Source organism: Hippoglossus stenolepis, chromosome 14 (genome assembly GCF_022539355.2).
Source record: "Hippoglossus stenolepis isolate QCI-W04-F060 chromosome 14, HSTE1.2, whole genome shotgun sequence".
NCBI lineage: Eukaryota > Metazoa > Chordata > Actinopteri > Pleuronectiformes > Pleuronectidae > Hippoglossus > Hippoglossus stenolepis.
In genome coordinates this window covers 7,327,763-7,616,120 of record NC_061496.1, presented here as the reverse complement: position 1 = coordinate 7,616,120, position 288,358 = coordinate 7,327,763, and the positions used below count along the sequence as shown (strand labels likewise).

Here is a 288,358-nt window from a genome sequence, read left to right as displayed (position 1 = left end):
CTGTTCATTTGTTTGTCAGCAGTATTACACAAAACCTAGGAAATGAATTCATCATGTCATGTCTTTAAAGAAGCCCTTTAATTTGGGCTTGGATCTGGACCAAGGGGGGTTGGGTTAGGGTTAGGAGCTCCGTGTCCAGGAGGCAGCAGGAGGGATCGTATAGAGGGAAGCAGAGAACGTACAGAGGAACCCAACAGTTCCCCTGATGAGTGAGAACCAAACCAAAACTAAACCAGACGGACTGAACGGGTTCCACCGGCGGAGCTGAGAGGAGAAAGATCTGTGTGTACTGTGATATCTGAGCAGAGTCACACTGGTGGTTAGAACGATAAGAAGAGTAAGAACAATTAGACAACATCCTCCAATGGTTTCTCAAGCTCGACAAACACAACACTTCTCTTTTATATCATCAATCTTCTCTATAAAGTTTTTCTTTTATCACCATCAGACCTGACTTGTTGTGTTTGCTCTTATATTTTATTAAACTTCAGAATCTCATGACAACAAATGCTAAAGTTTTACATCACATCTACATTTCAGCTGCTGGGATGTTTATCCAGTTTTAAGAATATTCACAAAGTAGATGACAAAAAACAAATTGCTCCATTTCATAAAGTTCCCCTCCAGTCTATTTAGTGTTTGTTCTTCTATGACGAGATGAACGTTACAACACAGTTTGGCAGAAATCCTCCAGTACAGAGATCAGTCGTGTGAGGGACGTGGTTTTATCACCTCTGCCAAGGAGGTTCGTTTGTAAGTCTGTTTTTAACAAGATTACACAAAAACAACAGAACACAATACCACAAACCATGGTGGAAGCAGTATGGGTCAGGATCTTTCTTTAACTTTATGTTTTTCATTAATATTTCCAGCATTATCAAGAATTCAAGTGTCTTGATGAAAACAATCAGCCCCATTTGGGGAACTGATATCTCTGAGTGTGTGAATTTAAGGGGCCGATTGGGTTTTTATTGATGAAGTAATGTCTAGCTCAGTATTTGCTTTGTGTAATATCTGAATCCCTTTGCATAGGCAGCAAAACATTTGATTCCTAATCAGCTGGAGAGCTTCAGAACTTTATCTCGCAGGATCCGGATGAAGCCGAACTGCTCTCCGCAGACATCTCTGTCGCTCTGAGGGAACTTTCTATGTGCTGACCGTGTTCGGCACAGAATGTTCGGACGGACAAAAGAGCTTCTGTGTGAGCAGCGGCTTCCAGAAGACCCACATTCCCCTGTCAGCAATTTACGCGGACTTCTCTGCAGCTGAATTACATTTTTTTCTGGTTCCGTATACATGCACGCATTCACCAGAAAAACACCACGACACAGAACGTCTCTCTGGGAGCACAGACACATGCACTTGGCTGCCGAAGCCTTGGCAACGGCTGCTTAGCAGCGGAGACACTGAGGGAGCTTGTTGCTTGTTTTGTTTCCTTCTCCTCTTTGTTTCCATTGGAACATTATGTAACTCCAGGGAGGAGAGAGAGAACAGAATCCGCTCTCTGTCGACGCCCCCCTGTTTTTCACCCGCACTTCTTCTACCCATTCACTTTCCCCTGTCTTCATCCCAGTACGCAGCTGTGTGTTTTCATAACCTGTGCAAACAGCAGCTTGTGTTACCCACTGGATGTGTTGGGTCCGTCACAGCTGATCTGATTTTCTATTGCTCCATAGTCTGTTTGAAAGGCCGCCTCTCAAACGCTGGACCTCACAAATCTAAGTCTTGTATGTCTGAAGCACGTCTGACAGCAATCACACAAACTCGGTGACGCACAAGAATTCAGCACAGAGTCACTGACCCAGATCAACAACCTATACACAAAGAGGCAGAGCGGCTGATTGTGTGTGTGTGTTGTGTAACAGCCTATATGTGCTTGACAGGTAGTTAATGGAGATCCTCAGAAGACGAGTAACGATTTGCACATAGAACACAGGAGCACGTGACACGCTGACATAACCCATGTTGTTCTTGTTGATTAGAAAACCTTCAGTTGGATTCACTTTCCCCCCCAAGATTCTGCCACAGACGCCTGGATGATCACCACGGCGACCAACTCTTCATCTCCACCATGCTCTGCATCAGTTCGAAGAGGAAAAGAGGGTTGACAGTAGCAGGATGCGCAGGAGGGTCAGTGTTTGTGAAGGGAGAAACAAAACTGGTTTGTTCTATTTCTATTTAAATCTATTTCTGGTTGTTCTCTTGCACTTGAAGTTTATTTTTAATAATTCCCTTCAAATAAAAATACAGATCTTGCCTATAAGTAGGAAGAGCGTTTCTCTTTCCCTCTGCACAGAGAGAGATCTTACAGGAAGTTAAACCAAGTTCTCTTTAAAAGTCTTTCTTTCCACGTTCACTTGAAAGCGAGTCGCTGACCTTGAAAGTCTGACTCCGTCTGGCAGAAAGGTCTCAACGCTAACAAGGGAGCACAGGGTTTGCTTATGAAACGTTTGATGAACAAAGACGTGCGAGGGCTTCTGGTGCAGCAGTGAGAGATGAAACACTTTTAGACTGCAGCCATATTATGGCGCAACAGCTTCTATATGTGGCTATAATCCATTTTTCATTTAATATGTGAAGATAGAAGCACTGACTCAGTGAGGAACAAGTAAGAGTGAATGATCCGTCTTATGAAACGTAAAACAGTGTCTCTTCAGCGTTTGAATAAAAAAAAAATCAATTAATGTTAAGGCTCCAGGTTTTCCTCGCTGGAAGTGTGTGGTGTTCCCTTCATGTATATAACAGCAGGTCATTAAATTTGACTGAGTTAAACTACAGAGTAAATATTAAGATAAAAGACAACACTGCCAGAGGCGACTGCAAAAGGACGAGTAGCTGATGTTTAACGCTGTTTGTCAAAGAGTCAATGAATTACGTAAGAAGCAACATGCGAGTTAAACACTGATGCAACCGGGATGTGAGCTTCCATTCAAACATACACTGAACAATGTGAAGAGAGATGTGATCTAATGTGAACTCGTCTGAGATGGGGGACGTTTAAAAGACGGGAGACGTCAGCGCAGGTGCTGCAAATCATCATATTATGAGCTGAGCACAGACACAGATCAACACCAGGAAAATCACAGACAATTAGAGCATCGTACGTGCACAGAAATCACAAGCACAGGCCGGTAGAGGGAGATGCATGGATGCTCATGCTGAAATACTCCCAGTCGACCTGGATCTATTCAAGCAGAAAGCAAAAACTAGGCTGAGAAACACAGACACTCGAAAACTAATTTGTGTTGTTTTGTGCCTCCCACTCACTTAAAAAAAATACACAGTCAAAAGTAGAATAGCATTTAGGAGAGCACATAATCCTGCTGAGGCCCAACAGGCCCCTTACGTTCAGAGTATTTTCCATCAAGATCCATGAATTATTATCTGAGAAATCAACAGAAATATCAAAAATTTTGTGGGGGTGTCAATGCTGGGCTTTTTGCATTCCATTTTTTCCTTAGTCAATTTTTCTTTAATTATTTGTGTATCTGTTTGTAATCTCCTTTTTTTTTTTCTTAAATAAAAATGTTATCACAAAAACAAGCTCAGTCTCTCAATGTACGAAATCATTTTAAATGCAGTACAAAAAGTCTGTAAACAAATGGTTCCTATAAAACAAATGTAGGTATTTATAATAATTTTAATGACATTTCTGAAACCCCACAAAACTCCTGTGAGAGCTTCTCTGTTGTCGAGGCCTGTTTGTGCTGTTCGTGCCCGTCAGTGACGGAGCCGGATCCAGGGACCGGCCTCCCCGAGGCTTTATATAACGTATGACATCATGCCACCGCACCGAGCACAGAATCAAATATTTAACACTGTGGATAATGCGCTCGCCAAGTAAAGGCCCAGATCTCGTCACAGTGAATGTAACCAATCAAATATTTACCATCACAACACGGGCAGCTTAACTATATCTATCAGCGGTCGGCCCTTGTAACAAAAGCCGGGATGACGTGAAAGCTAAGTGCCGGCAAAGCTCTTCCACCAAGTGACACAGTGGCAGATGTTGTCTTTAATACCAAATCAACCTTTGGTTTCATTTGGCTTCATGTCATTGTTCACGACAAGAAAGAGCTTCTCTGAAATACACAGAGATAACGCTGCCGGTTATGTAAAGATCAGACATCAGAGTTATTTATTTGAAGTGATCAATGAAGCAATAATTGACTGAAAGGGTTTTAAATCATCTCGACTGATTGAGAAAGTCAATATTTCCTATGCTGAGGTTATGGAATCATCAGAAACAGCTTCTGACAGTCGTCACACAACGACCAGGAAACATCATCTGTCTAAAGAAAATCATCTGTTCAATACGTGTAGCTGTGGCTTGTTTCCATGGTTATTACTGGGTTCAACCTGCGCTCATAGATACGGCTGCACTAGCTCCACAGCCACAACATGAAGAACCAGGAACGACGGACTTTTGGTCCCTCAATGTGTTAACTGCTCCTGTGTTGTTACAAACTATGGATATAACATTTCATTTCACTTTTCCCGCAGCTTAAGACATATAGAAATAAAAGCAGAAGCTTTAGATGGTGACAAATATCGTTAATGTTTATTTTAATCCTTTTATTGATGTAATTGTTCTTTGAAATATATCACATATATCACCAACACTGATATCAAGATCCCTTTGTCTTATTCTGCACCTTTGACTTGTCAGTGCTTCCTGGTAAATAACCTGTAATGTGACATAGTTTCTATGTCATCTCTAACCTAGTTTGGCATTTCCGTACAGAAATGTCAGATTTATTAGTCAATCTAACAAACATTTGAGTGAAATTTAACCAAGAGTCCAAAGATATTTAATAATTATGTTGTTTATGTTGATTTAAATCACAGAAAAAACACCAAAACATTACATTTGAGAAACTGGAATCTGCATTTTTTTATGCTTTTTCCTTGATCAATGATTAATTTGTTGATTATTCAACTAACAATCATATTCAACATAAGTTTCAGTACCACAAATAAAACATATTCTATCATTCAAACAACATATGCTGTCAGTTAGTGTCAGTGACACAGCTCTACTCGAAACTGGAGCTTAAGCACAAGTTGAACCATGTATATATATAGGGTGACAAAACGCTGCCAAAAATACACAGGATGAGGCGGATAACAGGTGTTCATATTTAATCTTAAGACCAAAGATAACAGGTCTTCTGCGGATTTCAGTTATATTTAAGTCTTTCTAAGACACTTATAGCTGCAGGAAAATGTATTTATGTCCAACATGAACATTCAACTGAACTGTGCACACAATAATAATGTAACACCATCTTAGCCCCCGTGTCCCAAATGAACAAGCATCGTGACACAACACGACAAACTGGGTGTGCAACGACCAAACGTGTCCAGGCTGCACCGTTTGCATTAGTGGTTATTGGTTCCATGTTGGATTTGTTTGGTAGTTTTGTTCCAAGGAAATACATAAAAAAAATAAAGCAAGAATAAAATTAATGCAGCTTTATAAAATGTTAATTTCATTTTAGGTAGCATTTTTATTAAATGAAATGCATAATCCAATATTATTCAAGATCATTTTAGGCATTTTGAGGCAGTTTATTTAAAAGATACTTCTATATTTCACATAATGATATATAGCTGTTTATGATATAACTATTTAAAATATATAAGCCACTGAAGTGACATTAACTCATTGAGGCTGTGATCTTGGCTCTTCATTGCAAATCAGCACTTTCTTTACTTTAGGAGAGTTTATCAGGGTCCACGTAGAAGCACTGTTTAATCTCCAGTGTTCAAATACAGTCAGCTGCTTACTTAACAAACATGTCTCCTTCACTCTACCTCCTAAATCCTACAGCACTACTAACATCAACTCAACAGATAAATCTTCCTCCTCCGAGGTTAGGTGTGTGATTATGTTTTAATGGCTGAAGAGAGCGACAGACAGATTTGTGATTACTGCATGGGAACAATGCAGTCCCATGAAATAACAACACGGTGATTACTGTGCTCTGCCTGTTACATTATTAAGGTTCAAATCCCTGTGGCTCACTCCGTCAAGGTAATATGTTAATGGTCAGTGATTGAATTGTTTGGAAGTGTTGGCTTGGCCACTAACAATGTGTGAACTCTGCAGGGGATGTGCTGTAGGAGGGTGTCGTGTTCCAGAGGCTGTGACTGTGGAGAAACAAGCCCGGGCACGCTGCGACAAAGACAACTTGACAATGTCTGAGTGGGATATGTGGTCAGAAGAAATGTGCTGTGAAATCAATACATCAGACTCAGGGGGACATGTCAAGTCAAGGCTGAAACGTATCATAGAATTGTCCTGAAATGTCCTTGTCCTGCTGTTATAACCATCAAAGAGACTGGTGTAATTTCAGCTGTACACACTGTGTCAACTGGGTCACAATTTACCTGAGAAACACGGGTCATTTAAATGTGAGCTCTATATCAATTGAATTTTAAAGTGGAGTCGTGTGCGCGCGCAGTGTGTGTGTGTGTGTGTGTGTGTGTGTGTGTGTGTGTGTGTGTGTGTGTGTGTGTCCGTCCTACCTGTACTCTTGTTGTGAGAAACAATCAAGTAGGTCTGCAGGCGTCAATCTGGAGTCCACGTTAACAACCTAAAACACAATGCATTGCACACATCAAGGTGAGCTCAACATAACAAAGACCACTGCAGGGGGGGGGGGGTAATGTCCAATGGCCTTGATTAAAAGCATATCTAACTGTTTGATAATGACTGATGTGCCAACCTTGTGAAAGTGGATGATGCTGAGCAGTGTCTGGACTTTCTCCAAACTAGGGGCCGAGGACAACAAACTGAAGAACAAAAAAACGCATTTTAGAAATATTCTCACTTTCAGGTGAAGCTAAAACATTTTAATCGTCGACTATGTGAGACTGATTTCTTTTTTCCACAAGAATTAAGATTCAAATAGCAAATTTAGCTCAGGGAAATGGGACTTATTACGTTTGGCCATAATGAATTATCAATGAGTTCTTTTCAGAATTACTTTCCTGATAAATGCAAGTCTGAATACACTGAAATCTGCAAACAACGGGAGTGCATAACTAATAAAGGTTTTATTTATCCTTTTAATGATGAGGCAATTCATCCACAAACACACGCACACACACATCACAGTCAGTGACTACATACAGTAAGAGAGTGGAGAAAAACACAGAAACGGACATAAAGAGAGAACGTAATGAAAGTCATGCAGGGAAGATGAGGAAGAGAAAATGGCCGTTTGAGTAGAGTCCTAAATTATCCATACCAACATCCATGGAATGAGAAAAATGAGTGAGAGGGATACGGAGGGAGATGAGTCATAGCTCTGCCCAAACACGTGAAAATTAGTCTGGCTGTCTCCTAGGCAACAGTGTTCGAGAAGCCCAATACACACAGGCATGTGCACAGATGAGTGCAAAGACATGAAGTAAACACAGCGAACCAGGGTTTCCTGCAGAGAGAGACGAAGGAAGCATGGAAGCAAAAAGCTTATTCCAAAGATGGACAGGGATCGAACACACTAGCTATGTTTATATTGTGAGGCAGCGTGAGCACAGTGACTGTTATTTAGAAATAGTATTTATAATGTTATAATTTAGATTGTAAGAATCTATATTTTCCTGAAGCCAAACAAAGGGGAGATAAACCCAGAGTATTAACGTCGCAGAACAATTCCACACGGACGCAGCTGTGACAAAGTTGTTTTTGAAGAGCAGACATCTGCACCTTCAGGAGATTTAGGTCTTGATTGTGATTTGAACATTTTCCCCCTCACAAATGACTGATTGAGGTTTTGAGGACACTCGCTGTTTCTTCTCAGACTGATTAACTTCACACAAAGACCCCACTAAAGCAACTACAGGTGTACGGTCACTGAACGTCGCCTGAAATCTGCTAAATGCCACCATGCTACTCAGATACTGGATACGAAAAGCCGTGTTCAAGCAGCTATAGAGGCCAAGTACATCACAGTGGTAATAAAAGGCACTTGGGACACTTTGGAGTTTAGTACCTTATGATCTGAGAGGCCGGTTTTCTATCTGTTCTTTTTTTATCCACTGAGCTGAGAACACGACACACAATGTTGCATTTTTGTTCCTCTGTTATTCTAAAAAAGAAAAACAGTTCTAAACATTTGTATTTGTTTGTACAGATTCTGCAAGATAAGATGTTTCCTGTATGAAGCAGATTCAGATTCGAGCCTTTCACAGACAGATATCAGTATCTGCATTTATGTCTGCCAATATCTACTGTAATGAATTCTGCAGAATAAAAACGTTTATATTCTATATATTTGGTTATATTTGTGTTTTCTTTTCATCTATAGTTATTTAATATAAAGTTTATGGTTAAACTGTAAACTATCAAGCTAGGATGATGGAGGTCAGCAGCACTGATGAGGGGACTTCTCCAATGATCAGCCAGTGATTAGGTTTTGCCTTAAGAAACTAAAACCTAAATAAAGACATCTCAATTTGTTTTTTAAATTCAATTACCTTATTGAGGTTATTTTCAGGAGCATATCACAATTAATTGAAAAGTCTCTTTACTGGTTTTGTAGACCGACAGTGAGAATGAGTTCAGAGTGACACGTGGATGAAACAGTGGGATATCAGGACACACTTTGCCCTTTGGATGGATCCCCGACCCTCAAAGAGATACAAAATGTCACAGTAAATCCTGAATGATGCTGACTCTGACTGGACCTTGTGTCGGTGTGAGAGTTGTTTTGATATTTCATATGTGTGTGATAGAGAAGGAGAGGTGGGGGTTGTGCAACAGTGGAAGAGAGACATCACAACAATAAAAATAAGAAATATCTAAAATGACTGAAACTATCATTGAATAAAAAAAATGTATTTGATGAGCACTTTTTGTTCGGACCATGTCCAGTCTGCAAACATGGAGGAGGCAGAGATATTGCAACCAGCCACTAGGGGAAGATCAAGGCACTTTGGCTTCACTTTTGTGGAGCTGTATTAGTGTCCATCCTAATATACAGTCTACCGTGCAGACTAGAACACCAGAACTGAAGCAGGTAAAGAAGATCAAACCATGAATGATATTCATTATTTACAATTATACTTTTCCTACTGTGACATGTTAAAACACCTTCTGAAGGACCTTGACTGCAAACCTGTGCTGCAAGCCAAAGAATAAACTGAACAGAAATGAACACAACCACTGCTTCAGTGTATCGGGCTGCCTGTTGCGTCATGGAAAGGTGATAAGGCAGAGCTAAGGTCAAGCAGATTACAGAAAGACCAACACTGCATGCCAAGTAGGGTCTGAGAGCTGTGAGGTCATACAACACGACATGCACACACGTAACCAGGACAGAGGAAGGAGAAGGTTGGTTAAGGACAGATCAAGGACGGTTTGAAGGGGCTTGTTAGGGGGACTGACTGAAAAGACAAAGGTGAGACACACCTAGAACCCCACTGAGGACCAATAACGATATATATATATATATATATATATATATATATAAATTCAAGAAATGGCAATGATTCTTAAGATGTTGTTAACGAATTCTTATGATAATTTTCAATTTAACCATTAAAGGTTCAGTGTGTAGTATTTAGTGACATCTAGTGGTGAAGTTGCATGTTGCAGCTGACTACCCCTCACCTCACCATCCCCTCACAGATATGTAAGGGGATTATTCTGTAAAAAGAAAGTTTTCATAATCACATAGAAACAGATACCGATGTCTGTGAAAGGATAGTTTTAGTGTTTAGTGAAGATGGATGAGTGAGGGCGTCTCTCTCTATAACGACAAACAGAATCGCTTTGGAAGGTGTTAAAAAAGAAGCCCTCAGAGTCATTGACACGAAAGGTCAAATTGACCATAACAACAAAAATCCCTTTATATAGACAATGTTTTATGATCCAGGCTCCATAAACACTCACTATGACCATTAAGTTAAAGTTTTGTATATTCTCAAATGAGAGCTATAGCACAAAATGTCCCTTGTCTTGTCCCAGCTTGAACTCAAATGATCAACTGTAAGAGACGAGGCAATATAAAGCTGACACTATTGTGGCAGACAGGCAGAGGAGCTGAGTGTTTGGGCTGAAAGCAGCGATAAGAGGCAGCTGAGATACCTGCTGAAGGCCTGAAGCAGCTGTGACACCATGTTGGACAGTTTGTGCAAACAAGCCAAGGCGTCCTGTGGTGGCGGAGGCCCCCCCGCTGGCCGGACACTCTGCATGGTGTGAGGGTCAAAGCCCAGCGCTTTGAACACTTCCAAGCTGAAACATGACAGAAAATAATGACCTCGTTAGGTCGATGAGTGGGAACCCCCCCACACGTATCAAAACAAACAACCTTCAAAGTGTCGCTTTTGTTCCTACTCATTATGTCACGTAACCGTTTATTGTAATTATAATTACGGGGATGGAGTCTGGTTAATTTTTCAACAGGTCTTTTGTTGTTTACTTGTTTACTGTCAACTGTTGTTATCAGTGTCCTCTTGCATCAGGAGAGAACAACATGTGAATGATAATAATGATGATCTATGCAAATCAGTAAAAATTTGTAAAAAGACATGAGCACAAACTGTTGTCTGCAGTAGTTACACAAATCATAATCATAAGGTCACATTGACCTTTGACCTTTGACCCCCCCCCACTGTCGCCGGCAGAAGCATAAAAATCCCCATTGCACTCACCTTTCCTGATACACGTTCCACCAGATGTTCTCAAACAGGGCCCACACTTCCTGATGAGTGACCTGAGCAGACACGACTTGTCCGTCTTCATCGTCGTCGTCATTCATGACAACATCGCAGGCAGGAGGTTCCCCCGACACACACGGATGAGGCTGTTAATTCATTCGAAAAATATTAAATAGAATCTGACAGTGTGGAGAAGAGACTTCCTCTAAGTGACTCACTGTGTATAGACACGATATATAAATATGAAAAAAAGGACATAGAAGTGTGTTCCTAGTATTTCTCTCCCTCAAAATACCACAATGTACAGCACTGATTGCATCTGAGCTCTGATCGCATGAATTAAACTTCACATGTGCTCAACACTGACCTGAGGTTGTAGCTTATTGAAAATGTTGTCCATTATGGAAATGGCGCTGGGTACAAGGCTTGAACTTTTCCCAAATGCTTTCACAAGCTCCTTGGCTTCTTGAAGTGCTTGTAAAGTAGCATCACAGTCCAAGGTTTTACCTGAAATCAGATGTATATGGGCAGTCAGGAATAGGGCACGCATAAAGATGGATGTCACTGTAACGTTCTCAGAAGAACTGATGAATATTACGATGAAGAACAGAAGCAGGGACAGGGACACTTAAAAACGAGTCATTCACATTCATGGTATTTTCCTACTTAGATGTATGTATTCATTTCTTGTGACCTCACTTTATCTGTCACATTGAAAGCTACATGCCTATTCATAGAGCTTACCCTTACCTTAACCTTAGAAATTCTTGTTTTATGGAGGCCTATGAAGGGTCTGTCCTCACAAGTGTAGCTACAGGCAACTACACACACACACACACACACACACACACAGCCTGTACAGAGACCAGAAAATCACATGTAGTACTTTTCCACTCCAGCACTTCTTATCCTCACACACACACACAGCGTTTATCCCTCCTTCCTCCCTTTCCTCCTCCGCCTCCTACTCGTGAGTCCTGGCACTGAGCCAGGCTGCGTGGTACCAAGAAATCCAGAATCATGCTCGTGAACCAAGGATACACAGAACAAGGGCAAATATCTTATTGTTTTTAGCTATCAACATTCTTGGATGGCTAACAAAGCACTGGGCCACTGGTGAAGCAGTCCAGCTCACACTAAGCCTGAATCAGAGAGAGACACACGCACACAGCACTGTAAGCATATGTAATTAGACCCAGCGATGAGATCCAGAGGAAGAGCTGCTGCAGCGGGCGACTCAGCATCTCTCTGACACACATTTGAGTGTCCTGCTTTCACCGATGACCTGATTCTGTATGTAGTTCTGTAGGGTTCCAGCGCGGTGCAGGGCAGCCAGCGTCATGCTGGAGTAAGGCTTTTATCTGAGGGATGAGTCAGCATTTCAACACCACTCTCCCATGAGGAATAGAAACATTCCCCAGAGGCTGATGTTGTGAATATTAGACATTTTCATCTAACAACCATTTTATTTAACCAGTCTAAACCTATTTAACAACAGGATTTTTTAATACAAATAACTCTGCTTACAAACCCTCAGCTTTAAGGAAACTGCTACAGGGGAACAAAGAATATCTCTGCATTTACAAACATGAGGAAGTGAAGCTTGGCTGTTTGCACTTGTATACTCCTGAAGCTTTTTGCCTCTTTTCAAACTCTGTTGTTCATGTTCAGAGATTCAAATCACCTCCAAGAAAACTGGCATCACATGTTTCCATCTAGAGTATGAGATGGTATCAGGCCTTTTTCTATTCTACAGAAAACAATGTAAAAGGCTAACACATTGAGAAGTGATTGACTGCTCATTCTAAGCCACATTTGACGTCACAGCTCATGGTAACACAGATATAAAGAAGAGCTGCCCTCTGATCTGACTCGACGTCACTGTCTTAACAACATGGAATAGATTGTTCCGGTCTTTGCTGAGTTACAGCCTAATTTTTTACATTAGTTCTGATGTTCTGATGTTCACACTGTGTTGGTTCAAGTTCATGCTGAGCGATCAGGTGTTTGGACTATGGCCAACACAGACGAGACTGTTTATAGTAACACTAACCTACATTTACAGTAACCTACATAGACAGACATCTACCTGAACTCATGATCCACCGTTTTCTATATTATCTGTATTTTCCAAGCTGTTATTTTACACATTAAGAGTTTCATATAAAGTCAGCTGGAGAATCAAGATTTCTAACACAAACACCAAACACTTTAATTACAATTAAATAGGTACGGAGGAGTCCAAAAATTGTTTTTGGACATAGTGTTTGAAAACCACTGAAATATTTAAGAACATTTTGCACATACAGACCTGAGTTGAAAAATTCGATGAGATTTAAAACAGTCTGCTCTTTCCGGCGCGGGACAATGTGCCCAAATACGGCGATCCAGTGTTTTTTCAGGCACTGCAGGACATCTTGAAGAGTCCACGGTGGTTTGAGATAAACGATCTGTTACAAGAAAGAAACACAGTTAAACAAAAAGGAAGGATGAAGTTATTCTCATTTAAATAATATTACAGTTCAATTTACATTCATGCAACTTATCATTCATCATTATAAAATGCAAATCTCACTATATAAAGTAACTATATAAACAGTTTGACCCTTTGTAATATACTAATATATATACTTCATGTATCCATTCTCCCTTTTACTTTTATTTTCCCCCTTCTGTTGTTAAGCTTGAGTCAATTCCCTTTTATGCATGAACACATTTGCCAAATGAACCCAATTCTGATTTAGAGACATTTATTGAAGTATCCTCTCGAAGATAATGTGAAATTACGAAACCTAAATTGCTACCTCTAACCAGAGTTCTTCAAAAGCCGCCTTCATCTCCACCTCCAACACATCAGACAGCACCTCCCGCAGGCTGTCTTCCAGCTCAGAAACACATCTGCTGAGGTCCCTGTTTGCCTTCGCTTCTCCTCCTCCTCCACCGAGCTGCTGGTTATCTGTGATCAATCACATATATCCACACCATGTCAGTATAGAAACATCACAATACAGGGCAATTGCTATCCTTTAAATGCAAATTGCTGTTCATCAAAAATGCACTGTTAAGCTTAATACTAACTGAGTGTGCGTGGGTGAAAATGGCATTTTATTTCTGCTTCTATTTTATGCTCATCAAAACAGATTGGTTTAATGTAAGCTGATGCGGTCACCTGAATTTTACAGTTTGTACAGATGGACTTGAATGGAAGGAAAAGAGAGCAGGAAAACACTGCAATACACTTAACTACTGCACTATGATGGAGTATGCCAAGTAATTTCCTGTTTTGCACGAAGAACACATTAATCCAGGGCTCACATTTCACTACGGGTGCCACAGAAAGGCCTGTTCTCTCTTGAATATGAGGCCGGGCTGGCGTGTGACTCCTGCTCAGCGGTGATGAGGAGATCTGAGGGCTTGTGTGAGGCACCATGGGAGTGTCGGTGTTTAGGAGAGGGTGAAGGCTGCGTCTGGATCTCCCAACCTCTGCCTCCAAATCATTCTTGCTGAGGGCCTTCACCCCACTCAGGATGGATTTACTGCACAGGTTCTTATCATTACTAGAGGGGGAAGGAGGGAGAGCGTCGTGTAGCACATATAACATTAAGACATCACAAATAACAGCTAAATGTCCAATGTCTGCTCATTAATTTCTCATGTATTTCATTAATATTAACAATAACAGTGTCGGGAAATAACAGCATATGGAGAAAAAGGTGAAAAGGAGAAAGCGTGTGAAACAATCCCACAGCCATTCCTATTGAGTTAAAAAAAAATCCTGACCTCAACTAACAATGCCTTGCTCAGCACATCTATTCTTGCCCAATTACTCTGTCTGGCTCGATCTTTCTCTCATCCCAACTGGAACTATCTGGCTCGACCCACTCACTGTCACATGCATGTGCATTATTTGCAGAGGACACGCACTCTGCAGCAGCAGCAGCAGCAGCAGCAGCAGCAGTAGTACACAGCAGGGGGGAGGGGATACTCACGTGCATAGGATGAGAGCACGCCCTGGGTACAGACTCTGGTATTGCAGGCAGCACTGCAGAACTCTGTCGTCGTTATTCTCAGCGATCGGACCATCTGGGGACAAGGAGTCACGCAGACAAAGAGGAAGGAGCAGGGAGACAAGAGAAAAACATGACGGTCCATATAAAGACAGAGAGATATGTTTAATTCACAACACAGAGCACATGGATGAGTGCGTTATCACTTTGTACAAAACAGCACAGAATGTCTTTTTCTTCTTTTAAAGACGATAAGGAAGATTAAAAAATGAAAAAACACAAAACGGACTGTATGACCCTAAATACTTAGGAATAGGAAGAATTGTTCTCCTAAAGCCTTTTAGCACACTCCTTCCTGAAGAGATTATACTGCCAATGTTGAAAAATTTATGTTTGATCAATTTTACATACAGCTAAGAAGTGGGTTACCTTATGCTTGGGTTCAACCTGCCCTTGAGATGCACACAATGTATGCTATGACAGTAAACCCTGGAGGACCAGCTTAGTGCTAGTGCCACCTACTGTCTAATGAAGGAATGACTGCTTGACCATAATCTCTCGCACCACATACACTATACTTTAAACAAGAGAGATGTCAATATTAGACAAAATATAAACTTTAACTAATGCAAACACATCTGACAGAACAAAAGGGTGAAATGACATGTTTTAAACTATTAAAAAAAAGCAGACCCTCACTTTGTGTTTACTGTTTTGCCTCAAATCGCTGTAATACTGTTCTTTTGTAAACAAGAGTGACATTTTTCAGTCATCATGTCCCAACAGTTCCCAGTAGAAATCTGATATGAGCTCATGGACAGACTTAAACTTTGACCCTAAGGTTCCATCCTTACTTTCAAAGCACGGAAAATACCAAATACTTTCCTGAAAGCCACACTTACTGCTGCTCTCAGCGGCCTGCTGCATCGACTGGCCCCAGAGGTTCGATTCCCGGCCCTTCAGAGTGTTGTAAATGTACGAGATGGCGGGAGTAGCCAGGTGTGCCACAGAGCCTGACAGGCCTCTCCCTCTTTTTAAGGAATCCAGCTCCTGAAGCACCACCCAGGGGATCAGGACAACAGGGAAGCCCAGGGCTAACAGAGCACGAGAAGGAGAGAAAGCACGTGGTGATAATTTCATGTTAAATAAAACATTTTATCATGGTTGAGAATATATATTTACAAAATGTAGACATGGGATTTTATACTTTTTTGGCCATATGTTTATTTAATTTTACTAGTTATACTAGTCACTAGTTATCAACCCCAGTCTTCTATGGGCATTGTATTAGGACTTCATGTGTTATTTTCAATGACGTTTTAGGAAATACAGCCATAAACCACTCAAGAAACATATGATTATTTTAAACACCTCCAAGGCCAAGAGACTGGATCTTTTTCACATAATCCAGGTGACTGAGGAGAATGTTGGTGTCCAGAACCAGGATAAGGTCTTGTGGAGGGGATTGTTTACCTGTGACAATACACAAAGTTCAAGTTAGTTCAAATATTTTGTTGTTGAATGTCAAATGTCAACAACGTATATATACGTACATATACCATAAAACTTACAGTATTGATCTGTAGCTTGCTCTTCTTGAGGATCTATGTCCATAGAGGTCAGTTCTCCATAGCTCTGCATTACATTCACCTCCAATTTCTTCTCATTACGGGCAAGATGAAGCTCATCAACCACCTGCATCTACAAAACACAACATTTATAAAACTAAACACGAACATATTCTCTGCCATTGTAACAACATACTGAAGTAATTTATCCTGTTGTCTTCAGGATTAATGATATTTTTCATTACCTGGTCATACCACGGCTCCGGGGTGGCATCACATACAGTTTGGATTGGGTCAGACAAGGAAGACCTCTTATCTTGTCCTTCAGATGAAAGGATCTGAGTTACATTGAAAAAGCTCTGAAGTTGTTGGACTGTCTCCTTCTTGGAGTTTGTTACTTTGGCCCCAGAGTCTGGAAGCTCGGTCCCATGTTTGAGATTTCTATTAGCAGAAATGGCATTATTGTTGTTACTCGTACGACCTACTGGTTTTGGTTGAACCTTCTTTGGTATCTTAAAACTGATAGGCAGAGTAGGTTTGAGAGAATCCTTTTGATGCTGAGCAGATGATGCTCCAGCTGTCTTATGTGACAATGATGTGACACTCCTCGGAATTAAAGTGAAACTCTTCACCAGCTTTGAGCTTCTCTCTGAGGTAGAGTGCTTGGCTGAGGCGGAGGACTGATTTGTGCTGGAGGACTGATTCGTGCTGGAGGACTGATTTGTGGTGGAGGACTGATTCGTGCTGGAGGCAGATGGAGGTTTAGCTTCTGTCCACCGGCTCCTTTCGGCCTTAGAATCATTTTCTTGATGCCGTTGGTACATCTTTTTGACCAGCTCCTTTCTCTTCTGCAGTAAATAATCTGTGAGGACAGAGGAGGTCCTGCTTGGTTCCTTGGTCTTCATAGTGTGGCTCTCCCTTCTAGTCCTTGGTGGTTCCTCAGTTCTGCATTTCTTCTTCTGTACATTGTGCCTCTGTTCCTTCTGTTCAGCAGAAACCGAACTTGGACATGTTCGAGTCTGTAAAGTTGATGGGCTCCTCCGGGAAGACGTTTCAGATAAGCGGCCTTTAGAGATCCGCTCTGTTTTCTGAGAAACTCGACCTGAAGTGTCAGAACTCGAGGGCTTTGAGGGACCACTCTCCACAGTCTTACTCCCACTTACAGTTTTATGTTTCCCTGAAATATAATCCTTTGTTTTATCAGAGCAATTTCCCCTGTGGAATGGCAAAGAGACACTTTTTGTTTTTGTGCATTCTTCTCCCTTATTAACAGGTTTCTGGTCTGTTGTCTCTGTTTTTGCGAGTCTGTAGACGGGTGTTTTGATCCGGCGGGCGCTTTGGGAATCATCTTTTGTTGAAGAAGAAACAGACTTTTCCTGTTTTGCTGCACAGCTACATGTAGAAGAAGACAGGCAATATCACAGTCAGTGACAATCATGTAACTTGAAAGGTGAATGATGCTCACGATAGTTAGTATATTGTTCGTCATTACTGCCATTGTTGTTAAAACCTCTGACCTCTCCTGCCTCCTCTTAACACATCTGGAACTGTCGGTGACACCATGTTTTTTGGATGCCTAGAAAAAAGGAAAGATAAAACACAAAATATCATGTGAACAGCTTGTTGTGAGTACAAGATACATCCTGAGGACATTTATGCATTTATGTTATGAGATTCTTGGATTTGTCAGGTATTTATTTTCACAGAATTCTTTTAGACCTTCATTTCATTTTTCTTTTTGGAAATTAAGCTCTTAATGAAAAATAAAAGAGTAGACATCAGTGGGTGGGAGTGGGAATCCGGGTTATCGACCTGCCCCCACAAACAAACGCTATCTGTGATTCCACCAAGGTTACGTTTATTATTTCAACAAATGTCAGGACAGTAGTTTTCGCATCACTATTGAGGGCAAACAAATTCCTGAACCACTTTCTCACGGGGTACCATGAGTTTTTGGCTTGGTTGTTGATAGACTGCGTTCATGTTGTGACTTTCTTTGATTTGTCCCGTATTTAATTTCGCTCCTACCAAAAACAGGATTCCTGTAGACATGTATTAGCATTTCATTTTTCGTTTTAGATAACACTACACTGTATGTCTCCATGAAACAGAGGAGGCTGCAGAGGAGGATAAGGAGTTAAAAAGAGAGAAAAATAAATAAAGTGTATAAATATGATGAGATAGGGATGAAGATGAGCAGGGGAACACGTGGCGATGTTTAACTGGCCTCAGTTCTCTGACAGGAGCAGCTACAGTTCATCATCACTGTTCCAAAGTCGAGGTTGAAAACTATAGCTGACTATGCTTTTGCCATCAGGGCCCCTCGGTCAGTGACTTCTATTACATCATTTGATTGACTTTCTTTCATGTGATGTCATGTTCTTACTGTGTATTGATCGTTTTCTTTTCACATTTTATTTTAATTGTTTATTTATTTGACTGTCATATCTCTGCTTTTATGTGTTCAAGTTTTCATGTGACATAGCTCTATATTTATTAATTTAATCTGAATTTAACCAGCTCGTGTCCGACCATCTAAACGTGGTTGTTTGGCCTCCTTGTCACATTAGAGCCTGCTGATTGTTATTTCTCTTATATTTACTTTTCTTGCTTTGCTATCAAAGCACTTTGTAAACTCAGTTTTTTTTAAGTGCTCTATAAATAAGATTTATTATTATTACTATTATTAATATTAAAAAAGACATCAAAACAGAGGATTTCATCAACACGGACGGCTCAGATCAACAATAGTAAAGATAACTAAGTGTCATCTTCCTCACCTTCTCATCTTCCTCACTGGAGGATGAAGACGACTTCCTGTGCTTCCTCTTTTTGGACTTTTTAGACATTTTCCTGTGAAGGGGGTTACAACAATAAAACACACTGAGCCACAACAAGACACCACAATCTCTTGCTCCATTAACACAATGGGTGACTCGATGTGAACAATTCAAATCAGTCAAACTAGCGGTTAACACATTTAAGGTACAAACAAACACACTGTGCTGTGTCACAAATAACAAATGTATCCATATCAGACTGAAACGATCTCATATAAAGAGTTAAGCTAACTGACACACAACAACACAACACAGGACACAGAAAGTCATCATTAGCACACCTACCGTTAGCTCATTTAAGCTAGCTGACGGACAGCGACAGGAAATCCGCGTCGGGACGAGCTCACTATCTTTATTAAAGTCTGTTCGCGAACATTATCTCTGAAATACAACGAGTGTCATGAGATTACCGGTGTCGTTCTTACTCCATTTGTCAACATCCGCTACATTTCCGCATTTGTTTCTTCTTCTACTACGTCTAAAATGTACTTCCAGTTGCGACCGTGGCGCCTCACAGCGGTCTGGAGTAGAAACCTCTTGTCAACATGGTGTAAAATCATGTTTGTTCTCGTGTTTGTTCTGCAGGTGAAGATCCACAAAGTGTTTACAGTAAGTGTCGGTTCATTGAGGAGAAGCTGCTCTCACTGAGCCGTGGAGGAGGTCAGAGGGTGGGGGTGAGAATCTCAAACTGTTCACACAAACAAACGCCATCTGTGAAAGACCCAAGGTTACGCTGATTATCTGATGTTTTATATCAGGACAGAAGTTTTCCCAGTTCCACTGAGAGCAAAGAAAACCCTCAACACTTTCCCACAGGAAACAACTTCTCGAGCATATGTTAGGTTCTAGCTTGATTATTAATTGATTCGTCTCAATGATAATAGATAATCTAGGAATGCTTTTTCGACACCTTTCTTGTCTTTTATCTCTTTAATCAATTGTTTATTATGATGATCAATCAATCAAATCAATCAAAAACTTTATTCATATAGCACCTTTCAAACAAATCAATTGCAAAGGGCTTAACAAGCGATTGACTAAAGAAAGGGATTGTTAAGTTCAGAGACCAATGCAATCATACATTTTAAAAGATTACAAAGCAAATGATAGTTAAACAATAAAATGTTCATCAAACAAGGAAGAAATAAATAATAATAACAAAGAGATTGTAAAAATAAGAGAGCATCACTACTTTATACAGAATAGTCCTTTTTAAAATAAATACTGAACCTAAAACTGCACTTGCATTCATATGCCACACGGTGTCGCTGTAGCTCCAGCTACTGTTCCACTGTTTCCTCTCTCCTGACACACACTGTCATCAACAGTAATCAAAAGTTTATCAAAGTACTTCCTCATTTTGAAGTAGTTGTACATAACTTGAATATTTTCATTTTCTGTTACGTTACCCCCCCCATCTCCACTCCCCACTACCCATATGCTCCGAATTAAAATTCTACTCAAGTAAAACATATTTACTCATCGAGGCAGGATTTTGACTGGTAATGGAGTATTTTTTCAGTAAAAGATTGAAATACTTTTTCCACGATGAGGATTTACACAGAGCAAAGAGAAACAAAGCTGCCGAAGACTGCGGAGGAGACAGAAATCAGACGAGTGACAGACGAGCCGTGAGCAGTTTCAGATGTAGGGAATAATCTGTGACCACATCAGTAATCTTGGACATGAATGATAACAACATGTTGGGATCCTGACAGAATCAGTCAAATGCTGTGGGATTCAAATGATGAGACTGTTTGGATTAGACCAGTGACATGTTAAATACACAAAGATTAGGTTTGAAAATTAGAAACAGCTTTTCTGTTTGGTAATTCATAGAGACGCTGTAATTTCTGCCGGGTTTGGTTGTGTTTATGTGGTGATGAAGGTCCAGGAGTCTCATCTCTAACAGACCAGTTTATAAGATTACATCATCAGAGGGCTGCATGAAGCAGTGTCGCTTCCCTTATTAACATGATTCATGAAACTCAATCTACTCTGGAACCATTCAAAATGCACGTCTAGTGGAGAAATACAAAATCCCTTCACTTTAAATTATGATTTTGGTCCAAAACAGACACATTTAACAATTTGCACATCATAAAACATCAAGAAAAGCCTTTAAAAGTCACCATCTAAAGCTTAGGATCCTTTTTGTATGGCCTTTGTTCTGGCACCTTTTAAACCATCCTCAACACACATGCATCAAATTCATTTTTTTTCACTGTTTATACTCACAGCAGAGTACAGCAGAAAATTCAAGAAATAAAACTGAAATACAGTTTGTTTTCCATTTGTTTCAACACTGTCTACATGTATAAATGACCAAAGGCCCACTTCAGATTTTCTCATGTTATTTCTTCATGATACAGTCTATATATAAAGTTAGATAAATGAAGTACAATCAGTGTAGTCACTGATGAATAGCTAGACTATATAATATATTATATATAAACACAATACTGACGACATGATCTTGGTGTCCCCAGTAGCTGTTTTACTGCTTCTAATTAAAACATGTGTGTGTGTGTGTGTGTGTGTGTGTGTGTGTGTGTGTGTGTGTGTGTGTGTGTGTGTGTGTGTGTGTGTGTGTGTGTGGTGTGAGAGAGAGAGAGGAGAGAGGGGAAGAAAAGAAGTACGCATGTGTGGTTGTGTGGAAGAACTGATTTTATGCTTTCGGATTTAAGGACAGCTGGGGTCATTTGGGGTCAGGTGCACAACACACACACACACACACACACACACACACACACACACACACGCACACACACACACACACACACACAGAATGTCTTCGCATCACATTATATATTCAGGAAGGAATAAAGTAGAGTCTCTCACTATAATGTGTATTTATGTTTTCTAATAGTTGCAGTAATTCCTTCATCACCATCTATTGACGAGCGGTTCCCAATCTGGGGGATGGGATCCCTATAAAGGCCGAATGATAAACCCATGGGGACCACAGATGATTGTGGGGATAAGTTAGAAGAAAAACACACATTTCTGTCGCACAAAATTAATAGTATTTTCTGTTTTTCTGGTGAAATACAGATTTTTACCAACTCCTTGATTGAACTGCTCAAAAAGATATAATCGATTATCAATTGTTTGGATAACAGAAAATAAATGATTAATACTCAATGATTCAGGTTTCGCAAATGTCAGCAAATGATGCTTATCTTTGTCATACATGATGTGAATAAAGTAAATACCGTTGGGTTTTGGACTGACAGTCAAATCAATCACGTCATGAAGTACATCATCATCTAGAGACTCTAGAGTATCATAAGGATATGTCATTGTTGAATGTTGAAAAATGAAAAAAGTCAAACAAAATCCTGGATTTAATGGGTTCTTTCCTGACCCAAACCACATCCTTCCACCAAGTTTTGTGGTAATCTTACTTACAAACAAACAAACAAACCAACAAGACAGGGATGAAAACATAACCAGTTGGCGGAGGTAATAATCTTTTATTTACAGGCCGACATGTCGTAGGTTTGAGAGTTAACGATCCATAAAGGTCAGGAACCTCAGGTCTATATGTATGTATAGTCTGGTGTGTATTTCATGTGCAGACGGAGTGAAAAGCCTGGTTTTCTCCACAGGGCCAACATCAGTGCTGCCAGTTCTTACTAAATATTTATACAACTCTGTTTCCCCCCCCCAAATCAAAAGCGAGGTGATTCTCTCTGCTCGGCGCTGCCAGCAGAGATGACTCCTCTTCTGAGTTGCAGTTTCATATAAACAAATAACGCGTTCGACCCTGTGTCCTAAACATCTCGCCTTGGCCCTGGGTCTTGTAAGCCCCACTTGGCTCCACAATCGCTGTTGAAAAATGGTGACTAACACACTGACTGGCTGCGTGACAGACACTTACCTCAACACATTCTTCAGCCCTGTTTCCCACCAGTAACTGCTCTTTTATTAGTGGGCTCTAATAATTTAGTCAGCTCTATTTTAAAAAAAATAATAATTCCCAGACTATAATGGACATTTGTTTTTTTTTAGGAAAGTAATGGCAAAGTGTTAATAGGCCTCAAACAACAGGTCTGCCATGTGAACCATGAGGACTTCTCTTGTTTCACTGCATTTCACTGATTCTTTTAGTTACTTCAGTACTCAGTTACATAGCAGGTGTAATGAAGATTACTGTGGCAATAATGATGAGGATACTGATTTAAAAAATATGATCTACATGTATAAGTGATGCAATAGAAAATAGATGATGATGATGGTGATGATAAGGATGAAGATGGTTATGATAAATGACAAAACATGATGATGAAGATGATAATTATTAAGAGGATGAAGATAATGATGATCCTAATAATGATTAAGATGATGATGATAAATGACAAACATAATGATGAAGATGATAATGATGATTAAGATGGTGAAGATGATTAAGATGATTAAGATGATGGTGATGATGAAGATGATGATGATTGTGATGATGATAAAAATGACAGTGATGATGATGAAGATAATGATGATGATAATGATGATCGTGATGATGAAGATGATGATGATGATTGTGATGATTGTGATGAAGATGATGATAGTGATGATGATGAAGATGATGAAGATGATGAAGATGATGAAGATGATGATGAAGATGATGATGAAGATGATGATAATGATGAAATTGATGATGATGATGATAATGATGAAAGTGATGATGATGATTGTGATGATGATAATAGTGACGATGAAGATGGTGATGATAATGATGAAAGTGATGATGAAGATGGAGATGAACAGAACAACAAGGATGAAGAGCTCTACAACTCGGCGTGGCCGCACGTGCACCGGCGGTGGGAGTGTCCGCGAGGAGGGGAGAGCTGCTGCTCGCGCTGCTGCAGCTCGCGCTCACTGGGATGTTTTCATAGAGTCGCTCGCGGGACGTTGACGAGCACGAGGAAGACGAGTCCGCCGCTTGCTTTCACTTCTCTTACTTCTCGGTTCGCTCGCTGCCGTCATGTCAGCCCGTGTGGCCGCTGCGCTGCTGCTGTGCGCGCTGCTGACGGTGAGTCGCGGCCGCAGGAGTTCACCGGAGCTGGAGGACGTCCAGGAGAAGATCCACAGCGCGAGGTGCTCGTCCAGGTGTCTCACCCTGCACATGACCCAGCTCACCGCCGCCTTCAGGCACCTCCAGGTATCCAACCCTCACCCACCCGCAGTCAGCGGTCAGCAGGACCCCCACTGGGAACCAGACTCATTAGAAATCACCAACTTTAAGAGAGACAGTCACAGGAGAGAGTGCTGATGCTATTTAATTCTTGGTTTGACATTAATTCACGTGGATTTAACATTTGATGTGACTCTCAAAGTTTCTTTCTGCGGTTTGAAAAATCAACCTTTAAAGGTTCAGTGTGTAGAATTTAGTGACATCCAGTGGTGGAGTTGCACATTGCAGCTGGACACCCCTCACCTGTGGTAGCCTTCCGTTGTCATAACAACTCCAAAGGTGTTTAGTTTGTCCAGTCTGGGCTTCTGTAAAAAAACATGGACCTGCTCCCGATGTAAATATAACGTATTTAAATATTAAGGGGCAATTCTAGGTTAAAGAAAACAACAGTTCGTACAATTTATTACAAATGAGTGAAAACATCACTAGGATTATTTTATATTCTGCCAATAGATCCCTTTCACATTGGACCTGTAAACGGTGCTGTGTTTTACAGGCCATTCGCAATCGCTGCCAAGATCTTGATCCACAACTTATTTATAACGCAATTTTCCCCTTGTGGCACTTAACAATTCTCAGCACAATTCTGTTTGATTATACCAACTTATATATTTGCCTCCAGCTTCATCACCACATGAATATTGGAGGATTAAACAAACAGAAGTGGGGGATGAGGAGCACCTTGAATCAATCTATAGTCCAACGAGTGCAAGCAACTGAGGAACTAGAGTGGAATGACTTTCTCACAGTGCACAAACAACAACGATCGCACATCTGCGTTTGCACGTTCAGCCGCGCGAGCACAACTGGCTGAAGCTGCACTCAATTATGCACGTAAACACAGGCATTATCACCGAGATTAAAGTTAAATGGCCTTATTAAACTTTATTAAAACTGGAAAAAAAGGATTTGCTATTTCTCTTTGTTGTGATTGGATTAAAAGCAACCACGCACCAGACACACTCACACCTCCACCCTTTGTAGTTGTGTCACTGTCAAGTACTGCGTGGCCAGCTGGAGAAATACAGTATAACTCACTGTACATGTGTAGTTTTCCAATCAGATATTGTAATAAACCTTACTAATGGAAACAATGGCCACTCAATGTCATGTTGAGCTGAGTGAGATCAGCTAAGAGACGTTGTTTTGCACAGTGGGAAACACAGCCGAGCACTTACTGCCTCAAATTATTAATTGGGAAACTTTGTGATCTAGAGCTAAACGCTGTGTTGTTTCCAATGTGGTTTTCATCAGGATGTTTTTCGGACAGCTGTTTTGATGTTGCTCCCACTGAAGTGGCCCTGGGTCAGCAGTGCTCAGCGCTCGCTGGGCCAATACAGGCGGAGAAATGTTAGGTTTGCTGGTTTCTAATCGTTGGCGAAAATGGCTCATCTCGCCGAAATCGCTGGCCCTTGCACCGCGGCCTTTGTAGTGAGGAATGCGAGATTAACGGGGACGTTAGGACGTTACCAAGTTCGAAAAAGCCACTTATTTTAACGGCTTCAACATGTGCACGCCGTGTAGTGGGTGGGAAAGTCATTAACCGCAGAGTTCAGCCCCAATGGCTCTGACGTGTGTAGAAGAAAGTGTGTGTCCTCGTGTTTGTGTGCGTGGGTTTGCACATGTTCACGTATAAAACAAAAAGGTTCGGTCTGGTCCTCGTCCATCCAGAATGGACTCCTGTCACCTGTGTATTGGGTAATGAGGGTGGCCCCTGGATGACTCTCTTAACACTGAACTGCGTGTGTGTGTGCAGGTGTGAGAAAGGGAACATTTGCTTTACACTTTATGACTTGAGTGGACTGCAGTAGTCAGACGTTGAGCATCAAACAGCAGCGATGGGAATGAATACTTCTGACTGGGAGGTAGCAAACAGGCCGGACATGAATCTTCTGCTCAGGTTTCACCTCGAGAAGTTAAAATGTTTCGTGATATTACTCCTGTGTAAACTCTCTGACACACTGCTGGCATTAATTGACATCCACGGTATGTTTACACTCGCAGGATTCTCTGGCTCTGATCTCCTCAAACAGACAAACTTACTGCACCTTCGGGGGAAATATCTCAAAATCCAGAAAGGAGGGAAAACAGTTCATCCCACGCTGGTGTATAGTACAGCTAATTATCCATCTCATGTTTACTCTTCCACTCCTTCCTGAGATTAACTTTTTCAATCGACCTTTTGCTTTTTGTTTTGATAATTCCACTTAGTCTCCAACATATAAATTTGACTTGTTTCCTGAAGGTTTTTGAAGCCGTGGACATTTTGAAACAGAGCAGAATAAAACATATTAGCAGCAGTGACGACCGAATAGGTTTGAAGCAGAATTCCTCTGGAAACGAATTCTCAAAAATGGGTCATACCGGGTCAAATCATCCCACTCTGGGGCGGCACGGCTACAGATAATTAAGTTAGTTAATGAAATCATAGTTAATTAAATTTGATGTGCTGATTTGTTCATATACAAAACCTATGGAATTGAAATTTCATGTGTCTGGGATCCTAATGACAGGAGATCAATGTTTGAACATTTTGAGACTTTGACTGGTCCTATCTCTTTTAATCACAGAGAAGTAGTTCCTATATCATTTTGAAGCTCTATCCCAGCTCCATGTTTGTCTATACAGTATATTTATATTCTCAATATAGAAAATAACAGCATGATGAGTGTTTAAATCAGGTAAAGTTGAACTGATGATTTGAATTGGAATGACCTAATTTACTCACTTTTACTCACTTCAAAATAGGTTGTGACTACTTAATACTTCCTTGAATTATTACTTAAATTAAAGAGTTTGCTGCACAGTATATTGAAATTTGTTTTTAGACGTGATTAGTCAAAGTGAATAATCAGTCAAACAAATAAGCAGCAGATTGATTAATAAATAATAATAAATAATTTAAGACATCTCAATTGCATACAAACATTCATAGCATAAAATGAATTAGACAATTTAAAGACATTATCTAAGGCTTTAGAAAATTGTGATTATTTGATTATTATTGATTATTCAATTATGAAAAACAATCATTAGACACAATTCTAGCTGTGACATATATGAGGAAACACTGACTTCATCACTGATGAGCAGGACAGTGACATTGTGGATGACTCAGAAACACATTTTCGGACATGAGGTAAAACTGTGTCGTACCAAAGTAAAAAAAGATCCTCTAAAATTTTGGAGCAAACAAGGAAACAAGTTCCCCCGCGGCCACATCCTGGGGGAACAGCATCCCTCCCTGAACCTATTATAGGACAGAGTAGTGTAGCGGGAGCACGGAGGGATTGATGGGCGGGAGAGACTGTACGTTAGAGCACTCACACGTTGGAAACAAAGAAAAATAACCTTTTTGATAACAGCTCCAGTAGCTATAACATCAGTGAGGACAAATAAAACTTTACTCATCCTGCTCGTTCACCGCACTCAGACACAAACACACACATTACTTCCTCTGGCTTCATGTGGGTGAACCCTGTGTTTTTGGCTCTCTCTCTCTCTCTCTCTCTCTCTCTCTCCCTCTCTCTCTCTCTCTCTCTCTCTCTCTCTCTGTGTGTGTGTGTGTGTGTGTGTGTGTGTGTGTGTGTGGCTAGTGTGTAGCCACTAGAATGTGAATCACCAGTTTTCTATTTACACCTCTTTCTGCTGCGTCTCTGGGTTTTCCACTACTTTCCCTTGTATGGTGTAATAGCATAATTACAGCTTGTTGAGTGTGTGTTTGTGCGTGTGCGTGTGTGTGTGTGTGTGTGTGTGTGTGTGTGTGTGTGTGTGTGTGTGTGTGTGTGTGTGTGTGTGTGTGTGTGTGTGTGTGTGTGTGTGTGTGTGTGTGTGTGTGTGTGCACATGAGCATATATATGTAGGTATGTTGTCATATCCCCAAATTCCTCTTTGTTGTAAACTCCTAAAAATACGGGAAAACTCCGGCTCGCCTGCAGAGCTGGATCTCTTAGCACGTACGTAGTAGGTCAGATTAGACTGCGTGTCTTAAACACTCACAGGTCTGTGGTGCTGATGAGCGGATGGTTAGCGGTTCCAGCCGGGGCTGTGTGCCAGTGCGAGGCTGAATGAGCCGCCTGTGCATTTGTGTTTATGTGTGTGTGTGTGTGTGTGTGTGTGTGTGTGTGTGTGTGTGTGTGTGTGTGTGTGTGTGTGTGTGTGTGTGTGTGTGTGTGTGTGTGTGTGTGTGTGTGTGTGTGTGTGTGTGCATGCATGTGTGTCCCAGCTGCTCTGCGGTAGGTAACTCTAATCAGCCCAGAGGTCGGTCAGCCAACTAGTCACGCTCTGAAAAAATGCCAGAGACAATGGTCAGGTCAGGTTGCACAGAGACAGACGGGGAGATAAAGGCAGGTAGACAGACGTGGTCAAGCACAAAGACCGGCAAAGAGCTGGAGAGGACGGATCAGCGGGCAGGTGGACACACAGACAGGTGTGACGGACAAACATGAAGACAGACAAACTGATACGCTGGGTAAAAAAACGGGTAAGCAGAGAGAAAGGCCGAGGGGCGGGTGATGGCAGGAGACAAAGGCCTGCTTGATTCACGTCAGAGATAAAGCCTCTGTCTCTCTCTGGGGCTTTGTGACCGCCCTGTCATTTGATCGGTGCAACCAGGGCTGGATGGTGATAAAGTTGTGGCGGCGCAGGAGGAGGGATTCTCACCTGAAACCAGGACCAGAAATTCCAAGACAGTAAATCACAGCTAGGAGTGGAACGGGCATTGAGCGGCATGCCTTTATTCTTTCAGACAGAGAGCCTGTTCCACCACATCAAAAACTGTGACGCCATATTTTATCTGATACCTCAGCAATTAAATCTGTTCTCCTTCTTCTCACTGCTGACTCTTTTCTTACAAAGACTTAAAGGAAAAGTTTGACTTTGGAGCTGGAGTGGGAGACATCTGTAGAAGATGGACAATGCTGTCCAAATTAGGATTGAAATAGTGTGTATGGTAGACAAAAAAAAAACTCACAACTTTTTGGCTGTGTGCATAATAAGCAAGTTTGGAGGAGGAAAGCATCATGACACGTTTAAGCCTTTGAGTTGAAATAGATCTGCAACATTGTCCCTTATGTAGATTTTTACAACAAATCAATGGAGGATCATATTTTACATCTGACATTTGAATAAATTGGAAATTAATATAACTTTAATGACCAAACCAGCTAACATAACTTAGTTTGTTGATTTGCTTGCTTAGAAATTCAATCCTGTGGCTGCTAATCAAATAATCAAATACATTGATGGAGGCTGAACATTTTATACACACAGCAGCTGGAAGGGGAGCATGTTAGCTAATGTTACTATAAAACGTCTCCATGGATACTTGCAACATGCAGCTAACTCGAGTCACATCAATCAGTGGTTTTCATTCATGTAATTTAAACAATGAAAATTAAACTGAAAGGACAAAACAGGGAAATTCTGTTTGCGGTTACAAAGGTTGGAATTACGCTGTTAAGTAAACCAGGAGCTGTCAGTCATCTTGGAAATCATCCTCTTCCATTCTTCCTCTTCTTAGATCTGGGTTTAAAAAATCAATCCAGAGTATTTAATGCCTATTTTGCTCCAAAACGTTGACTGTGCTACATGAGGTAATTGGACTTGATTCAGCATTAGTTGAATTATTATTGTACAAAATTCCCTGTTTGTTACACTGCAGCTTTATCCTCATCATACAAAACCCAATGGTATCATTCTTCCCAACTTACATGGCAAAGAGGGACAGGGGGACGGGGACGGGGCGTGTTGACTCTTTAATTGAGGGTATTTTCTCCACTGAGTTTCATCATCGTTGTTGTTGGGAGGGAACCGAAAGAGAAAAAGACAAACAGCGACGTAATTGTCGTCGGATGAGACAAATTTCAGGACCGTATAACAGCCACTTTGTTGTGACGCTTGTTGTTTACAGGATGTGGAGCACCACAAACACTAACGTTGACACACACGCACGGAAACACACGCACACACACACACACACACACACACACACACACACACACACACACACACGTGGAGTAATTAGGGGCTTGTTTCGGGAATGCTCGGACCTCAACATGGGCTTTTTGGGAAGAACTTTATATTCCGTTAAGTAGAAGTTAGTCATGATACGTTCACGACGCACAGTCACACGAACGACACGGACACGTCAACACACAACACGCCATGGATGTGTTGGCTCCTGGTCATCTGGGTGTGATTAGCCGAGTTAATGCCTCGTGTTGAATAGACTTTCTACTGCGCCTCACCGCAAACACTGACCACAACACACACACACACACACATAATGTACACACACGCTCTCTCCTACTCTCTCTCTCTCTCTTTCTCTCTCTCTCTCTCTCTCTCTCTCTTTCTCTCACACACACACTTTTTATCGCCGCATCTGGCAGAAGTGTGATTTATATCTCTCTCTCTTTCAAATACTTAAGTGTGTGTGCAGCTGTGTGCGTGCGTGATGGCCGTGCACATGTGTGTGTGTGTGTTTTCGTGCTGCTGCGTCCACTGATATCAGAATGTTATTCTTTTAACGGTGATTAGTTTGGACCCAGCAGCCATCAGAACCATGTGGAAGTCCTTTAGTGCAAGTGTTTCTTCCTCCGCGGGTCAGTTGCTTTCTGACGGGTCCCTGGTGTTTCAGCCTCAGACAAATTTCTCTCCTGGATCCGAGCACAAGAAGAAAAAAAAAAGGGTTTTAAGACTCAGCCATGTGGAAATCCATCATTAAAAAAAAGAAATGAGCTTTCTGCATGGTTTTGTCGTACAAGTCATTCATCATGAAGTGGGTTTAAGGGAAAAAAATCATTTTTGATATTTTTCATGTACGGCAAAGTCCCATTTAATAAAATAATAAAGATTCAACCCCGGCCAGACGACAGACAGACAGCAGTCACAGGAATTTATTCCATCCTGTTTCACAACTAGTATCCACCGCTCCTTGCCAGTCTCCTCCTCGCTCGTAAGAGCTAATATTTATTTCCAGCTTTCACCTTCTTTTTGTCTGTCTCCCTCTGCTCTTTTCAACTTCCTCCCTCCCTCCCGTTTTCCTCTCCGTCTCCCACATCCAACTTCTTCTCTCTTCTCCCAGTCACCTTCTCCCAGTCCTCCCTTTCTTTGCCTGACTCTTTCAACATGTGCAGCTGTTTTGCCGCAGACAGCCTCGCTCGCATACTCCGGGACCCTACGAAACCCCACTTTGACCACCGTTTAATAGCCATACGGCACACAGACCCATCCAAACGGCCTTGATTGGCTCTGACAGCAAATATGTCCCATGAAATTGACTTGGGATGATACGTACATCTGTGTAGTGTGTGTGTGTGTGTTGCAGAGGAGTGACAGAGAGCTGAGGGGGTGTTATGGTGAGGGCGACAGAAAAAGAAAAGAGAGCGTGAAAAAGATTAAGAGAGAGGATGAAGATGTGAGGCCGGCAGGGGGGGAAAAGCAGCTTTATATCTCCTCTGTGAAAATCTGGACTTGTTTAACTGTCCTCGGTTGTTTGAGTGGAGCAGCTACAGTTTATCATCGCCATTGTTTTCAAGTCCTGTTCTGTCACTTTTACAGGAGCTGGCAGCAACGTGGAGAAGCTGGAGAGAGCCAGAGCTGGAGTGTATGGTAAAAAGAACAGACAGAGAGAGAGAGAGAGTGACAGGGCGACTAACGCAAGCTAATCTGGACGAGCAGCAGCAGCAGCATGAGGAGGAGGAAGAGGGAATGTAAATTGTGTGTGCACTCACTTCCTCTTCCCCACTTTTATTTATCCCTTTCTCTCCTGCAGAAGAGGCAGATGGTGGTTGGATAAACATTTAAAAGACGCACCCTGATCGCACGTCCAGAGGCAGCACAGAGCAGAGCGATGCTGCCAATATTGTCATAATATTGTTGATTGGACGCCTTGCACTTCACTGGATATAATTAGGGCTGCAATTTAGATTTGATTATGATTAATGTGGAGGTGATGAAGAAACAGAGCAATTTGGGTGTCATATCACTCACCAGGAGCAATATGAGTTCAGAAAATGATTTCACATAACTGCAATATGTCTTTTAAAACCAGGAAAATACATTTGTAGCTGTGTGAGGATATTTTTATAGCCAAAATCAATGATAAGCTACGTATTCCAATCAAGTCGTGTTGTATTTTGGAACATTTACCGTTTTTTACATGACAGCTGACAGATCCCCCACAGATTTCTTCTGGATTTATATTTGAGGCAGTAAGGAAACAGTTCTCTAATCACCACAACCTCTACACACCAGAATACAATGCAACTGCATTAGTCTCCCACACTACTTATACAACATAACCCAGGGCCTAAATGTCCAGGTACATTCATCAGCCACTTTGGAAACACATTCTGGGAAACATGTAGAATTTTGTTACAGAGGCCAGAGTCATATGAGCAATAAATTATCAAACCCAATGGAAAACATTAAGAAAAATCCTGGATAACATCACAAACTGATGCTCAGAGTATCCGAGGGTGGAGCTCGCTCCAGTGTTGCATCACTTACAGTTTTTTGACAGTTAGTTAACGCTGTGGTGCAATGTTTTTATGAATGGCTGGATCAACGTTGAGTTTGTCTCATGCACAAACACGTTCCAGACATCGAGTTCACTTTATTCCAATGATAACTGCCATCTGACGGAAAGCTAAATGTGGATATAAACGATGCAGGTTTCAAATAATTAAAAACAAAGATTTGTAAACACTTGATGGATGGAAATGTATTCATCAGGTATTTAGACGTCAATGATTGAACTTTTGATTTTAATGAGAAACATTGAATGAAAACTCTACAGTATAGAGAATATGAAGCACTCAGAATGGAGACACAATCTACTAAGGTCACATAAGATGCTTGTTTTAATACCTGCGAAACCTCCAGATGCAGAGTATAGAAGACGCTAGTGAAACCTAATATAGAAGGAGAATTAGTGTCTGTTCAGTATTTAAAGAATACATTAATAAAGTTATTCTCAACTGTGGCATCAAGCACAATCCCCGTGGAGGTAGAGGGACTGTTTCTCTCTATAAATGCAGCAGCTTAAAACAAGTTTTAGTATTTGAGAAAGTAAACAACTTGATGAAGACCTGTATACCATCACGTAGGTGGCGTCAGTTTTGCGTCGTCTGTTTAAAAACAGGAGGAAAGAGAGATAAGGTGAACAGGAAGGTGTTTCTCTGCCTCTCCTGTGATACCGTTCTTCTGTTTCTCCTCTCATCTGTTCCTCTTTCCATCCGTCACTCCCCACAGACTTGTTACCAAACTATTCATCAGGGGTTTAACCTCTACTTTAATCCCGTGCTGCTGCTGCTCTCTTCCTCCGCTCTCTGTGTCTCTTCTCAGCATTATCCCTTTTAACCACTGACACAGATTACTGCTAAGCCAAAAGTGTCCACACCATCAATACTAATTTAAATTTAAAAGGCAAACTCACATGGGCAAGAAATACACTTTTATTCAGTCCAAGAATCATTTCAATGACAGAATTGATCTTTGTCTGTATCGACTCAGATCAGCTGTGCCGTCCACGAGCTGATCTTGATTTTGGTCGCACTCCCTCTGTCGCTTCTCGGAAACCTAACCACTTCTTCGTTGCTTCCAGCAGCTGCACAACCAAAGCAAAAGCTGCAGGTGCAGACATGGATCAGAGCGAGAGTATGAGAGGAATGAGGCAAAAAAGATTTGTGGACTTCGAGCTCTCGCCAACCTTCGCACATACTGTACGTGTGGCAATGGGCAATTTGTGCAGAAAGCAGGCGTGACTGATGGTTTGTCGGTTTTGGAATTTCACAAAAAGGACGGAGAAGCAGCCCTCCCTTTCCGAGAGAACGGAGCTTTTAGCTGTCTGAGCGGCAGTTCTCTCTAAAACAGTTCTCCCCCTCACTTTTCCAGTTTCAGTAGAAAAACATGAGGAAGAGCTTGACTTTAAGTCACCATCCTACATCCCAGAAAAGCTCAGCTGCAGGTATTTCACCTAAAACCAGTCAATTTGCATCTGTTTTGAATGTTAAGACTGAAAGAGACAATTCAGCATCTCCTACACCGTGAAAGCCCTTAACCCCTAATCTCTAACCTTTAACCACTGCACTGTTACCCCGGCTCTAACCCCGTAACCTGCCCCATACCAGAAGCACAAAGGCAACTTAAAAGAGGAGAAGCCCTGAAAAGTGTGTGTCTGTGGAAAGAGATGAGCCTGGTTCAGGCTAAATACAGCTCACTCAGGAGAGGGTTTAGGAGTCGTTAAGAGGGCTTATCCCACACACACACACACACACACACACACACACACACACACACACACACACACACACACACACACACACACACACACACACACACACACACACACACACACACACACTCACACACAAGAGGCTCATATACTCCCCTAAGAGCACACACACATGACAACAGACAGATACACAAACGCACACCCACCAGTTTTCTAATAGTTGTTTTGATGTCGGATGATGGCATCAGGATTGTGCTGATGGTAACAGAGTGGTTCAGAGGGAGAAGCGGCTCTGTTGCCACACCACCACTGCAAGTTTCAAAGTTCCCACGAGCTTTTCAGCTTGCTTTATTTAAACTATTAAAAATGATTCACAATTCCACAAAAAAATGTATAAACAAACAGAACGGGTGTCTCACAGGTAGGAGCTCAGAGAGCGTGACTCGACTGAAGTGAAGAGAAGCTCCGTTGGGAAACCAGCAGGGTTTGGGAAGAAATCCTTAAATTAGTTTATCAAGTAAAAGCATTTGATTCAGAGTAAATTGAATATCAAACGAAAAAAATCTTGCTCAATGTTAATCTAGCTGTGGGACATAATGTACCTGTAGCATAAAAAAGAAATTTGGTCTCAATTGGGCTGTGTATAAAAATAGATTTAGACTTTGCGTCGGGAAAGTGAAGCCAAGGTTTCAGGTAAAAGTTTAAAATATGCTGCAGGTCTCTACCTCATCTCTTCAATTTCAAGTATTGATCAGGAGTTTGAAAACTTGGAGAGACTCAAGGGTTTGGTCTTGGGTCACTTCATCCGTATCTGTGTCATCGTGGTAATCTGATGACGTCTCAATCTCTCACAGCGGTTGTAACACTCATGTTTACCGGTGGTCTTGACTCACATAGCAGTAGCTGCACACACACACACACACACACCCACACAAACATGCATCTCTCCAAGTGACGTGATCTCTGTCTGGCTCCGCAGCCACAAACACAGTGTGTTCACCCACTTTTCACCCAGAGGATAATTATGTATGTAGTAGAAAACCTGAGTGTGTGTCTGTCTGCATGACAGGTTTCCTCTTGTTATGCTGTTTGGTCACTGACCTTTTATTAACAATATTTGGCTTCCTGTCTCCTTGTAATTTACTTTCATCACCACAGACTGTTTGTAAAGATGGATGACACATCGCCACTTCCTCCTGTTGTGAAAAATAAATGTCCCGTATACGAGCGCTGCCATCTTGAGCTTGTATAATAGTGATGGAGCTGTGGTATCGATGTCCCGCCGATACTCAACCAATCCCCACTCAGCTTCAGCCGTCAATCATGATGTTTCTCTTTGTTTTTATAGCATAAAATAACCAATTAAATTCAAACTTACTAGAATCATGAACACTTGAACAAACATAATGGGGTAATGTACTGCTGCCAGCCAGTAGGGGGCGATGCAAGGTGGTTTGGCTTCACTTTTGCGGACCTGTCATGTTGTTTGTCTTTGTATTCATTTCATTCATTCATTCATCACATGTTGAAGGCTTCAAACATTCTTGTTTGTTTTAATCCTTCTCATCTTTGTCTTTTCTAGAGTGACCAAGTTCTGGTTTGGTGTGAAAACCACAGACGCTGCTCTCAGGTAACATGCACGCACGCACGCACGCACACACACACACACACACACACACACACACACACACACACACCACAGAGAGTCCTCCTCTATGGAATCTTTAAACGCACTGTACGGCTCCTGTAATTGGAAAGGTTGTGTTTTTAGTTAAAATAACGTCCTCAGCTGTCTCCCTGTTATCCATCCTCCGTGGAGCAGAAATTAGCCTCTGTTTATTCACTTAACGCTGCGTGCCAGGAGGCTTCAGTGAATGTATATATGTGTGTGCGCTAATTCATTGTTTGATTCTCCAGGAGTTTCCATGCTGACTTTATTTTTAGATACCGACAGTGGGTGGATAACACAGAGACTGAGGCCTTGTTTATACTACTGCAGATATTTCAGTAGAACGCCCCCTGCCCCCATTTCTAAATAAATCGTTTCACAAAATATCATGCTCAAAAAAACAAGCTGGGCCAGTAGGGGGCGATAGAGCCTTCATCAACGATCCTTCAATTACCAGTGAAGAACGCTGTTGTCCAAGTGATATTGGGCGAGGCAGACGTCTGTGAATATTGGTGATGTGGTGCAGTAATGCTTAACTTAGCTGTAAACTTGTAATTAGACCAAACGTAGAGAAACCAGCATGTAGTCGCCATTGTTGTTGGTTCTGGTGCGTGCTCGTTACACAAAGCAACAGTGGGCGAGGAAGCTGTGACTGTAAAATGACTTCAAATGGTGTTTGCATGTTGACGAGAGGCCCAAACGCAGAAATATCCATATTAGCATGAAGCTGGGTCTTTTAATGCAAATTATTATCTATAGCTCAACAACGAGGTCTAACAGGTCAATACCCACATTCAGAATTCTTTCGTATTCAAGGTTTTAACATATATTAGAAAACCAAATTTGATCCCCGAAGCATGTGAGATCAGAAATGCTCCTTTGGAACGAAATAACACAAACAGTGTGTCCACCGTGACCTTTTTACTTACAGACGTGAACTCACTTAATATTAATGACTTCTTGAAAGATTCTGTCTAGTTTCTTATTGATGTGTTTTCTGAACTCTCTGGTTCAGGTTCAGACCTTTTTGGAAAGCTTCAACCCGGCAGCTGCAGGAACACCTGCGTCATATTTTACCTTTCGCAAACATCTCCGAGCTTTGCTACGAATTCAGCTGACAGTCGGGTAAAGGACAAGGTTTAAACAGGCAGAAACGGGAGCTGTGTTTCTGCACGTAGTTCAGTAGTCAGTGTGAGTGGGTGTGTGTGTGTGTGTGTGTGTGTGCAATGGGGTTAGAAGAGGTTAATGTCAACAACAGCCAAGAGCGTACCCTCGTTGCAGGGGATACCACACTGAGCGAAACATCAGACATCAACTCTCAGCTAAACCCAACCGCCCTCAGCACCTCCAACACAAAACACACACACACACAAAACACACACACACACACACACACACACTCTCATTTGACCTTACCCAAACTTATTCCTACCTTCTACCCTTTCATTCCTTGTTTTCTTTCCATCTCTCCCTGCCTCTGTTTCTATTGTTGACGTTCGGATTTCAACAAAGACACAGAGAGTACGAGAACGGAAAAATATTTTCTCGTTTAATACCATGTCTAAACTTTATTACCTTGGCTACGTTTCTTGCAGCTGTACATGTGTGAATACCAGTGTGGCACTACACTGTAACCGAGGTCTCACAAACAGTCCCAGAAACTGGCCAGTGGGGGCTGACGCTGCGTAAACCACAATTTTCCTCTCAGACGGGCCGACACTGCACAGACTTGCTCAGTGTCTCTTCGTGCTTGTTTGAATTGCAAACCTATTAATTCTTACCTTTTTTACAGTCTGTGTAAAGTGGATGCAGCCCAATTTGTTAAAGTCAACACGGCAGGCCAACAAAAACACATGACAACAGAGAAGCACACGCAGGGGCCGAATTTGCCAAGATTAATCAAAAATAATGAATTATACAGCAGAGGTAGTCCAGCTCTGTTTAACGCTCCCAAGGTGAGTGTATTTGTTCACAGGAGAAGAGGGAGATGTTTAGGGTTCAGTTTTTTTTTGTTATGCACCTTGGGGGCATTATACACTCTGCAAAGGCCTCTTTATTATTATTTCATAGGGTAACAAGAATGTCCAGGCTTCTATTCTATACTATTCTATTGTCAGGGGCTGCAGAGTCGAAATGAGCCAGTCTGGTCTGCAGAGGATTTCCTACTTTCATGACCAGCTTGTCTCGCTCTTACCGTAGCATTATTAGCTACTTTGAGTGGCTGCACTTGCTGCAGCTCAACCACCTGCACAACTAACTTTGGCACTGGAATGCAATGAGTCCTGGAATATGTTAGCCCGAGAAGGATCCACCCGTCGGATCCTTCGTTGCAGGAATGGAAGGTGTGCTTTTGTTTCGCCCGCATATGAAGGAGCCTTCAAAACGGGACGACCTATTCGGGCTGCTGTGACTCAACCGGTGTTCAAATGCAGCCTCTGAAGGATGTGGCCCCTGAACTGTGACAGGGGCCACAGTATAGATACAGGTTATAGTGAAAAATAGACGGACTGTCAAATTTTAAATGTTATCAAATAAACAGCAACCGGACAAGAACTTGAGCCGTCTCTCATCTCATTGGCTGAATCCTTCACAGGCTGAATTTGAAGACCGATAGCATCACAGCGGTGCAACTAGACTGAACCATTTCCAAGGTTCCTTCAAACACAGCTAACAAATGAGTCCTCCTATTCAGCAGCAATAAAGGATCTGATTAGTGGATCCTTCACAGGCCAAACTACGCCAGGATTTATTGAACACTGGGGATGAAACTAGTTAGCTGGCTATGGGCGGCCGAGCTGCAGTAAGTACAGCAACTCCAAAGTTGATAACGACGCAATGGAAAAGGTCGGAAAAGCTGGTGATGCAGATACTTAATCCTCTGTGGATCAGACCGACTCATTTTGGTTTGTTTTTTGCCTTCGTAAACACAAAGAGTCTCTTGAAAGAAACTAAAACCGCCAAAATTCAGGTTCAAACACACAAATTTAATCAAATTAAAGAAATATCAAGCAAGTTCACAAACTTGATGATGCAAAAACTACTGAACAGGGTGTTTTTCTGATGTTTTCATTACTTTCCCATAATTCATGGAGCTTGATGATAAAAATAAAGGAGACTGATATCTATACGTCTGTGTGCCTTGACTGAATTTAAGGGAAAAGTGGGTCTTTGCAGAGGTATGTGCCGTTCTAGTTGGTGCTGTGGAGCTTTTCACTGGTACCACCACAGTATTGCAGTTCAAAACTCAGCTGTAGACTATTTTTTCCACAGAGAGAAACAGAGAATAAAGTAGTGGGGAGTCTGGACATGAGCTGCTGATCTGCTGGAGAAGAAAACTCTCCTCTGCACAGTGTAAATTTCAAACCTTCTCTCTGGGGAGCAACATTTTTCTTCTGATTATAAACCCAATTTTAGGGTTATTAGTTAGGCACATCTAAGTGTGACTTGGTCTCAGCCTGCATTCCACTGCAGGATCTCATAATGCTATTTGGCAGCGTAACACACTCGATAACGTCTGACAGATTTTTACAGAATCATTTTGGGGACTTAGTGTTTCCTTCAACTCGTGTTCTTACGTGCTTATACAAACTTGCAGCAGAATCTGATGTAGTTTGTTCTCGCTGAGTTTTTACAGTCACTCTATCCTCTCACAGTCACACACCCACACACACAAAGTGGTGCAATGTGAAACTAAAGGATGAACTCAGTTTTCCCATGTCATCTATTTCAGTTTCTCTTGGGGAGGTAAAAACTTGTGATTCATTGTTTCTGTAAGAAAAGGAAATGGGAAACTTAAATATTTAAAGTATGTATGATTTCCTGATGCCTCTTGCACATTTGTCCTAATCAGCTTCAGGTTGAGAGTCTCAGGAGCATGAAAATAACTTTCAGTTTGAGAAGGACCACATGTAGAATGTTTTACTAAAAGGTCCCTTGACATGTAGGAGACAACAGCTCACAGGGTTAATGAAGGAATATGTTTGAATGAAGATCATATTGAAGATTCAGGCGAAGGGGTGGCTTGCCGTTCAGGAGGCGGGACATAATGTATGCATTCCACTGCGGAAAGTGTTTTTGTGAAATCTGCCCCTCAATCTTCCCCCGATGCCCCGATTGGCATCTTCTTTGGCATCTTCTACGCGAATGGCTCCACTTTTTCATTTTACTAGAGGTCTGGCAAGAAAAGTTGCGAAAAAATGTCCGGAACGTCCGAACTTCACACACACACACACACACACACACACACACACACACACACACACACACACACACACACACACACACACACACACACACACACACACACACACACACACACACACACACACACACACACACACACACACACACACACACACACACGCATGCACGCACGCACACACAGGCAGACGTTGCTCCACCTCATATGGTTTGTGTCACATCATCAGTGGACTCTCGCTCATGGAAACACACATGGGTATTACTCTACAGGCCTCACTCACTTCCTCCATCTGTCCATCTCCTCCTGTTCTTTTATCTCTTTTCTACACACAACACACACCAACACACACACACACACACACACACACACTCACACACACACAGAGTAAATGTAGTCTAATATGTACCAGGTGTGTGAGGAGGTGGGACGTCCACTAACAAACCGGTCTGAGGCTGAACCAAGGAGCTGTTCTGTAATATTTGCTTGGTTTATTTCACGTCATAATATGAGTGAGAACTCTATTATTATTATTATATATATTATTGTTGAACACATTCTACCCTTTCAGTCAATTTTCACTAAATGGACAGGATCTACCTCACTATATAATGTAAGAATATGAAGCAGTGCTGCTGTCATACAACTTACAAGATGTTGTTTGGTTCCTGCATAAAAAGCACATGAATAAATCTTGTTTTATTCTCCTCCCAAGCTCTCTTTAAATAGCTGCATAAAAATAATTCAATATTTACAGAAAAAATGTCCCACCCATTAGTTTTCCATCACTTTATGGGTTTTCTTGACTGAAGTATTCCCAGGCTAGTTGGGGTATGTGGTTCCTCCGTCGTATCCTTGCTTGGTTGATGGGAGATGTCCAGGTGGTGTCCCTGAGCGTGAGGCCGGACAATCTGCAGACAAAACTGCTCACGTCCGCTGTCTGATCTTTACACTCTGCACAGCGAAAGTTTGATCTGAAAGTTTCTCAGTTGTTCATTTGTGCGGCCCAGCATGACAGCTGCAGACATCAGCCTGCATAAGCTTGTGTATTGGCACCATTTTTAATTCTGCTGACTTTTCCCACAGTCATCTCCAATCACTCTGCTGTTCACACTCGTCCAGTCGGAATCTAAACACCAGTCCGACCAGAATATTGTCAGTGATGCAAGCTCGTGCTCCACAGGGCATTTGAAGGAACACACTGGGTTTGTGAATCTGGTCTGTAGGTGAACTATTTCGCCACCTGCCACCAGCACATCCATCTTTTCATGATCCAAACTTCTCTCCATACTCTGTCCAACTTTTATCACAGGCCGTCCAGCACCCTTTAGTTGCTGTATTTGTTTCACACAGAATACAACAGCTAAATATAGCACAGAAAGAAACAATGAGGGGATTGGACACACACACACACACACACACACACACACACACACACACACACACACACACACACACACACACACACACACACACACACACACACACTCTGAGAGAAAGTCGGTCTGAGGCCGCTGTGGGCACATGTGGTACGAGAGATGAAGTTACTGAAATATCCTGGAGCATTTGTCTTTTTGACTCTCCTCTCCTCTCCTCTCCTCTCCTCTCCTCTCCTCTCCTAACCCCTAACCCTAACCCTTTTCTCTGGACCTCCTCTCCTCCAAGCTGCCTTAACTTAACTTAGCTTTGGTTGTTTTAAATATTTTTCCAAAGGTTTGGCAAAAGTCGAACATGCTTTTCAAAGGGATTTTAGGAATTTGTTCCGCTGCTTTTCACTCAAGTACCACAAAGCCTGAAGTGTGTGTGTGTGTGTGTGTGTGTGTGTGTGTGTGTGTGTGTGTGTGTGTGTGTGTGTGTGTGTGTGTGTGTGTGTGTGTGTGTGTGTGTGTGTGTGTGTGTGTGCGCGCATTATTAAATCAGTCTTTTTTACTCATTTCTTTCTTCCATTGTGCAGATGAGTTTTTGAATATGAAAGTGCACATGAAAGAAGAATGTTAATATATATCCAAATGTTGAAATGTTTATTGCAGCAGCATAATAAAGTTAAGATTTAGTAATGCTCTGAATTCAGTGAAATGTCTTTAGCCCCCCCGTGTCGGAGCCTGCAGGTGGATGCTGAGGGGGTGGAGGGGCTGAATCCACAGGCAGCGATCGTGGAGAGTGAGGCATGTCACATGATTCAGCTCGAGTTGACTGCCTGAACTAGAGCTCGCAAGCATCGCTCCTTAAAAATGTGTTTGTGTACAAATGAGCCGAGAGCCAAGAGTCTAAAAGCAAGTTTGTGAGGTCACAGTGACCTTGACCTTTGAGCTTTGACCACCATAATGGAATCAGCTCATCTCTGTATCCAAGTGTGTGCCAGATTTTGAGAACTTCCCTTCAGGCGATACTGAGAGAACATTTACAGGAATTGGACGGATGGATGGATGGACAAGCCAAAAACACAATGCCTCCGGTCAGGGCTGTCATCAACATGGAGGCATTAAAATATCGTATAAATATAGTTTTTCCAACGAAGCAAAAAAGCTTATTTGGAATCTTGTGCTAGTTTTGCAAGATTATACCTTTTCATACAGATACTAACTGTGACATGCAGTTTAATTGTTACACTTATTTTATACCAAGAAATTTGATTTAATTTAAAATGTTTAAAAAAAGAACTGTTGTCATTGAACCAAAGCACTTTGAGCAATTGGCATCTGGTCAAATTCAAAATCTTGTTGACTTATTCTTTTAAGGTGAAAGTGAATAATTACTTAATTAGTGAGTTACCAACTTTTTTAAATATGTTGAATTGTTATTAATATATTGTGAGTTTAAGACTCATATTAAAGCAAAGCTCTTACATATAGAACACATTTAGTACCTGAGCTTTGTCCTCTTTTGCTAGAAATCAATGGATTTGCAATTGTTAAAGTAAGAGATTCAAACAAGTATTTCTCAAGAAAAAGCATTAAAATGTTTTATCTTGGCTTAAGCGCAAGCACTTGGGCGTGGTACAATAACACTCAGCCCTAAACAGTTTGTGGAGTTTGTAGAAAATGTAAAATAAACTGTGAACAGCTGATGACAAGCTGAATGTGTAAATTAGCATAAATCGTTTTTCACATCGGACCCACTGAACCGGCGTGCGGAGCCCGAGCACATCTGGTGTGTGGCTGTGTCCTCTTTGTCTCTCTCTCCCTTTTCTCTGGACCTGTTTCACTGTTTGTCTTTCATCTCCTCTCTCCTTTTCAACTGACACTCACTTCTCTCCCTCCGCCGTCCACTGCCGAAACCACATCTCTCCCTCCCCTCCCTCTCTTCCATTTCCTCTCCTCCCTCTCGCTGAGTGTGGCTGTCATCCCTCCATCGTGGCAGGTGAGGCCATAAAACAGCAGGAGAGGCCAGAGGAGGGCTGCGAGTCTCTGTGTGTGTGTGTGTGTGTGTGTGTGTGTGTGTGTGTGTGTGTGTGTGTGTGTGTGTGTGTGTGTGTGTGTGTGTGTGTGTGTGTGTGTGATTAATTATTATACAGATACGTGCACACACACAGACAGAGACATGGACGGTCATTAATCTCATCTTTGTTGTCGTTACACTGTGCTGGTTTGTTAAACAGTAACATCTCTGACCTCTTGGACCTCTGCTGTGTCTGCTGCTCTGTCTCCCTCACACATAACTCATCATGTCACCTTCAAGGCCAAAAGTGTCCGATCGTCTCTCATCTCCTCTTACACAAATACACTACACCGTGATTTACCGCATGCAAGTGATATTGGAGAGTGTAAGGTGTGTACCACGCACATACCAAGCGTTTCCAGCCCGGATCCATTAACCTTCACCCCTCTGTCCTGCTCTCGCCTTCCTCTCCTGACTGTACTACTGACTATGTACTATACGTAGTACTCAGATTCACTCATACTTCAGTAAATCTTGTGCAAATACTGTTTGTACATGAGAAAGACTGGATTCCACAGTCCTCAGACATAGTGTGCTATTCACAAAAGGACTGATTGGTCTTAAGGGTCTGAAAGTGTGCCATGAAAACATTTACCTGGACGTATAATTTCTTTAAATTACGTGTAAGCAAATTTGGTGGTCAAGGGTCAAAGGTCAAGGTCACAGTAACCTCATGTTCTCGTGAATGGGTTAATCAGGAAAGCCCATAGGGAATTGTGTAACATCGGACAATAACGTTCACTTGGACTCAAGGAGGACTTGATTCGAATTTGGAGGTCAGAGGTCAAAGGGCAAGGTCACGGTGCCCTCACAAAGCTTTCTTTTGCCTCGTATCTTTTGAATCCTTTCAAATTTGGCACAAATGTTCAATTAGACTCCGGGATTAACTGATGAGATTTGATGTGTCAAAGGTCGAAGGTCATGGCGGCCCCTGTAAAATGGCTACTCTATCACTACAGTAAATAAAACCCAGGAGCTTTGATTTATGCAGATCTTGTCCTCTTGTCAAACTTCTTGGGAAATTTGTCCTCGTCCACTCCTTGTCTGTAAAAGCAACAGGAAACAAGAAGAGTCGAGGATAAAGGGGTGGGGGGGGCGAACACGACAACAGGACAGGAATGAAAAATGAAACGTGTCTGTAACAGATCAAAGTGGGAGGAGAGGAGGGAGCAGAGAGTGGGCAGAGGGCAGAAAAGGGCAAGTAGTTGATTGTTGTGTGTGTGTGTGTGTGAGAGAGAGAGAGAGAGAGAGAGAGAGAGAGAGAGAGAGAGAGTGTTGTTGGGCAGATTTCTACAACCTTAATCTCAGCCCAGCACGTGGCCAAGTGAAGGGACCCATGAGAGCTCCTTGAAAAACATATCACACTTCAGGATCTGGTTACAATATTGTGTGTCTGTGTGTGTTTATATGTCTGCATGTGCTTGTATTGGACCATCTCTGTGTCTCCTCGCACTCAGACTCCTCGAGGAATGCACCATTAACAAGCAGTGGAGAAAGTGGAAAACAACTAACGGGTGATGCTGCTTCTCTGTGTCTTTGTTGGACCAAACATCGTCTTCGGACCCGGCGTCTCTGAGAGGTTTATAGTTTGTTATTTCACGGAGAATGGAGGCTGCGGTCAGCTTGGATTCGTGGCAGCATTCGTGGAAAAAAAAAAAGAAATAACAAAACGTACATAGACTCTTCCGCAGCACACATTGCATCATCGCTGTCCGTATAGGAAAGGGCGTTCCCACAGTTGTGTTTTTGCTCTTATTCCATATTCTTAGTGGCGAGACCACCGAGGCTGCTTGTGATGCCTGAGCAGAAAGATGATTGTCAAAAGACACACACACACACACACACACACACACACACACACACACACACACACACACACACACACACACACATACACACACACACACACCTGTTGTTTCACAAGATCACACTCGACAAACCTTGATCACTCTCCAGAATATTAAGTTTTTTTACACGTGTGATATTTGCTGCTAACACTTACACTTGAGTTTTGACTAAAGATCATTATAATCTATTATTATATCCCCACTAACACTGATTTACTAGTCACACAAACATGAATCTGTCGTTTGAATTTCTACATTACAAGAACTTTGGCTGTAACAACTTTTATTTTATATTACTCTATTATTATATTATACTTTAATATTTTTTTAATGATTATTGCTAATCTTTTAATCTAATCTCAACAGTGTGAAACCTGAAAATATCCAGGCCGATATTCTTCCACATACACATCAGTATTTATGTTTGCCAATGTGAGACAATATGAAAACGTTTATTTTACATAATAAACAATGCAGGAAGAATAATGTTTATATTGTTGTCTATATTTCACGTTATTTCTTTAAATTTGATTGTGTTTTCGTTTTATTAATACTTATATAAGGTATGATTTATAAAATATATCTCAGTTGATATATCGGCGTTCGAAATGTTTTATTCTCTAATATTGGTATCGGCATTGGCCCACAAAAATCCATATCCATCTAACTTTATTTGCAAAATCCAAGAAAAGCATAAATTCCTCCCAATGCGAGAAGCTGCAGTATTTGATATGAAAAATACAGTTTTAGTTTAGTTGCAGTTCAATTTTCTTTTTAATGAACTTATCGATTGTTTGTAACTTTGCAACTTTGATGAGAAAAACGACAGAACACATATTGGCCTATATGTGTGCAGATTAACTCCTGGTCCTGTTCTTAAAGCCTTCGTTCTCTGCGAAGAGGCGAACTCCAGCAGCCACTTTTCAAACCTGCAGGACACAAGTGTTTAATTCTCAGATGACAGATTTGTGGGCGGAGTGTCACTTTAAACTTCCCCAAACTTTTTCTTCCATGACTTATAACAAATGGGCCGACTGTACAACATTAAACAGCGATCAGGCTTCACGCTGAGCCTCCATCTCACGTCCCACAGGTTGAAGAACCAGCACATGGCTTTGCTTTGTTGCTGCTCTGTGAATCCCAGTTACAGGTTGCTATGCACTCGTTGTTGCCCTGTGTTTAAGACCCGTAATAGAAGTTTACATAGTCTGCAGTGCAGTGCTGCTGATAACCTCAAAAAGCCCAGTTATCATCGTATTAAATACAGTAATGAACCTGGAACAACCCTGACACTTTTTCATCCAACAGTAGCCATTTATTTGTGCAAGGATGACGTTGTTATGGCTTTTTGTTTGTTCCCCTGGAATCCGTGCGATGGAATAAATTGAAGGAGTGATTGAAGCCAGGCCCACGGGGGAGCGGAGCGAGACAGACGGACAGACGGGGAGAGGGAGAGGGAGAGGGAGGCGGGGGAGGAGGTGGTGGGGGTGAAACCGCAGTTTTTATATGTCGCCTGGTTTTAATTTTGGTAAGAGCCATCACTCACCAGTTCACTGGGGTGGCAAACCAGATGGATATGTGCATGTGAGCTTTAGGAGTGTGTTCTCTACCTGCTTAAAACTGCTGTCTCTGTAAATGCATAATGCCCCTGACACATTGTTGTTTATACTCCTACACTTTTATTTCCTTTAACCTCAGCCATTTAAAAGTAAAATGGACTTTCTGATATTTTGTAGACAATTATGTAGTAAAATTATTTATTTATTTATTTATGGGGAAAAAAATCTGCGTATTAATCAATACTGGAAACTAGGCTGGCACTCAGTAGAGCACATACCTCCACCAAGGCCAAACAGTCCCCTTAAATTTAATCAAGCTCCACCAAATTGCACGCACTCATAAACAGCAGCTCCCTTAATGTGCCTGATTGTTTTCATCAAGATCCACGAGTTATTCTCTTGGGAAACTATGAAAATTCTGTGATCTCATAGTGTTAAAGAAAGTTAGAAAATAATAAAATCCTGGATCCTCCTCCTGATCCAGATCCGCACTAAAATGTAATGGGTTCCTTCCTGACCCACACCGCATCCTTCCACCAAGTTCCGTGGAAATCCGTCCGGTTGTTTTTCTGTTATCTTGCTCACAAACCAACCGACAAACAAACAATAATCGTTAGTCGCAGCGTTATTGTGCAAGCTCCAAACCAAGAACCAGTCCAGCACACACTTTGCCCTGTAAAACGGTAACTGACTCCAGTGAGTTTTTGAACAAATGAAACAAACAGCATATAAAGTGTTAATTAGTGAGCTTTGGAGGGGCTTGATTTTACTACCTGCGGACGGAGCCAGCGTGCCGGTTTGCCCACTATTTCCTCAAAGGCCCAGTATAACAAGCGGCTAGCTGCAGTTTTTCCACAAATTTTTATCGTGTGTGATGAAACAGTCGAGTGTCGGTTGTGAAACTCTTTCTTCACTGTTGCTGAAGCCTCAAATTTCTGTTTCTTCATATCTGTTTGTTTGTGTGTTGGTGTGCAGTGCCTCCAGCCATGCAGAGAACTGTGGGAAACCAGGAAGGTGCTGTCTCCAAAGTCCTGTGAGGTAAGAGAGTGCACAGAATGTGTGTGTGTGTGTGTGTGTGTGTGTGTGTGTGTGTGTGTGTGTGTGTGTGTGTGTGTGTGTGTGTGTGTGTGTGTGTGTGTGTGTGTGTGTGTGTGTGTGTACTCATTATATATTGGCAAGGACCATTTCGAGCCTGGACATTTTGGCTGATTCTCCCTTTCTGACCCACTTTCAAAGGGCTGTTGAAGATTTGCTGTTAGGGTTAGAGTTAGAATTAAGTTGAGGTTTGGGTTACGGACATGCAGGATTAGGGTTAGGCGTTTAGCTCTGATGGTTAAGTTTAGGGGTGAGATGTGAATTGGGGTTAGGTTAGGGTGAGGCATGAATTAGTCATGGTTAAGGTTAAGGTCAGAGATAAAGCAACAACGAATGGAAGTCAAAGCAAAGTCTTAATAAGGATAGCTGTGGGAACCTGTGTGTGTGTGTGTGTGTGTGTGTGGGACAACACCCTTGGTGGTGGTGTCACTAACTAACATGCTTTCATTGGCACTGCGGCTCAGTGTGTGTGTGTTTGATGTGAAAGAACATTCCTGTGTGTGTTTATGAGAAAAAATGTATGGTTTCTATGAATAACATGTTTGTGGGCTTTTAAACGCTTGCTCCATATGAGAGTGTGCAACAGTTGTGTGTATATTTTCTATGCATGTGTGTGTGTGTGTGTGTGTGGCCCTAAGTGATTATTTTCGGAGCGAGTTTCTGTGGTTTTCTCAGTTCTTCATCAGAGTAGCTGAAGCATGCCGCTGACTGGATGGCTGGTTAGGAACACAGGGAACTTCAGATCTATCAGCTAAGGCTGGTGTTTACATTTTGCTAATCTGCAGCCATGTGCACAGAAACAGAAATACACACTCACAGCCCCTTTCAGACGGCGGCTTCCCTTCAAGGAGTCAGTGAGAGTTTACTGAGGGAAACACACACTCGCCTCCACTGTGCTTTTCTGACCCAGAAGTGTGTTGCATATTAAATCTGTTGTGTGTCAACTGGAATAATAATTCCCTTGCGCTCTCTCTCTCTCTCTCTCTCTCTCTCTCTCTCTCTCTCTCTCTCTTTCTCTCTTTCTCTCTCTCTCTCTCTCTCTCTCTCTCTCTCCCTCTCTCAGAAGCAGACGGAGTGTGTGACGAGCAGGGAGTTCCTGGCGTCCCTGAGGTCGTCTCGTCAGGGTGACTGTCCGCCGCCTCAGCGAGCCACCGGATTCGCCGCCGCCTGCGTGGAGAGCTGCTCGTCAGACCCGCACTGTCCCACCCCCAGAAAGTGCTGCTCCAATGGCTGCGGACACACCTGCCAAGCCCCAGCCAATCTGTACAAGGGTAAATGAGCTTAGAGCCGGATAGGAGCCGATTTGTGATGGTTTTATGAAAAACATTTTAATGAATTAAGACGATTTTTTATTTGGCATTTTCTTCTTGTGGAAAAGAGTCTGATGATCTATCAATTGATGTCCGTTCTAGAAATAGATAAATAGATAGAAACATAAAGGCGCCTGAAGACGACGGCGGAGATTCGGGCATGTTTACTTAGCTTCAACAATTTTGTGATATTTTTTTCTGTTCCTACAATATTTAAATGTTGAAATAATTCCACCCGTACTCAACCTGAGAATAATCATCCAGCTAATTATTGCACGTTCTACAAACTTAGACGTGATGAATATGATTGTGTTTGAGACATCCTGTCAATGTCCTTGCTGTCTTCTTCTAAACAACGTCCCCGTTCTGTTTGGTCCTGGCAGGTGTTCCCCTGAAGCCTCGCAGGGAGATGAGCTTCGTGGAGGATTCAGAAGGTCACATGAGGGTGGTCTGGGTGTCAAAGTTCAACGTGAGCGTGGAGCCGGTCATCTACATGCTTCAGTCCCGCTGGAACGTAGGCATCCATCCCAGTGAAGACCATGCAACGCCATGGACTACTGCTGCCATGGTAACCCAACTGGCAACCTCTCACCTTTTATCCCTGGTCTTTATTTTAGGATTAGAGAGATGGAGATATTGTAACATAAAGAATTCTAGAGACTCAGCACTGACTACGTGGTTGTGTGAGACAAATTGACTGATTTTGAAATTATCTTTCACATTTGATCAACCTGTAACTTTCACCATCTCATCTCCTTATTGAGGGATATTAGCTTGGGAGAGACTAATAGGCTGATAGTTAGAAATAACGCCCATTTAATAACACAGCACATGGTTGATTCTGTCCAAGCAGGCAACTTAAGACACTCGCAGAGTCACTGAAGCTATAAAAATGTTTCCTGCTGCCTTTAACGGTGGAGCAACACCACAGAGTTTGTAACATATCCTTACCTCATAACTCTCAATTTGCCTGGAATGATGAAACTTCTCAGCTATGGAGATGGATGTTAGACTCTGTTTCCACCTCATCAGTCTGCTGCCTTGCTGTCTAAACCTCTCCACCCCAGCCAGTCTCCCATTTTGCCAGGGTAAACTCTATGTGTGTGTGTGTGTTTGTGTGTGTGTGTTCACTGTACGCCCATGTGTGTGTGCCTGTGTGAGGTTAGGTAAATAAGCAGAGCTTAAAAAGGAACCACAGGCAGCCACAGTCGTTCCACCGGCTGACGCTGAATGACTGAACGCTCATTATGGACTTAAATAGATGGCAGCTCGTGTCTGTGTGCGAGCGTGTGTGTGTGTTTGTGTATGTGTGTGTGTGTGTTTGTGTATGTGTGTGTGTGTGTGGATGAGTGGATTTTAAGCAGTGATTACATTTGCTCTGTCAGGGAGACAAAACGTGAATCTTTATCCGTTAATTGTGGCAAATCTATTATCAGATGAAATTCCAATCCAACTGTGTTCATCTGACTTTCCAGCTCATTAAATTTTGAAACTTGTACTTTTAAAACTGTCATGTTTTTTAAGGAAGATATCTTATGGATTTGTGAGAGACGACAAAACATGTATAATATGTAGGCTCAATTGGTAGTTTATAAGGGACAGCTCAAAATGGAATGGCTGCACCAAATTCCACACACTCATAAATATCAGTTCATTAAGATCCATGAATTATAATCAGGGAAATGGCTGATCTCAAAGTGATGAAAACATTTTAGGATCTGCCACTTTATCCGGATTCTTCCTTGACCCATGTCTCATCCTTACAACAAGTTTTGTGGAAATCCATTCAGTAGTTTTTGCGTAAAACACTGCTGACCATCAAATAAACCAACAAACGGACCGGGATGAAAACACAACCTTCTTGGTGGAGTTAATGAAAGTCCTGCACAAAGCGGGTCAGGGCCTCCACAGCAGAGACTAAAGACAAGGATCTGCACAGCTGCCGGTAAAATTAGTTTAACATCCTCGTCAGGACAAGAAATTAAATTTGCTGGGAGCTATCGTTTCAATGTGCAGATCTTTGTCTGACCTAAATACAAAGTTCCTGCAACAAATCCAGCCTTCATGAGGGTTGTGAGATCCAGTCTTTATTGAAATTGTCGAAAGGTGTTTGGATGACGGAGCTTATAGAGTCTTATTATATTATAAAGTTTATAAATACAACATTGTGTTGTTACAGCTACTTTATGTGTTGGACTATTTCTCCAAGTAAAAAGTATCCTGGCTCATAACCTGCAATAAAACCACAATGTTTTTTTTCATGTGCAATTTTAACAATAAGCAATTTAATGTATTAATTAGTGTGAGCGAGCTTTAGAGGTGCTGTTGGGAACATTTTGTTACTGTTGGACAGAACCAGGATGTTTTTTCCTGTTTCTATTGTTAATGTTAAGCTAAACTAACCAGATGAAACCAGGACAGATACAGACACACATGAGAGTATTGTAAATATTATTTATCTCAGCAGGAAAGTGAGGGACCATCATTCCTCTAAGAGAACTGGGTTGTCCGTCCTTCTCATTCCTTTGAACATGATATCTCGAGAACACCTTGAGGGAATTTCTTCAAATTCACAGATGAACTGATTCGTTTTTTTGGTGGTCGAAGGTCAAAGGTCAAGGTCACGTTGACCTCATGTTCTTGTGAATGATGCCATCAAAACCCATTTGTGATTTCATTACATCTGGTCCAAACATTCACTTTGACTAAGGATGACCTGATTGGAATTTGGAGGTCAAAGGTCAAGGTCGCTGTGACCTCTCTTAAGAACGCCTCGAGAGAATCCTTTCAAATTTGGCACAAGACTCCCAGATTTACTGATTTGATGTGGGTGGTCAAAGGTCAAAAGTCACAGTGACCTCCCAAGTCTGGAAAAAAATGTATGTAGAATGAGACTGGACAGGTTGGCAGTGGATCACAACCACTCGGAGGTATTTCCAGTTGTTGTTTTTTCATTTGAGTTTTGAGATTTTCAGCAGAGTGACAAAGGAGCAGTAAATGGACATATTGTTCAAATGGTTCGTCACAGATAAGATCATTGTAAAGAGACAATTTGAAAAATCAGAGACAACATATTATTTAAAATTTCACAGGAAACAAGAAAAAACACACTAACAAGGCAAAGCTCAAAAACAATGAAAGATGAAAAAGAAACGAAAACCAAAGCAAAACATCAGACAATGGAAAATGTACCAATTAAGTCAAATCTGGTAATTTTAGTTTTAAAATCTGTTATGAATCATCCAGCCATTATCTTTAAGGATAACCGGTTGCCAGTCCATCACGGGGCTGACATACAGAGACAAACAGTCATTCACACCTATGATCAATTTAGAGTCTCCAATTAACCCTAACCCCAGTCTACTTGTCTTTGGACTGTGGGAGGAAGCCGGAGAACCCAGAGAAAACCCACACAGACACTGGGAGAACATGAAAACTCCACACATGAAGGGATTGCTGTGAGGCAACAGTGCTAACCACTGCACCATCGTGCCGCCCTGTTATGAATCATGCAGCATATAATTTAATCTTGTAGATGAGACTGTAATGAGAGCGTGAACAGGAAAGCTTGCACCTAGCCATTGTTTCACGTGACGTGTCTGTATTTTTAGACGCTCTCTGAAGATGTGGTTCTGTCGGATCTGAGACCTCAGCGCTGGTACCAGTTCAGAGTCGCAGCCATCAACAGCCACGGCAGCAGAGGCTTCACCACACCGAGCAAACACTACATCTCCAGCAAAGGTAACACAAACACGCTGAAAACACGTACTCTGCTTTTCCTCTGAGAGCCGTGACGAGTGTCCCTCAGGGGGACGGTGACTCCCCCTCTGCATCCTTCACTTAAGCTATCTGTGAATTCTGATATTCTGTCATGAGACACTGAGCAAAGCACAGATTCTGGGGTTGTGTCGTTTTAACGAGAGATCTTACACCCCTCCGAGGAGAAGTCTGAGGAGCAATTCCCTTCCTCTCCTCCCCTGTTCTTTCTCTCTTTCACTCAGAGTTGATGGATCAGGTACGCACCCAGCCGAGGAAATGATCAGGCAGTCCATAAAACACAGGCAGGAAACAGAATAGACACTCAACTGCACAACGCACATATTCACACGTACAAATTCATGTTGTACGTTCAGTTGGTTTGCTGCCAAAGAGAAATCCCTGGTGTCGGGTCAGCGAGTGAGAGTGCGAGTGCGAGAAAGACAGTCAGACACACACACACACACACGCACTGTAGGAGGTCCTCGCTGTAATACTTCGCAGACTTAGGTCATATTGGTGTAACGCCAGGATTGGCTAGTGATATGAATCCCCTGCCAGGATTGGCTGGAGCGTGTTTCTGTGTGAATAATGACTTCAGGTTGGACGCAGCTTTGGAAAAAAGGTTCTCTATCAGTTGAGCGCTTATAGAAAAAGAGTCTGGGATAGCATTTTCCTCTGCCATCCACAGAACAGCGAACAGTGGAATTCTTGATGCCTCCTGTAGTGTTATGAACATTACAACCTGTGCCTTGGCGAAGTGAGATGTCTCTGGCAGCTCCCTGTGGCCCATCGGCGCATTAACGTGGTCGGACATTTGGAAAATATGCTCTTTCTTGCTGAGAGTTAGACGAGAGGATCAATGCCATTTACATTTCTGTCTGTTACATGCACAAGTCGAATAATTCTCCTGTGGGTTGCACGTAAGCGAATATAGACAAGTGTTGTTTGGAAAGTGTTTTGAGCCAACTGGCTGATTTTCTACAGCAGGATGTAGAACTGACAGACATGCAAGTGGTGTCAGTCTTCTCGTTCCACTCGCTGCAACCAAGCACACAAGCGTAAATCCCAAAACGCTGAGCTGTATCTTCAGGACACAGCGTTTGTGTGTGTGTGTGTGTGTGTGTGTGTGTGCACGCTTGTATACTTCAAGCACAAGGGTTAAAGGTTAAAGACACACTTAAACATTCCAAATACCATCTGATCGCCATCAGAGTCTTGTGTTTCCAGTTCATTAGTGTGATTAGTCAGGGGCTGGAGGTCAGGGGTCACAAATCAGGAAGCTGGCAGATGTCAGGGCGCTGGAGGTTCCTCCGCGGTGACCTGATGCTAACCAGAGAGAGAATTTACTAACCCTTGATTCATTCAGATATCAGGGACCTGCCAGCGGTAATTACGAGGGAATGTCTGGATCAGAAAACTCATCTTGATGTCTTTATCTCGAGAAACAATGGACCGGAATCTAGCCGGTCGAGGGAGGAACGCAGAGTGAAAAAGGGCCGCGAGAGACAGCTGGCAGTAAACCAGTAACTGAAAGACACCCTGCGTTTTTCCAAAGAAACAACACACACACCCACACACACAAGCAGGCCAGATCTTGCAGCCCTAATATGTTGTCCCAACTTTGATCTCTGCATCTGGGTCAGCCCAGCGCAGCCCGGGGCCTGTGGGAGGCCAGCCATGGGGGATGTAGTTCTAATCAGATCCATTTTGTAGTTTTAATCAAATACAGGATTGGGATTTGAGGCTCTAATCAGATGCAGAGCCAGTGTTGAAAGAGCTGCGACCTCAGGATTTCATTTCGGAGGCAAACAGTGACTAGCGGTGGTCGCCTTCGGTCTGTGTTGTGGTAGCTACTGAACAGGCTTCTCCAGTATCACTCACCTTTGATGCTGCAAATCGAATTGGCTTCGTAGACCTGAATGAGACCAGGAGGAAATTAGCCTTTTCCCTCCCATGTTGGCGTCTTTGTCTCGCTCGGCTGTAGCACATTAAGCATCGAGTTATTAGACGATTCAGTCAAGCTGGCGAGCGGCCTCGGCCTGGTTGGAATCACAAACTCAACACCAGTTATTGGTCAATGGATAGGGGCGATGGATTCATTGTTTTCAGCTCGAACTCATGATTTAACAGAGAGTTTGAGCCTGTGACTGTTGATTCCACCTGTCGAAGAAAAAAACAGCAGTCTATGTTATGTTGATGAAAGAACAAGACGTGATCTCTGTCTTTTAAAAGCTAATCATTACAATATGTCTTTCTTCTTATGACTGTAATGCTCTGTTATCATATGAAACAGATCAAATGAGAATGTGTCCTTACCATGATAATGTCCATTGGGAAATTATTTTAAATTAAACATAACTTCTCTCTGGCTCCATGTTTCTCCATCTCTCCCTTTCTGCAGATCCGTCACCTCCAGAGCCGCCGATAAACATCAGAGTGAGCAACCAGACTCTGGAGTCGCACTTCACAGAGAGGTAACGAGAAAGATGATTAAATAGATTCAGGGCTTTGTTGCATCCAATCAGACGTAAATCATGGTTTGAAGGATGGATAAACCTTGTTTGATTGTGTTGCTGCATCCAAATTACACTTCATCCTCGTTCAAACATATATAGCAGCATATTTTCTCTCTCTGTGTGTGTGTGTGTGTGTGTGTGTGTGTGTGTGTGTGTGTGTGTGTTTGTGTGTATCAGGCAAGTTCATACATCATAAAGTTTAGACCATGTCTTGGGTCAGCAGCGATAGTGAGGACTTAAATTGTGACCTATGCACGATGATATAAAATGTCTGCGGTGCTTTTCTTTCCACTTTTATCACCGTGAACTTGTAGTCTGACTTCCCGATTTCTGTCCTCAGGACCAGGGGAGCTGGGGCCACGGTGGCGGTCTTGTTACGCTGGGACCCCCCCACAGAGGGAGACCTGCCAGTCCACAACTACAGAGTCACCTGGATGTCTCGACAGACACACACAGTGCACAAACACACGCACACTCTACATGGACGTGCACATACTGTTCACAACAACATGCACACCCGCCCCACACACCCACGCGCACCAGAGCAGGGTAAAAAGGAAAGCAACAGCAGAGTGACTCAGGGGGTAAGCAAACTTTCCATGAGCTCAATTACACTTCATAATAGAATGTCATCATTGTCTCTTGAGAAAATATTTCACTTTTTGACCACTTTATTGTGTCAAAGCTTTGTTTTTAAATTGATAAAATTGCATTTTTTACCCAACAACAGCTCATACAAAGTGAAAATGTGATTTTAAATAACTTTTGGCAAGTTTATTTACAATCTCTCCATAAATATTCAGACCGTAGTCTTCCAAGGTGTCACAGTGTAAACTATTTAATGAGTTATTTGATGTGGATACCTCGGCTGTTCATTTTGGAAAATAGGTTTATTCCTTGTCTTGCTGAAAATTAGATAAGATTGTTAGGTTAAAGACTTGAACTTGGTGGAAACAGCTATAGCTTGGCCCAATTCATAGATAAAAAAAATTAACTAACTCTACAATTTGTACAAAAACTTAACTGTAAACTCCAGAAACAACCGATTTAACCCTGAAGCAGCTATTTGAAATTTGTACAGACCAAAATGTTGCTTCTTTTCAAACAAATGCCTCAGTTTGTGAGTTAAAAGTCAAATTAGTCCTTAGAAAAACTGACAACAAATGAGTAACCCCAACCCTTATCCTAACCTAAACCTACTTCTAACACTAAAAGTCTTAACCTTCAAGCAGTCTCAAGTTGTGAGGAAAGGCCTAAATGTCCTTGCAACATACACACACACACACACACACACACACACACACACACACACACACACACACACACACACACACACACACACACACACACCCACAACACACACTGACACACCACATATACAAGATCTATGGCTGCACCTGAGAAAGTTTACTAGTCCTGTAAACACACGCACGTCACTTCCCTCGTTGTGTTCTGCTTGTGAATGCTGCAGATGTTTTACAGGCCTGTGCTGTGCTCCGACAGAACACGATCTGTAAACAGCTACTGTGTGCGGCGCCGGTGCAAACCCATTTAATATCATAGCATCTGTTGCAGCAACTAAACCATAGCAACAGCTTGTTCTCCCATTTAAAACTCCCTTTACATTCATTCTTGATATCAGACATTAAATAATAGCTTCAAATTAAACAGTGTCCTGCTGAACCACCTGTGTCCAATAAAACGTCCTACAAATGTGAATTAGATGGAGACATAGAGCAACTGCCCAGATGTTTCAATTAAGGATGTGGATTTATATAATGAGCAGAAATGAGGTGATAAAAAAAACAAGGTCTTGCTGTTCAGGGTAATTGTTGACCTCGCATTCATAAAACCTACATCCCTCTAAAACGGATTAAACCTTAAGTTAATTTGGGTTTTTGTGGATGTGGTTTTTTTAATTCAGTTACATGCTGATATATTTACCAAAGCTGTGCAGCATTTCAGATCTGGTTTTGACATATTCACCCTTTAATTGCTGTTGGGCGCGCTCTCCCATTACCGAGGTCTTCTGCAGAGTTCTTGTGCATGTGTTCCTCGTGGGTCTGAAAATGCAATATTGTCCTCGGGCAGCCACGACATTATCTTTATGGGACATAACTTTGTTAGAGTGCTATGACAACACGGAGGTCTGGCTCTACAGCGCTGGAATAACATGGTAACTTAGCTGTTTTCTCCGATAGCGGAGAGAAGTGGCTTTTACTGCGTTTGTGTTGTGTGTTTAACCTCAGTTATCAGAGCTGTAGATATCTGTGCAAACACCGACTGATACAGGCTCACCGAGAAGATTATGTTTTCATCTGCGTTTTGTTTGTTGGCTAGTTAGCAGGATTACGCAAAAACTACAGGATGGATGAGCAATTTGGTGCAGATTGAAATAAAAACCCAGATCTAGTGAATTCAGATGTGGTTTCATAAGGGGACTGTACTTGTTTTTTCAGTGCTGTTGCTTCATAGCACAACATGAACATCAGCTCAAACGTGCACGAAGCGCAAGAGCGATTGCCTCTAAATTCTTTAATAAATACAACAGATTTTCTTAATGTACTTTTGAAATTGCAGTTAATGCACCAATAAGGAGGGGATCGCTCTCCTGATTGTACTTCACAGTTCATCTAAGTCCAGTCGGCAGCACCAAAATACCCATAATCACAGACAACAACACAAACAGACATTACAGCATCGAACAACCGCTGTGACTCCCTGCGTAGCGAGTACCCGAAGATTGTCTTTTTTCCTTTAAAATGTCGTAAACAGGCCAAATTGTGAATGATGAAGGTCGTCTTCGCACGGGAGGATCCTTCAGCTTCCAATCGACCGAACTTTGAAGCGAGAATTCATTTAGAGGAAAGGGGGGGGGGGGGACATAAACATCAGAGTCTTAAGGTTTTAATGTAAGCGCACTCATATGGGCCCAGCTATCCTAAGTAGTAATGGTGATCCCAGACTGAGCCTGGTGGAGCCATTTATCTGTAGTGTGGTCCTCCGTTCTGCTTGGCTGGGAGGCCTGGAATTTAAATGAGGCCCCTAACTAGTATTTCCTACTTGCAGCTGCATCCAGACGCACACAGAGACATGCAGCATCACAACAGGTAGGAAGGAACGAGCACAACCTTCCTGAATAGCCTTCATATCATACAGTGCATTGATATTTTATGACTCCCCATTATTTTATGACTCCCCATTACCACACGGTGATATATCCCCTCGCTGTTTATAAAGCACATATCCTGTCAATCAGGAATTTATGCAGGACTGGAGGGATTCAGCATTAACCCCCGGAGTAACAGAGGAAATTGGAGGAAGTAGAAGTAATTCAAACAAGAAAAAAAAAAATAAAAAACTCTGCTGAATCAGTGCTTTTAAATATACATCAGCTTCTTACATTTAATGTCCACTGACATTATTTGCCAAAATAGAAATCCAGGCTTCTCTCTTTCTTTCGCTCACACACACGCACACACACACACGCACACACGCAGCTGTACAGGCCATATGTTTTGTCTATCTTCAGAGTAATGGAAAGACGTCAACCCCATTTTGTCTGCAGGTCACCAAGACACTGCTTTTAACTTGCTCTTGTCTAATTCTGTCTTAAGTGTACGTGCACACACACACACACACACACACACACACACACACACACACACACACACGCGCAGACGCAGGGACACAGACTTGTTATCATCCAAGCATCTCTTTGTTGTGACTAGCTGGAGTCCACAGACTGAGAGGCCTGACTGACTAAGAGCATGTTAATGAGCTGTCAGTCAAACGACGGGCTAATGCAGAACAGGTCGGCTCTGTCAGTCAAAACGTGCGGCGCCCGCAACACGGTGATGATGATGATGACGATGATGGAGATGATGGCAATGATGATGATGATGCACGAGTACATTTATAAACAAGAAAAAATGTGCAGATATGTTTAGATTTTCAGTTAAAAAAAAGTTTATTTTACTAATTCAAATTCTATATATTTGGGTTGTATTTGTGTTTCCTTTGTTTTTTTATTTATGGTTAATATATTTATGGTTAAAATGTAAAATATCAAGTCTCAATAAAATTACACAATCATAAAGTTTTGATAACGACATCTTTGGAATCAGTTTTTCTTATATATACAGTATAAACATCCCTGTATCTGAAATTTCAACTCCCTCTGCATCAGTCACCGAAACCCAGTCGTCCTCTAAGTAGCTGAAGACGACAGGTCCAAAAGGCGAAGGCTCTTCTGAATTATTGATCATTTATACGGCTCTTTTCTAGTCTTAACCACCATTCAAAGTGCTTTTCACTACAAGGTTAGGATCGAGTAACTGAGCCCGTTTCCTTTGGTGCACGCTCTCGCTCCCCCTCGTCCCAGACGCACTGACGGGAACGACCACATTTTCTCCCATCATGTTCCGTGGTCCATCCATCATCCTCAAAAAGAGCCTTGATTGACTTTATTTATTCAGTTTTTAACCTATGTTTTCACGTTTGTTATTAATACTACAAATGAACTTGTAATTTGACTGTGTTTTACTTAACTTCAGGGGTCGGGTGAATGTTCCTATTTGGATTCTAAAATCCATGTTTCTCTTTATTTCACGTGTTCCAGGCGCAGTGTGAGTTGTGGCTGCAGGGTCTGCCGCCCGCCACTTCCTACTTCCTATCTGTGCAGACAGTCGCCTTCTGGGGTCAGAAGAGGCTGAAGAGTCCCAGAGCTCAAACTGTTTTCACCACAATAAGTCGTGCAGGTAAACAAAGTGTTTTTTTTTTTTTCAGTGTTTCAGAATATCATATTAATGCATATTTATCTGGAGTAAAGTTTTATTAATCTCTTCAGTGGTTGCAGGGACACAGTTTTGTAAAAGGTTGACAGTAAAAGTGTCGAGCTGCAGTTTGCAACACTTTCTCTCCACAGCTGCTCTTCATTTTAGGGAGTAATTATTCTGGGTGTAGAATTTGTGGTCTAATATTACATACCATGAATCCAGTGTTTTTCACAAACGTCCTCTCGCTCAACAATTTGGATGAGCACCGTGTCTTTTGATAAATGAGAGGCTGGTGTGAAGTTACCTCGAAATATTTAAAAGTTGCAGTAACAGGCACCGAAGGTCCAGTGAGTTTAGTACCGTTTGGTCTTGTAGGAATAAACTTTATGGACTATAAAGCTAAGAAGAGCTCAGTTAACTCATGTAGTGCAGCTGCACAGTTTATGTAGCTGTGGTTCAACAATGCAAACTGTGACGCAGGTACATATATTTTTAACATTTCATGAACTTGTCACATCATTTATGAATGGTTTATGTCTGCAGCCGTTAACAGAGCAATGCATTATGGATTTCCTGCTGCTGAGTTTGCAGTCAGAATATTCTGTTTATACCTACAGCTGCACTGTTTAAAGACACACACACACACACACAGTGGAAAGTGATGTTAATGGTCGTCAAGGCAACAGAGGTATTTATAGGTGACCTATCGGTCGGCCCAGCGGAGGATTACATCCAGCTGCAGCTCAATTATCAGACCACATGCCGACTATTTAATATGGAAAATATTGCCATTCATAATTAAGCATTATTAATATTTGACATGGTCTCACACAGACCATGTATTGGCATCGTTAATGTGGCGCTAATGATGGTCAGCGAGGCCAGATAAAGCCAATTAGTGAATTAATTAACTGGAACGTTAGCTTACATTTGCCCTTTCGTCACCACTTTAGGATATTATTTATGACCTTGACATTTAAATCATTAAATTGTATCCATAATGTTCTGTTTATTGTCATATTAACAACTTCTCTCTTCTCTGCTCTCCAAGGTGAGGACTTCTCCAATGAGCTCCCGTCTTCGTCCTCCTCCTCATCTTCCTCATCTCCTTCCCTGTCATCGTCCTCGCCTTCTTCTACCTCCGACCTCCACCAGTCCTCCTCCCACCCTCAACCTGACTCCCCCCGAAACCCCGTCACCCCTGACAACCTGCGACTGGAGGTCGCTGCCCCTCATTACCATGACAACCAGCTGCAGGTCAAGGTGTTCTGGAAGTGGCCTCATCACGGTGAGTAGCTTTGGAAACGTAACTCAACAATATTATTTTAGAAACACTAAAATACCTATAGAGAGGGAAAAGAAAAGAAGTTGTAGATAGAAAAATTTAGATTAGTACTCTTGCATTGTATTTGCACTGCATTGTATTTCTGATTTTATTAAAGGCCACCTTGTGTTATGATGACAGATTAGCCAATATTAGATTATATTTTCCGTACAACGTTAGTATGAAGATTTGTTATAGGTTCTAATAATCTAGTGGGGGGCCTGCTAGCTCACCTGGTAAACAGGTTCCCATGCATGCAGACCTTATGCAGCTGTGACATGCAGCAGATCAGACCTGGCCCTTTGCTGCATGTCTTCCTCATTCTCTCTCCCCATTTATAGCTTGAACTGTCTTGTCAATAAAGTCAAAATGCCCCAAAAAGGCATCAAATGACAAATCAGGTCATTTAAAGGAATGCACTACCTACAGGGAAGACTGGAATCTGCAGCTGTTTTCATTGTTTACATGCACTTCCTACTCAGCAACAAACAAAGTTAATCATTTTGCAGCTAAAGGCCCAAATGTCTGGAACTACTGGATGCATGAATCCATTACCCCGTGGGAATGGGATCTTGAATGGTTGACTTTGTATTTTAACCTACCCGCCTCCGGTTCAATGTCAGCTGTGATTGGCTCCAAGCCCCCCTGCGACCCTCAAAGGATAAAAGAAATAGATGATGGATGGATGGATGTTTGCAGCAAGTTCAACATATCAATTTCAAGGGTGATGATATATTAATGTTAGGTTCACAACTGCTGCCCTGCAAGTGGCCCAAGAAAATAATCAGTTATCCCGATTCTTTCTGTTCCCGCTGGAGACGATGTGAGAGGTTCACCAGGAGCAGAAAACTTCATCCTCTGACAAGATAAAACATGCAAATGAAAAAAGGAAAAATGAAAAACAGTGACATGAAAAGAGAGATTATCAGTTTGCATCATGAGATAGTTTCCTCAGGTTCCAGACAGTATAGCTCCTGATCACGCAGATAAAAACAAACCCACGTACACTCATCCACTGCCTGTCTGTCTTGTGTTTTCTTCGTTGTGCTCTGCAGGCAGACAGAAACACGCCGGTCCATACATTCTGCGGTGGCATCCACATAGCTGCAGCACTAACGTCACGGGCACTGAGAGAACAACAACCGTGCAGGTACGACTACCCCGGCTGAGTTTTGTGTGTCTCTGCGATTGTGAAGTGCACAGGTGTCGTGTTTCTGTGTGAACATTGTTGTTGCGTCCCTGTGTGTGTGTCTGTGTGTGTGTGTTAGAGATCAGATTTCATCACCATAACTCAGATCAGTGTGGAATGCTCCCCTTGTCTCGCTGCCAAATTCTCTGTCTAACATCACATTTACAGTATCATAACCCTGTCAAATCCCTGGCTGAGGTATCCTACATTTATGTCCCTGTGTGCGTGTGTGTGTGTGTGTCAGGTACATTTTGTTTCTTAAAGTAATACCCTGTGTAATTTCTACCAGCCCGCAACAGTGTGTGTTATCATGGCAAAATATGGCCTTGGAGATGCCTGCTGTGTTTTGAGGTGCCACAGAGGTGGTTTTGAGTACTTTGACAGCTGTCTGTCTGTCTGTCTGTCTGTCTGTCTGTCTGTCTGTCTGTCTGTCTGTCTGTCTGTCTGTCTGTCTGTCTGTCTGTGGACAGAACAACCGCCCAAGATACAGTTACAAAACTTTACAGATGTGTAGTTGATGTCAAAATGAAGTTTGAGTTGGGAGATGGGTGCGGTTTGAGCAAGGCCACAGGACGTAAAGAGACCTTAAAGATCAAGTTTTAGTTTTTTTCACTTTGTTTAACATTGACATTCACAGTTTTCTCTGGGAATATTTCATATACCTCAATAAAAAAAGGCATATTTAGTGTACTGACATTATGAGGAGGAGGTTTGTATGTCGGGCTTTTCAGTCAAACACTTCTATAGCACAAACCGCCCAGGTTCATGTAAGGTAAATTACAGTTTTTTTTTATTACTGAGATGTTTGTGGTTTGTGTTCCTGGAGAAGGTTTTTACACAAGAGGGAGTGTGAAACAGAACAAAACCAAACTGAAAAATACTAAAAATAAAAGCCTCCGCAATAAAGAAACATTATTGCTGGGTTGTAACATTGAATTGTGTTAGTGGTTATAATTCAGTGGTTTGACTGAAATGACAGAAAATGCTGATATATTAAACGTGTGCTGAGTGAGTGTGTGTGTGTGTGTGTGAAGAGAAAAGTGATCTGAGCAATTTGAGGTCCCAGAACATGATTTCTGTTCATTGAAGTTCAGACTTTTTAAACAGTTACACCAGCCTCTTGCTATTTGAAGCTGCCAACCTACAGATCTGCCAAGCACTGCTTCAGACACTGATGTTTATTTTAACATGGATCTAACGAGCTGCTTGTATGAGACAGGTTTCCAAACAAACACAGAGGTAATATGTGTACTTTGTGGAACTTCACTTTTAACAACCAGTTCCGTACAGATTTTTACCCCTAACACGACTTGATTCTCTCTCTCCAGGGCACTCATCACACCCTCACAGGGCTCCTGTTTGCCTGTAAGTACCGGGTCGCCGTGGCAATGAAGGCTGACCCCGGGTCAGAGGCTGTTGCCTGGGTTACGACCCCGACTTGCTCCTCCATCAGGGTCAGAGGAGGCAAAGCTTTGCCCTGCAACACTGAGGGTAGGAGTAACTAAACACAGATGTAAAGACAGTGTTTCATTGACCCACCTGATCCTTAATGCCTATTTAACATGTTGTTTCTTTGATGTGGCTCCTGCGACTTACGTTGTCTTCTTTCGGGAAGATTGGTATAATAAGATTAAGATTATACCAATTGTATAAGAGTTATTATCCACCTACACAGTCAGAGTAGTTCAATGCGTTTCAATTCATTTTCATTATGAACAAACAACCAGACATCTTTGCAAAAGCATCAAACCTAATGAGAAATGTTAATGGCAGTTCTTTTGTCTATGTCAGAGCGCCTCCTGTCAGGCAGAAAGGTGGTACTGCGTCCAGAAAGACTGACGGCAGATTTTCAACAAGTCAACGGCTCCTTGCTCTCCACGTTTCGCTGGAGAATGTCCCAGCATGCACTGGACCCAGCGGCTGTCGAGGGGTTCCAGTTCACCTGGACGCTACAGTCGGTTACCACGGCAACAGAGGAGCAGGAAGACACGCGCATCTCGCAGACGCAGACGATTGCAGCGGTGAGACAGACACAAGGTTATACACACAGTGACAGCATTTGATTTTGTTTGTAGCAGGAAGAAAATTAATTATAAAAAATGTACCTGTAATAGATATAATATGTCTGTTGATTTTCTTGATTTCTTGATATTTTTTTGGAAACAAATCCTGCGTGTACACCTGATATAAATTATCCTCTGAGCTTTATTATGTTCCCCCACTAACACTATCCTATACTGCTGGAAATACTTGCTAGAGCAGCAACTCTGTGGCTGAAATCAACAGCAAATACACAGTTTACTGTAAAAACAATGTATAATGGTGACCTTTTAAAAAAAAACAGGCTAAGGCCTCTCAGGCTTTCTTGGAGCAAAAGAATATACAGAAGATGTATAGAGTATAGAATCGCAGCAACTTTTACTGAAACAGTTTTATTTCTTAGTCAATCAAATGCCTGGTTGGGGAAGAATAATGCGATCGAACTAACTCTGGCTCTTCATCCACAGTCTCAGCGGTCGGTGACAGTTCAAGGTCTTCAGGCCAACAGTGTCTATCAGCTGCAGCTCCAGGTGCTAACAACGGGGGGCAGCAATGGCGCCGCAGTCTCCAAGACCATTCACACTCCAGCCATCAAGGCTAAACTTTGATAGGTAGTTGTGCTCTCTCGAAAAACATTCTTAAAAACCTTTAAAAACCTGCAATGCTTTTATCTTACGTTTCCGTCACGGGTAAAAATACTGTTTCTTTTAAATCCTCTGTCGAATCATCTCTTCCAGGCCTCAAACTGCATCAGCTGCCAGCGACTGCTGCACCACTCTGACCTTCACCAGCCTCCTCTTCCCTGTTGTGTTCCACAGTTTAACATGCTTTCATTGCAGTTCATGTTCAAACAACCTGCGCAAAGCTTTAAAATAAAATAAATTCCTCTGCATAAAGATTTTCATACGAAAGGTATTTTCTACTCTGATAGTTTCTCTGACTTTTTTTTTTTCAAACATCAGGAAATCTGTGCTCATTAATCATCTGATTGAAAGATTATACAATATTGTTTTTAAAATGTACTGTAACTGTGCCTGGGGCCATTTTAGAAAAGCACCAGGTACGTACAGTTAGTCTCAGCAGTGAAACGTGTGTCCTTAAAGCATATTTCCTCCATTTCCTTATGAAAAAACGGCGGCATTTTCCCAGCGATTCCTTTTGGCATCAGTAACCACAGTGCCCCAGCGTTTATGTGAAAAGTGAGACTTCACCCGTGGCTGCATCGGTTCGTGTTCTGTGTCGAGGTGGGACGTCTGATCACCTGACAACATTGGAGCCAGATGACACACGTGTAAAGGGACTTATTATGCCTCTTGTTTTTGACCATGCTAGTAGAGAATAATATAGCACTGACCTTATGTACAAATAGTGATGTATAGCAACAGACTGTGTTTATTTCAATGCATTATCTGCTGCATTCTCTTTGAAGCCAGTGGGTCTGACTCCGTTTGCAGAAATGTTGATTTAAGCTCAAATATTTTTGATATTTTGTTCATATGTTAAAAAAAAAAATGTCCGAAGTTGCTTGTTTGATACATTTTGGACATTACGTCCATTTCACTAATTGATGATGTGTGAAATTTTCTCACAGTTGATTTGTTTTGCAAAAGTCATGTCATCACTTTGAAAGGGCTGGGAGCTACTAATGTCGAGTAGCCAGTCATTATGTTAATATTCTCTCTATGTAACCTTTTACTGTTGATACTTTTGTACTTAATTCCTTTACTTTTTGTCTGTTAGTTTTATTTATTGTTTTCCAGTCTTAGATTTTTATAATTAAAGATAATCAGGACACTGTGTGTTGTTTCAGTGATCTCATGGATAGAAATGATGGGATTATAACAGTTTACATTATAATTTATTATATCTTAAAGAATTTACATTTTTGTTTACTTTCCTTTATTTGCTATGAGGCTGTATTAACCACCTACAGCTGTTGTTGGGCTTCTATTGACCCCCACAATAGATGAACGTGTCATTATACCCAGAAACAAACCACTTCACTACATCTGGAATGATTTGTGGATTTGTGGTTTTGGAAAGGGGCTAAAAATTAATTGGCAATAGTTTTAATAACTTAAAAAAACGTTGGTTACAGCTTTTTAATTGTGTATATAGTAGTTTCACAGATTTATTTAGTAGTACTTTTTTAACTGTTGGTCAGAAATCTATATAATTATGTCCACTTGCACATCAGGGAATGATGATCATTTTATTAGTTTATAATTGATCAAAGGTATTTATAATAAAAATATTTGATGTTCTTAGTTCTCCTATGATGGAATAATTGATTCTTCTAATACACTGTAAAATATAATATATACGTACAAGGGATATTCACCATCTTGTCCTATGTCCTAAAATAGTATAATATAATATTATATACTTGGTTGAATCATAGAAAAAATGTTTTAAAAAATTGAATAATAGTAAATAAAATAGCGTCTGTGATGTATTTTTCATCATTATTCATCATCATATACAGACGCAATGATACAGAGTAGATCTAAAGCTTGTGAGGGTCCCTGTCCACACAACTATGTAAAATTTTATTAAACTTAATGTAGGAACTTATGATGAAACGTAAGTTAAGAAGAGGTCGACTCACAAGTTGGGAAGATTTGTTTCTCACAACATCCTCAAATTGATAATAGAAATTTAAGTGTCTTGTTTTGTCCCAATTCCACATGTAATATCAAATAGGAATCATTTCGTAAATGACTTCAACTGGAAGAAATAGTCTGGATGATTCCTCATAAAAACCTGATTGTGAATAAGGTGAAGGAACTTTCCTTTTAAATTATTCACAAATGTTGTCCTGCCACTCACAACATGGTGAAATTCAAAAGAGACATTAAAAACACAACCTGTCATCAATAATGTTTTCAAAGACGTCGTTTTATTAAGGGAGAATGTGGTGTTTTGTTTTGAGTGTTGTTTTTTCCCCAAAACAAAAATAGACGATACTTTCTTTTACCATAAACCTATGAAATAAAAATCAATTTCATCATCATTCAAAAACAACACACCAATCCAATAAGAAAAGTTTAATTAAACCCCACAACATGTGTATTCCTTCAAACATCTTTGTGTAAAAACAACAAACATCTGTTACAACATTTTATTTTGATTAACTGTTTTGGCTTCTCTCTGTTGTGACGAGGATCTCTGGAGACCGACGGACACCGCCGAGGTTGCGCTCGGGCTCCTCGACGTCATCAGCGAGCGACGGCAGCTGGGACTGTTGTGTTTTTTTCTCGAGCCGCGTTCGGATGAAACTGTGTTTGTCGTTTCCCTGACGAGGTAAAGTCTCATTCTGTCTGTTTCCTCTCGTGCGGCCGCCGCTGCTCTTCCTCGCCGCCGCCTCACACTCGGACCCTCGGCTCCCTCCTCTTGTCCCGACGCCTCCGAACTTCCTCCTGAAAAATGGAGGAATTGTGTGTTATCGCCCGCTTTGTGTTGTGTGTGTGTTCGGCAGCGGCTAGCTAACGCGGCTAGCTGCGGGAGAACGACCGACTTGCGGGTAAACTTCGCGAAACGGCCTTTTAGACCCAGTTTAAATCACCTGTTGGGTTTGTTGTGATCGTAAATGTTGCGTAGACGCGCTGCAGGAACCCGACACCCAGCGTTGGACTAGCTTAGCTGCGGCAGCTTTCGGTTGGAACAAGATGATTCCATTGTTTCTGGGATTTTTCTGGGCAACACTTGGTAAATATGCTAACGACTCGTTTATCCACACGAGTGAATGAAAAGCTGAGCACATCTGAAACATGTGTTAATCTGAAACGCATGTTAATTGGAGATAATATCACTGTCGCTGCTGCTTAAGTCCTGCAAGTCCTACACACACACACACACACACACACACACACACACACACACACACTTAGTTAGTTAGTTAGTTGATTAGTTAGGAGTTGTGTCTGATAGAGGAAATTCAGTCACACAACCCTGCACATTCCACCCACACACCACGTCCCAGGGAACAATCACCAGAGCAACACCCATCAAACCTGACACATCAGTAGACAATAGCAACAACTACAGACACACACTCAGAGATACCGGTCTCCTAAACATACCTGATTTTTTTTATTTCATCAAGATTCACAAATTATTCTCTGTGAAATCAACAAGATTGTCTCACAGTGTCAAGGAAAGTAAAAAATACTTCCTGAATCCGCCCCCTGATCCGGATTCACACCAAAATAGGTTCAGGGCCCGGTCACACGTACCCGAATGCAGAAGCAAAGCACGTAAAGCTATGCTGCAATTTGCTTTGAACAGGAAGCAAATCATTTATTCACTTCCTCCCTCGCACAGATTGGAAGTGAATAGGAGGCGCAGGTTAGCCTCTGATGCTTTCGTGTATGTGTGAACGGGCCATTGATCCTAACCCAAGTGGCTTCTTCCACTGGGCCACCCCCCACTCCCCTACAAACTTTCAAGGAAATCGGTCGAGAACAAACAAACAAATGCAGATGAAAATACAACCTCCATAGTGGAGATGACAATAACAAACATCGACATCTCCTAAACATGAACCATTGACAGACAGTAACGAGCTGGGTTAGTGACCTGGTGTCTTTATGAGGCTGTGGCTGCAGGTACTTTACTTTAGCTGAAGCATTCCCTGTTGCATCTTGTCAACCTGAACCTGTGTCCTGAGGCCAAAGGGGCGATTAGGGGGTGAGTGATGTTCTGTGCTGTTGAGGTTGTAATGTCAGTGGTTGCCTTACAGTTGAGATCAGAGAGGTTGGGTGTGGGAGGACCTATTGGCCTTAAGTCTTGAGTATCATACTACTAGATACTGTATTTTTCATTTCTGACCTATTCATTGAACCTATTTGAACTTGACATTTCTTTTACTAGTTGTTTTTCTCTCTGTCTTTCTCTATGTCTTTAATTAGGAGATCATGGTAGTTTCATTATTCCACACGCAGTCTAGATGCCACTAAGGAGACACCTGCGACCTGCCATCGATAACCTCCGTGGTGGGAAAGGCTTGAAAACGACTTAATATCCACACAGGAAGTGCGCAATCTTCAACGCCGAAAAGTCTAGAGGACCAAAGGACAGGAGAGGAGACGACTGTGTAGAGGGGGAGTTGGGGATGGGGTTGGAGAGCCAAAGGAGGACGTCATGGTTCACAGCGGCTCTGCTTCCCCAATGAGAACATCACCTACAGCATCGCCTCATTTAACTGATCCTGCTACAGCACCTCCTCTGCAAGTGGCACCTCCCCTGGTGCCTCCCCCTAGAGATACCTCTGGTCAGGGCCTAACACAGACCCCTGCAAAACACCTCAGCACAGACCCTACCTCTATCCGCCCCCCTCAGCCCTCTACTCCGTCTCCTGCTGATGCAGAACCTCCCGTTGTAACACCAGCAGAAGCACTTACAAGCAGCTCAAGCCCAGCCTCATCCTGGTCCTCTACGCAGACAACAACCCCTGCTCAGGGCCTATTCAATGGGCGTACATCAGGCAGGAAGAGGACTCCTAAGGCCTGTGATTGCTGTGGACCCAACAGTAAAGGACACAATGTCAAAACCCCGGGCAGAGGGAGGGGGAAAGGGAGGGGAGCTGTCAAGGACCTCTGGGACACCCCAAACAGAAAAGTGGGGGCCCAGCTGACACGTACCAATAGCTCTGATTTGACCAAGGAGATGGGAGAGGAAGCAGAGGATGAAAATGACACGTACGAGAAGGTGCAAACAACTGTAATAATGGCTAATGCTCACACCCTCGCTGATACACACACCCTTCCTCCCCTGCCTGTCACGTCCCTGCAGGACGGAACAATAAGGAACTGTGCTGCCCCACAGAAAGCATGTACGCAGAATGATGAGGACATGTTGATAAAGGGGTCGGGGGTTTCTGGCGAAGGAGGAAAAGGATGTGGGGTTAACAGAGATGTGGAGATGAGACTGTCGGGAATGCCAGCCAGGAGAGCGTTAGTCGTCAGAGGTAGAGGGAGGGGAATGATGACAGGAGCAATGTTTGCATCGAAAATGAAAGTAGAAGTTAGAATTAAAAGCCAAGCCGGGAGTTGTGTTGTCACTGGTTCTAAAGTGGACGCTTCAGCTCAGTCATTGGTAGCGCACAGTCTGGAGGAGAACAAAGATGCACAGATGTATCACGGGGTGCAAACTCACCCCAGCACGTTTAAATCTCCGTTCTGTAATGGGGACACAGTAAATCTGACTGACTCCGAATCTGAAGAAGAGGCCGATTTGATCATGAGTGAACTGGGAAATGGACTGTTATCCATTTCAAGACAGTCAGGCCCTGCATCAAGATCGGATACGCCTCAGAATATTGACTCTGACGTGGACCAGGCTAATGAAGGAGCAGACCACGGTTCTTTACCAGTAACTCTGTCTAATGGAAATGTCACCACATCGACGGACCATGACCACAGATCCACACCTATGGAAGTGGAAACCTCCCAGTGCCCTATCACAGTGTACGGTGTGCAGCACCACTGGGCATTAGGAGACCATAGGCTGTACTGTCAGCCGGGAACCTGGGAGAAGAAGCCGATGGAAGAAGTGTCGGGGAAGGAACTGTCAGAAGAAGCAGGGATGGACGTGAAGATGTCGAATGAAGAAAGTCTGGAGCGGCTCACTGATATGGTCAATGGTAAGATGTGTTTTGAAGCATTCATTCACTCATCCTGTCAGATAGTTATAATGAACATGGTCAATCATTGATGTTTTTACACAGCGACAAACTGGAGGAAGTAACTGTTGAGGATCAGCTCTTTTTTCTGACATATAAAATCCACAGAGCACGTGGCCACTTCCATGAAACATTAACACAGACTTGATCTAAAACTGGCTTTGTGCAAAATAATTTTTCCCTAAACAAATTATTTCCAGGATAAGAACTACTCGTGTATACAGGAGAGTATTTGTTTATTGTGACCTAATGGGTTACAATAAACAAATTATTCGATGTAGGAAAAATGCAAAACACTCCACAGAAGTTTAAAGAGCAGCATTGTCTTACAAAAGTAGGACAGAAAATACAAGGTCTTCACATGGTATTAAAATTGGTCATGTGCACATTTTTCTGTCATTTTTTTTCTTTTGCAATTTAAAAGAGAGCATTAATAAATGAGACCCACTCATGCAAACACATGCAGTGGCTTCTGAATGTATCCAGGCCCCTCTTCACACAGCCTTTTGTTCGGCATTTAATTTTAAATGGATGTTTTTTTGTTTGTTTTTTTCCCATCAATCTAGACACAGTGACAAAGTGCAAATTTATTCAATTAAATTAAAATGATTATTTTTTTTTTCAGCCCCTTCGGCAGGATTTGAAGCTTTGAATCTTTTTAGTGAAAGCAAGCTGTTCTCTGGATATGGGCAGTTCATTCTGTCTTCATAGAATTCTGTTTTGCAAATATCATCTTTAATATTTCCGGCGTTAAACCCACAAAAATGTGTTATCTACACTTCTTATTTTAAAGTGTGTCGGCGTTCAGGCTTGGATGTGATTTAAATTAGAGTTTCTTCAGAAAACCTATTTTGAATTTGGGGTTTTAAACAACACTGTCAATGTTCTTCGTGTAGTTGGTCATATAATCACATTATGATTTCCTCTGTTTCAGATTTTCTGGAGAGCTTCTACATAAAGTACGGCAGTTTCATTCCTCTCACTGAGACAGACGTCCTGGAACACCTGAAGAAGAACGGCAACTCTGACTTCAGCAAGTGGTTTGTGCACGCACGCACGCACACACACACACACACACGTCCAATCGAGCCTATGAAGGTGGAATTGGTATTCAGATAGATTTCGGTGTCCATTTGATTTATGTTTGTAATATATGATGCAGTATAAAATGTAAATAATAAGCAGAAGAACCTACACAAGTTTGATTTGCATTTAAAGAATTTTGTCCCTCCTATTACTTTTTTAGTAATGTTATTTTTCATCTGTGAACTTGTGTAATTTCTTTCCTTATTTGTCAATATTCTTAAAATGTCCTTGAGGATAGAACAAAATACAGCAGAGGTTTGTGTTTAAATAGAATTCCTCCTCCTCCTCCTCCTCCTCCTCTTCCTCCTTCAGGAGCCTGGATGCACTGAGGCCAGATGACTGGTCAGGCTGGTCTGCTCTCCGTCGCAGGCTTCATGGTGATGTATAACAAACACTCCCTGGGCCTGGAGGACCTAGGTACACTGGAAGAACAGAATTGGCTTAATGACCAGGTAAAGAAGGAAGAAAAGCCAGGACACCGTTTGGGCTCATAATGCTCATATTTATGAAATGTGGAAGCCTGAGGGTGTAAAAGCTGGATCCAATGTAAAGGAAAACATTTCTTTTTCTTTTACCTGCTCTTATATCTGGTCAGATCATCAACATGTATGGAGAACTCATTATGGAAGCAACACAACACAAGGTAAGTGATGATCTGTTGTAAAAATTCAAATTCTAAGTTTCCGTGCGGCCCAAAAGGATATAGAATAATATTTATTAATTATAAAAATGACTCACTGTAGGAGTCTGAACTTGTATTTAGAAGCATGAGATAATATTTAGACACATTTCAGGAAACACGTTAATTAAGTCCTCACTGTGTGATGCGTTAACACAATCTATTATTTCTCCCTTTCAGGTTCATTTTTTCAACAGCTTTTTCCATAAGCAGCTTGTTGCCAAGGGTTACGATGGTGTGAAGAGATGGACTAAAAAAGTAAGTTGTTTTCCAGTTGTTTTGTCAGAAACGTTAATAGCTGATCGTTAATTATCACAACCCAGTTATATTTCCAGCTTTTAATTTTACATTATAGACATTCTGTGCAGTTTCCCAGAAGCTGCAGAAAACTTGTTACAGAAAACATCAACCTTTTTCTGCTGCCTACAAGTATATTAAGAAATATTAAAAAACCTAATGACCCAATAAAATATAAATATAAAATAAATGTACAAATACATAAATAGCCCTTGTATTTACATGCATTTAATTTCATATTTTATGTGTTTAACCATTTATTTATTTCCCCCAGGCGACTCTAAAGTCTATTTCTTTCATTTAGTCATAATGTTGTTGTGACATTGAAAATATTTTAATCAACTTGTGAAACCGCCTTTTCCAAATATTTAATCTTGCGTCAAACAGAAATTCTAATGAAACTGTTTGTCCTGTAGTTAGTTGCATTTTTTAAAGTTGTTTGTCACATATAAAACTCGTATACCTCCACCCAACTCGTCATGTTATAGAACACCCCTCCACAAAATATCATCGAAATCGGTTCTGTCTATTATTCCGTCTATAAACTATTGCCTTGTAATCTGATAACTCTTGAGTATTGATTTTTCCAGGTAACATAACGTAGACATTTGTGTCATCTTGTATGTTGGATATCTAACTTGTGCCTGTGTTTATTTTTGGGGGGTTCATTCAGGTCGACCTCTTCTCCAAGTGGCTGCTGCTAATTCCAATTCATTTAGAAATCCACTGGTCTCTCGTCACGGTCACCATGGCAACCAAAACCATCAGTTACTACGACAGCCAAGGCATCGTCTTCAGACACACCACAGATGTGAGTCCTCTGTCCATGTCCCTACATTTTGAGATGTAGATCATTGTTGCAGATTTCTTTAATTCAGTTTCTCTCTTCTCTGCCCTGACAAATTATAAGTCTTGACTTCCATGATCATAAAGTCTGCAGACTTCGCGGCTGTACAACATTAAATATATTCCTCTTTATGAACAGACAAGGAAGGAAAGGTTCTGTGGAAGGAAATCCGCGAGGAAGGTTCAAATCAGATACAAGAGACGAGGATAGAGCGTTGGGTCAATATTCTTCCCCAGCATGCATTCTAGAAGAAATCAACATGTGTGCAGAGTCTATGCAGCTCTCACCCAGATAATGAGGTTCTAGAGACTTGTGTCTTTCCTTACATGTTCCTGAAATGAATGGAAAGTATTCAGCTTGTCAGACAGAGGCATCCTGAGGCTCACGTGTCCAGTGACCCTGACTCCTCCACCACCGGTGATAACATATAAGTGAGGATAATTATAACCTGTAGTGAGTGATGCACGTCAAACATATGGACGTGACCAAAGATAGAAAGCATGTGTGGACAGTCAGTTCAGAACATGATGAACTTATTGAGTAGAGCGGTTAGCTGATACAAATCAGCCAATATGAGGCTTTCAAGGACACATGTTTGCCAATATGAAAGACTTTAATGCATAAGGTTTAGATTTTACATTTCTAAATCATATTGGTTTGATATTTTACAATTTCTTAAAATATATATATATTTGCTTTTTACTTTTTTAATCCTTTTACTCCCTAATATCAGTATCTGCATCAGCCCTCGAGCTGTATTAACATTTACAACTTTACATTTTCCTGTTCAACTGTTAAATTGATGATGTTCTCACTGTTTTCGCTTAATTAGACTCGTGATTGTCGTCCATAACCTCCACGTCTCAAAGTTCAGGATTGTTTTAAATGTTTGAAAGTGATCGATTTGCTTCCTCACAGTAGCAATGTGAAGGAATTGAAATGTTCTAACAGTCTTTATCACTTGCACCATTTTCACTGTAGATTAACTGTCCTTTGTGTGTATCTGTTTGTGTGTGTGTGTGTGTGTGTGTGTGTGTCTGTGTGATGTTCTACCAGAACATTATGAAGTACCTCCAGTCTGAAGCCAGAGAGAAGGAACAGACAGCGTTTCAGAAAGGCTGGAAAATTACTATCATCAAGGTAAAGCTGAGCCCTGATTGTAATTGTCATGTTGTGTTCACCTAATGGCCTGAAACTGCAGTGCAAAGTGGAAACCTCCCTCTTATTGCCAAGTCAGTTATTATAAAGACTATATCTGAGTTACATTAACAAAAAAATCCTACTGCTTTTTATCTTAAGCAACAATTTCTAAATCAGTCTTACTACTAAGGCAACAAATGCATGTAGAGTAGATTCACACACATCTGTGACATCTTGCCTCCGTCTCCCGGTTGACTGTGACCTACTGACTCCTCAGGGAATTCCTCAGCAGAGAAACGACAGCGACTGTGGAGTTTTTGTCCTGGAGGTGAGACATTCTTTACTGCCGTCCTCCCATCCTTCATTTATCCCCCAGTTCTTTGAATTCCTTGCCCCTCTCTTTTGCCTCGTCTGTCCTGTGTCTTGGCAGAAAAAGAAATAAAGTCGATGTGTCCTGTCTTTCCTGCCTCCACAAATGTGATCAGTGCTCAGTCTCCTGAGGGGCTGAAGACAGAGAGAAGCTTCTGTCATTTCTTTTTAATCTCACCATCTTGTCTTTCTGTCCGTCAGTACTGCCGTCGTCTGTCAGTGAGGCAGCCGCTGCTGTTCAGTCAGGAGGACATGCCTCTCATCCGAAAGAGGATCTACAAAGAAATGTGTGACTGTCGCCTTAACGACTGAACGACCAAATAACATCCTCCTTCTCTCGCTGACTGCTTCTGAGACCTCCTGCACAAGTATGTCAGGCGGCCATTTTCACAGACTGTTACACAAGCTAACACGACCACGGTCAGCCATTTTCCAGTGAACTCGAGCTGCCCGTCGGCCCGTGTGACGGACGGCAGAGTGGCCGTCACTTGGGACTTTTCGTGATGTTAAGAGTTTAAGTTTTTTTCTACATGCAAGCTTGCAAAGAACTACTGACGTGGACCCCTACTGACCCCAAAAGATGCTGGAGCCCGCACACTTCAGGTTTGCTTTCTACATTAACCACCCCCCCCAGAGGATTTCAACCAAATGGCCCAACAGCCGCCTTTCGGAACACAGAGGGGTTCTGACTTTGACTGAGGATGCAGGCGTCGGAGCAGCCTGGACCAATGGGAAGGACTTTCCCTCACAAATGGAATGGCCTTATATCCTTCATGGCCATTTTAAAGTGAATAAAGCTTTTTTTTTTTTTAAAGTTAATTTGATGCTGAACTTTTTCAGCTGCAACATGCCTACAATAACACACATTGTCTAACATGTTTAATGAAGGTGTGTGATTCAGTGGACCAACAGTTCACTTTAAACTTGAACGTTTGAGCTGGTTGCATTCTCTCGGACTTCAGATTTATTTGCACGGTCAAAGGCCTAGAAGTAGAAAATCCGAATGTACTGATGGTGTTTTCTTCCCCCGGCTGTGACGGAGCGGCACAGAGCCTCAGTTCTGCTTGAAACAGGGAGATCATGAGTTGTTTTTTTTGTGTTCATTAGGTTTTTCACATCTGCTCTCCAAATCATTTCATATTAAATTTCCAGTTTTTTCCACCACATACTTTTCTGCCGTTCGGCCTGTTTTGCTCTGATCATGTCCTCATGGGTAAGAGTTAGGTTTTGCACATGCGATGACGTCAGTGACGGTTTGACTTTAGAATCCATCGGTTTGAGTTGAATACAGTTTCTTATGCTTGTTAGTAAATTCGACGTTAGCTGTTCAGTTCGCTGCTGAGATGTTTTTTTTGTTGTTTGTTTTCAGGCATTTCTTCAGCTTTATGTTGTCATTCACAGAGAAACAAGTGAACCTCAGTTCTTTTGATTTACATCTTCTGTCCAACCCGGATTTTGTTGTTGTATTCATTTATGTATATTTACAGATTGTATTGTACTTTTACTGGCCTACTACTGTACATACTTGCTTTGACTAAACACCACAGCAGTTTCTGGACTGTTTTTATCGTTGTTATTAAAAAGCCAATTCTGCCGGGAGTCTGAGCAGTGAGTTTGTTGCAGCCTTTCTCGTCTTTTTTTTTTAATTCAATCGAGACAACAATGACCAGGGATGAGATACTTTTTTAAAAAGCTGTAATAATAGAGATGTGTATTTTTTTATAGAAACAACTTATACGCTCAAATAACCACATTTATTCAGCAGCGTCTGTTTGAAATGTTTCTGTCAAATCCAGAACCAATTAGGAAAAATATGTCCCCAGCCAAAACTGATTGGAGGAATTTTTTATGTAAGTTTTTTTGTCACTCGTTCAGTGAGTGGGTGATGTCAGCAAACTTCAAGTTAGATCCGTCCCTCTACTACTGCCAGCTAGTGTTCAAAGACTTTACCAAAGTCATATTAGGACGAGCTCATCATCTCTCTAGTTGATCTTTTTTCTTCTTGTGGAAAATATATTATTGTGAATCAGATTGATATTACCCCAAAAGCTGTTTAGGCTGCATTGCTGTACACTTACCAGAAGAGGGGGCCCTGTGTTGCCATAGTAATATTTTTTCTTTGGAATCCATCCAGAGCGCAAGGTCAGACACATGTCAGGGGCTCCAGAGCTGGAGGAAGGTTGAGTGTGTTGCTCAAGGGCACTTCAGTGGGGGAACATCTACTGGCGTGGGTGCTTGACCCATGACTGCAGGGTAAAGGATGGACCTTCTATAATAGTTATTTTACTGCTAATTTATCAAAAAAGGAAAATCTGAAATATCCAATTGACATAAGTGCTTTGACTCTTGGAATCTGCGCTGATTGGAGTCCACCTCTGGTTAAGAATCCATAGATCTTAAATGGAACCTTAACGAACTGAGCAGTCCGGAAGAGAAGGACCCTGATGGTCACTCTGACTGAGCTCCAGAGATTCTGTGTGGAGACGTGAGAAACTTCCACAAGGACAATCCTCCCTGTAACACTCCTCAGATGTGGCTTTAAAATAGTCAGACAAGCTTCTCCTCAACGGAAGACACATGAAAACACCTAAAAGACTCAGAGAGAAGGTTCTCCGGTTCTAGCTGAACAACACAAAGAACACATAGCATAAAGAGATATCCTTAATGAAACCTGGTCCAGATAAATGTGACCGAAACGACACATTCATTTAAATTTCCCTGTTTCAGATGAGATGAAAATCAATTTGCGATCATTCCAAAGTGAGACTGAAACAGAAAGCGTTAAATGTGAAGGGGCCTGGACCCTTTGTGAAAGCACTGTGCTGTGCGTTAATGTCATAATTAGCATCACACAGGCCTGTGAATTCATTGCCCTTTTAAAAGTAGGTTTTTGCTAATCATGCACGTTACATAAAGGCACGTTCCACTTTGAGAGAACTGCAGGGGCACCATCATCTCAGCCTGTGGGCAGGAATTCTCATGGTTTCTATATACGTACGAACAAACCACAGCTGGCACCGTAAAATGAGGGATTTTCGCTGCAGTTGGTTTTGTGACCTTCTTTGGTCCGAGCATCATCAGTAGATAGTGATGTGAAGAGAGTTGGACGTGCAGTGAGTCCGGGTGTCTTTCTTTTTGCCCCACACGATAGTTCACTGAAATAATTAAGCTTAAACAATCCAAACCAACCAAACCCTACGTGACTGTTGCAATTTGTGAACATTCAGCTCTAATTCATCAGATACTTTGAAGGCTTTGAAAAACAATGAATGTTGATGATTTATCAACCCTCACATCTTGACTGGAAGTCTCTATATTTCATTTCTCCATAAAACAACCCCTGTTATAAAAGAAGCACAAGCAGGAGCTTTACTACGGAGCCGAACTCGTAACAGTCCCCTCAGTTCTTAATGATTGCTAACGACGGTTCTGTAAGTTTCAGTCGGACTGAAGAGGTGGATTTGTTTCAGAGGACTTGAGATGGAGTTCGGAGAAGGAGGATAAATCTCCGGATAGAGGAAAAGAAGACGACTCTGGATCTTAAAAACGACTGAGATGTGGGATGAGAGACGGGATTGGGAGTCAGTGCTGCAGGACGTCTCCAGTAATGATGATAAGAGACTTTGCTGGTACTTATGTAAAGCATGGATGAAGAGATAGTCCTGTATAAGTGGGGGAATAGACTTTTTCTATTGTAGTGGGTATAACTTTCCTCAACTTCAGGAACTTGAGGATCATACATGACAAAGAAATAAAAAACTTGTGATTTCTGTCTCTGTCTTAAGATCTTTCATCCCCTCATTATTCTCTTTATTCAAACTTTTAATATTCAAACTTCCTCTTACTTTCTGAAAGAGTATCGGTTCGATTTTGGTTTAATGCAGAACCAGAGGCAGACAGACTGATAACAGGTCGGTGTTGAATTTAATGTGAAAGGCCTCGGTAAGTCGTGGTTGAGATGGTGGAGCAGGGGGCAGGTGAGAGAGAGAGAGAGAGAGACAGGGGAGGGAGAGACATGAGGGAAGACGGGAAGAAAGTTTAAAAACACAGAAACACTAGAAAATGACATTATAACTGTGATTTAAGACCAAGCAGAAATCTATTTCATTACCAAAAACATATAACAGACATCACAGTCTATACTATTAGACTAGAGCAGGGGTCACCAACCTTTTTGAAACTGAGAGCTACTTCAAAGGTACTGAGTAGTACGAAGGGCTACTTGTTTGATACAAACTTCCTGAATAACAAAGTTGCACAGATCACCTTTTAATAATAATAATAATATATGTGAAGAGACTGTCTGATCACGTCAATGTTAATTATTCCTCACAATAATTATTAACAATGATTTCCACAACAATGATGTAGGAAACAGATATATTAAAACATGCAACTGTGGATTGGAAAAGTACAACTGACTTAGTATTTGTAATATAAAACACTATAGGCTTACACACCTTGAAATTGTCTCTACCGCGAAACCTAAAGCTGTCAGATGGTTTGCTGCAGGTAATAAGTCCACAGACGTATTTGTCGTCACCGATTTGTTTCTTGAACATAAATTCCTCTAAATTGATGTCGACTTCCCCTCATATCAAATGCGGCTGGACAAGGCTGGGTGGTCAAAGTTTTAAACATAAATTTGATATCCACCAAGACTTTAAACTTTACCGCTTTTAGATTTACAGAGACTGGATTGGATGTTTTATTTAAAATTCTTATAGCTTTGTTTGTTGTGCATTTCCTCACAGCCTGTCATTTATTGGAGTATGAAGAAACAGTTTGAATTAAAGCCTCATCTCATCAAAGCATATTACATCTTTTAAATGGTGACACATTTTATTCAAGATGTTAAGTTGTGTAAATCATCTAACATGTAAAACTGATACTTTTATCAGTGATTGTTGCCGTGTACAAATACAATCCAGTTTGATATGAGCATGGAAAGTGCAACAAATCCAAAAATGGAAAGTGCAACAAATCCACTGCTCTGTGAAAAAAAGAATATATATATATTTAGAGAGAGAGAGAGAGAGAGAGAAATTGAAATAAAGGAAACAATACTGCAGTCAACGAACACAATTTATTAAGAACAAAATGACAATGCTCAGGAAAATACAAGGGAATGCCTGTGTTTAATAATCCCCTTCCTCCTCATCATCCTCTCCCAAACTATCAGCTCCGACCTCTTCGTAATCTTTCTCCAGAGCTGCCATATCCTCTCTGGCCTCAGAGAACTCTCCCTCCTCCATACCCTCACCCACATACCAGTGAACGAAGGCAGCTGCGTACATCAGATCAAACTTGTGGTCAAGGCGAGCCCAGGCCTCAGCGATGGCGGTGGTGTTGCTCAGCATGCACACAGCCCTCTGGACCTTGGCCAGGTCTCCACCAGGAACCACAGTGGGCGGCTGGTAGTTGATGCCGACCTTGAAACCAGTGGGGCACCAGTCCACAAACTGGATGGTGCGTTTGGTCTTGATGGTGCCGATGGCAGCGTTGACATCTTTGGGCACCACATCTCCACGGTACAGGAGGCAGCAGGCCATGTATTTACCGTGGCGAGGGTCACATTTCACCATCTGATTGGCTGGCTCGAAGCAGGCATTTGTGATCTCAGACACCGTTAATTGCTCATGGTAGGCCTTCTCAGCAGAGATGACCGGAGCGTAGGTGGCCATAGGGAAGTGGATACGGGGATATGGCACCAAGTTGGTCTGGAACTCGGTCAGATCAACATTGAGGGCACCATCGAAACGGAGGGAAGCAGTGATGGAGGACACAATCTGACTCATCAACCTGTTCAGGTTGGTGTAGGAGGGATGCTCGATATCGAGGTTCCTGCGGCAGATATCGTAGATGGCCTCGTTATCTACCATGAAGGCACAGTCGGAGTGCTCCAGGGTGGTGTGGGTGGTCAGGATGGCATTGTAGGGCTCCACCACAGCGGTGGACACCTGGGGGGCTGGGTAGATGGAGAACTCCAGCTTGGACTTCTTACCGTAGTCGACGGACAGACGCTCCATCAGCAGTGAGGTGAAGCCAGAGCCGGTGCCACCTCCGAAGCTGTGGAAAACCAGGAAGCCTTGAAGACCAGTGCACTGGTCAGCCTGAAGACAGAGAGGTGGACGGATTAAATATGAGAGACAATATTATGATTTAGTCTGACGTTTGTCAAAATTAATAAAAGTTTAACTCCTGATGTAAAGTTACCCACCAGTTTGCGGATCCTGTCCAGCACCAGGTCAATGATCTCTTTGCCAATGGTGTAGTGTCCACGGGCGTAGTTGTTGGCAGCATCCTCTTTACCAGTGATCAGCTGCTCAGGGTGGAACAGCTGGCGGTAGCTTCCAGTGCGTACTTCATCTGAAGAGACAGAGTCAGTCAGAAATGACTCAACAGTTTGATTTTAAGGAAATCAGAGTAACCGTGGTTTCTACTTTTCACAACAGTTTACCGATGACAGTGGGCTCCAGGTCGACAAAAACAGCTCTGGGGACGTGCTTCCAGCTCCGGTCTCACTGAAGAAGGTGCTGAAGGAGTCATCTCCTCCTCCAATGGTCTTGTTGCTGGGCATCTGTCCGTCCGGCTGGATCCCATGTTCCAGGCAGTAAAGCTCCCAGCAGGCATTGCCAATCTGGACACCGGCCTGACCAACGTGCACGGAGATACACTCACGCTGCGGAAAGAAGAGAAATATTATTCAACAATGTGCATTTATTTATTTTCTTTGAAGAATTGTTCTCACACTTTTAAGGACTTGCCTCCGCTGCATCATTAGCTGCATTCCTCTCATTTTTCAAACATTTGCTCCAGAGAGGAGACAACGTCGTCATGCGAGCGAAACAAGGCACAGGATTGGCTGGTTTACTGCCCCCACCTTAGGAGACGCTGCCACAGTGCGTGATGTGTATTATATGAGACCAGACTAATTGATTATTTTTATTTTTATTTTTATAATCGATTAAATCTTTTAGTTGTTGCAGCCCTGTATTCAAAATCACCTGACAGATTCTGTACACTCATTATTTACCCACTGAACAGATAACTCTGCATGGACACACAGCAGCATGGAGGCATTTAGTTTTTTTAAACTTGAAGACATGCTCGTCATTTACATTAATTGTAGTGGATTTGGCTGCACAGAAAAACACACATTCTGCTACTTTAGTCACTCGGAGCGTCGCCATGTTCACTTCCTGTATTAAAGCTGCAGCTGCTTCTTGAACTGAGCTAAACTAAACTCCAGATATTTTTGATCACATGATTTAAAGAGTCTTTTCCTACTCACCATGTTTCCTAGAACACTGAAGATTAAATAACGAAGATGTTGATTTGCTTCTGGCTACAAGACTCAATCTGTCCTGTTTTTTGGATCAACTGAACCAGTGCAGCCGTTACACAGAGCTATTTATTACTGGCGTAAGGACAAACTCAAATCGTGGCAGCGGTAGCTCGTAGAGGCACTTCTGTTTTCAACAGAAACTGCCACTGATGTGTAAAGTCAGCTGCTTTTGATGCCACACTGTTTAGAGGCAGCTGCCTTTGATGCCACGCTGTTTAGAGGCAGCTGCCTTTGATGCCACAAGTGTTTTGGGGCAGTTGTCACTGCTGCCCACTGTCTGAGAGCCACTAGAGCTGTTTGGATTTATTCAAACATATACCAGTACTAAACCAGTATACAGATATATATATATACTGGTTTATGAAAGTTTATTTCTGCAAATGCAGTTCACAATAACTAAATTAAAGCATCAAAAATATCAAAGGTATTGTAGAAAGGACTGGGTTAAAGTGACTTTAATATTAAAAAATCTTTGAAGTTCACAAGGCACAAACATTAATTGGCTAATGATACATTAATAACAGCTTCTCACCATCATCATTTCAGACAGAGGAGTAAAGTCATAGTAAATACGAGTCTTTTTATGTAACTCATTGAAAAGAAAGCAGTGTTCCAGTTTCAGTCATTAAATCATGTTCCATTGACATCACTGCCAAGTCCTACCACATTCGTGTGTGCCAGATTGTTGTACATCGTTTTAACAACAGCTCAACTCCTTGTCAAGATCTAAAAATGATACCTGGATAAAGGTCATTACGCAGAAAGACACACCATTCCCGTTGGCATCAGAAACTGGTTACATCACCAAGGCAGTCTTGACATGATTTGCCCAGAGACTGTTCTGTGGATTGGAAAAGTACAACTGACTCAGTATTTGTAATATAAAACACTATAGGCTTACACACCTTGAAATTGTCTCTACCGCGAAACCTAAAGCTGTTAGAGTCTAAAATATCACCAGACATCACTAGAGTGATGTCTGGTGATATTTTAGCTTGAAGTCTTCATTAGAAAAGAAGACAAATATTACAGCACATTCCACCCCCAAGGCCAGTTAGTCTCCCTATGATTCCACATGAATCCTAATTCTTATTTGGTCTGCACCAGATTACACACACTTATAAATGTCTTCTAAAGAGCACAATGTTTAGAAGGCATCAAGATCCATGAATTATTCTCAGAGAAATCAAGAAATATGGAGAAAAACGCACACGATGCTAAAGACAGTGAAAGAAAACATGTCCTGGATCCATCCCCCTGTTCCAGATCTGGACCAAAGTTGAATGGCTTCTTTCCTGACTCATTCCACATCCTTCCACCAAGTTCGCTGGTAATCTCTCTGGTAGTGTTTGTGTAATCGGTGAAGGGAATGACAGATGTCATATATATATATTTGTTTTTCCAACAAACAGTGATTTAATTAATCTGTTCTTTCTGTCTTTCTTTCGAGGGCATAAGCATCATAACAATGAGCAGCTCCACATGGGGAACTGAGCGGGCTGCTCTGCAACAGATGGACGTCCTAATCTCCCTCATCCTCCCCTCCTCCATCAGCCCTCCTATCATAGCATCATGGCGTCTGTGCTGTTGGTCACAGACAGCAGACTGATGCACACATGCGTTTTCTCAACAACAACATGATAACCCGAAATGAGCTAATTTTGCAGAACTGTCCCTTTCTGCCGTGACTCTTGAGTATGTGTGCCATGTATGAAATTGCATTTGATTTCACAATAATATTTAGAATAAGCTGTACTTTACTCAGCAACTTTCAATTAAAGTACAATAACAGTTTATTAGATGATTATTTCTTATAATTAGAGACATTATACACTGTAATGAGACACTAATTAAACATGCAGGGTGTTGGCTGCTTGTTTTTTGGCTAAATTTAGAGGAGATAGGAAGAAAGGAGGAGAGAAGGTTAAACGGCCTGTTTCTAACCCCCACTGGCTGCTATTGTGGATGAGTTGAATGGAGAATTGACTCAATACCTGTCTCAGTACCTCGTACTTCCTTCCTCATCGCCATGGCGATGGCCTTTTGGCAAAATCAAAACAAAGCTAAATGTCTCAGTCATGGTAGGTTCACTCTCCAGGAAACTCTTTGTCGTGACAGAAAAGAAAAGAAAAACTAAAACATGTATATGTGCGAGTGAGATAAGTGTTGGAACCTTTAAAAGCCCTGTAACAATCTGGAGGAAGTTGGACTTTGCAACGATCGCTCTCCAAAAAAACTCATCACTAAGAAAAGTGTCTTTGTGGGGCATCACAGTCTCCTCCTGCAAACCTTGGCCGATTTGCAGGAGGAGACTGTGATGCTTTAAGCTGCTCAATTTACTTGCACTGAAAACACGTCGTTGCAAATGTGAAAACTCGGTGCTTCTTGTCACTGTCAGAGCAGAAATTGTCTTTGTGTTCCCACAGTGATGTTTCCGTCTGAAAGGAGACAAGCAAGAAACAGCAATAAAAAGGGTTTTGAGAGGGGAAAACAGCTGCTGTGTCGTTGGTGCGAAGCCGACTGTGGTTGATTATGAGATTTTCTGCCAAGTGGGTGGGGGTGGGTGTGGGGTGGTCTTTCTGTTCTTCAGATTGAAGACAAATCATCAGCCACTATTTCATGGCTCAGTGGGAGAAAAAGCGTCTGATTCGATGGAACCAATTTTCCACTTGTTCTCGAGGTGCGTTTGCAGCGTTGAAGGATGCGAGAGGTGTAATTTTCTCCTTTTATTATGATAAACAAATCCCAGGAAGCAAATAAAAGCATCAATTAATTTATACCACTGATAAATATTGCTTATTCATAGTCACTGCCTGACATAAAACAGCTTGTGCTGCTGTGAGATTAAAACGTTGCTGTCATCCATAACATGCCACAGCGTACGCTTGGGTGCAGGAGGGTTACACGTGATACATGATAGACATTCTAACCTTCGAGCAAACCTATGAAATCATGAAGCTTTAGGCAGAAAGGTAATATGCTGTCAGAAATGCACTGAACTCTGGAGATCTTCCTTAGATGCTCTGGAGGGGCTGTATGTGAGGAACGTACATGTCTGAGTCCGTTGCCCTGGACCTTATCCTGAACGTCTCCTGCCATTACCTGGTAAAATATCCAGAAAACCTCAGAGCGAGCCCATCGGAAAACAACAGGTCTGGAAAATTCACCATGAGCGAGTTGATGACATTTTAAACACATGACGGACGCAAAACAAAAAGAAGACAAACATCTCAGGATGATAAAGAGGCGCTGCATATGAGGAAGACTCAGATGAAGATGTGGACTTGGAAAGACGACAAGATTCGATAACTGAGTTTCCCTGAATTTATAAATCATGTCCCTCCTCCTGCTGCTCCACAGAGACCACACGCACCCCTCACCTGAACTGGACAGTTTTCTGATTTCTTACTCTTTGTTCTTCATATGTGTAAAAGAAAACTCCAGACATTTCCCTGAGTTCATGTCTAAAAACAGCTCCTGTGGGGCTTCGTTCAGGAGGTTTCTGACAATGGTGTCAATGCAGTCTCCTGTAGAGCCCAACACAAAATTTAAAGGGGTTCTCACAAAATTGTCTGGGCTTTGGATCAGCGGATCTCAGGGGCCCCCTCTCAGTTACCTGCCATATTCTGTCATTACAACATGCATCAGCTGTCTTGTTTAGTCCAACCAGACCTTGTCAAACTAGCAAAATAGTGTAAACATGCAACCTCAGCATGCTGTGCTAATATGCTACACTCCCCAGAGACTGTTAACACATGTTAGATAAATTCATTGTTGGCTTTGGTCGATTAAATTACATAGCACAGATCTTTCATGGAACCAGAGAATCCAGTGGACTATGAGTTCCCCTTAAAAAAAAACTGTAATCGCTTGACAGGTTTTCAAATCATTACTTTAAAATCATTAAAATCAAGTATGCAATGTTTTTACTCGACATACTTTCTTATATTCTCATCTTTTCCTGCAGATGATAACAAAGTCCTGATTTCCCATGAGCACACAGTCTTTTCCATTGTCCCAGTGTCGTCTGCCATTAAAGTTATATCCCACTGAGAATTGTCTGCGGGAGAGAAACATTTATGAAGATAAACACATATGGACATAAAAACAGAGACACTGTGCTGTAAATATCTCATCAGTTTATTTCCCCGGAGCAGTTGACGAATGCGCAGTCTGAAACTTTCATACACAATATATGTTTCAGTAGAAACTTGGTGGAGTTGTGTTTGTAACAATGTGTTCTTGGTTTCAACTCGTCTTTGGAAGAATGAAAAAGATGGTGGGGAGAAAATGTCTCAAAGGCCTCATTTCATGCACAAAGTCTGGTCGTCTGCCTTGTTCCACTCAACTGTGTGTGTCATTGTGTGCACCTGGACCATCAACCAATTCTCCACTGATTGAAATAATAACCCACTTTACCGCTCTCTCTATTCCTCTGATTGCAGGGCTGAAGAGCCAGAATGACAGAAAAAGAAAAAACGCTGCAGGTCATGATTGTACCTTCATGCACATGCACTTCTATGAATGCACGTTTGTTTGTGCCTCCAAATAAGTCTCTCTGATTGTTTGCATACTTGCCGCTCATTTTTCCATGTGTGTTAGCATATGTATGTGGAAAGTTGCGTGTGCATGCATGTGTGTGTGCATTCATGTGTGTGTGTGTGTGTGTGTGTGTGTGTGTGTGTGTGTGTACTTTACAGGCTGACAGAACTGATGTAAATGTTCCTATATTTAGTCCGAGCTGCCACGAGAGAGAGATGTGGAGGTAAAAGCACTTTATGTAAAGGCTGACCCTGAAACATATGTTTCTGCCGACTGATGCATATATTTGTAGAAACGTTTTATCAGTAAATCCGCCTGCACTGAATGCATGTTTCATACTATTCATACCAACTGTATTTGTGTTTTCACTGCCATATTCTCCAGCTAGTGAGATACTATGAGATTCCTCGACCCGTCCATTTTCCTTACCGCTTATTTTGAAGGTCGTTTATCTTCGCGTTATGTTTGAATACATTTAACTGCACAAATGTTTTTGTTTCTTCAAATGTGTGGCTGTTTGCCAAAACCATACTTTGATTTGTGTTTTCTATTCAATATGTCTACTTGTGTAAAGTGTGTGGGCGACAGTTATGTGTTCGGAATTTAAAACTGTGCCATCACATTTTCTTGTTCATCATGTGTGCATACTGATGGATGTGACTGCCTGCGAGTTGCATGTATGTGTGTGTGTGTGTGTGTGTGTGTGTGTGTGTGTGTGTGTGTGTGTGTGTGTGTGTGTGTGTGTGTGTGTGTGTGTGTGCAGTTGCAGTGTTGTGCTTGTGAGTCACGTCTGGAGATCACGTTGTGAGGACTGGCAGGTTAAACTCACAAAGAGGAGAGTGAGATACCACAGTGTGTAGGCAGAACCTCACAGCACGCCTCCCTCGCTCTACGCAAGATGAACAAAGTGAGATGCAGAGGCTTTCTAAATAAGTGATCTGTGTGTGAGTGTGTGTGTGTGTGTGTGTGTGTGTGTGTGTGTGTGTGTGGAGAGAGAGAGAGAGAGAGAGAGAGAGAGAGAGAGAGAGAGAGAGAGAGTCAAAAATCTTATTGACTCCAAACTTCTTGGGGAAAAATTACTGAATTTGTTTGAGCGAAATATCGCAGCTCTAGACAGATGGAAAACATAGAGTTGGATGAAGCCATCGACCAATCACAAGTCTTCACCGTATTTTTATTGCATCAAATAACTAGTTATAACCAAACGTAATGAAAAAATGAGAACCTGAACAAACATCCATGTGTCAAGAAATCAAACCATCTTTGAAAACATTTATTTGACGTTTAATTTGACTTTGACATTTTGTCCCATGTCCCATCCACTGCCATGGAGGAGGCAGGATTTATGTCCTATACTGCAGCCAGCCACTAGGGGGCAATCGAGGTGGGGAGCCATCATGTCATCCATCTTTGCATAAAACACATAAATCAATCAATAAAATAATAGTAGATAAGTCTTAATTCCTCAAATGATCAGTAGATGAAACAATATATGTGATATATTTGGGAATCTTCAGGTAAAGTAGGTTACATGTGAAATGAGAAATGAGACATAACATGTGACAGGGCGAGAAAGAAACTGTAAATATTTACTCACATCATTTTATTCATATATGAACATCGTATTTCCAGCACTACTCTACAGACTGTGTGCTCCCACCGGTGTTGAAAAGGTCCTGGAATGTTAATGGGTCAAGATAAGTGGGAAATGCATTTAATGGAGGGAAGATGCTGTGCTGCTCTCTGTGGACACGTGGATGAGGAAGGTCAGAGACAAAACTCAGATGTCACGATGAATGGAGTTTGTTGCAGGAGGAGAAACAGGGAAAAAGACAAGATAAGTGCGAGACATTTTCCAGATAAGGTCATGAATGCTGCCTCGTACACACAGAGACAAGGTGTCGACACCGCAGGACGCGTGACGCCACACAGAGCGACGTGTAATTACAATCCTGGGGCAGCGCAGCACTTACCTGCTAAAAGTGAGCTGTGATGCTTCAGCTGGACTCACTGGGTTCCAAGGTCAAACTCATCTGGACTGCAGTGTTCCAACGGGATGTGATGAAGTTTGTCTTTTTGTCTGACGTGTAAAAACGGTGTGAACGTGTTGCCGAGAACACGTTTTGTTTTTAACCACCTGGATTGACTGGGTGAAGTGTTTTCATGAGCCAGATCCAAATGAGACGCTCTGGTCTACGGAGGATTTCTAGGATCTGCGTCACCACCTTGCCACGCCCCTTATCGCTATCACCTAGCAACAGAGCTGCAGTTGGACCCAACGAGAAAGTTTGAGTGCCACTTGGTTTTTCACATGCCCCCCTTTAGCTGTTCGTTTGGGTTGAAGGCTGATACTTTTAACGACACTTAAAAGTGTGCACAATGAAGGTGTCGTTGCTCGCCACCGACATTATCGCTTTGAAAGACAGCTTGCCATCAAAGCGCAATGAATCCTGGGATTAATTGCCCTGAGAAGGATGCACAGGTTAGAGTCTTTGTTGCTCTGGAATGAAAGGACACATTTGGTGGCCACAGTTTGGAGGAGCCTTTAAATCAGAAAGAGACGGCCCCTGGATTGTGACACAGCTAATGTGACATTCGTGAGAGAATTTATCTGCAATCAGACAAATCACCGTGGAACACAAACACAATCACAGCTACAGTATATGTTTATGTGCATGTGATTACCTGATACAGATGGTCAGACAGTAAAGGTCGTCTTTGTTTTTGTGCACTTGAATAATTCATTACCTGCTGATATCTGTGTGTGCTGTACGTCTGCGTACCTGTCTGCATCCTTGTGTGTGTGTTTGTGTGTGTGTGCGCACGCTCGTGCCCACGTGTCTCGGCACCCCTCTCAAACTACCATATGGCAACGTTTCCTAATCAGGGCTGTGTTACTTAAGTAGTAAATCCCCTTGTCGAAAAAACCAAACACCCATGCATGATACACACACACACACACACACACACACACACACACACACACACACACACACACACACACACACACACACACACACACACACACACACACACACACACATCACACACACTCACACACGGCTGGCTGTCTTCCCATTTGCTCGCCTGCTCATACGAAACTCCATGACACACATGAACACAACTTTTTAATGTCCTAACTTCACTGAAACATGTGCAAATGTCGCAGACTTTATGACTTCAAATACAAAACAGGGAAATGGGAATCAACAAAAAGCGAGGAGCGTCCAATTAGTCGTGTAAAATGCATCGTGACACAGCTTTAGTAGCATCATCTCTCGGTGCCCAGTGACGGCCAAGAGAAGGATTGTCTCGGTGAAATAAGATCAGTGAGGAAGCTTCGTGGGGAAATACTCGGTGGTAGTGTTTTAATCTTTTGCAGCGGAGCCTCGAGATCTGCTTTGCATATTATGATTTAGAGTTATTTTATTCCAGCTCAATCCAGGGACGTCTAAATGTGAGCGTGAGTCATTCCGCCGCGATGCACGGGGACGGAACGAATGGATTTGCATTCCTTTTGCTTCTGTCCCTCTTTTCATTTCAACATAATACTTTTCTTCCATGTTTGGTTGCAAAGCAAATGTGGCTCAGCTTCGGAATATAGAAGGACCCAAATAGATTCATTTCATCTCAGTCTGCTGTCACACACGCAGCAGAGGGGATGTTTACATCAATGTTTATCTCCTGTAAACATATATATTCAGTCTATGACTTTATTCATGGCGGTAGAAGAGAGTATCTTCACAGTGAGGCTGATGCTGCACATATCTTCAGTGTGTGTGTGTGTGTGTGTGTGTGTGTGTGTGTGTGTGTGTGTGTGTGTGTGTGTGTGTGTGTGTGTGTGTGTGTGTGTGTGTGTGTGTGTGTGTGTGTTTGTGTGTGTGCCCTTGCCTCCACAAGGAGAGGGGTATGTCCATGCTCAGTTAGCGGGGCCTCTCCTTGCTCCTTTATTAGCATGAGCTGGTTTGGTCAAACAGAGCAGCTATATGACGTCTGCAGAGCCTGAAAAGAGGAATGTGTGTGTAGACGTGTGACACCCAGAGACTTTAGAAAAGAGGAAAAGAAAGATTCTTCTGGGTCTCAGTTTGCTGGAAAGACAGAGCAACCTTTCATTTCAAAATACCTGTAAATTACGTCACATTAGGGTTAAAAATACCATATCAGGACGTCAGAGTAGAACCGCTGCTGCTTCATGTCAAGGGGACAGTTGTGTCGGTTCGGGCGTCTAACCAGAATGCATCGTGGGTGGGTACGATCGAACAGCTCAGGATTTTCCCAGGAGGAGCTCAGAGCCCTTTTTCGGAGCCAGGCTTGTTGGGATGATGGAGTTCTGATCTGTTTTGGGTTCACTTCCTGGTCGTATTCTGGATTGTGCATTTGTGTCCCTGCTCTTCTTCTCCCCCTGACATTAGCTGGGCCTCATCCTCTAGAGGCTGCATTTGGCTCCTCCAAATGCAGCCTACAAACGTGTCCCTCCACGTGCGAACAATTGAGGTTCCACCGGGTGGATCCTTCTGGGCCCGATATATCCCACCATTCATTGCACTTCAGTGACAAAATGTTTTTCCAAGAGGTAATGGCTGCAAAAACCGAGTCGAAAGCGTCAGGAGAAATTATTGTTAGATTTGAGTACTCAACCGAACAGCTAACGGTACACATGTTAAACATCTTTTCAAAGATTTATAATCAACAGAAGAAAACGTTTTCATCTGTAGCTTTGTTGCTAGGCGACGGCTGTAACAGCAGGACCAGATGCGGACGCAATAGGAAGACCAGACCATCTCACTTCAGCCGACGTGGACTGCGTAGACCAGGTCCTCCGCCAACGTAGTCTCACACACAGCTAATGTCACTTACACTTTACTCATTGTTGTAAATACCTGAACGTTATTGCAAATAAATCTCGTTTCATGTTTGAAAATGAACTCAACACGAATGATGCCGAGCTCGGTCTGGATTTTTGACCGTTTACAGTAAATACTTCCTAAAGAGATATGCAAAGTATTAAAGCAGAAAAATATCCTGTCAACAGGATGTATTATTTTAACCTGGCAATACACACAGAATCAATATTTGTATCACACTCATAAATCTTTTCTCTGTATTTTTACATAATAAAAGAGTCTGTAGGAAAGTTGGACTCATTAATATCCGAGAGTTTCTGAATTATCCCGCTGTGACTTTATGAAATACTGTGGCCTGAGGTCTTTTGTAGTTTGTTCAGGTTCATAAATGGTGAACAATGTGAGACCGGGGTGGTGTGTGTGCAGCTAAGTGGGTCTTACTGTAAATACTACTGCTGACAGATCAGACCTTCTTGGCTGGTGGAACAGTACATTAGGGATTTGGTGGACTCCTGCATTTACCATCATATTACGATACGTTTATGAGCCCTGGAATGAGGCAATGGTAATAATGATGGGCAACACTGCAGCAGACGCACTGTTAAACGCAAAACGCTCTCGTAATTGGCAGCACAATAGAGGAAGTGTTTAAAAATGTCTCTCTCCTCCTTGTAACATCTCACCGCCTCATTTCTCAAGATCCTTTAAAGCTTTAAATACTTCACTTGCGTAAATCGGCCTCGGCGCCAAGTCTCACGTGTGTAATCCCGTCCCGTCCCACAAACAAACAAATGTTTGACACTCGACACAAGAGGTTTAAAGAGTCAGAGAAATGAGTGGATAACATTTGGAGTCAGTGCGGCTTGTGCTTTATTTTCAAATCCTCATTCCAGCTGAAAACCTGCTCGTGCAGTCACTTGAGGGGATTAGAAAAGGCTCTACAGCGGCAGAGAGACAAAGGGTTTGTGGGAAAACGGAAGACACTCAAATCGCCATGTGAGCGAGGAAAACGAGAGTCGATATTAGCAAAGAATGTAATTTCACAGTCACAGTTTTTCTTGAGATTGAAAAACAGAAAAAGTGAGTGAAATTAAATTCTGTTTTTAACTTTTACTTGGGGTTTCTTTTTTGTTTCCTCTATTCTATTGTTTTGCCATTTTAAATGTCAAATGATGTAACATTATTCTATCTGCTATATAAAGAGATGTATTATGATATCACAGTGTGCACGACTCACAAGTTGAAGTAAATTCATTTATTCAATTCATTGCCAATCCATACTATCATCTTTTATTTTGTAGTGTTGGAGGAAGAAGACATTTAAGACACATACATTTTAACAGCTGTATTTTGACAGGCCTGCAGATTGTGAGTTTAACTTCCTGCATGAAGGGGGCTGCAGGAAAAAACTCCCCTGCAATCTCTCTGGTTAAAGTAGGTCAGTTAAAAGGGAGTTCCGGTGGATTATACAAAATCAATTTATCAAATTATATGTATTTGGCAGAAAAACTCCTCTTTTCTTAAGCTGTGGAAAAATCTACAGTCTGTTTCATTGGGTCTTTTTCTCAGAAACTAGTGCAGAGTCTCACAGGGTTTAAAGAACAGGGACAGACAAGAGACAGCATACTGTGTGTGAGGACTAATCACATGACCTGGTGACACACACACACACACACACACACACACACACACACACACACACACACACACACACACACACACACACACACACACACACACACACACACACACACACACACACACACACACACACACACGCACACAGACTCTTCCAGAAGATGGGCATCATATAAAGAATATTTAAGACAGTCATTTTTCCACATACGTCTTCCTCGTGTTCTCAGGTAAGAAGGACACTAAAGCTCAGATTATTTAGTGCAACGTGGGAATGTCTTCAGAAAACCTCTGTCGTTGTAAATGGAGGAAGGTGTAAAATGAGACTTATCATTAAAATTAGTTCAAATTCTAACATCTCAAACAGGAAAATACTTTTGTCTCTGGGATTTCCACAGCAAAGTTGGAGAAAACAGTCACTGGGGCCATATTTTGAAGTTGGGTTGTTTTACTGCTGATCATCTTTCAACAGACATTTACTTTTCTAAGTCACATTTTCAATACAGGAATTCTTAATTGATTGTTTATTATATTTGTGCTTAAAGAACGTCCCAGGTGTGATGTCACATTGCAGACACTAAAAATGACACAGTCACCAGTAACCGGCAGTGAGAGCAACTTTATTTATCTGGATCCAGTTACTCTTTACAACATGCTACTCAACACTTTGTAAATAAGATATTAAGATTTGTATAAACAATGTTTGACAAATCCAGGTTTAAGTCATTTTGGTGCCTTTTGCTGCAGAAAATAAACAAAAGTCTGAAAAATGTTGGAGCATTCCTTTAAATGATTACCTCACTAAATCTTCTGCCGACTGTTTGACTGTTGATTGTATCTTCTGTATTTGAATTGATAGTATTGAATTGTATATACACAATGTTTTATTGGTTTCTTTTATCATATAAATGAGGGTCCGGGGTCGAGGGGAGCTGGAGCCAATGTCAGCTGACAGTGGGTCATTTTTTTATTGTCTATTTCATATGTTTTTACACCAAACCAATATTTGTTCTTCTTTCCAGCTGCTCATCTTGACTATAGGACTCTTTGGGAGAAGAGATAATCTCAATGGGACCTTCCTGGATGAATAAATTACAAATAAAGCTTTTTCCTTCATAGACTGCAGTTCACAGTGTGTCCAGGAATGTTATTGTCATTATCATTTATTTATTATTATTATTATTATTATTATTTTATTGTTTGTTCATGGTTTGAAAGGAGGCTGAGTGGGATTGACAGCTCTCTGGTCCCACATCAGAATGAAATGCTCTGATCGTCTATTGGTCCACACAGCCCCCCCCTCCCCTGCTGAGAGAGAGAGAGGGAGGGAGGGGTGGTGGGAGGGGGATCACCGAGTTTACACATGCATCTGATACGCGGAGCCTCCCCCTCCACCACTCCCCCAAACATAAAGGCAGCTCGGTGCAGGAAGGAGCTGGTGGACGCCACAACGCGTAAAACACCGAGGACCACTTTGACCGAAGCGCCACGTTTCCCCCCCCACTAGATCATGTGATGAGAAAGAAACCGAGTGAGTGTGTGTGTGTGTGCGCGTGTGTGCGTGCTGCTCGCTGCACGGGGACCAGTGTGGAGCTCATCCCATACAGAGGATGGAGAGAATAACAGTCGCTGCTCCGGAATAAAGAGAGGAGGCTTTGGATGTGGTGACAGGGACGTGCACGGTCCCAAAGACAACACGCACTGAGGAGGCGTCGGGATTTCCCTTTGTCCCCACGTGTGCTGTGGATGAGCTGTGGACCGGACACAAGGTAAAAACCCCTGAGTGTTATATTCACTTTTTAATTCCAGTGTGATTTGTTCTGTGCATGAAACAACAGCAGAGAGAGGAGGATGCACGGTTTGTCTTTTCTCAGATGTGCACTGCTCTGGCTTTGTTTGGCTCCTGTCAGCCTTAACTACACCCACAAGTTAAGCCCCAGGTACCCCTCCTCCTTTTTATGAACAACAGCAGGGTGCATCCTCTGAGGGAGAGAGGGAACATCTAATGGAATCAAGTCTTGACTTAAAGATCATTTCTGACTCTCCAATATTGACTTTAGGCTGTTTTTTTAAGGCTTAATTCTCATTACTCGTGCTTTATATCTTCTCCCTGTGTGTTGCATGGTCTGACCTATAGTTTATAAGAGTACACCTACCCTTAAGCGTGAGTGCCATTCATTTACATTAGACATATAGAAGGCTTCAATGCTGCCCAGCAGGAAATCCCCTCCAGACACATGTGGATGCTGCCTCAGTCAGTTCAGTGTTGATCTGACCTGCTTTAAACCAGTGCATTATCTTCGTATTATCTGAGATCAGCAGAGATCAGCAGGTATCACAACACTGTCTTCAGTCTCAAGCTGTGCAGTTTTTACCTCGTAACCATGTGTTGTTGTAACTGAATTGTCCAGGATTAAACGTAGAGAGCTGTCCACATGTCTGCTGCAGAGAACAGCGTGTTTCCTGTTGTGCTGTTCTTTTTTGGTCCTGACTGACAGTAGCCAAATGTACAAAGACATCTCAGATCATGTGGTTGAATAACAGACGTTGGTGTATTTTCCCTTATTTGTTCCCTTTAAAGCGCCCTGGGCTGAGTTAGTATTCAGATCACGAACTGGAATGGAGACTTGTGGGAATCCCTCGTAGATCAGGGGAAGGCGACTCCCAGTAGTGGCGGATCCAAACCAGTATAGGGTGTCCTGTGTTGTGAGCGTAACTGTAAACAAACAGAAAAATCAATCAGCTGATGAACTGTAGCTGGCAGGCGGAGTTCCTTTTCTCCTGCTGCTATATGTTTTTCTCTTATTTGTATACAGCTCTCTCATATCTCTGGCTCTGATTCTTCATCCTATATACAGATACCCACACACCCCCTCCATGCTTCCCTGCTCGTCTTCCTCCGTGCCTTTTGACTCCTTTACATTGTATTACACGTGCAGCCAATGTCCTCTCTTTTTCTTGTTGTCATTCCATCTCTGGAAGAGAGCTCTCTACGTAACGTTGCCCCTCCATATCACTCCTTCCATCCAAAACCGAGCCCATCGATCTGTTGGCTTCCACTCCGTGTTTTAAATGTGGAAACCCGTTGACCCGTGAGCAGAGCTCTTAGCCGAGTGGCACCGGCACATTCAGTCCTGCAGCAATTATGGCTAACTGACTGTCAAGATGGACTTGTGCCGTTTACAGATATTTAATTGTGTGGCTGAAATTGGTTACACTGACCCACATGGAGATTGTGATTGAGCATTCGGTAACGTGCTTTAGAAAGTGTGTGTTGTGTGTGTGCTGCAAACCAAACCTCACTGGGGAGTGATTGCACAATTCGGTAATGTCTCAATAAGCCTGCTGAGAATTGTACTTTCTACATCGTCTTCAGTGGAAATCTCCCACAACGATAAACAAATCAGCATTTCAGCCGCTGATGAAAACCCGGTGGTTCGTCTCAGCTGCGGTTCTCACATGTTTTATTTATCGATTGATTATGTCAAAAGAGAATGGGCTTGGCCACTCACCTTTTCTCTTTTTTTCTAGTGTGTACATCGTGAGAGAGAGAGAGCAAGGGGGCGGCACACAGGGGAGATAGCTCTAGCAGGATTTAACCCATCATGAGTCAGAGCACACGTACAGTAAAGTACTTTTTGATGAGGTCTGAGGCTCGGCAAGCATTTCCAACCAGACCTCGCTGACCTATTCCTCAAGGTCATGAATCCTTATTTACACAGTATAGGTTATAAACTCCAGCAAGCGAAGTCCGACTGCACCTCTTGTGCTCATGAGATTTACAATAGGTGTGGAGAACATTCTCCCTGAGCACTGAGCTTACGTATCAGCGGGATCTCTGAGCTGCTTCTGTGAATCAAAGACTCCTGAAACTCCCAGCTCTTGGTGAACCGTTGTTTCCTCTCCTGTAGGCGCTGCCTCTGCGACTGCACGGCCTCTCTTTCTTTTAGGGTGCAGTTTGTGTTTTTATTGGACAGCTGACAGGAGCGAGATGACAGGATAAAAAGGGTTGAGTGATGAAGAACGGCACACAACAAAGATGGGAACCAGGGATCACAGATGTCCATGGTTGAGTACTTCACATGAAGGTCAGCAGGGGGCCTCTCGTGGCCTAATTCTAGCCTCCAGTGTGTTCACCAATAAGATTCAGTAGATTTGTGAGTTTTGTGATGGTTTTTAGAGGTTTGACGATCACACAATGACACACTGATGACTCCATGTGTTTTTAGTTCACTCCACTTAGGTGCAGGAAGGAAGGAAGGAGAAGGGTTGTCAATCATTTCTCTCACATACTTGAAATGATTCATCTTAAGTAAATACTTACTGAGTCTTGCACAAAAGTAATATTGTAGGTTGACGTCGTGAGGTTATAGGATAATTAGAGATACAAGCCTGCATGGCAACTTACAGGAAATAAATTCTAAATATACTGTCCTTTCTTTGGCCAAAAGCTAATGACACACTTCTTCATTCCTTGGGTGTCTTTCTCACATTGTCTTCAGTCTCTGCTTTTTTTAGACCTGAACTGCGGGAAAAGTCTGGCAAATTGGGTCTGGACATTTTGCCTTTCACATTGGAAGAACGCAGCAGGAGATTGTCCTGGTCAGACACGTTCAGACGAAGAGTGGTGCCAGGACTTGACATATAAATTACAACCAAGTCTTTGCAGCTTGTTTGAGAATTTCGGCGTCTGCCCTGATCCCCAAAAGATCTTGTTGTTTATCCGAGTTGACATCTTCGTCCGTGTTTGTGTTCTTCCAGTTTCGCATCCGTCACTTGTTAAAAACGTCATCACACGACCACAAGTTCAGTAAAATGTCCAGAGCAACTGACTTGGACATTTGCGTTCTCACAAACGAACCTTCCGGAGCTATGTGAGGAAAATGTCAGAGTTCCGTGCATACCCAGGAGCAGCTTATGTCTTTTCGACGACTCACTGCTCAGAGGGCGGCCATCTCTCCTCGCACACATTAAATAACATGTTCCATAACATGTTTTTCTTCCTGTGCAGCACCTGCCCCCGAGTCCTTGTCCATCACTAAGCCAATCACACCTTTGTCATTTTAACTGCGGTATGGATTATTTGAATGTGCCACATAATAGCATGGCTCGGTTCTGCTCTCAGTACAGGTCAGGTCACTTTCTCAGTTTCTTGATTGATTGATTGTGTGTGTGTGTGTGTGTGTGTAAATCAACTTGAAATCAGATACAAAAAGGTGAATGTGGGTCATGCATAACCAATTGTTATGATATAAGACTTATTTGTATGTACACACAACTGTTATAGCTTATGTTTTGTAACCAGAGCCCGACCGATATATGGCGTTTTGAGGCCTATACCGATACCGATATTGGGGAGTAAATTATTTTGATACTGATACATTTTTTTTTTTCAGGAATTGGCAAAGAAAATGTGGTTGAGGCTTATTTTACATATTCATTTGATCATAAATAAAGAAATCGAACTAACGCTGTGTAAAAAAAACACAAATACAACCAAACATATAGAACTTGAATGAAGAAAATAACAATGTGTTTAGAAAAAATGCAAAAACATAAAGGCAACTCTTTTATTTTGTTTTGTTCTGTTAAATAAAAGATTTCATATCAGCAAACAAACAATACCCATATGTCTGTGGAAGGCTCAAAGTCAACCCATACATCAGTTGGGCTCTCGTTGACCCGTAATGTGTTTGCTGCTGGTGTGTTTTTCTGAGTGCAGTGTCAAAGCTATGAAAAGTTCTGCACATGAAGCCCCAGGAGAGTGTTTCCTCATATGTGTTCTGCAGGATGTTAATATCCTCTGCATGTCTGATGTGAGCTGTTGATGCATGTGCTGAATAGCCTCGAGGTTCTTCTACACTTGAAGCAGGATGTGTGTGTGTGTGCGTCGACTTTTCTTTTCTCTTCTCTTTTCTTTCTCGTTCTATTGAGAGTGAAATTCCACAATGTTACATCTGTGGCACTAAAAGGGGAAATTAACCACTAACATCAGATTGACTATCTGATGTTAGTGGTTAATTTCCCCTTCAGTCGATCAGACACGTCTCATTATGACTCCACAATCTTTCATCAGCTGGCCGGGATGTAGAGAAGGTACTGATATTGAGATGAAAACCAGCTCTCTTGTTTATAAAGTGCATAATTTAAAATGGGAAAATAGCAAGACTGGCATGAAACCTGCTTCATGGTGTTGTCAGTGAGGGATTCAAAGGTTCTATATTTTCCACTTTTCCAGAGTTTATTACAAAAAAAAAAAACCTCTCCTGCTTCTCTATTGAGCTCCAGCAAGAACAAGACGTTCTGGTTCCTGAATGAAGCCCAGGCAGGCTGACCACAGATTGTACCCGTCTACTGTAGCTTTATAACACGGCTCAGAAAGGATTTGAACAGAAGGTCAGATTCAGACCAGAATGTTCTGCTGGTTTGCATCTGGTTCTGGTACTTTTTCTAACTTGAATGAATGAAATAAGAGTGTGTGATATTGACCCAGCTAATTGCATATATGTCTTTATCAATATACAGAACAAATTTTGGTACAGACTAAAGCACATATGATGATACCAGGCATTTTGGAGCCAGGCAACAGAGTGGAGAATAGTGGGGATGTTATCAGCCGCTTTGGAGACAATGGCATTAGAATCAGCAGGGCCCAGGGCTACAGCAGCACCAGGGGTGAGACAGTCAGGAATAACCAGGGCTGCAGCACCACGGGTAGCAGCGGCGGAGCGGCAGGCGACTGGGCTAAAAGCAGAGGGGCTGGAAGGAACATGACACAGCAACACTGCACCAGTGGCAACACGGCTAAACACATCCAGGCCAGGAAGATCCTGTAACAATAGTGTTTAATAGTAAAGCACAGAAGAAGAAAAACGCCCAGGGCCTTATATCTACCATTAATATGACTCTTGCTCATAAATCAAAACGGTCCACCAGTAATAGGCCAGTGAGTAAATCTTGCTGAGGGCTGTCACGACAAGGGCCTAGAAATCAATATACTAGTAACCAGCCATGTATTGAAATAGGAAACAGTGGAAGCTTGCTAGCCATTAATTGTCAGTGGCGTTTTCTAAAGTGTTGTGTTAATTTGAGCCAAATGTTTTCAGTATCCCGTTGCATTGGCACTTTTTCTTTTACAAGTTCAGTTTCTGCTTGGCTAAATGTTGCCAGCTCAGCAGTGTGGACTGAAGCCAGTGGAACCCAGCAGAGGTTAACGCAAGGTTAGTGTAGATTTAGGGCGTTTGACACCTACCATGTGTGTACTGGACCTTCTTACTTTTCAATTTAGTCCAAACCAAAATATTGGATGTGAAAAGTGTCTCGTAGTATAGACTAACGGACCAAAAGAGGTTGTCTTGGTCTAGATCAAATTGAACCATGTTTGCTTTTTTTCATTTTGCAGTGCGTAAAGACTGCCACACTACCACCCACCAAATCAACAACACGTAAGATTCAATCCCGCCCAGGATCAATGTCAAGTATAGGCAGACGTAGCCCACACAGGTGATGAGGACTTGACAGACGCATGTCATTAAACCAAACCTCACCAGAATAAACATGTAACAAAGATGTGAACCTTGGTTTGGACCTTAGTCCGGTGAAAACACCCCAAGTTAAACTTAAAGTAGAACTGTTAGATCCTGTTATGAATACAATTAATCTAGATTATAAATGACAAAGTGAATAAAGTGATTTAATTCTCCAAAGGATGTTTCACTCACTGGGTTTTCCATTTGGTTGTCAGCCAAATGGCTCATACACATTTTAATAGATCTCATGAAATGTACTGCAAATGTAAAACAAAATACTTTTCAGTGGTTCTAACATGTTTGTCTGGTGCCTTGCGCATATTTGTTCCTTTTTTATTGTAAGTGATTTTTCTTGTTCAAATGGCCTAAATGCAGTCGAGGAAGGCGGTTCACATGTGTCTTGACATCCCAGGAATCAAAGTGTCGCTATCTTAGCTCATCAGTCAGACCCTCATTCTTCTGCTATAGCAACCATTTATAAATCCATCCAGCCAACATTGCATCATCCTCACTGAGCAGTTTAAGTGGGATTTCACTTGTCTGGTCGATAGGGGCCTGGCAGGATAATGCCCACAGCTCCATAGGCTAAATGGAATTGATATTTAATGGTGGATATGCGGATCAACAGGAAGAGCAGCGGCAGCCGTGTGTGCTCATGCATTAGTTTGAAACAAGATTTGAGAAAGAAATGGAGGGAGTAAGAGTTCGACAGACAAACTGTAATTACACCATCGACAGTCAAAGCACATTTCATCATAATTGCCTTTTTGCTTTCAAGTGCAGAGTATAACTTGTCAATACTCATCATCTGCACGCTTTTATTCTGTGGGTGCACTTTAAGACATTTTATTGTAACATTGTGCATTTTATCTAATATTTGATTTGAATAATATAGTGACACTTACTAGAAACTGCTTTTTAATAATCCATGATTAGAGGTGTGCTGCTTGGATGCTTACAGAGGTCACTGTACACAAGAGCTGGAAAATCATTCTTCATGCACAAATAAGGTTGAGATAAAGAAATCTCATCTATTAGGAAGCTGAACTCTGCAGGTGAAATGGTCCGAATCTTGTCCCGACACCAAAGTACTTTCACACCCAAGAAGACGGGCTCGCCACAGGGTCCAATTTGAGCTTCAAAGCATGTTGCATAAAGCTCATCAGCAGAGGCAGTGTGATAACCTCCGCCAAGAGGGCTCGTTTTTATTCATTAGCATTTATTTGTCTGGTTAACTACTGCACAGATTTGAGAAACATTTTTCAGAGCAGATTAAATGTAGGATCGGATCCAGGTAAACGGGAAGATCCAGGATTTTCTTTTTTTTTAACATGGCAAGACAGGCAAAGACAACCAATTGTTCATGCATCCATTTATCTATACCCCTTATCCTTTGAGGGTGGGGCTGGAGCCAATCCCAGCTGACATTGGACGGGTCGATAGCGTATCACAGGGCTGACGTGGGACTCGGAGACAAACACCCAGATTCACTATGAAGTCACCAATTAACATAAACCCACTTTGCATCTCTTTGGACTTTGGAATTCGGCGTACCTGGAGCAAACCCACGTACCCACGGGCGAGAACATGCAAACTCTGGGATTTGAACCAACAACCTTCTAGCTGTGAGAATTGTTCAAGATGCCTGGTCCACATTGGCTTAAAGGGCGAGAAGTGTTCCAGAGCTTTCAAAGATCGTCTTGTTGTCACGTACAGTGAGGCACAATCAGGGAGATGCTGGATCCTAATCTATGCTGTATCATTTTTACATGATAATTTGTTTTGCTGCCTGAAGCAGGGAACTCAAAACTCTACCCCACCCCCATGTTTCCATACATTCACCAAAAAGAAAGCTATAAATGTTCTTGGGGGAAGGTGTCCTACTTCAACCCATTTTAAATAGGCTGCAGCTGTGAGGTGCCCACTTCCTTGTTCTCCTGCTGCATACTAGCCTGTATAATATTATTTTGGTATGTGGGTGATCCATCCAATGTCGACTTTAGTGTTGTTTTAATCAAACTCTTCTTGTTTCTCATTTTCTCTCTGTTCCCATGACTGTCAGTCATCTATTGAATACCATAAACCAATGTGATATTAATTTGATGAGTCGGTAAACAAAGAGAAGCCTTTTGCCTCCTCTGACTCAGTGACTCTGAAAGAGCTTCACCCTCACAAAGGCTGAACTGACACAGATGAATAGCCTGAAGAGATGAGTTTGATAATTGAGAGTAATTACAATGCCGAGCAGCCAGCTCGTGTCTTTATGTTCAAGGGAAGCAGAAGCTGAATGTGATTGGGAGACTGAGGGATAGGAGTGCGGGTGGTTTTCTTCTGTGCTGCTGAGTGACAGATCTTTGGGTGAAAACACAAACATCAAGAGAAAAGTACTTCAGCAACAAAGATCTAGTTTTTTTCAAAATGAGGCCAAACGTCTTTGAAACCTTTTTTCAATTAAATTCTCTGAATGATCTCCATTCTCCAACACGTTTGGGTCCTTCCAATTACAGTATAATTTAAGGTTAGATGACTATAATCCAAAGTGCCACAGAGGCTTCATCTTTTTGTTGCCTCTTTACTTTTAAATATTGGCAGGTAAATCAAACATTAGCAGCAGGTTTGGATATTTGCAAAGGTGCTGTTTTCACCCCCGTCCGTTTGTTTATGCAAAAAACATTTTTGACAATGTCACCAATGTTCCAGAGACTAACTAAGCGATCTTGATGGAAAAAATCTGTTATATTTAGCTGACTAATATCTATGAATCTGTGCAATTTGGTTCAGCTTGATCTGAGTTAAAATAACTGTTGTGGCTTGTCTGAGATACGTGCTTTACTAAGTGACGTTTAAGTTGTATATATGATCCCCCACAAAAAATACTCTTTGTTGTTGTATAAACACGTGCTGCTATGGAGGGAAGTGGATTTCACTCTGATTATGTACCTTGGAGACCTTTGTCCAGACGTGGTCATGAAAATGCTAACATGGTGATGTTGAGCAGGTAATATTTAACATGTTAAGCATCTTAACACATGCAAATTTGCACTAAGCAAAGCTGAGACTGTTGGGAATGTTGTTAGTTTTGAAGATATATATCATGAGAGTATTGGACTAGTTGAAATTTTCAGCTTGTTAATGGTGTTAGATGAACAGGTGGTGGACTTCGGCCTCTGGAGATGACAAATGTCTCAAAGCAGTATATCCTGTAGTATTTTAGTGTGGACCAAAGTTTAAGACTGATCAACAGACCAGCTTTGCTATTTGGAGCCTTAGCTTTTGTGAATTGCTGCAGATATTTATGGCTTCAAACTGTACAACTGAAGACCCTGTCGGATTGACACAGGGATGTGGGAAATGCCGAATAGAGAGTTGAAGTGACTTGACAATTATTCTCATTTACTGCTTTGTTGGTAGCAACATCCAATCATATTCATTCAGGTGGACATCGCTTCCTCTCTGTCAGTCACACTCACGCCAACAGTGTTGAGTAGCGCAACTCCCCCCATCACAGGGGTCCAGATGCAGTCGACGCCCAACCACAGACACCACTGTGGATGCTTTGAATGCCCATTAATCAACCTCTGTGGGGGTTCAGGTTGGAGCACTGGTTGGGCGGTGATGTGTGAGTGTGATTACAGCTGTGAACAGTGTCAACTGGGAGGGGGATTAACCCATGACATCAGTCTGGTATTGGGTCAAATGCTGGTTGATCCTCCCATGTACATAATCCCATGGCAACCACATTGACTGTGTGTGTGTGTATACAGTCGTACTTCCAGCTGAAAGGATGTGTGTGCAGAGAGAAATGTGTGCCTTACATTTTTTGTTACATCATTTCAATATATCATGATTTATCTGCGTGTCTGAAGGTCCAATAATTCCAACTCCCTAATTACTTTGGAAGATAAATTCTATTAATTATGCCATAAATCTTTTGTCAATTTTATTTATTATTTCATTTCATTACTTACTTGCCATGAACTAACTAGATATGTTGAGATCATACCTCCGCCAAGGCCCAACCACATGAAACCACATTAAAATTCATTAGATCCTGATTTTTATTTGAAAATGCTCACACTCTCTGTACTCTCGAGGCTCACTCGGATATTTTATGACTTGGACGTTTGACTTTGCTTTCACACATGCAGCCCCTCTGGATAATTGCAGGCAAAAGTGCGGACGCATATCTGAAGGCAGTCCACCTTGTGAACTCTGTTTGCTTTAATGACAAAACCACAGTCTTCCATTTACATTCTTACCAACACAAACTGCTCCGTGACTGAATAGAAACCTGTCCTCTCTCCCTCCACCTCCATTTCTCCTTGTGTTTTTTTTATAATGAACACAGTTGGAGTGAAGTCCCTGCTCGGTGTGTTTATGCTCTCCGGTACAGTCACTCGACGGGAGCGCAGCCCTCACTCTGACTGCTGCCCTTCATTCCAATGACGCCGCTCGAGGGAGCGAATAACCGAGGGACGCTGGGCTAATCAAGTTTCTTAATTGTCTTGACAAGAACTCGTGAGAAAGCATTTACTCTGTCATTTCTTTTGCCAAGACTTAGTCAAGCAGGGGTTGCTAGGCAGACGTGTGACAGATGACTTTGTGTGTGTGTGTGTGTGTGTGTGTGAGAGAGAGGAGAGAGTGACTGAAAGAGAAAAGAGGAGACTTGACTCATTAGGAAATCCCTGAGCACCAACTCTCTGTCTGATGATCTCTGTGAAGAGGAATATGAAGTCCCCTGACGAAGCTGACTGGCTTCTGCTACCAGCACATGAACCTTTGACTACTGGTGTAGATAAGTAGCTGGTTAAGGATCCAGAATTTGGATGTGAAAAGAAATTAAATCTTAATTTTTTTTTTTAAATGCCAAGTATTTAAAATGGATAATGCACAGGTTTAAACTTAAAGGTTCAGTGTGTAGAATTTATTGACATCTAGTGGTGCAGTTGGATGTTGCAGCTGAATACCACCTCACCTCACCCTAGAATTTAGTGACATCCTAGGTATTTTGGATATTTTGTGCAGAAAATATTCATGGTAATTACAAAACTTCACAACTTATTTGAATGTCCGTAACATTAGCCTTATTACTTCCTGCATTATTACTTATGCAGCCGTCACAGTTTCCTGCTAGGCATTGCACAAGAGACTGAAATAAATAATGTACATTTTATGATGTGTAGCCTCTTTTCACAGCAGTAGTCCTTACGTGGTTTAGTAAACCTGAGGTTGGGAAAGAAATAAGGTAAAAAAAAAACTACTGTTGTAGAGAATGTGGGGGCAATGAATCTATTTCCACGACTCCGACCTCTCGCTGTGTGATTTTGCTCCTCGACATTATTCTCATGTGGGAGGCTTTCAGATGCCGTAGGCTGCAGAACGATGTGATAACATAGTTTCTCATGTATCCCTCCACCACACAGCATTCTCAGTGTCTCGTGAATTCCAGAGAGACATTTTTGGTCTTCATTTGGAATAAAAAGTCTAATTTGTGAGGATTGATTACCTCCACAGTTGATCTGGCTCAAGTTATGATTTTTTTTAATTCAGGTGCTTTAAGGGAATTGATTTATTGACAAGATGCTGTAAAGAGATGAAAACACCACATTTTCCTTTGCTCCCACATTTCTTTTATAAACACTGTGTTCGGGCATCGGATTAGATTTTACAACTCATGGAGTCATGGAACTCTGTTACTCAAGCTGGACTTCCTGGATGATTTCATCATTGTGGTGCCACCAACGCAGCCTCCTGTACTTATTATCTGAACAGCTCTAGAGATCATTCACCCACTTGTTTCCAGACTGAAATATCTCAACAATTACTGGACAGATTTCCATGAAAATCGTTCCCCACGTTAATGTTTTCCCCTGAAAACTTGCGAGGGTGGAACATGTTTACAGCCTCCCCAGTGTAGTAACATGTACTTAAGTAGGTGTCAGGTGAGTGGAGGGTTTTAAATTAGATTTTTCCTGAAATGATGCAATGTTTAAGCTGTCACTTCTTCAAATGAAATCAAATATCACATATAGCTTTGCTGAAACTGAGCTCAGAATAAGAATATCAGGATATTTAGTCTTTAAATACAAATAACTTGCATTACGTTATGATTTAGTTAAATATGAGTCGAACTGAAGTCGTAAGTTATGCAACACTGAATTCGATTTTTGCACAAGTGAGAATAAACCCTTCACTTTACGTTTGTATGAAGGATTGTGTTAAGCTTGCATGTAAAATGAAAGTTTGCACTGTTGAATGGTTTGACAGGATTACACAGTTCTCGAGGATTAAATAGTGTTTAAAGGAAGTTTGCAAGAGTTTATTAATATCTTAGTATTTGTTAATATAAGACCAATAGTTCACACATAAAGACGACGCTATGATAATATATATATATTTATTTTTTTCACACAGCAGAACCAGTTGTGATTGTGGCTGTATATTTAGTGTGTACAACACAATTACAGAAAATACTATAAAAATGTTATTGTTCTCAGTGTGGACAATATTGTAGCAATATCATGGCATGAATTTTAAAATGTGTCTACACATTCACAGATATACAGATACATTATCAGATTGTCTATACGTGCACAAATAACAATACACATTTACAGATTTATACATCTGATAACGCACACACATATTCTCTATACAAATTTGAAGATTCCTGTAAACATTTGCACACAAACAGTTTGAGATACAGTGACACAACCCTACACACACCCACATATATAATATTGCTACAATATTGGCCTCATATAAATCTCAAAGGACCCTGAAGTGGGTGAACACGTGATTAAGAGATCTTTATTTCCATTTCTATTTAATCACAGTTGGATTTGTTCACACATTCCGTTTTTTTCATTGCATGCCCTTCATCTGCTGGCATGATGCAAGAGAACGACAGATCATAGTGAATAATGAAGTAATGCAGACAGGCTTCTCGATCCTGTTGCGTTCACTGTCTATACCTCTGCAGCTTTTGATTTCCTGCCTAAATCTCTTTCAACCGTCTGTCCTGGATGTCACCCCGATGTCCTCCTGACCTCACGAGGACACAGACACCTTTTATTCAGGCCTTTCCAGATGTATTCAACAGGAGCTAACAGACTGGAGTTGACAAGCAGACAATTCCAGGGTGTAACTTAGAATCCGGTTATAGAGACATGGATCAGAAGGAGGAGGGCAGACTGAAGGAGACAGTCGGCTGCTCAGATCCTGTTCCTCTGAGACCCTCTGAGCCCCTCACTCAACAGAACAGACAGGCAGGGAGCTTGTTATCTCCTCTTTATTAGGCGGATATGTGACATGCTCGGTAGAAGCCACCTACTGATGACAACTCTATTGTGCGAGAGGTACAATGTGATGGGACACAGCACCGTTGTCACATTTTGTCTTCGTCTCTCGAGACATTTGAATTTAAATATTTGTGGGTTGCAGGTTCCACTGGGGAATCCGGTGTAAAGTCGCTATCTTATCCGCCCTGTTTTTTACAGCAGCCTCAACTGGACAAACTAAACACCTTTTGAGTTTTCACGACAACTGAAGCTACCACAGGTTCTCTCTCATGTTTTGAAGGTGAGGGTGAAGTGAAGAGTATTCAAATTCTACACACTGAACCTTTTAAAAATCCCTAAGTCTGTAAAGTGGGTAAATGGAGATCCTCTACCCGACAGAAAAACACAGCTAGTCTGTCTCCTAACGAAGCCGGGCTGCGTTCAACCTGAAGAACAAGGTCGCAAATGGGGCATTGCACGCTTGTGATACGCAAGTTTTGCAACTATAACAGCTGAGAAAGCCATTCCTGGTGTTCTTGTGACTCTCAGGGGTCGACGACACGGGTTTAAATATGTGTTTAAAACTCTAATATATACTTGATGTTAAAACCTTTGCTTTTGCCGTCTCTAATAGTTGCTTCTAACAACTAGAACTGAATTGTGAACACCAAGCAGCCACTGCCTCATTTGCAACCTTAGAATCCATTGTGTGCACTTTTTAATAAGGTGGGGTTTATTCACACATGGCAACCCCTCTGACACAGCCATCAAACAAGGGGGGAAATACCTTGAAGCCTGTCACACATTGTTTCGAGCAAACATGTTTGTTCAGCTTGGAAACCGTAGAAAAACTATCAGAGCACACTGATCTTTATCCAGTATCAGGAGCTGCAACCGAGCGTTTCTGACAGAGGCTGAAAAGAGGAGCTGCAGCAATGGACTGTCTGAGGAAAGATGTGTTTTCTGAACATTAGAGCATGTAAAGTTAGACCCCTAATCAAAGTTATGAACCTGAATATGAGCAGAGTATGTCTCCTTTAAAGGGGCTCAACTTGTTTCAAGAAAACCTTCCTGCACCTGTACTCCACCATCACCAGCCTGGACACACACGCTTACCCTGACTCGTATTTCTATTCTCAGCTGACAGGAGTGAAAGCTAACATGGACTTTTACTGTTGTAGTCTCTCCGGTTCAAGGTTTGTCATGTTGTATATTCTGAGATGCTCTTTCTGTTCAATAAAATGTGAGTTAGAGGAAAGTGTGCAGAGATTTAGAAAAGACTGTGTTACTCATCAATGTAGTTGTTCATTGTGAGAGTTATTTTCATAAAACACACACTTTATGCTTGGTCATATCTTTATTGTTTCATACAGGGAACATGCATGCCTGGGTTTTGTCAACACGGTTTTGTACTTTTTGCTCACCTTCTATCTTCACACCTGTCTGCTCTAATATTGTTAATTAGGCAAAAGTAATGCTAATTAGGCTGAAAACACACACACACACACACACACACACACACACACACACACACACACACACACACACACTGTTCATACTCCTCGTTAGCATTGTGCTTCATCACTGGAGGTTACAGCGCTAATCTGTGTTCATAAGCTGCCTTCAACATCTGTGCTGCCGATTACAATTTTCGAATCTGCCCGAAACACAAATTTCCTCTGTAACCGCTAATTATCTGCTAATGGTGATAACTGGAACTGATTGTCGTCCCCACAGAGAAGATTTACCACTGATCACTTCCTCTCTGAAATTTATACTCAACACATTTTTTTGTTCAACAAATTAATGTCACTTAAGCACTCGTCTTAATGAGCTCGACTGTTATCAAACTAAATGTTGTGAAAGATCTTCTAGCCTAAATCCTGGTGTTGTTGGAATGGAAAGAAGTTTGGTGTTTGTTTTTCCTGATCCCGAACCAAAGTAACCTCTTAAAATATAGTAATTCAAAAATTGCATTTGAACAAATGACTATTTTGCAGATATGCTAACTTAGGCTTAAAGAAAGTGAGGTTAGGAAAAACAGAATTGAGCTTCCTTCAAGATTTTTATGTTTGAACCATATTTATTCCCCGATCAGCAACTTTTCTCTGACTGTAGACAGTTTGTACACATGCCCTTGAGTTATCCGAGAAGTTACCCTGTGAGAAACATTTCTGATCGCTGCCAACAGTCGATGTTACCTTTCGTCTTTGCTATAAAAGTTAGACAGAGAACCCGGTGGAAGTAGAATTAAATGAACATTTACTATCTGTTGAAGCTGCTGAGTAGGACTGGACGCTTGTAGAAAGTCAGAAATAACTCTGGCCAAATGCTTGTTCTTTGGACATTTTATGTAATAGTGATGCGTCCTCTTGGCTTCCACGTTGTCCTGCCTGCTCAAGCTGAATGATGTCCATCTGCTTCAAGGCCGTGACCCGTCTATCACCACTTGATTGCTGATCATGTAACAGGAAACACATGGCATCTCAAATGGCAGTGTAGCCTCTCTGCATGCAGCTTCATACAACATGTTTGAAAACCTACTCTCAGACACTCAGTTTTCAGTGTGAGGTCAGTAAGAGATGTAGGACAGGGTCATGTTGCATTTGTTGTTGATGATGGTTCAGTTTGTTTTTCCCATGTGACCATGGCAACCACAGGAACCACAACAAGGAAAGTGATACTGGAGACGATTTTTACTTGTATCTGAGTTTAATTGAAGATTAACCTCTTTACCAGCACAGAACAATCAGGTCAGAGGAGACTAACGTTATTGAAGCAACATGACCATCCACTCTAGTAAAATAAACAGCTATAATGCAGGTTATCAATCTTCTATATTCACTCTATATGATTATTTCCTCTATTTTAAGCCACCACCTGCTCTTGAGCTGTGACTTGGGGGATTTCAGCAGCCTGTGCTCTACAAAATGCTGTTGACAGGCAATTGCTTACGACCTGAAAGCACCTGAAGACTTATTCACACTATGTAGGTGAAAGAGCTTTTGCAAACGCCTCTTCCATTAGTGTCTGTTTCTTATTTAATCGGTAGAAAAACTGTTAAAATGACAGGTTTCTACTTAGTGGTTATTTGCGAGACTATTTAAGGTCAAAGATCCCCTGAACCTCAAGCAACCAAATGTTTATTTTGATGATTGGCTCCAGAGATGCTGGAAGGAGGATTTTCTAACCGCTATACATTTTCAGAAATGAAAGTGACATGGACCATTTATAAATCGTACTTAACTTTTGGCAAGCGACTGAATTATTTAGAAAAAAGGTCAAACGACTATATTCTTTCAACTGAAGGGCCTCATCTTATTTTTCTTTACCCGGCCTTTTCGTCTTTATTTCAATAAATCCTATTTGAACTGCTGTCTTTTTCATTCTCCATCTCTATTTTCATCTCTTTCTCAGAATCCCCTTCTCATCTAATATTGCACATTATTGCCAAAACAATCCTATTCACAGTTCTTCTTCATCTCCATTTCCCATCAGGCCCCTCGCTCTTCACTTCTGCCACTCACCTCCCTCCATTTATTGGGAGGAGAAAATAGAAACCATCCGGGGTCACTGGGGGATCATGCGAGTTCTCAGGGCCTTTTTAACGACTTGAATTGGCTCATTAGAGAGAGACTGTGTCTTCTGAGTGAATCTTGTCTTTGGAATGATTAGCATGTGGGGGAATTAAAGTGTGCTGAACCATTAAGACTGCGTCAGGTCTCATTAGCCCGCTGTTTCATTAGCACGTGTTTTGGAGGGGAAAAAATTTCAACAATTAGAAAAAAGTATAATTTGCCAATTAAGGCAAGAAAGAGAACAAAAAAGAGAAAGAGAACATTTGTGAGATTGGAAATGCTGTTTGAAAACAGATGAAAACGAAGGGGACACGTGTTGGGTGTGAGGGAGATGGTCTGATTCACAATACAAATTGCTGTTTGGTTTGTTGTTGTTTGGACACACACACACACACACACACACACACACACACACACACTATGTTGACTATATTCGACCAAATACGTTGTGACAACTTCAAAGTATTAGCTGTATATTTAAAGTAAGGTTGTGTAATCTTATTACATAACATATTTAAAATGACTTGTGTTTGCTCACTGTGCTTTGAGACTATTAGCAAAAACAACAGGATGATAAATGGCAGGGCTTTTTCTATTAAATATTAATTTGTCTGATTCATGATGGCTGACTCAGTTCAAACAGCTTCAGTGGGTTTCTTAACGTTCACATATTGTCACATACTGTCTTAATGTTGAAGCTGTCATCCTCTGCTGCTTCTACATGATCAGCTGCTGTTGCACCAGGAGGGAATCTGGTATATTATTAAATTATTGGAATGTACTTGATCACCATATATGTATATATCGTGTCAACCATCTTTTGCTCTGGGGAGTCATAAGCAACATGAAAGAAAAAAGAGTTCATCATTGGAATGATCATTTTACCCGGATAGCTCGCCCACTTTCTCCCAGTCTGTTATTTTTATGTGGCCTTTAAGAATATATTCCACATTATCACACAGGGGTGCATCATGGGGGATTTCAGCGTGCCGTGCAGCAGCGTCATCATGTTGATGTATCTCTTACTAAATGTCTCTCAATGGAGCAATATTCTGGGCACGGCTGTTGTTGTTTTTTTTGACTGCTTTGCTCAAGTTTTTCTCATAGAAACACAAACCAGAATGACATGATGTGAACTGTTTTATGTTATTTGTGTCGTTTGTGTGATTGTGGGACAAAAACAATGGAAGGATTGCAGAATGAGGTTAAAAATTGTGTATTTTCTGGTCTAACATTAATAAAGTGCCGTTTTTAAATCTCAACATTAGTGTGTCTGTCTAAAAACACAAATGAATCCCTTCCCATGTTTGTCTTTTCCAGGTGTGAAGCTGTGGTGGTCCGACAGCGAGGGAGATACTGGAGGAAAGATGAGGAAGAGCAGGAGTGTTCTCACGGTGTCTCCCAACAATGTAAGTCCTCTCACTAATTACACAACAGGCTGCATGTAGCAGACATCTATCAAGGACGCTTTGACAGCACACATCATTACTGCAGATGGGTTTCATTAGTTATCCATTTATTTTAGTGCCAGTGCCACAGTCACAGATTGTGAGATTGAGATATAAACACTGAAGCTCCCAGAGTGAGAGAGAGAGACAGGTTGTTTTGGAGCTGGGACAGTAATGAGGCGTTTAAGTGTTAAAATAAGCACAATTTAGGTTGTTTCCAGTGTAACCAGCAGCACAAAGGAAAGTGCAACACGTTCTTCTTATACACAGTGGATATGGAATATAGAATCGTATACTTCTCATCATGATGCACTATCCTTCCTCTCAGTCTCCCTGTGTTTTGACAGCTCGTTTGCCCGGCTCTCCTCCTCCTCCTCCTCCTCCCCCTCCTCCTCCTCTTCTTCCTCCTCCTCCTCCTCCACCATTGTGTCTCTCTTGCACAAAGTTTCTCTTTGGTCTGTTCCTCTCGCCGCATGCTTCTGTTTTTGATCTTTGCACATTCTGGCTCAAAAGGTCCTCTATAAACTATGTGATGCCAGCACTATGTATCCTGCACCTGTGTCGTAAAGTAACATTTTTTAATATAATAGCACTTTCTAAATTACTTTTAGGGAACGCTGACTTGAAATAGGGAGAATATTTCCTCTTTCATTCCCACACCTCACCCTGAACGTCGGTTGTTGCTCTATGTGACTTTGGTGCGTTCTCCTGTGAGAAGTGAGGAACTGACTGATGGTCGCATTTTAAATTGTCACAATCCGTCCCAGCAAATTCAAGAGTAACATCAAACTATAGATTTCTAAACCTGCTGATCTACTCCTCTTCATTCAATTCTATTCTATTCTATTTGTGTCTCGCCAAATCACAACAGTTCCCAGAATGAGCAAACACTTTGCGACCGAGGAGACTAAACAAATCCCTGTTTCTTCATCCGCATCTGCTCCGAATGTAATTTGTTTTTGTAAATCAATTACACTCATTTGTAGGAGTCAGGGTTGGGGAAGCTAATGTCTGCAACACTTGTATGGACGGTAGCATGCAGGTGCACCTCACGGCTGCTGTGGGTGTTTGGAACCATCACTCAAATAGTCCAGAGCTTAAAAGTGTGGGTGTGCATTAGTCAGTCCTTCTCCAGTTCTCTCTTCTTTCTCCGGTTTGAACATTTTTCACTTTGAAAAATGTATCTTTCTCCTTTAATTTCCTTCTGCTCCGTGTCTTGTTCACTCCCTTTCTACTTCTCTAACTTCTAACCTTGCTCTTTTCTTGGGGATGTGCTGTTGTTAAGCTTTCAGAATTTCGCCAAAAATACATCCAGCACAGTGCAGTGACTCACTGGCGTGTTTTTTCAACAGCTAGATCAGAAACCAAAACCCCAAAAACAGAAGGTCAGGCTGTTCCTAGAGCGGCTCCTCAGCTGATGGACGGCACTCAGCAAATCAACACATCCCACAGTTATGGGTGTCTCATGCTCTGGTCTTCCACATCAATGTCTGTTTCTGCAACACCACAGGATCGATTTATATGAATTCCATTGTGTGTGTGTGTGTGTGTGTGTGTGTGTGTGTGTGTGTGTGTGTGTGTGTGTGTGTGTGTGTGTGTGTGTGTGTGTGTGTGTGTGTGTGTGTGTGTGTGTGTGTGTGTGTGTGTGTGTGTGTGTGTGTGTTTAGTTTATTAGAATTTTCTCAATATGTTAATGGCACTCAGTAGAACACATTACTGTGCCAAGGCCCAATTTTAGAGGTGATAATGACCATGATTGTAGCAGTGACTTTAGAGAACAAATGTCGTTATGGCTTGGTTGGAGGCGGAGGATGGATTTAGCTACAAGATGGATCTGAAAATGTTTGGATATGGATATTTCCCCGCAGAGCCCCAAACTATTCAACAGTTGTATTGGGTTTGTTTTCATCACAAGAGAGACTTTTCACAAAAAGCTTTGGCACCAGATTCTGAACCTGCCGCTGTTTACTTGCCTCCGATTTCTTAGCAGCTCCAGGAGGAACTGTCATGGATTACACACTTTCACTCTCTCATTAGACAAAGAGAGAAGGGAGGTGCAGGGACCAGTGGTGTCAGGACTTTTGAACTTTCTATCGGTGCAGATCAACACGGAATGTGCACGTGCATTTCCTGATAAAGATGATCTTTAAAAGCGCTTACAAATGGGCTGTCAAGTGCACTTTAAAGGAATAGTTCAACATCTGAGGAAATCCACTCATTTGCAGAGAGTCCGAGAGCTAGACGCATAGATCTGTGTGTTCAGTGAAGTAATGGCTAACTTAGACTTTAGAATATAGACTGGAAGCAATGGGTCCAAAGTTTGCCAACCAACACCTCTAAACCAACGACGAGTGATTTGCGATTAGAATCTATCTGGGGGATCTTAATAACGAGGCTCCACTCCACAATCACTAGTGTCCAGACTCTGGCTGCAAATGACGATGATGGCAGCACCTGTATCCCAGATATTTTCCTACATTGGGAGGAAGTGGAAACGTCCATTTTGGATGTTCAGTCACTGGGCGTTCTTTTCTGCCTTCTAACCTGCTGTGCTGGTTTTGTGTTCTGTGTAACATTTGGAACATGCCACCTCTCCTGCAACTAAGACGTGCAGGTGAGGTTTATTGGCGACCCTAAATCGCCCGTAGTCGTAAGTGAGGACGATCAGATTGACCGACACCTTACCCTGCCTCTCGCCTTGTCTCAGCTGGGCTCATCTCCAGCTCTCCTTGACCTCCTAAAGATTAAGCAGGAAATGGATGGTTAAATGGTGTTAGTTAGGACCCTTAACATGTTGCGTTCATCTGAATGGTTTTAATAAGTGAGAAAACTAGGAATTATGGCTTTTTGTGTAACCTGCTCACTTGTATGCCTTTGTCCATGCACAAGAAGCGCAAGCCTGTGTATTTACACTTAGTGTTTCAGTGAAAGCCATAAGTGTTTCCTGAATCAATGAGGTTAAGTGTGCTGAGGTAGGACATTGTTATTGGATTTCAGCTCTAACAGTCGGGATTTGGTTTAGCTGGCGATGCTTAGCTGGGATTAGATTGGAGTGGTGGAAGTGTGTGCACACAAGCCAGCCGGCGCTCGTGTCAATGATTTGTCCCGTCGTGAAGCCGACGCTCGGATTGGAATGGATTACTCTGCTGCGTTGTATTTGTGTATGGTTAAGGGTCTATTAGCAGGTGATTAGGGATTAACTTTGGATTTCTATACAATCATATGAGGGTGTGTGACTCCCGTCTGTCTTGTGGCTTGTGTGTGTATGTGTTATTGGACTGTGGGGGCTTGGTGGACAGATACAATAATGTGCCTTCTGGACCTAATGGCCCCATTCCCATGCAGATCACAGCTAACCGCCGCTGATCTGATTAGCTCTGATCCTTCACGTCTGTATGTGAGTGTGTGTGTGTGTGTGGAAGCTCTCCAGCGCTCGTCTCTGAGAGGGCTTGAACTCATGTCACCGTTATATGTGACTCTGCATATTCATACCCACTTCCAGACATGCACTGAAATTCAGTGCGCAGTGTGTGAGAACAAATATGTCTGAGACATTTGCTCCAGACTTTTTTTTTTTTTAACTTCTCCTGCCAGTGCCCCAGTAAAATGTCCTGAAACTGTCTGATTGAGCCCATGTGAGAATACAGCAGGGAAACTACAAATATCTTAGGATGAAGAAGAGGAAGAGGAGCCCTACACATAGAAGATGCAGATGAAAATGTCAACTTGGAAAGACAATGAGATTCAGGAGCTTCAGGGCAGATGCCGGTGTCGATGTGTTGTAAACAAATATGTGATTTCTGCAGCAGAATTTATACGTCTTGTCCTGCTTCCTGCGTACTAGAGCCTATACTGACTGTTCCAGTCATTTTCCTGTTATTGTTAACGCGTCCGACTCGGACAATCTCCGGCTACGTTCCTCGTATGCGAAAGGCAAACTCTGGAAAATGTCCTGACCCAATTTTCCTGACATTTTCTGCCGTTCATGTCTAAAAACGCCTCATGCCGAGTGCGTTTTCATGACATATCTCCATAGGCCCATCCAGTCTGCTGCTCATTGCATTCGCACGAGCTTTCACTTCACTCACAGTTGATATTCATTTCTTTTAGCGATGATTCTAATCTTCTAATCTAAAAGTTATAGTCTCATATCAATACAGATCTGAAACTGTGAGGTGGTTAGCCTAGCTTAGCACAAAGACTGGAAACGGGTACAAAGTCACCTAAACCACCTTTAAACTCGCTAATTAACACGTTGGACTTTGTATAATTCAAACATAGAATCACAGTTTAAGGTTTCTATTTGTTACCTCTTGTGTGCAGAGTATTTTACGACCTTAAGTCTCAGTGAAGTCACAGATACATGACATCAAGTGCAGGACTTTGCCTCTTGCTTCCAGTCTTCACGCTAAAGTTAACTACCCCAAGTCCTTTGTCCAGCTCCAAAATCAAAGGCGGAGACGTGAGAGTGGTGTTGATCTAATAATCGAACCTCAGAAAGTACATGATAAATGCTATTCCCTGAAATCGTTCTAGTGTTTGTGACTGAACCTGAGAGAACCTGATCCTGCTTGTAATGATGCAACAGTTTTGGAAGGCACTGACACACAGTGTTGTCCTGGTGGTAGTGACATGCTCCTTTTGAAATTACAGATGTTTTCCTGATGTCTTCTGTTATTTTTTTAGTTTTCCTTCCTCCCCTCCGACTCTTCGTCTCTCTTACTGTGTCTCTCTGTCAGTTCTCTCTCTTCTTTGAGCTCGCCGTCTCTTCCTCTGTCGTTCTACAGCTCACTCGCCCTCCGTCTCTCCCTCTCTGGCAGTTGAGCTTGTAGCGAGCGGGGGTCAGACCCAACAGCTGTTCATTCTCCAATTAGAGAGCTTGGAGGCTGAGCGTTGAATCTTAGCCAGCGACGACAGCAACACTTGAACAATCCCATCTTCTTCCCATCATCTCCACTCTGGCCTGGTTTTTTTTTTAATTCACCGCTTTCTCTCTTTAATGTTATCGACTGTTCATCACGTCTCTCCGCTGTGTGTGTATATTTGTCTCAACAAACACTGTTAATCTTCCTCCGCCCTCCTTATCTGTGTCTTTAGTGGTCGTTCAGGATGAGGGATGCTGGTTACCACAGCAACAGTAACCCGTCCCTTCTCTCCCGTGACCTCTGGCACTGCTCCTGTCACTCCGGTATCGGCTCCACTTTGTCATTCTTTGCATGTCCTCTTGTTATGTTGCACTCGGAAAATAGCATCTCAAACCCTTTTCTTTCACTAACGGTGGTCGAGATGCTGGACTTTCTTACCTTTCCTCCGACATTTCATTTTGTCAACAATTCAAACTTTTTCAAAACTTCACTCTAACGGTGGCTGTAAAAGTGTCTCTTCTGTAATTTGTTATTTTTTTGCAAATCTTTATAACATCCAGTTTTCTACCCCCTTTCAAAGTCTGAGGTTAACTTGGTCAGATGGTTTTAAAACCATTTTCAAAACTTATTCAGTTAGTCATGTTAATGACTAGAATTTCTATGTCAATATTTATTGATTCAATTGAATTATTGTTCTATAAGATTGCTTCCATATTTCAGTAATAGCTGATGTAGATAGTTTTCTTCAATTATCAATTCCTTCTTTCTACAAAGTGCCAGAAAATGGTGATAAATGTTCCCAGAGCCAGATTAAAAAAAATATTTAAACAGCTTGTTTTGTCCAACTCGCACTGCAAAATGAAAAAAATATATAATTATAACATTCAGCTATAACCATTATAGTTTGGATTAATTGTTGTGAAAACTATTCTTCAACAAACGATGATTTATCAAAGTTGCCACTTTATTAATGAACATTCTGTTGATTTCTCAAACAACTAACTGACTGACTGAGCTCGACTTAATAACTGCTTAATATGTGTAACTGGATTTTAGTGGTAAATATAAGTAGGAGAGAAGGAGGCAGAATCTTCTTCATCAATGTCCGGATTAGGCTTAAGCTTTATTTATTAATCTGTAAAATGTTAATGCTGTTATGGAGTAAACTCTAACATTGGTGGAATAAAACAATATAAATAGCTTGTTCTGGGGGGGATCATTCTTAGAAACACAAAACATGAACAGCATGAGTTCCAGCTGGATCACAATCTGTTTCTCATCCTTTATTCCATCTCCAATAGACTGCCCACACACACACACACACACACACACACACACACACACACACACACACACACACACACACACACACACACACACACACACACACACACACACACACACACACACACTAAACAAACGAAGCTGAAATCTCTTCAACACGGCCTTTGGCAAATTACACCAAACGTCTTTTTGTGCTTAACCCTCCGACAAACTAAATTTATCACACGTCACGTGTTTCGCCGGAGAGAGGGAAAGTAGGCAATTTATTTTATCTCGTCCTGAGACACAGGGATCGGGCTATTTCACAGCGATGAAGAGAAGGAGGATGACGACGAAGAAAGAAGGAGAGGAGAGATAATAATTCACCAAACAGTTTTATTAATATCCTGTTCTTCTGTCAACCTCGGGGGAATATTTCATCACGTTTAGCCGCCTATAAATTGAACAGAACGGAGTCATTAGTCCTGAAATGGCCTTTTATTTAAAGACACCAGCTTTGTTTATTGCATGAAAACATTTCGTGAATCCAGTTATTGTGTTGTTCCACTTTTTATGCTGAATAGTTTAACATTAACATGTTTTCTCTGTATTTACAGGTGGGTGTTTCTCTCCTAGTACAAAATGTTCAGTATGTACATTATACGATGCACTTTGCTGGAAGCTGGACTCGCCTATAGGTGAACACGTCTCATTTCATACGCTACTAATCAGTCTCCTTCACGTGCTCCCCCAGTCGCTCTCACTCATCCCACTTTCATTCTCTCCAGCTCTCCCCCCGCTCCTCTCACTTTCCTTCTTTCTTTACTCTCCCCATTCTGCAAGTCCTCCCCCTCATGCCCTGCTCCAGCTGTCCTCCTCCTCGCTCTCCTCCCCCTCTGTGTAACTGATGGCAAGCAGGTGTTGTTTTCTCAGCTCATCTCTTCATTTCCTCCCCGGTGTTTCGTTGCCTCGGTGTCAAAATGGCAAGAGTACAGAGGGATTTGAGAGTCAGTGGGGGAGGCTGAGAAATGGGGGGGGATACGCTAAACAAGATGGGACATGTGTGATATACAGTTTGTGTATACTGTATGTCAGCTGATAGAATTGCCTATAACTATTATAGGTTACAGCCGATTGAGAAATGGTCTCCCCGTTCCACACGGATTTCAAACAGCCAGAGACTCTATCATGTTAAGTTGCTGGGAGCTACTCTCACTCCTGTGGTTCTCACCTGGTCCAGCTTCACACCTGCCTGTGCCCCCTGCAGAGATCTGCACTGAGGGAAGAGAACGACGTGACGCAGCAGAGCGATGCTAGCGGGGAGAGCTCACTCAGCAGGGGACCCAACATGACTAAGAAGGGCTCTGACTTTCAGGTAGCAGCCCTAAACCTCTGCTAGAAAGATTCACCTTCATGGTAAAAAATAAAACAACTATTTATAGGAGACGGAACACAAAAGCCAGTCTCCTGTGTCCTCCCAAGGACTTTGTGGTATAATGGCTGCCTCTCGCTTTGTTTCTTCTTGTAAACACGGAGGACTTTAACCTGCGCTGTTTGTTTTTCTGTAGAGGACGGTCATTAATTATGCGAGAGCAGAAGGTTCCTGACATTTCTCTGGTGAGGACATTCTCAAAAGGCTGCGACAGACATGTGTTGTACGATCTGATATGAATATATTTTTGACAAGGCCGCAAAGGTACATTGTCGTATCTTTGTCAATCTCGTGCAGCAGCTCCGGCCTTGGGACCAAGTGCAAAGGAAGGTCAACAGACATTGTTCTCATTTGGACACTTTTTCAAAGGCTTGTTTGAGGGTTAGAATTAGGTTCAGGTTCGGGTGAACGGCTGGAAAATGAATTATACCAATGAGTGTCCTCACTAAGATAAAAGTACAAGAATTTCTGTGTGTGTGTGTGTGTGTGTGAGTGTGAGAGAGAGATGGAGAGTAATAAAGCAAATGAATATGTCAAGAGTTTCAGTACTTTGTGTTCCCCAGGAAGAGGCCATGAGGGTTGTGCTGCTAATGGACGTCTGAACCTGACGCATCCCACACACACGCACACGCACACGCGCACACACGCACACATGCACACGCACGCGCGCGCGCACCGCGATCAGCCACATCATTAAAGCCAGTTACCGGTTTTAATGTTGCAGCTGATCAGTTGACGTCAGAGCCACTGAAGGTCATCTAAGGACGGGAGGACGAGCACACGAGAGGAATGGGTGATTGCAATAGATTCTGTATCAAAAGCAAAGACTTAGTAGTTTTTGTATCTTTTAAGTAAGATCTTTTGTTTGAATCCAAAACTTTCCACAGTTACTTTGCCCAGTTAGTCAAGGTTTACCAATCGAATAAACAAATAAAAACTTCTTCAGGTGGAATTGCTGCATGTCTAAGTCAGCCAGCTCACAAATCTGTAGTTTGACCTCTTCAGATTAAAAGACGTCATGGACTCAACATACCTGACCTGACTCACTTTGAATTGAAATCTAGTTTTTTAAAGAATGTAAACTGGGAAGACGATCGTAGATCTCAGGTTTCTGGCCGTTGTGTGGTTGCAGTCTCCACATAGCAGGTCGTTGAATTCAAAAGGGGTTCATGCTAAATTGTTGCTGCTGCTGTGGACTAATGTTAATCGGCTGTTCTCAGGGGCCCCCTCTCAGCTCAGGGCCCCAGGCAATTGTCCACCCTATTGCAACGCCCCTGTGTACATGTGTTTTTTGGAGGAAGGGGTGCAGAGTTGTTGTTTTGGTTTTCAGCTATCGTCTGTTCTATTGGTACTCTGCCTATTTGGGTTGATTCATCACCAAGGATCCGGCAATCAAATGAGTTGGAAAGAGACAAGGTGACGATCTTCTCTGTCTGAACACTCGATTCAGCTCGTGTTGCTACAGTCACTTCCTGTCCAGTATTGGATTTAAACCTGCTCTACCAACATAATTAGAGCGACGCAACCATCCATGCATCCATGACTCCCTGGACCTCTCCGTCTTTGAAAGGCGTGATTAAAAACCTGGTCACAGCATGGCGTCTGATGAGTCACACCAGTTGAATTGTTTTTTACTTTCAATTCACACTCAGGTTTTCTTTTTCTCACGGTCGATGAAATGCTCTGCTACCTGGGGGAATAATGATTTGTGGGTTGTGGAGTTGTTAAGTTTTGTGGCTCAATAGATAAACTAAGTTCTACATGTATCCAGAGCAACTGCATGAGGTAAATTCATTAAAACCCTGAAAAGTCAGCGACACTAACCTTGAACAGAGGCGAGCTGTTATCACGATGGTTCACTTCTGTCAGTTTGAAGTGTCATCATCTGTTCAGACTCACGACTGCCACATGATATTGGTCTTTAAACACGCGTCCTTCACTGTGTTTTCTCTCTCTTCTCTTCCCGCCGTCTCTTATCTAACATCGCCAGCCTCCTTCCTTCCTTTATTCATCCTCTCTGCTCTGCAGCGCTGTTCTTATCGCTCCCATATCGCTCCTCGTCGTTGCCTTTCCACCGGGCCGTCGCCTCTCTGAGCTGTCGCAGAAAAACTCCTGCTGTCTCTTCTCGTGATCGTCCAGCTCTCAAGGCGAATATCTCGGATCACCATCGGAAAGCAGCACTTTACAGGCTTTTTTTTGGTTTATTTCTTGATCTCTTTTAAGACTTAAGAGGGCGCTGCAGATTAGCCTAATTTTATTTCACAGTTATATTTACTTCTTTGTATTTGTTTTTATTTGTACACTTCTTAAAATCAGCAGCTGAATCGATCCGTCCCTCAGCTCTGTTTTCTTCATTGCTACTCAAACTCAATAGCATTTCTAAACAAACAATATTTCTGCAGTGAAAGGCATATATTATGTTTTTTTTATTATTATATTTATTAAGTTTTATTGTATCTTATCATAGAAATCAGGCCAAAACAAGAATAGAAGTTTGTATTTGTCTCAAATCAGAACATATTGGTTTAGGCTATTGTTGAGTCTTGTAAAGTGTTGTACAAGTTTAGGTCACTAGAGGGCATGACACACTAATGGTTGGTGCAGGTGTTGAGGAATTAAGGAAATGTAGGATTGTTGTTGGAGATGTAGGTTGTGACTTCTCACAATGGTGCATCATCTTTAGTGTATAAGTTTAATGTTTTTCCACAACTATGCTTTAATTTATATGTAGTATTTTTTCACTAAATACACAACATCTTTGAATGCGTATTTTATACGATGAGTAAAACTGAGAAGTGAAAGGAGAACATTAGACTTTTATATAAATCTGTATTGAAAGCAAACAACTCAATTTACAACCCGGACACAGAAAGCTGCCTCACCAGCACTTGGAGATAAGCATCTGCAGGCCGACCTGATTGGTTGATTGATTTCATCGTCGCAGAGGAAAATCTATTTTCAGTGTGGACACAGCTATTGGACTGAGACAATAAAAACATCCACAGTAAATATCTACTTTGCACATGGCGGACATCAAACCACTAAAAAATACAAAACCACAAAAACTGAATACAGGAATTGTAACTGTACTACTGGTGTGGCCAGTATACAAGCTAAGTATTCTGTGAAGGGGGGTTAGGGTTCATGTTTTCCATTATCACCGACAGTCTGAATTACTTTGGGGCTCCAGGAAGCCCCGAGGGAAGACCATGTCACGACCCACGCAGTTAAAAGTGAGCGAAAGTATAAATTCACAATGAATCAAGGTTGTGATGCTTCCATCACGATCCCTGGCAGCGAGTAGTCGGGTTTGTTGATGCACAGAAGCCACAAGTAGGTGGAGGAAGGCAGCGAGCCAAGAGGAGCTGAGGGACCCGGAGTGGGAGGCTGTATTTACTGGAAGGAGTTCTTACAGGTGTCAAATGATTTGGTCGTTTACCTGAAGCCACTGCTGACTGCAACTAGACTCTTATTTTTACAATGTGAGTTAAAGAACAAAATTCTTTAGTCAGAAACAAGTGGCATCTGGACATTTTATTTTTCATTATCAAAGAATCTGCAATAATTATTTGGATGTACAACATCATAAAATATAGAGTGAACGTGCTCATCACAATTTTCTTAATTTGAAATTCTTTTTACTGATACACAAGACAAAAAATGAGAATATGTAATTGAGGCAAACTTTGATTTCTTTCTCAAAATATGATGCATTATTATTTTTTATTAGAATGGTTCTGATTCATTTTCTGTCAGTTGACTCATTGATGTTTTTAATGATGTCATTTTGATGCTTTGTTAATCACTGAAATCACTGAAACCATAAGATTAATAAAAGCACTTTCACAAATGTTGTATTTTTTTGTTCAGAATAAAATAAAATAGTATTGATAAAACTAAAATAAAAAAATCGACCAATACACAAGTTGCTTGATAAACAAACTGAAAACCTGTGAACACAAACTCATTCGACAACAAACAGAGAAGAGTGACGGAGACGGGCAGAAGGTTTCAGGGTCGATTTTCATTGCTCCATCTTTCAGAAGTGGGAGGTTTAACTTTCTTTTACTTGTGTCTGAATGCAGACGTGCATTGTTTTCATTTCCTTACCCACATGCTACACAATGCAAACACATGTTCCGCTTCTGTCTGAGTCTCTTGCTCATTCGCCCTTCAGACATATGTAAATGAGACTGCAGCCGAGGAATAAACACAGCAGCACATGTTAAAGCATGCTAAGACATATTAAACCAGTAAATGACGCACAAGGAACGAGTGGAGGACGGATGAGGGAAGAAGGGATGATAGGAAAAAAAAAAACCGTGGGAATTCTGTTAATATAGTATATATACAACTCTGCAGATACATTTATATTTTAAATATTGAAGTGGCTTTAATCCTCGGATGTTGGTCAGAGAGTTTACTTGATTTTCACACCCTGATATGACGTAATGGGGTAAATGGATTGGATCAGTTGTTTACTATTGAGCGGAATGAGGAATCTTTGTGCTTTAACACCTGTTTACGTCAGGAACGAGCCTGTGGCGCCCCTTAGTGGACTAATGTAATCAGCTGTTCTTGGGGAACCCTCTCAGCTCGGAGCTGTAGGCAGTCGTCTACTTAATCTATTGCAATGCCCTCGATTACTTTAGTATTTGAATCTAAATGCATATTTAAAACTTCATGATCTCATGTGGTGATGTCTCTGTTCTCTCCTCCCTCTCTTTCTCCCCTCAGGACAGCAAAGAGCCTGCAGACTGCTGCCTCAGTGAGTCGTTCACTTCTCCGTCCTGCACGCTGGGGGTCGACCTGCGCCGGGGCCGACGCCGTTTCTCCGGCAACCTGCAGCTTCCCCCGTTGTCATGGCGTCAGGGGGAAAGGTCGCGGACGCCCGACGAGGAGATCATGGCCAGGCCGACCTCCCTGCCGTTCTGGGCCCCTCCCAGGATAGACATCACGCCGGTGGATCCTGAATGGTCAGTGAAGTAAAAAGTAGAAAATCACCACAGATAAAATAAAATCACTTGGATTGAACATCCGTGGTTTCAAACTTCCTTCTTGAGAAGTTGGCGCGGTGAAGAGGAATTGTCTTCACCTCAGGGCGTCAGAGGCGGTGCCCACTTGTGGAAGCAAAAATTCATGTGTGAGAGAAGCTGAGGGGAAAACGTTAGAGCTGTTTTCAGATATGACAACTTTGGAAATTGCTCCAAACACTGAGTCCAAACATTTCTCGAAGTTTTCCTTTCACATATGAAGATTGAGATGATCAGATGCGTTCACTCAGTCTCAGTCGCTCTGAAATCCTCTGACGTTTTCCTGCTGCGTTCTCACATGGGTTCATTCAGACATGCAGGAATATAGGAAGAGTAGGTGTCACTGCAGGAATATTGGGTGCTGGGGTCATCGCAGTGTGTTATCTTGTCCTTGTTCAGTGAGTGAAATCTGTGCAGACTGTTGGTTTCCTTCAGTTTCTCTAATCCAAGGCACTGCCAGAGACCCAGGCTGTGATTTGAGTCATGTGACACAGCTGGTGAGGTCAGTTTGGGGATCTGAGGATTTCATATCTTCTTTTCGTTGATAATGTTCTGTCGTTCTATTTGTTCCTTGTCCGAATGTGACCTCTGGCATTCATCAGCCATTTAATGACAAGCTTCCTCTTTAATGAAACAGGAATCAGCCTCTGAAGAACTCGTGCACAGCAGTGAACTGATTAGTAACGGCTTTTTTTCTCCGAGCTTTGAAGTGAGTTAGCTGCCACTCGAAGGTTAATCAAATGCAATTTCAACGTCTAATCATCGGAGACAAAGTTATGCTATTACAAACTGTGGGTTTCCCCAGTCACACTGAGCATTAACCCAACTTCACAAATCCTATTCGAATGGCTCTCTGCATCAGTGGCTGATCTGTCCTGTTGCATCCAGCCCTTTGAAGGAGACGCTGCCGTCTTACATTATTTATGCACCGTGACTTCACACACACACACACACACACACACACACACACACACACACACACACACACACACACACACACACACACTGGACACACACACAGCAACAGGTAGAATGTTTCAGGTTACACAAACACAAACAGCAAGTGGCCAGTTGTTGGCGGGCAGCCAGTTGTCCAGTCGTGTCAAATTCCGATCGGCTTTTACTTAAGTTGGTAATTAGTCCAGATTGCTGTGTGTGTGTGTGTGTGTGTGTGTGTGTGTGTGTGTGTGTGTGTGTGTGTGTGTGTGTGTGTGTGTGTGTGTGTGTGTGTGTGTGTGTGTGTGTGTGTGTGTGTGTGTGATGTTAATAAAGATCTAACCAGTTGAGTAACACTTTAATAGGAGTTGCCAGGTGTTTCATTTCATCCAGTGAGATGAATAAGGGCTGCCGGAAAGGCTTCTGCTAATTAGCTGTTATTTGCGCCACACTTACATATATGTGTTTATATGTGGGCTGTACATACGTGTGCGTGTCTGTGTGACTTGTAGATTATCTATTGTTGATGTCGGAGAGCATTTTTCGATATCTAAGTCCATTTTTCTAACCTGTGACCTGCTGCAAAAATCAACAATTCTTACAAGAGCACATTGAGCAAAGACCAGATTGAGTTTCTCTCTCAGATTGTTTGAATAATTTCAACGTCCTAAACTCTTGAAATCTACAAGAAGAGAGCACATAAAGCACATATTTGTCAAAAAAGGTTTTTATATCAATAATGTTTTTCTGTCTTCTTTTTCATGACCCTTTAATTTGAATCTTCTTCCCCTGACTCCCCTGTTTAAATCCCTTCTTGAGGTCTCTAGTGTTCTTACTCTACAAGAGCTTTGTTGGGAATTAAGTATTTCTTATGCTTTATGCTATTAAAATCAATTATCTAATCAAGAAATTGAATTGTCGATTAATTGTAGTTATGGGCAATAATACTGCACATGTTGGCTCCATATATTAAGCTATTATTTTAGGAAATGAAAAAAAAACAAGTTTGCAGAAAACATAAAATTAAAATCTAATGATTAAAACAGGAAGTGAATAGCTGCAATGTGTCTTTTCTACCTGAAGAGGGCAGTGTGATAATGAGTGGAAGGATTGTGCACACAAACACATTTACACAAACTGATCGGTGACAGATCACAGGAAAGGGATTTAAGGATGTTTGAGTGTGAAAATGACCCGAATCGTCGTTTCATTCACCTGATCTGAACCCAATCTAACACCTGTGCTGTTCATCACCATCATCAAAACACCATATGTTGGAAGAATAAAAAATAAATCCCCTAAAAATCTCTGAGACTCTCCAAAGCTGTTCTCAAGTCTCTATGTTGTTTTCCTCCATCTGAAAAACCTACTTTCATTATTATTTCTAACGGATCTGATGCTGACTTCCGTTTCTCTCTGTTAACAGCGAGTTTATCGGCAGCCGCACATTCCGCTCAGGCAGCCGCAGACTTTACAGAAGGTGAGGTGTGTGTCAGTCGTCAGTAACCCTGGTGCTAGAGGCAGACATGCCCCCCCGATATGCTGCTCCTCCCGGCCCTCCTCTCTTTTTAAAAGCCATCACACCACGTCCCCTTGAGGCATCAGTGCTGCTGAACGTCAGGGTCAGCAGAACCTTTCCTGAAGGACCTCCAGTCTGATCACTCTCTTCCCCAGTGAAGCTCGTAGATGTGTGTGTGTGTGTGTTTATGTGTCTGTTATCAGTGTGTGACACAAGTCATCAGCATCATCTCTCCTACCCCTCGTTTTCTGCTTGTACTTATTTAAGTGGCTCCACCGCTGTTTGGAAGGAGGCGGAGGTGGCACTCAGTTATTTTGGGATTCAATTATGTTTCCTGCTGATACACACAATTGCCTCAGAGCTCAGAATCACCCACAGATTAATTGTTGATATTGTGTGCCTGTGTGCATTTGGGTGGGCTTGTGCCACTGCCTAAAATACAGCCAGTGCAGTGTCAGTGGACATGTTCATGGACTCCAATATCCAGATATTAACCCAACGCTGCCATGTAACCAGCATTTTCTGGTTACCTTAGAATAAGCTCCGAATATTTCGTCAGGCTAAATTTAGTTGGACCGCAGCTTTCGGCCTTACTTCATGAACTGTTTTTTAAACAGAGCCAGCAGTCATGTGAACGCAGGAGAAAAGAGTAATCCTGATATATGACTTATTCTTGTTCAGAGTGCCGAGATTATCATGTTCTCTAAACCTGCTAATTGGGTCAGATACAAATGTTCCGTCTCTTATTCACGTGATTTTGGCGCGTTAAGTTCAAATCTGAAAACTAACACGGGAGAGAGGAGTACACGTGAATCGTATCGCTTTAAATATGAAAAGTTGCTTTGCATAATGGTGTCACTATAGTTCCACTGTCAACATTTCAGAGTTGCCTGATGAAAGGATATTAAGAATTTATAGTGGAAGAGGTCTTTCCAGTATCCTCGCACTAAAGAATCCCACTCACAATGATGTAATCTCCCACTTTGCCTGGAATTTGTCATTTCGGATTCCTCTCAAATCCTAAATTGTAGACTCTGTCTGGATGTGTTTTTCACTTTGAGTCAGGACGGCACCGGTCAGATTAGGGCTCGTCTGCACGGCGTGTACTTCCTTTGTGCGGTGTGTCGCTCTCGCGCTGCCCTCTCTGCTGGTGTTCCAGACGGCTTTTGTGTGGGCGTGAGTAATCCACACAGCAAGTGAGCAGAAATTGGATCTTGAATTTTTCATTTCATCACGCACGGAGACCAAAACCAGACAAATTATGCATCAAGATTACGTTTGTGTTCAGGCTTGGTTCTGGATCGGCAGCTTCAGCTATGACGGGTGTGTAGAAAGTGTTCAACACCCCCTCTGACTTATTTATTGTTGTGCAACTTTCAATATCAGCTCATGATTTAGGAACACCTCAACAGAAAGTAAACTTAGGCTAATCATGAAGGTTGAACTTCTTCATTAGCTCTTCAGTTTTTCCAACTTTGTCTAAGTACATTTGAAATTATCTAAATATTTTTGCGGTGGGTGTCTTGGTGTACCATTAGTCCCAGTCCATGGTGAAGGGAAATGCTGCTCACGGAAACTCCAGCAAAACACCCAATTGTCAACATTTATCAAATATTTGAACATGATTTTGCAAGATGGCGCAGCAGTTGGCACCGTCACCTCACATGTTTTGGGTTAGAAACCTTTTCTTTCTCTCTTTGGGGAGTTTGCACATTTCTTCAGCTTCTTCCCAAAGAAATGCAGCTTAGTTCAATTTGAGACCCTACATTTCCTGTTGGTGTCAATGTGAGGGTTGATGGTCGTTTGTCTCTAAATGTCGCCCCTGTGATGGACTGGTGACCTGTGCGGGGTTGACCCCTGCAGCCGCTCGCCCCTGGATAAGCAGTATTTTGCATGATTATACAGTTTTGTAACAAGCCGTCCTGTTCTCCAGCTTTGGGAGAGTTTAGTTTAATCTGTCATATTTACCTTGGCTGCTCTCCTGGTTTGTCAGTTTGCGTTGCTGACAATCCTCTCGTGTGTGAGTGTGAACTTAGCGTGATACACAGACCCGTCTATTTTGGCTTGGAGGATATTTGATGGGATAACTGTTCTCATGCTGAGGTATCCTGAAACATTCCAGAGAGAAATCTGTCGCAGACGTCACACTTACTGGGTGTTCTTCTATTAACTAGGTCGCCTTCGAACCGTATTACTCTCCACAAACCACCTGTCTGCAATTTGCTGTATCGCTGCCTTCTTTCACTCTTTTCCTTTTCTAGAAGCTCCTATCCTTTGTAAATATTTGCATTGATCACAAAGATATAACTCATATGGATAAATAATGCACATCTTCAATCCTTTTTGCTTTTCCTTGATACTTCAACTTGTCTTTTCTCCTTTCTCTTTGTGCTCATGTCTTTTCTTTCTCAGTTTCTCCTCGAACCACAGTCGATGAATACTTGTCTGTTATTCTGGGCCTCGTTGCTCTGTTATTTTTCACTTATCTGCGACAGGAGTGTGAAAGAGGGAATAAGAGGGAGAGGTTCTTTATGTCACCAGAGGTGCGACATTAAAGGGATAGTTCAGCCAAAAATGAAAATTCACTCATTATCGACTCACCACTGTGCCGATGGAGGTGGTGGGTGAAGTGTTTCAGTCCACAAAACACTTCTGGAGTTTCAGGGGTAAACAGTGTTGCAGCCAAATCCAATATAATTGAAGTAAACGGTGACAGATACTTCAAACGTAAAAAGAAAACCCAGAAAAAACTAAAAACCCTCCTGTGGTGACATCCAAGTGTCCGTAAGCCCCGACATTCAAATCCGACTCAAAACAAGGTCATTTACAACATATCTTTTGCTTGAATGTCCTTTGATATCCACACGCAAACACGGCTTCGGGGGAAGGTAACAGCGGACATTTAGGCTAAAAACATGGTATAAAAAGGGTTTCAACTAATACAATGCAAATCTTTTCAGAAACAACTTATCAACCCCACTTTACTTTTAATAATTTGGGACCTTCACTGGCCCTGATACCTAAAAAATATTGTTTCCAAAACATGTTTCCATCCCACAGGTCTCAATACCGTGGTCCACTAGATCAAGTAACAGCGGTGAAGGGCTGCCAGCTCCTGACTGCAGGCTCTATATCTCCGCTCTATCTGTGCTTTGACTCTGTATTATGAGCTTTCACTTAAGCCCTCAGGGATGTGAAAAGCAGAGTTTAATGAAATGGCCCAGTCACTCTCAAATTCAATCTCTTTGGTTGCCTGCCTTTATCATTTATCCCTTTTCATTCATCTTTTGTCATCCCCCCCTTTCTGGTGCAGAAACTTCCCTAAAGTGCGAGAGCCAGCGATGATATTCTAGGGTTTTGTTTACAGGTGATTTCTGGTCATTATTACTTTCTTTCCTATTATATATTTAGCAGAAGCCTTTGGACTCCTGGGTCTTTTTCTATACGAAGTTGTCTTTATCTGTGCTAATGGCTGTGGTGAAGTCTGCTGGTTGGTTAGTCAGTCCACCATGTTGGCTATAACAGGCGGGAACGCCTACTTGGACGTTCATGCTCCCCAGAGGATGAATCCCTCTTGATTTGGCCCTCCTCTGACAATTCCTGCTACAAACACCTTTTGCTTTTAGTGAACTGTCTTGATGTCTAATGCCGAGAAGAAAAATCCTTACCGCTCCTGTGATCCCCTGAATATCCTCATAGTGCCTCCAGCAAGTTATTTTCTTTTTTACTTAGCTTTTGGTTTATCTCAATATCTACAGACATTCCTCCAGACTGTGTATAGGAGCATTTTAACGTCTTAATAATGCACCCTTAAAATACCAGTGAAATATTGATTTAAGACCAGGTTCCTGTTGGTTAACTGGTTGATGTAAGAGCTGGAGCAAGAGCGAGAGTTGGGCTCACTCAGACATTTTATCAGGGGGCTGAGACTCCGGAGCTCAGTGCATCTCTAAAAGCAGCTTGGACAAGTCACTAAGTTTTTACCTCAGTGTTTGCTTTGTCTGTTTGCCAGTGAAACTTTAATTATTTGTGCTAAACTAGGATAGACGGGGTGGAGGAGGGCCAGGGAACGCCATGCATCACTGACTGATTTTAAACCACCGACAACGCTCCTCATGACGCCTCGTCTCACTACAAGTGTTTCCTCCTTTTTATATACTGTACAAGCTCGGAAAAGACTATTTTCAATGGGTTTATTGGCGGGCGCGTGGCGAGGAAGCGCTTGCATGCTTCGATGGCTCACAATCGTCAGTGACTCACAACCAACACAAATCGGTCCCCAGAGCAGACGAGCAAATGCTCACATTTCAAATACTCGTCACGCTGCCATTCCCACTCTTCTGATGTTCCTTTTGAGATTTTCCCTTTGCAGTCTCTCGACCTTCTCGACGGATTGCCCCTCTCTTTGTGTATTCTTTTCATCCCTCAGGAAAGCAGAGTGTGTGTGTGTGTTGTGTGTGTTTGTGTGTGTGTGTGTCCACATGCTGTGGCAATCTCATGGTTAGATTGTCTCCATTCAGACAGAATTATGGATGAATGAAAGTTTGAGTGTGTGCGAGAGAGAGGGGGGATGTTGGTTAGATTGTGATGGAATAAACTTTGTGTAGTAAGTACACATGTTTTTATCTACTGGCACAGTTGCATGCTTGCGTGTTCATTTGAATCGGTTGACCTTTGAGCGGTGTCTGTTTCTGCCCATTACGCTGTTTGCTTTTATCTCCTCTCCAAATTGCCTTTTTTTTTTTCTTGGCCCGCACTCACCAGTCTCCTGCCTCACTAAAGGTCACAACATCATCAGCAACATTACCGCAAATCCCGGCTAAACAAAAAATAAATAATGAATCTCACAACCTGTTACCGGGCCTGCCCGCCTGTCGTCACCACAGCCACCGGCCAATCCTCGACAGGGGGAGGCGTGGCTTGAGCTCGCTGCGTGCCTGCTCTCAGCTCCTTGTGTATATTCTGAATGAAACAGCAAGTGAAGCATTTGCCTCGCACGCTGCGCTGCACTCTGCCGTGCTCCGCTCGCTGCTCTGACTCTGCGAGTGAGGGGGAATCTGACTGGAGGCTCAGCATAGTGGGAGTCCCTCTCTGCCACACCGGGAGTGCCTTTGGAAGGAGGTGGTGGTGGGGGGGGGTTTGCAGAGAGAGGAGGCTCAGTCAAGCAGTGATGGATGGAGAGAAAGCAAGACAGGAGGAGGCAGAGAGCAGTTTTCAGCCCTTCTGAATCTTTCATTAGGGAGATCCTCCAACATCAAGCTGCCTTGATGGACTGAGGCTGAGGAGCTGGTACTGGGTTGTGTGCGTTCAGCAGGAACCAACTGTGTCCGAGAGACAGAGGGACACAGGGACACGGGGAGTGATAGAGCGCTGCCGGGGTGTGCACCTAACAGACAGCAGAACCAGAAGGGCGATGGAAGAGGAGCAGTGTTGAGAAGAGGAATTCTCCTGTCTTGGAAGGAGCTGAGCGTGACCCTGCTGTGGGTTAAGCTCCACCGAGAGCCTCTGGTGAACAGAGGACGATCAGGAAATCACGGTGTATGAGCCGAAAGAAAAGAGAGGGAGAGGGCACGACTGCCGGCTGGATAATCCCTAAACCCCTGAAGAACGGGGGGATAGGGGGGAAGACGGAGGGTATACACGAACACCGAAGAGGTATGTGTGATCTGGCCTGGGTTCATTTGTGTGTGAGTTAGCCTCAATTTGACCACCACAACTTCCTCTCTGTTTCTGGACAACACAAGAGAAGGAAGGATTTAGCCGTGCATGACCGACTGGTGGGACCAAATTTGACCGAGAAACTAAGTCCGCCTCACCGAGCTGAACCCACGGCCTGCAGAGATGTCGTCCAATGAGCTGAGCGTCGAGATGGACTCCTGCATCCGGACGTTCAAGGAGCACATGCACCTGGAGCTGGAGCCTCCCAAGATGCCGGGCGTGGGGGGAGGGAAGAGGGGCGCCACGTCCCCGAAGCTGTCGCCGAGAAGCTCCCCGCGACTCTTCCGCAAGCTCATGGTCAACAAGAGCATCCGACAGAGGCGACGCTTCACTGTGGCTCATACCTGGTAAGGCCTGGGGTCGAGGTGGAGGTTGGGGTCATTGGAAAAAATAAAGTGAGGAGTTGGAGCAGGGGGAAAATAGGTTTTGAGGAGGAGGGAATCGGGGGAATGTGCATGCAAGGTTGTGACAACGCTGTGACAATGCATGAAAGTAATGGAAGAGTGGAAGGATGTGGATGGAAATGGGAAACAGCTGAGACATAATGGGGTTAAACTGCCTGGGAATTGGGAGGGGTGTGTGTGTGTGTGTGTGGGGGGTATGAAGGGTGACAGCAAGGAAGAGTGAATGGTTGGAGAAAGGAAAAAGGTTGAGAGCTGGGACAGGGGACAGAGTCAACAAATGAGGGGAGTGAGGAAACAATAACTCGGGGGGGGGATGAGACGGATGACGAAAACAACATGGGGGAGTGAGTTCTCTCCTGGTGACTGGGGTCAGAAATGTACGATGGGGGCTGCTGCCTGGTGATTTGTCACTGGGTTAGACGATTACATAATAGCATAACATCATATTCAGCAGTCTGCCCCGTCCTCCATTTTGATGTAGTGTATGTCTGCCCTGTACCTGGGTGAAGTGTGTGTGTGTGTGTGTGTGTGTGTGTGTGTGTGTGTGTGTGTGTGTGTGTGTGTGTGTGTGTGTGTGTGTGTGTGTGTGTGTGTGTGTGTGTGTGTGTGTGTGTGTGTGTGTGTGTGTGTGTGTGTGTGTGTGTGTGTGTGTGTGTGTGTGTGTGGAGATCAGTCCTTGTTTTGGATGGCTGCAGCGATGTCAGGTGCATTATGTAACCCTGGTGGTTCTTAACCTTTTTTGGTTCACAGGCCCAATAAAACAAATGGATGTGAACGTAACGCTCAACACACAAAACGTAATCCCACTTTGGTTAAACGATTGTAAATCTGACTTTTCTCAATTAAATGAGGTCATAATGTCCAAAAAATCATATATTCACTTTTTATAACCACATTATTAAATTAATAATTCATTAAATACTTTCCCTCAACTACTTTGCATAATTTTGCATCCCAATCCCCCCCCACATGTACTGGGAGTCTACCTCATTATTTTAGGCTCTATCCCCGCTGTGAAGGGAGGGCTTGCTATGTTATGCAATGTATGGATTAGAGGCAAAGGGAAAGAGCTGCTGTGATTTGACTACAAAAGCTTCAAGGTGACTCTTGTCCCTCATAAAACCAGCAGTGAAATTTGCTCACATCAGTCCGGCAGTGGCAGACAGGGGATCTTGTTGTGTTCATTATTCCGTGAGGCTCGCGAAGGTGAAAAAAAACCTACGTCTGTAAAAAGGAGGAATTAGCATTTGCCCACTAATGTGTATACACAGGTTAGTGGTAACATGATATATCAGTGCTCGTCACATGGGGCCAGGTCAGAAACATTAGGCTCTGCTGTGGGACGGGAGGAAAAGGAAATGAGCTCAGATATCAATCTTCTACCCTGAGCTGTCGTGATGGCAAAGAGATAATATGTGCCTGTGTTTTTTTTTATCTGTGTCTTTATGCAAATGTGGAGGCTTTGTATTCACAGATATAGATATTTTTGGATGCACATATTGCATTAATAATGGGCGTTTATTCTCCCTCCTCTTGAAGTACTTGTTTATCTCTCCTCTCTCAATGTATAGCCCATTTCTGTGCAAAGAGAGAGGGGGATCTGTGGGGGTTGGGTGGGCACAGGATGGAAAAGGCAGAAGGGAAATTGCGTGATTTAAAAATCCTTAAAGACGTCAGTCTCGTGCGTCTGCCTTGTTTGTTCCACATGGGCTTGAACCAGGGGACATGGCAACACCCATTACAGCCATTAACTGCGAGTCCAGCCCATTAACGGCCACGTTCAGGATAAAGTGTCCTTGAGTGAGGCGCTGAGGTCTCGCTGCTCACTGACTGTAATATTCTAGGAGTGACAGGTAAAGAGCTAAAGAGAGCAAGTAACCATAAAGAGCCCAGAGGGAAACATCAACAGCCGGAGGGGAGGCGTGACATTTAGGCCGGGTGGAAAGATTTCAGATAATGGCACCAGGACCAGGTGTTTTATTTATTTTATTAGGGAAACATTATATTTTAGGTTAGGCTTTATTTATAAGGACAATGGGCCCACACATGAATCAACAATCCGTAAATGTGCCACATGTTTTTGGACAGCTGGCTGTAATTCAACTGCAGGCCTTTGGCACGATGTTTTGAGATCCATCTTGTTAATAAAGGTGAGTAATCAGAAGGATTAGAAGATTAATCCCTGCGCTCTTTTTCTTTTCATGTCAGTAAATGGGCTCCACGTTACAGCCCTAAAATATCATCAACCCCTTTGCCTCAAAAATCTAATTTCCTGGGAATATTCAGGGTCAAGTGTCTCTTCACCTGAGCTGAACCTTGGGAAAAGATGCTGATTTTATAAGTTTTGGATAGAGGGAGGGGGGGTTTACAAAACCAAATGTCGGATACTTTTCTAAACATATTGCACTTATTCTCACTTATTCTCAATACCAAACGAATATTTTCATTTAGGTTTAAAGCCAATTATAAGGATTTAGCATTGACACCATATCAGTGATTGCTACAGTATTTAAATCCACTGTGTTCAATGAGGTTTTAATTGATTTTTATGATAATATCTTAATTGAATGACCTCCTAACCTGCAGCTCCACTCGGCCTTACAGAGCTTTATAGAGTCAGCTCATTTGTCATGAGTTGTTTGAATAGAACAATTATTTGACTTTTCATTGAAGACAAATCAGACGAGGTCAGAAACAAAGTGTACAGCAGACATCTTTTCTCTGCTGTTAATCATGTTATGGAACCTCTAGAACCGTAGGAACTACTGGATAAGAACAATCCTCATATCACATTATCATATACTCAATAATCTGTATTTCTCTTTATCTGGACTCAAATAGGAATTGTTTAAATGTAAGTGGACACAGACTTTCCCAGATGTACTCTCGCCATTGAATATTACGAAGATGATCGAACCAGACAGACTAATGTTCCACCTTTCGTTTTCGCTCCATCTTTCTGTCTGTTCAAGGACTTTGTTTTATTTTTTACTGTCTGGATTTTCAAAGGAAAATCTGTTGCCAATCCTGAATCCAGAACATGCAGCAAGTTTTCCAAACTCGAGTCTAAATTCCAAACTCGTTATTACTCACGGTATCATTATTTGGCTCTGCTGTGGACCAGTCACTGGTGAACTCCTGACCTACTGGCACTGAGACAATGATTCTTCTGTCGGAGCAGTTCAGCTGCTCGTCTGTCTGCCTCTGTCTTTTACCCTCTCTTCGTCTCTGTGGTTGTCTTTCCCCAACTTTCCCTCTCTCTTTCTGTCTGGTTCTTTCTTTGTGTGTCTGCCTTCTTTCCCTTTTCTCTTGCAGGCATCCCTTCCTCTTTCCTCCTGTGTGTCTCTTTCCCTCCTTTGCACTCCAAAGCACCACATGACGTAAATGTTTGATGGCCTCGCGGAGGCGAATGACTGCTCCGTTTTCCACTCACACAAAAAGCACATTAAGGAGAGAGAGGGAGATCGGAGGGAAGTAAGCTACCGCCATGGGAATAGGAAGAGGGGACGAAGAGGGGAAAAGGGAAAAATAGGAATAAAAGCTCTGTCCTCAGCAGAAATCTTGACATTTAATGAATCTTGTAAATAAATGCAAATGTAAGTGCTAAACATGACCAAACACCTAACTAAAGATCATCACACCTACATATCTGTGAAATGTAAAACACTTCAGCCTGCTTTTATTCAGTTTCCACAATAGAAACCTGTGCTCACTTGGATTATGCTGATCTCGGCCTCCTCCTGTGTGTTGATGTTCATCAGAGACTATCAGGGGGGCAAAGCGATACCGGAGAAGGCAAGAGGTGGAGGGAAGAAAATGCAAACGCAGTCTATTCAGAGAAGAGGGAGACACGTAAATAAAAAAAGCAGACCTGGTTTACCACACTGGGAGTCAGCCCCGGCAAAAGTCGCTCTGCACAGACGGTTATTTACCTTAGTTTAAATGTCAAACTAAATATCCATCTCGCAGCCGCAGCCCGACCAGCGCTCTGTCTGCTATTGATTTGTGTCCGTCCTCCACTCGCGCTGTGACTCACCCCAAATCTTCTTTATATGAATGTCAGGGAAGGGTTGACGTGATAATTGATGATGCTTCAGCCAGCGTGTTTGTGCCAACTGCTCGTTTCACGACACAACAAATGGCTCAAGGATGTATAAAATGTTTGAGCTCTCATTATAAATACTAATATTACTTTAATCATGTTTGCGTAGCGAGTTTCCTTCTGGTCCGACAGTCCGTTTGCTTTGTTCTGGAGCTCTGTGGGACTCTTGGGCACTGGGTCAGTTTATTTTGTCCATCTGAGCTGTTTTCGTGACCATAAACACATTTCAAGTGAGACTTGTCATTTGTCAAAGTAAATGTTAACATGGCTATTTTCTTTGGTAACAGGATAACTTATGCTAGATCTCACAGAGGAAGTGGTTCTCTGCAGAGACACTAATCTGTGTATACAGTAAACATCCGAGTCATCTCATGACAGCCCTGCATTGGCACGAAACTGCGCGAGCTCTGCACTTAATTCTGTGGATGTGGCTAATGATTAAATAAATCCCTATAAAGAACACAACAACTTTTTAAGCCTTAATGTGACAAAGCTCGAACTCTCCCAAAAAACATATTTGGGGCTTTGAAGCTTTCCTCAAAAGAAGGGACGAGGACAAAAAACGGACTTTAGCGTTGTACTTTGTTAGCATCTAGGTTGTATTAACATCAGCCATCTTAGATAAAGGAAACTTGTATCAGTTAAAAGATGATTAAGCTGTTCCAGTTTTCATGTGGTTTTCCAAACCAATAAACCAATTTCCTTTGGCATATCCGACATGTGACTTGTGAGGGGTCATCTTCACAAATTTAAAAGTAACTTCAAACGATTGACCTTTTACGACATCTCGCTTGCGTAGTTCTTACGTCTTAGTCAGTCACACGACCAAGTATCCCTGTTCCAGAATCAGCGCTGGAAATGTCAAATAAGAGCTGTGACGCATGAAACTCCATCTGAGAATGCGAATAACATTTAAAGCTTTCGCAAATAATGATTTTGTAAAACGCAGCAATTTCCTTTAACGGATTCTATGTCGGTTACCGTGGCAATAGAAGAAGCCTCCAAACTTTAGGATATTTGGATCAGCGCTACAAAAAGCTCTTACTTTACCAGCTAGCTGCTGCTGCAAAGTTAGCATACGTGTCTGAAAAACGTTTAGGATTTCCGTGACTATTATTCCATTAGACACAGAAAAAGATGATTTCGATAACTGTCCTTGACTTTGCTGGTTTGTCTTTTCAAAAAACAAACAAACGAAAAGTGTGCTGGGAGAGGAATCGGCTTGTAATGGTCACATCGTGGGTAACGAAGCGACTGCATGTGACCGACATCAGTCCTTTTTGAGTCACTGATAAATTTGGTGATGTGGACAGTGATTCAGAGGTCTGCAACCAGGCTGCTCCTCCTCCTCTTCCTCCTCTACTACTGCGTAACTCGGTTCAGCGACCTCCTTCTCTCTCTCTCTCTACTGTCTCCCTGTACTGAACCAGCCGAGCAGAAAGTTAACTATTACGGATGGGTGAAGGAGAATGACGGCTCAGGGTTGTGTATGTGTGTGCGCGTGTGTGCGTTAATGTGTTGGTATGTGATTATCTTGGCTGGGATTACAGATTTAAAGGGGTTCAATCTCTTCTGACAAGTCACAGATGACATGTTTCACACCCTTTTACATGTTTGCAGCACTATCACACCCTCGGCTTATTAAATTCTCATTTTGCTGACGTTCATTTCATAACTGCTCAGTAATGACATGATTGGCCCTGGCTGCTGGTTTACATCTACATCCTCCTCCTCCTCCTCCTCCTCCTCCTCCTCCTCCTCCTCCTCCTCCGATAAAGCAACACGAGGGAGTCAACAATTTCACGTTAAGAGCCATTGAGATTTTAACGATGTGAAACAACTCCCTGACGTTGACACACATATACACACACAGCAACTTAGCTGCTTTATTAACTGAAGCGGTTTTCCAGTTTGCATGCGTGCAGTGGTAAAGGGCTGATGGGAAGGTAACCGCACGTTTCCCCTGGGATGTCCTGGTGGTTGCTTCAAGCTACTGTAAAGGACATACTGTACCATGTACTTACACTGCTGTCACTTTGAATTTAACTGATGAAGTGAAGTGCCTGTCATCCCAGCCATTGCCCCTTTTGTGCTCCCTTGTATACGGTCGACCATGGCAGCGATGCCTTTAGATGCTTTTTCCCCAGTTACTGTATTTCCCCTTTTCCCCAGTGGTAAAGCCTGAGCAGTTAACTGTATGTTTACCTCATGCAGTCGCGTCAAAGACTAAAACCGTCTCTCGTTTTATTTGCAATCACGTTATGTTATCATTAAACAGACCAGCATTATTGTAAAACTGTATTTATTACCAGCGAAAATAATGAAAACACGTATTGTGCTGCAGAGTTTGAGATTGATTCTCAGTTGGATCTGTACTAAAGCAGCCATTAAATATTTCATAAAGTCATTTGATTAAACATAATGTGGAATCATCATGTCAGTTTTAAGATGTCAGCGATGAGGTTAAGGTCATTTTATCCTTTTTATATAATACTTAACCCTGGACGGACTTAAAAGCAGGTATAACACAGTGATTAGTGTAAACGTGTGGGATTTACTCGGCTTCAGCTTTTGTTGCTATGCTGGAGCTGCAGGCCGTCCTGCTGGGGTCTCGGGAAAACATGTGGCCTTTAGCACCGGCGTTCAGGAAACATTGGAAACCCCATTTGTCTTCATTATATTCCATGCTCATCCTCTCCTCCTCCTCATCCTCCCTCCTCTCCCCATGCTCCACTCTCTACATCCCCCATCCCCCATCACTCCTGCCATCTAGCCTCCGATGATGATGATGATGTGACATTTTGGAATGAAATTTAGGAAGCTCCAGAGGCAACATCTCTCTCGTTCAAACAGATCATTGTTAGCTGATTTCATCATTTTACAAGTGACATCCTGTCTTTGCTGCTGGTTCGGAAAAATCGACCACTTCTTTACAATATTTGCCCTCTTTTTTTAATCTTTTGGACAGGGCGCAACTGATTTGCTTTATCCCCGGAGATACACGCCATTCTCACGAAGCGAGGGCAACTGGAAAAACGGCAGCTGGAGAGACTGAGGCACATTGAACCAGAGCAATTAGCTGTCATTTCAGTTCGGAGGTAGATAATGGGTTTATTTTATGTCACAAGACCAATGCACCTATTCAGACTGGGCTCTTATGCTTTTAAGGGCAGAATCTTGCCATTATAGCATATTGCCTCACTGTGTAACCGAACAAACGTGTGTGTGTGTGTGTGTTTGCGACGTGCATACCTCCATCCTGTGTCATTTATCGGTAACTCATGATAGTGCGTGTCCGTGCCTTTTGTGTGTTAGTGTGTGAAGTACCAGCTGTGTATTCTTTTCAGCCCATTCAGACGAGCACAAGCGTTCATCACCAACAGGAGCTCGAAAAGCACCATTTGTACGAGCTGTAGTAAGCAGAACGCAACAGTACATTTCCTCTCTGCCTCTCTCTCTCTCTCCCCCCCCCACCACACACACACTTTTCTGTGTGCCCTCTAAGAAAGAAGCAGCGATTATTCTCCACTTGATTGCTGTCTGTCACGCGGACTGAAAGGAATTGAGGCAGCATCCTAGTTCTTTTTTTTTTTTTCAGCTGGCAACAATGTGCAGCGATGCAAAAACGAGGCAGAGCTGCATTGTGCTTTATCTTATCGAATGAGCGCAGACCCGCTCCGTTAGGGAACCGGAGTTGTTGCAGCAGAAGTTGTTTCAGTTGAGCACAGATTTGAAATAAGAAAGAACATTTTGTCCCTCGCACAGACTCGTGACCCATTAACCTTTTGGATTTTGTCAAGAAAACAGGGCCCAAGTTTCTTAGTAATGATTTTTGCATCAGTGAAATGAATCTAATTCTAACTTCATGAGGTTATTTCATCAGATTCAGTTTTAAAATTTAGTTTTTCAACTAACACACAGTACACTTGTCTTTAAGCACAGATTAAATATGAAAAGTGAACTTTGTTTTAAAATCACTAGCCGATCTTCCTGTACCATTAAACTATATTACTGTATATAACCAGATCTACATACTGTATGTTTGTATGATTAACAAACTTAAACTTAAAATGTACATTGCTGTTCATACATACAACCTGCATTGCACTCACCAACTCTACCCACTTATCTGTATATGTGGTTAAATTATTCCCCTGTATATATTTGTAAATTCTCCACAGTCCACCACTGTAAATATTGTGATAGCAATATATATATATATATATATATATATATATATATGAGTTATGCTGTCTATTTATTTCCACTTATCTGTATAACTGTCTTCACAGATACAAACTGCATTTCATCTGCATTGTTCTTTTGCTCTGTACAACGACAATAAAGTTGACTCTAATCTAATCAAATCTACATCTGGCTCAGACACAACAGTGTTTTTTCAACCAGGAACAGTTGTGTAACCATCATATTTAAGCTCTGTCAGACTGGTTATTAAAAGAAAAACAATAATCTTCAGTTGTACCTCATCAAAGCCGAACCCGAGGGTACGCGGCGGCTAAAGGTGAATCTATGGCAGTACTATGAAAGCCATGTGATACAGTTATAGTGTAAAACTTCAAATTATATGAACATTTAGTTATTAAATACCAATAACACTGTTGGATTTTGGATGAAAACAGTGTCTGTTAACTGTCTGGCTCCAAGGTGCCCTGTGTGAAACACCATCTATCAACAGGATCCTCTGTGCTCGTGTCTGATTAACAAGCTTTTGGCAACACATTCACACATTACCGCATTTTCATCGGCGTTGTCATTGGCGTTGTCATTGTCGTCATCTTTAACTACTTCCTCTCTCTCCTCATGATCAACACTGCCACATTCGTCATTTCCTGCACCGTGTACTGCACACATCAGTTTCCTCTGCGTACACCAGTGCTGAGCAAGTGCAGCAATCTATATGTGTGTGTCTTAGCAGCAGAGTGTGTGACTCTGTGCATGTACAGTAAGTCCATCTGTGCCTGGGATTTCTATGTGTGTGCACGTCCCCTGTCTCCTTACATCACTGTCACCACATGCAGGCCTATGGGGAAACCACCGCCCACACACTCTCTGATATGCAGTATGAGATGCGTGTGTGTGTGTGTGTGTGTGCCTGTGTTACACACTGATGTAAATAAAATTGGACTTGTGGAAGGGTTAGTTTGTGCTCATGCATGAGGATTGGTTGTATTGTTTGTGTGTTTCCCAGTGTGTGTGACAGACACACCAAGTTTTGACACAAACATAAAAAAACATAGCGTTACTATTATTGAATTTGTTGTCCGATAATGTTTTCCATTCGCTCTACCTGTGTTTTATTAAAGTGCATCCTCTTCCTCATTGGATGTTACCCTTGTTTACAGCTGCACTGTTGGAACACTTTATCGTAACTAAGACATGTCTCTTGCCTACATTTAAAGAGAAGAGGCAATATATCTGCTAACAGTGGTATAAATGTTTGTTTTCCTTCTACGTGCAAGCTCCCACAGTATTGTGCTGCTCGAGGAAACTGATCCTTGAATCCTTTTCTCACCAAACTCTTTCATCTTGTTTGGTTATTAAGCAAAATTTGTATATATATCTTTAGAGTAATGTCCCTTACAGGTTGTCTTTTGTCGATGTGAAATAACGACAGGACACAGTGAATTTTGTGACATTTTGAGGTGTTCGATCTTTTCCATTATCACCACTGTGCACACAGAAATGTTTCTGCTTGTTTATGAGCAATTGTCTGAAATGTCAGGAGTCAAGTGTTAACACGTTTCCTCTTTTTACGGCGTGTGTGTGTGTCTGTTAAATGATGGAGACCTGAGGGTCACGGAGCGCCATGTGGCCATTGTCCACTCTGGGTTGTTGGCATTCAAATAATCTGTTCAGAGCCCGCTCTAAACGTGCCTGTTAGGAATGGGCTGTTTGTTTGCCCTGTGCAATAGTGATGCGCGGACTTGCGGTTGATCTGCAGGCCGGGTGGGAAGGGTAGTAAAAATGATGGGATGGGTTTGGGAGAAACACTGAATCCCACGGGTGCAATAGAATCTTGTGCATTCCTGCAAGAGCGCTAAATCCTGGCAGAGGGATTTCATTTTTGTTTTTGGAAGGTTCGTGCAGGTGCAGGTCTCTAAACTGGAGAAAGTAAGTCTTTCAGGTGGGTGGATGAGTCAAGCATATATGTGGATTAGGATAATGTCAGAGCTCATTGGTGCATCTCTACTGTGCAACAAGTTAGTGGGACCCTTTAGAAACCTGAACTGCCAAATCAGTTGTTGCCCTTATCGTGAACGTGCCCGTTGTGGTTAACGCGCTGTTGTTTCGTAATATTTCGAACGTATCTTGTTTCCATATCGCACCAAATTCGACACTGCACTTTCTTGGGACCTTACCAATACCCATGCCAAGTGGGAAGCCGATGAGATGAATGGCTCCTGAGATATGTGAGCCACATACTTGTGAAAGTCACCTTCTCTCTCTCTGTCTCTGTGTCTCTCCTGCAGACAGTGACTGCGTGTTGGTTCCCATCGGTGTGCTCATTTTGTCAGAAGACACGTGGCCACTCTCAGATTTGTGTCCCACTTCAAGCTGACCCCTCCCGATCGTCGTTGTCCCTGCAGGCAGCGGTTCTGTTTGGGCCGTTTGTGCTGATATTTACGTGTCAGTCAGGGATTCGCGCAGGGAAATTTCTTCCGCGTCTGAGTGTCTGTCTAGAATAGAGTCTCGTTTGTTTTTCACTGCCTCCAGAGGCCGAAGACTTCTCACATATTAACAGCCTGTTACTGAGGACAAGTATGCCACTTTGCAGGGGTTTAACACACGAGATCAGTCCACTAAGTGTTTCCCATTTTTCTAAATTCCCTGGCCACTAAAAAGTTGACTTGAATGTTGAGACACGGCATTTGACCGAGATCTGCTGTGTCCAGACTTTATCTGTGTCCCCCCTCTCTCCATCATGTCTGTCTCATGATTAAGACTTTGTTTGCCTTCAGTCCGTCCTGTTCATTATCCTGGCTCTCTAGCAACACTTGTTTAGTTAGTGTCACATTAATTTCCACACACGCAAACTGTGAAAGGCCTTTTCATATACTGGTCTGACTTCTTTAATGAGCCGGCTGCCCTACGTGTAGACATGAGTGGCTTTTTATGTATTTAGATGTTTTTTTCGTCTGTGCGTTGTCAGTTCCTAACATTCTCATGTCAACACACATCTGTCCCAAACATATGGGCCAGTATGGTGCCTAAACCTTTTAGAAGTTTGAGGAGGTTGTTATCTCCCATTTATTTTATCGATCCAGTTCCTCATCGACGCTTGCTTGCTGTGAAATTTCCTGCTGATATCTCACATGGGCTCACATTTTCTGGACATTTTACTCGGCAGGAAAATGTCCAGAAAACATAAGAAAGGCAGTTGGACATTTTTATTATCACATACAGCCCCTGTGGAGCAATTTAGGAAGATGTCAGGAGGCCATCACATGTCTGAAAGCAGCTCAGTCCTCCCAGGGAGGGGCCTTCCTGTCTCTACACTTGATGGAAACATCATAACTCAGTCGCGTGTGGGAGAGACTTCATATTGGAAAACATTCCAGGGGGCGCAGTGGAAATCCACAGACATAAATACACGCCATGCATGCAGATAAACATGCTGGTATAGAGGTAAACTGTTCACAGACACAAACAACACACAGACACACACATACGCACTGAAAGCACACAGATTGATGGTGGGGGAAAAAATATATAGATTAGGAAATTTATATTTGGAACTTAATGGAGAAGTTAATGAGGAACACATTCCAGTGGAGGAGTGCGCCACACACAAACACACAAACACACACTCACTCACTCACTCACACACACCATAGTTTTAATTGGCATGACAAATGGTTGGCTGGAATAACATTTCAGAATCCGTGGCCTAGAAAACCCCCCAAAAAGTTTTGGTTGTAGTTTGTTCTCTCCGTATCTTTTCCTGTTCTGATTTATTTGTCTCTCTTACGCTTCTTCTTTCTGCCTAACGTCCATTGGGACCTCAAAATGTACAAAGTTATCACAGGCCTAAAATAGCATAAACGACAGGAGACCTCATAAACTATATTTATACTATATTTTTACGAGATAGACTTATTCTCTTTTTGAAAAATGACCTTTTTGCATGTCTCTGTGCGGGGCTGTTATTATCAACGTGTATCTGTTTATGTATTTCTCTCTTTATCGTGCCTCCCCATTAGCTCATTAACTGAGAGTCTTCCAGGAGTCCTCCCACTCTGTTTCCACTTTCACACGTAACCTTTCCGATTATTCCAGGAGGCATCGAGCTCTGAGCCAATGAGCCTGGCATTTGAAGGTCAAACGTACAGAAGCACGGTGGAGCCGTGAACCTCTGATCGGACTAAAGAGCAGTGGAAAACAGAACTGAATCAAACACACACATTAACATGTGTGTCTTATTACTGCGACGAATCAGTTGGAATCCCTGAAGCACAGAGACACTTTCCCCATTGTGGACTTTTAAACTCCTTTCTTAAAACCATTTTTCCATGGGTGCTCCAATAATCTTCAGCTTCAATAAGACAAAATAAGATAAACTTGAATCCAGTCCCTCGTTAATGAAAAGACTTGTTGTGCTCACATTAGTTGCAGCTCCACTTTAATTAGCAAAAAACCACAGTTTAGAAACGAGAACTTTTTGTTTTGGAGACAAACAACATGTTTCTGTGCGGCCTCACAAAAGCTGTCAGAGTGAAATGTCTTAGGGAACAACGCAGAGAAATACAAATGTTTTTGTCCTTTTCAAATCAAGCACAAAGCATAGTTCTGTTGTTAAAGGCCAAAACACAACACAAACGTCATTTTAATGTTGTGCGTGAGCAGGGTTCTTAAAAAGTCTTAAATCAAATCCTCTGAATTTTAGGCCTTAAAATGTTAAAGTTAAAGCCTCTTTGAAATAAAGAAATCGAAGCTCGCTGCATCCAAATTAGGAACTTTGGGTATAAAGGCTTTCACTTTGCATGGGAGGTCAGAAAAAATTACGCCTGCAGGAAACAACAGCCAACACAAAGTTCTATACTCACATCGCCACCAAAGTCTGCCCCCTGCAGGTCTCACTCTGTACTAACGATGCTAACTCCTGCAACTCCCACGTCAACGTTAAAATCTCTGGACTTTACACGTGGTAGCTAAGCATCAGTCAAAGGAAAGCAATGAAGGAAAAGTCAGAGAAACTCAGATTAATGTTCAGTAATTTTCGGACTCTGTTTTCCTCCATATCCTCTTATTTTTATTTTGCCAGTATTGATTTGAAAATAATCTAAGACTATTTTAGAGTGGAGGCAAAATACACAGCACACACCCTGCGTGTTGTTTACATTAAGTATTCTGCAGTCAGACACCATGCAGAGGCCTCAAAATCCCCAAATCTGTCACTGAGTGTCGTCTCAAGGTTGGAGACAAACTGGCAAAACAACAGATCAATAAGATGAAGGAGAGCAGGAGAGCTGAAGGAGGCATGTCGGGACTTTTTCAAACAAAGTACAGGAATGTCACACTTGTTTTCGGGCTGCGTTTTTCTTTTTTTCTCGCCATGTTTCATCCCTTCTTTTTTTTCATCAGCGCCTCAGTCTGCCCTGACGTTTCTCAGCTGAGATCATTGCCACCGAACAAACGACAGTCATGAGGAAGTTGTGGAATGTCCGGCTCGATGTGTTGATGTGTGACTGTTCCCGTAATTCAAAGACGATAATGTCAAAAAGCTGTCAGTTGTGTTAACATTCAGCTTTGACTCCTGTAACGTCCTCCTTCTTACGTCTCGCTTACCAAGGTGAGCTCTGTGCAGATCCCAGAGTACTGAGGAATAAATACACGCACATCACAGGATTAGGACGCAACATTTTTGGCCCCTCTAAATATTTCGGAAGGCTTGATTTTACTGATTTCCTCTTCGGCTTAGCCGGATCTGGCTCTTAGCGACATCTCGGAGCTTAACCTCTTGCAGCACATGTGGAGATCCAACACCGAGTCCTCTGCTTTCCTGATATATCTGCTCAAAGTGGTTAAGACTGTACGACCTCAGGCTTTCACCCATTTCTGTGAGTTCCTAAGTAGTCTTGAGAATTAGACAAAAAGATAGATACCACACTCATCAGTCCAAGTCGCCAACCAGCAGGTTTCAATCTCACTATTCAACACTTTTATAAATACAGTAATTTACCTCGGTCATGTTTGCGACTCTGTCCGTCTGTTGGTTCACGGAAAAACTCCTAAATGGATTTCCCAAAAACCTGGTGGAAGGATGCTACATGGACCGAGAAAGAACCCATTACATTTTGGGAGTGATACTGGATTTATTTCAACATGTTGACTGATGTTTTTTTTTGACCTTTTTCTCTTATATCCCAGGGAACAATGCATGGATATGGAAAAATGTATTGAATTCAAGGGGACTGCTGGGGCTCGGCGGAGGTATGCACCCTGTTGAGTGGCGTTCGTTTAATCTGTACAAAGTGAGTTCAAGAATTCAGGAAATCACTCAATCCTCCATTTTTGTTTTTTGAACAGATTAAACAATATTTGGCGACCTGGCAGTTTTTGGGGTCATGGAGCTGAAAAGAATCGGCTTTGTGTCCCGTCACTTAAAATCTTTGTTGTGTTTCCTGTTACCTCCATATACCGTTGGCAGGGATAAAGAAAATCTTCTTCTCGCCTTTTATTGTATTGACATTAGTTTGTTTGTCAAACACTTTGCAACAAGGCTGCAAATGTTTTAACAAGCTGCTAACACTATGCCACTTCTTGGGTGTGTGTGTGTGTGTGTATCCGATGATAACGGATGTGTGTGTGTTTGTTCGCTCAGACACTGATCCAGACCGTTTTGGCATGTGCCCTGCGTGTTCAACCGTGCCACAGCTGACTGATAATTAAATCCCTTCTCTCTGCTTTTCCTCTTCTTTCTGCTCATTCCTGGTGACACTCCTCCTCCGCTCCTGTCTTTCCTCGTTATGCTCGTTTGCTCCCTTTTCCTCTCGCCCCGGTATTTTCTCGCGCTTCCACTCCCTCCTTATTCCTCTGCTGTTCATGTGTCACCGACAGCTTAGTGAAGCCTGCCCTGTAGTCATGACTAATTCAAAGCCAACACGGGCCTTTTTTTTATTTTCCTCTCTAATGCATGATGCGTCCATTATTCACACATCTTCACAAAGATATTTCTAATGGCTGGCTCGAACACACACAACATCGTGACGTACCGGAGGAAAAACCCCATACGTTAAAGCTTTAAGTGTAACAGTGAATACGTTTCTGGATGTAGGCAGTTGCCTGGAACTCCTGTTTTTATTTAAAATGGTAAACATTTTTGGCGTCGAGACATCGGTGATGTGCAAAACCAGATTGGACGACGCAGAAATGAAGCCAAGATATCCTGGCTACAAACGCTGCTATCCTGGGAATTAGTAACCACAGTCTGTGCAGCAGAGTGACAGAGCGGCGGTATTGAGTTCCTGCAGATACACACAGACGACCAATCGTGAGTCAGTCTCAGTTGTCAATCGTGACATTACACCTCAACTGATTAACTAATTAGTTACGAGAAGATTTAGCATTTGAACAAACATCAGTGTGATAAGAGCGACGAAAAGTGAATTTATTTAACGTGTGCTTTGACTTTTTGGTTTTGTCCAAAGACTGACAGACAACATAAAAACATAACGTCCTTGGCCGAGGTAAAAACTCTTAAATCACGTACTTGTCCTTTTTTGCAGAAGAGAGCATAGAGAGATTAATTGAGGGCCTTTAAGGCTAAAACCCGTCTCTCTGTCCTCTTTGCTCTCAGACTGCATGAGAGTTGAGGACACTGATTGCCACTATTAAACACATTACCTGCTGCTGCTATGCGGTGGAGCTGAGAGGATATTTCATGTAATCTCCCTCTTTCTCACTCTATTTCCTTCCACTTCCACCTCCTGCTCTCCACGCAACAATGGGCTCCCTTCACTCGACCGCTTCTCACTCCGATCCATCAGTGCGGCGCATTTGTTCAACCTGTTCATCGACTTCTTGTCGTGCATGCTGCCTAATAACGGTTATCTTAATTGAAATCAATAGAGGGATATAGAACTGAGTGCGGCCGGGAGGGACTGGGTTGCGGCGCCTAATGTATTTCCTGCTCCTCGGCTGCTTATCTATCTCACAGTGAGCGTGTCGCCCCAAAGATGAATTAACCTCAGAAAACCCACCAACAATTGTAATGTTAATAGATGGAGAAATTCGCCTGTGATATCCGTATAGAATCCGTTGTCCTGCCTCGCGTGATGCTTCCCTTGCACTTGTTTTTCTCCTCGTGTTTCTGCCGTCTTGGGCAGTTGACAGAAGAGACAGACAGGAAAGATGGGAGGGAGGCGTGATGACATGCGACAAAAGGTTGGATGCCAGATTGGCGGGTACACAGTATGCGCCTGAGTCATCGGAGCCGCAGCGACACCATCCAACCCCGCGGCTTGTTGCCGCTTGCTGCAGCTCCAGGAGGAATAATTGAGATCATTTTGCAGGATGTTGTAGAGGCGGCGTTGCGGCGTCTTTCTTGCCACAGCCACTGGGACGCTTCCACTTTTTAAGTTGTGAAAACCACAGCATTGCTCCTGTTGTAAGTGGCTTTAGCCTCTATTAGATTCTGCTAACAGGCGCTAACTGAATCTTAATCTACCAATGTTGTCATAGGGAGTTGTGTTTTTTAAGCCACTGTGTGTTAAAATGGGGCTGGAAACCTGCCACTAGGTAGATGTAGCTGAGTTACTGTGGATTCAGGAAGGTGAAAATAACCTTGACTTATCTTTGATAGTTTTAGAAGTATAAACAGACAAATGTGACATATTTCCGGTGGATTTAGTTCTGATTTGTGTTGTTTATTTTGAGCTTCTACTCTCTCCTGGGCCTTGGCGGAGACATTGGGCTCTACTGAGTGCCAATCAAGTTTCCTCTGTTGTTTTTAACAGTCCAGTTTTTGTCGGTCAAGCACATTGAACCTGTTTGTGGGGACAGACCTTTAAATTAAACAGAGAAGTCAAACTAGGTTGCGTGTAGGACACTGCAGAGTCATTGAGTGTCGGCTGCTGGAAGGTGTTAATGACGGTGCAGGGGGGCAGCGCCCCGGCAGCGAGTGAATAATCCCGTCCTGTTGGGTTTGACAGTGATGTTGATGGGATTTCTTTTTCTTCAATTTTCAACGTGGACGTGGTCGCACAGATTATTTTTCCTGAATGTTACTCCTCAACCTCACACCTGATGATTTGCATATTTTTGTTTTGCTCTTAAGGAAGTGCTTAAATTGAATTAAGCTGTTATATCACCCCTCTTTGTTTTTGACAGAATGACAGCAGGGGCTTTAAAAAACCTACCGAGGTGAATAAAGTTTCTTAAACCAGATTGTTAGCGTCATATTGAAGATTCAAATCTTGCCGAAAAAGTCTTTATATGACGAGAATAATGGAAAAAGGAAAATAATCAATCAGTAGAACCGTGCTCGACTGGTCCTGTGGATCCTGTGGCGGAGGCTGGGTAGGGCAGTCGTTCTCCAACCAGAAAGTCGGCAGTTCGATTCCCAGTCTTCCCCATCTGCATGCCAAAGTGTCCTTGGGCAAGATGCTGAACCCCGAACGGCCCCTCATAGATGTTGAATGCACAAATTGGAAGTGGCTTTGGTCAGCTAAATGACATGTACTGTAAAAGATCTTGATACGACAGTTGACCCCTACCAAACATTTCCTCCTCCACTAAGAGGCCATTTCCTCCATGTCAGTGTGGTTGTTTCTTCAGAATAAACAATTCTATTCCAAGTCCTGATCCCGATGATAGTGGCAACAGACATGATCCTCTGATATCCTGAGACAATTATATATATTTATATAAGATAAAGTGTGTCCAGGTCTTTGAGTAAAAAACTAAATGTCTGTTAAGCCTTATACACACAGTGAGCACTAAACCCTTACTAAAGGGTCAGTGTCCTGTTTACATAATAAATAGAAATAATACACTTTAGAAAGCCGGTGACATTACAGATTAGCTGTGTGTGTTATGTGAAAGTAGCTGTGATCACATATACTGTGTTGAATGCACAGTCGTACAGACACACACATTAAAGTTGATCTTTTTCATCTTAGACAAACTAACCTCCTTCCCTTTCTCTCTCCTGTCTGCCCCAGTTGTTTTTTAGGTTGTTCGGGGCAAGTTTCCCAAGGACATAAAGACAAACTCAGTCTTCCTTCTCTCTCTCTCTCCTTGTCTCTCTCTGTCTCTGCTTGTGTTTTTGCATAATTTCAAGTGAATTTGCATCCTTTGTCAGCAGTGACGCAGGACGTCGCTGGGGTTTGGCTGATGTAAAGTGGTGGGGTGGGGGGGGTCTTATTACCAGCACGAGGTGTGTGTGTGTGTGTGTATCAGTGTGCGCGTGTGGGTGTGTGTGCTGATACGGTACATGAACACATGCACGTACACACACCCTCTCTCGGCCTTGCATTTCAGGAGGATTAATTGTTTATGTGATTGCCATGTGAAAAATTGGTATCCTGTGTGTATATATACATATACACACAATTACTGTCACTTTGTATAATACATTCACGTGTGTGTGTGTGTGTGTGTGTGTGTGTGTGTGTGTGTGTGTGTGTGTGTGTGTGTGTGTGTGTGTGTGTGTGTGTGTGTGTGTGTGTGTGTGTGTGTGTGTGTGTGTGTGTGTGTGTGTGTGTGTGTGAGACTTTGACAAAGCAGCCTTCTGCTCACATTATGAGGTGATATGTCCCAGAGTGTTTACTTGCTTTGCAAAAGTAACTGTTGTAGAACATGATCATAAGTAACGAGGATTATACATTTAAGTCCGCACGTCAGTCGGGCTCTTTTGTATTATGATCCGGGTTAATAATGTTCTACAACAGAAATGGAACAGTGGGACAGTTGTTAGCACTGGTTCGACTCCTGGTTCGACCAGGGTCCTTCTGCTTCCTCCCACAGTCCAAAGACATGCAGGTTTGGGTTAGGTTGTGAATAGTTGTTGCAATACGCTGGCGAACTTTCCAGGGTGCCCCCCCCCCCTCTCACCCAGATTCAACTGGGATTGGCTCCAGCTCCCCCAGTGACCCTCAACGGATAAGATGGTATATATATATGATGAATGGATTGAGAGACATAATACAAACATGATAAGAACCAACGATCTGCGATAAAAAAAGAAAACATGAATTTAAAATGATCAAAGCAAACAGTCATTCTGCAGCCAGTCTAATTGTGTTTTGAGACGGGCTGATTGTGGGTTAAGACTTGATGACACACCAGGAAATGAGGTCAAAACCTTTCCAACACATCCAAGAGACACGCACGCACGCACGCACGCACGCACGCACGCACGCACACACACACACACACACGCTCCCAGCCAGCCGTCTCGGTAGATTTGCCTTTCACAATCATTCCCATGATCCTTCAGTTGTTGTCGGGTTCATGGGCAGTTCCTCCTCGTCTTTTGAAAGGTCAGGCTGAGCAGCTGCTTCTCTGAGGCCAAGTGACACACCTTTAGTTTAACTTGTTACGCTTTTTCTGATGTGTCATCACTGATCAGACCAACATATAGTCCATGAATTCCCATCATAATAATCATAATAATAATGTTATAAATGTCATTTCTTTGAAATCTGGAGCCCAAAACTATCATCTCTCCTAAAGGCTCTTAAACAGTAATAGGGAAACCGATAATAAAAAGTACAAATTTGAATAAAATCTCTTTTATTGGCTAAACTTGCTTCCATTTCTGGATTTGGTTATGATCATATTAATACAACTTATTATATTATATTGCTTACTGGATTACTTGTTATTATATTCAAAGTGTACCGTACCACATGTGTTGTTGCATATATATTGTGTTGCATGTACCCCGGGGCCTGGGGGAACATAGTAATGTAAACTGCAGTCAGGTACATTTCCCCCCCCCCCCACCACCACTCCTCCCTGTCTCTCCATGTGACAGGGGACTTGTAAGTGGTCAGGCGGTGACATGTGATCAACATGAGGGTGAGGGGACTGTTGAGTTTCAGCTACATTCACTGTCGTCCTTGTGACGTTTCGGCCCCTGACGGAATAATCGGTGAACAGCATCATTGTGTGCGTCTGTGTGCGTGTGAGCGATGGCAATCAACGTGTGTGTCAGTGGTTTTGTGTTTGTCCAGGCAACAGATACAGATGTGTGTGTGTGAGCGAGCCTGTACAAGGGTGAAATGCCAAGGGTGGGACTATCTCTTTTTTTAATTCTGTCCACGGAGACGGCTACTGCTCTGTCTCCATGGTAACCAAAGGATCAGGCACCTTGGATTTTTAGTGAATGTGTGTATGTGGGGGGTGATTAGGGCGGGATGAATGGAGGTTTGCAGGTGATGTGTCACAGTAACAGTTTCCCAGGTGTCGTGCCTCCCAGCTTTCAATTTGTGTTGTGATTCGACAATTGCCATGGTAATCAACGTTAATTGATGGTAAATTAATTGAATACTGTGTTTTTTTTAAATTATTTTTATCATTATCCTAAATGAAATACCCATAAAATAAGGCATTTTAATCCAATGTTATTTATTTTGCATTAACGTAGATCATTAAGGACCATATAAATGCAATCCATTTAAAATTCACCTGGCTCCCAGTCTCCGGACCCAACACGCACGCACGCACGCACGCACGCACGCACGCACGCACGCACGCACGCACGCACGCACGCACGCACACACAAAATTTCCTGTCTCCCTCGGTGGCAATTTTCTGACTCTTGGATCATCAGAGGAAATTGAATTGGCCTCTCGGTCGTTTGGCCCTTGCTCCTGGAGTCTAAACAGAAGGGCCCCGGTTCATGTTTCCAGGGCAACAAAATGATTGACTGGATGTCACCACGGGCCATTTTCAGTCAAACCTCAAGCATGCCTTTTCTGAATTACTTCATGTTTGTCGGTTTATATTTTTGTCTTATATTCTGCTACAGGTCAGAGGGAAATATTGTACTTTTTGTATAAACTTTAAAACATTTACAAATATATTTAATCGTATGTCAAAGGCTCATAATGGTCTGTTTTTTGTGGCAATTGATAAATTCTTTAGGCTGTTTAATTTCCTAATTTAGCAGTTTTTATTTCCACCTGAGCCATGAACAAACATGATTATTTTTAAACACAATCCTGATTTTAAAACCAGCGTCTCTCAATAACATTTAGATTCTCATGGGGGAGACTAGTTTTGGCCCTCTGAGATAATGGTGAGGAAATATCCCATGATACACTTTACTTGAGAATTTCTAATGAATGAACTCAAAGTAAGTCGAGTGTTCCTCCTTTTGTTGGAGCGCCGCTCTGCCTCCATTCACCCTGGGGGGATCCCAGACTCCACTTTTAAAACCAATGGCCTAGAAAAGTCTCAATATGAGTTAGAACACTGCCACTGCAGAGTCTGGCCTGGCCAATGCCGGTGTGTGTGTGTGTGTGTGTGTAGTAATCAGCGTGTGCATGTGTTTGTCAGTGACCTTGCACTGTGTTTAAAGCTGACCTATCTGCCAGCACCTTGTGTCAAGTGTGCGTGGCCTAAAAAGCCTCCGTGTGGCCGTGTGCTGCTCTGCCTGCTGGCAGCCGGTGTTCGGCTCTGGGGGAGCGAGCCCCTGCCAGCGCTCGCCATCTGCCAGCATGCTCGCAGCCCTCCTCGCGTGGAGCACACACAACAGAGTCCTCTGGAACACAGCGGCACACATGAACACGTTCAATCTCGCGCCTCTTGCTCATCAACATGCAGCGACTGCCGAGCGTCATGGAACCGAGGGAGAAGATGATAAATGCCAGTGACTCTGAACAGCCTTGATAGTCTAATGATGGTTAATAATGACAGTGACGGTAATAATTTGAGGTCACCGAAGAGGGGCCCCGCCAGTGAGGATGATGCAATTAGCAGCAGTTAGATGAGTCAGGTTGTCGTTGTGCCACAGTGAAACGACTCCAAGTTCAACTCGTGCTCCAAGTTCAAACTTAACTTGTGACACGAGCCCGCGCAACGTCCAAAGAAGACAAACACTAATCAGCGAGACAGAATCTCAGAAGACCCGAGCTGAAGACAAATTTAGCACATGGGCTGATGCGTGAAGAATCAAAGACTTCCTCTCATCTGCTGTGAATAGTTGGAAACGTTGGTGTCTCCGAAGCACTTAGGGTAAATCATCCCGACTTGTGGAGAAAACAATCCACTTCCTGCCACCGGGGGAGACAAAGAGAGATGAGCTTTTAATTACAGACTTGTTTACTGTTGTCATTTTTATCACCTAAATATGTCCCAGAAGGCTTTTCTGCCTCACACCCCCCCTCTCCCTCCCTCTCCCTCTCTTTCGCTCCCCGACTACATCTGTCATCACAAGCCACTCAGCCAGGCTGGCGGCTGCATTTAAGGGCCCAGCAGACGGGAGTGTACCCACTTGCCTCTGGCCCGTGTTTTTCAGTCTGTGCCGGTGCAGAAACAAAAGGTGACAAACGTATACGAGGATCTGGTGAGCGGTGAAGATGGCCGACAGTACGGCCGTCTGTGCTGGCGCCTGCGTGCTCCTTATGCTCCATCGCCGGTGCCGAACATTTCAGGACCAAGTTTCTGTCTTGTCAGATGAGGGCGAGGAAACCTGCCAACCACCTGCAGGAGCAATGAGTCATGTGATGTATTATTCACACGACAGACGATTCCAAATTAATTCATGATTGGATGTGGTTTTAAAACGATAACATTTATACTTTTATTTTTTATTTTTTGATGGATGATTCCAGCTTGAGTCTTACGTTCACATTTCTGGCATCTGATCCCATTACACAACCAGTACTGTCACTTTTCACGAGAACATGTTCGTCCCCTCTCTGTGACGGCCAGATCTACACCCGTGGCTCCTGAGAACAACTCTTAACACGTTGGATTTCTGATGATGCCAGACAACATGTTGCACGAAGCATAACCCGACCCTCACGGGGTAGAAAAGCTGTTCGCCAGTATTCTTAGAGAGGAGGACAGGCACATGTAGAATAGTGGTGTTTACAAATAATCTTTGCTCTGCTTATTGCATGTAAACCCTCATTAGTGAGAGGAATTTAAAATACAACATTAAGTTTATGCCATTCTGCCCATATTCAGGTTCATAATTTGAATTTAGGTTATAATTTGAAAAGGTTGACATGCTCTAATGTTTAGAAAACACGTCGCCCTCCTCAGACTGATGTCGGTCTCCGTTCTCACTTTACGTGACTTTGGTCGGGAACGTGCCAGACCAGCAACTACTAACTTTGCAGAACTTGTATATACACAAACAATTCCATACAACACGCTAGAGGAAAGAAAAGACTGACAAGCATTATGTCTGCTTTAAAATTGGACCCAAGCGATTTAAAAAAACAAACTCACCACAAATACAGTATCAGGTCAATAGTTGTTCCTTTCTATGTTCCTCTTCTCTCATCCGTCTCTATTACATTGTTCTGTTTTTGCTCGCACTCTTCTTTGCTCTAACACAATGCAGAATGCACATCAGAGATCTGATGTTGAGTTTTGCTCTATTTTAGCCTGTTGATGTTTTTGCCATAGTCAAATCGCACCGATTCCCTCCAGTCTGTCTCCACCTGATCGGCGGTTATTACATTTTTGGCCTTCAAGATGATCAAATTAAGCTCCCCTGCAGTGGAGCAGTAGTCCTTTGCCCTTTAAACCCCCCATGACATGGTGCAGTGGTGCCACACTGTCTTCCCACTCTTAGTGTTTTAGCCTTTACAGCTACGTTAAGAGCATTTTTAAGTGAGAACTATAGTTTTTTAGAGAGAGAGAGATGAGATATTCCTGAGGAACAAAACATGTTCCTGGTCCCAGCTGAAAAAGACTCTTGTAAATTTTCTTTTGTGGTTGTGCCTCTTCCTTTCTGTGTAAGTGGAACAAACCAAGAAGCGAGGGACAAGGGCTTGATTCAGTGTTTGGGCATGGTATGTAGTTCCATTTGAGATATGTGGTTATTAATGAGGACTGTTGATTGTCCTTACACACCACAAGTCCCATATGGCGGTTTTTGGATTGTTAATCTAGCGCTTCTTTATCTCTGTGGCTCATTAAAGCTCAGAGGCTCTGGAGCACTTGCACAGTCACCGCCATTTATATCGCTTTGTGTTTGATGGATTCTGCTGCATCATGGCACAAAACGGGTCCAAGGATTACACCGTCTGCACTATCGATTTTTTTAAGGGACCAGTGCATAAATTCAGCCTCGTAATGCGGCTGTTTTTGTGCTAAACTAAGTGCTGCTGTAGGCACTGTACCTTCACTTTGTGTGGTTGTCGGACAAATCATTTTCGGCCCTTGTCATCATCAAATGAAGAGAGAAATTGTGTTTGCCGTGCCTCCAAAGCTTTGCATGTGGAAATTGTGTGATATAATTAGATGATAAGTAAAAGGGATCTCTTCATCTCCCTCGTCCAGGTGCTTTGAAATAGATTCAGAGGCAACGCACCCACAGAGGCCATGTTTGAAAAACAGTTTTAGCACGGATCAATAGATATGCATGCATTTCAGATGCTGCTAAAAGCTGTAAGAGGTTTCTTCGTGCAGGAGACAGTGAGTATCACTGGTAATGTTTTGTAATTGACAATATAAAGAAACATTACTGGAATAAATCCCTTCAAAGTCGGAGTGGGATCTCAGAAGTCCGACTCGGCTCGGCTCTGCGACATGCTGATGCAGTGTGTCGCATTAGCATGTGCCTGCGACTGTATCAATTTTGGCTTGTTAGGCAGCGGTGTCAGTGGCAGCCTCACAGCTGCTGCTGTAGTGCTGTGACTGTGCTCGCTCGATAATTTATCAAAGCCGGTGCTGTGAAATGAATGCGGGGCAGACCAGAGGGGGCTCAGCTCTGCGGTCGCTCTGCAGTGCGAGTGACTCAGCTGGATGAGCTTCAGGAAGACGCCTTATGGTCTTTCTGTATTTTTTTTTTTTTTATCTCACACATGCCTTCAAGTCTGTTGTAGGTTTGTTTTACTCTCTCGGCTTGTCTGTAGCTCCCCTTGCTTCATTTTTTATCTGCTCACTGTCTAATTTCAATTCCTTGCATCCAATCTCTCTTGTCTCTCATTTCCATTCTTTTTATCTCTCTCTGTATCCCTCTCATCCCCTCTTTCTGTTTCCCCCCCCCCCTGCATCCATCAGGCCTCTGATTCCCTGCCATGTCGGGCTTAAGATGTTGACGCAGGCTTTGGTTGTCAGAGATCTGTGTGGATGCTACACAAAGTATACAGACTTACAGGCAGCAGCAGAGGATTGAAACAAGCCTCTAATGCCGACATAAAGCTGCGCTACCTCCGCGCTCTTGGGGCTCAACTTCTTTCCCAGCCTCCCCTGGTCTTCAGGATGACTGACCGGTTGGTTGTGTTTTGCCACAGTTTGAGCAAACCATGATCAGAGCAAATGGTTCAGGAGCGACGCCAGTTATGCTTGTTCACACTCCACCGTCTTTGCACTGATTTTCCACTCCCTGACAACATTGCAACTAAAGCCCCAAATCAGGGCCAAATTAGCATTTGACTAGCATTTGACTAGCATTTGCCAATACGTGGTAACTGTTCAACCATGCAATTCACTGACACATTGCCTCCTCCAAATAGTTTTCTAGCAGGATAAATGTTTAGACGAATCAGTGTCAACGACAGCCAATCAGAGTGCAGGACGGGGGCTACCAGGCGTACTCCTCGAGGTTTTCTCGTGGTGAAAGATCGTGTGATCACCTCTCGCCACTCAGTCATGTGGTTGACCTCACAACGACCGGAAGGCTCGCGATCGCAAGACAGCAAGTCGGGAAAGTGTGAACTGCACAGCGATCTGACGACTTTAACGTCACGTAGTCCGAACTTGGCTTATCAGAACGGCACAGTAAAATGACCCTGCTCGATCAATTGTTGCAGGTTTCTCTATAGCAGTACTGGCTAGAAATCCCCAGTGCGTCCATCGCTGCAAACTTTCGGCCTTTAGTGGGAAATTGGCTTTGTCTTCCTGTACAGAGCAGTCGTTGACAAGTTCCACAAACAGCGAGCACTCTTCCCTATTGAATTATACAGCGGGAGAAATCCTGGAGGGTAAGCTGAGAGGACAGGGGGGATGACTGAGTGACGGAGCAAAGCCATGAGAAGGGTGGATGAGAGGGGACGGACGAGTGTGAGAAATGGAGAGGTGGAGGGTGAGCAGAGGAGAGGACGGGTGAAAGAAGAGAAAAGCGGCCTGTTCTCCCGTGTGCTGATGCTGCTGAAGGACTGGCCCGCTCTTTGTCATTTGGAAACCAGTATGACGTAGGTTTCCTTCGAGTTGGCTCCCATGCGGTGCCGGTGTCATATAAATGATATGTCTCTCCGTCAATGCTTTTCAGCCCTGTTGTGAGATAGAGGCCCCTCTGTGTATGTGTGTGAGTGTAGGAGAGAGGTTGAAATCTGATTACAAGACTCGGGTTGCAGACAATTCGCTTTGTGAGTCTGTGTGTGTGTGTGTGTGCGTAGAGGGGATGAGAATGTGACTCTACCTTCATGTGTGGAAAGCCCTGTGGGACCAAGCCACTCAATGGTCATGAGGAAAGAAGAGCCCACAGGAAGTACTTAAGTACAAACACACACACACAGGTCCCTTTACATGAGTGCCACCAGTGACGTCACAGGTCCGTGACACAGGATAACCTGGGACCTCCAGGCTTGGCTCTTGGCCTCAGCTTCTAATTGTATCCTGTGGCCTCGAGTCATATAGGTTAATGTATGCTTCTGGTCGAGTCAGCAGTTAGTAGAATATATATATATATACACACACACACACAATACTGGAGCGCTACCCGTCGGCACCTTGACCTTCTGTATCTTTAGAAGCAATAGTCTGAGTGTGAAAGGAGACATCTGGGAGAAGGACTGGGGAAACTGCTGACCTTGGAGTCCGTCAGGCAACAGAAGAGAGAGTCCCACTGTTGCTGTCTCCACTGGTTTAGGAGAAGTCAGGTTCAAATGAGACCTTACCCATTTCTCTAGTGGAAATGCTGAGGTTGTCCAAACCCTCAGCAACAAGGCAACACATTGGAGGTGGATAAGAGCCAAGAGATGTTATTAATTTATTATCAGACTCCTGAAAAGGCAGAAGGGGTGAAAGGTTTGTGCTATTTTTATTTCCTCTTAACCAATAAAATAAGCTCAAACGTCTCTGAGCTGTTGGACCAGTGCAGTGAGTGCAGGTGTTCCCTTATACTTTTGCGACAAATGACTTGTTTTTTTACAATCTAGTTTTCCCGTACATGTAAACGTGAGTGTGTTAAGATTGAAGGATAGAAGAGTGGATGTGCAGAGAGGCACGGCGGAGGGAGAGAAGCAGGTGAGACCAGTGGATGATGTGAAAATGACCGAGAATGTGATTAAGTGTTCTTTTTTTCCTCCTCCGTCTTCTGAAGAACTCAGGGAAGAAGAAACAAAATCCCAAGTGGCCCATTTACTTGTTGTTATTTGCGGGATACAAACTCAGACGAGATAAAAATAGGATAAGTGGCGCGGTTGGAAGCCATCACATGATGTGCTGTTCATTTCAGATACAAATATAGACCCAGGTAAGGAGTAGAGCGGCACAAAGAGCTCACGCTGATACGAGAGGTAATGAAGTAAAATGAGATAAGCATGATAGCTTGTGAAAGTATAGAGGCTTTAAAACAGGAGGGAAAAACAAGATAATTGCAGACGGGCAACAAGGAAAGCTGACAAAGGAAGGCAAATTGAAAATGGAACAAAGGAAGAAGCGAGATCAGCCAAATAAAACAGCTGAACAGACGGAGAAAGCGGGGGTGAGGAAAAAAGAATGACTTGAAGACGGAGACAGCGATGGGAGGGAGGTTCAGGAAGCCGTCTGAAGCTCAGCTTTGTTGAAACCGTCGGCCATGGCAACCAGACAGCAATGTTTGCTAGTAACCATGTGCGTCACGCAGTCACACGCTGATGCACTGCATGCACGCGCTTTGTGAGAACACGCACATGCACAGATGGACGGGCACTTGAACGCATACACTTATAACATGTGTAAAGACCTACACACACACGCACACACATGACGGTATAGATGTTGTTTGGTGTTGAGGTAAAGGTCTTGTGTCGTTCCACGCCAGACGTAAGTTGCAGCGACAGTAGAGTGACAGCAGCGTGAGATCGCTGCAGCCTCCTGTGGGGAACCATGAAGACATAGAGCCCACAGGTCGATGCCGGGGTGGTGGCGAGCTGTGACGTGCACTGGCAGCCACTGTGGTAGTGGTGAGGGTGGTGGTGGTGGTGGCGGTAACGAATTGAACTGCATCCTTTTTTAATTATTTTTCCTTTCAGTATTTGACCTGACAGCATTAATACGAATGGGAGTCTCACGTCATAAATAAAAGCTTGAAAAGGAAAGCAGTTGATTTCAACATTAATACGTAGTGTTAGTATTTCACTTGATTTACTCTGCAGTTTAATTTGTTATTTTAAAAAGGATCTTCTCATATTTAATGATAGAAAAACATGTGAAACAAATTATGAGTCATTTCTGGCCTAAATTCTGCAATAATGATTAAATCTGACTCAGACTCTGTGGCTTCTATGTTCTGATGAATGTTCTGTCTCTTTCAAATGCTGTAACGTTTTCTGGTTAACAGATATTTACTGATGTACTAAATAGAGGATAGTGATAAACAAGCTGCCTGGAAGAAATCTGTGCACGTTTAGTTTTACAGGCCTGTAATTTAAGGAAATGTTGACACTGAGACACCGTGAAGACATTTGTTTGTTAGCTTGTCGTGTTGTGTGTGTTGATTTCCAGTGGAAGATATTTTACACAACTGTTTTCCTCTGAATTAGTACCTCGTGGTCTTTTTAGGCCTCTTCCTGAAACAGTTTATGCCAATAAATATTTAATTTTCTGGTATTGTTTCTGTTTAAAGAAAAAAGTGAGGTTGTATGATGCAGGGGATTTCTCTATTGCATCAATTTTAACTAATACACAGTAGATTAAAATGAAAATAAAAATATTAAGGGACTGTTCTCAGGTTGGACAGAGCCAGACTAAAAGCAGAGGAATATTGATCATACTTTGTCCACTTATATGCTTTGTTTACCATCCAGGTTGTGGGGATCTGATCCCACAACACTCATCAACAACCATTTCACCCAGTGCACTGCATTTTATTTACTCCAGCCATAAATAGTTTTGCACAATATATATTTATTCATCTAGTAAATGAATTGCACAGTAAAGTTTTTTGACACCAATTTCAGGTCCAGGTGTGTAAATAACCAGTAATAGATCTGCACATAGAATAAATACAATTTAATAAAATACAGGCAGGTATCTAGTTTTTGTTTTTAGTCAGCTGTAGCTATAAAGACTAAAGCTGTCATACAGCCTCAAATCAGACATGTGGGTTACATGCTGTCAAGTCATCACCTCAGGTGTATTGTGAATCCTTGGGCTCACTCTAAGGTCACAGCTCATTGGTGGAGTCGGGCTCACGGATCCGGTTGCCATGGAGATGTCTCACCTAAGTGTTTTTCTTTTTCTTCTCCTGTTTTTCCCCCATCTCCCTCATGTCAGTGTGTTTGAAGAATGTCCCCCAGCTGAGGGACGATTTCAGTAAACGTGTGTTCTTACTGTACGGCTGTAGATTACTCAGTCTGAGTAATGCTCCTCTTCTATTGGCCGTCTCTGTCTGGAGATGAGTCGTCGCCTGGCTCCGTGACTGTATGTCTGCGTGACGACATGTGTGCATATGAGTTAGCTGAACTTTGAATCACACTCCATCTGTGAGTGTTTTCGCCAACAAGCAGGAACAGCTCTCGGCTACAGACACAGAAATACAGTAATTCATTAGGAATTTGGTGAAGTCTAATGGCTGTTTGTAATATAAGACGAGAGGTCTGACCTTTGGATTACAAATCAATCGTTAATGTCCACTATTTACTGCATAAGAAAACCAAAAATACTTCATAAAACAGGAAATCTGTGATAATGTTGCTGCAAAAACACTTAAATCCATTCAACATATTTACTTAAAATTTGCATTAGGGTTAATTGAAATAATAAGCTGAATATTACACAGAGAGTAACATAAATAATAATAATAATCAGGTTGTTATAGCATTATCAGCACATTCAACTTGTATTTCTGGCCACATGATTAATGTAAATCTAGTATTTACTCCACATGGCTGACACATGCACAAAAGGGAGGAGACACTATCGACAGGCAACGTATGAGTTGGCGACCTTAGTTAGAATAAGAAAGTTCTCAAGGCAATTTATTAAAAACATTTGGAATAATGTAAATACACAACTTAACAACATTTGTCAATTTTGAAAAGTTGAACATTCTACATTTTTCAAAAAAGAATTGCATTGTGGACCTTCCTTCAACCTTTATTATGTTTTAACAATTCTGCAATATTAAATGCACAAGTTCTTTCAATGCATACTCATCTTATAGGTGCAAAGTGTATATATCTACTTATCTCATATCTGTTTGTCTGTATGTGGCTCTTATATCTCGAGAACTGTTCCGATTATCAGCTTCACACTTGGCACGTGTGTTGTTTATGGCCTAAGGAGGAGCAGTGTCAAATATAGTGCGATTTGGACATGTGACACATCAGCTCTTTCACAACAACGGCAGCAACAACTTACAATAGACTCATAGATTGAGGTATTGTATCTCAGGGGATCCCTAAATAAAGGATAAATACATAAATAAAATGAATACAATTGTATGAAGGAGGCAACATGGTTCATTCTCCAAACACTTGACTGACAGTTACACTAAGTGATCTCTGACTGGTCTGATATACAGAGGGAAACGGGAGGTTAATGAGAGACTGCACCTATGTTCAACTCTATTATTTCCAACCAGTTTGTCCATTAACCGTTCTCCTGTCTGCTGCATCAGTCTGACAAAAAGCTTTTCCATAGAAATGATCTCGGAGAATCATTTCCTGAAGCCCGGCCGCACAGTGAGAGTAGCGAGGAACCGCTGGCTCTCAGAGCAAACAATGGCTGACCACACAGAGCCACGAGTCAAGTGCTTTCCAGGCCACTTGTTGCTAGGCAGTTTCACCTGCTGTTTCACGGAGGCACATTGAACGGAGCAGCAAAGTGGGCCCCAGTGCAAAAAAACTGATTTCCTATTCCGCTGGCTTTTGACCTCATGTTGGCACAATCAGAACGGACGGCGACACAAACGTGGCTGCTGCGACACAGAGAGTGCTGCAAAGGAGGGGCTTGGTAAAACGAGGAGGGAGAACAACACGAAAATGATTCTTTACGGAGTTGAATTCTTTGCTTGGTGATTATGATTAGCTCATATTTTAAATATCTGTGTAGCTGATGATGGGTTGTTGGTTTCACAGCAGGCTCAGGTGAGATGGTTGCTGTAGTCGAAGGCCTATACAGTTGCAGCCCCTTAAAAAATTGATGATGTCTTCTTGCTCATTTGCAGAAACGGGTAAGAAATGTCTGACAGCAGCTCGACACATCACGATGCTTTACACCGTTATTAACTTTAACATATATGTTAATTGTCTCAGCTCGACTATCTGCCTACTGCTTATTGTGTAACACAATCTAGTTCAACACTTACCACCAAAAACCTACAAAACTATAGAATGAAATCAACAACCTCTTGGCACAGACCTGACAAAGACATTATAAAAATAGGATTCATGACCGGGCTTTAGTTCAACGTACTCTCTGATTGTTTTTGTTATTTACTCTGTGATTGACTTTCATTCCAGTAATTCAATCGCACTGGGTTTGCCAATGTTTTTTCTAATCTAATTGGAAAGCAGTTTGCTGAAGTTTGACAAAAATCAAAATTTTTGGCTTTGACTAAAATTTCTTGTGTCTTGGAATTAGTCGAGACTAAAATGACCAAAACGTCTAAAGTCTTTATTTGCAACCCAAATCAATTTAATCCAAGAACATCTGGATTAATGTGCTAACTGAAAGTCCTCCTTGTTGCAGAGAATGCTTGATTGTCTAGCCGTGGTTGTTATGGTGGCCCCTGGGTATATATATACTTTGGTTGCTGGGGGCTTGGGAATCAGAGATCATCCATGAAATGTGACCTGTGCGTGGTCCAGCAGACCTGAACTGAGGCAGAGACTAGACAGAGGAACAGCATCAATTTCAGCGGAACAGGAACGAGCAGAGATGTGAAAGGAAAACTGAGGCGGAACAGATGCTGTGATCAACACTGTGTCGGAGGCTTACAGTGTTTTCATACAGGGAACACATTTTATTACTTATTTTTATCTGATTTAATCATTTTGCCTGATCTTGGTTTTTCAATAAGCCTGACTGGAGGACTTGGAGAGGATTTGGCAGCTCCGCAAATAATCAGCGCCTTCCTGCATGAGGATTGTTTTGATGGAGGGTGATTTTGTTGTTGTGGCCGGTGTGACCTGCTGCAACCTTCTGCTTTACTGAGACTCTGGATGCTTTCCAAGTGACGGATGCGGAGATAAAACCCGGTGAATCTCTGAGACTGTCCAGTGACGGTGGATTCCAGGATGCTACATCTGGGTTCGGGCGACCTCTTAAGAAGATCGGTGTGGTAATACCAGTCGGACACTTTCCTCGTCGATGAATCACATCAAGTATGTTACTGACCTGAGGCTTTCAGAGAACGATAGACCAACAAATAGAGTTTTGAGCCCAAGGGCGATCAAGATGATGGCGGCGAAGTCATCTCGTCTGGAAGTTCCCATCAGCCCTTTCTGCTATCGCCGCCACTCCTGGGTTTGGTATGTGAAGAAAAACTGTTGCCCTTCACACCCTTTTGTGTGTATGTGTGTGTGTGTGTGGTGGGTGAGGGTGGATGTGGGTCAGTTTGAGTCTACAATTGCGACAACCCCAGGAATTAGGAACTAATTATTTGATTGTGATAATCGCTCTGCCTGGATTATGTTAAATATGAATATACCTCAAAAAGAGGTTTGCGTCCCGACTCCCTAACACCCGACTCTCTGTGGTCATTCATTCACTAACCATAAACTTTACATAAAGATGGACATGACATGTCAGCCCCCCCCAAGGTGAAGCCAAAGTATCTCAATTATAAATTGTAAATCCCGCCTCCTCCAGGTTAGTGTATGGGACATGGACCAAACTAAAAACCCAAAGTACAAATCAAATAGATTTTTCTCAAAGATGGTTTCTGTAATTTGAGGTAGTTCTTATCAAACTTATGTGTCCAAGTGTTAATTTCTCCAATAAGTTTGGTTTTAGTTACTTAATTGATGCTATAAAAACGTAGTGAAACGTCACGATTGGTTGAGAGCCTGTGTCGGCTTCATTTCTGGATACACAGTGTTTGGTACTAACCTTCACCTTAAGTGCCTGGAATTTTAAAACCTTGTCAGTTAACTGATACGATGAGCATCAACATTTCTGCAGTTTATACCAGATCCATTATTAATAACATTTCCTAATCCCTGACGGAGATCATAATCAGGGCAGCATTGTGTTGCTGTGAAAAGGTGAACACTGATGTGTATCAATAGGAGACAGGGGCGGTTATTTCGACTCTTAAGCCTGTGCTCACGTGTGTTTGTGTGTTTTGCATATGATTGTACTTGCAGTGGGGAAGCAGCGTGTCGCTCTCATGAGGCTCCGACCTTTTGGAGCTGTAGCTCAGCGGTGGACTCTGTGTCCATCGCAGCTGGAAACACTCACTAATGTGCATCTTTACTTAATCACCAATTTCTGTCCATACTTTTTTCCTTACACTGCTCAACAGGGACATGAATAACACATGTGAGAAGTAACCTCTGCTGTAAGTGGGTTTCTGCCTCTCAGCTTCTGAAATGTGATATCACAGGGTTTCATTGACAAGAGAAACATTTCCTCCCAGGGGATTTCAGCGGCATCCAATCTAATTTTGTGTAATTCTGTAAAGGCTCATCCTGCAGATGCTATTTCATGATAATTGCAAAGCAGGATTAGCAGTATTTTAGCAGCAAGTCACTAAAATGTACTTTTGTTCAAAAACAGAACCTCTTCTACATGTTCTGAACAAATTAAGTGTTTTCAGAGCTAATTTTGTGAACGTTCCCTCATTCATTCCCCTTGACCTCTGAACCCGAAGTGAATCATTGTTTTGATTCACCACTTTGCAGATTTCACTCCTACTGCACATCATGTGGCCCGACAGGTGGAGAAGCACCGGATAAAAAGGTGATATGTTTGGAAGTAGAAAGGAAAAGTATCGGCTCCTGTTGGCGTTTCAACTTGATGTCACCGATCCTCCTTCTTATAACACCAATCCTCCATCTTGTTACAAACGTGACACGGCACACAGACACCCCATGTACGCCTGGCGTTAACATGTGTTCTAGATGCATCAAGGTGTGATTGTGACGTGATCTGCAGAGGTGGTCCGGGATGCGTCGTGACCACATTGAACACAAGTGCAAATGCGTTCGTGGCGTCAATTTGACACTAAACAAGTTGGTGGGCTGAACTAATAAGCACGTGCCACTGTTCCAAACCAGGAGCTAGACCGCGAGCAGCTATTAGCCAGTAAACACATGAAGCCGCGCTCTCCTCAAGCCTCATTATTCAAGACATATGGGGAAGACGAGACCAGTGGAGCAGCAAGAGAACATGAGAACGCAGATTCATCCTCTTTTTCTATTCTCTCTCTTCCATCTCTTCTTTTTTTATGTTGACAGTTTAGTTGATAGTATTTTCTGATATGGAGAGATAAAAAAAAAAAGAGCTGATGCAAAATCCCCTCTGTTTCATCCCTTGGCTCTAATATGTCAATGCAACAAGCTGACGTTATCCACGGTTCGATTTCTGTTCGGAACATTTAGCAAATGAGTGCGTAATTTAAAAAGACTTCCTAAGTTCTATTAGGAAGAATACAATTGGAATAAATGTTTTTTCTTAGAGTAAATATTTGGCTGAGGAAGTTTCTTGATGATGTCTATTTGTTAAATTTGACTCTATTCACCTGCAGTGTGAATAGAGAATAGAGTTAATTTCACCCGTCTTTCTCAAAAATGAACAAAACCTTAACTTGCCAGACACTAAACATGACTTGATGTTTTGTAGTAATCTTAACACATAATCAACAAAATGAGTGACTGAGGCACTTTCCCTTCTCTCACAGTCTAAGTGGACATGTTTGAAATCTTCTGGGATTGCGTTTCATTTGCTCTTTTCAATGTTCTCACAGTGAAGCTGCAGCATGTTTAGCGCTGTAGCTCCTTCACCAGCGTCTCGTGGTTGTAGATGTATTGGTTCGTTCTGCTCGGCGAAAAAACTCCCACATTTTTTCGAAGCACGGCCGCAGGTTATCACAGCATGAGCGGTGCTGACGTCAAATACGGTTTTGGTGTTGGCTCTGAAAAGAGAGCTGCGCCGCGCATAGGGGATTAGGTTAATCACAGGGGGACTGACTGCAGTGCCCTGTTTTTTCTGAGAGGGGAATTAGATTTATACAGAGGGAGAGGGGGTGGGGGGGGAGAATGCTCTGGCAGAAGGACAGACACCCGTTGATCCCAAAATTCACCGTTTATCTGAAAATCTGATGTGGCAGCCTGATTATCGCTCTCCTCGCCGTTTCTGCATCGTTCTTCTCATATCTGATGCTTCCTTCCATAGCACGTGAACACGGACAAATCCAAACACTGTAGGATGAAGTGTAACGATACTGTAAATATAAGTAAGTAAGTAGTATGAGGGGAAAATATGCATCCATCCGTCCATCCGTCCATCCGTCCATCCATCCATCCATCCATCCATCCATTTTTTATATTGCTGTAATATACATGGGGGAGTTGGAGCTTACATTGGCCGAGAGGTGGAGTGCTCCCTTGTTATGTCACCAGTTTATTGCAGGGCCAACGCACAGAGAGTCACAACCATCACATTCACATCCACTGAGCAGGTTTTCATGAAGCTCGGTGGAAGAAGGGGATATGGATGGATCAAGAAAGAACTCATCCAGAGACAGGAATTATTTTTTCACTTTCTTTAACATTGCGAGATTTTTTTGACATTTGAATTAATGTCCCAGGGAAAAATACATGAGTCTTGATTAAAAAACAACCAGGCACATTTAGAGGACTGATATTTATGATTGTCTGCGAGGTGGTGCAGCTCGATTGAATTTAAGCCGTGGGGCCTTCGTGGACGTTTGCGCTCTACTGAGTGCTGTTCTAGTTAAGGACATGAGTTTTTTTCGCATTTCAATGATTAGTGACATTGTTCTTTTCAGATTATTCTCAGTCTGGTTTTAAGAATGACAAGACAGGTGCAGAGCCGAAGCCTCTTGGTGCAGGGCCTGAACCAAATCTACAGATAATACTGAGAGTTGTCTCCTGCTCTGTCTTATATTTTAATTGCAATAGAATGGAGACGCCTGAGTGTTGCATTGTGGGTTATTTGCAGTCTTCATGTTCCTATAGGCTAGTGAGGGTTTTTAAAGTTTGTAGAGTCTTTCAGGGTTAATCAGAGTTGAATCTGTCTCTGAAGGCTCGTGTGACATGTTCCGCTGCCAAAGAGGGAAAAAACGAACCCATGACGAGTGAAAACCAGTTCTTCCTGTCTTCTGACGTCTTTACTGCTGGAATGAACCGGAGGAGAGAAAAAAACTAAAACAAACATCTGTCACGGACGAAGAGTTAAAAGAACAGGGAAAAATGTTAAACTGTCAGATGGAATATTTATGAGAGAGGAATCCACTCGCTCTGTCAGCTGACCGGCGGCCACAGCAGACGTCCAACCGAACAAAAGTTCTGGTGAGCAGCCAAACGCCGTTAGATGGTCAGATGTTCTACTGTCGCTCAAATCCGTCTAAAGTCTTATTTTACACGGGTTTTTTATTGTGTGGTGCACAGTGCGATCACTGATTACTTCCTGACATGTTTCTTTATGCCCACGTCCATTTTTAACAACAAAGTAAATGCATGACAACATTTTTTTGGCAAGATCCTCGTCAGCTCCGCAGCCTGACCAGAGCCCCGGGCTTTAAGTTCTCTGGGTCATTCTCAGCTTGTGTGAGGATCAGAGATGAGTTGTCAAGATCACACAGACGTCACATGAGAGTAATCAGAGTCACACTGAAGATCAGGCCGGGTTTAATTCATTTTTTTCATCCTCCGTTGCAACTTATATCGCAGCACTTGACTCCATCAGGCATCGTCTGTAACGTAGTTCCTATTTTTATTCTTTATTCTTTCTTTATTTTAACCCACGGCCGTTGGTTTGTTAGTTACTGTGTTTGTTTTTAACCAAGATTACACAAAAACAACTGATGGATTTCCTACACAACTTGGTGGAAGGATTTGTTACGGGTCAGGGACATTTAGGGAACTGATGGGAACTATGTGAGTTTGAAATTTGGTGCAGCTTGATTTACTGTTGAGCCTCGGCGGAGGTATGCGCTCTACTGAGTGCCGTTCTAGCTCGATGTAGCATGTTTAGTGAGGCGATCACGTGTTATCAATGCAAAAAAAAATTATTCGCGGAGTTTGTGACAACACAGACTCTTAGGAGTCCTGAAGGTCAAAGGTCACAGGGCCCAGAAGATGATTTCCAGGAATTAGATGAAATTTAAAAACAATTGAATCTGTCCCAAATCATAAAGAAATGTACAATAATTATGATTAGATGTCTGAAAGTTTAACATTCAGGTGTTAAAAACTCGAAGCCCCTCCCTAAGAGGATTTGGATCTATTATGTGTTTCATATCTTTCCCTCTGTTCGTCTGCCACTACTTTGATGAACTTCTTTCTCTCAGTCTGTCGCTCTGATACTCTCATTCTCTTTTTAGAGCTCATACCTAAATAGCTCTCAGGATGAGGCCGGCTGTTTGATCCTGATCCAGTGTGATTGTGTGTATACCAGACGACTCTCGTGTCGAAGGTGATGTGCCTGTCAGGTTCTGTCAAATCCGTCTGATAATCTATTTGCGGTCTTTGTTTTTTTTCGGCACAGACACGCTTTTCATCCCCTCCAGTTTCCTTATCTGGAGTGCAGCATTGATTCGAATCGCGGAGACGAGCCAAAAGAGCGGTCCGCCAGCGACAGTCTGACAGGCTGCTCTTAAGCCGTCACACGGAGGCCTGATGGATGTTTAATTATGGTTCTCAGTGTCTTTGTGGAACCCTGTTGAAGCTACACGTCAAAATGCTCCAAAGTATTACTGTGCGTGTCTTAGCTTTCCTGCCATGTTCGTTCCGAAATCGCAGCGACGCATCGTCTCCCCAAAACTGTTTAACAATAAACGATAGGACTTGTCAGACGTGACTGGAAAACAGTTTCCACCTGAATAAAAGGTGCCAACTGGAGCAAATCAAGTTAGAATGCGTCAACCAAGATTACAGGGTATAGAGATTAATGTTGTGATTGCACGGGTGTATTGGATTTCAGTCTGATTTACATGCATGTGTATTGTCACAATACCTGTGCAGCAGCTTTCCAGCGACTCTTATCTCTGTAATTTGATTCGGCGTGAAATAACACGAGAGGGAATTAGGTTCACATCCTGGGTAACGGCCGCTCGGAGAGTTTTCCATAGGGCACGGCTCATCTGGTGGCACGTCCTGCCTGCCACATCCTGTGCATGTGAGCTTCACGCCATGTCTGCTCTGGCTCCAGGCAATGTGAACCAGTCGCACAGCGCCATCTCCTGGACACAAGCCTGAAAAACAAGTTACATTTCCGTGGGGAATGAAATGGGGCCCTCTGGTGTTCAGAGAAGGGTCCTGCCACATTTTGCTTTTGGTTTTAGCCATCAAACCTGGGAGCTGTAGTGATTTTATATTTGTAAGAACTGTTTTCTTTTACCATCATTTTTACAGGTTAGTCTAATGCACAACTTTGTACAGCTGCAGTTATTTAACTTAAAATCTGTATTTATATTTGGCTTCAATACTCTGCCTCCGTTAATTGTGTCTGTCAATCACCTTGTACTTAAAATATTTGTATTGTCAACATCTCCATTAGCACATACTTCTTTACACTGACAGCTTTAGTCCTGGTGGCTTGACGGTCATCTCACTGCAGTGAAATCTATCTATCTATCTATCTATCTATCTCTATATCTCTATATCTCTATATCTATCTATCTATCTATCTATCTATCTATCTATCTATCTATCTATCTATCTATCTCTATATCTCTACATCTCTACATCTCTACATCTCTCTATCTATCTATCTGATCGGGAGGACAATAAGAAAACGCAACTAGCGATACAAATACAGAATAATTGTTTAAGAATAAGTAGAAATTGTCATGTTGAACAGGAATAGTGAAGGAGAGACAGTAAACCTGGACCTGCTGCTTGAGGTTGGTGATGTTTGTCCATTGGGCTGTGAAGTGATAACATGCCCTGCCCAAGGTTTGAATAGTTTCACTGGGCGGCTGTGGTTTGGTTGCACCAACAGGTTTTACAGTGACTTTAATCCCTATTGTTCAGACAGGTGCTGTATTAGTTCTGGATTACTTCTCATGTTTTGGTTTGTGATATCCTGACCATGACTCATCTGATTAACTTGAGGCGAACAAATAAAACGCAGCAAGGACCAAACCTTATAAACACAATCAAGTCGATTATTATTAATGGAGCTGTTTTCTACTGCTCTTGTTCACCTCTATCCTTTACAGGCATTGAACAGTTGCATCAGCCTTATCTTCATGTATCTGTGGATGTGTAAAACAAGATTTCTGACTTCATATTATTATTATTATTAAAAAGATTTATTTCAATTATTGTAAATTAGTTATAGTTATAACAGAGACATGATTTTAAAGGTTCAGTGTAGGTGAAACAGATTTATTGGCAGAAATTGAATATAAAAAAACGGTAGTGATGTTTTAACTAGTGTGTTTCACCTAAATTGTACAATTTGTTGTTTTCTTTACCCTAGAATGAGCCCTTTATATTTAAATACTTTATATTTACATCAGGAGCAGCTCTCTACCGAGGCTGCCATGTTTTTTACAGGAGCCCAGACTGGACAAACTAAACACCTTTTGCGTTTTTATGACAACTGAGGGTTTCCACAGGTTCTCTTTCATGTTTTGAAGGGGAGGGTGAGGTGAGGGGTGTTCAGCTGCAACATGCAACTTCACCACTAGATGTCACTACATTCTACACACTGAACGTTTAAAGTGATACTCAGATATATTATATGTAACAATTGTCTAAAAGCAATTAGACCTATGTTTTATATTTTGTTGGCTTGTGCACTCACACTATCCAAAATATTGTGTGACCATGATTTGTGCCTGAGTCGTGTCAGGTAGATTCTATTTGGATAAAATTGGAAAACAACAACTCCCATAATCCCCCACTGCTTCAAACCATTATAAAACTAGGTCTTTTTTAAAAATAGTTTTGATTGAGAGACGCGTCGCAGCCAAAGTTACACATTTTACTTTAAGATGTCAAAACCCTCGACCTTGATATTTAGTCATAAAAACAGAAACAGGCTCGACTGATCGACATTTACAGTAAAACTAGAAATAAATGAACTGACTCCATTCACATTTCAGCACTTGCTAAATATTCCCGCTGTTTTCGTCTCCTCACACACTCCCATTCACAACCATGAAGCTAATATCAGCACAGTGCGAGGAGGAGCAGTTTCTATACCTTCTCCTTCTATGGCGACCCCTCAGGAGGTCATTAAGGAGGAATGCAACTGCCATTGTTGAGCAGGATGCATAAAGCCCTTTGGCCTACACATCTCCCTCTTCCGTTTCTCATCTCTGTGTGCATTGTGAGGCAGTGGGGCGAGCGGCCGAGTAGGAGCACAGCACTGACTCACGTCTGCTCGCTGGGATCCTCCTCTCATGTGTGTCTTTAAATGTCTGTGTCATCTTTCTGAATCACGTCCAAGTAAATGACAAGGAAGCTTAACTCGTCTTGTCTTGCCAGTTTTTAGAAACGCCTTCTGTCGACCGTGAGATGGTTTTTATCTACAGTTTCATGATGACTATCAAAGGGAAGTTATGGGGAATCGGACATGATTACTGTTACTCACCGTTTCTTCCAAACAGTTCACACTCTTCGCCTTTCTTCCCTTAGAGAGAAGAGGAAATATAAACAGTTCTTAAGAACTTGTCAGTTCAATGGATCAAATAATAAAAATATCGTCCATTCCTGGAAATGTAACTATTAGAAGAAATGTCGTCTTATGATAAAACAGAGATGCTCCGCTGTTAATCGTGAAACTGAGAGTGATGAATTAGACAAATGAACATATCAGATGAAAAAAAAGAAATAAAATAAAATAAATTAATGCTAAAAAATATAATTTTTATAATTTATAATTCTTATGTTGTTTTTGTGTTTCCTTGGCGTGTGTCTAAATGTTGTGATGGTTTCCAGTTCAGCAAGTCTCTCAGTGACCAAAACCTTATGGCAGGAAAAATAGAATAAAGAAACAAAAATGATCAATACAATAATAATGCTTTACTGGATCTTATCAATACATCAATCTGATGCTTCATGAGCATATACTGAGATACTGTGAGACTTCTGTGTTAATTTTACTTATACAGTTTTGGGGTTTTATGTGGTTGCACACAAAACTAGTAATCAAACAGATATGTTTCACTTAATGATTTTAAAAGTGTTACTTCAGTTGTTAACTACACCTGACAGTCAAAACCTGGACAACATGACAGATTCATACACAGCATATCTTTATGAGTTTGCTCTCACACTTTAAACGGATGCAGTTGGATACACCAGTTGTATTTGACTGCATTGGTTGTCTCCAGGTTTTCCTTCCTCCTGTATCGTACGTGCTGCTGTTCTTTACAAATCTGTCATCACAGTTGTCATATATGAAGGTTTATGTTTAACAGTGTGTGTATGTACAGTTCCATGAGGCCGTGCACGTCCTGTGACGGTGCCAGATGGAACATCCCTCTCTCACTGACAGTGAGGTCGACCAGATGAACAGTAAATCCAAACTCAATATTATGTCCATTCAATAAGTTTATTTCTGATTCATTACAAACTGGAAAATGAAAAATTTACTTAAGACTCATAACAGCTTTATACAATCTCCTGATTTAACTTTTATAAGCAACATCCCAAAATTTGATGTATAATTTGTAACACTATTTAAAGTAGTTGTACTTATTTTAAGGGCAATTTCAAGTATTCTAAGTATTTTTCACTATATTGTTTGTACTTTTTCAGGTTTTTGAGCCAATTTATAGAAAATGTTCTCACTTCATCAGCAGTTACAGATATTGTCTTTTGAGCGTCTGCATCTATATTAATTTCTCTTGTATATTTTCCATAACAACGAGGTTAATTTGAGCTCATCGTGGGCTGCGAGTGATGGACGACTCATGACTCCACTCCAGTGAATCCATTCCACAACTTGCATGTTCCTCCTTGCTCTGCTGGGCTGCACTGAAGGGAACAGGACTCCAAACACACACATCCAGTAGCACACACACGCACAAACACACACACGCACCGTGGGGAGGAAGTATAGTCTGTGACGAGGAGCGTCTAAAAGCAGAGCTCAGAGAGTGTCAGTGTGTGAACAAGGGTTTGAAGAGTTCCTTGATGTGACGCATGGACTGCTGCTAGTTGTTGTTGTTGGTTTGTGAGTGTGTGTGTGTGTGTGTGTGTGAACGATTTGACATCTCAGGTGTTTCCTGCCAGCTGCTTGTGAGGTTTATTGGTCATGTAGATGTACGACTGATGCCTGAATGAGTGATGTGTTATTAATATGAGGTGAATGTGTGTATGATGGTGTGTTTGCTAATCATTTCAAGAGGCTAGTGTGTGTGAGTGTGTGTGTGTGTGTGAGTGTGAGTGAGTTGCATGACAGTGGGCTATATCACTTATGGTGGTGACTCGTGTGTGTGATGGGTGTGTGTGTCATTCACATGTTTGGCTGTTTGGTGTGAGGGTGCGAGATACAGCACTTTTCAAACTAACACTCAGGGTGTGTTCTAGTTGACGTGTGTGTGTGTGTGTGTGTAGTTTGTTTGTGGTAACACATGTAATGGTGTGTGCCGGGTAGCGTGTGCATGAGTGCATGTCTGTGTCGGGGAGATGTACCGGCGTTCACCTTGTGCCAGAGGAAGGGTTCATTTTGACTTCAGCGAGGAAGTGGTCAGGAAGCTCCATGCCGCCAACCACGCACACAGGTCAGGACACACGGATACTCGCACACATCACGCTCACACACGTCTCTCACACTTCTTTTCCTTTTATTTCCATCCTTTCATCCACTGTTGGTTTTGCTTGATGTCATTTGACCGAACCGTTTCTTCCCACATCAACAACCATCGTCTTTTCTTTGCCTTGTAATGTTTCTCTTGTCACTAAACGGTGCATCAATCCTTTGTCTTCCTCATTCCCATACATTAAGCATGTGGCTCATCATTATAGTAATTCCTATCTGGAATGTGGCTCAGCGCACTGTCGCCCGTGTTGATTTAATGGTTTTGCGATGCAGCAGCTCTGCAGGGAAACGTTTTCATTTGAGCATGATCTTGACTTATTTGAGTCACAGTGTGTGTGTGTGTGTGTCTGTGTGTGTATAGTGCCGAGTGGACTTTGTGTTTCAATGACAACCGGACGGCCCGAAGGATGAATCTAAAAAAGAAACTAACAAAATTAGAAGGGTGTGGAACCGTCTCAGCCTTTAGCAACTCTTCACTCGGGTAAATGTGACTCTGTTGCCGAGCAGTTTATCTTGTCTGACAATAATAGTTTTAGTTTTGAACCTCCAATTACATCAGTTTAACTCAATTAGACGATTAATGACTGATTCAACACATTTACCCTCAACCAGTGGGAAGAAAGGAATTGAATTTTTATTTTATCTTTGCTTTGTTCTTGTGAAATGCTGGAGACCTTAAAATGTGTTGAACTGAAACAGTCTGAGAGGAGGACATGACTCTCGGGTTGAACTCACACCGTGTGCAGCCTGTTACGAGGAGTCTCAATGATTTGTTATGACGATATATCACCAAACCAAACATCACAAGAATATAATGTAATTCACTGTTGTGGTGTTTCTGCAGCACGTTGCTCCTTTTTATTTACGACACATCGATTGAAGGAGTGAGGCTGTAACCCAGACGGGATAATGTTGTGAGAATTAAACAGATAAAATACATGATGGCTGGTCTGGACCTTAACTGAACATCCAGTCTAACTGCCACATAGTATTTCTTTAAGTTTACTGTTAACAACAAGTATATTTACTTAAAAGATCAGAAAAACAGACAGAATGACAAATATACAGTCGCTATTCCAGGAAAACAGAAACTCTGACTTCAATTTACTAAAAATGTTCTTGATTTCCTGTATATGGAATGTCCCTTATTCTCCTAAAAAGTTATAATTGGCTCAAAAATATATTATTATTATAAATATATGTGATGAGTTGTGTTTATACATGAAAATGTGACTCAAACTTCAGAAGAAACAAACACTGTGGATCAAAATGTGTCTTATCTCACCCACTTAACATGACAATCTATTTTGATATTTGAGCAAATGTGATAAGACGCAGTTATCTACTAATCTTCTGTAATCTACAGTGTTGATTATAATAGAGGATAGAGTCACTGTGATGGTCGTGAGACTTTGCTGAGCAGAGAATCAGTTGGAAATAAAGTTTTTATTCAACAGAAGAGCCCAAGTTGAGAGAAAGTCAGTAGGAAATGAAATAAGAAACAACAAACACTGGTGCTGATGTTGATAGGAGACCGTTTTGTGAAGGTTCCAGTGTGAGAACTCAGGCTGGGTCTCACCCCAGGAGCACCGTCGCTGCTCTGGCTCAACATGGAGACGGATCAGGCTGCTGGCTCAGGCTGATGCGAGGTTCAGAGGAGGAGAAAACAGAGAAAGGATGAAGCATTCATGTTGAAACGAAGCTGGAATAATGTCTTCAGAATGAGGTGACTTTACAGCAGCGAGAAACTTTGGTATTAAATAGTGTTGTTTCTCATCGTGCATAATTCTGGATGTTTATTTCTTTGATTTAAAAAAAACAAGCCCTGGTGGCGCAACCCAAGTTGTAATCATGGAAGTCTGGAGACGTCAGGCGTCCACCTCTGGTTGGGTGGGTTCCACCTCTGCGACTGAGGTTTCCTGTGGAAAGTACTGGACTGTACTGGGGAAAGCAGAAGTACACAGATGGAGCACTGTACTCTGCTGCATGTCTGAATCATTAGACAGGTAGAGCAGACTGACAGAGAGTGCTCGGGGGGGTAATTACCACACAACCTCTTCCTCACTCTGACATGTGCATCGTGCATGGTACGGTTTGTGCTTTTGCTTGTGCATACATGGCCTACATCATCTATACCTACATGCAGCCGCCCTGCACCATTAGTGGCATGTGGGTGTGTATGAATTAGCCTATATACTGTGGGAGTTTCCAATGCAGGGATCTTTTTTCTCTCACTTGTCCTACTAGAACAGATAATCTCCCGGAGAGATAGGCTTAACCAAATATTTGGACAGTGACCCGGATTCCTATGGCGAAATAACAAAGACGAAAGCTCCGGTTTATCTGTCCCTGGATGCTGGTTTCGCTTTGCAGCCTCTGCTCTCACATCAATGTCCGGTGTCATTTTCTAGATCCGCTCCTTCGTCCAGCTCTACGCCAAATTTTTATGTTTTTTTTTTTTCCATGACCTGACCTTCCACCAAGTTTTGCGTTATCTTCCTGGCAGAACACATGACCTCCTTTGGAGAAGCTAATAATACATTTTAGAATAAAAAAACTTCAGTGGAAGGTTAAAAAGTTTAAAAGAGGTTCAAGGTGAATTCAGAACCCAGGTCCTGAGAGACTAGACATATAAAAATGTGTCCTTAAGAGAAATATAAAAGAGGATGAGGAGCTCACCAGACGATTCTGCTCAGGGACATTATTTCTAACAGTGTGAGCACCAACAGAAAAGACCCGCTCGCCCTTCCACAGTCCCGGCTGAGGACCTCAGGATTCCTACCAGGAAGTCCAGTACGTGACAAAAGGAGCCTTTTAGGGTCGAGAGTAGCAGCAAAGCATGTTACATGATGTAATTTGTCACTCTAGGCTAAAACAGTGTGGCTTACAGAGAGATGTACAGCTACAGCAATTGGAAACATGATCCTAAACCGCCTCATGTTGCCCCTATCTGTGTGAAACTGCAGACATTTGCATCCAGCTCGGATTCAAGTGAAGAGAACAAACCCTGAGGCTGCTCCTCATCCTCATCTTCCACTTTATCAAATAGCTGTCAGCGTTATCTTCACTTCGATGACCTGCATTCACCTCCAGAACTCGGAGTGTTTGCACGCCCGTGGGTGGGGCGCAGCGTGTTATGGAGATGGATGCACAGAAAACTGTGGCGAGGACTCTTAGGTCTGCCTTGGTTGTGTGGGCGGGGCTTTTGATCGGCGAGGGATTCGGCAAAGTTGAAGTTGGTCACTGCCGCCGCTGATGTGTTGATAATTAGGTCAATTAAGATAAGGAGGAGGATGATAACAGTGGGGTTAAGATGATTTGCTGAGCCAGATAAGAAATATAAAAGATATCTCTGCAGAGATGGAGGAAGTACTCAGATCCTGGACTTTTACAATATAGTAAATCACATGTGCTGCATTTAAACTCAAATTTAACATGCATTAAATTACATGAGTAGATTTTTCCATCTTATATCATCAATGCTTAAGCAGCATATATAAACCTTATGTGAAGGGTCATGAGATTATTAATTGGAAAAGAAAACAAGTTTACCTACACAATTTAGTTTGAATATCTTTGGAAGTTTCTTTAATCTTTCTACCATTTGTTTAAAATTTTGGATAAAAAAACTTGTTTGGGCCTCAATTATTTATATTTTACATAAGAGAGGTTCAAAGGAGAAACGTCTTTTTGAAAGGACCTGCAAACACCTCATCTGAAATGTATTAGTGTTCAAAAAAGCCCAAAAGATCAAGGCCACAATTAACCACATCTGTTAGATAGATACATTAAACACTTTAATCATCACCATGTGGGAAATTCAGAAATTAATTTAACAGTAAAAAGCTATAAAAAAGGAATTATTTTCTCGTGAAATGTAGTGAAGATGAAAGCGTATAATAGCGTGACATAAAAATACTTGGGTAAAGTGCCAGGCACTTGTACTTGAGTAAATAAGCTCAACGTCACATACTTGGTAACCTGTCAAGTTCACAGCAGATTCCTGTTCCTGGAAATCTACTGAATCATCCAATGAGGTGAATAGAGTTGTAGTTCTGCTGCACACGTACAGGGACTGGGAGCACGGGGAGCCTGTCTACAGGGGATGTAATGGAAAATACCAGCCCAGGAATGTTTGTTTTTATTTATTTTTTAAGCAGTTTTTACAGTTTCTCAGTCCTTTACCGATTTTCACTCAAGTCAAAAGCAGATTTCACATCCTCTGTTTCAGTTCAAACAAGTGCCAAAGAAGTATCCAACTCTCACCTCACCCACTCACTTCCACAGACACACAAACGCACACAAACACACGCACACACAGCCGAGCCGCTCGTTCCTCCGTCAGGACCGTCGTCATCGTACCTGTGGCCAGTTCTGCTTTGTGTTTCCTCATGTGACACCAGGACTTTTGTATTTAAACTGTAAACAATTCAAATGACCATCTGCTTGATGACTTTGTTCCTAAATGTGCACGTGTGGGAGTTTTTCCTCTTTTCTGGTCACATATTACAAAAAGGGCCAGAGCACGTGTACTTTTCACTCAGTGTGTTTTTATATCATTGTAAAACTGTGGTTTATGGACATATTTCATGTTTTTGCTCGAGTGGTTTTCAGGGCAGCACAATGACACTATATCCTTCAGTGGGATTGTCACAGTTGATGCATCTTAACAATATATCATTTCATTTTAAGGCAGTGGGAAGCGAAAACAGTTTCACATAAAATTTGAGTGGTTTTAAGCTTGAGTCGATAGATAAAATCCATTTTCCATATTTTTAGGTCACATGTTTTAGGTCACTGTGCAGAACGATGCAGGTGCAGAGATTTCACATCTATCTGCTTAAAAGGGGAAGTTTCTTTGTGCTCATATCAAATTTTAAATTTCTGTGTAATCATGTGTAAGATCAATATTTGTTTTTATAGTTTTCCTTTCTTCTCCACATGTTTGGAAATGACTGCTTCAGCATGTGTGATCTTTGACTGTTCCAGCTACTTCAGCTTTTTAAAAATATATGTATTTACCCAGCAGATTTATGTAGGAACATCATATTCAGCTGCTATTTCTGCTCGGTCTGATGGGATCACTCAGCCAGCTCATCAATCCTTCTGGGGGATTTCAGAGCTCTGGCACATTTCATAGTTTGACAGAAACCTCTACTTAGGCTCCACTGACTGGTCCAGTTTCTTCTTCAGTCTCAAGGATTTGCAGTAATTGTTGAGAAAGCATTTCTCTGCCGTGCGCTCGGACGAGGCGCTGCACTCACGCTGCAGCGAAACAGATGGTTTTTATCTGTGATCGCCGGATCCACAAGGTCGTAAACATCGGTGGAATTGCTCATTTAATAACGAGTCAGATTCGAGCGTGCGCCGAGGAAATGATGTTTCAACCTCGGCTAACACTGGGACAAACAGAAGGTGTTACCATGGCACCTCTGTTTGCACAACCTGGCAGACGAATGGCCACTGGTTTCCCCTCAGCATAACACACAGGAAGGAAGAGATTAATACAGAGCATGAGAATGCTCTCTCTCTCTCGCTGTCGGTGACACTCAGAGGCTGTTTCCCTCTAACGGATCATTCTGTGCTCAGTCAGGAGAGAGAGGGTTTTAAACGTTGCACCTACATTTGCTCGTTGGGATGTTTCAGTCGTTACTGGACAGTTTGTTGAGTCCAGTTGAATCTTTTCACACTTTTACTGTATCCACATTTATTCTACAGAGATGAACCTTTCTCCTGCGAGTAAAAACTTTCTAATTAGGAGAACAACTTTTTTCCTTGTAGGTCTACCAACATTTCTCAGTTTCTTTTTTCCTTTGAGGAAACCTGTCACACTCTAACTACACTCAAGGGAGAAACAGAACGGTGTGACTCCATAAGATTAGGGTGTGGAGACTTTATTCATATATAGGTGCTTCCTCTCCTGCTATTCCCTGACTCCATTTAAAACTCAGAGCAAGACTATCTGAGTTTAAATCTAAGAACTTCAATACAGCACATACCAGACCCACATAACTGAAGTTGTTCAATGACGCCACAACTGAACAAAGAGTCACATCGAGGTCTCAGCAATAACCACTTGAAACTTGGTAAACACACAATAAATAAGACAGTGTAGTAGAGAAATTCGTACTCTTTTAGGGTTTTTCAGTTTTGCGTTCGTTCTGTATTCTCACATTGACTCTGACATTTTCCAGACATCTCACCTTGGGCTGGCAGGAAGTTGTTTTGGAAAATATGTCCAACTGACTAGGACCTTTGCATTCTCAGATACACCCCTTCTGGAAAATGTGAGTAATTATAATTCACAAATAAAACAACCTTGACAGCATTTTCAGCCGTCACAGATACGACAAAGTGGCTGTTATCTCTTAACACTTGACTTGACCTCAAGGACCTGACACTTGACCTGCACTCGTCCTAATTGACCGAGTGAGGATCTAAAGTGGTCTCACTCCAGAGGACAGTAAACTGCTGCAGGATTCCCTCTCGTTCTGTCGTATCTCATAACAGGTCGTGTTCCGTTTGCCAGAACCCGCCTCAGAACACTTCATCTCACTGGGTGTAAACACGCTCTCCCTGCTCACCCTGTCTCTACGCGCACACAAATCAACACACAGGAAACTGAGCTGTCCCGCTGTCCCGCTGTACCAGTAAATGAGAGTCAGTCTTACTAGACAGTGGCTTCTGTCAAAACAACACCATTGTCTCTCAGCTCGGAAGTGGACTCATTTCCCAGGAAAAGATTCATTCAATGTCTGTCCCAAATCTTTGCATCCATATTCATTGACCTCTTTTCCATGGTAGCAGCCGCCTCGTCCGTAATTCCTCAGAATAAGTTTAGATGTCAGGGAGTCGGATCCCTCATGATTACCGTTCTCTTTATGTAAACACTTCAGAGCAGGGTCGACTTTTAAAACGACCCTCTTTAACCTTTTGGCCCCTTCTTTTTTTTTAAAGCACTTAATTTTTGTCGTGATTGAATCTCCTGATTTCAGCTCATCTCTGTTTTTCTTTCTATCTGCATCTACAATATGATCCAGATCTATTCAGACACTTTTGTTGCATTGATCAGTAATTGATCCTATTTATACATTAAAATAACTCTATTCAAAATAAACAGAAAACATCCTAATTCCATGCCGGTGATTGGTTTGTGTAAAAGAGTAAAGTTACTATTGTGGGTGATTGTAGAAAATGTCAGTGTGAATGGTCGTCTCCCTGCGATATGCAGGTGATCTGTCTGGGGGATCCAGGTCAGTGTCAGTATGTGACCTCGTATGAGTCTTGATATAAACGAATAGAGACTGAAACTGCACTGGCTGGTGAAGATACAACCACAGCCGCTTGTTGATCAGTGGCTGTGTGTCGTTATCTGATGGATTGCTTTAGCACCAGCTGCTTTTGTAATTTGTGTGTGTGTGGGTGTGAGTTTTGGTTTGTTCTTGAACTTGCCTTCAAAAATTATGTGAGAAATGTTTCACTTGGACATTTTTTTTATGCGTCGATATTGGCAAGATTTTGGCAGAAGCTGATGGGGATCGATTAGAATAAACCAATGAACGGTGGTGGAACATATCTTCTCTTCTTCTGTCGTCCTTTCAGTTCAGCCGTCGCTTCACTGACGTCTGTTCGTCAGTGCGACTGATGCTTCTGGACCATGGGAAAGGAATGTCATGTTACCCTAGCTGCGGGTCACAGTGAGCACTTCCTTATTGCTTTAGAGGAACATACGACAGAAAACAGTACCGACCTTTATCGTAATTATCGTAAGTAGCTGGAAATATGTCAATTATCGGGGAATTCCCAGGATCCCGGATCCCCCTTTGTTCTCTGGTCACGGATGATGTACATGAACAAATATAAACATAAATGTGCGTCAACCTGGTGACACTTTGATCCTTCTCCCCCCCCCCATTCACGCAGTTTCAGATTCCTTAGAGTCAAACGGGTGTGATTGATTATTCAGCCACTACCTAGGAAGCTCATAATTGCATTAAAGCACCTGGACTGCGGTTGTTTTAATCTCTGTGTAGTTTGGATAAACAGATGTTGTTCGGCGCATTTTTCTATATATTTACATTTCGAGAGAAATGCTGGAACAGAGCGAGAGCTCGAGAGAGTGGTACGAGCAAGAACAGTTTCCCAGACAAATGCACTAATCCACTAAAGCACCAGGACACCAAGTTTCATACAGGGGGTCTTTGTTTGCAAGGTCTGTCTTTGACTTGTTATTCGAAGGGTAAATTCTTCGATATCCCTTCTTTGTCCTGTTTAAACTCCAGGGTAAAAAAAAAGAAGAAGATAAATGGTGCGGATCTATGTTGACTTTTCTACATTTTTAAAATTAAACCTGTTTTAGGTTTGGGGCACAAAACTGTCAAAATTCATCTGAAAATTAACATTTCACCTTCAGTTTTATAAACTATTAACAACTAATTGGTTTAATGATGAGCCCGTTCGTTAAAAAGAAAACAAAGATGTTCAGATCACAGATCAATCCTGATAATGATCATCAGTCTCAGGTCTACTGTCTGTAAGTCTGCACGTTGTTGTCAGTGAATCAGTCACACATGCATCTGTATCATGGGGAAGGAATCTCATGTCGGACTATGACGGTTTTGGCGTCACAGTGAGAACTTCCTGCTTCCTTCAGTCAAACATACATGACTGATTCCTTCATTTATCAGAACTCTCATAGAACAAATACACCTGTACATGACTCATCTCCCACTAAAACCCGAGTGCAGAGACACAACTTTACTTTGTGTTGAAGTAACTGCTCACAAATATACTTCATGAAGGAATCAGGGATCAACTCTCAGATAAACAGCCATTGTGCAACGGACCCGACGTAGACTCACTCTCATGCTCGGACGTCTCATCGTGTGTCATCGCTTACATAACACAACAGCCATCAGCCGTCTCGGTTCGGGGGGGGGGGGAAGTGCCGCGGCGCAGCTGTCCATTAGTTTTTTTTCCTCTTTGTCTCTGACGGTGCCACGCTCCATCAGAACACCTGTACCCCGGCTGTTACCTCCTGACATGACCGCGTTAGACCGGGGATGTGACTCAGCTCAGCTTATAAGGTCGATTTAGCAGTAGGCTGAACAAATGGCCGTTGAGCTGCTGGTGAACGCATAACGTCTGTTTATTCTTTTTGGTTTGAGGAATATCGAACCGTTTCCTTCCCACATCTCACCGATATCTTTCCGCTGCATGTAGGCGAAACTAATCTGAATTCTTTCAGAGCTGTAAAACAACACCATTAAATGAAAAAATGGGTTTTGCAGGCATTTTCTAACCATGTGAAAACTTCAATTTGCATTTTCTTGCCCCTATTTTCATCGATAAAGTCGATGCAAAGATTTCTATCCTGTGTTTAAGAGAAGAAGTGGAAGGTTGCGAGATGCGGTTGACTAGACTCTGCACTGGCTCCAGAATCAGTCGTCCCTACACGTGATCATTACACACAAAGCAGTGGATTGACCTGAGGGCGGAGGAAGTCGAGCATTCAGTGCATGGTGCAGTGAGTGCAGGCATGCATGTGTGTGCACGTATCAAACCAAAACCTGGACGGGAAATTATGCAGCGAAAAATGCTTTGCTTTGCTATTTTAGTTTAACGTCACAATAAACAAAAAGAAGAGATAATGTCCAAACCTTTTCTGTGTTTCTTTATGACATTTAATAAGCTCATATTTAACATATTATATTTCCTCACATCTTATTTTTTTCTGGGTTACATGAATGATCCGTTCATGAAGCCATTCACCGTATAATCCGCATTTTAGATCAACATGATCATGGTTTATTTCTACATATCAGACCAAATGGAGGCCCGACATGCTAAGTGATATTTGCCTTGTTGTGCAGATATTATAACAATATTTGAATTTGAGTCGTGTTTCAGCTGAAATATTAGTTTAAGTCAGATCACACATTACATTGATTCTAGTTTCTCTCTGTAACAACCTGATCAAGGTTTTACTCTTGATGTCATTTCCATCCAAACAATCCCAAAGTCATGAAGTCATTAGTGCTAAATAACAAATTACAAGGCCCTCTTATTACTTAGAGACTCAAGAATTTCCTCATGTCCCGACCCGAACCAAAATAAAACCAATTTTGAGGCATAGTCTATGTTTTTAATCCTAACAAAGCAGAATTCTTTCCCTCAAGTGAAGGAACTTTGCTTTGGTCTGTAACCGTCTGTACATTAACCGGATGATTTGCCCTCTGAGCACAGGGCGGCACCTGGGCTGTTCAGAGCCGGGGCTTCCTGCTGTTTCAGGCTTAAATCCAAAGTTGTGTTACTTCTGTTGCTCCTTGACATTTTCTCAGCCTCTCACGTCACCAAATAGGAGCCAGACGGTCTCTTAAGACGAACCTGTTTTCTTTGGATACCATTTTTCCACATTATAGTTTATCAGTCTGTCTGTGTTTTTATGTGTATCCACAGATTGAGCCTTTAACTCCTGTCACTGTTTTGGTTTGGACCCATGATGACCATCATTTGTATATAAAATAAATAAATAAATTACTCTGGCATTCACATTTAACTTTCCCTGGATATACAATAACAAATAAAATGTCTTCAGTCCCAAATGTCCCACATTTTATTGGAAGTGATTAGTTGACACAGGCCTGTACTAAATCACAACATATAGTATTTACATCTTTGTATCCACTGTTTCAGTGATTTTTATCATCATCAACATAATATAAGAACAGATATGCAACTTTAATTCAATTCAGACTTTTACATCTTTGTCCAGATAGTAGCTCTGTCCTCTGAAAAATCTTCTGAGATGAACTGATGCTTTTTCCATTCCGGATTTTATTATAATAAATAGACGAGCACAAGAATAATTGTTTTAGATGTGTGTGTGTTTTTGTTGAAGTGTGTAGTGTAACCAGCGCTGCGTCTGCTGGTGTGTGTTTACTATACAGAGGCAGCAGTGATGGCAGAGCTAAGAAGTGAAGGAGTTTCATAAAGTCAAGCTGCAGTGGAAAATGCACAAAGAAAAATGTTTCTGTTTGTTTGTGAAACCATGTCTGGCAAGTTTTAGCTAAGTCAATAAAACCAATTAAAATAACTGTTAAAACGATGATGCTCTCCTCCTCCTCCTCCTCCTCCTCCTCCTCCTCCTCCTTCTCCTCCTTCGTGAGATACTGCTCCTCTCCCTTCCCTCATTCCTCCACTGCCTCCTCCTCACCAACGAACACTGTGCACTCTAACATGTCACTCTGCCCTACATGGTCAGGCCAAATCGAATCGTGTGTGTGTGTGTGTGTGTGTGTGTGTGTGTGTGTGTGTGTGTGTGTGTGTGTGTGTGTGTGTGTGTGTGTGTGTGTGTGTGTGTGTGTGTGTGTGTGTGTGTGTGTGTGCGTGCGTGCGTGCGTGCCACTTATCTCTTTAGGGATGTAGATGATACACGTGAAAGAATTTCTCTTCCCTTTTTTTTTATGCTGCTTCATTAAAACGAAATCAAAACCACTCAGCGTTTGACAGCGTAAACAGAAAGTTATCAGAGAGAGAGAGATTAGATATTTACATTTTTTAAAAGTTTAATAAGAGTTGTTTACACAGAAAAAGCTTTTGCTCAAATAACAGGGAAACCAAAGTCATTCCAGTAGATTCAACTTAAAACGTGGTCACTAACTGTAATGTTGAATGTGTCCACAAGGTGAATTTAAAACAGTTTCGCGAACCGTAAGGTTGATGGTTCGATCCCTGGCTCCTGCAGTCTGGATGCCAAAGTGTCCTTGGGCAAGATACTGAACCCCAGATTCCCCCTGACGGCTGCTCAGCTGGCGTGTGAATGACGTGAGATAGAAAAAGTGCTGGGTATAGAAGTGCTGTATGAATGTGTGTATGAATGGGTGAAAGTGGATTATCAAAGCACCATATAAATTCAGTCTAATGTCTGAAGATGAAGCTCTAATGACAGAAAAAGGTCTAAGACGTTGGTGTTTCTCTGTTTTCAGTTTCGATGTGGAGAATGGCCCGTCTGCCGGCTGCAGCCCCCTGGACCCCCAGGCCTCCCCCGGCTCGGGTCTGGTCCTCCACACCAACTTCCCCGGTCACAACCAGCGGCGAGAGTCCTTCCTCTACCGCTCCGACAGCGACTATGACCTGTCACCAAAGTCCATGTCACGAAACTCCTCCATCGCCTCTGAACTGTAAGTTAAGGCAACTCCAGTCGAGCTACGACTCCAGTCGAGCTACACCAGATTGCACACGCTGCAGATATCAGTCCCCCTTTCTAAATAAAATATCTACATTCACCAACGCCAAAATGTAATGGGATCTTTCTTGGTCCATGTCACATGCTTCCACAAAGTTTTTTCACAATCCCGACTATAAAAAGAACAGGGTTGAAAACATAACCCCCCCAGTGGAGGTAATAACTGCAGCAGGCCAACATGAGTACAGCAGGTTCACATGGGCTGGCAGCAGCGCTTCTTACATTAACGTTTACAGATACCAACCTGCAGTCAGGCAACCTGCGAGGGATGAATGTTTCCAGCAGAATGAAGAAGTTAATTGCAACACTCACAGTCAAAGTGAAGTATAATTTAACTGTATTTATAATGTAGAATCATATTTAGCCTGTAGACTCTGTGGTGACTGTTACAGTAGAAGTCGTGTTCGTCCTCAGTCACACTGAACTAGAGACAGTCTTCTTTCTACCTTACCTGACACTGTGCATGTCATGGAGAATAACAGACATGTACACATATATATTTCATATATTCTACACACAGTGGGTGAAGATGCCTCCACGTCCTGGACTTTAAGTGTTTATTTAGAGGATTGTGGAGGTAAAGTGTACAGTATGTTGGCAGCGTTTGAAATCACAGGCTCGGGGCAGCACATGTTTAACAGATGTTTAACAGAGGTTGAAGTTTGACTTCAGTTTCAGACAGCAGTGGTCCTGGTGTATATTTAGGTTTATGTTTCTGCAGATGAGTGAGTGATTAGATTGATTGAGAAGTGCATTAAAGCACTGAGGAGCATATGTGTCATAACAAAATGTTTGTTACGTAAGTATAAATCATGATATTTTAGATGTAGACAATATAATGATCATAATGATCTCCATTGCAGTTACGTCTATTTCATTTCTATACATGACATCAAGCAAGAACTTAATAAACAACTTTTTATTCATATCTGTTTTCTAATTTAGTAATGTGATATGTTTAAAATGACATGAAACAGTTGCAAGACAACTCTCCTAAGGATACACAGGGTTATGATCAAATCAAAGTTGACTAAAGTGCATCACACATTGTAAAATAATCTGCTGTGGAGGCTCTGATCCTGCACAGCGCTGCCCCCTAGTGGAAGCTCTGGGGCTAGATGTTCCAGAATGTGATCACTGTGCGACTCCAGATGTTTCACAACATGATGACAATTTGAAACCCACAGAAGATTATTTGAGTACTTTGGGCCTTGACTTCAGAAATAGGTTCCTCTTAGAGCTCAGTATCTTACAAGGTCACATCCCATCTGACCCGTGAACCTCCTCCTCTCCTCCTCTCCCTCTTTGAAGTCATCTCTTTCAGTTAATCATCGTAATGAGACTCACTCCCTCTTTGCTCATCGTTGTTACGTAACAGTTTTTACTGTGAAGCACTGAGACTCATGAAACTTACCAAAGCTCATGTTTGGTGTTTTCTTCTTTTCAGACATGGTGACGACCTGATCGTTACACCTTTTGCTCAGGTAAGAATCTGATTGACAGTAAACAGTGTGGGCTGAGCAAATCTCAAATTATCAGCGTCCAAAATACAAAAGTGTGTGTCTTTTACAAATGTATATAGCATCACTTCAAACCCACCTCATCAAAACTGGTTTACATGTGTATTTTATAATTTGCTTTCTCTGTTTATTTTCACCTCTGTAAAGTGTCTCTGAGCTTTGTTAAAAGTGCCATAGAAATAAAATGTATTATTGTTGATTAAATCAATTAAGTATTGATTACAGATTTATTCTCTGTTGTTATCAAGCAAATATTAAACTAAACAAAAAAGAACAAGGTTTTTATAATAAATACAGTAAAAAAAAAATACTAATAATCAGCTGTTCCTGTGTCTTTCTAGGTTCTGGCAAGCCTTCGAAGTGTTAGGAATAACTTCACTGTGTTGACCAATGTCCAGTGTGCCTCCAGCAAGTAAGTACATCAAGCATTCACGTTTGATGTAAGTTGCAAGTTTACATACATTGAAAACATTTGAAAAAAAAACACTCTTAAAAAGTGATAAATATGAGAATATCAGCCTGAATCATTATGAGTCCAGACTTCATTTACAAATAAGTCAAAGTACATCAAACTCTTTGGCTGCTCGCCAAAACATTTTCTCTTCATCGAACTTCAACTCACAAAAAAGGAAACAAAACAAATCAAAGGCTGATTCTGAAGTTAGCTTAGTTAGTATAGGCATGGTCAGGCTGCAGTCCCACCGTGTCAACACAGGGTGGCAGTGTTGAGCTTTAAATGGACTGATGTGTGATAGCGGCTTTGTCCACAACTCACAGCTCAACACAGCACGTGACACACACACACACACACACACACACACACACACACACACACACACACACACACACACACACACACACACACAGATGGATCCATCATCACTGCTTTGAGGGGCCACAGCATCAATATGTGACAATAACACATGCGTTGCCTCGCTAGCTCCACACAGACGGACCCCCAGCTGTAGATACCCGTGTATTGACCTTGTGTTTAAAGGAACATAGATTCCGATGCACGAGGAGTCGGTCAGAGTGCAATGACTGAAAGCAGCGAGGATGCTGATCTGAGCGAGATGAAATGAGAACGTGCACAAACAGACTTGTATTAAAATAAGACATGGACATGCATGATCAGAGCGTGTGTGTGTAACATGTGACTATGAAACCTCTTCTGTGCTTAACTACCACAAGACTAAATACAAGACAATAACTGCGTGTTTCCTCTCTTTAAACTCGTCGCTCCACTTGATAACATTCAAGCTTTATTTCAAAGAACAGTTAGATTGTTTGAGAAATGCACTTATTTGACTTTTCACCCAAATTTCGGACCCTTACGTATCATTTTAGTCACTAAGCAGAGACGTGTTTCTGTAATTTGAGTGCACCAGTTCCTAGACGATGATACTTAAATACAATAATCTTTTTTTCAGAAGATCTCCGGCAGCGTCTCAGCCTCCGATCACCAGAGTTTGTCTCCCAGGTAAGACGCTGCTACGTGTGTGACGCTGCTGCCCTGAATCGTGTGAACCACGTGTATTTTGGTTCATGTGTCCCTGAGATGTTCTCCCTCAACCCTCCATGTTTTTCCTTGTTGGCGTTATCCTCTCCTCGCTGCCTCTCTCCACCTTCTCGTCCACATGAACTTGCTTGAACTATTATTCTTTTTTCCATCCTCTGTCTCCAGCTGTAACATTGTAGTACAGAGTGTTTGTCATCAAGCTCATTAACCTTGTTCAAACACAATTAAACTGGTGGTTCAGACAAACACTGCAGACTCACAGTCCATTAATGCAGCTCACTCCACTCGCCACAGCAAACCTCTCATCACATTTGATTGTCAGCAGTTGAGTGTGTGAGTGTGTGTGTGTGTTTGTCGTTTTGGTTGCCTGACCCTGTCAGGACCAGTGGACCTCATGGGGACCAAAGCTTGTTCCTAATGAGGCCGGTCAAGTTTAGGGATAAGGTTTTGTTTAGGCTGCACAATGAGTGGAAGTCAAAGCAAAGTTCTCATAAGGATAAACAAACCTGTGTGTGACTGAGTGAGAGAGAGAGAGAGAGAGGGTGTGTGTGTGTGTGTGTGTGTGTGTGTGTGTGTGTGTGTGTGTGTGTGTGTGTGTGTGTGTGTGTTCTCTCTCACATCAAGTTACAACAAAGCTGTGGTGATATTAATAAAATTAAAGATTTCCGAAATAACAAAACATGAAAACTAATTTTAAAGTTTATTTTCTCATTATTCACATGTTGTTGCTGATTGATCTTCCAGCGCAGGTGGAAAAGCTCACAGACAGAATCTCGTTGCTGGTGTCACCTCCTGGTAGATTTAAGTGTAGCTGTTAAGAACATGTTTTAAATTAGTTACTGCAAATGTCAATATGATGTTAACATCTTTCACTGCTGCAAGAAAGTAATGAAAACTACAATGATCAGTTTTTACTAAAATCTACTATTGAAACTTTTTGTTTGTGTCTTATATTTGAGCTTTAACGAGCAACAAGCAGAAAAGAAACGTTGGCCTCTCTACATCGTGTTTGAATAGGATTTGACTACAAAGCAAAAAAACAAACTACACATTGTTTTCGTATCTTGTAGCCGCAAGTGTCAGATCTTTAATGTCACATCTGGGGGCAGATGTCCCCACGTTCTCTAGACAGCACATGAAAGACAGTTATGTGTAAAGAGATGAGCATCAAAGACACTGAGAACAGTGACTGAAGTCCATCGTCCTGAAACCATCAGATTTCACGTGAAGTCAACTCAGGTCAGATATGATATCAAACGAAGGGAAAATGAAGTTTCGGTTCCGCGAAGACAAAAGTGTTTTTCTTTTTGTTAAGTCTTTGTGTTGTTTTTATCTCAGAAGAAAACACAGTCTTTTTTCAATACTGCGTCTGTGTCTCTGAATGTATGTATTGAAACGCAAACGTACGTAATCAAGTATTTCAGTGTGTGATGTATTTCAACTGTGCTTCTTGCAATTGTGCAGCTGTGGATTGAAGGTGTGCGGTTTGAGTCAATGTGTTTATCGTGGCATATATACATCATTGTGAGTAATGTGAGCGTGTGTGTGTGGATGAGTAAGTGTATGAGTATGTGTGTGTGTGTGTGTGTGTGTGTGTGTGTGCGCACGCCGTGGGGAGGTGTTCCTGTGGCTCTGATTGACGTCAGCACGCCTTGTGTGGCTTCTGTTGACTTCCTGTCAAAGCAGATGGACTGAGGTTTCACTTCCTTCTTCACAACCACAACTCGTCAGGTGCACTGAGTTTGTTTGTGAGTGTGTGTGTGTATGAGAGGTTGATAGAGTTTGGGAAATAAGTGTGTGTGTGTGTGTATATCTTGTAAACCAGCTCAATAACGTTCATTGTGACCTTTCCGTGTAAGAGCAAACAAGGTCGTCACTAAATTATGTTTTCCAATCAACTGTATTTTGGTTGGCTGCAGCTAAACAGTCGCCTCCTCATACATGCAAACACTTCTCTTCTTTTTCTCCACGTCTGCATTCACCCTCTCCGTCATGTTTCTGTTTTTCAGGGCAGAACCTCACATGGAATTCAAATGTCATTTAATCTTTCAGGCTTTGTGCCATTTTATCTTTTTTACTATCACATATTATTACTTGACTCACAAGATCTTTGTTTGACTAAGTGTCGTCTGCCACAGCCACATGTTTTATACCTTACTGCTGTTCAAACACTGCAGGAAACACATGTAAGAAGAACATAACTGCACCTTCCTGTATTTTCATAAACAGTCAGTCATGCATCTCTGTGTCCGCTGAGCTAGAAAATCAATGCCGACATCAAAATAACTTAATCAAATTATATGTCCACAAAATTCAACGGTATGGTATTTAATGGTTTTATATTTATATTACGTGTTTGATTTTTCTATTTCACATTACTTCAGTCATTTTTCTAGCAACATTTTCTGATCCTTCATTGGTTACAACTTTTAAATCCAAGTTATTTTAATCATATGTGATATTAAATGGAACATCTTTTGGTTTTTGGGGTGTTGGTTGGACAAAATAAACTGTGAAGAAAGTTTGTTTGATAATGATAAATATAAAAAAGTCAAATGCATAAGTACCATTTTGAATTGGTCTATACTTAAAACCCTAATACATAATCTAAACAGTCTCTTAAATAAATAACTTACGTTGTAAAGTTTATATGATACTGCAGTTAAGTCAAGTCATTTATTTGTAAAGCATGTTTCGCAAATGTTAAGCAAAGTGCTGTACAGCTAAACTGGGGGAGACACATACAATAAATATATTTAAATGACAAATATTATAAAATATAATAAAACCATATAAGTCTCAAACAGTTTTTAAGGCCAAGGGAGTAAAAAAGTGTTTTCAGGTGAGTTTTAAAAGTGTTTAAAAGATTTTTACTAGATAGAGTTTTCAGATCAAATCAAATTGTAATTAACACCTGACTCAACCACAGCTCCTGCAGTCCCACTGTTCCCATGATGTCAGACCACATCCTCACTGCATTCTACCACACACACACACACACACCTACTGTACAAGCCACATCTGCCCCCGTCCACCACTCTTACACCCCAACTCTCTGACTCCTCATCATCTCTGCGTCATGTCCTGTTTTCTTTTCATCCACTCAACTCTTTATTCCTCCTTCTGAATGAGTCTGTTTGTTTCTCTCTGCCTCCATCAGAGCAGGAGTGGGGGGGGCAGGAAGTGTGAGGCAGGAAGTGAAGATCAGATTCTTCCTGTTTTGCTGTCTCTAAACTGTTGTAACTTGACGGAAGCCAGGAGGAACTGTGTGTGGATGAGGTGTGCATGAGTGTGTGTGTTTGTGTGGGATTGTCAGCCCGCGAGAGGAAACATGGGATATAGGGACACAAAGGCCTATTGTCTGTGCCGGCTCGCTGCACAAACATGCACACGCTGAACCAATAAACACATAAATACCTACATTGCTGAACAATCTGCATCACACACAGGTGAACATTTTTCACATTCTGTCAGGGCACAAAATGAATCATTACTTTTTACACAGAGTGAAATGTAATATAAAGCCCAAACTGCTTATCTTTCATGCTGCATGTCAACAACTCCAATTGCACAAAGTTTTATTTGTCAGAACTAATTTCCCATATAATTTAATAATACTATATATATATATATATATATATATAGCAGCTATTTCAATAATAGAATCATAATTTAAGTCACTTTCCAAGCAAAAATACCCAAACTTCACTGGTTTCAGTTCAAGGAAATTGGAAACCTGGGGTATTTTCACTTTATTATTATTATCATTATTAGGGCACGAGCACTAACTGTGAGAGGACCCTACTGGAATTGCTCTGATTATTATTTTTATTATTCAGGCAAACAGATAACAAAATTAAAAAGTGGTGAAATTTAGAAATAAAGTTTAAGGTAATTTAAAATAGACGTGGCAAAATGGCTCCACAGCGCCCCCTAAAACCCAGCCCCTCGGTCTTGTTATTATTATTAATGAATATTTTCTTTTTACAGTTTATAGATTATATGACGATTAAGTTGTTAGTTGCTCTCATTATATAGCCTCCTGTAAATGTAAGGTCATGCTTAATACTGTTGAGACATTAGTATTTCTCAGTGTTGGCATCAAAGTCAGCGTCCTGATCTCTGTGACATGTCCGTCCGTTCTCTTTTTTCTCCCACGTTTCTTGCCAGTAAAATAAAGTGATGTTAGTTTCACTGGAAAGAAGCTTTAGCCCAAAGTAACTTTTTCAACTTTGTACTTTTATCAATATCTGAACTTTTTGGATTTATTTCCAAACACACACATGTTGGGAGCGATTTGAGGTTTTACTGTCGTGAGATTACAGTAGATGAATCTCACACAGGGGCTTCCAGTCAGAATTAAAGGAGCAGCTGTTTGAAAGTCCAAAAAACAAATGATTCATGGCTTAATTTGAAGCAGATAACAGATGTCTGAGGTTTGTTATACAATATGGTGCCTTCACACACAAGTGTTTGTCAGTGGCTTGACCACAAGGATACGTGCCACCACCCATGAACCCGTGCGCTACCTTGGCAGAGGTGACACAAAGAGCTACAGTGTCTGTCAGTGTTTGTCAGCGACTTCCAATTTTTTACCAGTCAAATTGGAAAAGAATGTATCGCATGAGAAGAGAAATCACAAACAGGCTTCTTGTAACATCGGGGTTCAGCAACACCAGATTCCCGCAAATAAGAGGAACTCATAAAGGCTCGGAGAGGAATTTGTAATGACAAACGTCTGGGAGACGAGCAGTGTGTTTCGTTGGAGTTTAAGAGTGAATAATGGGGATAAAACGTACTTTATAAACTTCCATCTACAGTATGTTTCAGTGATATTTATTAATCACAAATGGAGAAGAGACAATAAAGTAGTTAAGGAACAGCTCAACTGATATAAGCTGCACTTAGTTCCCGCAGGGTGTTGGATCTGTGGTTTGTATTCAATATTATATTTGTGTGTGTGTGTGTGTGTGTGTGTGTGCGTGTGCGTGCGCTAAGTTTAGGGATAAGGTTTTTATTAGGCTGTCCAGAATGCATGGAAATATGCAAAGTGCTAATAAGGAGAGCTGCAAAAACCTGTCTGTGTGTGTTTGTGTGTGTGTGTGTGTGTATAGGGTGTGTTATACAACCTGTAGCAAATCTTTCAGTGTATCAGTTCCACCCATACCTTATTCTACTCAGCGGTGAGTGGAAACATCCACAGAGTCGTATTAATTGTGTTTGCCAGTGTACACACAGCAGTGTTGCCTGGACTATACTCTCAAACTTCACTTGTGTTCAGGGCCTTTCCTACTTCATGGTAACGAACATGTGTAGGAAAAAACTACCGTGCAACACTTGTTTTTCTCATGAGAACAAGGTGCAGATCCTCTAGATAAGATGAAGCCACAGATAATGAAAACATGACTGACAGCCTGTAAGTCAGACACATTATGCTGCATCGCTTTCTGCATGTTTTACACTTTATTGTTCCCAGATATTTGTCTCTCAACACTGCAGATAAAGAGCCTAACAATGACTATAAAGGAGGTCGATTGTTTTTACAGCGCTGTTGTCGCGTCACGGCCACAACCAGGTTAGTGAGGTCCGCTCCCACGTGTGCTGAAAGGTTCCACATGATGGAGAGCTGACGACTCAAAGCAGCTGTTTTGCGTTGTGGTGTCATAACAGAGCCAGGAAATATTCTGTCTCGTTTCTGCAGCATTCAGCTGTGAGAACCTCGGAAGACGTACGACCCGACTTCCTGGTGGAGTCGACCTCTGTGATGAAATGCTGTCATACAGGATATGTGTGAGGCAAAGGGCTCTTGAACTGTCGCGACCTTCACACACTCACTGTGCGGCCGTGTGGAAAGGTGTCAGTGAGTCGGCTTTTTAAATTCCCATTGTGCCTTTCTATTGTGTCCATGTCCAGGAGCTGGTGTTTGGACAACACCAAACAATAAGAGTGTGTTCACTGTAAAGGTGAAAGGTTTGTCTGGACGACGGGGAGCTGTTGTGTCACGTACAGTAATTTGCTGTATATGGTGAACAGGCCCGAGGCTTATGGGAGACATTCAAAATCTCTCTGTTCAGGAAATTTATGCAAAGTAAGCAAAGTGTTATAATTGTGTAGCTGTAGCAGTGCTTGGAAAGTGTGTTTTCTGTATGTGGAAATATCACACTGCTGAAAATGACTCGTTCAATTTCATCGTTTAGTCATATTTTAAGTCAAACTGTCAATGTGCAAGAAGGTTCCCAGTTCGAATCCAAGTCTGGTCAGGGTCTTTCTCTGTGTGTTTTCTCGTACTTTGGCTTCCTCCCACAGTCCAAAGACCTGCAGATTGTGGTTGGGTTAAAAGGAGACTCTGACCACAGGTGTGAATGTGAGTGTGAATGGGTGTTTTACTCTGTAAGTTGGCCCTGTGATGCATCGGGGACCTGTCCTGGGTCCATCTGGCCTAATGTGAGCTGGGATTGGCTCCGGCTCCCCCCACCACCGTCTAACTCCAGGGCCACACTGGATGCATGAGCGCGTGTTGCATGTGCATCGCGGCACTTCTTGATTTTATTTTGGTGCCCATGTTATCAGGTTAGAGTAGCGTCTCTGTTGACCGAGTTGAAAAGACTCAACCAGTGAAGGGTTCATTCTAATGCTTTATGTTCAGATTATGCATCTTTTAACCAACTAATAATGGAAGCTCTGGTATAGAGTGAATCTTGCCTTTACAAATGCATCTATCCAATGTTCACCTCCACGTTTAAGGCTTAAGAATGTCCTGGCCCCTGCCCGTCTGTCTGTTGCATAACATCAACTAGAAAGAATCCTCGATTCCTGTTTGTTGTACTGGGCTGAAGTTAAGAGCAAGAAAAATGATCTTTTCTGCACAATCCTGAAAACATGTACACGATTTGTTTCAGCTCGGCTCCTCTCTCTGCCAGCACGTCCTGAAAGCGCTTAGCAAAGGTCAAGGGATGAAGAGTACCCCATCAATCTTTTTGTGAACTTTATGTTGAAAAAAGCGAGACAACCGTGCACTCCCTGCACCAAGCGGTGGTCCAGTTCGTGCAGGAATGCGCTGCGGAGGTCAGACAGAGGAGGACAAGAGAGACGGAGCAGTAGGAGGGATGAAAGGAGGAGATGGGGAGTGATGAGGTGAAAGGGCAGCAGAGATAAGGGTCATCCTCAGAGGGGAGGAAGAATAAGCCAGAAGGTGCCAGAGAAGATATGATGCAGGCACAACAGGGAAGATGGCTGGAGGTGGGGAGCTGGAGGATCTGCAGCAAAACATACAGACAGAGAAACTAAATAAATTCTCTGTTAGGGTTTAGTGGGTCAGGGTTAACACATATACCTTTTGTTTTTGTTTTTTTAAACCAAGATCTCATAATAGGTCGTTATGTGACACCTCCAACTAAAGCCAGAGGCCTTGGGAGGCAATAACTGCCCCACAGTGGTGCACCTGTCTGGGGCTTCTCACTGACGCAGCACCCCTGTCTCCAAATAGAGATGAATATCTGCCAGGCTGACCAGTGTTTCCATCGGAGTGCATGTGTGCGAGCACGCTGAGTTTGACAGTTTGAACCCTCGTGTCTGTCCAGATTTGATTGGTATCGATATTATGGTGTCGCATCAGGGCGTATCTTGAGTCTTAGTCATATAAATGCACACTTAGACACTTTCTGACATTAAATTTGTATTTAAATTACGTTAAATATTGCACATATCAGCCTGAATAATATGACCAATGCATATATAACAAAATTGCCAATGGATGAGATGTACGTAATTATCAAAACTTTCTGACAAATGAATTGTAATTGAGGGTTGATTCTTTACATTTTAACCATAAACTCTACACAATCAACTATAAATACAATTAAAACACAAATTAAACCAAAAATATATGACTTTTAATAAAAGAGAAGATAAAACAATGTAAACACATTGCGAATCTCTGCATTGTTTACTCTGTGAAACAAGTTTTCATATCAGCATTGACATAAACGCAGATTCCGGTGAAAGGCTCCTAACGTTTGATTTTTATAGGACAACCAATAAATTCGTCTGGTTCTATAAGTTACATTGCATTCCTGGAATTTGGCTGCATCATCAGTCAAAATTCCCAACATGAGGAAAAGTGGTTGTGGAAAATATTTAAAAAGCCTGGAGCTGCCATTTGGAAGCTAAATACATTTTTTGGATAGGACTCATGGGAATGTACTATCGATGTGGTGTACATTTGATCTTAGTTTTCATTGCACATCAGAAACAGCATCATCTACGCTCTCCGGTTCTACAAACTATCTTTGGTTGGTGAGGTCACTCTGAGGCGGTGCCAGCCCTGTGCTCTCCATGTGGCCGTAGTTCAATGAGGGAGAATCTGGCAGGGCGAGCGTGTCTAAATGTCACAGATATAGTATCTGCCAACATATCATTCTGTCTCTCACCTCACACGTCCCCAAAATGCCAACACAAGCAGTCGCCACAGCAACGGCTCCCTCCTCTTTCCTGTAACCCTCCCTCTATTCTGGTCAACGCTCCCTCTCCCTCCACACACCCACTCTCTCTCTCTCTCTCTTCCGTCTTTCCCCTCCTCTCTTTCTCCAGGTGTCCGTGTCTTGAGAGACACATGTTCTCGGCAGTCTTTCTCTGTATGTCTGTAGCTAATAGGTTTTGGTATTTCTGTCCCTGGGTGTCTTGTGTTACCTGCACCCTTTACTACTTCCCGCTCCCGGCCACTTTAATGGCCTCGCCGGGGCTTCCAGTAGACGGGCAAAAACCAGACTGGCTACTGTGCAGAACCTCAAAAATGACGTTTTACACCAACAATGCGGACACATCCTGCATAAAGGTCTGAGGCAGGACTTTCGGCCAAAATGATCAGGCAATAATTGGATGAACTTTTATTAAGTAAACACAAAATTACTGGAAGTTTTAAATGGTTCTAAATTGTAGCTACAAACTGCTTCAGGGTTCCAGGGTTGTGCAGTCGCCAGACGCAGTAAAGACGTAAAGCTCCATCCTCGACTCTCAACATAATGTGAAGGGAGTTAATGGAACGTGTTTCACCATTAATAATTAACAGCAAAGAATTTAAACCTTTAAAAGTGCAGAAAAACATTTGGATTTGTTTAGTTTTTTTTAACCATGACCACACTTCTTCTATAAATTATTGTTCTTTTTGCCTAAATTTAACCAAACCTTTGCGTTGCCATATAAAAGAGGTTTAATTGTGTACCTGTGGCATCTCCTGCCATCAGGAGTTTGTTGTCTCACGTTTTATTATCCTTGCCCTGAAGGAGCATTCAGCTATAAGCAATTCAAATTTGCTGGTATAGCACATTCCGAGCGCCGAGGCTAAAGCCCTAACTTCAACTCAAAAAGAGTGAAAAATAAAATCTTGGATTTGTCCGTTTATCCGGATCCACTCCAAGATTTAATGGGTTCTTCCTTGGATCATGTCTCCACAGAGTTCAATGGAACTTGGTTCAGTAGTCATTAGGAAATCCTGCTGATTAACAAAACAAAGAGCCAGTCAAATGAAAACATGACCTCCTTGGCAGAGGGAGTTAGAAGGTTGTTGATCTTTTAACACCTGAGCACACAAGCTCAGGTGTTAAAAGATCCCGGTGACTCATGTAGGACGGGACGAGGGCAGGTTGCTACGAGATGCTCTTCACGTGAAAACCTTCACCCAGGACGTCCCTGTTTGAAATGTCAGGCAGGATGAGAGCTTCTTCTACTAGATCCGAGTCCAGACGGGTCAAAGTTGGCAGGTGGATGCAGACAGATGTGCACCCGTCACATAACAGGTCTTGTGAACGCTCGGGTGTGAGTAGAATCGGAATGTGCATGGATCAAGTGGTTTGTCACACGGACACCTTTCTGTCCATGGAAGGAAGTGCATGCTGGGCAGGATTGTGACACTAATGAGGAAACAGGCCAGTGGGACAACAATGACTTCCTCACACAGAAACCCCCCCCTCTGCCCCAGGTGTTTAGACCCCCACCCCACCCCCCTGCAGGCTCTTTTTCCGCGGCAGTTCATCCATCTTTTCTGTTTGGGACAAATGAGTTCCTCTGGCGTGACACGGAGACAAAGAGCAGACGGGGCCCGACCTGCGTCACCAACCTCAGCATGAAAACACGGTGGCTGTCCTCCGTTCACAACTCATCCGTGGCTTTGCTGGCTGGGTCCACAGATTGGTTGTGTGTGTTTCACTGGGAGGCTATTCTAGATTGAGATCTGCTTTTCTGTTGCGTAAACTTGTTTTGGTTGCGTGAAACGACCAGTTTGAAATATCTCTAACTCTGTGGTTTTGTTTTTGGATTAAATTCTCTCTGTCCTGTCCAATAAAGGCCATGAAAATATACTTTTATAAAAAGAATTAGGGTATAGAGATTAAATATATCTATCAGGTTTAGGTGTTTTTTAGTTTTGGGGGCTTTCTCTTCAAGCTTATTTTAGATTCAAGGGGGAAATACAATATTTAGTTGTTAGTTCCTTTTTGCCATTAAATCATCAAACAGGACTCTGAGGGTAGTGAAGCCATTATTTTTAATGTTTGCTTTTAATCTCAGGGTTGTTTTTATTTTTAATAGAATTTAAAATGTGTGGACGTTGACATATATAGATGAAAACCTAGAAACACCTGAGGATGCAGAAAAGGATGAGGGGCTGTCATGGCAACGACTTGACTGAAGAGCACCAGACCGGAGAGGATGGAGGGGGTTAGTGTTCCTCAATGAATACTGAGGCTTAAGAAGACGAGGATGTTGACATCCCGCCGCAGTAGGTGTAGTCAAAGTTTTGCTCCAATATTTGGAAAGCAATTTAGGCCCCATGACAAATATAAACCCAAAGAGGAGACACAGCAGTTTACTTAGCCATTATTCTTCTCCCCCGTGACTCATTGTCTGTCGGATATATAGTATAAATCGGAACATAGCGTTCAGTACAAAATGTGCATGATATTCCACCACACGTCACATCTGTTTAAACAGCTGAAGCTCTGAGCGGTGTGTCACGGGTTGGGTTGTGGAAGGTGTCGAGTGCATCCACAGAGAAATCAGAGACGGGAGAAGAGTGTTAACCTGCAGTCTGTCTGCCTCTCTGAGAAAAACACAGACCGTCCAGTGTCGGCTCTGCTGGAATGTGAACATTGTGCCCATGAGCCAGTTCTCTATGTGCGGCGGTGTATGGCCGCTGTTGTGTTCTTCTCAACAGTGGTAGAAACACAAAGCTGCCTGCTTGTGTCTGTCTCTCTTCTGTGTTGTGTTAGTGTGGATCTTGTGTCCATGTGTGTTTATAAGCTGATCAAACATTGCTTAGTGCTTCTTTGTTTTTCCATCCATGAGAAAAAATTGCTTGACAAGCACGTGGAAATGGAACGAATCGCTACTGGATAGAAATACACACTTTTTCAGGCAGTGTGGTTTATTTTATTAAGAAAAGTGGATTTGCCAGTAATGTTTTTTTAAACAAAATCTTCTGTGTTGTCACTAACCGATCTGAAATTCTCACTCGCAAATGTTTCAAAGCCAATTTGAGTGAAACAGTCCAAATGGCCACATAACGTCAAGTGAAAATGCATGTTTCTTTATTTGTACCTCCTCCAAGCAGGTTATGTTTGCGTTTGTTTGTTAGCAGGATTACGCAAGAACTTCTCAACTGGATTCCCTGAAATTCAGTGGCATGGAGGAGCATGACCCAAGGAGGGAACCATTCAATTTAAGTGCATATTCAGGTCTAAGAACTTTTTCTTTCACTTTCCCGAACATTGCAAGATTTTGCTGATTTCTCTGAGAATAAGTAAGGGATCTTGATAAAATGTTTAGGGGACTCATATTGCAGTTTGGTGCAGATCCACATAGAAGCTGAGCCTTGGCTGAGGTATGTTCTCCACCGAGTGCAGTTCTGGTTTTTATGATATGTTTCATTTGATAAACTGAGTGAACCAGGTTTAATGAATCAGATGTTAATTCATAGATGAAATTTACGATGCAGAAACGTTTCGTCCGTTTCCCAAATTAGTGACGAATCCCTTCTCCAAACGGTCCCATTTGGGGCGTACGTCTTCACCACTTGATTAAATAGTAGGTGTCAGCTCCTGCCTGTTTCTGCATGGTGAACACTGTATCTCATTTAGGAAGGGCACGGTGTCAAGCTCATTATGAGGAGCGCACTTGTTTCCGAGGTGCTTTATACCCGGGGTCCTGTATTATCCTCTTCAGCCCTCCATTGTGTGCTCATCTCTCATTCTCACACCCTCGCTATAATGTGTTTGGCTGTATTCAGCTGGAGGCTTTGTGTTTTATGTTTCTCACTCATAGATTAGAGTTTTGATTCGGGACAATGATCCACTCATAGCCGTGTCCTCGGATAACTCATCTACGCACTTTGGCACGGTGCGGCGGAGTGCAGCACTAATTGGACTTCAGCAGGCCCGGGCTGTGTGTGAACACTGAATAGCATTATTTTGACTCGTAAGAGCCAAAGCACACTTATAGAAGGAATAATTGATCATTATTGGCTTAAAAACCATCTGGTGCAGGCTAAAGGGCTTTTTCTGCACATTATTCCCACTGTTGACAAGCTCAGGACTTTCAGACAATTCATACAGTCCCCACTTCGTGTCATTTAAACTGAGCTGAGACACTGCTGCTTGTTTAGTTTCTGAATTTATCATACATTCCTGTCCTGTAGATTGCAAATGCCAGACAACATGTTTACTGCTCTCCATTTACAACAGAGACTGATTTTATTCTTTCACTCACGATGATTCAACCTCCTTAAATTAGGACGATGAATAATAAATGAGAGCTGCATTAATGCTATTGCTGCTTTTACTAGTTTTTATTATTATAATATTGTGTTAATCGCTGATATTTAGAGGAGGAGCTGGACGATTTCTGAAGAGTCTGTTCTTGTCTAAAATTTCATCTTGGTAGGCTCATACCATGCAAATATATATTTAAAAGAGGCCAAAAATGAATAAACTAAGGTTTTACACAAGCTTGTTGTAGTTTATACTAAACTGTATAAACTGTATATATCTGTCAACAGGACACTTTATCTCTCTGCCACAAGTTCCCACCACTTGACCTTGAGATAGCGGCTGGGAGCTGTTGTGCCAAACTGGAATGTGGTTCATTCCAAAAACAGGACTTCTAAAAACTCAAGATTTCCCGTCACACTAAATGGAAATTCATGTTTTATTTATGTTGTGGCATCTTCCGTAAATTCTCTTTGATACTACCGGGAAATCATTGGCCCGCATGATAATGAAGATAATGGCAGTTTGGTCGAATGTGTCCTTTTATTGTTCATGTGTATAAAAACAATCACTGGCTGAAGCACGTGCACCGCAGTTACCAAAAGTCATAAATGGCTTTTCTTTTGGTTAAACCGACTCGTATTGAGGATAAAAAGGCACAGGCTGTTCAAATGCCTGAAGAAGAAGCTGAGACGTTTTTAGTTTTTCTGATCGGGATCTTTGTGGCCATGTTACTTGGGTCAACTAAGTTTGTGACTTACTGGGACTGTTTCCTGCCAGCAGTCAACAGTGGTTTCTTTAAGCCATGTCCACGTTTGCCAGTAAACAACATGTAAGTTTCCACAATGAATGGGTTCAGTTGCAGTCTGAATCTATTCATCGTGGAAAATGGCGTCTCTAATTCATAGTAGTTCTTATCACAAACATCTATTATGTGATGCCATAATAATGGGGTGACTCTTGAGTGGTCGAGCGTATGTGTGTCGACCCCCCCCCCGATCGCTACTTCACAGATTCTGGCTCCAAATAACGTCAGAGGTGCAAGATGGCGGGCTTTGTGATCAGGATATTGTGGTTTCAGACAGCGGGAGGAAGTGGAGTTGCATCGTTCGTCATCATCGTTCATACACAGTCTATGGTACATGCCCATATAACACAAGGAGAAATTGTATTTGATTCCGAACTTAAATCAAAGATGCAAAAGACTAAAATAAAACCACAATACAAAAAATGACCAGGATTATTTTTTAAGCTTAACAAAACGGGTATCTTAACTCCAAACAGGGCCCAGATGGGTCTGAGTCTGGTTCTGTTTTTCTGTTTGAAGGGAGTTCTCTCCACTGTCACCAAGTACTTCCTCATGTCAGGACCTGCTGAGTTTCTCTTCATAATGCTGGGAGGTCTTGACCGTATTTTACGTTAAGTGCCTTAAGATGTTGTGATTTGGCTCCATATAAATAAATCTGTTCAGTGAGAAGGACTTGTTTTTCCATGATGAGTGGACCAGTAATATATACTTGCAGTAGACTCTGAGAGACAAAAGAACTATGAGGAGAGAGTTGGCGGCTTTTCCTTCTCCCTCCCATTCGCTGTGAACCTTCCGGGCAGGCACACTGCCTGTCCAAACATTATTATCATCATCCTCATCTCCACTGTGTGTCACACGAGGAGAGAAATACCCTGGAAACACGACCACAGCTCAGAAGAAGAGCGGGAACTGTGGGCCGCGGGCCGGCACGAAACCGCAGCCGTCATCGCGCTGTCCTCACTCGTGGTCTCTCAGCGTTCACTCTGCCAATGACACTGGTTCGTAACGTGTTTACAACCCTGGTCACTTTGACAAATGAACGTCTCACTGTGGGTTCACGTCCACACGTGTGTGTTTGTTGAATCCTTTTTTTTCTTTACCGAAACAGCACCGTGCATCATCAGGTCAAGTCTACCTGTGACCTGCCATCTGTGTGTGTGTGTGTGTGTGTGTGTGTGTGTGTGTGTGTGTGTGTGTGTGTGTGCGCGTGTGCGCGTGTGTGACTGATAGCTGTATGTTTGCTCTCGGAGAGCAGATGAGGAATATCGCAGCCCTCCTCCAAACCGTCCCGCCGTCCCCTCCGCTCAGATCCGTCCCTTGTTTATATGACCTGACTCTTGGAGACAAGGTGACATCATCAATAATATTTTCTACCTGGGGCTTCGGTATCATACAGGCTACAGTAAGCGTTTGTCTGTGAACGCGTAACAGTGGAAGGTCACCGCTACAGGAGTCCTCTTACTCACGACTCGGAGCCGTATCACCAGTGTGTCAGCGGCGATACCAGAGCCTTGTTTGTATTTGTTGTGGAGACCAGGTTGTGGTGAAAATTCTGGGGTTTTTTTGTTTTTCCAGCAGAGATGAGCTGAGAGGATTGTGGTCACGGCTGTTTGGCTCGCTCAGTTTGATTCGTTCCCGTATGCTTTTAATTTGATTCCTCTGTCTTGTCTGTCTTCCATATTTTCCCTCTGTACATGTGAAGGCACAGAAAAAAACAGGGATTGATAAATTAACCAAAGATGAGGCTGTGGCTGAGATGAAACCCTGAGAAAGGTCTGTAAATTATTAAAGCTGTTTCTGTCATTTTACTGTATATGATAATATGCAATAATATGCAATATGAAATGCAGCTGTAGCCCCCTCCAGGATATAAGTAGAAAATGTAAGAACAAACGTCAAACACTTTTTTACTCTTGAAAAGAATAAAACAATAAAAATTTGCCTGTTGGTGCAACAACATAATAGATGCAGTGAAATATATTAAAGATAGTCCTGATTCCATGAGGATGGACCATATTATTAACCACATATTTTGGTCTTTTTTTTGTCTAGTGCCTCCAAAATACAAATCTGCTTATAAATACTGTATGTACATATATATAAATATATATAAATACACAACACCCAGTAGTATTCCCCCTTTCCACAGCAACTGTTGGAACCTTAGCAGGAACTTAAATCAAGTTCTGGGCAAATCTTTTTATCCCCAAAAACTCTCTGCTCAGGGGTAGTACAGGATTCTTTGAGCAGCACTGAAGATGCCTGATTGGTCCAGTGTTTTATTTCTACAATAACGTCATTCACAATTGTGATTTACTTGATATTCTAGTGTCTTGTCCTCCTTGTTCTTTGTGTCCGAGTCATCGTCTCAGTCATTGAACTCAAACTCCCTCTTTAGAATATGAGGCAGTTGCTCTGGATCAAATTTAAAAGCAATTCGACAAATTTCTTCAAATTGTGAAGTCATTTAACAGTTAACAATCACATAATAAAAGAATGCCCCCTCACATTTACCTTGTAGGTTTCATCAAATGTCCAACCAATTATCCAAAATTTAATAACAGTCAGTTTACAGTCTCATGAGAAAACCAGCAAATACTCGCATCACAGAAGCTCCAAGCTTTTATATTGTTGCTGGTGGGGGATGGGGGGGGGGACGCAGAGGGAAACCCATTCAAAAAAGATGGTGCCCAGCAGCTTCTCAACAGAGCTTCATCTGTTTGTTGGAAGAAAACACACAGAGAAATGGCAGCCATCCAAAACACACCGATTATAACAGTATAGATTATTATTTTCCGCATTTATACACTGCTCATTAATTAACTGCAGACAGTCATTCATCAGTTTGCCTCATTCTGACAACCGAGCCACGTGTGTGGTAAAAGGGACGCACTGCTCTGTCCTTTGCCCCTTTCCACAAACTTGGCTCTTTGTCTCTCCTGTGCAGTCGTTGATGGATGAGTTGGCTGCAGCTCAGACTCTCAGGGAGACGGAGCGAGGGAGGGAGGGAGGGAAAGGTAGGGAGGGATGTGTGTTTGTACACTGGAAGTTTGTTGCATAAGAGCTCAGCCCATTAGCACATCATGATGGAAAGACACGCTGACATGTCAGTGCTGCGCTCTCGTCGTCCTCGGAATGGCTCTGTCGCCCTTATTGGTGGTTTGCAGCCTGGCTGGAATTATTTCTGTGCCGATGGGATTAAACGTGTGACAACGTCTCGTGTTGTCTCGAGCAGTTTCCTGTGGCACATCTGTGTACTATTGTTATATCACAGAGGAGCAAGCACATGAAGCCACGTCTTGTGTTTGACTGCCGCAAATGTACACAGTGCAAATATGTACTTTTCTCTGCTCGTAGATTAACGATGTTGTGACAGTCCACTGATGTAACATACGCGTAACGTCCAGAGCGGGTTTCACCAGTGATTCGAAGATTTGTTGTAGTCCTTCTTTACATTAGTTTCACTGCAGCCATTTCTTAAGATGTGAATTTTCTTAGGTCAAACTAGTTTTGCTGCTTAGAAACAATAACAATCAATAACAGGATCCTACCAATACCAATCACCAGTGTAAACATGAAGTTACTACAGCGACACAGCATAAACACAAGAAAGTTAAGGTGCTGATTGATGTATTAACCTTAACAGGGAGTTATGTTCATATATGTAGATCGTGTTAGATTCACATTTGAATACACGTGGAAATAGAATGAAGTTACGAATGAAAGGGGGGAAACACACTAACGATAAAATAACTGCTATCATTTGGTTATTTAGTCAATTAATCACCTTGAAATGTATTTTAAAACATTTGCAGCTTTTATTATTAAACCCTTTTTTTGATAAAGTATCATATATGCCAACCATATTCCATATTTTCCTTATAAATAGCCTTTTATATTGGCAAACCAACATAAGCTCTGTCAGTGTGTTTGGTTCAGTTTACTACATGGAACTGGCATAAATCTTTAGCAACAGCTAAACTGTACAGAACATCCAAGATAATATTTGTGTTGCTATCTATGTTTATTTATGTCTGAGCCTAGACAAAAGAGACAATATTTGTAAGTGCTGTGTTTTGTTTTTGCATATTTGTCCCTCGAGTCTATCACCGCAGTTGTCTGTTTGTCTGGCTCTGCAGGGTTGTGGAAAAACTACAGAACCAGTCTTTTAGGAAAGGGCAAAGAAAGAGGCCATTGAATGTTAGATTAGATTAGTGTTTGTTCTTGATTTAAAAAGAACAGGCATATTAATGGGACTGATATGAGATTGAGCAATTTGGTGCAGCTTGATTGAATTTAAAGGGACTGATGGTCCTTGGCGGAGGTATGTGCTCCACTGAGGGTCATTCTAGTTGGTAAATAAGATTGTGATCCCCGACGTCAATACTTGAAATCTGCTCTTAAAAGATGTCAGGTGATCAAACAGGTTTCTGTGATCTAGTCAAACTTATTTAGAAGAGAAAACAGAAGTTGTGACAGTTGTAATTGTTCACATATACAAACCCTGATGTTTGCTTTCCTCTTACCTTTATTTTTTGTGATGTCGCCACGTTTGCAGATCTTACTTATTACTTTGCTGTGTATGATGTCACACATTAACAATAGAAATAATAGACCACAAACTACAAAGATAAGAAGTCGAAACGAACCAAAGCTGCCTCTAAAACCCACAGTGTCTCTGTGTCTGCCCACATTATATTGCATGTTACTACAGCGCAGGTTGTATTTGTGTGTCAACACTCGTGCTGAGATATAGAAAGGTGCCAGCGGATTGCCGTGTCTCCTCCAGCACTAGGTCACATTTCTCCGTCCCCCTGCCCTCTTGACCTCTCCAGTGTCGGTCAGGTGTTCTACGACGTGAGGAGGGTTTGAGGTTTCCACTCAAACAGTCGCTGACATTTCCAGAATAACTGGAAACAAACAAGAAAGAATGAATTTTCCAAAACGGTGACCTCCGGTATTCTCTGTGCATCCCTCTCTCTTTTATTCATTCTTTGAAAGTCTGACATAAGCTTCTATTGTGGTCGTGGTGAGTTCATGGTTTAATTGAAAGTGATCCCAGTTTTAAAATGGGGGCACGAAATGGCAGGCATGGCTTCTGCTTTACAAGTGTCCTGTGTCATAAACAAGCGGCAGTGCCAAGTATTTACCCTACTGAAAGCTCTCTATACCCGCTGGCACAGGCACCCGCGGCTCCCGGCCAAGGGATATCCAAAGCTGAGTTTCAGGAAAAGACCCACTTGCTTGTGGAGGTGTTTGTGTGTGTGTGTATGTATATACGCTCATAAAGGCCAGGTGCAAGGGTTGAGTCAGTGTGGAGTCGTCCTATATGTCACTTCTCAGTTCCTTATTCGAATGATAAAACAGACAGAAGCTCAAGACAGTGAGTGTAACCTAAATCCTCATGTGGAAAATAGAATAATGTCGTTCTTGATTACGATACAAGCTTGCGTGAAACGAGCAAACATGTTTTCAGCCTTTTTTTCCAAAATTGTCTTGGCCCTGAAACCGTCCGCTGCGGTTTTTTCCAGTTTGCAAACAAACCTTCCAACAGTATCTCTGTGTCCTCTCAGTGAGATGAGCTGGACGCAGCTCAAGGCCGACGAGAGACGCAAAGACCACGGACGTCAGTGCAGGTCGAGACTTTTATACAAACCAGATCTCGGAACAGTTGTTGATTAAATTCAACTTCCTGAGTTGGTTTATACCTGCACTGTAATCCAATGAAATACGCTAGAGGTCAGAAGGAAACTTTCCCTATAAACTTCTACGTTTGTGAGGTTGTTGCATTCGCTCACTTTCGCTGCCAGGCCAGTCTCGCCACAGGTATACGTTTTTCAGTAGACTTCCATTTCTCTCAGCCCCATGCAAGCAAACCAAAATCTGAGTCGTTTATCACTCAGTGTGTGGGCATCACAGCGTCGTCCAATTGTGTCATCCTCACTTACACCACAATGTAAGTCATGAGGTCATCAAAACGCTGGAAAATTATCCATCCACATCTGGCGTGCGAGCTGAGAGTATCCAGAAGTGTCGAGTTTTAGGGTATACAATTATTATATTATGATTTCAGTTTCTATCTCAGTTTTTGCTTGTTTGTTTTTCTAAGAAAATCTTAAATCACTACTGAATAAACAGAGGGCTTTTTTTTTTTTTTTAATGCCCTGTCAAAAAAGTAAAACATTTTATCATAACAATGTTCAAAAGTGCTCTTCCTGTCATGCACGCACACACCCATGCATGCAAGCTCACAGACGCACACCACTGCACACAAAATCAGTGTCACTTCCCTCTTTCAGTAAACGAGAATGACTCTTCATAGAAAGAGGTTTAACTGATGTCACTTTGGATTTCTTCTTCCTTTTTTTTCACATATACAGTACAACCTGTAATTATATGAGCACTTATTTCCCCTGGAATCAGTTCAAGTTTCACGGGTCTGCACCGAAATAATATTTCACCCTCTGCGAGTAAATGTACAAGGATTTTCCAAAGATGTGTCAATCTGTCACTTGTGACGACTGACGGCCGAGCAAATGAGTTCCATGTGGTTTTGTGCTATTTCGGCCTCCGCTCCAGTTGTTGTTTGGTTTTAATGGAGTCCAATTCCACGCCGGGTTTTAGCTCCTGCCTGCCACAGAGAGAGAGAGCAGGTTCTGAGAGCTGGAAGCACGCTCGCTGCAAGTATTCGAATTATGCCATTGACGTCAGCACAGTCATAAAGTAGACTGCTGCCCTTCCCCTGAAGTATTCCCTTGCCAGAAGGCCTGTTCAGCTCAGCGCAGATGGATTCAAACGCTCTCTGCTTCACAGACAGGCGCTTTTGTTTGGGTATTTGGGAAGCACTCGGACTCCCCCCCCCACCAAAAAACACCACCACCACCACCACCTCCGTGCCCTCTTTGTGGAACAGGACAGAGACTAGCTTTTGCATAATCACAGATTTAATAGCCCTCTTCAATAAAAATCCTCCTGATTATTATCAACCGGGAAACAAAAGAGCCAAATCAGGGCTTGGTAGTCATTACTCTGCGGTACCGTGGCTGATTTTCTGGCAGAGTTCGGATCCAGATATCTTTGCTTCTTCTGTCAAATGTCTGTTTAGTCGAGGGGAACTTTTGTTTGGCTTTGATTGTTGAATGTGGTCTGGGATGCACACGTAAACTGCATCGGCCCACTCGACATGCTTACGGGAGACATGCCGTCTGAGGTCATCCCACGATCGTCTCAGCTGGTCTTCATATGTTACTGGAGACACTGATCCCTCGTTGCACGCAAACCCCTTCGTCATAACCCCTCTGGTGACTTCCCCAGTCCCGCTCATCAAGTCTGCTTCGTCCCGACCCGGACTCGTCTGGCCGGGACCCACGTCAAGGCCTGCACGCTAAATAGGCTCAAGACAATGTTAATTAGACAAGTCGGGTTTTTCTTGACAACAGTTCAACAGCAGCTGGAAAAGTGTCGGGACCCAAGTGATTTCTCGCTCGGCCTTGATGGAATATAATTCAGACACAGAGGCCAAAATAACAGAGGAGGTACGACACATGAACCGAGCCTGTCCAGTTACATATCAGCCCACTGAGGTTGTTTACTTCCTCATTATTTGAAATTAGACCTGAGATAAATCTGAGCCCTGGTTTAGGAAACTCATGGGAGCTGCCACACCTTCTATATTTCCCGGGTGTAAAATAACTGAAGTAGAACAGCACTTAACGGCCTTGAAAGCTGATTTGACTCATTAATAACAGCACTAACAGAGGATTTATCTGTATTACTTCAGAGAAAGACAAATCCCTGTATCCACAAGGGACCTGGTTTGAGTACAGAAAGTCCCTCCATGTAAACGTCTCCTTCTGCAACACATTAAAACTGTTGTGTGTCCGAGGGGCCGCTCCTGCAACCCCCTGGTCCCTGACCTGTCTTGTGACAGGCGGGCATGAAACTACATCTCTTGTTCCATCTAGAAAGCCAGAACTCAAACTTTCTAAAATGATGTAACTCATACATTACGTAGGTAAACTGAGAACTCAATGTCCCATGAAGCATCTTTAGTCATCATGTAACTGCAGAATCATATCCCCTTTATTCTCCCTAAATATCCTTTACTTATCTCTCTTTATGACAGTGATTGTAATTGCTGGGCTTGTGATTTAAAGGAACAGTTCATAATGGTAATCCCCAAACGTCACAATAAAGTTTTCGTAAGGACGGTTCCTTTGGTAAAGGGCAGTTGGCAGTTTTCGATGCTTTGAACTCTACAAACAAATTGATATTCAAGTCAATCGTATTGATGGTAAATCTAAATGTATACATTTGCTTTTGTAATTTGGGGAAAACTGACCGATTAAGTCGCTTTGGAAGGAGCAGCACGAGGCTAAAATGCCGTGACCCTAATTACTGGCTGGGGCGTGTCCTCTGGGCTGTGGGTAACTCGCAGGTTACTGATATTTTCCTACGGCCTTATTGATTATTATCGCCCCCCCTGGGGTCGTTTTAACACCTGACTTTTTATTCTCTCAACTGCAAAACGTCAACACCACTGTTACCTTTTTAAATTGTCTTTTTAATTCAAACACAGGCAGCAAGGAACCAAAAGCAAGGGGAATGTAAATAAGAAATCTAAATGTGCTACATATCAGATTACACCCCCAAAAATATATATATATGATATTCATTATGTAAATATTTATGATGAAATAACTTAATTAGGTAATGAAGTTAATCCTAAAACAGTGTTAAACAACTTAGTATACAACATAAATTAACATGAATAGAATAATAAGTATAAGCTTTTTACAATCCCTATGGTTACAATTTATATGCAGGAAAGTCAGAGGAGAAATCGAAGTCAGACAAATCACTATGTTTTAAATTAGGTTTGATTCAGTCTGGGATCAAACGTTTTCCTCTGACTTCACAGACGCTGAGTTGGCTCCAGCAGGAGCAGCTGCGTGCTGGCCTGTTCTCATTATGTAAAAGTTTTCCTGATGATCGTAGAAATCTCTCATCACCCCTGACATCAGATCTGCCCCCGCTCCGACAGAAAACATCTGTAGTTTTAACTCCAGACGCTGCTTTGGAACCTAAAAAAACAGCATCGACAAGGACAGAAGTTTGGCTTCCTGGAGTTCATGGCTTCTCCGATCCATGCTAATCAACCCGAGGGGCAAATGCCAGTCAGCGTGACAATGGAGGCCATTCAGTCCCGTCAGTACTGTTGCTCCCAGTGTGGGAGTTCACCTCAGGTAACACAGACAAAGCCTGGTCTGTTGCTGCGTGTTTGTGTGTTTCGTGTTTGTGTGTGAACACGTTCGAGCGTAGAGAAGCTATAAGAGTCAAAGGGCGAGCAATGGAAGAAAAGAAAACGCACATTAACGAGCGAAGGGGCCAAAACAGATGGAGAGCATGAGGGAGAGAGAGGCTCAAGGACATGGCCGTGTTACACTCGTAGGTGCTCTGAGCAAACTCGCTCGCCGACAACCTCAGTGACGCCCGAGCGCTTTTATCAGAGGGAACGAGGGAGATACAGAAACAAAACATTTGAGGTTTTAACACCAAAGCATGACGAGCAGTCAGATAGGAGCGAGCGCTGTCGTTCGCAGACAGACGCCCGAGGCCTCGGTGACCCTTCAGACCCTGTGATGTCAGACAGTCTCGGAGCACAGCTTGCTCCTCGCATTATCCTCCAGTCCACACTGTCACCTCCCACATGCGTAAATCACTCCTGTATCTCCGAGTGTGTGAGAACAACGTGCACGTGTGAATCATGTGTACGTGTGCGAGCAGCGGTCTGATGTGCAGGGCCTGACTTTGTGGAATGATCGGTGGATTTGCTTTTAACCTCCCCCCGCCCCCCCGTGCTCGTCTGTGACTAAAAGCATCATTACGGGTGACATGTTAGAGTTATTCGTAAAAAATTCACATGGTCACGTGATTTTTCCAAGATACTTTACATGCAAGTAAAATTCACTATTCTCAATCTCACTGGAAATGTGACTGCAGGTCTGAACCAAAAACTGGTTTACTGTGTTTGATAATAAATTAAGTTCTTGAATATTTTTTTTTAAGCATTGTTTGTAACATTTTACTTGTTATGGTTGCTAATTCTCTGATTTATACCATTTTTAACTACATACGACTAAATAATCGGATCAATAACGTTAATTATTAGTTCTAGTCCCACTTTTTTTGCACAAACTACGCAGTATAAAGGATGAACAGACTGCAGTTGTATAGCACTTTGCTGGTCTCAACAACCAGCAAATTAGGCTTACACTATATGGAGAATGCAGCCAATTTAGGGCTCCGTGCCCAAGGACACTTTAGTATGCCGACTGAGGGGATCGAAGGGGATCGAACCACCGACCTTCTCTCACCCGTCAGCCTCTGACCCCAGTTTTGGGTAAGGAAGGACCAACATACAATAGATATTTGGTGGAAAATTACACATCTATACTTTCCAAGCAGAATTAAAATCATGGACGATCACACAGACCGGTTTTGTAAAAAATCACTCAGCCTCCCGAAGAGAAATAAATCCTGTTCAAATGAGGCTTTGTGGACGTTTTTACATCATGTGCTCTATTATAGCATCTCCCAGTGGTGATATACCATCTGAAATACTATTCTCACAGCTTTAAGACCTCCAGTTTACTCTTTCCACCTGGATTCAGTCAGTTTGATCAACACAAAGTCTTTTTTTCTGCCGTTACACCTCTGATTCTTCGAGGGATCAGGTATCAGCTGTCCGAACTTTGGCAATCTTTACGTGCTGCTCGGATTTATTGCTCTACATGTTTCCTTCCCACTTAGTTCTATAGTAAATCAGACAGGAATGTGTTCTTGTATATGTTATGTTGAGGACAGGGAACACAGTGTCCAAGGGGAGGGAGGAAGACGGGCACGCGAGAACCATAAGGAAGTCTGACACACACACACCCACACACACTCACACACTCATCGTTACATGAGTGTGTGTCAAAGTATTTTCGGGAGATGTTTTGTGGTCTGAACTGACATTAATTTCAGTTTGAATGGAAGCAGAAGAGCCACAAGTCAGAGCAGCAGTCACGTGAATGTGAATTTCTGGGACTGTCATTCCAACGAGTTAAAATGCAATATAGATTTGTCTAAGTCCCCTTGTTCCTACACAACCACTTTAGAAAACGACACCAGGACAACACGCTCACTTGCAAATAACCCGTGTGCCCAGACCAAGATGTCCAAACATTGATGTTGTACATACTATAACCTATATATGCTACTTTATTTGTCCCACCACCGTTTCATAATGTTATTTTACATTGTAGAGCTATATGCAGCGCTCTTTGTCCCACTGTCCCTTTCTTTTCCTCAAACACGTCATGACAACATGGATTTCACCGCAGGTTCACTACAGGTCAACCAGTCACGACATTGACCGTATGTCGTAGTCAGATCGACCATCACCACCGGATGTCAGGCATCCAGCACAGGGTTGAAAACCGATCCCCTGCTCCTGGCCTGCAGAGTCAACCAAATTCATTTTGACTTGGGTTTTTATAATTACATTACATTTATTGATGTTTTGTTTCATATGTCATATGAATTTTTTCTTGTTTAAGATATTCATTTTTTTTAGGGTTTAGGGTAGTTATAAAATATAATATTTTAGTTACCAGAGAACAGTGCTATTTGAGATTTCAGCTTCATTGACTTAAATCCAACCCTGTACTGGCTGTTTAAGTGTCTAAAGCAGAAATCTTTGCTTCTAGTTTTTTTTTCTGTGTCAGGGACAGAGAGCAAATATATAAACTTGTAATTCTGACACAACAGAGACGTGAATGGTGACAAAACGAGTTCTTGAAACAGTTCGTCTCAGCCTAATTTGACCATTTCAACACAGCAGAATTTTTGCGAAAATCTGCTAGTGACCGCGTCTGGGGAGGTCACCAGATGAATATGTCCCCAGAGTGTTTTCCCGACACTGCGTACCAGAATGAGAAATTCATCCGTTCTATCACCATTGAAGCTGCGGATGTGTACGTGGCGAAACCATATGTGAATCCTCCATTGCAACAGAATGTCCACTCATTATTTCCCTTTTATTCACCACCGGAGGCCAACAAAATCCTGATACCATCTATTGAGACATCATTTTTTTTAATGCCGCCGCCACATAATTCGGGTAAATGAACTCTTAACCAAAAACAGACCCATGATGTCATTTTGTCACTTCTCAGAGCCTGGCTCGCTCAAACGTTTTAATCAACCAACGCTGCAGCGCCACATAACATGATCGCAAAACCACAAACTCCACCACCACCCTTCTTCCCCTCTTTTGGAAATACTCATCAGTGATTGATTTTGCAATGTTGTGCATGTGAAGTCATAATTCAGCTTGTAAGGAGTGGAAGAGCGGCGGCAGAGCGGCCTCACTAGAGCCCTCCCTGTTAGGAAGTGTTGTGTAACCGCACGGAGGGTTTCTGATCAACTCCTCTCTGTTTCTTGTAAAGCAAGAGATGCCATTAAGAAATGTCTCCCCCCCCACCTCCTCTCTCTCTCTCTCTCTCTCTCTCTCTCTCTCTCTCTCTCTCTCTCTCTCTCTCTCTCCCTCTCTCTCTCCGCACTGCTGCCAGTTGACCCACGTCAAAGTTTGGTTTCTCTTTATGTGTGTGGTCTGTTGGTGGCGGTTCACTGGAAATGCAGCACGTCACCCATCAAAAGCTGGATGTTTACATGATGAATGCTCGGTCAATAAAGTGCGAGCAGAAATTTGCATGGGAGGAAAACGGGAGATTGTCCGCCGCCGACCTCGTGTCCTGCATGTTTATGAGCGTGTGTTGTTTGTGCCTTCAGTCGTCGTCTGCTCTGATGATTTAACCGTATAGATTACTGCTGCTGATAAGGCTGCTGCAGCCCTCCTGCTCTGCTGCATCTACCATCACATCACAGGCAGGAAGCTGACCCTATCCCCACGACAGGATGACAGATGCACACACACACATATTCAAATGCACACAGGTTCAACTCCTCTGGTCTGATGTCCTGTGGACTCAACCTGATGTGTATATGTAGAAGCCTTTGGGTGTGAAGAGAGGACACTGTAATAAAGACCTGTTTCAATAAACTGGCAGGTCTTTCAACACAAACTCACATATAAGATAACAGGAACCAAAAATCCAAGACAAATGCCTCAAGCACATATTTTTGCTGTTAATAATGGTTGTGTTAACTTCGTCGGTGTAGGTAATATTGTATGTTTCTGTACGAGCGAAGCTACTGAACCAAGGGTGAGACTCCCTCGACTGGCGAGTACATGTTTGTGTGTGAGTGCAGTGATGATGAATTACAGTTGGTGTATATTTGGACGATTTGTGTATGTGCGAGTGTGTGGATTGTACATGTGAATCTGAGTCTAAGACCACAGTTGGTCTGAGTGCTCATCAGAAAGGCCAGGGCAGAGGCAGTGGAAATCCCCTTGTGTGTGTGTGTGTGTGTGTGTGTGTGTGTGTGTGTGTGTGTGTGTGTGTGTGTGTGTGTGTGTGTGTGTGTGTGTGTGTGTGTGTGTGTGTGTGTGTGTGTGTGTGTGTGTGTGTGTGTGTGTGTGTGTGTGTGTGTGTGTGTGTGTGTGTGTGTGTGTGTGTGTGTGTGTCTCAGTAGACATTTGACTTATGAATGCTGCTTCTCTTGGTCAGTTTGAAGCTGTGACAATGCACAGTGCAATCTGCTGTAGCTAAAGTAGCTGCTGGTATGCAGCATAACATGTCTTCTTTTAAAACCAGAGGAAATAGTTCAACATGTATGTGTCATTATACTTTCTAAACACCCTCTGTTTTATATACGCTGGAAACGGATGAGCATGATTTGGGCATCGGATGGGCATTAACTTTTTCCTCATTTGCATCCCCCATTTCCTCTGAAGTATTTAATATTAAGTTTAACTCAGAAATGACTGAGTCGAAGTCAATTGCTTCAATGGTAATCGCATAAATCTTTGCCTTTTATTTGTCTGGTGGTAAACTGGGTCCAGCACTGGAGTAAACACTGGTGGTATTGGCCCTGCGCCCCAGCAGGGCAGGGATCAGAGTCAAACTGTTATACAAGCGTTATAGTTAAGTGGCTCTGGCACCTACCTAGAGCTGAGATTTAGTGTGTGGGGACCCACAAGGAGTTGGCCCCGTGACCAGTTTTAGGTCCAGAGTCACTAAACCAGATTTTAGGGCTCTGTACCCATTTCTGTGTTTTCAAAAATCAAAGTCATGAAAGCGGTTACGGGCTCAAACCATCAATCTGGCATTTCAGTTTTTTCCCCCCCGATGCATCTTCTCTGCCACACACATGCACAAGTAAATACATGCATGTGTGGATCACATCTGCGCCCCACTATCGTCATCTGTAACCCACTTCATTTTTCTCCAAATTTCTGAGAAGTCGTCTTTTTCTGTCCGTTTGGTCGCATATGGCGAGTGGTTCCAAATACGAGATCACAGGCCGGGACTGTTCCGGACAGATGTGCAAATCAGAGTCTTTTGAATCCAGTGTGTTTACTGTCTTCTTCGTATGGCTCATTACAAGGGCCTGCAGATCACTGGGATAATGTGAAACCATTGGCAGGAGTGTGTCTCGTACCCTGTGTGCTTGTGGGGGCCCCGTGTGAGACTCACAGTGTGTTGATCCCTTTCAGCCCTGCAAACAAACTCAGAGCGACGAATCAGCATTTTTTAAACTAACAAAATGTTGACCCACTCATCAAAAAAAACTTCTACTTACAGAAACACTGAGCTATTGTAGCTACAACCATCGAACTTTACTCAAAAGTCCAAATGTGAACTGATTTAAACTGCTCAGTGTATTATCCGGCTCTTCGAGGCTTAATCTTCAGCTGCTGTGGACTGTGAGCGGTGCAGAATCTGAACCTTTGTGATTGGATATTTCTCATTAAAAATGCTTCCTTATTTTTTAGAACGTATCTGAAGTCCCGTACCGTTGATCTTCATCCAAAATGTGATCTTTTCTAACTCATCAGCCACTTAGATGTTTCATGCAGATGCTTAGAAGTCCAGTAAGAAGTCACTTCACACTGTTTGTACAGAAAATCAAAGACGTAACTTCTGGAGCCACGGACGCCCCCAAACATGAGTCTATGATAATGCTGGTGCATTTATTTCTTATATTGAATAATATATTGAATATACTGAAACGACACCCGCCACAAAACTACAATTTACAGATCATAAGTGTTGTTATAATCCCTTTTTTGTATATTGCATAAACTACAGTGAAGTTCTTTTATTCGACTTTTGCAGAGGAAGACAAAATACCTCTAAAACAACAAAGAGCACGGCTGTAGAAACGTCTCATCAGTTTTAAACTCTCGCTGTCACAAGAGTTTAAAAGTTCATGCGAGAGAACTGTTAAAGGGACAAGGGCCTTTCTGTGCTCCACTAAAAACACAAACCACCTCAAATGTGTTGGGAATACTGGAAAGAAAAAAATCTCAAACGAGTGCAAGCCGTTTCAACATCAGACACACACACACACACACACACACACACACACACACACACACACACTCCCTCTCTGTCTCTCACTCCCCTCATCAGAGCGAGGGCCGGCCGTGGGCAGAGTGCCAGGTGCCTCTCATGTTTGGGAGAGCAAACAGGCCCGTGTCTTTGATGGCGAGGAGATCAGAGCGGGGGACACATTCTACGTGGCCGCGCTAAGGTCGCCGCAGTGCACACCCTGCTGCCATGTTGTGCTCTGCAGCTAGGAGACCTGGAGTACACACGATACTAAGGGCAGCAGACGTTGTGTTGTGTATGTATATATGTGTGTGTGTGTGTGTGTGTGTGTTAGTCCAACCTCATCACACACCCCCTCTGCTTTCCAACACGGAGTCACTCCAACCTTGACGCACAATTGCAGTTGTTTGAAAAACACAGTTTAACCGCAGGAGCACGGTTGAAAAACGAGTTCTTGCAAGACAAATGTCAGTAGCGGTTTCAACACACTTTCTTTTCTTTTTAACTGCTCATGCACAGAATTATTGTTATTCTGCAAACAAATTTAAGGTGAAGGTTCCTCAGAAAATCACGAACTATGACAAAGTTTTTTGGTCTTTGACGTCTTTTTTAAATCTTAAATATGCTGCTTTATAAGCACAAGGTACCAAACCTTTTTTGCGCACTCCTTTTATTTTATTCAATAATATTTGGCCCCATTTGTGTACAAGTGTAGGATTTAAGGGGATCTCTGTAAAATCCTTAATTATATGGCATTCATGTGTGTCAGGAGAGGGCCCACCATGTTGCAACAGCGTGTTTCCACAGTAGTCCAGAATGAAAGAAGTTCATATTTAAGAGGCTATGAACCTCTAACTTTTTAATTAATCTGTTAGAAAACCAATATTTTGACCTTTTCTGTTTAAAGGAAAAAATGTCAAACTGTGTGAAGACTTTTCTTGTTAAAATGTTTTTTTTTTTTGTCTGACGGTAAAACAAAACAAAAAGTTGAAGACGTCACCTTGTGACTTATGATTTAAAATGTTCTGACATTTCATTGACAAAATAACGAATAGATTAAAAAAACAATCACCAATGTATTACAAAGACATGACGGTAAAGAATCCGGTGATATCTTACCCCCCCCCTGGCTGTTGCTTAATGGTCAATCTGGAAATATGATTCTGGTACAGTAAACACATTCGTCAGTTCCTTTAGTTCTGTGACTGTACTGTTTGTGATCGGGCCTTTGTCAGATAAACAAGTGGATTTGTCCACAGAATCACATCTCATTGAACTTATCTCTCATCTGTCTTTTGTCAACCATCAGAAGTGATTGCAGTGTTTAAATAATGGAAACTAATCTGTGTTATCTGCCCATGTACTGTATGTGTGTGTCAGAGACAGCAGGTGATTCAAAGTTAGCACAAAACTCTGGATTAAATGTGATAAGATGTGTGTATATACGTGTGTGTGTGTGTGTGTGTGTGGGTAGATCTAAAGGTGTCTGCTCGCTGAAGTGGGGTAAAGTCTGTGTGTTGCGATGAGAGGGGAGGGGGTGGTGTCTGGTTTCCTAAACTTGGGGGTAAATGAGCAAAGGCCTATTGGGTGGAGGGGTCACGCACACAAACACATGCATCCACTAAGAGAAAAGTGTGTGAGCTTAGGGCCCAGCTTCCCTCTGACAGCTGCGACTCCCTCCAGCTCACCCGCGGCTACATCTCCTCATGACGAGGGCGCGCTGCAGCCGGGTGCCACCTCCAGCCTCTCCCCCTCCTCTGCAGCAGCGGCGGCGGCAGCGGCAGCAGGCTCCACGAGCGGGACCCGTGGGTGGATGTCGCCTGGGAGTGGCAGGGCAGCTCCATGTGCACCGTCTGTTCTGACTGTGTGTCTCTGTGTGCTGGCTGCTTGTTGACAGATGAGGCGTACCAGAAGCTGGCCACGGAGACGATGGAGGAGTTGGACTGGTGTCTGGACCAGCTGGAGACCATCCAGACCTACCGCTCCGTCAGCGACATGGCCTCTAACAAGGTAGGACAGGCTGCATCTTTGACTGTTTGTGTGGAAAAAAGCACAATGTCGCCTTCACTTTACTTCACTGAGAGAAACTTTTGAGAAGGAACTGAGTTTCTTTTTTTGCAGCTGTTCTAAAGGTTCTTGCTCTGTGAGGGAGAAACCCGAGCAGCTGCTTGGAGAATGAATTCCCCAAATGAACATGTGAATGTACAGAATCCAGAGATACTGCGGCCGAGCAGGACATGACCCAAACAAAGTCAACGGTATTAATAGTCTAAACATGTACAGTAAGAAGGAGGAGTTAGGGTTGTGGCCTGCAGCAGGAAGCAGAGTGTGCATGAGCGTTCACTGATGATCAAGGCGGCCTGCATGTCGGCTCATTTCTCCTCAAACGCAGAACTTTATTTCAAGCATTAATGTTTCTGACAAAAGGAAAATGTGTGTTTTTCTCTCTTGGACCTTTTTTTTCATCTTTCAACTTTTCATCGTCCAGTGGTTTTTCTGTTTCTACTGTACAGTCGGTGTGTGTGAGACCCACCAAGGTGCATATCCTGGTTCTGGACACAAGTAACAACTGTGCTGCTCATTGACAGAAGCTGGTGCTGAGTAATGTTCAGCTTTGTATTTCGGTTTTCTTCGTCTTTGCACTGCAACAACTGATCTGTGCATGTATCTAAGACTCCAACAAGCAGGCTACATTTCCATGCGGGTTTGTTTGTATGTTAGTTGGCAGCATTACACAAAAAAGGATTACCATGAAACTTGGTGGAAGGATGTGGTATGGGTCAAGGAACAACTGATTCAATTTGGATCAGGATCAGCGGATGGATACATGACGTTTTCATGGATCTTAATGAAAAACTCACATTTAGGGATGTGATATCTGCGTTTGTGCAATTTGCTGCAGCTTGATGTAATTTAAGGAGACTGTTGGGCCTGGGCTGAGACAAATTTTTGTGGTGGCACCGTATATGCTGCTCTTTTATTACACGGAAGACGGATGCGTTGCCATCTTTGTTGCAGATTTAACTTAATTAAAAGTAGTCAATACGCTGCTATAGAGGAAGGTTCAGTCTCCTGATTTCAGCTTTTTTTTGTTGACTCAAAATGTTGAGTAGTAAAGTGTTTGTATGTTTTGCTTGTGGCAGTAAAAACCACGTCATGCTGCCGTATGGTGCGGAGCGGCAGCTGCGTCTGAGAGACTGAAAACTGTTTGTTTGAGTGAGCCGAGAGGAAAAGCTTGTTATTTCTCATAAAACCGGACAACAGGATGCAAGTGGTCCTGCAGAGGGTCAAACACAATAAAGTACAGCGGAAGAGAGAGGATGTGTGTGTGTGTGTGTGTGTGTGTGTGTGAGAGCGCGCAGAGTGACTCTCTCTTCCTGTCTCCTTCCTGGTCCACTGCTCTCTCTCTCTCTCTCCAGACGACAATAGACGTCCCATCACTGGTTAACGGTTGCATTAATTCATCCCAGTGCTGTCGTCATGTCGACACACACCCAGCTGGACTGGTTTCCGTTAAGACGAAGGAGAACGACTGGAACGCAGAATAAAAACTGTTAAACATTTTTCTTTTAAAAAGATGGACAATGACAGAAGGCCTTAAAGGACAAAAGAACAGAAGAGACAGAGAGTAAATAGAAGGAGGACAATGTGAGTAAGTCCAAGCAGAACGAGACTATCGGCTCCATCTTACTCTTGACGTAAAGTGTGTCTCTGTTTGTTTCAGACCATTGTCATTTTCTGGTCCAGTGCACTTGTTCCTTAAATATAAAATGCACTTGAGCTAATTTGAGCGTCCACGGGGGGTTTGTTGGTTGTTGTTGGTGTGGTCAGGTGCATTGTCGGCACGGTGCTATCTTGATGCAGCGGAAAGCGATCGCTATCTTGACCAACAGACCTGGTTTGGTTATTTCAAGCTCCTGCATAGGAGGGTGCACGTGTGTGTTCACTCTGCCGCACACAGATGATCGGCTCCTGTGCTTTTACTTTGTGCACGAGCAAACGTGTTTCACTCGCCACCTGGCAAACCGGCCATTATGATACAAATCCGCCAAAGTGCACATTTACCTGGATTTTAAAGTACCTTGCATATGCTACACAGCACATACACTTAGATGGTCACAATAGAGCCCAAGGTTTCCCCACACAGTAAGAAACGTACCCACTTGTTTTTCAAGACAAGTACAGTGCAAGTCATATTCACTCACTGCTTGAAAACACAGCGCTTTTTTCTACCGAGCAGTATTCACACACACTACTGCGTCAATTTAGGTTTGCCCAAGGACACAAGGCATGCTGGGGATTGATCCACATGAACTCGAGGAGCCGGGGATTGAACCACTGTCCTTCTAAACGGTGGAGGACCCGTTCTACTTCATGATCCACGGCCGCCCATATATCCACCGTCATTTGTGAGCTTACTGGGATCTTACTGGAAACTGTACTTTCACAATCCCAGAGAAAACTGTCAGGATTGCGTGAAAATGTATCTGCAGGTGATGATTCATTTCAGGAGCCGCGAGCTTTGAGAAATTCCTAAATATCTCAATAATAGAATAACTAAAGGAGACTTGTGCTTTCCAGAAAATACTGTGTTAGACTTTAAATTTCACTTCAGCAGATCGACGTTGATCAAAAAGTTGACATGTAAAGCTCAGAAGTCGGCACTTAATTGCACCTTTTTAATGTTTTATCTCACATTAAATTCTGTGTGACACATTATTATGGGAGATTTATGTTTTATTCTTGGTCAGATATTTCAAAAAGCTAATTGATGAATGTAAATAATTGAGTTTTAGTGAGAACTAAACAACAGAGCTGGATGTGACCGATGCACAGTGAAGTGTATCGGGTGGCGCGGTGTGTGCGTATTGTGTGACCCTCTCTCGCTGATGTGACATTGGCGTGTGGATGGCGTGTGCGTCCGGACACGTAACCATCAGCGGATAGGACATTGATAAGGAATCAGACGTGTCTGTCTGGTGTGCGTTTGTTTGTGTACGAGTCTGCACATACCCACAGCAGGTTAATCCCACTGACATCTGACCTATCTTAGTCCTCAGCCTGTTTTGACAGTAAACTATAACATTACACAACCGCTGCCCCTTTGTCATGTGGGCCACGACTCTCGGCCCGGCTCCATTAACAGGAGCGTGCCAATCAGCTAATGTGACCCCCCCCCCCGACTACCTGTTGTATTTAGGATGGAAAATCTGTTATTCAAGCAGGAGCGTGAAACTCGAGTAGGCGGGAGGTGTAACTGGAGAAGCTGCTGTCGTACCTCCGAGGTGAAGTGCAGGGGGCTGCCGCTGCTGAGGACTTACAGTACGTGACTGTCCTCTGTGTTGTGTGTAGCTGCAGACACGGGTCAAGGCCTGTTTGGAGCTGGAGTATCTGCGTCCGTGTGGAGACTGTACGTCTTCTGTTGAGTGAACAATGTGTCAACGGGGGTTTGGATGATTGTTTGTGACATTTACCAGCTTCGGAAATATAAAGATTTTCTGCGTTTGATATTATTACATCAGGAATTTATCTGAATTGTGGACTGTAAATTCGAGAGCAGAGATGAGCAGTAGGTACAAGAGCTTTTAAAGTGTGAAGATCTGCTGCTTTTCTCTTGTGTACATACTTTTATTAGAGGTTTGGGGTTGTACAAGACATTTTAGAGCTGCAACTAACGGTTATTTTCTTGATTTGATCAGTAAAGCATCAGAAATCTAATTCAGTTCCTGGTAACATCATCAAACGTCTTGTCCAACCAACAGTCTGCAACGCCCAAATAATTTAATTTACCATCACGTCAGCCCCCAAAAAACACAAATTCTTGAATATGAGAACCTGGAACCGATGTATATTTTGTATTTTTGATTTAAAGATTACTTAAATAATTCATGAACTCTCAATAGTTACAGATTCCATATATTTACATTGACTGATCAACTATAATTGCATCTCTAAAGACATTTTAAATAATTTCTTTGGGCTCTGAGAAACCGTTATTGGCATTATTCACTTTAATTGAAATTTTAAAGCCAAAATAAATCCAAAAATGAATCAGCTGATCAATCGGTCAATAAAATAAGTTAGTTGCAGCCTCATTTAAAACCTTAAACCTTGGGCTTTTTCTTAAGACTACATGTGTTGTATGAACAGAATAGAAATATGTCACACAAGACCATTTGTTGATGTATTATGCTTCAGACCTTTAATACACAGTCATGCATAAATAAAACATGAGAATAAAGCAGCCCAGACTACCAGCAAACTCCTGAACATTGTTTATCTCAACAAATTCCACTTATTCATTTTTGTAATTGAAGTTCAAGGAAATCCATCACATTCATGTAACAGGAAACGTTGTAGTCACCAAAATGATCATTGCCATATTGACAGTGAACCTCTGGGCTGTGACTGCAGCTGCAGGACTAAGAAGAGGCAGGAGGCGGGACTACCCCCATGAAGAAGTGTGTGTGTGTGTGTGTCTCTCCCTCTCTTTCTCTCAGCCATTGCTACACACACACACACACACACACACACACACAGGGTGTGAGGTAAAGCCTAGTCAGACCTCACAGCCCAAAGTGAGTCACTGGAGCTGTGGCGTTTCCCAGCGTCAGAGCCGAAGCTTGGTCCTTTTACTCATGCTGTAGTCAGACTGAGACAGACACTTAAAACAGACAGAAGCCCTCTGCTCTGAACTCAGAAAACATGGGAGCCTGCTGCTTTGACAAGAAAGAGAGGAAACTGGGGAAGTTGAATGGCTGGAGGAAGGTGAGTTTGATAGAGTTTCTACTCAAGTTCTGACTTGTTCTGGTGTCCTGAACATGGACTGTCCGGTGCTGGCTTCGGGGTGCTTAACTTTTGTGCCGTGCTTCAACATGATGGGACTTTCATGTGTTGTCGTTGACATTTTCAACAGATACTTCCTGTGGTTAAGATTTATCATTAAATCGCATTGTGAACATGTGGTTTTCTGCCTTTGGCAAGTGTGTGATGTTTAGTTTCTGGAGCTGTAAAAACAATTCTATAAATTTGTAACTATATTTTTTTAAACTTTGAGCAACACGAGACTGGTGCATGAATTCTACTTTTGAGAATTTTTTTTACATCCTTGAATACGAAGCTGTATATAGATCTTTTGCAGTTAAAACACCAATACACAGATGTTTTCTCAAACATCTGAGTTAAACTCAGTGCTGATCTTGCAGTCTTGTCTCCGTATCTCCATGTTGTGTTTCGAGTGTCAGTTAATGTGCCTTTAAAAGTCTTAGACTAAGTTATGGGGACATTTCATTGCAGATGCTGTTTTGTTCTCCTTGGAACAAACTGATTTCCTCAAGTTATAAATCATGCACGACTAGCTGGTACTTGGTGGAACGGCTTAGCAAAGGAACAGGCGAGAAAAAGTCCTTTTAGAGAAATGAGCATGTTTGTTTGTCTTTCTCTGGTCTCAGAAGAATCTTGTGTATAATCAAGTTGGTGGGTAATAAGTAAAGTGACTGTGGATTCACACAAGGAAGCTGATACGTGAGCTTTTTAAGAACAAATGCCTCGAGAGAGCTTTTCTTTTTTTTTCTCCCATGTTCTGGCTGAGTCCAAACACTCGGGTCACGCAGGGGGAAGAGAGAGTTTCTGGAGCTGTGATGTGGTTTGGTGCTGCTCCAAGGTCGGTCCGTTCAAACAGGGGATGTAGAGAGTCCCATAAATCATTCTGTGACTTCTTGCATACGTACATGACTTCTGTTAAAACGCTGCGGTATTTGACTTTTGGTTTGAAGCAGCGGCCGTGCAGCCTGTTAACTGCTCTCATCCAGACAAATGCGGTGTTGCAGACCACATCAGACTCCAGCGATGCTGGGTGTGATGGGAATGATTCACTCAGCTGAGAAATCGCTCACACTTACGCATTTCTCCTTCAGTTTCTGCCTCCTGTTTTTTTTTTTCAATACTTCCAAGCTTCAGAGACACATTTACATGAATCCATGCCTTCTCATGCAGACACATAAGCATGAGTGCGTGAGTAAGAGGAAGTGAGAGGCTGCTCTGAGTCGTCTATACCCCTACCCTACACGCACAGGTCATACGTAGGTAGAGTTCCTGATTATTATTATTGCAGTTATGTCACAGCAAGTCTTAACACACACGTCGCCACCTTGCAACATCTGCAAAAGAAAACCTGAGTGCATAAGTCAGCCAGCAGCGACGTATACTGTGTGTATGATGTATGATGTATGTAGAGCCACAGCCGCCGAGTCGGCAGGTCGATGGTTCCTCTTGTCCACTGTGTCATTGGGCAAAAGGCTGAATCAAAAAGCCCCTGATGATGAACCATAGGCTTTTGAGTGAGTGAGTGTCAGAGAAGTGGTTCATCTCTATATGTACAGAACAAGCGCTGTGCGAATGGGTGAGACTAAAAAATGCAAAGACGAGATTTCATCATTTGATTTTCATACTTTCTTGGAAACAGAGATTCAGTTTAGTGAAAGTTTCTAGTCTTTGTTGTCACTACATAGTTGTTTGGGTAAATTTTTATTATTTATCAAATTTTGAAATTGTATGTTTTCATATGTGGCAAAGGAAGTTGATATATAGTCAAAGCCCCTGTTGCAGTTGTATGTTCTGTCACTGCAGGGTCACAGGGTCACTGTTCTCTGAACACGGCACGCTGAGCATAGAGCGCCCACTTGTGGCTCAAAGGCACAACTTCATTCTGAGGGGAAGAAGCTGGTGCTGGGATTCAGGCCTTACATGATGTTTTAGGCAATTTTAAGTATTTCTAACAGTGGCAAGGACACAGAAAATCGATCCAAGAAAGTAAATCAGTAATGCTCCGTATAATTTATAAAAAAGACAATATGCTCATCATAAAAATTACCATTATTATCGTGTTAATGCGTAGATCAAACATGAGAATCAGCATTAAAAATGACAGTAAATACAGCTTGATGCATCGTGGCTGCATGGTCAGATAACAGAGGCGTGTTGCTGTGAGTGCAAAACATCAGAGTCACGTGTCGGAGGGAAACTCCGTGTCTGCCTTCCTGCCTACCTGTCCGCCTGACCGCCCTCCGCAGTGAGCTGTCCGATAGGATCACGCCTGAATGGAGGAGGCTCAGCGTTGTGTCCCCCCCCGCCCCCTTCTCTCTCTCTCTCTTTCTCACGATGAACTACCACAGGCTCCATTCACATCCACTGCCTCTGTCACTGCAGCTCTCTGCTGAAACAACACAACCCCTGCAAGCCGAGAGAGAGAGAAAGGGGGATGTGAGAGGTTAGGAGATGTAGTTAAGGAGCTAAAAGACAAAAGAACGAAAGGATGGGAATATGAGTGAATGAAAGTGGGGCAAAAGAGGGAGGATGTGGGAAAGATAAATAAAAGAGGGCAGGGTAGAAATGATGAATGGCAGGTAGTGACACAGAAAAAGAAAATAAGAAAAGATGCCAGAGGATGGAGGGATGTAAAAATAATAGAGTAACAGAATAATATCCACATCTTTCATGTGGATATGTAAAAAATATGTAAAAAAAAAGAGGTACCCACAGAGCTCTAATAGGCTGATACTACGCCTGTCTCATGGTGTTGGGCTGCCTTTAGCTCCTGAGTGAGTAAAAACATGGGAAACACACACTGCCTGAAACATATGAGCATGTGCCATGTCACCATAAACTGGGCTTGAATGCAGATAATGGAATCTGTAGGCTGCTGCTGTTGGTGTGCGCTGAGGCTTTTCTTTTAGCCTCCGGGGGAAGCATATAGCTGTTCGACACATCGCACAGAGACATCCCCCGCTGTCATTTTAGGTTTCTTTATATATTATGCAGCGAGCTATTATATAAAGAGCTTCCCTTCCCCTCTCTCCCCCTTGTTTTTGCATTTATTTATTTATTTGTTCCCGTCCTCTCCTGCGTCCCGCCTCCCTTCTTCTGGTTCTTTCCCTCAGTGGGAGGATAATCCGGGATCCTCTCAGGGAAGCTTTGATCGTCCCCTCATCTTTTCCCAACTGTATATTGGGCTTGAATGGTCGGGGAGCTTCTGTTTACAGCTCCCCGTGGTTTGACGCTCTGCAGTGATCAGAGCTGTGGACATTTTCTTATTAGCGGAGGCAATTGCAGCTCGACTGCTTCACCAGACAGAGTCGTGACGATTGACAAAAAAGCAAATGCACGAGCCCTCCTCGATACAGGCCAGTGGCACTGATGTTACAGTATATTCCAGTCAGGTGGCCCGAGCCTTGTACACTGCAGCAGTATCAACACCTGCTCCAAGGACAGCCCATTGATTCTGCCAGGGAGCCAGGCAGACAGAGAGATTGATGACTGAGGCAGTGGCAGCCAGGAGAGAAATTGACATGTAAGTGGTGGAGAGTGAGGGAGAGATGGAGCAGGGGGAGGGAGGGAGGGAGGGAGGGAAGGGAAGGAAGGAGGGGGGGCATTGGTGGATGAGCGAAGGCGATGTGTGTGGCGTGCCGCGTCCTTGTGACAGCTCAGCAGCTGCACCACATGTCTGCCTGGGAAGGAAAAGGGGAAGCCTCCTCTCCTATCTCCTCTCCTATCTCCTCCTCTCCCAACAACCATACACTGGCTGACTGATGCTGTTGCTATGGCGTTGGGGTGTTCTGGTAATTGGTGTGTACACACACACACACACACACAAACACACACACACTCACGCTCAGGCGGTAAGAGAAACCGTGGGCTGGTGTCATCTAAATTGGGGAAGGATGCAATTATCTCCCATCCCTCCTTTTCTCTCTCTCCCTCCCTTCTTTTCTTCCCCCTCTCTGGTCGTCTCTCAGCTGTTTAAAAATAGTCTTCCACAGACACCCTGACAGCATCTAATATTATTATGGGATGCGTATAATGAACAGGCTTTTGAGTTGCCCACAATGGCTGCTGCACTCGGGGATGTCAGGAGACGACTGGAGAGCGGGAGAGGAGCGGATGATTATAGAGATAATGGCCGATAGAAATACTGCCACTGCAATTGTGGTTCCTCAAAACATCCTCAGGCCTCATTGTCTCACTGAGGAGGGGAGGCTCGATGACATTCCTTCACAAAAAAGAAAAAAAACACTTTCAGAGGTAATTACAGGGGCTGGAAATTGAAGAGGATTTATCCGCAGCACTTGCACAGCTGGAAAATTAAAGAGTTACATCTGGAATCCATGTGTGGATATCAAATATCAATCACTCCCTTCACTACACTGATGGAAAGCTGTAATCAGGGTTCCCCCCTTCTCCCCACTTTCTGTCAAATCATGTGTTCTGAATAGTGTTGCTATGGCTGGCAGATTACAGCAGGGGAAAAAGAGATGGATGAGGGAGGGAATGAAAGATGGGAGGAACATGGAGGAACATGGAGAGAGAGAGAGAGAGAGGAGCAGGGTAGGAGGGGGCGTGAGCGCTACATCAGTGCGAGCAGCGAAGCAAGACAAATCCAGCGGAGGAACCCCCCCTCCAGTCAGATGAGCATCGCTGCCTCACTCCCTCCTCCTCCCGTCTCCATCACTGGTTTTTTTCCCCTCCTCCCTTCCTCGCTCCTTCTCCATTATTCATCAGTGTGCTGAGAGTCCCCAGCTCACGGCTTCAGCTGCTGCTGCTCCAGCCGATCCACCGAGCCCTGCTGGATCTCCTCCTCCTCCTCCTCCTCGCCGAGCCTGGCCACTGCGCCCGCTTGTCCCCTGCATCCATCCGTCCTTCCGTCCCCAGGCATGGAGCCTCAGAGCTGGCCCTTTTCTGCTGCTGAGAGGGAGAGTGAGACGTCATCGAGCTGCTCTCTTAGCTGCTGAGAAGAGAAACGCAAGAGGAGAGAAGAGGGGATTTTTTTTGGGCATCGGAAAAGAATCCTGTTCATCTGCCTCTGTTCTTTTTTTTCCCCCATTGGATTACAGTTCTGGCTTTGTGTGGGAACGAGAAAACCGGGTCCAAAATGCCTGAAGCCAATTACCTGCTGTCGGTGTCTTGGGGTTACATTAAGGTGTGTGGCGCTTATCTACGTAGCTCGTCGGGATACCGCACTCGTTTCATTGCACCTCTCTGAGATGCGTTGCTGTTTTATCACAAGCTGTTTCTGCAGAAATGAACCATTTTCATATGATCTGTTGTTGTTGTGCAGCTTTTCAGAATATTCTGTTTGTGTAATTGCACCAAGAAATATTTCCTTCATGCTGGGGAGGATGAGGGGGTCTGACAGAATGGTGTTCTGTGGCTCAGGCTCCATCTTGAGCCTTCTGCAGAGCCGTGTGTCTGTTTGTATGTGTGTATGTGTGTGCACGCGCATGCATCAGCCTGTCATAGACAGCTGCTACACTGCAGTGCCTGGATCTCTGTGTACTGTCAAATCTGTCCCCATTATCTGTCCCATATATCTATAATATGAGAATACACATGGAAATCAGCAGAAATGTGGGTACGAAGGGGAATGCGGGGAGCAGTGTGCAGATTTTCCTCTTGACATCATTGAGATTCTTGCACACTGACGCAAGTAAAACCCCAAAAATGTGATTCAGCGTAATAAAATAGTGAATTGAGGGTTATTAAAATGTGATGGCCTCCCCACTGGTGGCACAAATAATGATCCACACTTAATTAAAGGGAAAATGGAGGGGGAAATAAGATTGTACGCAGTAATTGAATAATATTCTGGATCTGGTGGAGGGAAACTGGGCACTGTTGTACTTTCCATGGAATCATGTACCATTAATTTCTCCCAGGTTTTCCCTCTGTGGAAATGACAACATGTTTTCTCACTCTCTCTCTCTCTCCCTCCCTCCCTCCTCCTCTCTCTCTTGCAGTTCAAGAGAATGTTGAATCGGGAGTTGACGCACCTATCTGAGATGAGTCGGTCTGGGAATCAGGTGTCCGAATTCATCTCCAACACCTTCCTAGGTAAACGAAAAGATCCTGTTTGTGAACACACAAAAACACAATCACCAATTTCATATTCAAAATCCACCTTCACAGGAATAATCATTACCTGTGTGTCCACAATACTTAAAAAAAATACAAACAGCTATAACAGTGGCTGACACAAATACCCACTTCTCTGCTTTGCCGCAATGTTATTTTGCAGGTTCAGTCTTTCGTGTGATGTTGAGCTGTGCAAGTTGCTCTGGCAGGCTCTTCTGTGGGGGCGTACCATAAAACACTGCGCCATTAAGCCTTGTCTAGATGTCTACGGCGTTGGGCTCAGAATGGCCATTAAAAAAAAATTCTCAAAGTATCCAGAGGAATAGAAATCAATAAGGTGACTGGCTGCTGTAAAAAAAAAGTACAGTTTGACTGACGTGTGAGCTTGTTAGCCGGAATCAGAGGAAGTGGATTGGAGCGGGATGCTGTCAGCACGGGGTGGTCATCTGAGATCTGAGGAATCTATGGGTTTATATTGTTTTGAGAAACGTTTCCTCTGCTGTTTGGAAATGTTTCCTGATAGAATATAACTTGCACTCGTTTGAAAGCAATTTTCCAGGTTTTTGGTGCACAATTAGACTTTTGGTGAATGTTAGATTTGCACAGAAGCGCGGCGATAGCTGGCGGATTGATACACAAAGCTCGGTAATACACAGGGAAACAAGGTAAAGATACTGCAGATTGTCACACTAAGAGAATAATAAGATGCCAGACAGAATGCACATAGCTGTAGTCAAGAATATTTATAGACACACGGTGCTTCCGATCTATTGGCATCCTGCTCCGGTGTTGTGTTGTTGGCGGATTCCTCACCCCCCCCCCCAGATCATACAGAGCGAGAGAGGAGGGGTGAGGAGAGGCAGTAGAACGTGGGAGGGAGGGAGCTGACTGCAGTGAGGGAGAAAACAGAGGTATGGAGGAACCCCCTTTGCTGGCAGGGAGATGCGCTCGGCAGATTGGGTGACTCATCCCCTGTCTTAATGCATCTTTGTCAGCAGGGACACCTTGTTGTCCCTCCACCCTCTGTCGCTGCCCTGAGGGCCCAGACAGAGATGACTATCGCCTGGATAAAGAAGTCAGGATTACCCTGCTGGTGGTGGAGAGACAGAGGAAGGTAGACTTTAATGAGGAAAGAGGGGAAATGGCTGAAGCAGCACAGCGTGGTTTGGCCTCAGCTGTTAAATCCTTCCATCCGTTGAGATTAATATCAGATTGGTAATGCAGTTATTTCTAGATTTCCCAGCAGTTAATTGTGGACTTTCTTTAATTTTTTTACTGGTAAAACTGTGCTTGTGGAACCTGGATAATTCTCCAGATAAATACAGATCCCAGGGTTTTGCATCCAGGGCAATTTTAAACCAGCTGGATTTTGGGGCTTTTCATCACAGACTGTTGGTCGACAGCATGATGGCCTTTCACGTGTGCCTCTCCCCCAACACGTTTGTCCTCACAGCGTAATTCTGTCATAATTCCCTTTAATCAGGGAAATGGCAAAACGCACCTGGTTCAGAGAACATACCGAGTCCCCATCCACCTTCCCCGCTGTATCTTCCTGTCTCACACTGGAGCATATGGAGGTGGATGAAAAGGACTCAGATGAAATAAACGTGGGAGGAGAGGAACGGGAGAAGGAAGTATAGGAGAGAGAGAGAGAGAGGAGAGCACCAGACATATTTACTTCTATCTGTTTCATTTCTTTTTTGACACTTGACTGAAACTGAGACTTAATCTGATGGAATACGTAGACAGGGATCAGGATGTCATGATAACTGTGCGCTCAAAGTGTGGATTGGCATTTACTGTACCTGCTTATGTAGAAAAATGGATGATAAGAAGCTTGTCTGTCGCACAATCAGTTCTTTCTCACACACACACACACACACACACACATATGAACAGCACACAGCATTGGTGATAATGATGGCTTGTAATAAATTAGAGGGCAATATATTGCTCTTCCCCTTGTTTCCCACGCAGCACATGTCTGAGAGCGCTTAATTGGCCGTATTCAATTACCACTGGAGGACTGACAAAAAATAAAAGAGGTCGAGAGACACAGAGAAAGGCATAGAAAAGAGAGAGAGAGAGAGAGAGAGAGGGAGGGAGTGCACGAGAGAGAGAGAGAGTGATCATTCGAATTACAGCTGGTAATTGAATAATCCTCCACAGGGGGAAGGCTGATAGGCCAGAGATGAGTCGAAGCTTGATAGATGAGTGCACGGCTCACATACATACCGATGGGCAGCCCCTGCAGGATTTCATCCACTTCTTCTGTGACTGCAGCAAACACACGAGGCTGCATGTTATTATAAGAAATGTGGCGTTTATTCATATTTAATTTCTCACAGGGATATTACATAAAAGCCTTGCATATTTTGGGGTTTTGTATTTGATTTGTGGCCAGATGAGGCGCAGTGGAATAGACTTGAAGAATAAAATATACCCGACATAAAAGTCTCGTCCCTCTGTCCTAAGTGATTTGATAAGGGTTCAAAAGATGGGGCTTTATTGAATGACTGACTTTATGGGACCTCCTTCACCGCGCCGAGGCCCCCCAGCTCTCCGTCTGTAAATGGACTGACCTATGAGAGTGAAAAGAGCAGGAGATGAGACGTGAGCCCCCCGCTGTGAGACGGAGGTTGGGGGGGGGGGTGAGCGCCGGGAGGGAGGCGGAGGAATAGAGACAATGGAACAGTGGGAGTTCAGACCTAGAGACTGCAGGTGGAGGGAAGGGAGCACGAATGAACAAATGAATGGAGGGACAGACGATGAATGAATGAATTGATAAATGCAGCTACTGCAGGTGCAGGTGTTCTTGAAGTGCACCCGGGTCCTTGGGGATCCGAGGAATCCTGCCAACCTTTTAATCCTGGAGCATTTAAAAAGAAACGCAGACTCATGCTACACGAGCTCACATGGGAATTTTAACAACATCGCACTTCTCTCATAACAGAAACCCCCCGTTTTTTTCCCCCTCAGAGAAACAGAATGATGTGGAGATCCCGTCGCCGACGTCCAAGACACGAGAGAAGAAGAAGCAGCAGAAGCAGCAGCTGATGACACAGATCAGCGGGGTCAAGAAGGTCTCCCACGGGCCCTCGCTCTCCACCAGCAGCATCTCTCGCTTCGGCGTCAAGACGGATAAAGAGGAGCTGCTGTCCAAGGAGCTGGAGGATCTGAACAAGTGGGGCCTGAACATCTTCACCGTCTCAGAGTTCTCCAACAGCCGACCTCTGACCTGCATCATGTACGCCATCTTCCAGGTATGGAGGAGACGACGATTACTATTATATTATATTATTAGCATCTAACACCATGAAGGAAATGTGAATTCTGTCGTCTTCATGTACTCGGCTCTAAAGTTATTTTGTTGTTTTTCCAGGAGCGAGACATGTTAAAAACCTTCCAGATCCCGGTGGACACGTTCGTGGCGTACATGATGACATTGGAAGACCACTACCATTCAGACGTGGCGTACCACAACAGCCTACACGCTGCTGACGTGGCCCAATCCACCCACATCCTCCTGTCGACTCCAGCCCTGGATGTAAGTCGCAGTAAATCGGATCAGGTTCTTCTTACATTATCTCCCATTACCTACGATGAGGAGTTTCCCCGGCTCTGACCAGTGTTCACCCGCAGAAATGAGGGGAAATGAAATTAGCGTGAGCTCTTACATCACCACACGTGCCGCTTTCCTGGAGTGGCACGCTAAAGCTTTGAGGAGCTCGGTCTCCTTCCATTGAATCATCTTTTCCCCTGCGGCTTACTCTGAGAACTTCCCCTCTTTCCTTCCACGCTCGTCGATCTATTCCTCAGTTGTTAGATTTTTCCCTGCGTGCATTTTCTCTCAACTCTACTAAAGTTAGAGTACCCGGTGAGATACAGTCGAGGTCAGAATGCCCCAGTGCTAAGAGATGACGACGATTTGCTCGTCTTGGTTCTCCATCTTTCTTCAGACGCAGGATTATTCTCTCCCACAGTGGATTTTCACAGAAAGGCACACAGCTTGTTTGATTCAGTATCTGATTGAGGGGAAAGTCATTTAGAATCACATTTCTTTGGCCTTGTGCGACCTAAGCTATCGCCTGTTTTCTGTAAAGGCAGAACAGGACAGAGATATCCGGATTTCTAATCACATTACATTTAAAAATTGGATATTTTAATTGCAAGATTGTAACTCTGAACCTATCATTCTGTATATTATTTATTTTTAATATTAAGAAATTGATTAATGTTCTTTTCCCCCTCTTTCTTTCCTCTCTTTTTCACAGGCGGTCTTCACAGATCTTGAGATCCTAGCAGCCATCTTCGCTGCAGCCATCCACGATGTTGACCATCCTGGAGTTTCAAACCAATTCCTTATCAACACCAGTAAGTGAAAGTATTACCAAGCCAGCTAGTTTGTGCCAGCTGATGTTTATAAAGGCTAAAATGTTAATATGTCGCTACTTCTCTCCAGACTCCGAGCTGGCGTTGATGTACAACGACGAGTCTGTGCTGGAGAACCATCACTTGGCCGTGGGATTCAAGCTGCTACAGGAGGACAACTGTGACATCTTCCAGAACATCCCTAAGAAGCAGAGACAGTCTCTACGCAAGATGGTCATCGACATGGTAACGCATCACATTCTCCTGTCAGATTTAAAAAATCTCCATCTGTGTGAATTATCTTGATGCTAAAAGTTGTCTCCTTCATCCAGGTCTTGGCCACTGACATGTCCAAACACATGAGTCTGCTGGCTGATCTGAAGACGATGGTGGAGACCAAGAAGGTGACGAGCTCTGGAGTGCTACTGCTGGACAATTATACCGACAGGATACAGGTAACAACGACTTACCTCATGAACAAAGAGCAACAGTCACACATGCTATGGACTCTGTGTTTGTGCCTGAACATACTGGAAGCCCTGGGATGAACTCATTATCTACCCACTATGCTGATGGAGGGGTGGGCAAAGTGTTTGAGTCCACAAAACACTTCAGGAGTTTCAGGGGTAAATAGCTTTGCAGCCAAATCCAATATAATTGAAGTAAATGGCGAGCCCCGACATTCAAATTCAACTCGAAATGGAATAATTTACACCGTGTTTTTAGCCTAAATGTGTTTTTTGGACTCTAACACTTCACCCACCCGTCCATTGGCATAGTGATGAGTAGATAATGATTATTTTTATTTATTTTTGGGCGAACTATCCCTTTAATAGCCTCTAATCAATAGCCAGTGTTGACCTCTGCTCCAGCTGTCACTCCTTTTCTCACTCCATCCATCTTCTTTTGCCTTTAAGTGCTCCCCCTCCCTTCTTTATTTAATGTGTAAACCACATCACTACAGAATTAGCGTTAAATGCTGAAGTGAATAATTTTTTACTGTTTCAGGATATTGTTTAAAAAGCATCTGGTTTAAACTGGTTTAGACCCGAATGTAAAGGGCGCTTCGATATTTTGGAAAAGCATTTACAGCGTGTGTGTTGTTACTAAATTGAAATCCTGCTTTATTTATAGGTGCTACGTAACATGGTGCACTGTGCAGACCTGAGTAACCCCACTAAGTCCCTGGAGCTGTATCGTCAGTGGACCGATCGGATAATGGAGGAGTTCTTCCACCAGGGAGACAGAGAGAGGGAGAGGGGGATAGAGATCAGCCCCATGTGTGATAAACACACAGCCTCGGTGGAAAAGAGCCAGGTAGGCAGCGAAGCACATGCAACCTGAATTATGCACGAACAACGATGGATGTGCAGATTCGCATCGGTGCATCGAAGCTTCAAAAGAACCTGACCCATTACTCCTGTTTGTCTTTTTCAGGTGGGTTTCATTGACTACATCGTGCACCCTCTGTGGGAGACCTGGGCTGATCTGGTCCACCCGGACGCCCAGGACATTCTGGACACTCTGGAAGACAACAGAAACTGGTACCAGAGCATGATCCCCCAGAGTCCCTCCCCTCCCTTCTACGACCAGGTCTCGCACGGACACAGCGGAGGCACCGGAGGGCAGGGGGGCGGGGAGAAGTTTCAGTTTGAGCTGACCTTGGAGGAGGAGGACTTGGATGGAATAGAGAAAGACGGCGAAGGGGACGAGGAGGAGGAGGAGGAAGGCGAAGAAGAAGAAGAAGACTTAGAAGAGGAGGAGGATAGTGTGGGATCTCCTCCCCTGGACTTTTTGGACAGTCAGGAGCACGAGGGGGGCCGAATGATTGAGCCCACGTCAGCAATAGAAATCGTGACACATGAGGCGTCGCCCACAGATACATAGGGTTTCCAGCATCATCCTCACGTGGTGATTTGAAAGTTTTTTGGAAGAAAAGAGGGGAAATCCTCTTGCAGCTGTGCTTTTTAACAAGCCCACAGAGGCAAGGGCTTGGTTTTGGCCCGCACACGGGCGTCTTGCACTTGGGTGTTTGAAGCCAGACGTGGACGGACAGTTTCAGTGAAGCGGCTTCAGAGTTCTCAGGAAATAATTGCTGCGAACATTTAGTCCTGGTGGACAGACGAGACTGGGGGGTTGGAACTTGAAGGATTTCGGCCAGTTTGGGAAATGGTTACTTAAATTTTCTGGACTGGCATTATGAAAATGGACAATGACACTACTGAGAGAAGTTTTGTACCTTAAGACTTTTTTACAGATATGATCTAGAAGTAGCATAGAGTCAAGATCTACAGATGGAGACACGTTTGTATAGCAAGAGAAAGTGTTTACTTTTTTCCTGTACCATTTGTCAAAGGACTTTTGTGTGCCTTTTTTACTATTGTCTTTATAATAGTTTTTTATTTATTGAACACTCTAGTATGTCTGTGAAATATTTTTTTTTTTCTTATCTGAAAGAGCAAAATCTTTTTTGTATGTTTAAAAAAGAGAACAGTCTTCCATGTATTGGGCAATAGAGAAATCCAAACAAACGTCGACAAACAACTCTCGGACAAACTCATCTAAATAGGGAAACCTGAACATTCACATATTCAACGCACATTTTTTTATCATTTCTGTTTTTCGAACTGAGCACAACGTGTTCTTTGCGTTCGTTACACACACTCGAGGTTCATGTTACAGTCGGGTGAATGTCACAGTCACACTGAAATACATTAGGGTCTATTTTCATGCTTCACACGTCTTTCCTTCTTTCTTTGTACCTGTCTGCAAACCATTTGTACTTCCCATATTTTCACACCGAATCTATTCAGATGCAACACACTCGCTCGGTCAGGATATGAAAACATTTGCTTAAAATCATACGATAAGATATTCCTGCAAAATTCTCATTAATGGGATATTTTATTCGTACGATTTTAGCTTTTTGTTGTGTTGGTGTGGACGTGAGAACGACTAGAAAGAAACCGCTCACAACGACCACCTGCTCAGATGCAGGATAAAAATCCAAAATGAAGTCTGCCAAGGACAAAATGCACAACAGCGGTGGATCTATTTTTAGCCCACAGGTATGCTGCAGTCTTAATAATCCTGTTAGTTGGAATGGGTCCTGACCCCCAGACCCATGTGATGTAACCCCCCCTCCCCCCTGCTGTCCAGCCCAGATCAGATGATGGAAGGTGCTCTTACAGTCGCCTGTCTGAAAGCCACTCTCACACCCTAATCAACACCGTGATATACAAACCCCCCCGGGCTCCATTGACACGACCCCAAAAAACAATCAGGCGGGCTATTTCTTCCTCGGGATACAAATCCCTCGAGTGCCGCTTCTGCTCATTGACGTCACTTTAATTATTTCCGTCTCCACGGTATCAGGTTCCCGGGGACGGTGGAGTTATTGGGATTTGACACAGGTTGTACCGCTGGAATCAGCGTGGCAGACAGAATAATTAGATGCTCTACTTTTTCAAACCAAACCAAACAACGGCTCTGTTTGATTCCCTCACTGATGCATTAAGGGAAAATGGGTTGAATAATGGTTTGCAGACATTTCTACTCCTGTGGCTTCCGTGACTGAATTTTCTGGATGTTCCAGTTGCATTTTGTAATCGCGTCTCTCCATGTTCATGTTGGTTTACTGACTCAAAAGGTACTTCATCTAGTTTCACTCCAGCATGCTTAAGTGGCAATTGTTTGTGTGCAGTTTGTACGTGCGGATGGTTTTGTATGTGTGTGTGTGTGTGTTTGGATGTGCTGACTTTGTCACCAGGCCTTACCCCCTATCACTCCACACCTTTGTCGCTACTGTTTGTCGCTAGGAGCTCAAGTTGGTCCTTTTTGCTGTTTATAACAGTGTGTATTTATTCTATACTTTAAGCTTGTAAATAAGAAATACTGGTTCAGTGTAAAATCTATTTTAATTTATATGCACTTGCATTACCTGGAAGTGGTGGTGTCTAATGTGTAGAAGACTCTGGATTAGAGTCTTTTTATAGATGTATTATATATTGATATATATTGTTTTCACACACACACACACACACACACACACACACACACACACACATATATAGATATAGATATATCTATATCTATATCTATATATTATTGCCCAGCAGAGCAGCAGCTAAACAGACATGTTGTTGTTGTCACATGAGAACCTTGTAACTCTAACTCTATATTTTATTTTTACATAAAAGTACCGTCACACACAAAGTGAATAACTTCATAATAACATTATGCATGAATATTAAACCAAAAAGATTATTACTTTAGCATCGTTTTTAAATATTTTTTTTATTATTTATCCGAAAATTTACGTTTCTCTCCGTTAAATTTCTGGAAAATAAGTTTCATTCATTAAAATGTCTTTAATTTTTATGATTGCAAACTATTTTAGATCAACAGAGTTTTTGATAGTGCAAGGTTTTCATGTGACGGCAGCATCTGGGTAACCCGGAGGCAACATAGAGGACATTATAACAGCATAGGCTTGGATATAGGACACATAAAAGCTAGCTAAGGAACACAGAAGTTTAGTCAGTGCTCAGTATCAAAGTGTAGAAGTGGCTGATTATCTCCCAGCGGCTCGTCGCAGCCTTCGCTTCTTCATCCAGCGTTTGAACGTAGATCGCTGATATGAGGCCTGACACAGACTCGACTGACAAACACGAAGCGATTGTCTCCTTTCACACTCGACACACTTCATGTAAAAGTAGATAAGACGGGGACGGTATTGGTAGCATGCTACAATACGCCCAGCACAGACGTGACTCGTTCTGAATTAACAACAAAACATGATCTTATGTAACTGATTGTGCTAATGTGTGAACTCTTTCTGACCAAACTTGTTAGCAGTTTTGAAATTCAAAATTTGTCAGTATTAACATTGTTTATCTATGTTCAAGCTTTTTTTTTTTTTTGGTCCTAGTTGTGTCCAAATGGTTAGCCAGATTTAGCACTATCTGCATGAGAGGTGGGGTTTTTTAATTGTCAATAATATGTTCAAGTCCGCCAGTTATTGCCGGTGGGTTATTAAATGTTTCACACAATGTATGGTATTATATTGTATATTGTGTTCAAAAATAAATCTGAAATACTTTTTCTATGAAGTGATTAAAAGCAAAGCATGAATATATTCCATCTGTTTCTGCTCATTTCCCCCCCGGAGACTAGTTTGCTTTACTTATCGGTGTGAATGACAAATTGGTTCGTTCACATGTTAGTCATGTTTAATTCATACACCCCCTGCAGCCACCCTGATTATTCCCTGGGAAATTTATGAAAATGTCAAAAAAACATCCTATATGGCAATGTTATAGAAATTGATCCTGGATCTGCGCCAAAATATAATGGGTTCTGTTCTGGCCCATCACCCATCCTTCCACAAAGTTTCCTTGAAATCATTTCAGTGGTTTTTAATAATCCTGCTGACAAATAAACAAACCAATGGACAGAAGTGAAAACAGAACCTCTGGGGCGGAGGTAACAACAATCCAAACAGTTGTGAGACCATATACAGATAGAAGAAAATTTATATTAAAAAAAACATTAAAATCAAATATATTTTTTCATACATTTTATGTCGGCTATCTTCAGACCCAAGTTAACAGCTTTTCAAAATAAAAGCTTTATAGTTCTGTTCAAAATAAAGCCTGCAGCAACAAAACACACATTGTGCTTTTACTTTAAAGATAAATTTTGAAACAGGAAGTGATTCTAAGAGGGTTGTTTCCATGATGGAGATCAGCACCCGTCGTGGGTCAGTCCATCTGTATCTGTGTGAAATAAAACCTGGTGTCTATTTTGATGCTTAGTTTAACCCGTTTGCCAACAGCTGAGGGAGTTTATCAGAGGACTTAGAAGAAGACGCAAGAGAACTCTGGCTTCCTGTTTATTAACATTTTATTAATATTAAACATATCACACGTCCAAATCACACCAAACTCAGCACAGCACTGGGACACTAACAATACACATGCCTAGTGTGAAGCCAATAAGTTGAAGGGTTCAAGAGATGTGTGTTCCACATACAGACAGACAGACGTTTGTTGTACAGAACTCTCTAATAATCGGACTTAGCAGAATCCCGTTTGACAAATACAGGAAAACTACATGAGCCCGACGTGGTGGTTCTGATGCAATGTGAGTCGACCACAATCTAAATGAAAACTATATGAAACTTAAGGTCAGCAGACTCAGGCCTGTGCTGTGGGAAGAACAAAAAAAAAAAACATTGACCTCAAACTTCATGACAGAGCTGGGAAGGAAAAACACAAATCAAATGATATTATAGTGTGTTTTAATACATCTGCACTCTGTTACTGTTCATTCTCTCTGATGTGTTTTCTGCATCATCACAGAGGTTTGGCTCTAATGTGCTGAGACGGGAACACTGTGTGACACAGACTCAGCACCGCGGCCCACACTTAATCTGACAGGACTGTCCTGATGTGACACGAGGCACACGCACAAACACACACACACACAAAAACACACAACAAAAATTGTGCTCATTTTTTGCATGTGGTTAACACAACACAGACTCAAACACACCCCCTCCCGACAGTGTGTGATCATGTCATATTTACAAAAGTATCGTCGGTCACAGTATGAGCGTAAAAAAAAACACTATTCAATGGAAAGGATGGGAACACTAAGTTGTTAAGGTTTTTTTTGCTGCTGCATTATTAAGTTGACTTATTTAATATTTGGGACGCCACAGCCAGGGTGAGAAGGCAAACAAATCTTTATGCAGCAATGTTTCCAGGAATGTTCTTATTGCACGTTATTTTCCACATTCGTGTGGTTAGACAGGAAGGTCTATGGAACCAAGAAACACAATATTCTGCAATTAGTCCTTTTTTACTGCAACAATTTCCATCTCTAAAAACATAATAAACCCAGTCGTGCAAAGGGATCACAGGAGTTACAGCCTTGCAGGAAAATCGCCTATTTTTGGACTATACTGACCTATACAAAGAAATTATTCAAACCTAATCTAAAAAAAAAAAACTACATGTTATGGGCTTGTGTTATTTCCACCATGACCCTTCATATCCAATTGCATAGTGATCCACGATAAGAGCTCTACACCTGTGTTCTCTCCAGCCTTGCTTTAAAAGAGAATCATGACTGAGTTATATCACCAGGGTCTATTTAAGTGTCCTCGTAATCTATTTTTATTTTCACATATACATATAACCTCCTCTTCAAATAGGATCAGATCTCTCCATGATGCCCTCTATCTCCCGTGTGAAGCCCTTTGAATGCCGTTGAAATGTGTTACACAAATGAACTCGCCTTGCCTAATTTCCTCCACCTCTCTGTCCTACTCCGTCTACTCTCTCTGTCCTAGTTCCCTTCTCCTGCTCTTGCCTGTGACATAACCCAGTAAAAGCGAGAGATGTGATTTGATCAAATCACTTGCGTAGATGTGACGAAAGGAATATTACCCAGTCTATTAAATGACAACCCAGAGTTGGGACCAGGAAGCAGAGTTGCAGTGCTAAACACTTCTCTGCGCTCCCTCTGGATCAGTCACACAACCACAACCCCATAGAGACTGTGTCTGTCCACCGTCCTATTAAATTATTTAAATCAAACAATAACAGAGGGAGAATTCTGCACAAAAATCTAATTAACAAATTAACACAACCTCTGCAACAACTCGGGAAACAAAGACTTTTAAATGTGGTCTTTTAAACATAAGATCATTATCATCCAAGACACATGAGTTAAAACAAGTATCAAGAAAACTAGAAAGGAAGTGGCGCTCCAGCAACCGTGTTGAATATCTCCTAGACTGGAAGAATAGTGTTAAAGCATATAAGAAGGCACTCCACACTAATAGAAGAAAATAAAAACAACCCCAGGTTTCTCTTCAGCACTGTAGCCAGGCTGACAGAGAGTCACACCTCCACCGAACCCAGTATTCCTCGATCCCTAAATAGCAATATCTTTATGACCTTCTTTAACTGCGGCCACATCATGGATTAAGATCTGTGGATCGCGTATCAGAGATCGTAATGGTGGATCCAGTATGGCGGATTCTGTATCGTGCTGGCTGACCGTGATAATAATGGTGGATCCTTTATCGTGTTGGCATCTGATAATGGTGGTGGACCACGATCGAGGTGGCAGCTGATGATGGATCCGAATGGCGGCAGTGGACAATGACTGTGGACTATAGTGGCATCCAATCTTGATGGTGGATCATGATCTTGCTGGCTGATGTGGCTCTCTGAGGTTTCTACCTTCTTTTGACCCTGTTAAAAGGGTTTTTTAGTAGTTTTTCCTTACTCTTGTTGAGGGTTAAGGGCAGAGGATGTCACACCTTGTTAAAGCCCTATGAGACAAATTGTGATTTGTGAATATGGGCTATACAAATAAAATTTGATTGATCGATTGATTGAAAGAGAGACTGACTGTCACATGGGACGGGAGGCGTCCCCTGCCACTCTCTCACTGAGGCACGCTGGCCGAGTTATCGATGGCCGAGTTGTCCATTGAAGCTAAAAACGGAGCATTTCCCACAAGTCAAAGTAAAAGACAGCACTGAACTGTTCCCCTCAAATTGAGAAATGCTTTCTTTTTTAAAGGCCACGGGGTCTCAATTCTTTAAGTTTAATAAAAGCACTTGTTCAGGTGTCACCCGTGTCTAAATATAAGAGTGTGATTATTTTTAATGTTTTGAATTCCATCTTAAAAACCCAGGGTATGGTTAAAAAAAGTGAAGCTTAGGCCACAATTTTCCGTCTTACTCTTTATTATATTAAACCAAGATTAGAATTGAGGAAATTACACATCAGCACAAGGAAGTATAGCAGCACAAGTGGAAAATATAGTAAGAATAAAAATAGAAATACTATATACTATGAAGTAGACATAATACTATAAATACAAGGCTGTAATATATATACGACAGACAAGAGATTTTCACAGTACGTTAAAACATTAAACGACTTAAAATATCTTTACTTTCCCCTTTTTTTTGTATCGTAATCTTAAAATCTGGGCGTCAACGTAGAGTAAATATCATTACATAGGAGCACGTGCATTAGATGACCTAACCTACATTATTTTCAGATGTTGATTAATAGTCATGTTCAGCTCTCTGTTGAGTCACAGCTCATCGTGATTTAAAGTCTGGCAGTAAACGCTGCTTAAGGTACATGATGTATATGTGTCTTTAGAAGTTATTTGTGAAATAATAAACAGTTTGACCAGAGCTGTGTATTTATCAGGGGTCGATGACAGCCTGAGACGAGGGCAGCTCCTGCTCTCTGTGTGCAGGACGGAAATAACTCTCAGCACAGAGCAGCTTAATTAGGGAAACGAAGAAGCGAGAGATCACACATCGAGTTCATTCTGTGCCCGATCTCTGCAGAGTTGTCTGACACTCGTTATGACCATGTAGGGTTAAATATTTCCTCTCTTAATGCAAATGATGTGGCCCCAGCTTTTGCGTCATTGTGGTTTTATAGATGCTGGTGGGGCCAACTGGGTCAAATACTGCTGCTGCTGCTCCCACAGGAATACAGTGTTAAAAAGTATGACAGGCTCGGCTATTGATTTTAATTTACATTTAGAGTTATCAAGCGAGCTTAGGCCTTTGGCAGATGATGCTGTTAAGAAAGACATTTTCTTTCAGTGCAGTGATTGAGAGTTTTCTGAGTGAAATACATTTTTACACTTGGTTTTGTCTCATGATTGTGTCATTGAGACAATCCTCCTGTTTCTGAAACCACAACAAACTAATAAATGAATCCAAGACAAAAAGAAAAGATCGGCTCAAGCGCCAGTTTTTGTTTGTTGCTTATGTTTCTTCCAGAAAAAATGGCAACACGATGACCCCTGGGTCCCCTGAGGCTGCATTAACCTTGTGAGTGAAGCAAGTAAATCAGTCTCATGATGGATGCATGTGGCTATTTATATAATTCACCCCCGAGCCAATTAGAGGAGAGATGATGAAGTGGCTGAAGGTGTGGAGAAGCGCCACTGACAGGCTGTTTAAAGAACCTCGGCGAGTCCTCCTCGTGCTCACTAAGGTGATGAGAGAACAGGTGGACACAGCTGGCACTATTTTTGGGGATTTGAGGCAACACGTCTGGATTGTATCCAGGGCGCCGGCAACGCCTCACATGTCCAGTGATGTCTTGAACATGCCAGGGCACAATAACATTGGTTGAAATAAAGTTTAAAGATTAAAATAAGGATAAAGTGGGGGAGTGAAGGTCGTGGCTTCACGGCTGCAACCTCTGTGATGTGACATGTTTATCGTGTGACAATATAGAAAAACACATTTTATATTATACTCTATCCTTTTTTTTCATTGATTCATAATTAAAATATTTCATCATTTGGACTATAGGCCGCAACAACAAATTGACTGAATCGATTTTCATTATAAAAATAGTTTAAGTAATTTGTAAAAGTGAAAGTGATGTGACCGGCTGAGGAATCACCTCAATCCATAAAAGACATCGGGAAACGTCCCTAACCAAGAGCTGGGAGGACAAATGAGTGTCGTTCCGTAGCGTGACCAACTTCACAGTCGTTTCAGTTTCCCTTTGCTCCGGTTCCTCCACATCTGTGTCACCGAGCCCTTTGTTTACATTAGTCAAACGTTACAAATCATTTGCTGCTCTCACGCACCCCTCTCCAATCAGAGCTCTGCGGCACATGGGAACAATTCTTTGGCTTTACGTGAGAGCTTGTGTGATGACAAAGACTGGTGTGTGTGTCTGTGTGTGCGTGTGTGTCTCTTTACTCATGTTCCGCCGTAATGCCATTTCTTCCAGTAATCTCCTGTGCTCCAGAGCATTTAAAGTTAATAGTAGACGCAGACAGGTCAACTAGAGGGCTTGAACAACGGTCATCTTGTTTTACAACTCATTTTCTGACCACTAAGCAACCGTGATCACAAATAATGTAATCATAAAAGTTTTGTCTGCAAACAGAGGAGGTCCTGACTCCTTTGATGTAAACGTTGATCACTCCTCTTGTCTACTTACAATTTCAGCTAAATATTCGTATTCTTCTTTGTCCTGCTTGTGTCTTTGCCACCGTTTTTTTGAAGTCAGGATCCGTGACTTATTGGACAGGTTGAACTGAGCATGTGCAGAGGCCTGATGAGAAGCTGCTGTTTTTAAACAAACCTGAGTGAAAGTTGTGATCGAAGACAACTTTTGAACACGTGGGTCAATCCTCAGAGGAAAGGTACCACCGGTGCAAGGAGGCAATGAACTTCATGGATCCTGCAGCAGAACAAAATCAAGTAAAGTGGCTCCTAAATACGGACGATGCAGAGCAGAATCAGCTAACCCCAGCACCAACTTCACCAAAAGAAATAATAAATAAGAGCATAAAGAAATAAAATAATTAAGAAATTAGGAGCATGGTGTTTTTTGTTTTTTGACTTTACTTCAACATGCTTGTTTTTGAAGGTGAGAATATCAAGCTCCGTCACTGCAGCTGACCTTGCAGGCCCTGTTCTGTCAGCAGATTTATTAAGGTGTGTTGATACGAGTGTATGTCAGACAGGAGGAGACGCAGTGAATCAAGATTTTGACAGGATTCTTCTCTCGCGTCGCATCACGAGTCCCCTCTCTCTCTCTTTCTGCCGAACTGGTTGCCATGGCAACTGTGCGAGAGTTGAACACAGAGACGCATCCTCTCGAGACACTTCTGGAATAACTGTTGGATAACATCTCCAGTCACATGCGGCTAACGACTCGTACAGGAGGTAACCGACACAGACACACACGTATGAACCACAACTGAAAACAGAATCATACTTAACCTTCCACGACCTTATAGGGCCGTGGGATGGGCCATACATCAGAGACAATAGGCTGCAGTTCAGGGGCCCAATTTTCCTACATGTGAAAAGTTGCTTAGTTTCTCGATCTTCTACGATAGATATCCTCTTCTGATATGGGACTGTTCAAAGACATCACCTTTTGCTCCAGGACAGAGTTTCCCAGGCTATTTAGTCTCCGACCCCAAAAATAAGAGACGTAAGACCCTCATGATCCCAGAGGATTTAAATCTGAGCTAGTTTCAAAACAACAATCCCCTTTGTGATCATTTTGTAATGTTTCCATCGGTGCTATAAATGAACCTGCTGCAACTGCTTTGACTAATATGTGGACAAAGATAATCACATGATTAATTACTGTCATTTGTATGGTTTTAACATAAATTGAACTATCTAAATATGTTCTATTTTTATGCAGGGGACATCGACTCCTAGTTCAGGAAACCATACAACCAAGAACATATTTCGCAGATTCATGATGATATTCATAAAAAAATAACCAGCATGTCAATGTGTTATTTAATTGTATTCTGTATGATGCAACACCACTCAAGAGCTAATCCAAATCTGCATCCTGCAAAATGACGATAGAGTTGAGTTTAAAAGAAAACTGAAGCTTGTACCCTTTGACACGAGAACCACTGTGTTAAACGTTGGATATATGTACAGAATTGATTATGATTATTTTTTTATTTATTGTCATGCTTTGTGGAGGCCTATAGAGGAAGGCAGGTTCAGCCTATCATGTGCACACACACACACACACTACTCAGTCACATGTGCTATGCCTGCTCACCAAAATGTCATAATACATGTGCTTTTGTAAACAAACTTTCTAAAGTAAAGGATCACAAAGATCAGGTGCAGCGTGTCCTCGGGCACTCACTAACTAACTTTGCTCTCACATGCTGTCACACACATTTGGAGGAAAACAAATAAAACGTGTAGGGAGAGGCTTTCCAGCACTATTGGACTACACGTCAAAATCTTGTGCTTTGCCAGAGGAAGTTATTTTCCTGGATGGTTTTGATTAAATATTAATCAATCAGCCCAATCAGAAGCTACACACATTACATTAGTAAAACGTGGCATTCAAATCCCAATTCAGCCATTAGCCTCACAGTGTTAATAAATAAATCTAATTAATGACCTTTTGAAAAAGTAAATAAACGTGTCATGTAACTCAGGTTAAAGAGACAATATTTTCCTTTCTTTTTCAGTGATTAAATACTTCCTGTCCAGCATATGAACACGAGTTTGTGATGCCTCATCATTATTAACCTTTTCACACCCACCTCTGTTTAGAAGACGTTCCCATATTTCCAAAAAGACATTAAATAAATCAAAACTTACATGTTTTACCAGTTTCTCAAACAAGACAATGGGTCACATCCGATGAATGGTTGTGAGTAGGGATGAAGGATGGAGGATGAGGGAAGGAGGTTAGGGATGAAGGAAGAAGGATGGATAGATGGGGAAAGGAACATGAATGTATAGGGTTAAGGGAAGGAGGATTTAAGGTATGTGTTGGAATGAGGGCAGCAGAGGGAAGAAGGATCAATGGATGAGGTCAGGGATGAGGGAATCATGATGAATGGATGAGGGAAGTAGAATGAATGGATGTGAGAAGGCGGTTTAATGGATATGAATAGGGATGAGGGAGGGAGGATGAATGGACGCGAGTAGGATTTGAGGGAGGGAGGATGAATGGACGCGAGTAGGAATGAGGGAGGGAGGATGAATGGATGAGACAAGGTGGATGAATAACCTGACTAGGGATGACGGAAGGTGGATGAATGGATGTGAGTTGGGATGAGGGAAGGAGGATGGAGTGATGACGGAAGGTGGATGAATGGATGTGAGTGAGGATGAGGAAAGGTGGATGAATGGATGTGAGTAGGGATGAGGGAAGGAGGATGGAGTGATGACGGAAGGTGGATGAATGGATGTGAGTAAGGATGAGGAAAGGTGGATGAATGGATGTGAGTAGGGATGAGGGAAGGAGGATGGAGTGATGACGGAAGGTGGATGAATGGATGTGAGTAGGGATGAGGGAAGGAGGATGGAGTGATGACGGAAGGTGGATGAATGGATGTGAGTAGGGATGAGGGAAGGAGGATGGAGTGATGACGGAAGGTGGATGAATGGATGTGAGTAGGGATGAGGAAAGGTGGATGAATGGATGTGAGTAGGGATGAGGGAAGGAGGATGGAGTGATGACGGAAGGTGGATGAATGGATGTGAGTAGGGATGAGGGAAGGAGGATGGAGTGATGACGGAAGGTGGATGAATGGATGTGAGTAGGGATGAGGGAAGGAGGATGGAGTGATGACGGAAGGTGGATGAATGGATGTGAGTAGGGATGAGGGAAGGAGGATGGAGTGATGACGGAAGGTGGATGAATGGATGTGAGTAGAGATGAGGAAAGGGATGACATTAGTCATTTGGGGCCTTGAAATCATTGAATTCCTGACAATGATAAAAACACAATGGCGACAATAGCGACTAGTTTGAATTTATTACATAATCTGATGATCCAAGTCGTGAGAACATGTGCTGGAGCACAGGGAGAGAGAGGGGGACACAAGCCTGTGTCATCTGAAACGGCTGAGTAATGATGTGTCACGTCAGTGTTCTCCTGCGGGTTCTTTCAGGTCGATTGACCAAGCTCACTTCATCAGGAGGTTTGGCACAACCCCCCAAAAAAACAATTACCGTTTTTTGGGGACATTAATATTCAGTTTGATTAATTATACCTGTTGTGTTTTCATCAGAGCTGCGGCACCGACGTCTGTGGAGGGTTCAGAATATCAGAGGTAGCCAGGAGTGTACGTACGTTATCAGCACATGATGATATTTGTGTTCCGTCGATATGCAAAGCATGTGGGTGTCTGTTCTCCCACGTCCGTTCTCCCATGTTGTTGTCCAGGGTGAGCCCCGCCTCTCGTCCAGTGTCCGCTGGGATTGGCTCCAAACTCTCAAAGGATCATCTGAACAGATAATGGATGTAAACAAATATCAGTCGAATTTAAGATTTTGCAGAATATATTTAACAGGTGCAGGTATTAAATGTAGCTCCGGGCTTAAGGGGATCACGTCGGGACAACTATATGTCCCAGGTGGGGGGGAGGGTCTCCGCAAGTCGGGTGAGTTGAAGTAGGTTTGTGATATGTGGGAAAAGCTGTGATGGAGAGAGGGGATTGCCGCGCTTGAGAGTGAGGTTTCAGTTTTGTTTGTACTTTATGAGGGAGTTCAGCTTGAGAAAATGACTGATCTCAGAAACGTGGGTTAGTCTTCATGGAATCTGCTTTATCTGGTTTGCTCAACGGAAAACAAAATCCTTTAGGGTGCAAAATATTTAGTTAATTTTATTAAAAGACCAATAAGTGACTTTCAGTGTGTTTATTGTGTAGTATCTCCTCGTGCACTGGATCTCCCTCAAACGTTTGAGCAAACAGAACTAAACATAGAAAAAACGGAGTGTAACTTCCATGGTTAAATACAAAACGTGTTGTTGCTGGTGGAGAAGAGAGTGAGTCATCCGTGCTGCCTTTGCCACAGATTGTTCCGGGGGGAAGCCTCATGTGCATGTGCGGAGGAGCAAAGTGTTTCCTCGGAGTGTCAGTCAGTCTGCGTGCTCGGGAAATCACCAGCCATACAGCCGGCCAGCCGATCAGCTGTGTTGGACCTATACCGTCTTTTTATACCCTCTATTTATTAAGTTGTTTTAAGGACGGGGCATAGGGAGAAATCTGAAAACAATGGTGTGTCCAGTCATTCAATATATAAGTGGAATGATCCTTCATCCTGTTCATTCATTTTTTTGCGATTTTCAATCTAAGTTATCAATTTCTAAGACCTGTATGGCTACAAGTCAGATAATATGTATCTAATGATTTGATCTTATCATTTTAACTATGTTTGTGTCACAGATCACAGATGGACCCTTGAAGAATACCGTAACTGGGTTAAAAGGGCGAGCTGATATTGGAATTTGATGTCTTACACCGAGTTATGAGCGACACAGTGGTTCAGAGGTGCTGTTGCCTCACAGCAAGAAGGTTCCTGGTTTGAATCCCAGTTCGGTTTGGGTCTTTCTTAGTGCAGTTGGTATGTGCTCCCCTTGAATGGGTTTTCTCCAGGTGGTCTGGCATGAGAGACATGCAGATAGTTTTAGGCTGATTGGAGAATAGACCTATAGGTGTGGATGTTTTTAAATGTCAGCCCTGTGATACACTGGTGACCTGTGCTGGGAGTACCCCACATTTCGCCCTCTGCCAGCTGGGACTGTCTCCAATCCTGTTCAGGCTTATTAGTTGTGAGAGTTCCCCGGAAGTCTCTGTGAGAGGTTTTTGGTGAGCTGAGTGGGCGAGAAGAGGCTTCCTGTGAGGAGCAGATGAGAACATACAGTTTGCCTTATTATGTCACTCTCAGGAGTTGATGGGATACGCCGATGAGTAATAGGGACCGAGGCGTACTTCGCTTCCTGTGCGGTAGTGCTTTTGTGTGTATGTGTACGAACTTGCACACGGATTTGTGTGTGTTTTCATGCAGCATTCTGGGGAATAATAGTCAGTGCTTACATGGTAAAAGGCCTTTTATGTGTCATCTCCAATACTGAGTATCTGTGTCCGTGGGTGTGCCCTACATACGCACACTTCCAAGTGGGTCCATGGGACACCTCTTATGCCTGACGCTGCTCCACACAGAGACAGGAAGCTTCCATGCTCTCCTTGTACCTATTCTGACTTTTTTAGTCACCTGAATAAAAAGGAAGAATATACAGGGTTCACACAGGGTCTTAAGGGTCTCAGTATAAAGTCTAACATTCAATCATGAAGTTTTGGCCTCAAAAATACTTGGATAGATTTAAGATTTGTTGTAGAAGTGAATAACTTGTGCAGGGAAGCCCTATTAGCAAAATCAATTGGTAGTCTGAATGTTAATTTATATTTATATTATATTACTTTCGATATGCTTTACAATTTTATTTATTCAAAAAAATGTTGTTACTTGCGTAGTTTATAATGTTTCCATGTGTTGGTTGTTGACTTCATCTCACTCAGCTTGGCTGTGGGAAAGACTATACAACCGTCTTTTGTGAGGTAATGTGACGTTTCCAGGGTTATTCTCTCCTCGGAAACATCAACTTATCTTCAATTTCATTCATTATGGTCTTAAAAGGGTCTTGAATTTAACTTGTTGAAAGCTGCAGTAATCCTGAACATATAAGAGAACATGAATGGCACCTAGTGGAGCCCATACCTCAACAACAGTCCGCCTTTAAATTCAATGAAGCTGCACAACTTTCAACACAGGCTCCTAATATGGCTGATATTTTTGATCAGGATCCATGAATTATTCCCTGGGATCAGCCCCTTTGTTCGAATCTTCACCAAAATGTAATGAGTTCTTTCTTGACCCATGTCCAATGCTATCACCAGGTTTAATGGTAATAATCAGTAGTTTTAGCCGTGAATGGTCAGAGCTCATAGATATAAGTCGTTGGTATGTCATCTCTAATAAATCATTTCATATTTTAATATACTCGCCCGACTCCTCCAACAGTGACCGATTTATTCAGCTCATCTTTTCTGAGGTACTCTGTCTTTTTTTAATTTAACGGAGCCATCTACTGCCAGGATTTACCCATCCACTCCCGCTCATTACACAGACGCACACAAACCCTCACTTCCACATATCTTACACCTTGATAAGAAATGTCTTTTCCCACTCTGACTCAGGAAGTGTGGGGAATCTGTGGGTTGTGCTTAGTCCTACATAGGGTGCGCTGCCTTCAGTGAGTCAGGACACCTGTAAAAAACTAAAAAGGTGGTGAAACAGGAATACCTCTATGACCATGAGTCATTTCCGAGCCTTACTATGACCATGTACTTCTCATATCGTGACAGTGAATCTGCTTCATGACCCACTGGTGTTTGTCGAGAGGCAGGTTCATTGTTCTGAAGAGCTGTCGGACAAAGAAGCTCTTAAAAATCTGCAATCCTATTTTAGGATCCCTCATTAATTATTGGTCCAGTATCAAGTGCGTCATTGACGGGCCTATCCGGGCTCATACCAACACATCACGTCAGAGCGCATGCAACCACACGCACGCACAAACACACACACACACACACATTCTGGTGGGTGTCCAGCCAAACCACACTGAGCCAGTAAGGAAGCGTAGGCAAGTTCGTTCTCTTTCAGCAGTGGGGTTTTTCCTGTGTGAGCTGACTGACACAACTGTAGTTCAATGTCCTCTTTTAAAGTGGACATTCACCTGCTAAACACAAACAAAACCCCCAAATATATTTGATATCGAGTAAAAAAACTCTAAGGCTGTATAGGACTTATGCTTGTGCTATTTCTGTTGTCTTTAAAATACTTCTCTGTAATTCCCCGCAGCGAGTTCATCTGGCTCCATTCTGTCATCTCGGTCTGGCTGTCCAAGCAAAGGCCGGTACTCTCGGGAGCGGCCTAATTTAAACCGCTGTTTATAGATATAAGCTGATTGTATAGCAAGTTTTGCACTCTGTTTATTTAGGCTTGGGCCCCGTGTGGAAATGGTAATTGGTGTGAGTATAAGAGGGACATATCGGACGACTGTTGACATCCCGGAGACCATTAGAGAGACCACAGACCAGACCAGACTGGCGAGGTATTAGAGAGATGAGCTCATCTTTTCCATCCACTGTTTTGAGGTCGGGGGTCGACTCTGGACAATAAGTGTTTGTCATCGTGCTACGGAGCACGAGGCAGTGGTACATGTGTCAAACAAGATGGGAACTTCAAGTTTCACATCTCTAGAAGTTGATTTTCATTTTGTGTTGAACTTTGACCTGGGCCTTTAAGTGGCTGGTACAAAGGCCGACTCTAACAAAACCTGTCTGTATGTGGCTCGCATACCTCGAGAATTTCAGTGCGATTTGGACATGCAGTACGTTAAATATGAATATAATAAACTGTGCTCTGTAGCATCTACGTACTAAGTCGGGTTTCACCGAACTTTGAATAAACAGGTGAACAGCTCTTTGTGCAGCAGCGGTGGCGAGGCTTCAAAGTTCTGTAGACTTGAGTCCTGCTGTTTGAGAACAGTGGGGTCGTTCCAAGCTAACTTCCATCTCTTGCTATAAGAACATAGAGCGATGACTCAAAACAACACCCTCTGTGGCATCAGCCTAAACAAGCCAAATCCACCAATCGGCTGGCAGTCAGCCTCCTCAGGTAATTAGCAGGTGAGTGCTAATTACACAGGAAGCCTGGCTGCATCATGTATTGTTTATGTATTTCTCTGTATACGTGTGGTCGGCGGAATGGCTGAACAGTAGAACTAATAGGCTGAGCCTCACGACTGGCTGGATGGCACGTAGGCCCTCGGCATGGCACCCTGCCACCGCTACGCCTTATCGCCCTGCATGCCTTCCCCTGCCACTGAGTGGAATGTTGTTTTGGTTTGACTGCTCTCACTGCAGCCATAATCGGTGGGCGGGTGTTTGTCTGTGTACATTTAATGACTGCTGCCTAAACAGCATCCCTCATCAGGGCACTTTTAGGGTGGGGCTGGAGGGTTGCGAGGATGTTGCTTCAGCTGTACTCGCAGGAAATGGCACAAGGCCCCAGGACATGAGATGTGACGGTGGCAACGTGAGCCCGGGGAAGTCCCAGTATAGAGATGACGTGCATTGAGAGACATCATTTCTGTAAAACTGCAGCTCTTTGTGTTTATGGGAAGAATGACAAGGGTTTTATTTTGTTGACATAAGAAACAAACAGAAATTACATGAATAAATCTATTTTTAATAGATTTCCATAGTGTTGATTCATCATAACTCCGAAGCAATAATGTAAACATGTGAGATTGTTTTAAAAAAGCATTAAAGAATACATATTAGTGGTAGTGGGTAATGTCAGTGTTCAGTGTTGAGTGAACCTGATGGTTTGATCCCTGCATGATGATCTGCACTGGATTGGGCTCATTACGCTGCTCCCCTTGTTAAACGTGGCGAGAGATAAGATCTGATAGGAGTTGTTTTATTTTTTAATACAAATTCTGAAGGTTTTTGAAGTAAAAAAAAAAGTGACTCGAGCTTCACCTCTGGATTCACTATGTGGTATCACTCTCTTTCCTTTAACTTGGCCGTAAAAGTAAAATGCTCTTTTAATTAGTCCATTGATTAATTATTTCCTCCATTATGTTTTCAGTGAACTTTGTTTGTTTGTTAGCAGGATTACACATAAACTACAGGTTGGATTTACACAAAACCTGGTGGAAGGATACAATATGGGTCAGAGAAGAACTCATTACATTTTGGTGCAGGTCAGGGTGCAGATCCAGGAATATTTACTTATTTATTTTTATATCATTTTGTTGATTCCTGAGTCCTCCAAGCGGACTGTTGGGCCTTGGTGCAACATGCTCTATATTATGTGCCAAGTTCAGTCTTACAGTGTCAGTAAATACAAAAACTCCTCCCAACTTATAGCTCAATTTAATCAGGTTCCTTATTTTGACTGACTGTCAGTCATAAAATTATAAAGTAGCTATGATAATATGAAACAAAGAAAAGATTCTATACCCTGGCAAGGTTTGTTCTTTTCAACTGATAGGTTATTAGTCAGGTATCAGGTATTATTTCTGTTGATTATCTAATCACTTATTTGATTAAATCCAGCCCTGACAATTGCTGGTACAAAGGGAAGAGCACAAGTTGTGCTACATTGCTATTTTGGTTTTATCAGGAGATTGTGGATGGAACTAGAACACGTTGATAAATGATTAGCAATCTAGGGACCTGAAGTGACATCATCATACCTCATCCCCGTCTCCCTGTGACTCGTCACCTGCTGGACAGTAACAGCAGTTATCGTCCGCAGCTGCTAAATGCGGCCTTCCCTTCGTTACTGTGTTCATACCGTCACAGAGTGATGACCCATTTCTATTTGTCTTGTGGCTTTTCCTGGTGGTTAAAAAAAAACAACTGCAAACAGATCCAGATGGATGCCACTGATAAGCATCCCAGATTAGAGCAACACTGCACCCCACAGGCAAAACGCATGAGCACAGGTGGGGAGAAAGTAGGTCAGATGGAAGGAGGTGGAGGGTGAACAGAGACAAGAGAGGTAGACGGGGCGGGGATAGAGAACAAGAGCTGCCTTATCTTTTGCATCTTCTGCTTTTGATACACATGAAATGTACCAGAAATAAGAGCATCCTAACCCACAGTCTATTTCTAAGTAGTAGGTGCTGTCTGCCCTGATGCCAAGGAGACTGCTCTCAGGAGACTGAGATTAGGACCAGGGAACTGAAGCCCTCTGCTTTAATGTGACAATCAAATTATATGTCATCATTGGTGCCGGTATCAAGCTTATATTTAAATATTAAATATATAATTCAGCCTGAACCACCAGGGACTGGCATAGCTAACACTGGGATTGAGTGAACCAGTGTGAATGTGATTGAATCTTGATGGAGAATAATAGAAAATAGACCATGCTCTACCTGGATCCCTCTTTCCAATGTGTTTAACGCACGTGTATCTCTTTGTGATAGAAACTTTTCATTTTGTTTATTGTGTCTGATTAGAGACGGAAGATTTGGAGAGGCCCAGTATATGGCAGGTTATATCCCTAACATCCGCTGGTGGCCTCCTGCTAACATTCATGGGTTCATGTTTTTTTACCAGGGCAAGAGAAACCGCAGACGCCATTGCTTTCCGTTTGTTTGTTTGCGAAAATGTCAAAATAAACCACACAAAACGTGACGCCAGCCTGGACAATGGAGTTATTCCCTGCGTAGGATTCACTACTCTGGTTTTTTGATTGTGAGTTTTTATTCTTTTGAATGAAGGAGAACTACCTCGGTTCACCTCAGACTGCTAAGAGCCGCAAAACAAAACCTTTTTTGTTCCTTGCTGCATTAAAGGAGCCTGTCGTCTATAATTCCAGTTGTAACACAGCAGAGACACCTCAACGTCCTGCTGAGAATGGAGCATTTTACCAGCTCTGGAAGCATTTTAACCTGGACTGAAGTACCTCGGATGTGCTGCTCCAACTCTGTGGACAATGGAGTAACTTGGCCTGATGAGCAAATAATCAGCTGCATAGTTTCAGGGAATGGTACTGACTCCCATTAACTGATGTAATTTCTATTTTTACACCAATAGAAGCCATCAAGGATTCTGAAGTTATGTAATGAGAGCTATTTTTAATACTACTGCTCTTCAGCACATCTCATTTGGAGGGTTATGTAATCTACAAAGTTGTATTTTTCATTTTCTATGATAATGAATGGTGTCTAAATGAACAATTTGCAATTTAAACAGATGCTGAAAGCCTGAAATTTTAACTCTGGTGAATGCATCAAATGAATTGCTGCTCACTGATTCTGTATTGAGAATAATTCCACACAAACTTCATGAGGAGCACAAATATGCTTTAATAACAAAAGAAAGCAATAGTCATCAAATAATGAAGTTTTAGTTAAAAAAGAAAACAAGACAAGTACAATTCAAACTGAATTAAAGCCCTGAAAAAACCAATTCACTTTTTTCTTCCTTTCCTGGTTTTTTTTCGTGTCGCTCCTCCTAAAATGCTGAGGTCTGGGACCATGGGCTCTGGGTCCTCGACCTCTGGTCCAGAGTCTGGGACCTCAGGTTGAGGAGTGGTGGAGGGTTGAGGTGAGGGGGTGAACTGCAGCGCTGAGAAACGGTTAGGGCCCATTGTGCGTGATAGTTCTGTTACAGAGAGAAAACGTTACAAGAGAGATGAGTGAAAAATAACGATTGTGGATGATCAGAGTCAAGGTCCAGTCATTTAGAGGAAGCTGCTTCACCTCATTCGGTTTTATATCAGGGTTTCATCAAGTTAAATTTAAAACCTTTTTAAGAACATAATAAATTAATTTTTTTGTAAAATGTAATAGATATGAAAGACTATCACACTCCCAGATTTCTAACAGGCTTAATATCTTAGATGAATCAGTGACAACTACAGCTAAACAGAGTGGAACAGGCGAAACATTGTGAAGTGTGTGACGCCCTGTCATCGATCGGTCTTGTAGTTTGAACTCTAAACAGCTGCAAGACTCCCGATCACAAGACAGCAGGTCATGTAGTGTGAACTGCACAGTGATCCGACAGCTTTAAAAGTCATGTGGTGTGACCTCACCACTGGGCTTGGCTCCTCCACTGCTGCCCTTCACCCATGTGACTTGAGCCCAGGGGACCAAGTGGATGTTCTCGTCCATTTGAGGCTGCAGAAAGAGAAGCGATTATGATCACTCATCACATTTCCAGCAATAAAAACTACAGATGACAATAGTAGAAAATCTGAAAGGAAAAGTCAAAAGGTTTAGACTGAAATCTACAGGTAAAGATTTCCACTCTTCTACGTTCTCAAAATGTCGAGCAGAGGGAGAACTAAGCTTCTTTCCTAAGCGGTGGCTGAATTCTGCAATGCCCAATGTTAATCAAGGACATGTCCCAGCCACATTACTGCATCCATACCATACGTTTCATTTTGTAAACATGAGGTGACCCAACAGCTTAGTGAACGCGTGTGCTCACTGTTCTACACTGAAACATGTCAGAGTGCATCCAGCAGGGGGAGATCCCAAAAAGTCTCTTTTCTTTCTATTCTGCAGTACCTCATAAATCCTTTGTGCCCCCTTTGCACTGCCGAACATGTTAACTACAGTAACGCAGATCAGATGGGAGCAGGGAGAGTTTGTACAAACAGCCCGGTTGTGACGATTCCAAGGATTAATCATAAACAGTTATGTGACCCGAGTTATCTAACCCTAACCCTATGTACGGTTTTCCAGCCAGAGAACAGAAACCACGGACGAGGAAGTCTGACACTAAAATGGAAAAACATTTAATGAACACGAGACGAACTTGTCACAACGCGAAGAACGACCTCACCACTTTATCTTAACTACAAAGCTGGTGATGTTCGACCGAGACGGAGTTTTCAAAACAGCCTGCAGATTCAGCTCAGACCATCAGGCACAAAGAATGAGCCACACAACCTTTCATGTTGTCTGTGATCAGTTTCTACTCAGAGGTCACTGCTGATTTCACAAAAACCTACTATATTCAGCTTCTCTTGTTTTGATTAATCTTTACTATATTAAACTCATTGTACATATCATTATGTATATCGTTGAATTGATTTACTCTGAGTTGAGGGCGTGAAATCGTGGGCGTGAGGAGGCAGCATGAAGACATTTAGTGACGGTTCTGAGAAAATTTAAGTAGAAAATAATATCATGATATTTTAGTTGGATTCAACTCAACCCAGCTCAACTTCTGATCTGTGCAACATTGTTAATGATTAATCTACAAATCGACACAAATGCCCCTGTTGTGAGTCTTTTATCAGTAATAACAATGTTCAGTATAAAATCGAAGGAACTTGTTTACCAATATCTGTATAAATCATAAAATATATGTTTCTGATTGTACGGCAGCATCTTACAAATTACAAATTTCAAATCTCTCAGATCAAACTATCATTAATCAAAATTTCAGCTCAAGTAATTTAAATGTTTGAAGTCTGTAGCCAATTCGACCAGTTACCACATGGTAATTGTTTGTCATTGTCTTTGTGATTCCAATGTAGAAATATAAGCAAATGAACTAAGAGGGACAGAAAGTAAATAGCAGCTTCAAATGATAGGAGCATGTGCAGTCTCCTGTATGCAGTGTTTGTACACTCCTCACAGCCTCTGACAGCTTGTCTCACCTTGGAGATCTTTGGGATCTTCGTCATGGGCACAGTGTTCCAGGTCTCCTCTCTCTCTACGCGCTGATCTGTCTGATCTCGCTGATCTCGCTGATCTCGCTGATCTCTCTGACCTCTCTGATCTCGCTGATCTCGCTGATCTCGCTGATCTCTCTGATCTCGCTGATCTCTCTGATCTCGCTGATCTCGCTGATATCTCTGATCTCGCTGATCTCTGATATCTCTGATCTATCTCTGATCTCGCTGATCTCTGATATCTCTGATCTCTCTGATCTCGCTGATCTCTCTGATATCTCTGATCTCTCTGATATCTCTGATCTCTCTGATCTCGCTGATCTCTCTGATATCTCTGATCTCCCTGATATCTCTGATCTCTCGTATCTCGCTGATCTCGCTGATCTCTCTGATCTCTCTGATCTCGCTGATCTCGCTGATCTCTCTGCTCCCTTGGATCTGTGGAGACACACCCACACAAAAAAAAAAAAACAGGGAAATATAGGTTTAAAATCAGTCCACGGGAAATACAGTGGAGTCAAACGACTGTGAAAGTGGCCTTAAAGAGGAATTAGACTGCAGGCCTGACCTGGCCCTCTCTGGTTGTTCATAGAGAGCAGTAGCTGCTGCACTCTTCTGTTTTCTTCCTGCTCTTCAATCATTGCCATTTGATGGATCTGGTCTATGGTTTTTGGACCCTGGTCTGGTTTTCTAGGCACCCAGTTGTGCTGAAGAAAAAAAAAAATACAGAACCACAATGACTTCAAACCTGAATCAGACAAATTCTGTAGTTTTATACTGATTTCTTTGTTCTTTATCTTTGACAGTTCAGAGAATTTAGGAGCATGTGTGTGTTTTATCACACAGTGCTAGATACATCTGGGCATAAACTGAGGAATCAGTCAATCACAGAGGAATATTCTAATGACTGGGGACACACTGATGAATTCATTAAAGATCAATAGTTATCACGTCTTCCTCAGGTTTCTTCCATTTTTCCCTGTTCAATGTTTCTATGGAATTTGTCCTTTTCCGTACTGAGGGCCTAAGGATAGAGGCTGTCGTGTGATGTACAGACTGTGTGCTTTGAGTTGGCTGTGTTTGATGAGATATTGTCACAAGAGGAAAATCCATCAGAACGGTATCATTTACTGGGGGTAAGAGCTTTTTTATCACCATCCCAGGATCATATCAAGCTTGCAAGTACTTAATAGTGATTTTCATCCTTATGCATTTGTGAGGAAGAAAAAGTAAAAGTGAGATGGCTGGGCATTTTTGGCCATATCAGCCGTTGTTGATTATTTAGGAGTGACATATTCCTAAGAGGGTTTTTTCCTGCTGTGTTTGTGATGGTTTATACAGTTTGGCCTAGAGCCAATAAAAATCTGACGATTTCACCCTTTCACTGACATATTTGTATCTGCGTTTATGTTTGCTGATATGAAAACTTAAATTTACAGAACAAACAATGTAAAAAACCTGCATTTATGTTTACATAAAAAAGTTCGGTTTGATTTATATTTAAACTGTAACATATCATGCCACTATATCTTTCTTTACCATAATCTATATATCTATCTATATCAGTCCTTCTACAAAGCATTAAAATTCCTTTACAACAGCAGTGTAGATATTCATGGAGCAGAATATGACCAGAATATGCACTATCATGTTCCAGGTAATCAGTGAAATAAATCTCTGTGGAAAAATCCATCTTACTTTGAAGAATTTGAATGTCGGACTCTTTACAATTGTGCAAATAAAAGAAAAATCGCAAAGACCCACTCACCAATCTCAGTTCTATAATGCTCCGTAACATGAATTTTATCCGGGTCAATGTCTTCTCGTCTTTGATGATTTTTTCCATCTGGTTTATATACTGATCCATCCGAGGCTGGTGAGACACAGAGGGAGAGAGATGGTTGATTAAAGACATGAAGGTCAGGTTCAGCATGTCTCCATTCAATCTACCGGACAGCAGGTTGCAGGGATTATTATTCTACTGAGTTGACCAATTGTCCAGTTTATTACTTGGAACAGTCCTGACCGCCCGAGATGAAACCGGAACATTTCATCAACAGCAGCATGAAAACCGTAATAGCCAGAAACGAACGGATGCAATTCACTGTAACCGTCCAACATTAAAGCGTAAAAATATAACAGAAATATATTTCAGTAGGAAGCAAAACAGGGAAAACGCAGCAGAATGAAGTTATGGAGTTTCTTTAAGTTTCCGTGGTCAGAAGGTTTTCTGTTTGCAGGGTGACTGGTATAAGATGAGGATCAAATCACACATCACAGTGCAGCAGAGAGAGAGAAAAAAAGCAGAAAGGCCACTGGATCATTCATGTCTCTCCAAGTATCTGACAACTCTGGCTGAGTCCAGCTGGGAGTCACTGAGTGAGGCAGAGCCGAGTGGGGACACTGAGGGGATATTCCCATTTCCTCATAACCTACTTGTAAGCAGCTGGTGTGGGATTGAATCACACCGGAACTTTTTCTTTTATGTCTTGGAAACTGTGTCCTTGTAAATCAGAATCACCTCCTAAATCACTTATTTGACACGTGCAGAAGAATATATCTTGGTGGGTTGCAAGCAGAGACATGAACTGATCTTCAGCTGCACTAATGTCAAAAACACTGCTGACAAAAAGTTCACATCACATCTTCACCCCTGCAAACAACGCATTTCTCTTAATATTTTATTTTGAAAGGGAAACCAGCTGCATATTATCCTGTAGATTATATGCGAAGATTTCAATCTGTAGCCTCTGTAGCCTTTTCAATCTGTAGCCCTTAAGACCTTTACAAGACCATAATAAAAGAAATTTAAGATTTATGTAAAATTAACTACCACCAGCTTACCTTGGCCTGCTCAAAGTCAAGCTCCTTGCCGATGGTGGTGAGGAGTGTGCACAGACACTCTAAAGACTCTTGGTCGTGGTTCTTCAGCAGCTTGACCACGCATTCATGCATGATGGTCTCCGTTAACATCTTGAGCTTGAAGAGTTCGCCGATGAACTTGATGTTGCCGATGGAACGCCGCCGGATCATCTTGGCCTCCTGCAGCTCTAGCTGAAGACGGTCACGCTCCGTCTAATGGGACCAAGGAAACAAACCTCTTGAACAGAGTTGAAACAGAAACTAAAGACGTTTCGGTAAAGATCTGGCGTCACACTTACCGATACAGCAGATTCCAGCTCCTTCTGCTTCCTCTCCAACACCACATCGTCCACCTTGTCTTTCTTAAACTCCTGCTGACAGCGGATTAGCAGCAGCTTGCGAAAGTTCACTGTGTTGTTGGGTTCGTCAGTTGTGGGCACTTTGATCTGCACATGAACAGTAAATGGAATGAATTTAGTAGAGAACACAAGAATTAAGACAAAATAAGTAATGAACTAACTCTTAAAAAAGTTTTCTGCGGGTTTAACATTTTTTTAATAGATCAACAAATTAACATGTTCATACCTGGATTCATTTGATCTTAATGACTAATATATGTAAGGTTATGGTTATCAAATGATGGCAGACAGAAAAATTAATAGTTTCTCTAGAACTCTTGTAAATAGAGTCTCTAATTGAGAATATCCACGTTTAATAAATTGTGTTTTAAAGGATTATTTGTGACTGATTTTCAAGCTCCTTCATAAATAGTGTGTCGTCTGGTGTAGACACTAGAGGCATCAAAACAATAGAACTACATCATCACACTGTACTGAATTGTGTTGCTTTTCAGAGCATTATTCTGCATCAAGGCAGAACTGAATATGAACCAATTGATCCATTTGCTGCATAAACATTTAGCAAGTTGCTGACTGCATATTGAGACACTGTGTGCACACACCTCCAATAGCTGGTTAAAAGATCACTTAATTCCTCCATAATCTTTTTGCATCTGATGAATGCGCCACAGTTTATGAAAGAGCAATATTTATCAACTTCTCCAAATCCAATTTAAACAATTAACATTAAAAAACACAAGCCTCTCGTTCCAAAGTCGACACACTTCTCTGCTTAACCAAGCGACCTGCTTACCGTGGCGAGGCAGTGGCACATGTTCCCGTAGGCCACCGAGAAGTTGGGCTCGGTGATGGCTTTTTCAAACACCAGGTCAATGACTCCTTTGAGCCGCTCCTCCGTCTCGATGGTCCAGTCCGTCACCTGCTTCATCAGCTGCTTGAAGTTGTCAGGTGTCAGCTTGTTCAGTATACTGCGGACCTTCTTGAACAGGTCCTGAGGGGAATAGGCCATAACAGGTACTTAAACTGTGAGGTCATCAAGCACAAAGACCAATCTCTCGCTTCTCATGAAAAACTAATCCTGTTGTAAAGCTACTAGTAATACAGAAACTAAATACTCACAATGCTTTTCCAATATATTCAGATATATACACTATTTTTACTGGAATTTCCAATACTTTGAAAATCTTCAATCACGTAGACTTTATCATTAATTATAAAAATGAGTCTGTATATGTAATTTCTACATGTGCCCACTGCTTTGTGGATTTCAGTTTTTGTGTATTTGGTCGTACCTGTGTTCTCTGTGACTCTAATTCCGCTGGGAGGCTTTTCCTCTTCATGCCTGCTTTCCAGGCATTCTCTGATTTCTTCGGCTGAACATCGTCGTGCATAGACAGGGTGATGATCCTCCTGGGTCGTGGTTGCTGCGCCCCAATGTTTTTAAGCTTTACACAGGAAGAAAGGAAAAACTGTATTATTACTATGACTCAATATCTTTTAAATTAGCCAAAATAACGGATTTTCAATTCCAGTGTTTAAGTTTGTCTGAGTTTCATAAGTAAGGCAACATAACTATCATTTAGGTGATCCTCTCATACACTGGCATGATGAAAGTTAGGAGCAGCTGGTCTAAGGGGTAAGAACTCCTTTTGCCTTCCAGTATCTGATTCCATTCTTTGAGCCCAGCGAAGCTCTCGCCTTGTATTTGACGAAAAGATGCTGGATAAGTCTAATCAATCTTCTCGCCTGACTCTTGTGAAGATAATGAATAGGCCTATTTTCCCTAAAATATTCTTTCTGATCAACCTGATTTTGACCCATGCAAAAGCAAAACCCTACTTAGATATCTCAAGAGTTTTTCTGTGTTGAATTAACCATCAGAAGAAACTAAATTCCTCCAGTGGTATCAGATCACGACCTCTAACAGAATTATATAAATTCAGAAAACATCCTCTACTTAAAAGCAGCATGTTATCAAGTGTTGACTGAAACAGAAGCTAGAAAGTGGAGGAGTGTGTTTGTTTGTTAGTTACTTACTGGAGCGCCTCGTCCTTTCTTCTTCTGTCTGCCAAAATCTGCAGAGGCAGGTGTGAAATCAGGTCCTCTCGAAATCACCCGAGAATCCACGACTCGAGATGGCAACTTGTTTTGGTTCATCTGCAACACACAGACACAGACACACACACACACACACACACACACACACACACACACACACACACACACACACACACACACACACACACACACACACACAATGAGCTGAACAGCAGGGGGAGCAATGAACCCCCCAATAGAAGTGGGCAAAAAGAGTCTGGTGTGAGAATGTGTGTGTGTGATTTTAATCAAAACAGCATTTACTGGGCTATATGCTCCACCCATACATATGTGGGGATCAGAGCAATGGACCTAACTCTCTGTGGTGCATCTTTGATCCAGTGCAAATAAAGAGAGTAGAGCCCAACACAGCCTACTGCTAAGAGCCAATAACGAAGAACAATGTGTTACACTCTACATTAGAGGTGCAAATAACCATTACTTTCATTATTTATTTATCATTTAAAAGCCCAAGTACTCAGCCTTACTTCCTCAGGAATGTGAGGTTTTCAAATTGTCCAACTATAAGTTCAAAATCCAGTGAAATAAAACACCAGATTATAAATCATCACATTTTAGCGGCTGGAGGCACAGAAGCTTTAACTTTTTTTTACTTCATGACTAATCTACTCATTGTTACAGCTCCAAATAATAATCTATCATTTCTGTTTACAGAAGCAAATAATGAAACTGTGGCCAAAATGGACGACATTGGAGCTGAAACAACTCCCTGATCAATAGGATCATATTTAGAAAGAGTTTTAATAAATTAATTCATTAATTTTTGTAGTTTTTTAATGCAAAAATGCCAAACGCTTACTACTTCTGACTCAAATATGAGTAAGGGATCACACATTGAATATCTTTAGCGTTTGAAGTGATATTTAGAGATAAAAACAAGACTTAAAAACATCTGGCTCAGGGATTTTTTTTTTCTTCTGCGCTTGGATTTGTTTGGGCAACAAGTCTGTCACAATTCCCTCAACCAATAGTGTGCAGGGTGTAGCGCTGACAAATGAAACTGTCAATGTCAAATGAATGTCCTGCTCCCAAACTGAAAGACTAAACTCTTGAATAAAGACGGGAACGAATAAAAAACATATTTACAAGGTCACCAGACAATTCACTCACCAAATTCCAGTTTTATAGTCACATTCAGAGAGTTTGCCATCTGCTAAGGAAACTGTCCGGACATTTCCATTCATTGATTTATTAACCCTCTGCTGTAATAGGTTTAATCACAGTGTAATACTTTTGTCTAACAGTCTATGAATCTATAACATACCTGGTCTAGCACCACGCCAGGGATTACAGGGTGTCCCTCAGGCTTCTGTGTGCAGGCAGGCTTGAACTGGAAGCTCAACAGGAAATCCCTGTCATACTGAAGCGGCCCACTGGGATTGGCCAGGTCTGGACAACCAAGAGAAAGAGTAAATATAGTAGCTTTACACACTGGCAACTCCAAAAGGAAGAAATAGAAAATAAATAGAAATAAATTCAAGTTCTGCATATGGTAACTTCAAACTGTCCAGAGAATAAGGTCCGTCTTTACCTTTTCTATCCTGTGGAGCTCCTGTGGAATTCTCCTTGTCCCCAGGGGTGGCTCCGCTGTCGCTGTCTCCAGCAGGTTGATCCACTGACATCTCCGTCCCTGCTCCGGGTACAAGGTCTTTAGTGTCTATGGATTTGCTCGGCTCGTCAGCCTCTGTTGTGGCCTGCACTAGAGGCGGAAGGCCAGGGGGAAGCATGACGGGCAAAGCTGGGGCCGGGCTCGAGCTCAGGGTAACTGGCACCACAGCCACAGGAGCCATAGGGGCCAGCGCAGCAGCAATGGGAACCTGTGGCCTCATGTCAGAAGGCAAAGTTTCAGAGGAGGCTTCTCGGTAAGCAGGACTAGAGGCCTGGGGCTGGAGTGCAGCAGGGGGCATAAGAGAAGGCTCATGGGCCGCTGTCTCCAGCTCAGTCCCGGACTCTACAAGGCCATTCAAAGCCTTGGGGGCTGCTACAGACAAGGCAGCCAGAGTTCTTGGGGCGTCTAAGAGAGGCTTGTCTGTGTTGGGAGGCTGAGGTGGCGCCAAAGAGGGTTTCTGCTCCCCGACTGAGGACAAGTGAGAAGAGGCTGACTCCCCGGCTGAGGGACGTTCACTTGCAGGAGGAGTGGGCTCAGTTTCAGGTGTGTTGGCCTCCGGTCTCTCCACGGGGGCTTCAGGCTGCACAAGCCCAGGTGAGGAAGACTTCTGGACAACTGGCTGCAGTTTTGGCGCATCATCTGGAAGAAGGAAAAGTACAGATGAATACATGTCTTCAGAATACAATCAGCAAAAGGTTATATTTGTATCACAAACTATACTCAATAGTTCTTCACATATATGTAATGTAATAAAAAATATAATCTGTTTAAAATCTGTGACATTTTGTGACTGTGACAGCTTCAAGTTCAACAAGCCAGACAGGGGAAAAACATTTACGTCAACATTTTTGTGGAGGTTGCGAGTGTGAAACCGCAGCAGGAAGACAGATAACATAACGTACTAGAAAGGTTCAACCTAAGTTCAGAGAGCCCTGCTGACATCACACTTTGTAAGTGAACCGAAAGTGAAAGTGTTCAGTGTGCAGCGAGTTCTGGGAAAAACTTTGCTGCTCCAAAGATGACATTGTCTGCGATTGGAGGCAATGACACAGCAGTAAAATAATATTCAACCCATTCTAGAGGGTCTAACATTACATTTCTAAATTTGAAATTTGACATGTCACAGATCCTAATTAATGGAGATATGGGCAAACCAAGTTAACTTTTTTGGGGGGTTACTCTGACTTTGACTGGTCATATCTCCTTTAATATGAGAAATGTTTCTCATATCATGTTAAAAGCTCTGGGATTAAAACTGCCTTGGTTAGATTGTTAAGAGTTGCACTCCTTCTTATTTCTCTGCAGCAGAATCTGAGCTACCCAACTTCCTACTGTGACCCCAAGTACTTTCAGTCACTCACAACTTGGTGGAGCATTTTTACGACAAGTAAACAAAGCATTTGTTCTGAACATAGCGTATGTTTGTGTCTGGCAAATAAAATTATGAAAGTAGCAGACTCATAAAATGATCTCTCATGCCGACTGCCCTGTCACCAAAAAAAATTCCAAAGAGCAGAATACATTTATTGGTAACTGAGAGTTATGTGTGAATTTAACAGTTACTGAAATGCAACAAATTAAAGTACCTGTTGTGGGGCTATTCCTGATGAGTGCTGGATGCTGGGACTCTGTCTTGCTGTCAGTAATGCCACCTTGTGCCTCCGTCCCTGCTCCGGGTACAAGGTCTTTAGTGTCTATGGATTTGCTCGGCTCGTCAGCCTCTGTCGTGGCCTGCACTAGAGGCGGAAGGCCAGGGGGAAGCATGACAGGCAAAGCTGGGGCCGGGCTCGAGCTCAGGGTAACTGGCACCACAGCCACAGGAGCCATAGGGGCCAGCGCAGCAGCAGTGGGAACCTGTGGCCTCATGTCAGAAGGCAAAGTTTCAGAGGAGGCTTCTCGGTAAGCAGGACTAGAGGCCTGGGGCTGGAGTGCAGCAGGGGGCATAAGAGAAGGCTCATGGGCCGCTGTCTCCAGCTCAGTCCCGGACTCTGCAAGGCCGTTCAAAGCCTTGGGGGCTGCTACAGACAAGGCAGCCAGAGTTCTTGGGGCGTCTAAGAGAGGCTTGTCTGTGTTGGGAGGCTGAGGTGGCGCCAAAGAGGGTTTCTGCTCCCCGACTGAGGACAAGTGAGAAGAGGCTGACTCCCTGGCTGAGGGACATTCACTTGCAGGAGGGGTGGGCTCAGTTTCAGGTGTGTTGGCCTCCGGTCTCTCCACGGGGGCTTCAGGCTGCACAAGCCCAGGTGAGGAAGACTTCTGGACAACTGGCTGCAGTTTAGGCGCATCATCTGGAAGAAGGAAAAGTACAGATGAATACATGTCTTCAGAATACAATCAGCAAAAGGTTATATTTGTATCACAAACTATACTAAATAGTTCTTCACATATATGTAATGTAATAAAAAAATATAATCTGTTTAAAATCTGTGACATTTTGTAACTGTGACAGCTTCAAGTTCAACAAGCCAGACAGGGGAAAAACATTTACGTCAACATTTTTGTGGAGGTTGCGAGTGTGAAACCGCAGCAGGAAGACAGATAACATAACGTACTAGAAAGGTTCAACCTAAGTTCAGAGAGCCCTGCTGACATCACAGCAGGGCTGTGACATTTCTCACATCATGAGAAATGTTTCTCATATCATGTTAAAAGCTCTGGGATTAAAACTGCCTTGGTTAGATTGTTAAGAGTTGCACTCCTTCTTATTTCTCTGCAGCAGAATCTGAGCTACCCAACTTCCTACTGTGACCCCAAGTACTTTCAGTCACTCACAACTTGGTGGAGCATTTTTACGACAAGTAAACAAAGCATTTGTTCTGAACATAGCGTATGTTTGTGTCTGGCAAATAAAATTATGAAAGTAGCAGACTCATAAAATGATCTCTCATGCCGACTGCCCTGTCACCAAAAAAAATCCCCAAGAGCAAAATACATTTATTGGTAACTGAGAGTTATGTGTGAATTTTACAGTTACTGAAATGCAACAAATTAAAGTACCTGTTGTGGGGCTATTCCTGATGAGTGCTGGATGCTGGGACTCTGTCTTGCTGTCAGTAATGCCACCTTGTGCCTCCGTCCCTGCTCCGGGTACAAGGTCTTTAGTGTCTATGGATTTGCTCGGCTCGTCAGCCTCTGTCGTGGCCTGCACTAGAGGCGGAAGGCCAGGGGGAAGCATGACGGGCAAAGCTGGGGCCGGGCTCGAGCTCAGGGTAACTGGCACAGCCACAGGAGCCATAGGGGCCAGCGCAGCAGCAATGGGAACCTGTGGCCTCATGTCAGAAGGCAAAGTTTCAGAGGAGGCTTCTCGGTAAGCAGGACTAGAGGCCTGGGGCTGGAGTGCAGCAGGGGGCATAAGAGAAGGCTCATGGGCCGCTGTCTCCAGCTCAGTCCCGGACTCTGCAAGGCCATTCAAAGCCTTGGGGGCTGCTACAGACAAGGCAGCCAGAGTTCTTGGGGCGTCTAAGAGAGGCTTGTCTGTGTTGGGAGGCTGAGGTGGCGCCAAAGAGGGTTTCTGCTCCCCGACTGAGGACAAGTGAGAAGAGGCTGACTCCCCGGCTGAGGGACGTTCACTTGAGTTGGCCGCTGTAAGTGGGAGATTGACAGGGGTGCTGAGCGAGGCGGGGAGGGGAAGCTCTGGTTCACTTGCGGGAGGAGTGGGCTCAGTTTCAGGTGTGTTGGCAGCCAGAGTTCTTGGGGCGTCTAAGAGAGGCTTGTCTGTGTTGGGAGGCTGAGGTGGCGCCAAAGAGGGTTTCTGCTCCCGACTGAGGACAAGTGAGAAGAGGCTGACTCCCTGGCTGAGGGACGTTCACTTGAGTTGGCCGCTGTAAGTGGGAGATTGACAGGGGTGCTGAGTGAGGCGGGGGGGGGGAGCTCCGGTTCACTTGCAGGAGGAGTGGGCTCAGTTTCAGGTGTGTTGGCCTCCGGTCTCTCCACGGGGGCTTCAGGCTGCACAAGCCCAGGTGAGGAAGACTTCTGGACAACTGGCTGCAGTTTTGGCGCATCATCTGGAAGAAGGAAAAGTACAGATGAATACATGTCTTCAGAATACAATCAGCAAAAGGTTATATTTGTATCACAAACTATACTCAATAGTTCTTCACATTTATGTAATGTAATAAAAAATATAATCTGTTTAAAATCTGTGACATTTTGTGACTGTGACAGCTTCTTGTTAGGATCTGTGGAAATAGTTTAAAAGAATGGTGAGAGTGTTGGGGCAGACCTGGCCCTGGTTTGGTGTCGGAGGCCCCTGTTGTCAACGGCTGCTGCTGTTGAGGCTGCTGTTGCTGTTGCTGTGGCTGCTGTTGGGGCTGTTGGGGCAGCTGTGGCTGCTGTTGGGGCTGCTGTGGCTGTTGCTGTGGCTGCTGTTGGGGCTGTTGGGGCAGCTGTGGCTGTTGGGGCTGCTGTGGCTGTTGGGGATGCTGTGGCTGCTGTTGGGGCTGTTGGGGCTGCAGGGACTCCAAGGTGTAGCCTCCAGGGTGGGCCTGCTGTGGTTGAGGAGGCTGCGGCTGCGGCTGCGATGGCTCTGGAGTCTGGATGCTGCTCAGCTGCTGCGATTTGAGGTAGAAAATGTGAGGATAATGAGGGTGCGGCCATAAAAACTAGCAGCACAGAAAACCAGAAAGACGGGCACAGAGATGAAGGCAGTGCGCATAAAAACAGATAAACAAACAAGCAAGCCCAAATGCCGGATTAACAGTCCAATGGGGGTGTGGTTAAGACAAAGACAGGGGGGAGCAAGAGAGAATGAAGACCAATGTAGGAAGAATGACAAGAGGAGGGGGAACGGTTCAGAACAATGCAGAGAAAAGGGGGTTGATACAAAAATAAAAAATAAAAAGGGGCACAGAAAGACAGAAAAAGAGAGGAAGGACACTATTAACATCTACAGAAGGACAAAGGGAGAAAGAAGTCACAACGTCCCTCTTCAGAATCCAGGAAGGTTTCTAACTACTGCGGGTGAGAGATTGGGCAAGCGCAAGTGTTTGAGAGAGAGAGAGAGCCTCACCTGTGGTGGGGTGGGGGTAGAGGAGGGGTGACCTACAGGAGACGTTGAATTCCTGCTCCCTGAACCCCCTGCCATGATCTCCTCTGTGATGTCTCTGCCACCCTGATTGGGGTCCCGGATACAGATCTGGGAGGACAATGACACAAAAAACAAACCTCACTAAAGCACCCACGTCTTTGAAAAACACGTAGTCTGCCACATGTGTGTGAGCCGTCAGCTGTGTTACACACTGCATGGATACAAACTATAAATGAACAGAAAACATAAATACAACAAAATATATATAACTTCAAGAAAAAAAAACATTCTATGAAATATAAACATGGATGATTTTTTTTCTACATTTTTCATTCTGTAAAATAAAACTTTTCATATTCATAGACCCATACGTCTATGAAAGGCTCTTATCAGCCGACATTATAAGCAAAACACTAAATCATTCTATGGCTTTGTGTAAGAAAATGTAGTTTGTGCATTATATTCATTACATCTTGTAGCAATTAAATCTTAAAGTTAAACTAAACTGAAACTAAATCTATTCAACTCAACTCAACTGAACCCGACTCGAGTCAACAACTGAACTGAACTGAACTGAACTGAACTCAGGGATGTAGTTCCTGGAGCGGCCAACAGGAACTCCTAAGATACTCACCGTTTTCTTCTCACGCATGGCTGGTGGAGGTTGCTGTGGTGTAGGCACTATGATGGGGGTTGATGGGGGGTACACAGTCTGTCCTGGGTAGTAAGGTGGGCCCACTGTGGGAACGGGAGCAGGGCCACAGGGCCAGACAGGTGGTTGGTACCTGAGGGGATCTGAATGAGCTTCGGAGAAAAGAAAAGATATTTTAGTAAAACACAGACAGGCTCTCTGCTCTGGTGGCACATATGGCTGATAGGTAGTGTGTATTTCTGCTACTGTGTGGTGAACTATTTTTTAAAATGTGATGTGGGAACAGTGCAGGATGTGTATCTGTGTTGGATTAATGACACACGATATGGGGCAGGGTACTCACCTGGCCCAGGACCAGTATAGAAGGTGCCAGACCCTGGGGGCTGAACAGAATACGGCTGAGGAGGTCCCACATAGGGTTGACTGTGGTGATAGTGCCAGTAAAGAGGACTAGGAGAAACCTATTATCCAAAAAAAAAACATCAGCGAGGGAAATACAAACATTGTACAAAAATGGTGCACTTTTACAATCAGTATGAATCAGTATGAGTACAATCGGTATGATTTTATCTTTTAACATTGCAGTTTTATTTTACGGATGTAATTTTAGCACATTTCCCACACATTCAACTATAAACAAGGATATATATATATATATATATAAATTATGATAAAGGAATAGCAGAGTTCCCAAACATTTGTATTTTTGTGTACATGCTACTGATCCCAATATGCAATATAGTGATAACGTGGCCAATCAGCCGTGGCAGACATATGATGTCTCTAAGTACCTTTCTAGTTAAGCATATAAATTGTTTTAAATCCTACAGTTAACATGTTTGTTACATTCTGACTATGTATTTCATTACACTGTATTCACACCCTTTCACATTCACACTCAATACCTCATAATGCAACATGAAACAGAAAACACTCTCATTCAGAAGGAGAATAGGGGAGTGCCTTGTTGCCACTGCAGCGCATTGTGTAAAATTGTTAATTGTGTGCAAATACTGCAAATTCCTACCCTTCAAGAGGAAGAGTCTGCTATGAGATCTGAATATGCTGGAGAGTGTGAAAAACTCCTTCAGGAGAATATTTGTTAAGCTGTTGAATGTGGAACCAGCTCATGAGTCTGACAACATAAACTCAGGTGCAAAACATTGACGAGCTCCAAAATAAGTAAAACAACTTCCCTCCGCTCAAGCTTGATGTTCAGCCTGAGGATTGTCTTATTCTGAGGAGACATACACTGAAGTTTGTGTTTCTGTTTGAGCCAGTCTACTAATGTGAGCTAATCTTTTAAAAACCGACAAAGACTCAGTTCCTCTCAAGAAACTCACACAAACCTGGAAAACTAGCTGCAAGTAGCGTCGCCATCACTATCACCTGACATCAGAGCAGGCAGTGCCAGCCATTACATTAGAAAGGCTAGTGTGATATGTGATCAATAATTTAGCATGGCCCTTGAAGGATGTTATAAATATTGAAATGGCCCTCGATAGGAAAAAAGGTTCCCCTACCCCTGAATGAGAGCAAACAACATCAACTGTACGCAGGTCAGTGTGTTTCTTTCACCTGTAGGATGTAGTACTGTGCAGCCTGCGGGGAAGGGAAAGGCATGGGTGCCATGGTCATCATGATTGGCTGATTAGTGAGGTAGACGGCTGCAGGAGTCTGTGAGCCAGGCCGTATGGATGGGAGAGAAACACAGAAGACATTAAGTACGATCCCAGAGGCAGCCGACTCATTTCTGCAGGCTACCATGCTTTAATCTAAATCTATGTTTGTGTCTTTTTAAGTCTTTTAACTGGATTTTCTGGTGCATTATATTTTCTCACCAGTGACCAGAGGAAACACTTCTAGGTAGCTTGTTTGGTTATGAAAATTATGAATACGGTTATTTCAACCAGTACTGTATATAAACCACAAATATTCTCCTGGGTTGACTGGACTTTAACAACATATTTTGTCACTGCACTATGATGTCTGAGAGAGAGGCAAAAGGGAATGGGAAAGATTTGTTGGCTGTGCAGCTTAACGAATCTGTGTATTTTACCAAACTAAAAATGAATCCAAAATGGCACCGGTCACCAACTGTGACTCAAGGTGAGGCCACTGAACTGCTTAATATCTTTGTCGTGTTACTTCCACACAACCAGGACTAAATGAGTAAATTGATACATTTGTATTTTTTGACAAACACTTCCCGTCCCTGTTCATTCTGCATAAAAACAAAACTATTGAAACTTCTCTTTACAGAAACAAGAAGGTGCAAACATGTGTCTGTACTCCAACCCAGCCTGCCCCTCCCCTTTGGATTAATATTACAAAATTAAAGGATTTTCAGGAGTTATATACAAGTGGAGGCACAGAGCCCATCCTTACCCAGGAGGTCATAGGAAGTGATGGCAATGCGAGTTGGGGCACTGGAGGGACATATAGGTTTGTTAAATCCAGATATTTAAACTTCTTCCCAATCAATGACAGGGCTTTGTCCACCTGCCGCTGCGTACCTGCAGAGAGAGACCACTCAGTTAGTTTAGGTGCAGTCCAAAACAAGTTTCTGTGACATGATCTGCTGTTTTTCTCCCACTGACAATCTGGTTTCCTGTCATCCCAACCCCTTCACATCAGACGACATGAGTTGAAGTGAAGACGTGGTCAGCCTCACTCACCCTCTATGTGACAGATCTGGAAGTCCTGGGTGTAAGGCAGGGTGGAGATGTAGATCTTTGCACCAGAGTTTTGCTTGATGAAACTCACGAATCTTCCCTGATTGCCGATTAACCGCCCGACAAGTTGCTGGTGCAGGAAGACACGCAGATGAGATGTGACACATCAAAAGGACCATTCATTAATACAAAACAACAAGAAGGTAACAAACACCAAGTGTAAAGGGATCATGTCACAATGAAGAGGTATGTTTTTTTTAATCCTGTCAGTTGTCCTGACTCACCTTTGGCACCTGGATCTCCCAGATGATGAGCTCAGAGCTCGAGGAGGCAGCATGGTTGCTCTGGCTTTCGCCAGTACCCATAGTGCAGTCACTCTCCATTGGGTCCATACTATTAATATCAGAGTCTGGACACACACACATACATACACAGACAATAATCAGTAACCATCACCTTTACCAGCGTGTAACCAGTGTGACTTGGGCCGTTTTATTTTGCCTAAGTCCAAAAACAATGTGACTTAGGCAATTTTACAAGCTTTTTCAGAATGATCAAACATTTGTGACTGTACACCACAAAGGGTTGAAATGTTTTTCCTTTTTGGTAGGAGATGCACTTGATAATTCTGACACCAATCAGGCCTCATCCCCTCAAAATGACAATGAGGCAGTCGTTGAAGAGATGAAGCAGCATGTACCAGGCCAAGACTGTTTCAGATGGAGCAGACCATACCTTAAACACTCCTGTTGATGTTGTTGAAGATGCCAAGCAGACACATCCACACCATGAAGAGGAATAAATGACTTAGGCAAATTTCTGAACATGCCTTTGTGACTCTGGATGGTCTTTGACCTTTGATCGCTTATGATATCATAAGCGATCAAAGGACTCATAGGGTATAGTCTGGATCCCTTATGATGTCATAAGCGATCCAGGCTATACCCCATGAGTCCTTTGAAGGTGTGATCTAAGACCATCCAGAGTCACAAAGGCATGTTCAAAAATGTGCCTAAGTCATTTATTCCTCTTATGTTACATAATTGACAGACATTGTAATTAGTATGTCAATAGTCATCTATTTTCATAACCTTTTTGAGTGAAATTATTAATAATTAAATTCAGCATTCATATTGTTATGACCCAACTTGTCCAGGCTGCAGTATGACAAGGGAAACAGTCAGATAGCTATTAAATGAAGTTAGTGAATTTATTTGTAATAATAATACAATTTAGATAATTTCAAAATAGTGAAAATATCACAAAGGTTATTTTATATTCAATTCCTGCTAATAGATCCATTTCAAATAAATCTCATACACTGAAAATCACAATTTAGGCCATCAGAGTTAATTGCACAGACAGTAGGTGATAGACAGTATGGTGATAAAAGGCAATACTATAGTATTGTCACCGATTTTCATTTCTATTTATTATGTCTATTATTCATGTTTTAGTAATATTTGGAAACTAGACTGTAACTAACAGGATTTATGGACGGGTTACATATAAGATAAAGAAATTAATATATTATTCTTACTTGTTTATTAGTGAAGTGTTTTTCTGCTTCAAAATTCCTTCACTACAGCTCATAGGGAGTGGAAAGGTGCAAGGTCTACACCTTGCACCTTTGCATCAAAGTCTGGATGGTCTTTGACCTTTGATCGCTTATGATATCATAAGCGATCAAAGGACTCATAGGGTATAGTCTGGATCCCTTATGATGTCATAAGCGATCCAGGCTATACCCCATGAGTCCTTTGAAGGTGTGATCTAAGACCATCCAGAGTCACAAAGGCATGTTCAAAAATGTGCCTAAGTCATTTATTCCTCTTATGTTACATAATTGACAGACATTGTAATTAGTATGTCAATAGTCATCTATTTTCATAATCTTTTTGAGTGAAATTATTAATAATTAAATTCAGCATTCATATTGTTATGACCCAACTTGTCCAGGCTGCAGTATGACAAGGGAAACAGTCAGATAGCTATTAAATGAAGTTTAATACAATTTAGATAATTTCAAAATAGTGAAAAAATATCACAAAGGTTATTTTATATTCAATTCCTGCTAATAGATCCATTTCAAATAAATCTCATACACTGAAAATCACAATTTAGGCCATCAGAGTTAATTGCACAGACAGTAGGTGATAGACAGTATGGTGATAAAAGGCAATACTATAGTATTGTCACCGATTTTCATTTCTATTTATTATGTCTATTATTCATGTTTAAGTAATATTTGGAAACTAGACTGTAACTAACAGGATTTATGGATGGGTTACATATAAGATAAATATATCTTATATAGAAATATATAGAAATTAATATATTATTCTTACCTGTTTAGTGAAGTGTTTTTCTGCTTCAAAATGCCTTCACTACAGCTCATAGGGAGTGGAAAGGTGCAAGGTCTACACCTTGCACCTTTGCATCAAAGGTGTTCCTTTGCATCAAAGGTGTTCCTTTACATCAAAGGCGTTTCTTTACATCAAAGGTGTTCCTTTACCTTCCCTTTTTCCTTTACTTGGGAGCCACGTTGATGTCATAGATTTCTGACTGTTATACTGATTGATGCAGTATATAATTGATAATTGATTCTTTTTTGGGAGAAGCAGATCCAGTAGATGGCGGTAATGCACCTTGACGTTGGAATCCACCTGCCACTAAACCGAACAAAGAAGTTTATAATTTTTTGTTTGCTCAACCAATTGTGCCTCAATTGTGATCAGTCTCCAACGATAAACTTTAAATAACAAATGTATCTGTATTTGCAGCATATGTTGCATTTCTACATTTTCTGCATTTATTTGATTGTGTTTCAGGAACAACAGCAGCACTTTGGTCAACTCTGGTTGTTTTTAAATTTGCTTTATAAATAAACTTCATTTGATTTGAGACTTAGAACTCTAAGGATGTCTGATCTAATGAGTGGGCCACATGGCTTCCATAGTACTACCATACAAGCCAGCAGCCAGTCAGATTTACCTTCAAGCCTCAGTGTACTCTCACTTGGGCACCTTATGATGCTAAGACGCACAACTGAGGTTATATCCCTAACATCCGCTGGTGGCCTCCTGCTAACATTCATGGGTTCATGGTTTTTTACCAGGGCAAGAGAAACCACAGACGCCATTGCTTTCCGTTTGTTTGTTTGCGAAAATGTCAAAATAAACCACACAAAACGTGACGCCAGCCTGGACAATGGAGTTATTCCCTGTGTAGGATTCACTACTCTGGTTTTTTGATTGTGAGTTTGTATTCTTTTGAATGAAGGAGGACTACCTCGGTTCACCTCAGACTGCTAAGAGCCGCAAAACAAAACCTTTTTTGTTCCTTGCTGCATTAAAGGAGCCTGTCGTCTATAATTAGGGCCCGAGCACCGACAGTGGGAGGCCCTATTGAAATTGAAAGGATTATTATTATTATTCAGGCAAAAGAAGGGGCTTTTTGAGGGCTTCAACATGCTAAAACATATTCTAAAGTTTGCAGTATTTAGAAAGTGGTGAAAATTTACGTATTCTGGAGTATTTGGAAATGGGGGCGTGGCAAAATGGCTCAACAGCGCCCCCTGGAACGCAGCCCCTAGGTTTCCCTTTGACCGATCTTCACAAAAATTGTAGCCCAGGTGTATCATGACCAGACAAACAAAAAAGTCTCAAGGGGCATTATGAAAAACGCAACAGGAAGCCCGCCATTTTGCATTTAGTGGCCATTTTGGCCATATTCCACATTTTTACTTTGACGTACTTGTCTCAGGGCTTTCATCTGACTTGCACTACGATTGGCCGACATGTACAAAAATCTATAGGGACATGTGTCTTTTCATAACAAACAAATAACCCTAACCCTTTACTTTGACGTACTTGTTGTACGGCTTTCATCAGATCAACTTCATATTGAGGTGAGTGTCATCTAAACAAGATGGAGATATAAACTACCTCGGTATATTTGATTTCATCACATGGTGTGACCGTGGCGTGGCATCAGAGTTTGATTACACGCCATCAAAACATGAGGTTCTGTATCTCGGACATATTTGATCCAATCGAGTCCAAACTAGACATGTAAGACAAGAGTCCCCGCCTGATGACATCTACACAGAAATCATGACTTAAAATCACAGCGCCACCTGCTGGCTACAGGAAGTGACATGTTTTATACTTTGATGAACTGCTCCTGGCTGCTTTACAATATACAGCTCAAAAGAGCTCAGTCAAGTCATTGGACCATGTTCAGAATTGTGACATTTCTTCAAACCGTGTAAACATTGAGGTGCAGCGAAGGTTCATCCTTCACCAAAGGAGACGATGTTGTCATAACTCCAGTGTGCATTGTCCTATCACCGCCAAACTTCTGTCTCATGATCAGAGACCAAGCCTGAACAGCTCTATGTGTCAATATTTCCTCAGTGTCATAGCGCCACCTACTGATTCCCCATGAAACAGGAAGAACTTTGTGAATCCACTCTGCATTATTATTATCCAACCGGCCCCCAAATGCTGACCTATAATCACAATCCTGACCTGCACAGCTCCATATATTAATATTAGTGCAGGGTCATAGCGCCACCTACTGATCAGTGTGATAATTAAGTTGTTGTAACATTGTCCAATTGACACAAAATTGCTCACGCTACATCAGAGCCCCTACTTGAACAGATCTTTTAGTCTGTATGTAATAATAGTGATGGCGCCACCTACTGGCACCAGGAAGTAAGCTTTGTTTTACAACTATCATTCGATTTACATAAAATTTTCACCGTGTGATGTGCAATTGATAGCGTGGACCGTAATGCGCAATTAGCAGGCAAGGATCGACATCGCGTGCCGGACGCAGGAAGTGAAGCGTTTGTCCTTGCCGCAGTGCGCAAAACGCATGCAACGCAGAGACGTGCGCTTGGTCAATGATCGCTCTCTCCACTAACCGCAACAGGCTTCAAAATGCCTGTGCTCGGGCCCGTTGGTGCTATAACGTAGCCCTAGTTGATATTGTGTTATTGTCCAACCCTAACCACATGTCATATCTAGCATTCTAGTTAATAATGTTCTACCTTAAATTTTAAGAAAATAACATGTAATCACATTTATTTGTCCAAAACATTCTAACATTCAATTATCTTAGGGGTTTTCTGCATATTTAAGTGCAAATGTTCTGCATAGATATATAGAGTATAGCTTTGCTTATGCATATTCAAACTTTTGGGATTTTTGGACACACATTACTGTTACAAACGTTTGGCATAAATGCAGAATAACAACATTTAAAAACCTGTAACATGTACAAGGGGTTTTGAAAGGCGCTATAGAAATAAAGTTTATCATGAAGTACAGTTTTTTGCATTTGTCCACTGTTGGTGCTGCAGAGTTTGTACTTGATGTGATAAATCCATTCATAATGTGCACAGATGTGTGTCTGCCTGTGCTGCAGTGAAGGACATGTTGACCTTCAGTGCCCGACTTGTCTGGACTTACTGTGCCACATTACTATTCTCCACAAGTTGTGTGTGTAGTCATGTGTGTGCCTTCGCCTGTGCACTTGCAGTTGTAAATGTATGCGCCGGTGCCAGCATCAGTGTACGTGCATATGTCCTCTGAGCAGCTGTGTCAGGGAGCGTCCTTGGTTATCAGCCATCCTCGTCTCCCTCTTCTCTTTTTCTGCGGCACCCCCTTCGTCTTCCATCCGCTCCTCTCCCTTCTCATCCGTGTCTGGCTGGAGTGAGACCAGTGGGGGTACACGGAGAGGTCTGTAAATGGCTGAGGAGCTGTGCACAGGCTGGTTTCGCATCATCGCAGGTACAGTAAAACACCTTTCTTTAAAAACAGTACACGACCTCCTCAGCAGTGAGGAGGTCATGCTTCTGAGATTAGCCTAAATATTAAATCAATTGTTTTTTAACCTGTGCCACATGACCTGTGTGTCACAGGAGAAGTAGTTTTGGCTGTGGCCGCAGTGTTTTAATGGCATTTGAATTCAAATGTTCAAATTAAAGTAACATACTGTAGCATAGTAAATCTGTTTTGCATCTGAATTTTATTAATTTAAATTAGGGGTTCAGTATCTTACCCACTCAGCATACAGAATGGGGAGACTGGGATCAAACAGCTGACCTTCTGGTTAGTGAACGATTCGCTTTACATCCTGAGCCACAGCCGCCACAACCCACTGACTTAGAAACCAGTATAGCAGTGGAGAATATCACAAGCAGTGTCAATGGAAACTTTAAATCTCTTTAAGGAAATTCTTAACATAAAATATTAATATGGAAATACAGAAATGTTTTTATCCAATCAAAAAACTGGTCTAAATATGTTTTCGACAGGACACCAGCTTTGTTTTGGTATGTACCTATAAAGTACCTATACAGTATAAAATGCCATTATTATTCTCAAGGCCTTGAAATCGGGTAAAGAGTACGGTTAGTGTCATTCTTTTATATTAAAGAGGAACAATCATGTCATATTTAGGTGGTGTCATTGCCTTCGTGATGCCACAGGTTCAGTTGTCTCCTGAATAATGTACTTAAGGTGCTTTCACATAACAGTACACAGCCAAATTATTATTTCCATGGAGGTATTTTGCAGTATTATTCATAAATAATATTGGATTTTAACAATATCAGCATGCACATGAATGTATGGTGATAAATGACACCTTCATCCTGTATGTTGTGTTGAGGATGCCCCCTTATCTACAATTGGACAGATATTAGGCGTGATTGTCTGTTCCTCTGACACAAGTTTTTCTTTGTTCAGGCTACTTCACTCCCGCAGCTCCAAAACAGAGCTTAAAGGGCATTAGGCTTTATTTAGCAAATCCCCCTCACTTCCTCCTCCCTTATTCTTCACTCCTCCACAAGCTGGAAAGGCAGCATTTGTCAGCCGCATCACTAATCACAATGCGTGCCTCTATGTTTGTAGTAAATGACCAGACATCAGCCTATTATCTCACAGGAATGCTGATTACAGTGTATTGAATGTATCACAGTACAATGTATAAGTAGATTTTACCTCCTCAGCTGTGAGGCCTCAACAACAGCACAATGATATGCATATCTGTCATTATTCTCAGTGAACACTAGGTGGCAGGAGAAGATGCTGATGGTCTTGCAGCCAATGGGAAGTGAGGAATGAGATCATGTAGAAGAAAATGGAAGAATGGGAAACAGAGATGCACAGAGAAAAGAAAAGATGAGGTAGATGTGAAGACAAAAGAAGGGGATGTACCAGAAGAATAAAAAAGAGGGGTGGCGGCAGGGGGTCACTGTAAACACAGCTTTGGCATGAGCAGGATGAAGGAAAAACAAGGGGGAAGGGGGTTAATGCAAGGGGCAGAGTATGAGGGTGGGGACCCCCTCCTCGGCAGCATCTGCTGGGTGTTAAGACAGAGGAGCTGGGCAAGAGAGGACAGAGGGATGAAAAGAGGGAGGAGGCGAGTGGCACAATGAAGCACATGGAGGCCGCTTGACGAAAATAACGGGGTGAAAACAAGAAAAATGAGGGAGTCAGTGAAAGAATGCATGACTGTGGGCATGAAGAGCCACACGGCCGGGTCTGGTTAAAGCATGACCGAAGACAGATGGACGGAGAGATGGAGGAAGAGATCATTATTTGTTCCTATGCGGGGAAGTTAGGTCACCAAAAATGATTGTATGCACCATTGGCATTCAGAAGATACAGTGTTCATGTACGTCTGCATTAATCTACAATTATTATTTTCTATTTTTTATTTTCTTATTGGACACATTAGTCTGAAAA

The 288,358-nt window shown here is 42.4% G+C and overlaps 6 protein-coding genes and 1 long non-coding RNA gene across 11 annotated transcripts in view; 3 read left to right on the top strand and 4 right to left on the bottom strand.

Annotated features, from left to right (window-relative positions):
* swt1 (SWT1 RNA endoribonuclease homolog) overlaps nt 1–19,523 on the bottom strand; it is a 20,167-nt gene extending 644 nt beyond the window's left edge. Inside the window, exons 1-16 of the mRNA XM_047343268.1 lie at nt 19,372–19,523; nt 19,027–19,099; nt 17,764–17,822; nt 16,492–17,638; nt 16,250–16,379; nt 16,050–16,151; nt 15,581–15,772; nt 14,661–14,754; nt 13,987–14,228; nt 13,476–13,627; nt 12,983–13,121; nt 11,039–11,178; nt 10,666–10,817; nt 10,100–10,246; nt 6,732–6,798; nt 6,532–6,599 (exon numbers count right to left, since the gene is read on the bottom strand). Of these exons, the coding sequence (XP_047199224.1) occupies nt 6,532–6,599; nt 6,732–6,798; nt 10,100–10,246; nt 10,666–10,817; nt 11,039–11,178; nt 12,983–13,121; nt 13,476–13,627; nt 13,987–14,228; nt 14,661–14,754; nt 15,581–15,772; nt 16,050–16,151; nt 16,250–16,379; nt 16,492–17,638; nt 17,764–17,822; nt 19,027–19,095 (2,900 nt within the window). The 5' untranslated portion in view covers nt 19,096–19,099; nt 19,372–19,523. The remainder of the gene's footprint in view (nt 1–6,531; nt 6,600–6,731; nt 6,799–10,099; nt 10,247–10,665; nt 10,818–11,038; nt 11,179–12,982; nt 13,122–13,475; nt 13,628–13,986; nt 14,229–14,660; nt 14,755–15,580; nt 15,773–16,049; nt 16,152–16,249; nt 16,380–16,491; nt 17,639–17,763; nt 17,823–19,026; nt 19,100–19,371) is intronic.
* Nucleotides 19,524–23,925: 4,402 nt separating this feature from the next.
* anos1b (anosmin 1b) lies at nt 23,926–67,039 on the top strand. Its single transcript, XM_035177562.1, has 15 exons — nt 23,926–24,247; nt 36,103–36,150; nt 48,207–48,269; nt 49,390–49,597; nt 50,020–50,204; nt 53,248–53,377; nt 55,797–55,869; nt 56,252–56,495; nt 60,533–60,671; nt 61,741–61,977; nt 63,069–63,163; nt 64,531–64,693; nt 64,994–65,223; nt 65,710–65,853; nt 65,980–67,039. Exons 1-14 carry the CDS (start codon nt 24,071–24,073, stop codon nt 65,848–65,850), a joined length of 2,133 nt encoding a protein of 710 aa, XP_035033453.1. The 5' UTR covers nt 23,926–24,070; the 3' UTR covers nt 65,851–65,853; nt 65,980–67,039.
* A 1,400-nt stretch (nt 67,040–68,439) lies between these two features.
* On the top strand, nt 68,440–77,941 carry LOC118121347. Its single transcript, XM_047342963.1, has 10 exons — nt 68,440–68,545; nt 70,153–71,885; nt 72,859–73,031; nt 73,346–73,462; nt 73,606–73,653; nt 73,870–73,947; nt 74,660–74,797; nt 75,890–75,973; nt 76,251–76,301; nt 76,544–77,941. Exons 2-10 carry the CDS (start codon nt 70,385–70,387, stop codon nt 76,652–76,654), a joined length of 2,301 nt encoding a protein of 766 aa, XP_047198919.1. The 5' UTR covers nt 68,440–68,545; nt 70,153–70,384; the 3' UTR covers nt 76,655–77,941.
* A 3,539-nt stretch (nt 77,942–81,480) lies between these two features.
* LOC118121598 (tubulin alpha-1C chain) lies at nt 81,481–83,783 on the bottom strand. Its single transcript, XM_035177608.2, is given in 5 exon segments — nt 81,481–82,455; nt 82,563–82,711; nt 82,803–82,853; nt 82,856–83,024; nt 83,637–83,783. Coding segments are annotated over 5 exon segments (1,347 nt in total). The 5' UTR covers nt 83,640–83,783.
* A 12,353-nt stretch (nt 83,784–96,136) lies between these two features.
* On the top strand, nt 96,137–245,851 carry pde4ba (phosphodiesterase 4B, cAMP-specific a). 5 transcript variants are annotated; one of them, XM_035175942.2, is made up of 16 exons: nt 96,137–96,480; nt 114,419–114,507; nt 126,844–127,082; nt 191,070–191,264; nt 192,777–192,813; nt 193,191–193,261; nt 194,280–194,329; nt 225,335–225,447; nt 236,229–236,322; nt 239,323–239,606; nt 239,726–239,890; nt 240,618–240,717; nt 240,806–240,960; nt 241,047–241,169; nt 241,849–242,031; nt 242,152–245,851. In XM_035175942.2, the coding sequence occupies exons 2-16, from the start codon at nt 114,466–114,468 to the stop codon at nt 242,599–242,601; spliced, it is 2,301 nt and encodes a 766-aa protein (XP_035031833.1). In that variant the 5' UTR covers nt 96,137–96,480; nt 114,419–114,465; the 3' UTR covers nt 242,602–245,851. The 5 variants fall into 5 exon arrangements, with proteins under 5 accessions (XP_035031833.1, XP_035031834.1, XP_035031835.1 ...); XM_035175943.2 differs by lacking the exons at nt 96,137–96,480; nt 114,419–114,507; nt 126,844–127,082 and adding exons at nt 134,573–135,249; nt 135,339–135,659; XM_035175944.2 differs by lacking the exons at nt 96,137–96,480; nt 114,419–114,507; nt 126,844–127,082 and adding an exon at nt 178,358–179,044.
* Nucleotides 245,852–263,077: 17,226 nt separating this feature from the next.
* On the bottom strand, nt 263,078–279,687 carry LOC118121254 (eukaryotic translation initiation factor 4 gamma 3-like). Its single transcript, XM_047342962.1, has 21 exons — nt 279,499–279,687; nt 278,243–278,381; nt 277,903–278,063; nt 277,843–277,851; nt 277,251–277,376; nt 276,680–276,843; nt 276,465–276,511; nt 276,030–276,246; nt 273,832–274,388; nt 272,168–272,884; nt 271,901–272,025; nt 270,556–270,675; nt 269,811–269,963; nt 269,312–269,509; nt 268,453–268,605; nt 268,142–268,372; nt 267,066–267,170; nt 265,866–266,004; nt 265,283–265,359; nt 263,705–263,789; nt 263,078–263,271 (listed from the first exon to the last, which is right to left on the bottom strand). Exons 1-21 carry the CDS (start codon nt 279,685–279,687, stop codon nt 263,078–263,080), a joined length of 3,906 nt encoding a protein of 1,301 aa, XP_047198918.1.
* Nucleotides 279,688–280,369: 682 nt separating this feature from the next.
* On the bottom strand, nt 280,370–280,899 carry LOC118121438. The gene is made up of 3 exons (XR_004698333.1): nt 280,880–280,899; nt 280,599–280,725; nt 280,370–280,436 (listed from the first exon to the last, which is right to left on the bottom strand). It is a non-coding gene; the product is annotated as an uncharacterized LOC118121438 (long non-coding RNA).
* Nucleotides 280,900–288,358: the final 7,459 nt, after the last annotated feature.

Coding starts and splice junctions, on each gene's coding strand:
- LOC118121347 (XM_047342963.1), top strand. CDS start 70,385: ATGGTTCACAGCGGCTCTGCTTCCCCAATGAGAACATCACCTACAGCA. Junction 73,032..73,345: donor AGCCTATGAAGGTGGAATTG/GTATTCAGATAG, acceptor CACTGAGGCCAG/ATGACTGGTCAGGCTGGTCT. Junction 76,302..76,543: donor GTGGAGTTTTTGTCCTGGAG/GTGAGACATTCT, acceptor TCTGTCCGTCAG/TACTGCCGTCGTCTGTCAGT.
- LOC118121254 (XM_047342962.1), bottom strand. CDS start 279,687: ATGGTAGCCTGCAGAAATGAGTCGGCTGCCTCTGGGATCGTACTTAAT. Junction 278,064..278,242: donor TGAGTACCCTGCCCCATATC/GTGTGTCATTAA, acceptor AAGCTCATTCAG/ATCCCCTCAGGTACCAACCA. Junction 276,247..276,464: donor CGACACCAAACCAGGGCCAG/GTCTGCCCCAAC, acceptor TCCTTCTTCCAG/ATGATGCGCCAAAACTGCAG.
- pde4ba (XM_035175942.2), top strand. CDS start 114,466: ATGAGGAAGAGCAGGAGTGTTCTCACGGTGTCTCCCAACAAT. Junction 192,814..193,190: donor TCGTTACACCTTTTGCTCAG/GTAAGAATCTGA, acceptor GTGTCTTTCTAG/GTTCTGGCAAGCCTTCGAAG. Junction 225,448..236,228: donor GCGACATGGCCTCTAACAAG/GTAGGACAGGCT, acceptor TCTCTCTTGCAG/TTCAAGAGAATGTTGAATCG.
- anos1b (XM_035177562.1), top strand. CDS start 24,071: ATGTCAGCCCGTGTGGCCGCTGCGCTGCTGCTGTGCGCGCTGCTGACG. Junction 24,248..36,102: donor CCGCCTTCAGGCACCTCCAG/GTATCCAACCCT, acceptor TGTCTTTTCTAG/AGTGACCAAGTTCTGGTTTG. Junction 65,224..65,709: donor AGACGCAGACGATTGCAGCG/GTGAGACAGACA, acceptor CTTCATCCACAG/TCTCAGCGGTCGGTGACAGT.